This window comes from Pinus tabuliformis, chromosome 8 (genome assembly GCF_031772625.1).
Source record: "Pinus tabuliformis cultivar Carrire ecotype Pingquan chromosome 8, CPIR1, whole genome shotgun sequence".
Lineage (NCBI taxonomy): Eukaryota > Viridiplantae > Streptophyta > Pinopsida > Pinales > Pinaceae > Pinus > Pinus tabuliformis.
Genome location: NC_142294.1, coordinates 677,502,789 through 677,791,146, shown reverse-complemented (window position 1 = coordinate 677,791,146; position 288,358 = coordinate 677,502,789). Strand labels below are relative to the sequence as shown.

Sequence of the window (288,358 nt, the reverse complement as noted above, 5' to 3'; positions counted from 1 at the left end):
ATCCTTCAGTTGTTGGGGTGAAGGTAGTTGTGGGAAGTTTGCAGGAGCAAAGCTGGTGGGGTAATGTGGTCAGAACAGTGCCTAACTAGGAAAAACCAAGGTAGAGGGAGTTGTTGATGAGGTGGATTTCTAGCCAAGGAATCTGGATCAATGTTGTAGTTTCACAGACGATCAGAGAGGGGCAACTTGACAGTTGGAAGAAGGATTTCGAGGAAGAAATCAAGACTCAGAGGGAGTCCAGAAGAGAATTCCACATGTGAAGTAGAGAGACACGGAGGAGTCGAACCAAGAACTTCCAGACGGGAAGTAGAGAGACACGAAGGAGTCAAACCGAGAACTTCCAAATGAGAAGTAGAGAGACTCAGCAGGAGCTGAATCGAGAACTTCCAGGCAGGAAGTAGAGAGACTCAGTAGGAGTGAAACCGAGAACTTCTAGGCGAGAAGTAGAGAGATTAGCAGGAGTCGACAAAGAAGAGCAGAGAGATGGTCATGAATGGGCTGAGAGATCAAGACAAGCTGGACAGAGCATCCAACTTTGTGGTCTGGAAGGCCAGGATCTTGTCCATTCTAAACAAACATCATACCAAGGGCTTCACCTTTAGAGTGATGGCTATCCCAGTTGACCCAGTAGCTAATGAAAGGTACGAGGAGGCAATGGCTAAGGCACAGTGCATCATCCTTGATGGGGTCAAGGATCATGTGATCCAACATATTGCCTAGAAGGAAACGATAAAGAAGATGTGGGACACTTTGAAGACATTGTACCAACATACTTCCGTGCAGAGGAAGATGCTCCTTGAGAATCAGCTAAGGCCATACCATATGCAGAAGGGAGAGTAGATAGATGTCTTTGTTGGTCGGTTGAAGGAGATCCATGACCAACTGACTTCCATAAGGGCCATGCCAGATCAGGAGTTGATGGTAAGGACCACGCTTAACGCAGTCTCTGAGGAGTGGGAGACATTTGTCCAGAGCATACTGGGCAGGGTGAGTCTTCCAAACTGGGAAGAATTGTGGGAGGCTCTTCGTCAAGAAGATATCAGATGACTAAGCAAGACGGGAAGTAGCAGCAAAGAGGTCAGGTCCAAGAAGGAAGAGGAAGAGGATGCAGCTCTGACATCTACGAGAAAGCAAGAGAAGAGGAAGAAGAAGGACCTCTCGAAGGTCAAGTGCTTCCATTGTGGGGAACTGGGTCACTATGCAAACTAGTGTCCAAGGAAGAAGAACAAGGGAGAGGCTTTCGAGTCCAAGACAACGCTAGTGAAGGCAGAGAAAGAAGTCGAGGAGGATGATGATTGTTCCATGAGTGCTCATGTGCCACTTGAGAGGAAGTGGGGAGACATGGAGTTGTAGTCAGGAGGAATATAGGTGATGAGGGGCAGGATACTTGAGGTACCCAACCTCTTGGATTATACCTTGCTACGGGAGCCTGAAGAGGAGTAGCAAGACTGGCGGAAGTAGGTAGAGACGGATGCAGATGAAGCAGCAGAGACCACTATAGTGCAAGAGTCTCAGGGCAACGTGAGGCTAGCAAGATGCAACAGTGTGGGAGGCATGGGAGTGTTGCATTTGTGTAGGATGGCACAAAGAGGTGTGCAATGATGCGGGATGCATGGAATTGTTGCAGCAACGCAGAGGTTAGTAGAGGGATCACTTGTTAGTGGCAAAGAGAGCTTCAACATCAGGAGTGTTTCTAGCCTGACATGGATGTTAAAAGTTGGGTGGATCAGTTACTTACTTCTCAGTAACTGAGTTGTAGTGCAGTGGTAGTGTGTTGTAGCACGATGCAACATGATGAGAGGGGGATGCAATGCATATGCAATGCTGAGAGGATGGACCAGATGCAACATATATGCAGAGGGAGCTGCCATACAGATGTAGCAGTGGCAGTGGTAGAGCCATGGGCAGCAGTATAGGTTGCAGCACTACAGAGGATGTTGGGCACGAAGTCCAAGCATCAACACAAGTATCGATGCCGGATGATCAAGGTGATGCTCAGTGGTGGAGTATTACTAGAGCACATTCCTCGCTAAGAGGGAGTGCTCATTTGGGGTAGCATCGAATATGCTCTAGCCATGAAAATTGGTGGAGAGGCTAAAGCACATGAGATCTCCAAGACAAAAAATGATTTAGGGAAATTCTACCCGGTGAAGGAGATATTAAAATAATTAAGATTTTTAATGGGTTACTAAGTCTAAACTTAGGAAAATAAAAATATTAATGGGTATTAATATAAAATTAGGTTAGAAGGTTCTAAATAACATGGATCAAGCCAAATCTAATCTTAGTCATTGATTAGACATGTAATCTCGACCGTTGAAGACTCAACAGAAAAAGTATAAGAGGAGGCTTGAGGGTCAGTTGGAGAGACACCAAAGTGATTAGTCATTCATTTTTCTAGAGCAGGGCTACTAAGAAAAATTGAATCAGTGATCAGTAGTGATGGGCAGTGAGTACTAGATAGAGAGGCAGAGACAATACTGAGAGACTAGCGTAGAAGCAGAGAGAACAAGAGCAATAACCAGTTCAGGCCACGCAGAGCCCAGCAAAGACAACGCAGAGGCCAAAGGCACTGCGTCATCCATGCAGAAGCTATTGGAGTGATGCAGAGGGTCCCAAAGGCTGCACAGTGCCTCAGAGGGTAACACAGAGGGTCCTGGGTCTGACACAAAGGCTATAAGGGCCAACGGTGAGCTTTAGAGCCACTAGAAAGGGTTTCGTGGGACAGGTTTTTTGAATACCTGTTTCCGAATATAGAGGTATTGCTGTTGTGTATTTTTCTCTGTTGGGTGAGCTGGTTAGGCACCTAGTTGTACCAAGGAAATATTGCATAATAATATACTCTCAAAATTGCTGCACCGGTTTTCTTGCATTGGGTTTTTCCGGGGACATTTGTGGAAAACTAACAGTGTCACTTGTGTGTTTTTTTTCTTTCAGATGATGATCTGTAGATGTTGTGACTATATTGTGTTTATTTTGGTATTTAAATATTTTAAATAACTTGTTCAGAATTTACAAGTAGAAGAAATAAACTATTAGAATACAGATTAATTTTCTAACGGATAGACTTAGAAAATTCAACACTATAGGCATGCCATCAATATTCCATTCTAAGTACCATTCATCAATAAAATTTTGTACTTCTATGGGTTACCTTTTCCATATAGGTCACGAGAAGGTGGTATGGACATGTTCCATGACATTGGTGCTCTAACATGCAAGACATGTCAATGTTGACTATGAGTAACAAGAGAATTTTCTTCTCCAGTTTTATTGGAAGAATATTTAGGTTGTTCTTTAGGAAGATAAGGATGAAATTTCACAATGTTCCTTGTAGGAGTAGGAACACTTATGTGAGACACGACATAAGAAAACAAATGAGAAAGGGAAATTATTTTATCTTTGCCTTTTGGTGGCATTCCTCTATGAATATTTTGAGCTTTTCTCTAGATATTTTTAGAATTTTCTTTAATAGACGTCAGAGATTTACCTACTATTTTAAAGCTTGTCCCCGATCCTTCCATTAGTTCTTCATGATTTCTAGTAGTAGTAGTATTTTTTTTATCTACTAGACCTTTGGTTTCTATCAATTCTTCTTTGAGTTCTAATACTTTCATATTTATAGCATTCATAGTCTATGCATGAAGCTGGGTTACACATTTTGGAAAGCAAGGGCGCATTGTGGGTGAAAAAAACAACTCAATTAAGCCATTTTAAGCGCTTGATTGAGCAATATTTGAGCCCTCGTTCGAGCTGTTTGAGAGATTAAAGATAGGTCGATCAAGCATTAAAACAAACCCTTGATCGAGCTCTTGTGTAACTCGAGGTTATCTAGGAGCTCAATCGAATCATTTTTTTTAAATTTCCCACCAATACAACCTAGGCGCAAAATTAAAAAAAGTGGCTCGATCAAGCCTTAAAGCTAGATCTAGCTATAGGCTAGATCAAGCCTTTGTTTAGCCATGTTAAGGGCTCGATTGAGGGTTTCTTAAACCCTATATCAAGTTATTTGAAATTTTAACTCAAGCACTTGATCGAGCTCTTTGAGCACTCAATCGAGCTTCCGAGGGCCTAAAAAATAGAGTTTTAGCGCCTCTCCTACAGATTTCTCCAACACCATTTTGTACCGTGGTAAACTTAAGGTAGAATTTGTCCTTATGCGGTTGAGTTGATCATGTTGGATTCATGAAGTAATCCTCGATCCAATGGCATATGAGTTTGACATTTTCAAGTTCATATGATATTTTTCATCCAATTTCTTTTAAACATAATGCTTGAAACAAATCCGGACATAATTTCTTTTAAACATAATTATGCAACTTTTCCTTTTAACCAATTGATTTTTCTTCCTAAATAACTTATTGTCAGAGGCTAGATTTTTTCATTTCTATGATTTTTAATAATGGCCTAATATTTTTTTCAGAGAAAGCATCTATACACAATGAATTCTTACCTATGGATTATGCAGGATTATAAGTCTTCACCATAGATTTGAGAAAATAATCTAGCAAAGAAAATTTCATATCACCTTAAGAACATGCCTTAATATGAGAAAGCATTTACGCATCTCCATTTGATCCTGCTTGCGCCCTACAAAACTTTAATTTTTGGACGAGTTCAACATCTTTATAAAATGTTTCTTCTTCATCATCATCACTTTCATTTCTTTCTTCAATGTTTCAATTACAAAGCTTTTGGTTTGTGCATGTGTAGTTATTTATTATAAGCAATGCATCTTGCTCTAATTTTGATAAGTCTTTTGAGTAGAATTCAAATACAAAAGATTCAGTACTAGAATAGAAGCAATCTTCATCCATCATACGAACTTATGCTATTTTTATATCGAAAGGATGATGAGGGAAATGGTTTGTATCATGGATATCAAATCCACACTTGTTACAATGGGAAATAGTGAGTTGTGTTCTTTCTATCCTTTCTTTTAATTATCTTGCTTTGGCTTTCAAATCCTTTCCCCTTGTTTTCTTTGAAGCTTCACCCTGTGGGCATATATTCACAAGATGTCTTTGTGGTCCACACAACCAACAAACAATTTTTGTTTGCCTTATTTTTAAAAAAATTTAAGCTTGATGTCCTCTAGAGAGTAGTAATGTTATTTTAATAATGTTTGTATTTTCCCTTATGTTGTGGTGTTTTCTTTCGAGAATAGGATTTTTGAAAGTGAGGCCTTGATTTATTTCTCTATTTTTCAATTTTCTTCCATATTTTCTTCACTCTTTTTCTTTTCTTAACAAGGTCTTCTAAAATTAACCCATACTTTTCACAGATGGATTTTCTATCTAGAAGCCTTGACATTTTTTGCACAAACTTTATAACTTTCATGTTTGTGCAAAGACTAACTAAATAATTAGTGATAATTGAGTATATTTCATCCCAAGTATGCAACTCATAGGGATGGTTGAAAACATCTTGTTCTTTGAGATATTTAACAAATTTTATTTGGATGATAGTAAGATATACTTGTTTCCAAAGAAGATTTTTGCTATCTTTTACCTCATATATCCTCTCTATCCATTCTCTGTGGAAATCATCATATTGACACATCTTTTTACTTTTCATATTCATTAGGATCAGGGCATGTTTATTTGAAATTTCTTGTTTAGTCACGTACCAATACTAAAGAATTGAAATGGTTAGAGCACCAATCATACTTATTTGTGGTAAGTCATTCTCATGATAAATTGCATCACCAATTTCATCCTTTAAGACTTCCTTTTCCATTTTGTCCAATAATGCAAGAGATCATTCAATATACCACCATTTAGATATGGTGTTAATGAAACATTGTAGAGTAGATTTACATGATTCTATTCCTGGTTTTCCTTTCATAAACATGCTCTTACATGAAACATACATGTTATCTATTACCTTTCAGAATTGTCTTAGAGGCATGCCATCAACATTCCATTCTGAGTACCATTCATCGGTAACATATATTACTTTTGGGAATTAGTTTTTTGATATAGGTCAGGAGCAAGTGGTATGGACATGTTCCATGGCATTGGTTCTCTAACAGGAAAGACATGTGAATGTTGACTAGTAGTAACAAGATAATATTCTTCTTCAATTTTATTGGAAGAAGAATTAGGTTGTTATTTGGGAAAATAAGGAGGAAATTTCTCAATGTTCCCTTGAGTAGTAGGAACACTTATGTGAGACGTGACATGAGAAAACAAATGAGAAATAGAAACATTTTTATCTTTGTATTTTGGTGGAATTTCTTTATGAATCTTTTGAACTTTTCTCTAGATCCTTTCATACTTTTCTTTAATATTCGTCAGAGATTTCCCTACCATTGTAAATCTTGTCCCCAATCCTTCCATTAGTTATTCATGATTTATAGTAGTAGTAGTAGTAATTTTACTATACCTTTGGTTGCTACCAATTCTTATTTGATTTCTAATACTTTCTAATTTAGAGTATTCATAGGGTCTATGCATGAAGTTGGTTTACCCTTTTCGGCAAGTGAGGGCGCATTTTGGGTGAAAAATAACAACTCAATCAAGACATTTTAAGCACTCGATTGAGCAATATTTGATCCCTCATTCAAGTTATTTTAGGGATTAAAGATAGCTCGATCGAGCATTACAAAAAAACCCTTGATCGAGCTCTTGCGTAACCCGAGGTTATATAGGAGCTTGATCGAGTCATGTTTTTGAAATTTCCCACCAATACAACCTAGGTGCAGAATTAAAAAAAAAAGTGGCTCGATTGAGGCTTAAAGCTAGATCGAGCTATAGGCTAGATTAAGCCTTTGTTTAACCATGTTAATGACTCGATCAAGGGTTTCTTAAACCCTCGATCAAGCTATTTGAAATTTTAACTCAAGCACTCGATCAAGCATTTTGAGTGCTCGATCGAGCTTTTGAGTGCCTAAAAATAGTTTTTTAGCTCCCCTTCTGCAGATTTCTTGGCAACACCATTTTGTACCCTAGTGGACTTACGACATTATTTATCCTTAGGTGGAAAATTTTATCATGTTGGATTCATGAAGGAATCCTCTATCCAATGGAATATGAGTTTAAATTTTTTGAATTCATATGATATTTTTCATCTAATTTATTTTAAACATAATGCTTGAAACTTTTTTGGACAGCTTCAAGGGGATGAATAAAAAATGAATGACATAAAATATAAAAGACGCAAAAATTCAAAAAATACCATTATCTTCATTTACGAGTCCTCTTCAAAAGGATTATTTCTCTCTGTAGATTTTATATATATATATATATATATATATATATATATATATTAAAAATTACAGATTTTAGACTAAGTTATGTTACGTGAACACAAACATATTTGTTAAGATGTGCAAAAATTTGCAAGAAAAATTATTTCATTTAATGGAAAATTGATAGCATATACAACTCTACAAAAATTGCAAAAAATATCATTAGGAAAACAACATAATTCTCCACAAATTATCTTTTTTACTCTGGATCAAAATTCACAACACTTACATGAATTTTGAGAGCTTCAATGCGATAAAAGAGTAAAATTTTGAAATTTCATCGCCACATTTTACCCAAAAGCCATATTCATGCATTCACCCCATAGAGGAAACAATTAAATTGAAAAATAATTGTAGATGATCAGTGTGTCTCTTTTTTGCATAGTCTTTAGTAAAAAATGTGTGTGCAACCATTCCTCCAAGGGCTATATTTTTCCAATTTATCTGTACAAAGATAGTTCGAATTTTCTTCTCTGTAACAGTGAAACTAATTTCTTATTTTAATACTAGTGGGATGGAACTGGACTACTTATCTTCTTCTTCTATAACTTTTCCTTTGAAACAGGGGTAAGTATAGGTAGATTCAATCTTTTGACCATCTAAACTTTTCCATTTATGTCTAGGATTTTTTGATTCCGACTCTATTTTTCTTACCCTTCTCTATTTCCATCATTTATACATTTTGCTTTTTTATTTTTTCCTTCCATTAAATAAAAGTTATCCAACAATAGTTTTCCTTCATATATCTTTGCCACTATGAGGCCAAATCATTTTTTATTTCATTTGTGAGTGTGATATTGAATTCAATAGTTTGAGGTTGTGTGAATATATCCCAATTTAACAGATTTTTCATCCATTTAGAGTTGATTTTCCACTTGTAACATCATTTCATTAAAGTCAAAATCTTATGTATTTTAGGGATAAAAGGTCTTTTAATCCCTCTAAGAAGGGGATTATTAAATCGACACTCTAGGATGACTTAGTTTCCTTGTTCAATATATCCAATGCCATATCATGGTGTCCTAGGAGGGTGAAAATAACTAAAGATTCCATTGAGTCTTGGATCTTTAGTCTCAAGTTCAGGGATAGCATGCATCATAAGTATATGGTCATCATGCAAGAATTTAATGTCAACACAACATGCATGAGGGCATGGACCTTTTCAAATTGTGTAGGGGTGTTGATTTGTGCTAGGATAGTGGTTTTGATTTTGGAATTGCAGGGAATTATCACCATGTTGAGCTAAAAAACTCTGAAGAGAGATAAGTTGAAATCATTTATGGAATTCGGTAAAATAGGGGACGTGACCCAAATATTGAGCCAATGTTAATAAAGAGGGATGAGTACAAGGAAATTTAGGGGGAAATGGGAAATAAATAAGAGCAGAAGAACCAAATTCTTGAATATGAGCATATGTGATGGCTTTCTATTTGGTAATTTTTGGAACATCAATGACCCAATGTTCAGGAAAAGAGAGGTTTTCCCATTTGATGGTTTAATGTTACATTTTCCGGTTTGAATGATTTGTTAAAACAAGAGTATTGGACTGTGTATTTTAATTATGTGTATGTAGAATGTCTAGATACATAGTATTATTATGACAAAAGTAACCACAAGATTGAATTGAAATATTAGAGATAGTTTGGATTTTATTCTCTATATTAGCTAAACTAGTTTCTTCTTCTAATATTAATGGGGTGGCTCTAGACTTCTTTTCTTCTTCTTCTAAAATTATGCCTTTAAAAGGAGGGAAAGTAGAGGCAGATTCAATATTTTGACCATCTAAACTTTTCCATTTATCTCTAGGAATTTCTAATTCTAACTCTATTTTCTTACCCTTCTCTATTTCCATCAATGCAAAACTAATATTTCAATTCAAAGAGAAAATTATTTCCAAGCTTAGGACCACTAAAGGTTGGCTAGAAGAAATTAACTATAATATTGAAGTCAAGAAAGGATGTTTGATGTAGTAGCATCAACCATCCTCTGAAAAATCAATAAGAACAGGTTCTAGAAAGCGCAAATTTCAAAAAGGTAGGACACTATCTATTTTGTAAAGGATTAAAAGCTTGGAAAAATCACATATGTGTGGAATATTAGGAATTTGTTGATATTTATGGATAAGATCATGTAGAGAGCTTTGTGGAGATGATCATGTTGAGACATTCTAGTGATAGATTGAGTGATTTTAGAATTTAGGAAAATATGATTTATGGAGTGATTATGGAGTGATTTTATGATTTAGGAAAATATGATTTATGGAATGACTTATGGGTGATTTATGCAGTGCTTTTAGGATTTAGAAAATTTATTGCATTTCTTAATTCTACTTATTGTAAGCTTACAAGCAATGATAGAATGGCCAAATGGGTGTGAAATCAGGCTCATGGAGGGAAACAGTTGTTTTTTAGTATTTGGTATGTACATATTTTTTTTAATGAAATAGAGTTTCATACTTTCTATGTATGAAGTATGTACATGCATGATAGATTGAAGGTTTCTAGTTTATGTGTGAAGTCTGAAATTATTGTGAAATGGAGTCTCTGAATGGGTGTGTTGTTTAAATACAATTGAATAGCATAGTTGGGTACAGTTCCATTTGGAATTCTAGCTAGATCAAGATTGAATTTGGGTAGAATTCATAGAGATTCCAAATTATATAAAAGTATTTATGACATAGAAGTGGAGCTTGTAGGAAAAATCAAACTTTCCTACATCAAGTGGTATCAGAGTGTAAAAGATTCTTATGTGTAGTCTGGAGGAGAAGCAGTAGAAGAAGGTACAAGTTGATTAAAGATCTAGTAAGAGATTTGTTTTCTCTATGTAGGTGACAATAGAGGAAGGTGATAATATTTGCAACAACTTAGAGCAAGGAGTGCTCGAAGGGTTCCAAAGAAGAGAACCAAGAAGATGCCAAAATCCCAAACTCAGGAGAAAGTTTGGAAAGGTATTGTGTAGGAAGGTGGAGACTTATTATCCTAGAGGCATGTTTCAACTGACGAGTGGAAGATATTACAAGAAGATTAGAAACCATATGACCAAAAGGTCATAAATATTTTACCTTAGGAGTCTGATGTAGGTTCATCGACCCATCCTCTAAAAAATTAACAAGAATGAGTTCTATAAGGCGCACATTTCAAAAAGGTGGGATAATTGTCAAAGGATTGCTATTTAAAATTAAGGTGGATGAGGATTTGTTTACTTTTTTTTTTTTTTTAATTCACAACCTAGATTGATTCTCAAGGGAATATGCTCAGCATATGCTTTGTATGAATGCTTATCAATGATTGTAGTGTGTTATAGAGTTTGTTAGGTTGCATTGACTTTTAATAAATTTTAAAAATTAGATTTGTGCCACGTGGCTCCCCACCCACCAATTTCCTAGGGATTTTCAAAGCATACCTAATTTTAGAAAAATTGTCTTATATCTTGGTTGTAAATGATAGAAACTCTTCAACGCTTATGGTTTTTATCATGACCTAGGATTCTTAAGGGTTAAGTAAAATCAAAGTTAATAATAATATTTTTGTTACAATAGTTAATAATAATATTTTTGTTGCAATAGATTTTTTTGTTATATATTTATCAATGGTAGATACAAATGAAGCATTCAGCTATATCAACCACATTAATATTTTTTAATGTGGTTGTACTAGTATCTATTTTGTAAAGGATTAAAAGCTTGAAAAATCACATATGTGAGAAATGTTATGAATTTGTTGAGAGATTTTAGGGATCGATTGAGTGATTTTACAATTTACGAAAAATGATTTATGGAGTGATTTTAGGATTTAGGAAAATTTGATTTATGGAGTGCTCTTAAGATTTAGGAAAATTTGATTTATGGAGTGCTCTTAAGATTTAGAAAAGCTATATAATTTCTTAATTCTACTTATTTTAAGCCTACGGGAAATGAGAGAATGGCCATAATCCATAAAGATTCCAAATTATGTAAAAGTCTATATGACATAGAAGTGGAGCTTGTAGGAAAAGTGGAATTTTCCTCATTGGTGTCACTTGTCCCATACCCTTTTTGGCATACATGTTGATAATTTAGAAGAGTGTTCAATGGAAAAGGTAGGTTGTGTTGGCCCCATGCTCATCAATATAGTCATAAATGTTCTGCTTTATGTTGATGATATTATTATTTTTTCTAGGAGTCCTTATGATCTTGAAAATCAACTAGGAATCCTTCAGTATTTTTATGTCAAAATGTGTATGCTAAGATGGAAAACTTATTATATCCTTAAAAATAATTGTAAGCCATCAAATATTTGTATATGAGATTAAAAAAAAAAAAAAACACACACACTCAACTCATCAATATCTCCAAAGAGTCATGGGGGGAGAAAAAAAAAACACACACACACACACTCAACTCATCAATATCTCCAAAGAGTCATGGGGGAAGCTAGAATATATCCAAAAATAATTTATATCATACAATCTGAAAATTAAAGAAAATGCACCCTATCATATCCTCCTCGTTGAGTCAAGTCTTAGCTATGACAAGCTATGTTATGTATAAGAAGAAGCAAAACAACATGAAAGATAAGACGTTCCCAAAAATTGATTTTAACTCTAGCCAAAACAACCACTTTCAACTCAAGGAGGATAAGGATACCCAACCTTGGATAGACCATTGGGGGACAAAGAGGAGATCATTATGCATATAAAGATACTATTAAAAATATTATTACATCAAAATTTAAGGATAAACTGTGGAGTGAAAAGGAGTTAGATAGAAAAAAGAAGCTAGTAAGGAGGTGATCAACCCAAATCTAGAAAATAAAAAATAATTCTTCATCTTAGGTAGTGTAAAGAAAAAGTAAGAACCACTAAAATAAGAACTAATTATCATAAACTCCATTGTCACGTTAGGTGTTGATTAATTCCAAAATCTCCATGGGTTGAAAGAGTTGTTACCTATGTGACGCAAATGATTTTTTTCTATGTGACAGTTAATTTTCAAAATATCTGGCACATTACTAACCTTCTTTTAATCTTAGTCTGAATGGATAGTGGTTATTATCATCATCATAAATATTTAAACTCTCTTTCAAAACAATTATGCATTTACGTTAATTATAATTACAATTATGAAACTAATTTAATTATAAATAATTATCTCAAACATAATTACGTCATAAGGCTTTTCCCGAACTTCCTTATGTGCCACTGTGTACTGTCTTAGATCGTCAATTTGAGATGTTAGAGGATTAAAAAAAATTCCCCGTTTGATCATCATATGCATCATAGGCCATGGGAATGGTACGTTAGAAGTTGGTTAGAACAAACACTACGTGGGAAGTTAGTTAGCTAGAAATTCGTTAAAGTAACGATCCATGCCTTAGCTTGCTTATTAGTTCAGGAGTCTCCCCATCATAACCTCTCCATAGCTATAGCTTTCCCAGGGAGCTATCTCTTCCTGTTCCAATTTTTCCCGGCCCCTTGTTTTCCAATGGCGGCAGTGTAGGCGCTGCAACTGCACCCATCTCCTGGTTTGTTGCCCATTCTTCCGCGCTCATTCTTTTGCACTATATATAGTCGAGGGGTGGGTAGCTCCATATTTTGTGTAAGATATGGCTGAATTTTAACTGCATTATTGTGCTGAAGTAAGAAGAACAATAGGATTTGGTGCTCAATCTGAGCCGCAAGTTAACTTTGAGGCTTATTATTGGGGATATTATTGTGTTGGAGTAAGAAGAAGAATTGGATTTGGTGCTCAATCTGAGTGGCACTTTAACTTTGAGGCTTGTTATTGGGGTTCGAGCGAAGTTGAGGACCAAACATGGCGGCCATTTCAGCGCCACATCTGGTGAGAAGGGTAAATTTGGGTTTAGGAGTTTGGCAATCATTGCATCATTCGGAAATTGCAAAAATTGTGGATGCTGGATTGTCTCCAACTTCTTCATTTCCATCTTGGGTCTCAGATCCATGCATTGAAATTTTAATAATGGTGTGAGCGACTGTATTTTTTTTTATAATCTATGTTTTATCTTTTTGGAGGATTGAAATTAAAAGATGGCTGTGTTTTATGTTTTAAATATTTACTATAATTTTGGCTTTTTTGGACTATATTTTTATTTAAATATAAATAAAGATTTATTAGAATTGTAAATTTGTATAATATAAATATTTTAAAATTTATCAATATAATGAATTTATTTAATATATTTTAAATAATAAAAACTTGTAATTTTATTAAATATGATATAACTAAAATTTAAATTGAAATATTTTTCTTATTTCTTATTAAATTATATATACTAATATGATAATCTTGGATTATAACTAATTTATAATTTTGGATGATAATGTAGATTTTTTTTATTTATTCATCCTTATTTTTGTGAAGGATAGTCTTCTATTTAATATTTTGTAGATTTGGAATTTTAGTGAATATAGTTGTTGGCCAGAATTTATCATCTTGATCTATAGGTTTAAAATTTCTAAAATTAGTTTGAAAGTCAAAACCAAAATGAGTCTTTCAATAAATTACATTCATATGATATATGCAGTATAATGAACAATCCATTTGTTAACAAGAAGTCAAGGTTCTTATTACTATAAATGTAATATTTGGTATTTAAATATATTGTTACAACATCATTGAGTTAAAATGCTTTAATTAATATTTATAAATAATTTTTTTATTTTTATTTTTATGGAAGTTGATCGTGTCAAAATGTTTATATAACATAATAGTACATCTCTTCCATATTGGGTTGAACAGTGTCTCTTGAACCAAAAATATAATAAACCAAAAAATTATAAAATATTTTGATTATGAAAGGATTTAAAACATAACTACAACAACACTTGTTGCTAACCCAATGCCCAATAGAGCTATTTCTCCATTTTCTTAAGAAAAATATTTATTTATTTGGTTGAAATTGCCAGTAAAACAATAATGAAATGCTTGCTCTTCATTAATATGAAGACTTCATTGCTAACCCAATGCCCAATAGAGCTATTTCTCCATTTTCTTAAGAAAAATATTTATTTATTTTGTTGAACTTGCGAGTAAAACAATAGTGCAATGCTTGCTCTTGAATAATCTGAAGTGGAAGTGCAAGGTGCGGTTGACATGGTGTAATCTTAAACGCAACTTACTTGTGTCAATTAAGTGGAACTGCAAGGTGAGGTTGTAATCTTGAACGCAACTTACTGTCCATTAATTTTGGATCTTGGGTCAATTAATTTGGGATTACTTGTGTCAATTAAGTGGAACTGCAAGGTGAGGTTGACATGGTGTAATCTTAAACACAATTTATTTGTGTTAATTAATTTTTGATAATTTAGGGCATTTCTAGGTAATTTTATTTAGAAGTGAGTATAGTGATTAGAGTTATAAGTTTGAATTAGGGTATTTATATAGTTTTATTTGTTGTATAATTTTTAAGGTATTTAATTTATTTATGTTATTAAAAATATATTTTAAATATTTATTATAATTTTGATTTTTCTGGGATTATATTTTTATGTAAATATAGATAAAGATTTATTAGAATTCTAAATTTGTATAATACAAATATTTTAAAATTTATCTAAATTTATTTAATATATATTAACTAATAAAAACTTATAATTTTATTAAATATTATATAACTAAAATTTAAATCGAGAAACCAAACTATGATATAATGAAATTATATTTTGCTTATTTCTTATTAAATTATATATACTAACAAGATAATCTTGGATTATAACTAATTATAATTTTGGATTATAACGGAGAATTGTTTTTTATTTATTCATCTTTATTTTTGTGAAGGATAGTCTTCTATTTAATATTTTTTAGATTTGGAATTCTAATGAATGTAGTTGTTGGCCATAATTTATCATTTTGCTCTATAGGTTAAAAATTTCTAAAATTGGTTTGAAAGTCAAAACCAAAATGTGTCTATCAATAAATTACATTCATATGATATATGTATGATGAACAATCCATTTGTAGACAAGAAGTCAAGTCGCTTATTACTATAAATGTAATATTTGGTATTTAAATATATTGTTACAACATCACTCAATTAAAATGTTTTAATTAATACTTATAAATAATTATTTTATTTTATTTATTTTTATTTTTATTTAAGTTGATCTAGTCAAAATGTTTTAATTAATACTTATAAATAATTATTTTATTTTATTTATTTTTATTTTTATGTAAGTTGATCGAGTCAAAATGTTTAGATAACATAACAGTACATCTCTTCCATATTGGGTTGAAGAGTGTCTCTTGGACCAAAAATGTAATTAACCAAAAAATTATAAAATATTTTGATTATGAAAGGATAAATGATTTTTGGGCATGTAGTATTGATGAGCCATGGAATTGACCCGTGATATTATAACAAAGCCTATTTACAAGTTAATATTATCTATTGTAAAGTGGGAGTGAATATCCACTGTTAAAATATTGTTATATTGTAAGTATTATTTTTTTATGTGCCTATTAATAAAATTTAAATATGGTTACAAAATTATTATTTTAATTTTTATGGTAAATGGATCTAGATTTATAATTACTATTTATATTTTATATATTTTAATGTGATGGAGGGTTTAAATATATCTCAAAAGTAATTATAATTTGTTTTCTTTTAGATTTAATAGAAAAATTATGAAATTAAATTCAAAAAATATATTTTATAAATAGTTTATTGTGAAATGAGAAATGGTTTTTGGGCATGTGGTATTAATGATGGATGGTATTGGCCCATGATATTGTAAAAAGGTATATTTACAAGCTAATATTATCTATGGTAAAGTGGTGTACATATCTATGGTTAAAAATATTGTTATTATGTGCTTATTAATTAAATTTAAATATGGTTACAAAATCATTATTTTAATTTATAATGTAAAATGGATCTTAACTCATAGCTACTACTTATATGTTATATATTTTTATGTGATATGTATATTATGATTTTCTATTATCTAAAAAGTTTCTCTTAATTTTATTAATGAAAACAAAATTACAATATAACAAATTGAATTTTATTATTTTTACAACATCTCCTTGCTCTATATTATATTTAATTTTTTATTATTATTTAATTGAATGGAGATGTAAATGTTTACAAATCCTTTACATCTTATAAATTAAACATATTAATATAAATTGAACATATTGAGCAAACATGTAAAAATGTTTACATACTATCTTACATTACAACTACGCATCTCCTATATACAATTCCATTTTGATATTTTATATCAAATTTCATTATTTTAAAATTTGATTTTGCTTAAAAAATATTTAAGTAATGAGTTTTTATTTTTAAATATTTATACATTAAATTGATCAAAGTTCATGAAAACAGATTAGCAAAATAGATCACATTCCCAACATAAAATAGATACTCCCTTTATTACTTTGAAGGTTTGCACAAGCAAATTAAAATTCCATATTTAATGTGTACAAAATTATAGGGTCCTTGGCCAATCCAGTAACGAAGTCTAATTCAGCCATATATTTTGTTTATGTGTGTTGCCCATCAGCCATATATTTTGTTTATGTGTGTTGCCCAACATTTGTCTGATCATCCAATTAGTATGATTTTAATACATTACTATTTTTCATTGGAGACCCAGAGAAGCCAAGTTCTCTGTAGCCTGAAGAAAATACTACAAGAAAACCAAGGATGTCAAAATGAATAGAAAGGGTGGCAAGAGCTACAGATTTTGTAGCGCAATCAAAGCTCTTTATGTTGGAGTTTTTGTGAAGAATGGTGGTATTGAAAATGGTGTCAATAGTGGATATTTTAGTGATAAAATATTGGCAATGAAGGTGATGTGAGAAATTCATGTTTTGTATTGATGCACAACATCAATCAATTACAAGAGGAAACAAATTTGCAAAATTCATAGATATAATTGAAAACACAAGACAAAATTTGTTTTTTGATGGTACTTCTACAGAAGAAGATTTAGGAAAATCAAAATTAGAGCTGCAAATTAACAGGGAAAGGAAAAAAAAGGAAACAAAACCTGATTTCTATTAAGGATTTGCTAGAGAACATGATAAAATGTTGGATGGAACGCCAAGAGAATTCACAAAAGAAATTCTTGGAAGAAATAGAGAAAAGAGTTTGGGACAAATGGTTAGATTGAACAATGAAACTAAGCTACGTGCATAGGAGCATGCTCTTCAATCAAGCCGGGAGAAGGCCATTATTGAATTTTTGGAGAAACTCAGAAGCCAAAATTTTAAGTCGGATCTCGGTCTCATAGCAACACCATCACCTCCTAAAGCTCACAAGGATGAGAATAACACTGAAAGAGGAAAACTTGACCTACATTATTGGAGGTGGCATAAGTCTGAAGTTTATGCATTTGTTCAAATTGAGAAGTGATATGGACCAAAGGTTCAGGGAATCAGGACCCAAGATAACATTATGTGAAGAGACCTCATCTGCAATGGTATGCATGGGCCAAGCTATATTGGGAAAATGCTCATTTTTTTCTCTTTCTTTTACACCTGTGAACAATGTTATTGATGATACTAGAAGCCCCAAAGGTATATGTACATGTTGACCCAAATGCAAATGTTATGGCACTAAATGCAAGTTTTTTTGGAGTGGATTTTGTAGAAAGAGGGGCCTGAGGAGTCATTACAACAAATGCATGAACCAAAGAGAACTACAAGGTGTTAAATGTTTGGAATGAGGATGGTAGGACCTAGTGATGAATTGCAAGAGAAACAAGCCAAATATTGTTCATGTGAGCTTGTTTGAATGCATGGAAATGGATAGCACACAAAAGATACAAAGCCATTATAGAAGAAAAATCTTGCAGGTTTTCAAGCCCATGATAGAGTTTTGAAAGTGTGTTATGAAAGGATTAGCAATAAAGGGTTAATGGAGAATGCCATACTTGTTTTGACATTGTGAACTAAAACTTCTAGCTTGAAGCTTTTAATATATGATGAAAATGGTCTATTGAATTGAAGCAATGTGAACAAAATTTTCATGTGGATTTCTCTACCATATCTCTTTTGTTCAAATATTTGTGAAACACTTTAGAGATTTAAACCCCAACGATACATATCTTTAGTTGTATATGTTCCAATTCCAAGGTTTCCAATGTAAAAGGGTCGGTGTGGGTACTTACTCATAAATATCTCGCCATAAATATCATTTAAGGATGTCCAGATTCTTTGTTGAACTTTTTTTCATTAGGGTTTCCATTTCAAGATTCAATCCAATTACAACCCATTGTTTAAGGAGGAGGTCTAAGTTTAGTCTAGGAAATCCTGTTTCAAGTTATTTTTTAACACATATATTTTAGTTGCAAGAACATTAGTCAAAACCCAATAATTAAACAACATGTACACAGACTTGACATTGTACTTGGCTCATGGCAAGCTTGCATTTTTGCAATAGGAAATGCACCCTACAAATATTCAAGCAACCACACAACCAATCTGCGTGGGTAGTATTTATATTGGGGTACCTGACTGAATTAAACTGTAAATTATTTGTAGCCTAATCTAGCCATATATTTTGTTTCTATGTGTTGCCCAACATTTGTCTAATCACCTAATTAGGATGATTTTATTGCATTACTCTTTTTCATTGGAGACCCAGAGAAGCCAAGTGCTTTGAGAAATCAATTTTCAACTCTTTTTTCTTTTCTGTAACACTAATGAAGACTAGTCATACTAGGCATAACATAGAGACAAAATGGCCATCCAAGTTATTTTTAACCTTGAAGTTTACAACTTTAAGTTTGGATCCTTCTGGGAATTCAAGAGTAAGATGAATCGTGTAGGTACTCTTATTCATGACAGTTGACATCGATATTACATCGTTGTGTGCTCAAGAATAATGTCCAACCTTGTCATTTTATAGTCATATATTCATCAAATATGGAGTTCTATATTCATGGAATGTCACTGATAGTGTAGCATGCATTAGAATCACATCCTGACTCTGTTATTTTAATTTATGTGTAGTAATCTTGCAGATATGAGGTTCCACATAAGTGAAAAGAAGTGCAAGGAAAAATTTGAGAATGTGTATACTTACTACAAGAAAACCAAGGATGGAAGAATGAACAGACAAGGTGGCAAGAGCTACAGATTCTACAGTGAGATCAAAGCTCTTTATGTTGGAGTTCCTATGAAGAATAATGGTAATGACCATAGAAAATTTTAGGGGCGAATGTTCGCCCTTTGGCGAAATTAAGGGGTTTAAATTTTTAGTGGGCGAATATTTTGTATCATAGTACATTTTTACAAATCACCTCAAATAGCCCACCTTATTTTAAGGGAGAGGGTAAAAAAGGTAAATTTAGCCCTTGAAATTAGGAGTTACAACCTTCCATTCGCCCATTTTCAAGAATGGGTTTTATTTAAGTGAATCCATTCGCCCATTTTCAAGAATAGGTTTTATTTAAGTGAATCCTATGGGCCAAAGGCCCAAATACCATATTTATAAAAGAGGTATGGTAAATTAATAAAAATATAAATAAATGAGAGGTATGGTAAATAAATAAAACATTTTTTTATATTTACTCCATAAGTCACCTTATATACATGCAAGGGTGTAAACAAATAAAAATATAAATAAAAATATAAGTAAAGTGGAGGTATGGTAAATAAATAAAAATCTTTTTATACTTCCTCAAAAGTACCTTATATAAATAAAAATAAAATAAAAATATAAGTAAAGTGGAGGTATGGTAAACAAATAAAAAGTCTTTTTATACTTCCTCAAAAGGTATGGTAAATAAATAAAAATGAAAATAAACTAGACGCATGGTAAATAAACAAAACCTCTTTTTATATTTAGTCCATAACCCTCCTTCTATTTATGAAGGCTCAAGAAAGAGGTTTTATTTAAGTGAATCCTATGGGCCAAATACCATATTTGTAAAAGAGGTATGGTAAATTAATAAAATATAAAAAACGATTTATATTAAACAAATAAAACATTTTTTTATATTTACTCCATAAGTCAATGAAACCTATGGGAAAAATACTATGGGACAAATACCATGGAATAGATTGTTATTAATAACATGCAAAAAAACATTATTAACCCTAATATTAGTATTAATAAAAATAAAAATAGCACATGAATAAAAATAAAAATAGCACATGATATTGACCCATGGTATTCACCAAAATGGCACATGGTATTGACCCATGGTATTCACCTGGAATGTAGCCTATTTAAATGGGGGAATTAAACTAGCGTAGATCCATCTTTACTCTGGATCTACGAGAGGTATCAAATATCATGATATGCAAACTAGCGATCCAATCAATAGAAAAAATGGATGTTGTAATTTAATGTATGTTAAACATTTTAGCTTAAAATAAAAAATAAAATAAAAATCAACTATTAATTTTATTAAATTTTATAAATTACTAATAGTAATTTTAAGCTCCAGGTTTATGATAACCCATGGTATTGACCCATGGTAATACCATGGTATTCGTGTGAGCATATACTATTTAAAGGGGAAATTCTATCATCTTAGATCCATCTTAATTCTGGGTCTACCAAGTGCTCAGAGGGATAAATAGATTTCATCCCCTAAGAGTGGCAGATGTGGAGTTAAGATGGATATAGGTTGGTTTTTATGATAATGAAGATATTAAATAGACTTAGGAAATTATATTGTAAAAACATCTTAAGGTGAATGGTTAAAGCATAGACATTGGACAAGTATATTTGTATACTTCTGTTTTAAACTGAAAAAAATCCAGGCTAAAAGGAATGGATTGATTGCACTCGTCATCCTTCTATAACTTTCCAACATATGCTGGAGTAAACAGATTGTAATTTGGGTAATTTTTCTAATTTCAAACAAGAACATACTTGTGTATTAGCAGGGTGGTTACAAGGTCCCTAGAAGTGATGAATTTGAATTTTTCTTGGTTTTATATATAGTATTAGGTTTTTTCTCATGCTTTCTGTGAATTGCACGGGTGAATTTTATCCTACACCCACTAGGTTATCGATATGTAATTTCTGGTAATTTTGATTTCAAAAGATATTTTAAAGAAATGCAATGATTTCATTTGTGTATTCAATAAACACAAGATTTTATAATTGAGTAAAATATTCGCCATGCCTGGTGAGAGATTCGCCAAAAAATTATATATACACATCATATTATTGATAAAATCGCCTTCCATTTTTCCTATATACCATGGAGATTCGTCCATTTATTATACATGTAAATTTAGGGGGGGTTCTTAAAATTTTCCCTGGTAATGACAATGGTGCCAACAGTGGAGCTTGTAGTGATACAAATACTGGAAATGAAGGTGATGTGAGAATCTTGGAAGCGGTAGAAAAAGGCTACATTAAACAAGGAAATTAAACTACGTGCACAGGAGCATGCTCTTCAATCCAGTTGGGAGAAGGCCATTATTGAATTTTTGGAGAAAATGAAAATGTTATGGCACTGAATGAATTTTTTTTTGGAGTGGATTTTATAGAGAGAGGGGCTTGAGGAGTCATTGCAACTACTCCTCTTGTGCTTGGAACAATCATTTTAGTTTCCATTGCTAAAGATGGAGGGAAAACACATGAACAAAAGAGAAATACAAGGTGTTAAATGCTTGGAATGAGGATGGTGGGTCACTGAGAGCCTCACAAGAATTTGATTTCATCTAAGAACATACATCCAGAGGAAGAAATATCAGTTTAGGCACTTTGACTACATCGTGGTTGAATTTTATATAGCTTCGTCCATATCCGAACAAGTAAACTACATTTTTGGTGTAGAATCTGTAAGTACGACCAAGGTAACCTATGGCATTATCAGGCCTCATGTTCATGTTGGTCATGGGGACATTGACAGAAAAATACTTTGGGTACCAAGTCATAGGCAGTTGTCCACCTACAACAGAAAGAGATATGAGCCGCAATTTCCATGCATTCATATGGGCATTGAAAAAAGTACTTGATTCGCAATGAAATATAGCAACGATCATCCCAAAAGTTGCAAAAACATTTGATGTGTGTGGATTTCAAAAACTAAGATGAAAATTTTACTTGGAATGAAATATGAAGAAACAAAGTACTTCCCCCATTTCCTGGATGATAAATTGGGTAAACCATTGGCCCTGATTCTAGGGCATGAAAGTTCAGGAAAGGAAACATAGTTCTTTCCCATGAAATAAACATTTGGCCTTGATTTTGGGGCATGAAATCTCAAGAAACATATTACTTCCACACATTTTGAGGATGGTAAGTTAGGATAACCATTGGCCCCAATTCCAGGGCCTTTCCCCAAGGGAATGGAAAAGAGTCAAACCCATGAGTAGCAACAACTAGCAACAATATCAAACAACTTCAAAGAACTTCATATCGGGATCTAGACCACTCAAGCTAACTAATGGGATCAAAAATTAAGATGACCTATCTGATATGGTACCCAAAACTAGTGATTTCATTTTAAACATTATTTGGATTGTATGATCCAAATATCACATCTGTAATGGCTACTCCACCAGCTTCTCCCAGATAGCCCACCCAAAGAATACCTAAATTTCTTTTATCATCCTTTGCAAATTTTATATCAAAAGGACCCCAAACATGATCACAAGAACTACGAGTCTCTCGAATGCAACAATAACTTGGGTTACCAGTTGTTTTTGTTGGCCAAGAAACAACAAACTTGTTTTGTCTAGAGCCTTTGCCTCCAATGTCAAGTCTCCACCTACTATTAACATCGTCGCATTTGTATTGCATGTAGTCTGAACAACCCCAACTATTAAACTATCATTTCCTTTGCATGAAACATCAACTCCTATGGAATTATTCTTACAAAGTTGATCATGTCGGAAACTTAAAGGATGTTTAAAATATTTGAGGCATTTTAAGCCATTCATTTTTTATATATGTTTGTTTTCTTTTTCGATGTGAGACAAGTCTCATTTTTATTTGTTTAGGAGAATTTCTTAAGGTGGTATGAGCTCTCTACGATGAATGTGTATGCTATAATCTTATTGAAGTTGGAAATAACATTAAAAACCTCCTACTTTTAGCTATTGGTTTATGGAAGGAGTTATTCTTGGTTCTTCTTATTTTCTAGATTGTTTCCAAGAGAGACACGACCAATGGAAAGTGCGACAACATAGTCTTATTCCTACCATAGAAAACATTTGAAATCTTCCTTACTATGGACAAAGATATTGAAAAATAAACCCCATACATAGTGTTGGAACTCATAGTTATTTAGTGCACATAGAACACCACCTAAAAATTCTATACTCTTGATCACAAAAACATAATTGTGACAACATGCTAGAATTGACATAAAAATTGACTCAAAATGCACATACATTATCTTGAATCTCTTCTAACAAAAACTATTATCAATTGCATTGTGAATTAAAGTTGATATGATATTATTTGTTCTATGAAATGTTTGATTTAAATCATTTACTTATAACAGTTGGGAATGGTGCAGTTCTTGAATTTTAATGAAGAGCATTTTAATAAATCCTTTACTTGCATAAGCCTTTAGTGCTTATTTCCCAGATATCATAGTCAAAAATATTTTCTAAGTTTGATCTAAAATCTGGATTCTGGCAAGTAGGGATAAAAGAAGAAGACAAGTGGAAAACAACTTTTTCAGTTCCAGAAGGACATTTTGAATGGAATATTATGCCCTTTGGACTAGTAAATGCTCCATCAGCCTTCCAAAGGATTATGGATGAAACTTTTGAAGGTATGGATTGTTTCTTGAAGAAATACATTGATGATGTCTTAATCCATTCATCAGATGTTCCTTCTCATATAAAACATCTCAATATATTTTATAACAGAGTCAGAGAGAAAGGTATAGTTTTATCAGAATCATAAATGAAGTTATTTCAAACTATGATAGATTTCCTTGTATATGTGATTCAATATGGATCATATTATATTATGCAACATAGTCTTGACTTCATAGATAAATTCCCAGACAAAATCACTGATAAAACTCAGTTACAGAGATTCTTGGGTAGCTTAAATTATATATCCAAATTTGTCAAACATTGTGCCCAAGACAAGATTTTATTGAATAAAAGACTACAAAAAGAACCGATTCCCTAGACCGAGGAATTAACAGAGGTAGTTGGAAGAATTAAAGGGAAAATTAGAAATATTTCTCCTTTAATTTTAATCAATGAAGAGTGGCCCAAAACCATAATTACAGATGCCAGTGATATCGAATGGGGTGCAATCCTCTGCCAACATGATCCCAATCAAAAGAATATAGATGTGACTGATACTTTAATCATAGAGAGAAAGCCGAAGCATCTCTACTTCACAATCTAGCATCACGCATCTATTGAAAAGCAATTACTTAAGCACATATGTCAACAAGAGAATTTAGTTCATAATGAATACCAGGTCTTCTTAATCGCTCCAATATTTGACAATTCTTCTGAATATCTATCCTCGTGTCGAAACACGAACTCTGGCCCAACAATCTACTTCTTGCATCCTTCTCCATGGACTATCTTTGATTATTACAAATCCTTGGATTCACTGAACCACGTGCTCATCAGTCAGGAATCCTATACAAAAGAATTTTGGATATCAATTGTATTACCAATCACCAAATGCTTGCAACACTCTGTGCCAATGGAACTTTTCATTGGTTTATCACTCAAAGTCTTTTCTTCCAAAGATTCGAATGAAATATGGGTGGCTCTTCACAAGATTATGAGTCATTTCATGCCATGTCAAATCCAAACCTCAATCCTTTCAGCTTACTACTTTTTCAAGATGAAGTACCAAAATATGTTGATTTATCAATTTGGGAATGTGAGGAAGAAATTTACTGTCAATTTTTTAATAATGACACCTTATCTCGATTCAGAGGGCCTCATTATTCTCAAGCCTGGCTAGAACATTTTGTCATTTTGTAAAAAAAGTCTTTTTGTCCGACATTGGTGGTAGACACGTTTTTTGTAAGGTTCCCTGCAAAAGAATCTCTTCAAGTGCAAGCGATCCCACATGTACAGTTAAATAAAAGGATAAGGATAAGCATAAGACAATAGTTGCTAGGATTTACACCATCTGTCAATTAAGTACTTTGATTGAATCACTGTGCGGATGTCCTTTGGGTTACCCAAAAGCAGGATTCTCTCATATCTTATTTTCATGTAACACCTAAAGCAAGATTCTCTCATATCTTATCTCGATTCTCTCATTTTGATGTAACACCAAAAGTAAGATTCTCTCATATCTTATCTTGATATGAAAGGACAAAGAGAGAAGTGATTGTAAAGGGGCCCCAAACTGCTCAGAAAGGCATTCAGGGTTTTTGGGAGAGAAGGGCTTTCTGTTTTCAATAGCTTTGTAATACTTGAGATTTGAAGCTCATTATGTTTTTACCCATACTCTCTCCTATTATTACCAAATTGCATACCTATATACCAAGCTTTCTCTTGGCATTCATGACTCTCATTATTCTAGAGATGCTTCGGCTTCCTCTTTGTGATTAAAGTATCAGTCACATATTCAGTATATTTTCTTTGTAGTTCCGCAGTCCCACATCATATAAGTTAAACATGCGCCTTCTCCTCTGTGTGCACTTTGTAATTGGTATCAGAGCCAAGTTCTTCTCCTGAACGGCTTACTTTTTATTTATGGATAATTTCACTTCAACCCAAAGTTCTCTTCATGAATTTAGTGATAAATCTTTTGATGAAATTCTCAAAGAAGAAGAAGAAAAAGAATTAAATGAGAAGCTACAATCTAGTTTTCATACCTCTAATACAATCCATGATAAGGCGATTACAATTTTAAATGAACCAACTAAGTCTGGTTCTTGGTCTTTACCAAAAATAGACCCCAAAGATGTCTATGCAAATCTGGGATTGTTAGATGTCATACAATACTGGCGATATAAGGTTAAAGAAGAAGTTCTACAAACTTCAAGTAATAACCGTCTACTTCAAACTATGAATATTTTGAAACAATCTGAATTTGAAGCCGCACTTAAAGCCGGTTTAAACTTTGCTCATTTTGGCCATGTTCAAATTGGTATTCAGCCACTTCACAGAAAGGGTCAAGATGTTGTTGTCTTCTCTTGTGTGTTTGATCGCCAATGGAAAGCCTTTCATAAAGCCTTAATTGGAGGATGTCAAGGTACATTAGCCTATGGTCCAATTTCTTGGTCCTGTGTCCCTAATTTTCTATTGCCTTGGACGATCCTAATGCCATTAATGCCTTAATGCTCGGCATCCAAACACATGGATATGATGATTTTGAAGACAATAGAAAAAATGTTGCTATTCATTGGCACTCTGTTGTCAAGTTTTATAAAAAAACTACTCCTTCTATTGTCAAACAAGTTTCTGAAAAGTCTGAGTTTACCACTCTAATAACTCAGGACTATGGCTTAAACCTTGTTGCTCCTCAAATGATCTCCCACCGAGATCTTAAGCCCCCAACATAATGGGTTACTAATTGGGCTTCTATTCGCAATTCACCTCATCCTCAGCCAATTACCGCTCAAACTTCCATTCACAAAGTTGTTGGCCTCATCCGAACGTGGTTTTCTTCTCTCTTAGAGTCTGCACAGTCTAAGCTTGGTGGACCTCTACCAAATCCTGCAATTTCAGCCAATCCACAACTTCCCTTTGAAGCATCCAGCTCTCATGGATCACCAAATCCTTCATATGATCTTACTTCTGATCCAAACTTCATGCATATGATATCAAATGTGATTGCACAAACTCTTCAGTCACAACAGTCAAATTTTGTTTCTCCCAGAACAATCAATATGCAATCAGCATTTCAAACTCCTCAGTTCCCACAACCATCTGTATGTAACCATCCTCACTGTTCTCCTAGTTTTTGTCAACAAACCACTAGTCTTCCAGAACCTCATGAAAAAGAAGGACATGATAAGGACAGAAGAAGAATAAACATGATCTGTTTTGTTCCAAGTTCTGGAACCCAAACACAGGAATATACAAAGTGTACTCCTTTTTCAGCTCATGAAGAAATTTTGATTCAGTCAGTCGGAAAGTCTGCTACAAAAGGCCTAGGATACCCAAAAGAAATTCCCAGCTATAGATTGGATCCTAGGAATAAGATTCCAAATAAAGTACAACTTCCCTCTGATGAAGAAATAATTCAATTCCTTAAGATATTTAAAGGAATAGGTCCTTATGATCCCACCAATGAATGGTACAAGAAAATGTTTAATTGGGATCTGTATACTCATCAGCATGAGTATAGATACTGTGAAGAGATAAAAACCTATTCAAAGAAAGATAGGTTAACCATCAACAAAGCCAATAATGAAAATTGGAAAACTTGGATGAAACAGAATAATCAATGGATTTCTTTTTATGAATTCTATTATCCAAGTGAAAATGAAGTAGAAATGGCTTTGGTTAAAAAGTTCAAGCATTTATCTTGTGAGGATATAAACACAAAGATTAAAGAAAATCCAGTTGAAATTCCTGGACCTCTTACTATCCCTCACATAGATGATAAATACAAGTATATGTTGCAGAAAACAAATGTTCTGAAACATTTACAGTCTGTAAAGATGAAGGGACAAATTTTGTTAGAACATGTCTGTCAAGCCCTTAGAGTTAATATGATGCAAGGATCAGCCTTACAGATAGAAGTGCCACAGCATAAATGGGAACTAATGGATGGCACTATCCTTAATACTGAGTCAACAGTTCCTCCTTGGAAGAACCTTGTTATCAGACAAGATGATAAGATCTTCAAGTTACTTCCACTTCAATCTGACCAGTCTCAGCTTTCAGATAGGGAATCTGTTGCAGCTACAAACTGGAAAAATCTTGCTCTAGATAGTTTGATTAAACATCTAGAAAGAAATCACCAATATGCAGCCAGGGAAAACAAAAAACTCCAAGAAATAATTGACAAAGTTCTTCAAAAGGTAGAATTTACCAGAGACCAATTATTAGATGGAATAAAGACTCTTGGATCAAATGACTTGCATATTGCTAAAACCATTGATGTTTTAGAAAAAGGGATTGATGATAATTCCAAATGGATTGGAAAAGTACATTCAGTAGCAGATAAGACTTAGGATATGGTGACTAGCTTAAAAACTTCACTTGAAGTAGTAAAGAAACAAGTTTGGGTTGTTTCTACTTCTGTTGAAAGTTTAAAAAAGAAAAACACTCTTGATCCTACCTTTAAAGCTACTACTTATTTCTCAGATCCTAAAGATCAATTGCCACTCCATATTACTCCTACTACTCTCCAATCCAAAATCAAGAGTCCTGGTGATATTGTTTTCCCTAAACCAGAAACTACTTTCACTTATGCTCCTATGGCTAATCCTGGTATGTTTTCCAGTCTAAACTCCTCAAGCTCTGAGCATAAACTGACAATTTTTGAATGGTTGAAATAAGGAGACCATCCTGATAAGCCCTCCAGTTCCGATACAACACTCAATAAGTTTGAAGCAGCTCCTTCTGCTCCTCCTACTCTAGAAGATCTAGAATTTCTTGTAAATAATTTCACTCCTCCTGATAAAGCAAGTTTTCAGATACCGACCGACATTCCTGATCTAATTTCATTTTCTGATCCAGAAGAACCCCAAGGTACAACTGTACATAAAGTTACTGATAGAAGCTCCTGGAATTCTTCTTGGTCACCTGCTCTTGATAAGCGTGATGTTATGAAATCAGAATATCATAAAGATTGGTCTGCTTCTTCCACATATTCATGGAATATTGATAATTGTTCTAAAGCAGAAATTCTATCTACACTGAGTTCCATGTTGGTCTGCTATCGCACTTATTTAGCAGATGATATTTCTCCAATAATTGCAACTAGAAAGATAATCAGTGGATTTGAAGGACTCCTTGATTCCTGGCTCAAGGCAGAAATTCATTATGATCCTGCACTCCTTCCTTCATGGGAAGCTTCTGTGACAATGAACCTAGATAGCACAAACTATATGGATCCACAGAATACTCTACCTGTGAATAACATGATTGGTTGTCTAATGCATGGCATTCTTGTTGAATTTTGTGGTTACCCTCAAATTCATAATGAACTTGCTGCAGTCACTCTCACATCAATGAAGCTTAGTAATATGCAGCATTTTGATGAATACTTTATGGAATATCTCCATTGTCTGCATACTCTTTCCTTAGATATGTTATTGGACCCCAAATGGAAAGAAATCTTCATTGCTTCTTTACCAACTCGGGTAACCATTGCCATCTTGAATAAGATTCCTGGAAAAGTTCGTACCTACAAGTGTCGTGTCATCTAACAAGCTATTAAAGCTGTCATTGTTGAACTCTACTCTCAGATGAAAGTTGCTCGAGCTGCAACCAGTACCACTAAACCACATGGCTATAACAACTATGTAAACATTGGTATTTACATGGACCTAAAAGTTTGGGGGGATATGCTAGTCTTTGCCCTCAAAAGAAAGCTTATTCTAAACAAACTTTTAGATCCTCAGACAACAAAAAATTCATCCATAGAAAGCCACCCCATGAATACAAAAGAACATGCCAGTTCCATCAGAAGCCAACACAGAAGCAAATATATTGCTTCCATTGCAATGAAAAAGGACATATTGCTCCAAATTGTCCTAAATTAAAGAAAGACAAACAACAATCTGGTAAGAAGAAACAGTTCAGGTATAAGAATAAATCTGGCAAGGTAAATACTATTGATCTCCTTTCTAGCTGTGAAGAATTCACAGATCCAGAAAATTATTATGATCTAAATGACCAGATAAATGTTGTTTATGAAGATGAAGAAGATGAAGATTTTGAAGTTGAATATTGCAAGGATCCACACTGCCATAATTTTTTTCAAGAACTCTGTGAATGCAGTGATCCTGATATTTGCAAATGTAATGTAGTCAGAATGTTCAAACCTCCAACAAATGAAAGCTTAGATCAAGATGAGCTCTCTAGAAATTATTTTACACAGATGGTTAATGTTGTTGATCCAAAGCTCAAAGAAATGTATAAAGGATTGTTGATGACTCATCTCCAACAAACTAAGCCACAACAATATCATGGACAGCAAAGACCATAGGTAACTCACCAACATAGCTATATTCCTTATGCAGCTTTATTTTTTGTAGATTGTCTAACAAGACAATTCTAGCAACAAACAATTAAATATTATCTTCCCCAAACACTTCCTGCAATAAGCCAATCCATTAAAGATCTCAAAGAGAAGTCAGAGAAAATAGAAGGCTATGTATCGAAGCACACCAAGTGCATAATATACATCCTTTACATGCACAACCCACATACGGGAATCTTCACAAACCCATCCAACAAATAATTGGATAAGACATGATCCTCCATTATATCAAATATAAAAGAAAGAAGTTGAAAGTCAGCCTCATCCATATCATGATCCAATGAAGGGTCCTTTCAGACCATAAGACTTTGAGCTTCCAGATGAAGACATTGAAGATCCCAGATTGGGATTAGGAATGAATGCAATGAATGTAGATGTGATGTACTGCATAAAAATGAAAATCAGAATTGGTTATCTATAGAATGGTGGAAGGTTCTCATTGATACGGGTTCAAGACTGAATATAGTAAGTGGCACTGTAATTACTTACCCCAAAGACAAAAGACAAAATGTACTGCAGTTGTCATAGCAACCGAAGAAATTAAGACAACAGAAGAAGCTATAATAGATGTCTTTGTTTCTCAATCTGAAGGAATTCAAGTTCATGCTCCACTAGTAATAGTGCTTGACTGTGATATCTCAGAAAGAAGCACTCAAGGCTTAGGCAAGGGATATGCATCATAATCAAGAATATTATTTAGAGGCTTATAATTTACTACCAACCTTGGTTTCCCTCTGATAATTTCTGAGTGTTTATTGACATAAAATACAAAGCAAGCAATAGGGCTATGGGATTTTCTTATCAAACCTTTTTACAGTAAGGATTTTATTTCTTCTTTACAATACTTGAATTGTTTAGAATTCATTGTTATTGGTTTTGATCTTCTAAGTTTTCCATGGAATTCCTTTCTGAGAGGCAATTCTACTTCATGTTTGTGGATGTGCCAAAAGGCATTTGGATCTTCAGAACAACAGAGTTTTAATTTCTGGGCGATCTCGCCAATTTCCTTTTCAATTTTTCCTTTCAGAATATTTTCATCAATCTTTATAATTTCCTTTTTCTTTTCCATTTTTGCCAAGGTATTCTGCAACCTGTCAATTTTTCTCAATCTATTAGGAGAATTAGAATTGATAAAAGGATAAAAATATTATGTACCTTTGAAGAAAAGGTAATATCTCCATTTCTGGGATCTTTCGCCATAAGTGCTCCCATGTCTTTTGAAGTTACTCAGGAAAGGAGTTCCTAAGTACATGGCATAGTCAAGTCCTATTACTAGTCAAGCATGAACTTGAATTCCTTTAGATAGAGATGCTTCAGATTCCTCTTTGTGATTAAAGTATCAGTCACGTATTTTGTATCTTTGCTTTGTAGTTTCACAATCCCACATCATATAAGTTAAACGTGTGCCTTCTCCTCTGTGTGCACTCTATAATTGGTATCAGAGACAGGTTTTTCTCCTGAGCGGATTACTTTTTATTTATGGATAATTTCACTTCAGCCCAAAGTTCTCTCATGAATTTAGTGTTAAATATTTTGATGAAATTCTCAAAGAGGAAGAAGAAAAAGAATTAAATGAGAAGTTACAACCTGGTTTTCATACCTTTAATACTAATTACAGGATTTGGTAGAGGTCCACCATGCTCAGACTGTGCAGGCTCTGAGAGAGGAGAAAACCGCATTTGGACGAGGCCAGCAACTTCTTGAATGGAAGTTTGAGTGATAATTGGCTGAGGACGAGGTGAATTGCGAATAGAAACCCAATTAGTAACCCATTCTGTTGGCGGCTTAAGATCCCAGTGGGAAATAATTTGAGGAGCAACAAGGTTTAAGCCATAGTAGTCAGTTATTAGAGTGGTAAACTCGGACTTTTCAGAAACTTGTTTGACAACAGAAAGAGTAGGTTTTTTATAAAACTTAACAACAGAGCGCCAATGAATAGCAACATTTTTTCTATTTTCTTCAAAATCATCATATCCATGTGTTTGGATGCCGAGCATTAAGGCATTAATGGCATTAGGATTGTCCAAGGCAATAGAAAAATCAGGGACACAGGACCAAGAAATTGGACCATAGGCTAATGTACCTTGACATCCTCCAATTAAAGCTTTATGAAAGGCTTTCCATCGGCGATCAAACACACAAGAGAAGACAACAACATCTTGACCCTTTTTGTGTAGTGGCTGAATACCAATTTGAACATGGCCGAAATGAGCAAAGTTTAAACTGGCTTTAAGTGTGGCTTCAAATTCAGATTGTTTCAAAATATTCATAGTTTGAAGCAAACGGTTATTACTTGAAGTTTGCAGAATTTCTTCTTTAACCTTATATCGCTAGTATTGTATGGCATCTAACAATCCCAGGTTTGCATAGACATCTTTGGGGTCTATTTTTGGTAAAGACCAAGAACCAGTCTTAGTTGGTTCATTTAAAATTGTAATCGCCTTATCATGGATTGTATTAGAGGTATGAAAACCAGATTGTAACTTCTCATTTAATTCTTTTTCTTCTTCCTCTTTGAGAATTTCATCAAAAGATTTATCACTAAATTCATGAAGAGAACTTCGGGCTGAAGAGAAATTATCCATAAATAAAAAGTAAGCTGTTCAGGAAAAGAACTTGGCTCTGATACCAATTACAGAGTGCACACAGAGGAGAAGGCGCACATTTAACTTATATGATGTGGGACTATGGAACTACAAAGCAAAGATATAGAATATGTGATTGATACTTTAATCACAGAGAGGAAGTAGAAGCATCTCTACTGCGCAATCTAGCATCATGCATCTGCGGAACTACAAAGAAAAGATACAAAATATGTGGCTGAAGAGTTTGTGCAATCACATTTGATATCATATGCTTGAAGTTTGGATCAAAATTAAGATCATATGAATAATTTGGTGATCCATGAGAGGACTCCTTGATTCCTAGCTCAAGGCAGAAATTCATTATGATCCTACACTCATTCCTTCATGGGAAGCTTCTGTGATAATGAACCTAGACAACACGACGTATATGGATCCACAGACTACTCTACCTGTGAATAACATGATTGGTTGTCTAATGCATGGCATTCTTGTTAAATTTTGTGGTTACCCTCAAATTAATAATGAACTTGCTGCAGTCACTCTCACATCAATGAAGCTTAGTAATATGCAGCATTTTGATGAATACTTTATGGAATATCTCCATCGTTTGCATACTCTTTCCTCAGATATGATATTGGACCCCAAATGGAAAGAAATCTTCATTGCTTCTTTACCAACCTGGGTAACCACTGCCATCTTGAATAAGCTTCCTGGAAAAATTGGTGCCTACAAGTTTGGTATCATCTGACAAGCTATTAAAGCTATCATTGTTGAACTCTGCTCTCAGATGAAAGTTGCTTGAGCTGCAACCAATACCACTAAACCACATGGCTATCAACAACTATGTAAACAATGGCATTTACATGGACCTAAAAGTTTGGGGGGATATGCTAGTCGCCGCCCTCAAAAGGAAGCTTACTCTAAACAAACTTTTAGATCCTCAAACAACAAAATAGTCATCCATAGAAAGCCACCCCGAGAATACAAAAGAACATGCCAGTTCCATCAGAAGAACTAGGTTCTGATACCAATTACAGAGTGCACACAGAGGAGAAGGTGTGCGTTTAACTTATATGATGCAGGACTGCAAAACTACAAAGCAAAGATACAGAATATGTGACTGATACTTTAATCACAGAGAGGAAGCCAAAGCATCTCTACTGCGCAATATAGCATCATGCATTTGCGGAACTACAAAGCAAAGATACAGACTATGTGACTGATACTTTAATCACATAGAGGAAGCTGAAGCATCTCTACTGCACAATCTAGCATCACGCATCTGTTGAAAAGAAATTACTTAAGCACATATGTCAACAAGAGAATTTAGTTCATAATAAATACCAGGTCTGCTTAATCACTCCAATATCTGACTATTCTTCTGAATATCTATCCTTGTGTTGAAACACGAACTCTGGCCCAATGGTCTACTTCTTGCATCCTTCTCCATGGACTATCTTTTACCTTATCAAGGCTCATACAAGTTCGATAATAGAAAACAAAACAATCTACAAAGGAGACATAGATTTACAGAAATTGAGGAATCTTTATTAATGAACTTCAAATCTCAAGTATTACAAAGCTATTGAAAACAAAAAGCCCTTCTCTCCCAAAAACCCCGAATGCCTTTCTGAGGAGTTTGGGGCCCCTTTATAATCACTTCTCTCTCTTTCCTTTCATATCGAGATAATATATGAGAGAATCTTGCTTTCGGTGTTACATCAAAATGAGAGAATCTTTCTTTCGGTGTTACATGAAAATAAGATACGAGAGAATCCTGCTTTCGGTTAACCCAAAGGACATCTGCACGTTGATTCAATCAAAGTACTTAATTGACAAATGGTGTAAATCCTACCAACTATTTTCTTATGCTTATCCTTATCCCTTTATTTAACTATACATGTGGGATTGCTTACACTGTAAGAGATTCTTTTGCAGGGAACCTTACGGAAAACATGTCCGCCACCAATGTCCGACAAAAAGACTTTTTTTTTAAAATGACAAAATGTTCTAGCTAGGCTTGAGAATAATGAGGCCCTTTGAATCGAGATAAGGTGTCATTATGAAAAAAAATGAGAGTAAATTTCTTCCTCACAATCCCAAATTGATAACTCAGCCTATTCTAGTACTTCATCTTGAAAAAGCCATAAGCCGAAAGGATTGAGGTCTAGATCTGACATGGCATGAAATGACTCATAATCTTGTGAAGAGCCACCCATATTTCCTCCGAATCTTCGGAAGAAAAGACTTCGAGTGATAAACCAATGAAAAGTTCCATTGGTGCAAAGTGCTGCAAGCATTTGGTGATTGGTAATACAACTGATATCCAGAATTCTTTTGTATAGGATTCCTGACTGATGAGCACGTGGTTCAGTGAATCCGAGGATTTGTAATAATTGGAGAGAGTACAGGTAAAAACATAATGGACTGATACCATAAATGTCCCACCATTCTTTAAACCAATCAGGTGTGGGGTCTTGTTCTTCAATTTGTGCTACTTGCATTCCATGAAACCGGAAGGAAAACTGCACATTGTAGAAAAAAGAGTTAGTTTTATTTTCAAATTGCATACTTGTATACCAAGCTTTCTCTTGGCATTCATGACTCTCATTATTCTGGAGATTAGCTGGCAGCAAGAAACGGTCAATGTAGATCTCACAGCAGATGAGATTTTCTTCTGCATCTCTGTGTAAAGTAAAATCAAGACTTCCCATATCTTGAAGGAAACTTAAAGCTTCAAAAGCTTCATCATTTCTTTGCACTTGATCATCCCATGAAAAATAACATTGTCCAGTCCCGTGTTGGTACTTAGTTTCTTTCATAGGAAACCAGACTGTTTGATAATCCATTAGAGATTTTTGAGGATCCAAAGAATAATAACCATCATCACATTCAATGTGGATTTCATTTTCTAATATCCTTATGAAATTACATCTGAGGTTATTTACATCATTTTCCTGTAAAAATTCTCAGCTGAGAAGATCTGCAAAAGAATTTTTAATTCCAGAAATGAATTCTACATCAAAACGGTACTGGGCCAGTGTCATGATCCATCTTACCATAGCTGCATCTTCAAAATCACATTTATGGATGGCGAACTTAAGAGCCTAGCAATCTGTTTTGACTGTAAAATGCTTGTAGATCACAAAATCTTTGAATTTAGCAATCCCAAGACAGACGGCTCGAAGTTCTTTCTTTAGACTAGACCAATTCTTTTGTGTAGTTGACCAGATTCCAGAGGCATATTGGCAGATTTCTTATTCTGTTTTCTTTTGATTGGGATCATGTTGGCAGAGGATTGCACGCCGTCTGATATCACTGGCATCTGTAATTATGGTTTTGGGCCATTCTTCATTGATTGTACTTAAAGGAGAAATATTTCTGATTTTCCCTTTAATTCTTCTAATTGCCTCTGTTAATTCCTCGATCCAGGGAATCGGTTCTTTTTGTAGTCTTGTATTCAATAAAATCTTGTCTTGGGCACAATGTTTGAAAATTTTGGATATATAATTTAAGCTACCCAAGAATCTCTGTAACTGAGTTTTATTAGTGATTTTGTCTGGGAATTTATCTATGAAGTCAAGACTATGCTGCATAATATAATATGATCCATATTGAATCACATATCCAAGGAAATCTATCATAGTTTGAAATGACTTCATCTTTGATTCTAATAAAACTATACCTTTCTCTCTGACTCTGTTATAAAATATATTTAGATATTTTATATGAGAAGGAATATTTGCTGAATGGATTAAGACATCGTCAATGTATTTCTTCAAGAAACTATCCATACCTTCAAAAGTTTCATCCATAATCCTCTGGAAGGTGGATGGAGATTTTACCAGTCCAAAGGGCATAATATTCCATTCAAAATGTCCTTCTGGAACTGAAAAAGTTGTTTTCCACTTGTCTTCTTCTTTTATCCCTACTTGCCAGAATCCAGATTTTAGATCAAACTTAGAAAAGATTTTTGACTGTGATATCTGGGAAAGAAGCACTGAAGGCTTAGGCAAGGGATATGCATCATAATCAAGAATATTATTCAGAGGCTTATAATTTACTACCAACCTTGGCTCCCCTTTGATAATTTCTAAGTGTTTATTGGCATAAAATCCAAAGCAACCAATAGGGCTATGGGATTTTCTAATCAAACCTTTTTGCAGTAAGGATTTTATTTCTTCTTTACAATACTTGAGTTGTTTAGAATTCATTGGTATTGCTTTTGATCTTCTGAGTTTTCCATGAAATTCCTTTTTCAGAGGCAATTCTACTTCATGTTTGTGGATGTGCCAAAAGGTATTTGGATCTTTAGAACAACAGAGTTTTAATTTCTGGGAGATCTCGCCAATTTCCTTTTCGAATTTGCCTTTCAGAGGATTTTCATCAATCTTTAGCATTTCCTTTTTCTTTTCCATTTTTTCCAAGGTATTTTGCAACCTATCAATTCTGCTCAATCTATTAAGGAGAATTAGAATTGATAAAAAAATATTTTGTACCTTTGAAGAAAAGGTAATATCCCCATTTCTGGGATCTTTTGTCATAAGTGCTCCCATGTCTTTTGAATTTACTCAGGAAAGGAGTTCCTAAGTACATGGCATAGTCAAGTCCTGTTATTAGTGGAGCATGAACTTGAATTCCTTCAGATTGAGAAACAAAGATGCCTATTATAGCTTCTTCTATTGTCTTAATTTCTCCACTTGTTGTGACAACTGCAGGACATTTTGTCTTTTGTCTTTGGGGGCAAGGAATTATAGTTCCACTTACTATATTCAGTCTTGGACCCATATCAATGAGAACCTTCCACCATTCTATAGATGAACCAATTCTGATTTTCATTTTTATGCAGTACATCACATCTGCATTCATTGCATTCATTCCTAATCCAGATCTGGGATCTTCAAAGTCTTCATCTGGAAGCTCAAAGTCTTCTGGTCTGAAAGGACCCTTCATTGGATCATGATATGGATCAGGCTAACTTTCAGCTTCTTTCTTTTCTATTTGATATAATGGAGGATCATGTCTTATCCAATTATTTGTTGGATGGGTTTGTGAAGATTCTCCTTATGTGGGTTGTGCATGTAAAGAATGTATATTATGCACCTGGTGTGCTTTGATACATAGCCTTCTATATTCTCTGACTTCTCTTCTGAGATCTTTGATGGCTTAGCTTATTGCAAGAAGTGTTTGGGGAAGATCATCTTTAATTGTTTGTTGCCGGAATTGTCTTGTTAGACCATCTACAAAAAATAACGTTGCAGAAGGAATATAGCTATGTTGGTGAGTTACCTGTGGTCTTTGTTGTCTATGATATTGTTATGGCTTAGTTTGTTGGAGATGAGTCATCAACAATCCTTTATACATTTCTTTGAGCTTTGGATCAACAGCATTAACCATTTGTGTAAAATAATTTCTAGAAAGCTCATCTTGATCTAAGCTTTCATTTGTTGGTGGTTTGAACATTCTGACTGCATTACATTTGCAAATATCAGGATCACTACATTCATAGAGTTCTTGAAAACATTCGTTGCAGTGTGGATCCTTGCAATATTCAACTTCAGAATCTTCATCTTCTTCATCTTCATAAACAACATTTATCTGGTCATTTAGATCATAATAATTTTTTGGATCTGTGAATTCTTCACAGCTAGAAGGGAGATCAATAGTATTTACCTTGCCAGATTTATTCTTATACCTGAACTGTTTCTTCTTACCAAATTTTTGTTTGTCTTTCTTTAATTTAGGACAATTTGGAGCAATATGGTCTTTTTCATTGCAATGGAAGAAATAGATTTACTTCTGTGTTGGTTTTTGATGGAATTGGCGTGTTCTATTCTATTCTAGGGTTGGCTTTCTATGGATGACTTTTTTTTTGTTTGAGGATCTAAAATTTTGTTTAGAGTAAGCTTTCTTTTGAGGGCAGCGACTAGCATACCCCCCCAAACTTTTAGGTCCATGTAAATGCCATTTTTTACATAGTTGTTGATAGCCATGTGGTTTAGTGGTACTGGTTGCAGCTCGAGCAACTTTCATCTGAGAGTAGAGTTCAATAATGACAGCTTTAATAGCTTGTCGGATGACACCAAACTTGTAGGCACCAATTTTTCTAGGAAGCTTATTCAAGATGGTAGTGTTTACCCAGGTTGGTAAAGAAGCAATGAAGATTTCTTTCCATTTGGGGTCCAATATCATATCTGAGGAAAGAGTATGCAGACGATGGAGATATTCCATAAAGTATTCATCAAAATGCTGCATATTACTAAGCTTCATTGATGTGAGAGTGAATGCAGCAAGTTCATTATTAATTTGGGGGTAACCACAAAAATTAACAAGAATGCCATGCATTAGACAACCAATCATGTTATTCACAGGTAGAGTAGTCTGTGGATCCATATAGGTCGTGTTGTCTGGGTTCATTATCACACAAGCCTCCCATGAAGGAATGAGTGCAAGATCATAATGAATTTCTGCCTTGAGCCAGGAATCAAGGAGTCTTCAAATCCACTGATTATCTTTCTGGTTACATTTATTGGAGAAATATCATCTGCTAAATAAGTATGATAACATACCAACATGGAACTTAGTGTAGAAAGAATTTCCACTTCAAAACAATTATCAATATTCCATGAATATGTGGAAGAAACAAACCAATCTTTATGATATTCTAATTTCATAACATCACGCTTATCAAGAGTAGGTGACCAAGAAGAAAACCAAGAGCTTCTGTCAGTAACTTTATGTACAGTTGTACCTTGGGGTTCTTCTAAACCAGAAAATGAGATTAGATCAGGAATGTCAATCAGTATCTGAAAACTTTCTTTATTAGGATGAGTGAAATTATTTACAAGAAATTCTAGATCATCTAGAGTAGGAGGAGCAAAATGAGCTGCTTCAAACTTATTGAGTGTTGTATCAGCGCTGGAGGGCTTATCAGGATGGTTTCCTGATTTCAACCATTCAGAAACTATCAGTTTATGCTTAGAGCTTAAGGAATTTAGACTGGAAAACGTACCAGGATTAGCCATAGGATCATAAGCGAAAGTAGTTTCTGGTTTAGGGAAAATAATATCACCAGGACTCTTGATTTTGGATTGGAGAGTAGTAGGAGTAATATGGAATGGCAATTGATCTTTAGGATCTAAGAAATAAGTAGTAGCTTTAAAGGTAGGATCAGGAGTGTTTTTCTTTTTTAAACTTTCAACAGAAGTAGAAACAACCCAAACTTGTTTCTTTACTACTTCAAGTGAAGTTTTTAAGCTAGTCACCATATCCTGAGTCTTATCTGCTACTGAATGTACTTTGCCAATCCATTTGGAATTATCATCAATCCCTTTTTCTAAAACATCAATGGTTTTAGCAATATGCAAGTCATTTGATCCAAGAGTCTTTATTCCATCTAATAATTGGTCTCTGGTAAATTCTATTTTTTGAAGAACTTTGTCAATTATTTCTTGGAGTTTCTTGTTTTCCCTGGTTGTATATTGGTGATTTCTTTCTAGATGTTTAATCAAACTATCTAGAGCAAGATTTGTCCAGTTTGTAGCTGCAACAGATTCCCTATCTGAAAGTTGAGACTGGTCAGATTGAAGTGGAAGTAACTTGAAGATCTTATCATCTTGTCTGATAACAAGGTTCTTCCAAGGAGGAACTGCTGACTCAGTATTAAGGATAGTGCCATCCATTAATTCCCATTTATGTTGTGTCTGTAAGGCTGATCCTTGCATCATATTAACTCTAAGAGCTTGACAGACATGTTCTAACAAAATTTGTCCCTTCATCTTTATAGACTGTAAATGTTAGGGAACATTTGTTTTCTACAACATATATTTGTATTTATCATCTATGTGAGGGATAGTAAGAGGTCCAGGAATTTCAACTGGATTTTCTTTAATCTTTGTGTTTATATCCTCACAAGATAAATGCTTGAACTTTTTAACCAAAGCCATTTCTACTTCATTTGCACTTGGATAATAGAATTCATAAAAAGAAATCCATTGATTATTCTGTTTCATCCAAGTTTTCCAATTTTTATTATTGGCTTTGTTGATGGTTAACCTATCTTTCTGCGAATAGGTTTTTATCTCTTCACAGTATCTATACTCATGCTGATGAGTATACAGATCCCAATTAAACATTTTCTTGTACCATTCATTGGTGGGATCATAAGGACCTATTCCTTTAAATATCTTAAGGAATTGAATTATTTCTTCATCAGAGGGAAGTTGTACTTTATTTGGAATCTTATTCCTAGGATCCAATCTGTAGCTGGGAATTTCTTCTGGGTATCCTAGGCCTTTTGTAGCAGACTTTCCGACTGACTGAATCAAAATTTCTTCATGAGCTGAAAAAGGAGTACACTTTGTATATTCCTGTGTTTGGGTTCCAAAACTTGGAACAAAACGGATCATGTTTATTCTTCTTCTATCCTTATCCTGTCCTTCTTTTTCATGAGGTTCTGGAAGACTAGTGGTTTGTTGACAAAAGCTAGGAGAATAGTGAGGATGGTTAAATATAGATGGTTGTGGGAACTGAGGAGTTTGAAATTATGATTGCATATTAATTGTTCTAGGAGAAACAAAATTTCACTGTTGTGACTGAAGAGTTTGTGCAATCACATTTGATATCATATGCATGAAGTTTGGATCAGAAGTAAGATCATATGAAGAATTTGGTGATCCATGAGAGTTGGATGCTTTAGAGGGCAGTTGTGGACTGGGTGTAATTACAAGATTTAGTAGAGGTCCACCATGCTCAGATTGTGCAGGCTCTGAGAGAGGAGAAAATCGCGTTCGGACGAGGCCAACAACTTCTTGAATGGAAGCTTGAGCGGTAATTGGCTGACGACGAGGTGAATTGCAAATAGAGGCCCAATTATTAACCCATTCTATTGGGGGCTTAAGATCCTGACAGGAAATCATTTGAGGAGCAACAAGATTTAAGCCATAGTCGTGAGTTATTAGAGTGGTAAACTCAGACTTTTCAGAAACTTGTTTGACAACAGAAGGAGTAGTTTTTTTATAAAACTTGACAACAGAGCACCAATGAATAGAAATATTTTTGCTATTGTCTTAAAAATCATCATATCCATGTCTTTGGATTCCGATCATTAAGGCATTAATGGCATTAGGATCATCCAAGGCCATAGAAAAAGAATTAAATGAGAAGTTACAACCTGGTTTTCATACCTTTAATACTAATTACAGGATTTGGTAGAGGTCCACCATGCTCAGACTGTGCAGGCTCTGAGAGAGGAGAAAACCGCATTTGGACGAGGCCAACAACTTCTTGAATGGAAGTTTGAGTGATAATTGGCTGAGGACGAGGTGAATTGCGAATAGAAACCAATTAGTAACCCATTCTGTTGGGGCTTAAGATCCCGAAATAATTTGAGGAGCAACAAGGTTTAAGCCATAGTAGTCAGTTATTAGAGTGGTAAACTCGGACTTTTCAGAAACTTGTTTGACAATAGAAAGAGTAGGTTTTTTATAAAACTTAACAACAGAGCGCCAATGAATAGCAACATTTTTTCTATTTTCTTCAAAATCATCATATCCATGTGTTTGGATGCCGAGCATTAAGGCATTAATAGCATTAGGATTGTCCAAGGCAATAGAAAAATCAAGGTCACAGGACCAAGAAATTGGACCATAGGCTAATGTACCTTGACATCCTCCAATTAAGGCTTTATGAAAGGCTTTCCATCGGTGATCAAACACACAAGAGAAGGCAGCAACATCTTGACCCTTTCTGTGAAGTGGTTGAATACCAATTTGAACATGGCCAAAATGAGCAAAGTTTAAACAAGCTTTAAGTGCAGCTTCAAATTCAGATTGTCTCAAAATATTCATAGTTTGACGCAGACGGTTATTACTTGAAGTTTGTAGAACTTCTTCTTTAACCTTGTATCGCCAATATTGTATGACATCTAACAATCCCAGGTTTGCATAGACATCTTTGGGGTCTATTTTTGGTAGAGACCAAGAACCAGACTTAGTGGGTTCATTTAAAATTGTAATCGCCTTATCATGGATTGTATTAGAGGTATGAAAACCAAATTGTAGCTTCTAATTTAATTCTTTTTCTTCTTCCTCTTGGAGAATTTCATCAAAATATTTATCACTAAATTCATGAAGAGAACTTCGAGCTGAAGTCAAATTATCCATAAATAAAAAGTAAGCCATTCAGGGGAAGAACTAGGCTCTGATACCAATTATGAGTCATTTCATGCCATGTCAGATCTAGACCTCAATCCTTTCGGCTTGGATCCACACTGCCATGAATGTTTTAAAGAACTCTGTGAATGTAGTGATCCTGATATTTGCAAATGTAATGCAGTCAAAATGTTCAAACCACCAACAAATGAAATCTTAGATCAATTTGAGCTTTCTAGAAATTATTTTACACAGATAGTTAATGTTGTTGATCTCAAGCTCAAAGAAATGTATAAAGGATTGTTGATGACTCATCTCCAACAAACTAAGCCACAACAATATCATGGACAACAAAGACCACAACAAACTCGCCAACATAGCTATATTCTTTCTGCAGCTTTATTTTCTGTAGATTGTCTAACAAGACAATTTCGGCAACAAACAATTGAAGATGATCTTCCCCAAACACTTCCTGCAATAAGCCAAGCCATTAAAGATCTCAGAAGAGAAGTCAGAGAAAATAGAAGCCTATGTATCAAAGCACACCAGGTGCATAATATACATCCTTTACATGCACAACCCACATACGGAGAATCTTCACAAACCCATCCAACAAATAATTGGATAAGACATGATCCTCCATTATATCAAACAGAAAAGAAAGAACCTAAAAGTTAGCTTGATCCATATCATGATCCAATGAGGGGTCCTTTCAGACCAGAAAACTTTGAGCTTCCAAATGAAGACATTGAAGATCCTAGATCGAGATTAGGAATGAATGCAGATGTGATGTACTGCATAAAAATGAAAATCGGAATTGGTTCATCTATAGATTGGTGGAAGTTTCTCATTGATACGGGTTCAAGACTGAATATAGTAAGTGGCACTATAATTCCTTACCCTCAAAGACAAAAGACAAAATGTCCTGCAATTGTCACAGCAAGCGGAGAAATAGAAGAAGCTATAATAGATGTCTTTGTTTCTCAAACTGAAGGAATTCAAGTTCATGCTCCACTAGTAACAGGACTTGATTGTGCCATGTACTTAGGAACTCCTTTCTTGAGTAACTTCGAAAGACATGGGAGCACTTACGACGAAAGATCTCAGAAATGGGGATATTACCTTTTCTTCAAAGGTACAAAATATTTTTATCCTTTTATCAATTCTAATTCTCCTAATAGATTGAGCAAAATTGACAGGTTGTAGAATACCTTGGCAAAAATGGAAAAGAAAAAGGAAATGCTAAAGATTGATGAAAATCTTCTGAAAGGCAAATTCAAAATGGAAATTGGTGAGATCTCCCAGAAATTAAAGGAATTTCATGGAAAACTCAGAAGATCAAAAGCAATGCCGATGAATTTTGAACAACTCAAGTATTGTAAAGAAGAAACAAAATTCTTACTGCAAAAAGGTTTGATCAGAAAATCCCATAGCCCTATTACTTGCTTTGGATTTTATGTCAATAAACACTCAGAAATTATCAGAGGGAAACCAAGGTTGGTAGTAAATTATAAGCCTTTGAATAATATTCTTGATTATGATGCATATCCCTTACCTAAGCCTTCAGTGCTTCTTTCCTAGATATCACAATCAGAAATCTTTTCTAACTTTGATCTAAAATGTGGATTCTGGTAAGTAGGGATAAGAGAAGAGGACAAGTGGAAAACAACGTTCTCAGTTCCAGAAGGACATTTTGAATGGAATATTATGCCCTTTGGACTGGTAAATGCTCTATCCGCCTTCCAGAGGATTATGGATGAATTTTTTGAAGGTATGGATAGTTTCTTGAAGAAATACATTGACGATGTCTTAATCCATTCAGCAAATATTCCTTCTCATATAAAACATCTCAATATATTTTATAACAGAGTCATAGAGAAAGGTGTAGTTTTAACAGAATCAAAGATGAAGTTATTTCAAACTATGATAGATTTCCCTGGATATGTGATTCAATATGGATCATATTATATTATGCAGCATAGTCTTGACTTCATAGATAAATTCCTAGACAAAATCACTGATAAAACTCAGTTACAAAGATTCTTGGGTAGCTTAAATTATATATCCAAATTTGTCAAACATTGTGCCCAAGAGAAGATTTTATTGAATAAAAGACTACAAAAAGAACCGATTTCCTGGACTGAGAAATTAACAGAGGAAATCAGAAGAATTAAAGGGAAAATCAGAAATATTTCTCCTTTAAGTACAATCAATGAAGAATGGCCCAAAACCATAATTACAAATGTCAGTGATATCAGATGGGGTGCAATCCTCTACGAACATGATCCCAATCAAAAGAAAACAGAATATGAAATCTGCCAGTATGCCTCTAGAATCTGGTCAACTACACAAAAGAATTGGTCTAGTCTAAAGAAAAAACTTCAAGCCGATTGTCTTGGGATTGCTAAATTCAAAGATTTCGTGATCTACAAGCATTCTACAGTGAAAACAGATTTCCAGGCTCCTAAGTTCGCCATCCATAAATGTGATTTTGAAGATGCAGCTATGGTAAGATGGATCATGACACTGGCCTAGTACAGTTTTGATGTAGAATTCATTTTTGGAATTAAAAATTCTTTTGCAGAGCTTCTCAGTCGAGAATTTTTATAGGAAAATTATGTAAATAACTTCAGATGTAATGTCATAAGGAGATTAGAAAATGAAATCCACATTGAATGTGCTGATGGTTCTTATTCTCTGGATCCTCAAAAATCTCTAATGGATTATCAAACAGTCTGGTTTCCTATGAAAGAAACTAAGTACCGACACGGGACTGGACAACATTATTTTTCATGGGATGATCAACTGCAAAGAAATGATGAAGCTTTTGAAGCTTTAAGTTTCCTTCAAGATATGGGAAATCTTGATTTTACTTTACACAGAGATGCAGAAGAAAATCTCGTCTGCTGTGAGATCTACATTGACCGTTTCTTGCTGCTAGCTAATCTCCAGAATAATGAGAGTCATGAACGCCAAGAGAAAGCTTGGTATACAGGTATGCAATTTGAAAATAAAACTAACTCTTTTTTCTACAATGTGCAGTTTTCCTTCCGGTTTCATGGAATGCAAGTAGCACAAATTGAAGAACAAGACCCCACATTTGATTGGTTTAAAGAATGGTGGGACATTTATGGTATCAGTCCGTTATGTTTTTACCCGTACTCTCTCCGATTATTACAAATCCTCGGATTCATTGAACCACGTGCTCAGTGAATCCGAGGATTTGTAATAATCAGAGAGAGTACGGGTAAAATCATAATGGCTCTGATACCAATTACATAGTGCACATAGAGGAGAAGGCGCACGTTTAACTTATATGATGCGGGACTACAGAACTACAAAGCAAAGATACAGAATATGTGACTAATACTTTAATCACAAAGAGGAAGCTGACGCATCTCTACTGCGCAATCTAGCATCACGCATCTGCGAAACTACAAAGCAAAGATACAGAATATGTGACTGATACTTTAATCACATAGAGGAATCCGAAGCATCTCTACTGTGCAATCTAGCATCACGCATCTGTTGAAAAGAAATTACTTAAGCACATATGTCAACAAGAGAATTTAGTTCATAAGAAATACTATGCCTGCTTAATTGCTCCAATATTTGACAATTCTTCTGAATATCTATCATCATGTCGAAACACGAACTTTGGCCCAACGGTCTACTTCTTGTGTCCTTCTCCACAGACTATCTTCGACCTTATCAAGGCTCATACAAGTTCGAGAATAAAAAACAAAACAATCTACAAAGGAGACATAGATTTACAAAAATTAAGGAATCTTTATTGATGAACTTCAAATCTCAAGTATTACAAAGTTATTGAAAATAGAAAGCCCTTCTCTCCCAAAAACCCCAAATGCCTTTCTAAGGAGTTTGGGGTCCCTTTATAATCACTTCTCTTTCTGTCCTTTCATATTGAGATAAGATATGAGAGAATCTTGCTTTCAGTGTTACATCAAAATGAGAGAATCGAGATAAGATATGAGAGAATCTTGCTTTTGGTGTTACATGAAAATAAGATATGAGAGAATCCTACTTTCGGGTAACCCAAAGGACATCCGCACAGTGCTTCAATCAAAGTACTTAATTGACAGATGGTGTAAATCCTAGCAACTATTGTCTTATGCTTATCCTTATCCCTTTATTTAACTGTACATGTGGGATTGCTTACACCATAAGAGATTCTTTTGTAGGGAACCTTACGGAAAACCTGTCTACCACCAATGTCGGACAGAAAGACTTTTTTTTGCAAAATGACAAAATGTTCTCATTGGGCTTGAGAATAATGAGGCCCTCTCAATCGAGATAAGGTGTCATTACTAAAAAATTGGGAGTAAATTTCTTCCTCACATTCCCAAATTGATAACTCAACATATTCTAGTACTTCATCTTGAAAAAGCAGCAAGCCTAAAGGATTGAGGTCTAACTCTGACATGGCATGAAATGACTCAAAATCTTGTGAAGAGCCGCCCATATTATTTATTTTCGTATTGAAAAATTCAAAATTAATATGGAAAATAATTTAAAATATCACATAATCTATAATTTAAAATATGCAAGTCATAAGATTCTTTACATTTATAAAAACTTAATCTAATATTTTTTAATATTAAAAAAAAAAGAGAAAACACACTTTAAGAAAAACGAATCACTATTATTTTTATTTTATCATATACAATTAATATATATATATATATATATATATATATATATATATATATTGAAATAAGTTTTAAGGGTTAAAAGTCTTTTGATATTGTTGATCACTACATCTTTCTTCAACTTGTCAATAATTTAACCAATTTAAAAGAAACACTAAAGAAATGTTTGAACATCCCAAAAACTTTGGTCTATTGGACCTAAAGAAACAAATTACTTAGTTTGATTTAAGATTTTATTCTTGTGCTCAAAAAGCTTGGAGAGAAGCCTCCCGAGCTCACTATAATTTTGACATCGTAAAAGGCTAGGAAGGTCAGTTTTGCAACAAAGATTATGAAACTGAGATCAAATGTGGTTGTACGTGGGGCACTCTAAGAGGAAGTGATTTCATCCTCGATGTTCATATTTTCACAGAGATGGCAGATCCTTTCCATCCATGGTGTTTTAGGAACTGCCCAATGACCCGTTTCACTATGGAGCTCATGAGAGTACATTCTAATCTTGACTATATTAATTTTCTTCTTTGAGCTAGTTAAAACATAGAGATACTTTTGATCTTCTAGGGTGGGGTTAATGAACTCCTTATAATATCTTAATTTTCTTTTAGCTACTAAATCTTTCTCACACCACATTTTTTCTTTGAACTCAGAAGTAACAATATTTTTAATGTTATTAATGTTTTGTAATGCAACATTCTCGTGGATCTCCCAATGGTTTAACCAAGCCCTAGTGTCTTTATACCAATCTCGTTTGAGCCTTAGCTGGTTTTGGCTGGAATTTAAAGCTAGCTTAGGAAGTCTATGGTCTCCTATGTTATTGGGTTTATGCTTGTACAACAGAAGCCTAGTCATAGTTAGGCTCTTGATAAGGGAAACAACCACTTCTATAAGGAGAATAGGATAGGGTGTATTGCTTTTAATTTTGAGGTTATACGTTATAAAACGCTTCTGGATTTTCTCAATCTTTCTACAAGATTCTCTAGAGACGCTGCAACCCCAAACCTCAAAGCCATATAAGATAACAGGGGTGACTAAAGTTTCAAAGAGGAACTTCTTTCTATACCACATTACGAGGTTTGTCGTTTTTCAATTATTTTCAATACCAAAATAAGCTTTCCACCCCCCATTAATCCTTTTCTCAATGCTATAGTTCCAGTTGAGCTTGTGATGAATATCAATTCCTAGATACTTGTAAGATGACACTTCCTCCAAGTTACTATTGTCATACATAAAATTAGCGTAAGTGTCCTTGGATTTGATAATCATAACTTTTGTTTTGTGAGTGTTAAAAGTCATACCCATGGTAGAGCATAAATCCTTAAGAAGTCTAAGTTGTTTATCAAGATCAGATGGGCACCTTGCGAGAAGAACAATATTGTTAGCATAGAGAAAAAAGATGATGACTATCCCAACTAAGATCATGCCAGCACAGTCTAAGAACAATATTGTTAGCATAGAGAAAAAAGATGATGACTATCCCAACTAAGATCATGCCAGCACAGTCTGCTTCCTCTAAACGACCTCCTAGCTTGTCCATATATATATATATATATATATATATATAATTCAAAATTAATATGGAAAATAATTTAAAATATCACATAATTTATATTTACTATTTTTATTTGATAATATAGAAACTATATTTATATTTATAAATTAAAAATAAGTGAATAAATAATTTTCTTCAAAATGAAATTTAAAAAAAAAAAAAATATTTGGTTATATAAAAATATAAAATATAAAAAATAAAAACATTATTATTTTATTTGATTAAATGAAAAAGTTTAGATTAAATATATAAAAATTGATGCATGATAAAATACATTTTTCGAGGTTTATTATGAAAATAGAATTGATCATTAAACACCTTCAAAATTATATTTATATTTATATTTATAAAAAAAATGAAATAAGTCTTTTTATTTAAAATGGATTTGAAATTAAAATATTAATTAAAAAAAACAAAAAAATAAGAACCATTATTATTTTATTTAATTAAATAAAAAAATTTAAACTCAATATATAAAAATTGATGTGTGATAAAAAGTATGTTTTCAAGATTAATGTCAAAATAGGTTTTAATACTAGTCATTTAGGAAATAATGGCCTTTTTAGTAATGTTTCCTAATTTAATTAAATAAAAAAATTTAAACTCAATATATAAAAATTGAAAAACTCAATATATAAAAATTGATGTGCGATAAAAAGTATGTTTTCAAGATTAATGTCAAAATAGGTTTTAATACTCGTCATTTAGGAAATAATGGCCTTTTTAGCAATGTTTCCTAATTAAAAAAAATCATTTTAATTTATAGGAAAAAAAATCAATTTAAAATTATAGGAAAGAAAATCAGTGTAAAATTTAAATATATATATATAATTTTAATTTTTATAAAAACACACTTTAGAAATAATAAAATATTACCAATTTTATTTCTTTATTATAATAATAATTTTCAACACAAAAATAATAAAAATAATACTTTTAATTTATTTAATAAATAATAAATTCATATATATATATAATTACTAAAATTTCTAAAACAAATATAATTAAAAAATACTTTCAATTTAATAAATAATAAATAATAAATTCTATCAGATATTTATCCTTATTTCATATAAAGTATTATTAATTTTATTCACTACAAAAATAATTTTTCACACAAAAATAATTAAAAAATAAATTTAAGCTATTTAATAAATAATAAATTTAATATCTTTAAATTACTTAATAAATAATAAATTCAATATCTTCATTTCATTTAACTTTTTCTATTTTATATAAAAAAGAAAAGGAAAAAACGAAACCCAAAACTCTGCAGACGAACATCTCATTGACCCATTCTCATAAACCAAATCAACCCAGCACCAACCAAATCACCCCCAACACCTCTTTTGAAGGTGTCTAAAAATATATAGTCTATAAACCCGGTTTAATATATATGAGCAGTGTGATATAGATGATGATGATCATTAATGATCATATGATAATGAGAGAAATCCCTCTAAATCATTGTCTAAAATTATATACCGTCAATATACCCTGTTTAATAGATATGATCAATGTGACATAGATGATTATCATTAATGATTTATCATCATTGATATAATATAATTTTAAAGAATTATTTAATTTTATTAATATAATTTATAGAATGTATTTTTTGTTTACAGGATTTTTGATAGATGATAATGAATTGCGTTGTTGATTTTTGATAGATAATAATGAATTGCGTTGTTAAACTACCTTCAAATGTTAATGTTAAATTACTTTGGAAAAAAATCTTTATGCGATGGATCCGGAAGAGAATCTAAACAAGAATCTAAACAATGATATAACTGGCAGAAATCTCAAAGACAAGTTAAATTACTAGTTAAATATAATTATTTCATTTCATTAATATAATAAAAATTCATTTCATTAATATAATAAAAATTTTAATTATTTTAAAAAATGTGAAATTCAATCTTTTAAATTTTAAATAGTTCAATTTTGGGTTCCACAAACTCACTTAAAGCTATTTCGGGTCAATGTGATGCTATCTAGAGCCCCAAAAAAGTGAATGGAGCGACTGAAAGTGATCCCTGAAAATAAAAAATAACGAACTCCTGAGCGTTTGTGCTGTTGTGTTTTTAAACTAATTCTTTCACCCTACTCTTTTTATTTATATTTTAAAATAAACGGCCTCTTGCTGATGTTGATGCCAATCTTGTAGAAGAACCTGGAACATTCCGGCTGCTTGGATAGCCAGAAACGATGATTAAAAGTTCCCCAGTATATGCACTTGTACGAAATTTGTGGGATGGAAACAAATTTCTACGCCTCATCTCTTTTCGCCTGAAACCCTCATGATTGCCCTGCTTTTGAGTCTCTGCGTTAATTATATGCAGAAAAAGCGGAAGGATTAAAGAAAAAACAGCGTCATCTGAGACAAAAGATTATCAAACCTGTACATCCATCCACACAAGAAAACACAGAATCGAGAGGCACCGCAGGCCAAGCAGGCCTGCACAGCCCTCTCGCAAAGGAAGAAAAAATTATCATTAATAATTGACCTGCCTGCAAGCGCACCCGCAAAGGCAAGGTCATAGAGAAACTAGAAATCTTACACACATGGCTTCTAATGGCCATAATTATGATCAACAAAAAGCTTATCGAAAATATCTCGGGCGGTCTACAGATCGAATCCCGTGCGAGACCTTTCCTAAACTATATAATACAAAGATCATAACCTAACCTGTAATCAAGATCTGTAAAACCATAGCACAGTCTTCACTCTTCATAAGCGATATGCCGGTTACACCAGAATCCTGCCAGATCCAGAATCCAGCGTCGTATCCTCCGCTTCATGCAAACACATAAAATAGAGTCTTTAAAACCAGCATATCTTTCATTAAAAGCTCAAGAAAATCAAGCATGGCTTCCTCTTAGTATTAATAAAACCTAAAACAGAGTGGCAGAATACATCATTACAGACCAGGGTTCGATCCAAGACTCTAAGGAACGAGATTTCGCCTGACCCTAACCCTCAGCTTCTAACCCTAAGATTTAAAGCCCTCGAGAGTGAAATCGAGGGCAAAATCGACCGCCAGAAACATTATTGGGCGAACATGCCACCATCTAACGGTGGAAATAGGTTGCTTGTCTATTACGACAAGTGGAGATGCATACAGCTAGTGCGTGCGAAATGGTTGGTTGAAGATTAGCACTGCCACGTCATAACAGCGACTTGAACGGTCATCAATTTTTTAAATAATAAAGCGAAAATGACTCACCACTTCCTTTGCTTTCCATCCCTATCTCTTGATCTAATCTTGGAATCATCCAGCACCAATGTTCAAGGTCGGACTCAACTTGAATGCTTATATCATTTGTGTGTGCACATTTGTATTTATCCTATATTTTGTTATATTTTCCAATTACCAAATAAGTAAAAAAAAATCAACAAAAACATAAACTTAATGTTGAAAAGCACATACAAATTACAAATGAACATAAAGAAACCACAACACCATTAGAAAAATGTAAAGAAATTGTCTTCCATATATCTCTCTAAACTCTATCCTTTCCCATGATCTTGGCCAATTTTCAACCATAATCCTTTCCCACAATCTTTGCAAGGTTATCAACCTTATATATACGGAATGTTGCTTGGGAAGGCCATGGTTTAACATTGGAGTTTTTGAAGCGTATGGTCAAAGAAAGTGGTAAATTAAGGATTTCATTAAAATTTTGAAAATCGAAGAGGATGTTATTTTGGTTAATTTAGATATTTACGTTAAAATATAAATATTTAAAGAATTATAAATAGTATATTTAAAAAAATTATAAATGAAGATATAATAAATTTTTGTAGTAAATTAATAGACATGTGAGATCTCCTCATTCTTTCAATATAATAAATCTTCCCCATAACTAATATGGAGCCCGGCCGAAAATGGAAAATACTCCCCAAAAGCCAGATACATCACACTAAATATACATAAAAAACCTGACATCATTCCTCTTTGGTGGAGAAGCTTATGGAAACTCACGGCCCGCCAAGAACCAAGCTATTTTTCTGGTGTATTCTGAGAAACAAGGTACCTACAGGGGAACAGCTCACACACAGAGCCTTTCAAGGGCCCACCTGGTGCATACTGTGTAAATGTGCATCGGAATCCACAGAGCATCTCTTTCTGCGTTGTAGTGTTATTCTAGCTCTGTGGAACTCATTATCCATTTCGATTCCATACAATGGGCATTGGGAGGGAGATGACCTGAACATCGCTTGGGATGAACAGACACATAGACACAAAGGAACAAAGCTCATAAACCTTTCGGTACTCGTCAATTGGCACATCTGGAAAGCTCGCAACCGCCACATCTTCGACAACAGACCTGCACATTGGCCACAGATTGAGGCAGGGATAATATCTGCATTCAGGGAGCTGCCAGATCCCCCGCCTCCTAAAGAGCGACGACCACATCCACCCCCGTGTATTGACACAAACACACCATGGGCATTCTTTGACGGGGCTGCAAACCAACATGGATGCAGTGGAGGGTTCATTTTGTATATCAATACACAGCGTAACTATAAAGTCAAAATGGGCTTGGGTTCCGGAACAAATAGCTATGTTGAACTCATAACATTGCGTCACTTACTGCATTTCACTCTGGGTCACCATTGCACCAACATTAACATTTTCGGGGACTCAAAGATTATTATCAACTGGTTCAATGGCACTTCTGATTGTCACATTCACACACTCAGCAACATTCTAAATGAAGTAAATATATTCAAAGCAGCTTTTAACAATATCTCTTGCTCTCATATCTACAGGGAGCATAACAGCCATGCTGACAAATTATCCAAGGAGGCCGCGTTAATGCCTAGAGGCATTTGGGAGATTACCGAGCAGCAAGGGACAAATGAATACCAGTATTACCACCGGCCATATATAGATCAAATATATCAGAGAGATCCTGGTCACTAAACAGGCTACATTTTTTGTTTTTTATAAAATTATCTAAACAATACAAATGATATTTTTGAAATGTATAGAACAAAGTATGAGGGCCCTGCGCGGCTAAATGTATAGACATAAACTAAGTATAACACAGTTGACAATATATACAGCTAAATATAGCGGATTGCCCTGTGAGGTATATCTGGCTATAGTTACTCATAGTTTCTCTTATGATCATAGTTCTCAGTGGCTAACAGCATATGCGATAAGCATCTACAATATGTAATTTTTCCAATCTAATGAAAAATTACGGATTTTTCCAGAGGAAAAAAAATAAATCTTCCCCATTCTTTTATTATAATAAATCTTTAAATGAACATTTTGAAGAACATTTTATTAATGTTTTTTTATAAAACCAAAATAGTGGAAAGCGTATGTAGTTGATACATAGGTTATCTAATTTATGGTAAAAAAGTTTAAATTAGTGATTTGGGAGGATATTTGTAATTGATAATTCAAGCGAGTTAAGTTCTATAAATGTTTTCCACTCAATGAAGAGCTTGTAAGGAGCTTTTTGACACAGTTTTAATGAGGTTAGGAGGACTTCATATATTAAAGATATGGTTCAACGATGTTTTGGGAAAAATGGCGAAATGATAAAATGGAATTATTAATACTTAGTTTGAGTTTAGGTGCTCATGTGTTATTATATTTGTCATTTTTATTTGTAATAGGAAACTAAAACAAATTTGAGAACTATGTATTGTGAACTATGTATTGTTATTGCAAAAGCTACATAGCATTGTAGTTTCCTAGCACCAAGGTAGGGTTGAGATATTCATGGATTTTGTTTTGTAGTTTCAAGGGAAAGTTGAGATATTCACGGAAAGTGAGATCTTCATGGTGATTAGATTCCCATGAGCATGGTTGAGATATTATCACAAACCAATCCCTTGAATGGTATCAGATCCTAATTTCTGAGGTCTAGCTGGAGTTATTCTCTCCTTGATATGATGAGGTAGTTCTCAAATCAAGAATCATTTAAACCCTCTTTAGAGAAGGACGAGAAAGGTGTGGACTGATTAATTTGTTCGAATGTTTGGATTTATTAGGCCCCACTATCGATAGAGTTTCCATAAGCCATTTTATTGGAAGAATCAAGACCCGTATGGGAGAATGAGTCACTTGATGTGAGAAGCTTAGCACTTTATAAAGAAAAACCAATCCCTTATTGGGAGAATATTTCAGCCCTTTGTAAAGGTGAATTAACCTGTTATTTAGAGAGGAATTTAGCTCTTTTCATAAAAGGAGAAGACCTCTTTCAAGGATAACTAATGAAGTGATTTATGGTTTGAAGCAAATCAAGAGACACAACCCATCTGGACAAACTCCATTATTAACATAGTTTGTATATTGCCATCTTATGTGTGTGCTTACTATTCTTCAATATTTTATTATGTAAATCCAAGAAATTGAAAATAAATAAATCTAAATGCATCTTAATTAATAATTTTTAAATTGAAGCACTAATTTCAACTCAATTAATTCAATAACCATGTGAATAACTAGTCAAATGACATAAAGTTTATATTAAAAATTGAAGAAACCAAATGTTTGCCATATTCTTTCACTACTAATAATAGTGATAGATCCCTAGTATATCAAGTGTATTGAATAAAAACTCACTTATAAATATTTACATGTTGCCTTGCTTGTTCATCTTATATATGTAAGGTTTTTATAAATTTAAGAAAAAATATGTTTATGTTAGTTGTGATAAAATTTATATTGGATAAATTCATAATTTTGCTTAGATAAAATTGAAAGAGAATGATGTAGTAATTCTTCATGAACATATTAAAAATATGCTTGAACCAATCAATATGTAAAATCTAAATAACATATCTTAAAAAAAACATGAAGGCTATTAAAAAATAGATCAAATGAATCAAACACAAATGAGAGAAGTAATTGATATTGGATTTTTTCGTACAACATATCTCGATGGGGGTGCTTTTTTTATTGATAGGATGTCATTAAGAAGGGTGCCAGAGGCACATTGGCTTCTCCTAGGATAGGTGTCGCAGACTGCAGTTAATATCTATGCTTTAGTAAGGGTGTTGCATTCATGGATTTAATTAGCAGGTTGCTAGTGATGAAAGAGCATGGCTACTAGTTGTTTATGAGAGGAGGCAAGGACAGTACATCAGCCTCATGTATTAGTTTCTCACTATAGTAATTTTGTTATTAGAGGTTTTCTTTTGCTCACATTTTTTCTATTTTGTATTGTGATTCTTTGGAGAAGCCTCTCAATGTGGACATTTTATTATAGGATGTGTTGTTGTTGGTTCGTAGTCCTTCGGGTTTTCTTTTGGATTACTTGGAGAAGCTTCAATTTCTGTCTTTTCTACCGATTTTTGTATCACCTGGATCTACCTGCTCTCTATAATTTGATGTATGGGTCTTGGACATTGGATCGTTACGTCGGTTGGTATCTTCGATGTTTCCTTCCTTTTTGGTTTGCATTAAGTGGCACTTAGTGTTGGTAAGTTTTAGTTTCCTTGCCTTGACTATGTGCCTTAATTCACTGAATTTAGGGCAAAATTTGAGTTTGTTAGTCTAATATAGCTTTGTGTTAGGGCTCTTGGGGAAAATTCAGTTTCTTTCTTTTTGTGTTCCATTGGGGTTAAATTCTCCATTGTTTGGGATTATTGAAGGGAGTTGTGTAAAGCACAATTGGATCCTGGAAGTGGTCGTGAAGGTGTTTGGGTCTTGTCATTTTATTTCTCTAGTCCAATTCCAATTGGTCTGGCATGTCCATGAATTATTCTGTTTTGATTTGTAGTCTGGGTCTTGTTATAATTCCTTGTATATTTGGTGTTTTATTAAACCTTCAATACTCTCTACTCACTAAGTAATGAAGTTGAGTTGCCCTGAAATTGATAATGTACTAAGTTATGGTCCATTGGAGTGGTCTTTTGGGGATAATTTAATCATTTTTTGGTGGGTTTTCAAGGCCTTACATATCAATCTTTGTCTTATCAGTCATTGTACTCAATTTTTATTTGTAGCAACTATCATGCCTCTAAGGCAAAGTATGATTAGTCAGAGAGGTGGTGGTGGAAATATTAGGTTTAAAAGGGTTCACACTTTTTCCTATGATATTGTAGCCACTATGTTTGATGCAGTCCCTCTAAAGGCGCAAAAGGATATTCAGGTGCTGGAAAATGTAGAGGCATGGGAGTGTCCATACTACTATGATTCAGAATTGGTAAGGGAAGATGCAAAATGGCTTCCTACTCCTATTAGATTTAGGACAAGGAGACTTCATTTTATGAGTTCTTTGACTTTGAATGCGCAATTGTCAACTTTGTTGTGTCTCATCTTTAAGGATAAACAAGTGCAAAACTACAATGTTTTATCCTCATTAGAAGACACCAAATACATGTTGTGTAACCTGAGATATTGTTTTGATAATGTGTACTCTCAGTTGGAAAAGGTGGAGAGTTTCTTGGTGAGTGATTTTGCTTCGTGGGATCTCACTAACCCTCCAATTGATAGTGTTCAGACCCCTGCTTTGATTTCTTTGGATGATGACTAGTTGGCTACCTTTAGGAACTTTGCCTTACATTTTTGTTCACTTGGGTTGTGCTTCTAGGGATATTTAGCTACTCTCTTCTTTCACAGGCCCAAAAGGTTTTGTCTAGACATGTATGGTCGAAATCCTTTTTGGCAAGCTTGGTGGGCTATGGTATTTGGCCTCTTTCTTCCTTTGGGTATGCATAGTCACACTATATTTTGGCAAGCTTGACGGGCTGTGGAGATAAGTTCTTTTTTTTGCCAACTTTGTGGGTTGTGGGGACACACTCTATTGTTTTGGTTTCACTGTTGGTTGTAAACTACTTGATATATCTTGCCAATAATTGATATAGAAGATCTTTTTGGTATATGGTTGCATGGTTTTACAATACAAGCTGTTGGTTGTCTATATAGTTGCAGATTGTAATTCGTCTGCGTTGTTGTTGGGGTCATCACGCAAAGAAAATTTTGAGTTTTCAACTAGTTCTTCCCCGATTTACGTATGACGGTTATCCTCTCCTGTGTAACTTTGATATGGTTTTTGGTACCTTGATGGACCGTGCCTATGGTCCAGTGGTAGATATTTATGGTTTTATTGTTGTTAGGTAGTTAGCATATGGATTCTGGAATATGTTTGATATGGTTGTTTCTTTATCTATTCAATAGATCAGTGAAATCATGGACATTGTAAATATCAATATGTAAATCTTAGTTTTTTTTGTCATATGAAGTACTTATATTCACATAAAAAATTGTATAAAACACTGAAATATGATCATGAGATTAAAAGTGAGATAAGGTTTGGAAATTGATAATTAAATATATAATTATAAAAATTTAAATAATTTTACTTAATAAAAATAGATTAGATATTTTATATTATTAAACAAATTTTAAATAAATATTTTTAAAAATAATTATATAAATTAATTAATTTTAATAAAAAATATTTTTATTAAATTTTACAGATAATAATAACAATTAATAAAAATTACAATTTATAATGAAAAATAATATAATAAATACACAAGGTTATCACAGAAGTGGAAATTTTTTTATTTACAAGTTGTATATGTCTCTCAGAATTACATATAACCCATCCAAGGTCCACCATTGTAGGAATGCAATGGGCTGATTAACTGAATGAATTTTCTTGCCGACACTAGTACATTCGAGGGATAGGATAAGTAATCACTCCAGTAATAAGTTAAGTGGGCTGGATAAGTAATCACTCCAGTAATAAGTTAAGGCGTCGTCTACCGAGGCGGGGGATTTTCTCGGACGATCAAAAGTTGTCGGAATCTGGGAAAAAAAAAAAATCAAGAAATATTGCAGTAGCAGTGTTTGAATCATGTCTTTGATGGTGGAAATGGATTCAGCACCATTGGAAACCTCTAGCGCACCCAAAATCTTGAAGTTTGATAGTTGTAACCTAGATTTACAAAAATCCCTATCTGATTTTATCAAAATATTGTCGGAATTTCCATGATTTTCAGGTCAAAAAAGCAGTCTAGTTAGGCTACTACATAAGTTAATGGACTATGTTTGATTTTTGGGATTATTAAGGATTGTGCTTGCTTTTTGGGATTATTAATTGAAGGAATTTTCTTCCCGACACTAGTACATTGGAGGGGTAGGATAAGTAACCATTCAGTGAAAAGTTTATAGACTATGATGATTTTTATGGATGGTTTTGGTGAATGGAAACAATAACAAGTAAACTTTGCGCTTCCCGAGAACTGAGAAATTCAACCTGATCATGATAGCATTGATTTTGGTGGTTGTGTCAACATGTGAATTGAAATCAACATAATTGGTATTATCCAAGTATTTTCACTTGTATGGCTTTAAAATAAAAATGAAGTTATTTAATAACAAAATTATATCAGTTTTTATTTTAAATAGCTTGTTTATTATCTCTGCTAGGTTTTTGGTCGAACTATATTAATTTAACTCTGACCAAAAAAATCAATGCAACCTTTCTATAGTTTAACATTGGAACTTATTTATGTTCAATTTGATTGGGTATCAAGTTGAACATGTTATTCCTCAATGCTTTGGAAACTATGTGATGCATTTAAAACATTTATATCGAGTTCTTAGTTTGTATACCCTAGTGGTCTTGGTACTTGAGTTGTATTCATATGCATCCATGGATCGACGACCAAGTTTTATTTATCTATGTACAGACTTTATAGACTTACGAATTTCTAACCATACGAATTTTATCACAAGTGGAACCTACTCTTGGCTTAAACACTTGATCCATCACCTTCTGAAATTTGGAAGGAGAATGATTCAGTCCATATGGCATGAAATTCCACTCATAATCTCTAAAGGGGACATTGAATGTTGTTTTAAACTGATCTTCTTCTTTGATTGAAACTTGCCAGAAATCTCACTTTATGTCAAATTTTGAAAATATCTTGGCTCCAAGAACTCTGGATATCAGATTTCCTTTGTGAGAGATATGATAAGTGTCATCATCGAAAACATTATTTAATGGCCTATAATTTATTACTAGTCTTGGCACTCCTCTTATTTGTTCAGAAAGCTTATTCACATAGAATCCATAATAGTTTCATGGATTGTCAGACTCTCTTATTAGTCTTCTTTTTAAGAGATCTTGAATTTATCTTTGGCAGAGTTTTCTATATTCTTCGTTCATTGGAATAGCTCTGCTTTTACATGGTTTTCCTATGTATTCATCTTTGTAGGGTAGTTCTACACAATACTGCTTCTTGTGCCAGAAAGCATTAGGTTCTTCTGCACAACATTCTGCCTCTAACTTTTTTTTCAATTCTTCTATTTTTCTTATGACTAAAACTTGTTTCAGTCCTTCATCTATCTTCAAGCAAGATTTCAAGTCTTTGAGTTCTTCTAGCCTTTTTATTGATTGTCCTAGCTCTTGCATAGCTTGGACCATTGTAGAAATCCTAAGGGTGGAGATAGTACTACCCGGAATCTTGTACATGGTTCCAATTCAAACTCCCTGCATCAATACCAGTGCTCCCTGAACCATCTTACATGTATATTTCTCAAACACTGTTTTTACACCTGCATCATCCATCTTTCTTACATAAATCAAATTTCTGGCCAATATAGGAATATGTAGAACACCCGAAAGTGTTCTAATCCTTCCACCTTGCAACTTCACCTTGACCTTTCCATGTCCGATTTTTCTAACCTTCCTCTCATCCCCTAAGAAGAAATCACCACCATCATATTCCTCATACTTACAGAACCACTCCCTATGGGGAGTGAAGTGAAATGATGCGCTTAAGTCAGTTAACCATGCCTCATTATCTAAATGTGTACTTGAAGAATAAGCCAAGTACACATCCCCACCTTCATCTGAGGTGGTTTTCGCCTTTGCAGGGAAGCATCATCAAATCCCTTTCCTTTCTAAGGAGCTTTAGATGGATAGTCCTTTTTGAAGTACCCTTCCTTTTTGCATTTCAAGCACACCTTTACAGGTATTCCTAGAGATTTAGATCTCCCTCTAGATTAAGATCTCCCACTCGAAGAATTTATTTTTTTATGTTCTGGGACCATCCTTGTACAGATAAGGTATCTCCATTTCAACCCTCCATATTATTTCGTCTCATCTCCTCCAACAACAAGGACAATACTATTTCATCAAACTTCAAGGTAGTTGTATTGCTACCTATTGCAACAACCAAACTATCCCACGAATATGGTAGAGAACACAATAAACTGATGCACTTATCTTCATCTAAAATTTTAATATCAACATATAACAATTGGCTGACTACTGTATTAAAGATGTTCAGATGCTTTGTCACTGAGTCTCAATGCTTCATCCTAAGGTTATACAGTTTTTTTGTAGGAACATCTTGTTCACCAGAGACTTAGATTGGTACAAATTCCCTAGCTTATCCCACAAAGCCTTCATTGTAGCTTCTTCTGTTACATTCAATAATATTGAATCTGAGATACACAATTGTATTGTGCTCTTTGCCTTTCGATCCAACTTCGCCCAGTCTTCTTCTAACATTTTTGTTGGTTTAGTACCTGGAGCTACCACAATCCACTTATCTTTATCCACTAGCAGATCCTCCATATTGAGCTTTCACAACTCAAAAATATGACCATTTAATTTCTCAATCTCTATATTTCCATTTATTTCCCTACCATTTAATTTCTCAATCTCTATCTTTCCATTTATTTCCCTATTCTTTCACCACAAGAATCGATCTCAGAGATCTCCCACTGAACAAGGTCTACCACAGGCTTGAGAAAAACCCCTTAGCAACAAAGGTGTCCCCTTGACACCAAAAAGACTCTGATACCAAATGTAGGTTTTAACCTTGTACAAAAATTACCTACATATGAATTCTAAAAAAATAAAATAAGCAATGGCGAGAACATAAAACATAAAATAGAGATACACAGAGATTTTCCCCTGGATCCCAAAATCAGGACTACCAAATTAATTTTTGATTATGTTCCTTTCAATGTTACAATGCATATATATACATATCAAAGCATTCATAAACCCCAATCCATTAACCATGGATTAGAACATAATTGTAGTTCCCTTGACTGGATCTACAAAATACCATGGGTAGAAAACCATCATGCCCAAAACCATGTGCAAAACCCATGCACAAAACCATAAGTAGGGTCAGCCACCTAATATAGGGTCCAAAAAAAAATCCTGAGTTGTTTCCCCAGACCTCATGTAGGGGGCTAATACCCCCCTAAAACCTTAAGGAAAACGCAAGAGAAACCCTTACCTCTTTTACCTATTGACACCCTGGTCCTTACCCAAAGTCGCTCCCACACAGAAGAAGAGTTGACCCGGTGTTCTGGTGCTATGTTCGAAATGAAAACCTTAAGGGTGCCAGTGCAGAGTTACGATGACATTATATAATTACATTGTACAGGAAAAATCCCCCTTTCAAGGTGAATATGTGACATTAGCAAAACATGTACTTCGAGGAAGAAACCTTCTTGATTAAATGTTTCCTTAGCAACTAGACCATATCTGAAACCCTCCTGAATACTCATTGTCAAGCTGACTGGACTGGTCAACAAGTAAAGACCTGGAGCACGAAGAATGCGATTTTGTGAGAGGGTTGTAGTTAATAAGAACCTATTTGCACCTAAAACCTCCAAGAAAATAATAAGGGTTGAGCATAGACATGATACTTTTTTTAACCGTTCCAGTCTTCATAGAGCCTATAAAACAAAGAAGAGGAAAGATGAAAATGTTAGCAATCAGGCTAAGAGATAAGTAAAAGGAAAACGTGGTAAAAAGGAATATAATACCTATGGGAAGAGATGAGGCTTATCCCTAGTTAGATTTTGTCTCGTTTTCTCCCCACTGCCACAGAAACAAAGACCCTGAAACAAAAAAGAAGAACAACTGAAGTAATCATGTACCACAGACTTGTCAAACCTCACCTCTTGGTTCAACTGAGTTGAGCGCCACGACAAATGTCATAGGGTAACGTAGTTAAAAATATTAAACAAATCTTAGCAAAGGCGGTGTGCAGACATGTCTGAGAAGGTTGAGTAGGAGAGCTCTCCTAGCATGCTCACCATGCAAATGACTCGCAAACCCCGTGGAAAAACTAATTATTTTCTCATTAACCCTAGAATAGAAAATGAATCATAGGATCAAAACCTTATCTAATCGACGTGATGCCACCTCCACATGTTAAATCAAAGTACATTAAAAAGGGCTGAAAACTTATATTACAATTGTGCTTGGTCTTCCTTGCCCGCAGTTTTCTCCGGCAGATTACCAAATGATACATTAGTCGATTAAGTCTGTTGCATGTGTTGTATAAATTATAGCCATAGATAACGCTTCAGACGAAACATATTCCCATCACATTTAATCCTGAACCTTGATTGAAAAAATCAACAAACCTCCTTCCATTTAAATTTCACATGTATACATCTATCGGCGAAAAAACAACATATTATATGAAATTATAAAAGCAAAATATTATATAAAAGTTAAAAACTCGATGTAAACAAAACTAGATTATATAAAATTTAAAAACTAAATGTAGAAAAAATTTAGGATTATTATTAGTTGAAATTTTAAAGATTAAATATAGAAAAATTGAAGACTAAATAAATAAAGAATATTTGCCTTAAAGAATTTGTTTACTAAAATATAATTTTAATTTATTAAAATAAATACATATTCAAAAAAAAATTTATTTTTATTTCATTTAAGTTTTACTCTTTATCAAAAATAAATAAATAAAAACTAAACCGCAATTACCAATTCATTCATAAACTATCATGGTTCCACAACCCGCCCCCCCAACACACACACACATATATATATAATAGCGGTCTAATAGGTCTGATATAGATAATGATAATATAACTAAATAATAGGAAACCCACAAAATTATTTCATTAATATAAAGAATTGTATTTTTCTTTTTATATAGAATTTTATTTAAAGAATTGTTTTTTTTTAATATAAAATTTTATTTTTATATAGAATTGTATTTTTCTTTTACATATTTATTGAAAATTTTATTAAAAGTAAAATTTAAAAGAACTGTATTTTTCTTTTTATATAGAATTTTATTTAGGGAATGGTTTTTTTTTAAGTATAGAATTGTATTTTTCTTTTTATATATTTGTTATATATTTATTGAAAAAATTATTAAAAGTAAAATTTAAATGATAATTCATGTTGGTAATAAAAAAATGTTTAAAATTACTTTTATAATTTTTTTTGAAAATAAAGCTTTTAATAAGAATAGTTTTCATAGAGTGCTTTTTCCAAAATGGTTAAGAATTGTGGGATGTCTTTCGGGTAGACATGCATTATGATTGTCCAATTTGAGAATTAATGTGACCCACAAAATGAACTCAATCAATTCATGTGGTTATGATTACCTCCCAAGAGAGTGGGCTACTATAACATCTTATTCTATTTAAACGGGCAAAATTACAATAAATAAATAAATGGAATTACTTTATAAATGTTAATCTTACCGTGCAATGGCATGTTCAAACCTTACCATGTGATGTTAGTTTACAATGTTTAAGCATAAACATAAAATGGTGGTTAATTAAATGAGCCTTGGAATAATCGATGGATTTGACATTCCATACACCATCACTGTACATCGATTAACTTAATTGAATTAATGTCAAACATTACTACACTTATGGATTATTATTCACATGGGTAATGTCATTGCATGCAATCGCCAAAAGGCTATGGTGGCTTATAACATCTGGCTTGGTTTGCTCCTTCCGATTTGGGGTTAGCGATTCGACGACTCTGAGAAACTAGGGTTTAACTTCGTAACCTCTCCTCCCACGTTCAGTCATCAGTGGTGTCATTTGTGCAGTGTTGTTCTCTGGTTTTTCTGCTCTGTAATTGAATTAATCCTCTGCTGTGCTGAGAGAATTTGTGCTTGTTTGTTCCAGTCTCGATGGGGTATTATGCCAAGCTCCATCGAACAGGCACTTTACAACACTTGTTTCCTCATTTCTCTTGGATGTTTGCCTCTTGCTATCAATTTCTCTTTGTGGGTACTCAGATGGGGATTCTGTTCATTCATTCCACTGTACAGGGAGTACTCATTTCTGCTAGCTTAAATGTCCAATTGAAGACAAACTTGGAAGCTTTCAGCCTCGAGAAGGTAAGTAGTAGAGGTCAAAACAAGATTGCTTAAGGTTTGCTTTCTCTGTTTTCTAGATTGAGCACTAATGTTTGATTTTCCTGGGTTTTGGCACAAGCGGCCTACAATCCTCCGGAACTAATCTGTCTCGCATATTTTCCTATAAAACTTCTACAAATTTACTACAAGCTTGATGATAAGGGTTTTTTTGTTTCCTTTTTGTTTCTAAACTCATTCTTTGTCCATTCCAAAGTATTATTTTATGCTAGATTCACTCATTTTATGCCCATGATGACTTCCAATGTTTCTTTAGTGCTCATGGACCTATATTGTTGTTTCCAAGTTGGTCAAAATGTTGAACCCTACGACGTTTACTCTGTTCCAATGATTTCATATAGTCGCTTTGCTTGAATTCTCCACTAGCGGTTATTCTAGCTTTACTTGGTGAAAGCACTTGCTTTTGGGCGAACGTTATATGCCAACCATAGTCTATATTTAATGTATTATTTAAAAGGGGTTTGGAGAACTTCGTGAACTGAGTTGGTTCCAGTTCTTCCATGGCATAACCTAAGTGACTTGGTCTTGCCGAGCATTTAAGTTAATTAATTTTTTTTTATTGCTTGTAAAAAGGATTTGTAAACACAGTTTTAAGGTATTTCAAGGCTATGGATACAGTATTAACAATTGTACGGGTTTAGGCTCTTTTTTTGAAAATTTACATGGCTTCTAAAGCCGGACTTACCAGTCTGCCTCAATGGACTTTTTCATATTTCTTTCTAGTTTAATTTTTTCCTTTGAATAGAATATGAAATTAATAGACTGTCATCTCGTTTTTTTTCTAGGATTGAGTAACTATTAATTTGAACCTTGCATTCAATAATGAGAGTTTTCTTACGATTATTTTGTTTAGAAGCACTAACTAAGTTCTTGGAAATTTGGTTGTTTTGTGTATATTATTTCTTTATTCTCTAGTTTATAATTCACCGGAATGAATTTAATTGGCTAACACATAGAATTATCACATGTTATTAATGTACAGTTCTCAAAAAGCTTGCATGATATAAACATTACTCTGTTACAGTAATTAGGCCATTCTGTGTTGGCTATACCAAGCATAAATAATATTAGCATCCCCTGCCTCAATATATACTTTCCATCTCTATGATTATTCGTTACGGTTCTATATTTTAAATATCGTTTAATGAGTAGATATTTCTTACTAGCTTAAATTACAGAAATGGCAATTCAGTTTTAGCTAACAAAGTAGTCAATGTGATATCATTTTATTTTAATGATCATTAAGTAAAATATTAGACTACTTATATGTTCACTACATTAGTAATTATGTAATTATGTTCTTTGCTTGGAAGGTCTCACCACCCAGTCGTGAGTCTAGAAATTACGTCTAGACTCTCCCCCAAACTCTTCCTTCTCCACGCAATAAAATGAGTCTATTGGAGTCAGGTATCTTGGGCTTCAGGACACACGGTCCAGCCTCAAGTCATGTACCTCTAAGACTGTACTCAAGACTTTCCCACTAGTTTATTCCACCCAGCTCAAGGAAATCTGGGCAACATTGTTCTTCCCCCTTTTACCCATCTCATCTCTCCTTTTTCCTATCCCCTAGGCCTTCCTTCCATTCCTCTTTTGAGGAAGCAGATGAGTAACTATTTTTTTTAAATGTCTTAGGAGGTTAACAATTGTTTCTTTAAGTTCTTATCAAAATAATTTAACTCCTAATTATTCATTAATCAAGTAACAAAATATGTCCTCGCCTCTCAGCCTTAATCTTTTAACATTGCATGTCAAATAACGTAAAAAGATTTAAGGTAATAAGTAAAATTGGTAACCAAAGTAAATGTTCATGTAATTTGGAGTGTCACATCTTCCCCCTTGTGAGGAACACGTCATTGGTGTTCTTTTTTATTTAAGAAAATAATGTCGGATAAGCTTTCCACATAAATTCCTCTTCTTCCCAGATAACCTCTTCCAGGCCAAAGTGCTTCCACTGCACTTTAACTTGGGTGATGGCTTTCTTCTGCAAGGTGGTTTCACTCCGATTGAGAATACAAAGAGGTTCTGCAAGCTCCTTCTGGTTCAACCTGCACATTTACAATGTATTGTTAGAAACCTTTCAATACAGCCATTTATATGTTATGTATTCTATTAGCTTATTACATGTGTTTTTTCCTAGTTAATTATACGATGAGGGTTGTACACATATTTTTTTAACAAGGATACATGGAAAACATTGTGGACCCAAATATGTCTTGGTAATGCAAGTTTGTACGTTATAGGTCCAATCCATTCTAAGATTTGAAAAGGTCCACAGTACCGAGGTGCTAACTTAGCACAACCTCACCACTGTAAAGTGATTTTTTGGGGATTTACTCTCAAGTACACATGATCCCCCAATTAGAATTCCTTGTATGTTATTCTTTTATCTACATAAATATTTTGTCTATCCTGGGAAACTTTTAGATTCTGACGAACCTTCTTAACCGTCTCTTCCATTTCGAATAACATATCAGGACCCAAGGTTAGTCTATTGATAGGACTATTCCAATCTATGGGCACCCTACACTTTCTTCCATACAAAACCTCAAAGGGGCTCATGCCCAGTGACTCATGGTGTCGGTTATTATAAGAAAATTCCACTAAGTGGAGGTAATCTTCCCATTTATGTGGTTGTTGCATCACAAACATTCTTAACATATCCTCCAGAACTTGATTCACTCGTTCCATTTGGTCATATGTCTATGGATGGTAGGTGGCTAAAATGAATCTAGGTACCCAACCCAAAAAAGAGTATTTTCTAAAACGTGGATGTAAATTTTACATCCCTATTCGAGCTTACCACCTTGGGTATTCCGTGCAGTCGGAAAATTTCCCTCGTAAATATGTCTGCAATCTCCATAGTTTTATAAGTTGATTTTATAGGTATGAAATGAGTGGTTTTGCTTAGCTTGTCCACCACCACCATAATTGAGTTGTGCTACTTCTTAGTGCGAGATAAACTGGTGATGAAATCTAGATTAATTGTCTCCCATTTCCACTCAAGAATGGACAATGGTTGCAACAACCCAGCGGGGTGCTAATGCTCTACCTTCACCAACTGGCACTACAAACATTTGGATACATACCCGGTGACATATTTCCTTAAACCCGGCAAAAAATAACCTTTTTTGATGGTAGAAAGTAGTTTATGGTACCCTGGGTGGGCAGCATACAGTTTCCTATGAAATTCATCCAATATCAATTGGTTGACAGAATTTTGATTAGGAACATATATTCAGTTTCTGAAGGTTAGCATTTTATCTAGATTTATTTTAGAATGAGATTGTTCCCCCTTCACTTGAGCTTCCATTGCATGCTACCAAAGGAAGGCATACTCTAGGTCCTTAAAGGATGCTTCCTTAATTATTTCAAGGAGGTTTGATTGCACCTGACTGAATTGAACTTCATAGATATAATGTAATTTTCTTCATAATGCGTTAGCCACTCGATTTTCTTTCCCCTTAAGGCGCTTCATTTCAAAATCGGATTTGCTCAAAAATGCTATCCATCTAGCCTATCAAGCATTTAAGCTGGATTGGTTAAAGAAATTTGTAAGGTTGTTGTGAACTTTTAATAACAAAAATTTCTTTCCCAATAGGTAGTGTCGCCACATTTTAAGTGCATGCACTACTGATATTAATTCAAGATCGTAGGTAGAATATCGTTGCTCATATTCTTTTAATTTGTGTGATTCATAGGCTATAACTTCCCCTTCCTGCATCAATAATCCACTAACAGCTTCCTTACTTGTATTTGTGCAAACCACAAAATATTTTTCTAGATCTCCTACCTTTAGTATGGGTGTTGTGGTAAGTAATTGTTTTAATCATTCGAAGCTTTGTTGACATTCAACTGTCCATCAGAAAGTGCGTCCCTTTTTCTGTAATGAGGTCATTGGAAAAGCGATTTTTTAAAATCCTTTAATGAACCAATGGTAATAACCAGCCAAGCTTAAGAATGATCTAATATCAGCAACATTCTTTGGGGTAGTCCATTCCATAAGAGTTTTAATCTTTTCTGGATCCACCGCTATTCCCTCTGTTGATATAACATGACCTAGATACTTTATAAGGCTTTTGAAAAGGTCACACTTGTTATATTTAGCATATAACTTATTGTCTCGCAAAGTCTACAATGCTCTCCTCAAATTCTTTTCATGCTCCTCCTGATTCTTAGAGTAAATTAATATGTCGTCAATAAAAATCTATACAAACTTATCTAAATATGACTAAAAAATATTGTGCATCAGACTCATAAAAGTAGCTAGGTCATTTTTAAGACCAAATGGAAATACCACGAACTCATAATGACCATAATGAGTTCGAAAAGCAATTTTACAAATATCTTCCTCCTTTATCCTTATTTAGTGGTAGTCAGACCTTAGATCAATTTTTTATAACACTCTAGCTCCCTACACTTGATCAAATAAATCATCAATACGTGGTAAAGGGTATTTATTTTTTATGTTCAGTTTATTCAACTGACGATAATCAATACATAACCTCAAGGTTCCATCCTTCTTTCATATGAAAAGTATGGGGGCTCCCTAAGGGGACACAATGGGGCGAATATAACCTTTATCCAGAAGTTCCTAAAGTTGCATTTTGAGTTCCATTAACTCAGGTATTCTCATGCGATAAGGAGCTTTGGAAACAAGATTTGCACTAGGAACTAATTCAATGGTGAAATCAATATCACACTTAGATGGCAAGGCAAGAATGGATTTAGGAAATACATCAACAAATTCCTGAATGACAGGAATATTTTCCAAGGAAGTCAATTTACCCTTGGAATTTTTGTATCCTACCTGGACAACATAAATCTAACAACCCTTCCTAATGCATTTTCCTAACTGTCTAGCAGTAATAGGGTGCAACTTAATATTTTTCTTGATTCCTTGTATCTCCTTTCTCTGCCCCGACTCAGTGAGATAACTTACAATTTTCTCCTTACAATCAACTAGGGACCAAGGTCCTTCCAACCAATCCATCCCTATTAGTATATCGTACAAACCCAAATGGAATATATTAAGGTTAACATAAATCGATTGTCCTGAAATTGTTACAGGACAATGTTTTGCTTTTGCAGTTACCCTTCTCTTTGCCCCTGTGGCTAATTTAACTAGCCAAGGTTTTTGAAATTTACTACTTTGTAGTTGGCATTTCTCTACAACTTTAGGACTCACATGGCTTACGCTAGCACTCAGATCAAACAAAACATAGACATGTTGATTAGAAATCATACCTTCACACTCAATCATGGTGGATTGGTACTCTGCTTGATGATAGTCGAAAGCATCATTAATTTTGGGCATACTTCTTGCCACCTCCCCAACTGTGGAAGCTTCTTGCATATTCGAAAGTTGTTGTGTTCTAACCTTATGCGAGAACTTTTTGTAATAATGGGGTTTTCCACATTCCCAACATTATAGAGGATTTTTTGGCTATTGATCGTTAACAGGTTTATTAACCCCTTCCAACTATCTATTTTTAGGGTAGGATGGAACCTTTGACTGGTTCCTTGCTGGAAATTTACTGCAGGGTCTTTGTTGTATATTTCTTCCATTAGTAGCTTTTGTTTGTCTGCTTGGGGGTAAATTACTCCCCCTCTTGCTCAATCCTCCTTTAGATACCTCACTCTTTTGTTTCATTTGCTGATAATAGATACGGACTTTCTGCATCGCATCATTAATTGTTCTTAGGTAATCAAATTCCAACTTTTTCTTCATAATATTGGGTAGGCTACTAATAAAACGTTGAATCTTGGCCTTTTATTCTTGCATATATGGTACATATCATAATAAGGACGTAAATCGTTTCACGTATTCATCCATGGTCAAGGTTCCCAACCTTAACTCATGGAACTTCTTTGCTTTTTCATCATAATAATGTTGATTTAAATACTTATCCTTGAAATTATTTTGAAATTCTTTCCACATAATTTGTTCTTCGTCAATTTTTCTCACAGTTTTGATTTCCTCCCACCAAAGGGTAGCCTTACCTCTTAATTGATAAACTGCCAATTGTGCCTTAAGTTTATCAGTGTAGCCATAAATCTGAAAGTATTTTCTCATGTCAATTAGCCAGGCTTTTGTTGCTTCTTCGGATTCTCCTTCAAAGAGTGATGGTTTTATCTTTTTGAATCCCCCTTAGTATTCCAATTTCTGTCTTTTTGTCTTACGTTGGTCAAAGACATTATCTGAACGTCCCTCTTCATATTCCCTATGTCTTTTTGTCAAATCTGCATTATCTTCTCCATGATGGATCGTCGGGGTTTTCTCCCTATCCTCAGCATTGGGATCTGGTCCCCGTTGATTATGTCGGTTAGATAGACTTTTAAGAATTCTCTCTTTTTCTTGCCTCAATTGTTCATTATATGTCCTCAAGTTTTTCATCTCAGCATGTAACTGTTGAACAGTTTTGAGTAGGGTAGCATTGGCCTGTCGAGATTCCTCTCCCAATTGTATCCATATGTCTGGGTTGGACTCTACATAAGTTTCCTTTGACTGGTTCGATCGTCTAGGACTCCTCTGCATTCTGCTCTTTTGGTATTGATATCTGTGTTCACATTCACATTTACTTAGTCGTTGTGTGTGAACCTGAGATCTCATACCATTTGTAACATCTTACCCTATTCAAACAGACAAAATTACAATAAAAACAAAAAAAACGGAATTACTTTATAAATTTGAATCTTACCATGCACTAGCATGTCCAAACCTCACCATGTGATGTTGGTTTACAATGTCTAAGCATTAACATAAAATGGTGGTTAATTAAATGAATCTTGGGATAACCGATGGATTTGACATCGATTAACTTAATGGAATTAAAGTCAAACAATACTACACTTATGGATTTTTATTCACATGGTTAATGTCATTACATGCAATCACAAGAAGGCTCTGGTGGCTTGCGACATCTGGCTTGGTTTTCTCCCTCCAATCTGGGGTTGGAGATTCGACAACTCTAAGAAACTAGTGTTTAACTTCGTAACCACTCCTCCCGTGTTTAGCCGTCAGTGGTGTCATTTGTGTCGTGCCATTCTTTGTTTTTTCTACTCTGCAATTGAATCGATCCTCCGTTGTGCTGAGAGGGTTTGTTCTTGTTCGTTCCACTCCCAATGCGATTTTGTGCCAAGCTCCATCCAGTAATCACTCTGCAACACATGTTTCCTCATTGCTCTTGGATGTTTGCCTCTTTCTGTTGATTTCTCTTCGTGGGTACTTAGATGGGGATTCTGTTCATTGAGTCCACTGTACACGGAGTACTCACTTCTGCCATCTTACCCGTCTAGTTAAAGACAAACTGGGGAGCTTTCAGCCTCAAGACGGTAAGTAGAAAAGGTCAAAACAATATTTTTTTAAGGTTTGCTTCCCCCATTTTCTAGATTGAGCACTAATGTTTTATTTTACTGGTTTTTGGCGCAGGTGGCCTACAATCCTCCGGAACTAATCTGTCTCAGGTATTTTCTTGTAAAATCTTCTACAAGTTAACTACAAGCTCGATGATAAGGGTTTTCTGTTTCCTTTCTGTTTCTAAATCTGATCTTTGTGCGTTGATAGGTATTATTCTATGCCAGATTCACTCCTTTTGTCGCCATGGTGACTTCCAATGCTTCTTTAGTTCTCATGGACTTGCATTCTTATTTTCAGGTTGGTCACAATGTTGAGTCCTACGATGTTTACTAGGTTCTAATGATTTTGTATAGTTGCTCTACTTGAATTCTCCACTGGCTGTTATTCTAGCTTTACTTAGTGAAATCACTTGTTTTTGGGTGGAGGTTATGTGCCAACCATAGTCTGTATTTAATGTATTATTTAAAAGGGGTTTGGAGAACTTCGCAAATTGAATTGGTTCCTGTTCTTCCACGACATAACTTGAGTGACTTGGTCTTGCTGAGGGTTTAAGTTAATTTTTTTTTTATTGCTTGTAAAAAGAATTTGTAAACACAATTTTAAGGTATTTCAAGGCTATGGATATAGTATTAACATTTATACGATCTTAGACTATTTTTTGAAAGTTTACATGGCTTCTAAAGCCGGACTTACTAGTCTGCCTCAACGGACTTTTTCATATCTGTCTATGGTTTAATGTTTTCCTTTGAATAGAATATGAAATTAATAGACTGTCATCTCATTTTCTTTTTGGAATTGAGTAACTATTAATTTGAACCTTGCATCCAATAATGAGAGTTTTCTTACAATTATTTTTTTTTAGAAGCTTTAACTAAGTTTTTGGAAATTTGGTTGTTTTCTATGTATTATTTCTTGATTTTCCAGTTTATAATTCACCGAAATGAATTGAACTGTCTAACACATAGAATTATCACATGATATTAAATGTACAGTTCTCATAAAGCTTGCATGATATAAACATTACTCTGTTACAGTAATTAGATCATTCTGTGTTGGCTATACCAAGCATAAATAATATTAGCACCCCCTACCTCAATATCTACGATATCTACTTTCCATCTCTATGATTATTCTTTACGGTTCTTTATTTTAAATATCGTTTAATGCCCTAGTCACACATAAACTATCCTCTGCTCAAATCCTAATTAGTTCTCTATATTTCTTACTAGCTTAAATTAGAAAACCGACAATTCCAGTTTTAGCTAACAAAGTAGTCACTGTGATATCATTTTATTTTAATAATCATTAAAGAAAATAATTAGACTACTTATATGCTCACTACATAAGTAATTATGTAATTATATTCTTTGCTTGGAAGGTCTCACCACCCATCCATGAGTCTAGAAATTATGTCCAGACTCTCCCCCGAGCTATTCCTTCTCCACACTGTAAAATGAGTATGTTGTAGTCAAGTATCTTAGGCTTCAAGACAGATAGTCCAGCCTCAAGTCACATACCTCTCAGACTGTACTCAAGACTTTCCCACTGGTTTATTCCACCCATCTCAAGGAAATCTGGGCAGCATTGTTCTGCCCCCTTTTACCCATCTCATCTCTCTTTTTTCCCAACCCCTAGGCATTCCTTCCATTCCTCTTTTAAGGAAGCATATGAGTAACTGTTTTTTTTAACTTTCTCATGAGGTTAACAATTGTTTCTTTCAATTCTTGTCAAAATACTTTAACTCCTAATTATTCATTAATCAGTTAACAAAATATGTCCTGGCCTCTTAGCCTTAATCTTTTAACATTCCATGTCAAATAAATTAAAAAGAGTAATAAGTAAACTTGGTAACCAAAGTAAATGTTCATGTCATGTGGGGTGTTACATCCACACAATGACCATTATAAGCAAGGATCGTTACCATAGCGCTAAATCCCAAAATAACTTATAAGATGCAGGTATGAAGGAATGTACATAAAGCACCAGCTCCAAAAAGACCACCATTCTTTAGATAATACAAAACAAATATTTTGGGTTAATGCTATGCTATCTAGAGGGATAAAAAAAAAGTGAATGGCAACCATTGAAGCTAGTCGTGGAAATAAAAAAAATGACGAATCTCTCTGTGTTTGTGGTGATGCGTTTTAACACTAATTCTTTCAACCCTCATATTTTAGGATATTAATAAATTTTGTTTTTAAACAAGGGCTACATAGTAGCTAGTACCTGCAGCTTAACTTAAATATAGTTTAATTAAATTAAAAAATAAGAAAGAGAAAGAATTCAACATAAAAATAAATCAAATAAAATGTTATATTGTTGAATGACATCAATAAAAATTAGGAAATGTGATTAACTAATATTGTTTATATTAACGTATATACACTTTAATATATATATATATATATATATATATATATACTAAAATTTGTTTTTAATATAATAATAAGTTATCTTAAATTGAAAATATGGAGAAAAAAATTGAATTCATTAAAATAGAAATAATAGAAAAACGAAAAAAGAATGAAAAGGAAATAAATCTAAAAACAAAAAATTAGTAACTAACATAAATAGAAGTTACTAAAAATCCCATGGTAAGAACTCAACCAATCACTTTACAAATAAATAAATTTAAATAATAATAAAAAATAACAAAAATTGAATTCCTAATGTTAAATTATGGATAAGGGACATAAATTTTTGGTCAAAGACAAATTAATACCCAAGTTAAAACATAACTAAATGCATAATACCATACCTGTTGGTATAATAAATACCCTCTTGATGCCAATCTTAAAAGAACTTGGAACATTCCAGCTACTTGGATAGCGAAACAATAATAAAAAAAAATCCATCAATATATGCAATTGTAGTAGAAAAATTGAAGAACCAAATATCTTGAACCGTATTAATTAGATACTAATAAAGTAATACATATGTCATGTTATTATATTGGAAAAAACCCACACTTATATATACTTACATTTTCAAGATCATATAATGGCTAGTTTATGAAAATTAATATTTTAGTGATGATAATAATGTCTAGTTTAAGAATAATAATATTATAATTTATAATATTATTTTAATAATGATTATTAAGATCAAATAATATTCCTATAACTGCTAATATAACACCTTGTTTAACAATAATACTATTATAATATATAATAATAATTAAGAAAGATCCAAAAATGTAAACAATAATAAGAAACAAACAATCCAAGTCAACCAAATACAGGGAACATAGTCAAAAAATATAAAAATAAATAAAATAAAATAAAATAAATAGTAGTCAAGACCTCATTAATGAGTCAAGATCCTATAACAAAAATAATAATTGAAGGAGTCTAAAATTAAAACAAAGCAATAAAAAAGGAGGGTAAAATTATTATTATTATTATTATTTAATTTTTTTAAGTGCTAGTTTGTGAAAAACACTATTTTAATAATGATTATTAAGATCGAATAATATTCCCATAACAGCTAGTTTAAGAATAATAATATTATAATTTATAATAATTATTAAAAAAATTACTGACATTTTGTTTTACATCACTATTTTATATAGAAAATGTGTCATACACACTATTATGACTAGAACTATTAAAATTTATTATAAAATAAAATAAAATAAAGAAATATAACATATAACCAAATCTAGAAGCATTTTATAACGTATAACCTCAAAATTAAAAGCAACACACACTATCCTATTCTCCTTATCGAGAGCCTAGCTATGACTAAGCTTCTATTGTACAAGCACAAACTCAATAACATAGGAGACCATAGACTTCCTAAGCTAGCTTTAAATTCTAGCTAGAAGGCTCAAGCGAGGCTAGTATAAAGACACCAGGGCTTGGTTAAACCATTGGGAGAACGACCAGAACATTGCATTGCAAAACATTAATAACATTAAAAATATTGTTACTTCTAAGTTCAAAGAAAAAATGTGGTGTGAGAAAGATTTAGCAGCTAAAATAAAATTAAGATATTACAAGGAGGTCATCAACCCCACCCTAAAAGATCAAAAGTATCTCTCTGTTTTAACTAGCTCAAAGAAGAAAATTAATATAGCCAAGATTAGAACGAACTCTCATGAGCTCCATAGTGAAACAGGTCGTTGGACAGTTCCTAAAACACCATGGATGGAAAGGTTCTCCCATCTCGTGATAATACGAACATCGAGGATGAAAATCACTTCCTCTTGGAGTGCCCCGTGTACAACCACATTAGATCTTACTTTCAAAATCTCTGTTGCAATATTGACCTTCCTAGCCTTTTTAGGATATCAAAATTATAGTGAGTTTGGAAGGCTTCTCTCCAAGTTTTTTGAGCATAAGAATAAAATCTTAAATCAAACTAATTAATTCATTTCTTTAAGTCTGATAGACCAAAAATTAGTCTCAGTGGACATTAACCACCATCATCATCATCAACCTCATATTTTATATATATAATCTCAACATTTTAATCAACATTAAATAAATGAAATTTAAAATATCACATTATTTTATATCCAAAAAATAGTGATATATATAAGAAAACAAAAAAGTGTTTAGATTAATGGTAATAAAATTCATACCGGATAGATTTATACTTTTTCTAAAATAAAATTGAGAGAGTATGTGGTTATTTTTCGAACATGAAATATACGGATGAACTAAATATAAGTAACATATCATTTCCAAAACACACTCATCAATTAAATGAAACACAAATTTTCAAACGTTGAAATATGATGATCCATTGAAAAGTGAGATATGATTTAAAATTTCATAATTAATTGTATTAATCAAATTTTAAAATATTTTTATCTAATAAAACAAATTAAATATTTATAAAATATTTTAGATATTTTAAATTGTAAAATAAGTTAAATAAATAAATATGTTTATAAATTAGGATAGCCATATTTAAAATATTATTGTGGTTAATATAATATAAGGTTTCAACTATTAATAAATAAAAAAATATTGCAACAAACATATTATTATTAATTTTGTTTTTATTAAGAATCTTAGGCCATGATAAAAATAGAAGTGTTGAAGAGTTTATATCATTTAGAAATAAGATATAAGATAGTTTTATCATTTAGAACTAAGATATAAGATAGTTTTTCTAAAATTAGGTATTCTTTGAAAATTTCTGAGAAATTGGTGGGCAGGGAGCTATGTGACACGAACGCTTGATAAGCATTGAAACATAGCATATGTTGAGCATATTCCCTTGAGAATCAATATACTCAGTCAATTAAAAATAAAAAGTCAACAGATCCCCATCTATCTTAAGTTGAAATAGGTCTTCTGCTAATTAGTGAGTTTCCATAAAAAAAATTATCAAAATTTTAAAATATTAATAACTAGCCTAGATCCATCTAACTCCGGATCTATCTTGCTTCGAGAGGGATCAAATCCCTCAAGGTGAAAACCTTCTTTTTGGAGTGTGGAATTTGAGGAAACGTTTTCACCTCGAGGGATTTGATCCCTCTCTGTGCATGATAGATCCAGGGTTAGATGGATCTAGGTTGGTTCCAATTGAGGTTAACAATGACACATTTTTAGATTTTAGATTATCATTATTATGTATATGTTTGAGATAAACTTCATACTTTGGAATTTACATTACATTTTCTTTGTTTGACATGACTATATCATTCTCTTATTTAATTTTGTTTTTTTTTCTTACCCTGAATGGTTTGTGTGTCTGCCCTTGGATGCTTTGAGTCCTTTGTATGTTTGGATTTGGATGGTAATGTTTGTGAATGTTACAATTGTCTCTCATTCTTTCTCTATCTATCTCACCCCCAAACATACCCACTCTCTCTCCATCTCTTCCTTTTCACTCCCCCTCTCTTTCCCTCACACCACTTTTCTTTCTATATGTTTTTTTATTCCCTCCATCTCTCCCCTTCCAAATCCATCCCTTTGTCCTCCCTCTCTCCTCCTTTATCTCCCTCCCTCTCTCCTCTTCTCTCTCTCTCTCTCTCTCTCTCTCTCTCTCTTTGCCCTCCAACCCTGTCACTATCTCCCTCCCTCTCTCCTTCTCTCTCTCCCCCCTCCATATTTGTGTCTCCCTATCTCTCTCTTACCCTTCTCTCCCTCTCTCACTACTCTCCTTCTCTCTCTCTTCAGTCCTCCTCTCTCATGTCCTTCAATTTATCTCCTTCAAATCAAGCAATCATATAGGATTAGAAATCACCATCTACACTGAAATCAATGCATCTAGTGCAAGAATTTTTCTTTCCTCTCTCTCCCCTCCATATATATCTATATATCCCTCCATTTCTCCTTCTTTAACTCTCTATCTCACCCCCCTCCCCAAACACACATGGATTCTCCCTCCATAGCTATCTATCTCTCCCTCTCTCTATTTCTCTCTTCTTCCCACTCTTCAGCTTCCATTTATATATCTATCTCACTCTGTATCTCTTTTGTCTCTCTATATCACCCCCAAAACATACACACTCTTTCTCCATAGTTATCTATCTCTCCCTCTCTCTTCCTCTCCCTCTATCACTTTCTTCCCCTTCTCTCCCTCTCTCCCCCCTTCTATCTCTCTTCCCTCTTTCTCTCCTCTCTCCCTCTCTCCATCTCCCTTATCACTCCCCCTCTCTCATGCCATCTTTCTCTCTGTGTGTTTTTCTACTTACCTCCTTATTTCTCTCCCTTCCTCTCTCCTCTCTCTCACATCCAAGCTCTCTTCCTTCCTCTCTCTCCTTTCTCTCCTTCCGCCCTCTGTCTCTCCCCCTTATTTATTTCTCTTTGTCTCGCTCTCTCTCTACCCTCAAACTTTATCATTACCTCTACTCTCTCCCCCTCTTCTCTCTATCTATCCTTATTTATCTTTCTATCTCACCCCCAAATATATACACTCTCTCTCCATCTCTCCCTTGTCACTCCCTCTCTCTCTCTCTCTCCACTTTTCTCTCTCTATGTGATTCTTCTTCCTTCCCTCTCTTTCCTTCCAACTCCATTTCTCTATTCCTCCCTCTCTACTCTTGTCTCTTAAGTTGTTAGGATCGCAAGTCAAGTGGACGTGGGATCGAGTTATAGCAGGCATGCCCATGTGTGACGAGTGCCCGCGTTGACCAAATCGGGTCGAGGATGTGCAACTTGACATGAATTTTGGTTGAGTGTGATGAGTGAATGCACTTATAGCAGGCACGCCCGTATTGGGCAAGCACCCACCCATCGTGACAAGTGACTGGTGGGAGAAGTGCGACGAGATATTGGTGAGCCGTGTCATGCAACTGGCAAGAGGTCTGAAGGGGGAAATGTGCGGCAAGTTGGCATGTTGGGCGAGGGTGCATTGGGCGCTTGGGTGAGTGCACGCCTGAGTTAGTCGACACGGTTGTATGGTGGAGAACGTGTGCAACCAAGGTATGGAGTTTGGTTGACCGGGAGGAGCAGTAAACCTATACGAGGGAGGGAATCAACATGAATGTTATGAGATTTGGGTCGACATACGAAATGTGCAGGTCAATGCATTGGTTGGAGGTTGGTCCGATCCTTGGTTAGACGAAGGGTCACAACCCTTGGAGATATTTCCATGTCATACAACACATATATATTGGGGAGAGTTCGATGGAATTCAAACCATTCGAACTCTGACCTCATATCGAAGAAACACAAGTGTGAAGAGGATCCAAGCGAAAGGAACAACGAGGAAGACCCCGGTGCAACAAGAGACGAAGGGCCGAGTTTGTAGGTGGTCAGATCGGTTCTGCGAAATGAGTTGTGACAGTCGGGTCAGGTCAGGCGAACTGCATTACAGGCGAGTCATGCACCCGCGCCGATGGGTAGGTTGAATAGTGACACAGGTTTCAGTTGAGGAATATGAACGAAAGGCTATGACATGAGTTTGGGCAGTGTTGTAGTAGTGCAGGTCAGGTTTTAACTCACGAAGGAAGTACGATAACACTGCACAGAAACCAGGTGAAGTGTGTCGGTTCGGGTAGACACAAAACAAACATGTTATGATTTGTGATGAAACTTACATTGGGGTTTTCAATGCGGAAAAGGGGCAGCGCAAGTTGCATGGCTTGGGCACAGTTTCCTAGTGGTTTTGGTAAATTGTCTAAGTGCGCAAGCCGAATGTTTGGTTGCACAAGTTAACTGTAAAATTGTATACTTGTAATTTATTTAAGTTTTATTATAAACTGATTAGGCACACTTTATGGGGTTTTCCCCTCCCAAGTATATATCAGTATACTTGTGATGTTGATTTCATTTTCATTGCATATTGATGAAAGATAATTGAAGAAGATAAATTGATGATAAGTTTATTCCCTTGTATTGTTAAGAACACTTATTGAAAAATTGACTAAGTGTTGAAGTAGGCTTAGACCGTGTACTCAAGTATTGGTGAAAATAAAAAGTACAGCGGTGTCGCACCCGCCTATAAGTGGTTGGAAGACTACGATAGGGGTGTGATAGATGGTATCAGAGCTTGGTTCAGGGCGATTTGAGCTGATTGAAGATTGTGAAGCAGAGATATGATGACAGGGCTGCAGTTGGTATTGAAGCTTGAGCACATAGGTGCTACATAGTTGAGCAGGGGTGAATCATTGAGCTTGGGCCAAACTGAATGAGAAAACATGACAAGTTGGGAAGAATTCCATGGGAGGCTCTTGCTAAACTTATACAGGTTGAGGCATATGAAAGAATAAAACCCATGGATTCGAGATTAACTTGAGGTCTTGGAAAGGAATGTGCAATAAGAGATTCTTTGACTTGGTTGGGCAATAGAACAGGATGAAGCTACAAGTTACAATGAGGAAGAGGGTGTTGCATATGTGTCAACAAAACAGGAAGAGCTTGAGGCACCATTGATTTCCCAAGTTGAGCTAGATTCATGCATGATGCGGACATTAATGATGGTAGGCACTCACATGAAGGAGCCTCACAAAGATTTAAGTATTGATATTACTTGTGTTTCATTTGAGATTTTGGAGGATGGGCCATATGCAAGGATGGTTAAATGAAGTTTTCCAATGCAATGGAAATTCTTTCCATGGATGATTATGATGAGACCTTGTGAGTTAATGCAAGGAACATTGGTTGTTGCAGGACTTGTTGGGGAAATTTGTGACCTTATGGCAGAAGGTGAAAATGCCCGTGATAAGGGAGGAACATAATGAGCTTTGTGATGGATGAGTCATGCTTAGACATATGGAATTGGCTAAGTTCTCGGCATGACTCATGGACACATTTGATAGAGGGCACACCAAAGTTATGATGATATGATACTTGGGTGGACTCCACCATGGCTGACAGCAAGAGGCAGTCTTGGTGAACCTTTAGTGAGGGAGGCATAAATGATGGAAGGAACCTGTGATATGATGTGATATGAGGTTGAGTGACCAAGGGAACTAAACCTGATTAAGAACAAGGATGTGATGACTGATGTTGTGATGATTCTACTAGGATGGACGAGATGGGCAGCTAGAGTCATGGACATTGAGTTGGATAGATGTGAGAATGGAAGACTTCGTGCAGGGACATTATGCAGGAGCACTTATAGAGATGTCACTTATGGGCATCCAAGGAGGAGTGCCAAGGCAGGGATGTTGTGCAGATGGACTTGTTGATGTGACATGGAGATATTTTATAGATGAGCCAAAGGGGATGTTGTGCACATTTGTACAACAAGACCATGGTTGTTTTATGGGAAACCTATGAGAGTATTCATATGACCAAGAGGGCAGAGGCATCTTGTGATGGCACTTGAGACTGAGACAAGTATGCTTGTCGAAGTGTTGGATGGAGATGATTCATGGGAGCTCATGATGACTTGAGAGAGTTGTAGTTGATGGAGACTTCATATTATGGTGGTCTTGGAGTATCTGGTTCATTGAGGAGCTGAGGTTAGAGGTGTACTTGACTTTGATGCAGTATGGGATGCATACCTTGGACACATTTATGGGGTGTGTTCGTGAGGAGTGACTTGATGGATATGTTAGAGATGAGAGACTTTGGAGTTGATGGATTTGAAACAATGGTGATGCCTTGGTCGGAGCACTTATGCATGGGTTGAGTTGATGAGACTTGATCACTTTGATAGACATGGTGGTTGATTGGTTTATGACCATGGGAAACACATGGATGACATGATGAGGCGGGTGTAGACTTTCCCCCTTGATGGATTTGATGGATGACATATTGTAGATGAGATGGATGTTTCTTCATGGACCTGGATATGGCACATTGAGAGTTGGGTTGATAGGGGGAAGATCTTGTTCGATTTGAGGAGAAGGGCCTCTCACACATGGATGATGATGCTTAGGTGGATTTTGTTGGTTGATACTTCACCACCGCACATGGACATTAACATTGATGACAACATGTTACAGACAGGATGTAGATTACTTCATAGACTGGGCATGGCTTAAATTACATTGGATAGAGATGGGATGGATTCTTGATTGAGTTGATGTTTTGACATGGTGCTAGAGAAATGACCAGCGGAGGCATGAGGATGTGCATTCTCATGAATTGAGCGTGACAGTTGGATTAGTTACCCAACTAGTTCGATTTGTGGGAGTCGATAGTGTACTAAGTTGTGTTCAATTTGAGTTGGAGTATCATGGTAGTAGTTCTCATGATGATGATACATGATGAGTCGATAGGATATATGTTGTAGTGAGAGAATGTAGCTTGAGTTGGAGGGACCAACCCCCCACGGTAGATCAACATGTAGAGATTGTGAAAGATGTGGTTGATGATCATGGATTGGGGAGACTTTCCTATTTTATGGAGTCATGATCCTTGATGGAGGTTTATGCGATGGAGAGTAGAGTTGGGCAGAATGGAAATTAGTTGTTGGAGCTAACAACACTTTGTGATGTTTTGATGATGATGGTGTTATCGAAGGCAACAACCTTATTTAGAGTGGGAGAGGATGTCAGGATCCCGAGTCGAGTCGACGTGAAACCGAGTTATAGCGGGTGCACCCATGTGCGATGGGCACCCGTGTTGACAGACTTGGGTGGAGGATGTGCAACTTGACATGAATTTTGTTTAAGTGCGATGGGTGAACACACTTATAGTGGGTGCACTCATATTGGGAAATCACTCGCCCATCGTGACGAGCAACTGGTGGGAGAAGTTCGATGAGTGTTCGGTGAGATTTGTCGTACTACTGGAAAGAGGTGTGATGGGGGATATGTGTGAAAATTTGGCGTGTTGGGTGAGGGAAAGTCAGGTAACCCGAGGTGGGCGCCTGAGTGAGCGTGCGCCCGAGTTAGTCGACACGGCCATATGGTGGAGAATGTGTGCGATCGAAGTATGGAGTTTGGCCAATTGATAGGAGCAACAAACTTATATGATGGAGGGAAGCGACATGGATGTTACGAGAGTTTGGCCAACATATGAAATGTTTAGGCCAACGCATTGGTTGGAGGTTAGGCCGACCCTTGGTTGGAGGAAGGGTCGCAACCCTTAAGAGTATTTAGGGAGAGCTTGATGGCATTCAAATCATCTCCATTTGGACCTCATATTGCAAAAACACAAGTGCGAAGAGGGAGTTGAGTGAAAGGAACAACAAGGAAGACCACGAGGAAGCAAGAGTTGAAGGGTCGAGTTTGTAGGTGGTTAGGTTGGGTCTGTGGAGTGAGCTGCGACAATCGGGTTAGGTCGGGCAAACTGCATTACATGCAGGTCATGCGCCCATGATGACGGGCAAGCTGAACAATGACACAAGTTTCGGCTGGGGAGTTTGAACGAAAGGTTGCAAAACGAATTTGTGATAATACAGGTCGGGTGTTAAGTCACAAAGGCAGCATGATAACACTGCATGACAACCTTGTGAAGTGTGCATGGATTGAGTTGATGAGACTTAACCAATTTGATAGACATGGTGGTTGATTGATTTATGACCATGGGCATCACATGGATGAGATGATGAGGCAGGTGTAGAGTTACTCCTTTTACATATTTGATGGATGGCATATTGTAGATGAGATGGAGGTTTATGCATGGACCTAGATCTTACACATTGAGAGTTGGGTTGATAGGGGGGAGATCTTTTTCGATTTAAGGAGAAGGGCCTCTCACACATGGAGGATGATGCTTAGATGGATGTTGTCAATTGGTATTTCACCACCACACATGGACATTAGCATTGATGACAACATATTACAGATAGGATGGATATTACTTCATAGACCTGGGCATGGCTTAATTTAAATTGGATAGAGATGGGATGCATTCTTGATCGAATTGATGTTGTGACAGGATGCTAGAGAAACAACTGACAGAGGCATGAGGATGTGCATTCTCATGAAATGAGTGTGACAATTGGATTAGTTACCCAACTAGTTCAATTTGTGGGAGCTGATAATATACTGAGATGTGTTCGATTTGAGTTGAAGTATCATGGTAGCAGTTCACATGATGACAATACATGATGAGTCGACAAGATATATGTTTCTGTGAGAGCATGTAGCTTGAGTTGGAGGGACCAGCCTCCCATGGTAGAGCAACATGTGGAGATTGTGACAAATGTGGTTGATGATCATGGATTAAGGAGACTTTCCCATTTTATGGAGTCACGAGCCTTGATGGAGGTTTATGCAATGGAGACTAGAGTTGGGAAGCATGGAAATTAGTTGTTGGAGCTAATAACACTTTGTAATGTTTTTATGATGATGGTGTTATCGAGGACGACAACCTTATTTAGAGTGGGGGAGGATGTTAGGATCCCAATTCAAGTGGATGTGTGAAAAAGTTATAGTGGGTGCACCCATGTACAACAGGCACCCGTGTTGATCGAATTGGATGGAGGACGCGCAACTTGACATGAATTTTGGTTAAGTTCCATAGGTGAAAACACTTATAGTGGGCGCATTCATATTGGGAAATCACATGCCCATCGCGACAAGAAACTGATGGGAGAAGTTCGACGAGTATTTGGTGAGACGTATCATACTACCAAAAAGAGGTGCGCTAGGGGAAATGTATGAAAATTTGGCATGTTGGGTGAGGGCGAGTCACGTAACCCGAGTTGGGAATCCGAGTCAATGCACGCCCAAGTTAGTCAACACGAACATATGGTGGAGAATGCGTGCGACTGTAGTATGGATTTTGGATGACTGATAGTAGAAGTAAACTTATACGATGAAGGGAAGTGACATGGATGTTATGAGAGTTGAGCCAACATATGAAATGTGCACACCGACGCATTGGTTGGAGGTTGGGCTGACCCTTGGTTGGACAAGGGGTCCTGATCCTTGGAGGCATTTCCATGCCATATGGCACCTATATATTGGGGAGAGTTTGATGGCATTCAAACCATTCAAACTCAGACCTCATATAGCAGAAACACAAGTGCGAAGAGGGAGATGAGCAAAAGGAATAGCGAGGAAGACCACAGGGTAACTAGAGTTGAAGGGCCGAGTTTGCAGGTGGTCAGGTTGGGTCTAAGGAGCGAGTTGTGACAACTGGGTCGGGCTGGGTGAAGTGCATTACAAGCAGGTCATGCACCCGCGTCGAAGGGCAAGTTGAACAGTGACACAAGTTTCGATTGGGGATTCTAAACAAAAGATTGCAACACGAGTTTGGACAATGTTGCGTTATTGTTGGCCAAGTGTTAAGTCACAAAGGCAACATGATAACACTGCATGATGACCGGGTGAAGTGTGCATGTTTGGGTAGACATGAAACATACATGTTATGATCTGCGACAAGACTTAAGCTGGGGTTTTTGGTGTGAACAAGGGGCAAAACGAGATGCACGGCTTGGGTACGGTTGCCTTGTGCATTTGGTAAATTTTCTAAGTGTGTAGGTCGAATGTTTGGCTGCACGACTTAATTGTAAAATTGTATACATGTAATTTATTGAAGTTTTATTATAAACTGATTGGACAAACTTTACTGGAGTTTCCCCTCCCAAGTATATATGGGTGTAGTTGTGGTGTTGATTTGATTTTCGTTGCATATTGATGAAAGATAAATTGATGATAAGTTTATTCCATTGCATTATCAAGAACACTTATTGAAAAATTGACTAAGCATTGAAGTAGGCGTTGACCGTGTACTCAAGTATTGGTGAAAAGAAAAAGTACAATAGTGCCACACCCGCCTATAATTGGGTTGAAGATTACCACTAGGAAAGGGGCATGACACAAGTCCTTTCTCATCCTTCCTCTCTCTCCCTTTATCTCCCTTCCTCTCACTCCCTCTATCTCTCTACCTCTATCACTCTATCTTTGTTCCTCCCTCTGATATATATCTAGAGTTAATATATATCATGATATATTAATATATATTTTAATATAACAAATTTAATATTATATTAAATTTAATATTGTATTAATCTTAAGTTATTAAATTTATAATATTAATATTATAATATATTAATATTAATATTTGATTTAATGATAATTTTTTACATGGCATGATAACAAAATTTTTAAATATTACAACTTTGACGTGGAAATATAGGAAATAGTTTTACTTTTAAAGATTGATTTTACTAATATTTAATTAAAAGAAATATTAAAAGATTTTGGAGCAAGATTTTAGATTCTTTGTGTTGAAATAACCCTTTTACTTTATTTTACGAAATGGCATTGAATCAAGTAGAGAGTAAAGATGTTTAAAATTTTACTTGATTTAGAATTTCAATGTGGTAAATTTTTTTGTTGAAGGTAAATTTATGATCCATTCAAACTCATCGTATATAATAAAATAATTGTTAAACACATAAGATAATTATATTATTGTATTACAATACAATTATCTTATGCATTTAATAGTTATTTTATCATATCCTTTGAATTTGAATAACTATATAAAATATTTAAATTAATTATTTCTTTTTTTAGATTTTTTTAATTTTTATTTTGGCTGACATAGCAAAATTTCAACTTTGATGACCAATGGCAGGCTTACACATCATATTGGGCTGTAGAATGCACTTCTTGGTGTAATAATTAATTATAAAAATTATAATTTATAAAAGATATGATTACTTAGAGAAGGGCAATATGAGGGGATGTGTGATTCCATTAGTATTCAACTTGGAGGTGGCACAATCGATTATATAGACTATAATAAAAAACTATATCAACTATAATAATAAAAAATGTCGACTATAATAAAATAGAAATAGTTATACATATTTGGTTAGATTTAATTAAAAGCATTATAAAACACCAATGATCTCATTCTCATAGTGTTACCTCAATTTACGTGCATGAAAGAGACACAAATTCCCTTAAAAAAAGTTACTCTTAGTAAATAAAAAAAATACCCAATATAATAAAAATAGAAATGGTTATACATATTTGGTTAGTTTTATTTAAAAGCATTATACAACATCAATAATATCATTTTCGCGGTGCTACCTCAATTTATTAGTATGAAAGAGCTCACAAAAATATTCCACTTTCACTCTTAAAAGTCAATAAAATAATTCCATAGGTATCTTAAATAATATAATTTTATAATATTTCAATATATATATATATATATATATATATATATATATATATATATATATATATCAATGCTAAAAAATATCCAATGTGTAATTCATTCAATTTTTAATATAAAATGTGAATAATAATAAAATATTCAAAACTATTTTCAAGTTTTGCATTTAGAAAAATTGAATATTAAAAAATATACTTCAATGTTTAAATGAAATAAGTAATTAAAATATACTAAAAAATAAAATATGAAAGATGTAATTTTTAAAATTTTAATATAAAATATTAAAAATAATAAAATATTCTAAAAAGATTAAATTTTATATTTAAAAAAACATTTGTTACTCTCTAAACTTAATAAATTAATAATTAAAATAAACCTATACTAATATAATAAATACATCAATAAATAATTAAAATAAATCTATACTGATATAATAAATACATCAAAACTATGCACTTGAGTGCATGGTCACGCGGCCGGGGATGCCGGTTTTCTCGCACCCAGTCCGCGTTCGAACCCCATTTGTAGCGCTGCCGCGGCAGCATATGATGTATTGATTGAGCTTGTATATGAATTTGATTGTGATGTGATGGAGACACTTGTACATAATGTATATTGTATATTGGGCCTAATACAACTTCTTAAGGGGACCTCGCACTCCCCATTTTAAATAAAATACATCAAAACTTCTTACCTAAAATTAAATTATTATAAAAGCTTCACATTTAAGGTCTACCATTGTAGGACTACTATGGCATTATTAACTGAAAATTAGTACATTGGAGGGCTAAGATAAGTAATCACTTTGGTAAAAGGTTAATGAACTCCGCTTGCTTTTTGGGAAGATTAATCGAACGAAATTTCTTGCCGACACTAGTACATTGGAGGGGTAGGATAAGTAATCACTCTAGTAGACACGAGTTAATGGGCTACGCTTGCTTTCTGAAAGATGGTTTTGGTGACTGGTAACTCTAACGGGTAAACTTTGTTCTTCCCTAAAGCTCAACGAAGCTCAACCTGATCATGATAGCAGGGATTCCCGGTGGTTGTATCAGCATAAGAATTGAATACGTCATAATTGGTATTATCCAAGGCTTTCATTTACATTGCTTCAAAATAAAAAAATTCCTAAATAAAATAAAGTATTTAATAAATTATTTATCAATATAATTATATCAAATTTATTAAATTATTTATTTATTATTTTTTTTGTGTCAGAGGAATTGGCAATTGGGATAGCCTCACAACTCGCGTGACACAGGGTCAATTTTGGCCGCCACCACTATAACCCCTGGGCTTCGCGCCTGCCCACTATAACGCGTCACCAAGGTAAGTCCGAGGGATTTGAACTCGTGACCTCAAATACGGAGTCCGCTTTACAAACGAACTACACTGCCATGCGATTACCAACTCGCCTACCCCATGGGGCTTATTAAATTATTTATTAATATAATTATTATAAATAAATAATTCATTAACAATATTATTACTCAATATAATTATTTTATTTTTATTTTAAATAAATAGTTTATTAACAAAATTATTACTCACTGTAAATAATATATGTAATTAAAAATTATTAATAGACATTGTTTTCCACTTCCGTTTTAATCTACAATAACTGTCCAAATAATAACCCATTTCATACACATACTTAAAGATAATACATGAAACCCATCTCTCATATATATATATATATATATATATATATTTGAGTGAATTAAACTGTCTTCGAATTAGGAGCGTATTTTCTATTGCAATGGAGGATTCTTCCGAGATCTATTGTGGTAGCTACAAGTTCCTAAAATTTACTAGTGAGTAACGTTAAAGGGAAAGAACAAAAGGTTTGAAAACTAATGAAGTCTTTGTATGGATTGAAACAAAAGCCATGAGCGTGGTATGAGAAACTAACTAAACATGTTTTTAAGTTAAATTAAAAACCTTTTTACCTAGATGATGCAATTCTTTTCGTTAAGAAAGTTGGAAGATCAGTTGTATATCTAGTTGTATATGTTGATGATTTGATGATCACAGGAAACAATGATGAGAATATATCATCGATTAAGAAGGAATTGAAAAAGGTTTTTGATATGACAAATTTACTTTTACTTCATTATTATCTTGGAATTGAAGTTGATCAAAAACCACAACATATTTTCATCTCTCAGAAGAAGTATGTTGGTAAGTTATTGAATAGATATAGTATGATGGATTGTAATCCTGTTACTACACCAATGGAGCAGAATTTGAAACTCACTTCAGAAGAAGGAAAACCATTTGAAGATTCAACAAAGTACGGGCAACTTGTTGGAAGTTTGATTTATTTATCTATTAATCATCTTGATATAACCTTTGTTATCATATTACTTTACATGTTTATGCATCATCCTTGTGAGGGGCATTGGGTAGTAGAGAAAAGAGTATTGAAATATTTAAAAAGAACCCAAACTTGCGCCATCAAATATACCAAAGTTTTAAACTTGCATCTTATTGGTTATTCAGATTCTAATTTTGATGAAGATAAAGAGAGTGGAGTCTCTACTTCTAGTTATTTTATTAATTTTGGATTAACAACCATTATTTGGAGATCACGCAAGCAATCTATTCTTGGTGATTCTACCACCAAAGCCAAATATGTTGCAGTAACTCAAGCCACTAAGGAAATCATTTGGCTTCGGCAAATACTTGAAGATTTGAAGGAGAAACAAAAAGCTTCAACTCCTTTATTTGTTGACAACTCTTCTACAATTAAATTCACCAATAATCCATAGTTTCATGATTGAACCAAACATATCAACACCAAGTATCATTTGATTCAACATCATGTAGAGGCCAAAACAATTTATCTGACACATTGTCCAACATCAGAACAAATTGCAGATATCTTTACTAAAGCATTGGAGCGTGAAAAGTTCGAAAAATTTAGATCTTTACTGGGTATGTCAGATGTCCCTTCGGATTAAGGGGGGTAATGTTGTAATAATTCAGGATTTTGTGTATAGTTAGGGATTTAGTTATAAATTAGGTCCTTCTAGTTATGTAGACATAATTGTTTTTGTCAAGTACAAATGTATCCTTCATTGAATGAATAATACAATATAGATTACATCATTCGAATAAATGGAATTCTCCGGACTTCTTAACAAGCCTGTGGTTTAACATTGGCATTTTCGAAGCCCATGGTCACGTAAAGTGGTAAATCAAGGATTTCATTAAATTTTTTAAAGTTGAAGAGGCTGCTATTTTTATTAATATTTGTTTTCTACATTAAAATTTTGGAAGTTGAAGAGGTTGCTATTTTTATTATTTTTAGTTGTCTAAATTTAGTATATAAAGTGATATAAAGTATTTTAAAAATATAAATGAAGAGATAGCATATCTTTTTGGTGAATTAGGAAAATAAATAGAATAAATAGATATGATTGTGAGATCTCTCCATTTTTTTTATTGTGACAATTTAAAATAGAATATTTCGAGGAACATTTTATTAACGTCTTCTTTATAAAACTAAAACAATAGAAAGAGTATGTAATTGATACATATCTTATCTAACTCTGTGGTAAAAAAAATCTAAATGAGTGATTCTATAGGATATTCATAATTGATAAATCAAGTTAGTCTCAATTTTTACTGAAGTTATCAATGAAGAAATTGTAAGTAGTTTTTTGACGTCGTTTGAATGAGGTTAGCAGTTTGTATCCAAAAGATATGGCTCAATTAAGTTTTGGGAAAAATGGCCAAATGGTAAAATGGAATGATTAATACTTAATTTTAGCTTAGGTGCTCATGTATTATTATATTTTTCATTCTTATTTGTAATAGGAAACTAATATAAATATGAGAACTCTGTAGCATTGGTGCCAAAGCTACATAGCATTGTAGTTTCCTATTTGGCCAACTTGAGATGTTCATGGATTCTATTTCCTAGTCTCAAGGGAGAGTTGAGATCTTATGGATTTCATATTTTCATGGGCATGGTTGAGAAAAAATCTCAAACCAATCCCTTGAAGGGTGCTAGATCCTAATTTGTGAGGTCTTGAGAGGTATTCTCTATTTGATATGATGAGGTAGTTCTCAAATTGAGAATCATTTAAACCCTCTTTTGAGAGGGATGTGAAAGGCTTGGACTCATTAAGTCCTTAGAATTTTTGGATTGAATAGGCCTCTCTATTGGGAGATTTTTCGTAATCCCTTCTATCAAGAGAATCAAACGCTTATGAAATAATGAGCTACTTAATGTAAGAAGCTTAACTGTTTGTGAAGAAAAACCAACCACTTATTGGGAGAATATTTCAACCCTTTGTAAAGTAGAAATAACCCCTTATTGTGAAAGGAGAAGCCCTCTTTGAAGGAGAATTAATAAAGTGGTTTAAACTGAAAGATGTAACCCGTGTAAGTGAAATCCATTATCCAACTTATATTTGTTTATTATTATTATTCAATATTTTGTTATTGAAATCCAAAAGAACCAAAAACAATTTTTAAATTAAAGCACTAATTTCAACCCAATAAATTCCATAACCATGTGAACTACTAGTTGAATGATGTAAATTTCATATAAAAAATTGAAGAACCCAAATGACTTAACCACTTTAATTAGCTACTAATAAAGTAATACATATGTCATGTATTAAGTATATTGGAAAAAACTCACACTTCTATATATTTACATTTTGTTTTACATCACCAGTTTCATAAAAAAATATGTCATAAACACTATAATGTGTCATAAACACTATTATGACTATAACGATTCATGAAATTAAAAATATCACAATATTTTATATCTAAAAAATTATTAATAAAATTATTAGGATCTTTAAAATTATATATATATATATATGAATGAAAATAAAAGATATTTTGATTAATTATGATAAAATTTATACAAAATAGATTTATAATTTTGTAAGATATTGAAAAATATGTAGTTGTTCTTCAGCGTGCAAAATCTAAGTAACAAATCATCTCTAAAAACACACTAATCACTTGAATGAAACACAAATTTTGAAACGTTGAAATATAACGAAAACATACTAATGACTTGAATGAAACACAAATTTTGAAACGTTGAAATATCACGATGGATTAAAAGCTGAGAGAAGTTTTAAAAATGGATAATTAATTATATAATATTTAAATTTTAAAAATAATTTTATTTAATAAAATAAATTAAATATTTATAAAATATTTTAGATATTTAAATTGTAAAATAAGTTAAATAAATAAATAATTAGGACAATTATATTTAAAATATTAATGTAGTTAATATAATCTAAAGCTTCAATTATTAATAAAATAAAAACAAAACAAAAGTTATTGTAACAAAAATATTATTATTAATTATGGTTTTACTAAGAATCTCATGTCATGATAAAAAATAGAAGTGTTGAAGAGTTTCTATCTTTTACAACCAAGATATAAGATAGTTTTTCTAAAATCAAGTATGATTTGAAAATTTGTAAGAAATTGGTGGGCAAAGGACCACCTCACAGAAATATAATTTTTTAAATTTATTAAAAAATGAGGGGATGTGTGATTTCATTGGTATTCAACTTGGAGGTGACACAAATTCCCTATAAAAAAGTTATTCTAAATTTAAAAAAATAATAATAAAAATAAAAATAAATAAAAAATAAAAAATATCAACTATAATAAAAATAGAAATGACTATACATATTTGGTTAGCTTTAATTAAAAGCATTATAAAACATCAATGATCTTATTTTCTGAGTGCTACCTCAATTTATTAGTATGAAAGAGATTGTAAAAATATTCCACTTTCACTCTTAGAAATAAATAAAACTAATTTCATTATATATGTGAAATAATATAATTTTATAATAATTCAACATAAAAATTAAATAAATTGTTTGAATATATATATTTCCATGTTGAAAATAAATTGTTTGAATATATATATATATATATATTTCCATGTTGAAAAATAGAAAGTTTAACTCATTTAATTTGTAATATAAAATGTTAATAATAATAAAATATTCAAACCTATTTTTCAAGTTAAATATTAAGAATGGGCCTGGAGTATGCCCTAAAACTGCTTCTGGTTGGCTAAGAGCTCGTCTTCCTCAGACGTAAGGAAACAGGTTAACGGCCCAACACCCAGAGGCATCTGGCAGGAGTGAAAGTCTGCTCCCTTACGGACCACCAGCGGGTTATTTCAGGTGGCGTGGTTTTCCTTGATAACAGTGATGTGTCAACTGACTTTCGCGGATAGCAGCCAGAGATGGCTGTCCTCACTGTTGGTTTGACAAACTGAGTTTGATAGGTTTTTCCACCTTTTGAGAAAATAAAAAAATGAAAAAAAAAAAAGTTAAATATTAAGAGAATGGAATATTAAAATATATATTTTAATGTTTAAAATAAAAAAGTAATTAAAAAGTTAATAGACTACGTTCGCTTTTTGAAGGACGGTTTTGGTAAATTTTGCTCTTCCGTGGAACTCAGAAGCTCAACCTGATCATGACAGCAGGGATTTCCCGGTGGTTGTATCAGCCTATGAATTGAAATCGTCATAATTGGTATAGATAGGTTGAGTCTGAGTTTATGAGTTTAAACCCTGCACTCCGGGCTGGAAATTTTAACAATTAACAAAACCTTCATCAAAATTTAAAATATACCGAGCAATGATCCCACTGAAGAGGAAGGATGGCAACCAGAATGAATGAAATGGAAAACAGCTGAAAATAACAAATTAATGACACTGTATATCAGTGATTACATAGAACAGAATATGTACAGTAAAATTACCAGTCAATCTCTCTTACAAATAACTTGTAAATAAAAATCTTGTTACATAAAAGTAAACTCTGCCATATGCTGGCTTCGGCCATATGCTGTAATATCTGCTGGCCTCGGCCATATGTTGATTTTCTCTCTGAAAAAAAACTCTGCCATATAATTACAACGTTGAAGATAAAATTTGCCATATAATTACAATGTTGAAGATAAAATTTGTTCAGCTACTCCCTTCGAAGTTACATTAACTAACTTTTGAACTCTGTCCCCTGTAGACTGTCTGCTCTTTTTTGGCCAGTTTTCACGGCGAGACTAACTTTTCAGCTTTGCAACCTGGAGAAGCTCTTGTCATCTTCGGCAAGTCACCACTTGGATATTTTAAAGGCTAATCAAATTCTACAATGCTTGGTGCATATCCCTCAGCCTGCTTCACATTTTTATTGAAAAACATTTCAATATTTCCATTGCTTCATCCTCCAATGAAAACAAGAAAAATGTTTCAAATTATTAGAATACTCTTCTATGATGACCTTCTTCCGGAAATCCATAGGGCTTTCAAACTCTTCAACCGATTTTTCCATTGTGTGATAAGCATAGGTGTCTCAGATTAGGAATCTTTTCTAACCCTCTAAAATCTGCACCAGCCTTATCGCCTTCTAACACCAGTACAATGAAAGGGACGGCATATACCCATGAATATTGCAGCCCTCCAGAACCATTGATTGTATGTGGTTGCACAGCTTCAAATTCTCCACCCACCTCAGTCAAAGAGCACACCTACTTCCCCGGCTCGTTGAAGGAGGCAGTGGGTCACATATCAAATGCATCGTGCTTCATATTGTGATAAAAACACACGCTCAACATTGCGCTCAACACACTAACTGCCTACTTTAAGCTCAACAATGTGGGAACCAGCAAATAGATTTGTGTCGATTCTAAGCACATTCCCACCATGTTTAAAAGCTTTAATAGTAGTTTCTGAAACTCATGAATCTCTTTCGTCGCTACGCATTTAGTTGCGTAGACTAAGGATTCCAGGATTTTCCATGAATTCCAGGTGTTTCAAAGGATGGAGGAGGCATCCACATTCCAGCTGACAACCACAAATTTCTTCCCTACTCCTCCCATTTCTGCATAAGAGCAACTAATCTGCAGAGTCAAGATGTCTTGCAAGGTCCATGCAAATTTAGTCATAGCATCAACATCATGTTCCATGTCCACAATCTCAGATTCATTCAGCAAGCAGAGCATTGAAACTTGAATTATTTTGCTCTTGAACTCTGAAAATGCATTGAATTGAATGCATGAATACAAGCACTTAACACCGACTACTTCGACCGGTAGTACTCAGTCATCCAAGATCCTGATGCTGCAATTTATCAATGATCATGGACGCAAATTTATAACAAAGACTTCTTCGGTGTTGCCTTTCCTCTCTTTTGCTTCTCCGCATTTGCCTGAGCAGGCACGGTGCATGAGGGCTAAAGACAACCATACCCCACGTTAGCCGAAAGGTGTGGACTCGGGAATAACTTTGCCTCTGTTTGACAGGAATAACTTCAATGCATGTCCATGCGAGTAGATACATCGGGCCTGGAATAACTTTGGCATAGGGTTAGCACAACTCGTCCTCGATTATATATATCGCCAAGAAAAATATTCCTATCCTCTGGTCATTTCCCATCTCTGATCGGGCCCACCTGTGCCTGACAAGCACATCCTTTTTCATTATGATAATGGAATTCCATTCTTTTTATAACTATGGAATTTGATGTAATAAACTTTTAGAGATTCTCTGTCCAAACAATAAAAAAATTATATTAGTATATAAGTTTATATTAGCATATTTTGTGGGACTGCTATAGTAAAAATTTCTTAATAAAAATAGTAGATAGTAATCTTTTAAACGAAATACAAATTTTTAAAGATTCTTGGAATTTGCGGGATGAGAGTAATTTTTTTCCTAATAAAAATAGTAGATAGTAATCTTTTTAACCAAATATAAACTTCTAAAGATTATTTTTTCCACTGACAAAATATATATTAACATATTTCGTGGGGCTAAGACACTGAAATTTTTCTTAATAAAAATAGTGAATAGTAACATTCTACACCAAAAGACAAATATGTGTTATGTGTTATATATAGTTTGAATGTCTATAAGTATCTTTCTTATAGTAAATGTTCAAGAATTCTTAATACAATATTATATGATGATGATGATAGTGGTTAACGTCTACTGAGACCAAATTGGTCTATCGGATCTATAATTTTCTTAGTTTTTAATTCTCTGGCTCCTCGTCTTTCTTGGCGAGATTGATGCTGTAGCTTTCTTTTTTTCTCTACGGTCTTCCAAATTCCTATATCTTGCATCTCCTTCATCTCTTCTGGTTCTTGGGACATTGGTGTCTTAGCTTCGCGATCTTTTGTGTTCGTCCTCTTGAAGATAGACGGAGAAGAAGTTTGGTCTAGGAGATCCGCTTCGCTGTTAAATGAAGATTTATTTTGTGCGGTATTCGAATCCTCATAACTGTTGATGCTTGAGGGGTTGTCGAGTTCACTTTTTTGTTGTTGGGCAGGGCTTTCTCCCTGCTTGTCTTGAGAATTGTTTCTTTCTTGTGATTCAGAGTTTTCTCTAGGGTATTCTTCTTTGATGACAGTGTAGTGTTCTTTTTGTGCTCCTTCCCACCATGTAGATCTGTGGTGGTTTTTTCTAGTAGAATTTTTCTGGGAGGCTTTTGGGCAATTTTTGGCTAGATGGCCCGTCTCAAAGCAGGATCGACATATAGCGGATAGTAAATTTCTAAATCAAATAGAAATGTGTTATATATAGTCGAGATGTTTATAAGAACACTTTTTATAATAAATGTTCAAAAATTTACAATACATTATTGGTATGATCAAAATAATTATATAGTTAAATATTATTTTAGTCATCTATAAGAACCGTGTTATCTATTCAAACTACCAGGTTTAAGTTTAAGTTAAGCAAACATTGGGTTTATCAAGTTGATTGAGAACGTTGAGGCTACTATATCACAAGTCTTTTTCTGCTATGCTACCTGTACAATTTCCACGTGCTACACTAAATCATGTAGTTCATCATTTTGCTTCTGCACTTCTCTAACAAAATCTCCATTTGTCTGTTGAGTTGGGCAGTGAACTAGTCCACCGACATTTTGTGGGTAGTAGTTTAATTTGTATATCAATGTCCCATGCACTAGTCTTGGGATCTAAATTTCGAAGCCACCTTCTCCTAACTTCTATTGCTAAAGAACCTCAATGAAACTGTGAATTTTTCTTTGCTAATTTCCTTTGGCACTCTTGATATCTTGTGATCAGGTGCTCAAAATTCAAAGTTATCATATCGGTGTGGAACATGAACGACTGCGTAGTGTTTATCGTCCTAAAACCGTCGCAACTTGTTTCGCGTGAAACAGACTTCGTATGCTCCCAGAAACATGTTCTGTTCGTTTTCCAAAACAGGGGAATTTGGCAAAATTGTGGTAGCTCAGTCAGCAGTCCGTACTACTGACGTGGCAGGTTGATGTGGTAGCTCACTGTGTTTTTCTGCATCTAATCGGTGTTCGCCTCGTGTCACAGGGTACAGAGCTGAGGCAGCGTGATTTGGTTAGCTAGTTGGTGGCCAACAACAGGCTGCCACGTGGCCCAACCAGAGGTCGTCATGTGGTAGCGCGAGGGCCACAAAAATTTTGTTAAGGACCTAGTGGACCAGGTGGGGGTCGAACACCAGACCTTTGTCCAACTAACATCGCCGAATATCATTGCACCGACGTGGTTCTTAATAAACTTTGGCCCAAAAGTTTTATTTAAAGTGAAGTTGCAGAAGGTTTGGGGAAAAGGGGGGCCACGGTTAGCCCCAATCCCCAGTCTCCACATCCAAGTGGATGAGGGCAGGACCAAGATCCAGGCTAGCCCCGACACCCCCCAATCGTAACCGCAAAGTGTTAACCCGGTGGCCCATGTGAACGAAACCTCGATGACCAATGGTTTGTCCAGCGGTAAAGTTTAATGCGAAGGAGTGGGAGTGGAATTTAAGCTCTCGACTCCTGGTTACATGACATCAATGCGACCAGTGGGTGTGGAGTAGGGACCTGGCTGGCGGGGGGTGGGTCGTTGGCCTTAGCCCTCGAGCACGTGTTGTTTTTTCAAGTTAAGGCCTTAGAGGCCATTTAACGGTGCTAACAAATCCACACGGAAATCGATCAAATCAATGCCTAGTTAGCTGATTCCTAGGCGAAATTGTAGGACCAATGCCGAAATTTGGGGAGTTTGTGGTGTGATTATCATAAAAACTTGGAGAAATCATAACTTGTTGAGTTTTTGGTCTTTTCGGGAGCAGGAAGAGGCTAGACAAGCATTTTTGGGTCTTCTCAAGCCATTAGAATAGGTTTCAGAGCCATTGGAGTAGTCTAAATGTATGTAATCACTATTTTGAGCATAATGATATAGGGCCAAGCCATTGGAAGCTGGACCAAGGAGATGTAGCCCAGTAGGGGTGAACTCCTTCATCAATTGCTGAGTGTATTACTGTTATGGTCATGTTTTGTTTGTTGTTATGTTGTTGTTCAGTGTTTTTAATTCATGTTTTAAGCTCATGAATTACATATAAAGACATAAAAACTTATGATATACTTGCAATTTACCTCATAATCCTCAAGCACTTTGTTTATAATTTGAATTCGAATTTAGTACAACAAACACTAACTTTCCCATTCGGATCACCTTGTGTAAAGTTGTTGCTACAAAGAAATATAACGAACTTCACTTGCATGCTAGATAGACGATGAGATGTTATGATTACCCTTTAATAACTCTAGTGCATAAACTCATTCTCCAATATGTCACAAACCTAGGTTAAAAGTTCATGTAATAAAGTTAATAAATAAAAAATAAGACCAAAGTCATGGGGCATGTATTCAAAACTAAATGTTGGGCAAAACATCCTAGTAGGTGTTCATTTGGTTTATCGTGGCTAAGGAAATTGGAAAAGGCATTGGAAAAGTCTTTGAAAAAGCAAAGGGGCACTAAATGACATTTTATTTATGAAAATAAAGGAAAATAGAAGAAAAGGGAGATAAAAGGTCATAGGTTTGCATGAGACAAAAATTGAAGGAAAATAGAGGAAATTGAAGAAAATAGAGGCTTCAATACTAAAAAGGCTTATGAGGATCAGTTCATAGCTTTTGAGAGTTCCATGGGGGAGCTCTTTCTCTATTCTCTTCATTCTCTCATACTATTGCACACTTAGAGCATTCTTTGAGCACTCTAGCATTGAAGAAAGAAAATAAAGAAGGAAAATAAAGCAAAGGAAAGCAAGGGACAAGCAAGGAAGAGTTGGATGAAGCAACTTCAGCATGAATACTTGTAGATAAGAGGTCACATGTGTGATTTCCTAGCTAGTTGGTGAATGCATGGTACATGCATGTATGTATTTGGTTATTTTGATGTCATTGGCATGGGTTTTCTAGGTGTGACAGTGGTGTCAACCTTTCCTTTCCATTTTCGGATAGCCATGGTGTGATAGGTTTTTTCATTCGATTGAGCTTTAGATTGCTAGATGGTTTTGGAACTGGGTGAGGTGGCCTCAAGAAAATTCCCAAGGAACTAGGAATCCCTTGACAGGTTTTGGCGGGATTGCGGTAAAACCTGAGGGTGGAGGTGGATAAATTCCTCAATATATTGGTGAAGAAATTATGAGGCATGTAAGCTTGTTTAGGGAATAGTCATCCTTTGACCGATTTTGGTGGGATTGTGATAAAGCTTGGTTTTTTATGTGCTTAGTTGGGCCAAGGAATCCCTTAACCAGTTTTGGCAGGATTGCAGTAAACCCTGAGGGTGAAAGTGGTTTAATCTTAAGGAAGCCCGGTGTTAAACAAAACTATGGCGAAGACAAGAGTATGAAGGAAAATCATGAATGCCATTCTATTAACAATACTCACATATAAATACAATTCCTTGTGACCCATGGTCTTCATACACCAAGTGGTCTCTTGGACTCCAGTGACTGTTCACATTCCACACCAACCATTAGCGGATTAGGTGTCCAACATTCACCCCCTTAATCCAAAGGGGTATATACGAGTCCTAGAAGAGAGCTCTAACACAAAAATACAATAATGGATGACAACAATAAGCTGAATGTTCTCTCTGAAATGATGGCATAAGGTGGGAGAAATCGAGGTCTCAACCAGCAGTGTTTAAGGATGACCCCCAACACTGGAATGCTTAGTGCAGTTCCTGAAACTCTTCTAAATCTCACAAGAAGCTGAAATCTTCTACTAGATGAAGTGTCCCTAATGCTCTGGAGCAAGAGAAGCTCAACCTGAAAAGGGAGGTCTCAACCCCACATAGATGGTTTAATGCTGACCACCAACCAAAGGCATGCTCAGGGGCATCTCTATCTCTGGCTACAACTTTGAATTTGGTATGGCAGGCTGTGGCTCAGTCTCGCTTGAATTTTTGTGTCTCTGGCTAAAACTTTGAATTAGGCAATAGGTTCAAGTTGTGGCTCAAGCTCTCTTGATGTGGCTTTGAAGCTTGTATATGACCACCACTTCCCCCCTTGTCGGATACAAGGGGAGAAGATGGAGAAAACTCAACTACAAGACTATTCAATTCTCTAGAACAAGTTCTAACATATGACTGAAATATCTTCTTGGCTGTTGAAGCCCATTGCCAAGAATTGATCCATCCAAGATGAATTTCTGTTCTTGCAGGAGGCTTTTTTCTTTAAGCATTTTTTTGAAGAATGAGTGGTTTGATGAGAATGCTCACATGGATGAATATCAAAACAATGATCTTTCATATGGCCAAATCGGTCACAATGTTGACCTTTAACAATCTGTTATGGTTGTTGTGGAAGAGGAACAGAATTTGGAACAACTGAAGGTGAACTGTTATAAAGAAATCCAACTCTCTGAAACTAGATGGGCTTTGAGTAATTTGGAATATGAAAGGACACATGTTTGTCATATCCAAAACCATTTATGTGCTTGTTATGGAGAAGCTCTTCCCAAGGTATGATGATGGGCTTGGGAAGTGTATGTTTAATTTTTGCTTCTTTCTGCAAATTTGCTCATTCATTGGGTACGAGATCAACATTATTGACTTACTGCTGATGGGAGTCTGTGTCAATGTTCTGAACAAAAAGAGGTTCAAAATGATGACTCCATTGTTGTAATTTTGTTTGTTGAAGCTAAGATTCAAGCTCCAAAAAATCTATTTTTTCCTGTGTATTCTACAGACATGTTTGAATGTCAATGATAGTGGTTTTGTTGATTTCGACTTTGTTGTCAACAGTGGACACGATTAGATTCCCAATAACTCCAATAATCCATGAATTTTTGTCATTATTCAAACAATTCAAGTCAACAAATGACCACAAATGTACTTGTAAAGGCAGATAGCTAGCAATTTTAAATCTGTCCAATGATAAGAGGAAAATCCACTCAAATCCAATCAAAAAAGGATAATCCCATTACTATTTGAAGACTCCTCTCAAATTCAAAGCACCGGAAACAATGTCACCATAAACCTGAAGACCACTCTTAGCTTGGACCACAAAATAACAAAATAATTGGCGTCTAGTCTTTCCATATTGCACCATAATTGAAGGTCATACACGATGTTTCTTAAAGAAACTACTTACTTTGTAAATGCAACCAAACTTTGGTGAACATGAATCAACTCCAATGTACATCATATACTATACAATATTAACAACTGCCCACAGTAGCCTTGGATGGGGCCAAATACATGAACCAACACATTATTCAACCAAACTCACACTCTTCATCGTATACATCTTTTCATAATTCGAAGCCAATTCAACACCTAAGCACACATTCTAAGCTTCAATCAACAGTTTTTAGTGCATTTGACATACCAACACATCCCAAGATAACCATCAAGACTTTTCCAACGCCTTCTTCAATTCCTTCATTTGCAACCACATCTTCACCCTGTTGGAATAAGTGTGTAGGAGACCGACATTAATATTATTACTATTATTCGATGACCTCTCCCTCAGCTGAAGAAGACCAACATCAATGTAGTTCATATAAAGCTTAGCTGCAACAACGCAATTTTGTTCTTGCAGACACCTATTTCCCTTCTTCCTCACTTTCTTGATGTTGACATGCACCAGGCTCAATGTTGAAGGAATTACAGTGGAGTAAGACTCAACGTAGTGAAATGGTGATGATGTCCATTCCATAGAATAGCATACAACTAGAATATAATGATTAGGTGGAAGGGGAAGACAAGAAAGTTGGGAAATTTTGGACCCTTGATGATTTTGAGATTGGAAAACCCTTAGGAAGGGGAAAATTTTGGCAATGTGTATGTTAGGTCCCTATAATACTAGTGATTGCCCCATTATTATTGTCATTGTAGCCCTTATTGTTATTGTTGTGCCCATGTTGTCTCCATATTGTTATTATTGTGCCCCATAGAAGCTCCTATTGTTATTGTTGTGCCCTTACATTATTATTGTTAGATATCATTTTGGGATTCAACTGCGTTAAGTAAGTCATTTATCTATGACCATTTCCATGAGAGGTAGTTGTAACTGACTAATTTCTCATGATTTTTTAATAGTCCACTTAGCACTCATTGAATTGGGGGATGCTCACAAGGGTGAAGAAGAGAGATTGAAACTAGTGAAATGAATCACATAGCATCAATCATCACTTCCGGAGCTTGCACCCGGTAATCAAGATTCCCAGGAGGTCACCCATCCCAGATCGCCTCTAGCTCAAGCGCGCTTAACTATGGAGTTCTCCCCACAATCAAGCTCACTTAGCTTGCTACCCCATTTGCAAAACCTTAGCAAGTATTGTACCTCATGAACCATTCAAGTAGAGTTCACTTCACTCTTTTGAATTAAGCATTGGAGACAAAAGACTATCAAACCTGTACATCCATCAGCAAAAAAAACACAAAATCGAGAAGCAACCCAGGGCTCTCCCGCAAAGAAAGAAAAAATATCATTAATAATTTGACCTGCCTACAAGCGCACCCGCACAGGCAAAGTCATAGAGAAACTAGAAATTTCACACATGGCTTCTCATGGCCATAATTACAATTGACGATCAACGAAAAGCTTAACTAAAACACCTCGGGGTCTACAGATCGAATCCCGTGCCATGCCTCTCTACTAAACCATATACTACATTATACAAAGATCATAAACTACGCTGTAGTCACGATCTGTAAAACCACGGCACATTCTTCACGTTTTCTAAGCAATATGCCGATTACACCAGAATCCCTGCAAGATCGAGAATCCAGAGTTCGTATCCTCCGCTTCATGCAAACACATAAACTATAATCTTTAAAAACATAAACACATAAACTATAATCTTTAAAACCAACATATCTTTCATTAAAAACTCAAAAAGCCAAACATGGCTTCCTCTAGTGTTAATAAGACCTAAAATGGAGAGGCAGAATACATCATTACAGACCGGGGATCGATCCAAGCATCGACGGAACAAAGTTTCGCCTCACGACGGCAAAAATCGAGCCCCAGCAAACATTATTCATCGAACATGCCACCATCTAACGGTGGAAATAGGTTGCTTGGTTATTAAGGCAAGTGGAAATGCTTACTGCTGGTGCGTGGCAAATGGTCACTTGAACATAAGCACTGCCACGTGATAACAGCGACTTGAACGGTCATCACTTTTTGAAATAATATTAATTAAATAAAACGAAATTCACTTGCCACTTCCTTTGCTTTCCATCGCTATCTCTTCATCTCCTAATCTTGGAACCATCTAACGCCAACATTCAAGGTCGGACTCACGTGTATAATGATTATATGAATATGTGTGCGCACACGTGTATAATGATTATATGAATAAATTTACAAACTTGGTTTTTTATTTCTTATTTTTCAGTCACCAAATAAGTAAAACATAATTCAAAAAACACAAAAAATTTAAGGTTGAAGACCGCATATAAATTGCTAATGAGCATAAACGGAACAACCAACACATTAGTCACTTAATGTGGTAAATTAAAGATTTCATTAAAATTTTGAAAGTTGAAGAGCCTCCTATTTTTATTAATTTTTGTTGGCTACATTAAAATTTAGTATATAAAGTGACATAAAGTATTACAAAAATATAAATGAAGACATAACGTATCTTTGTGGTGAATTAGGAAAATAAAGTATTACAAAAATATAAATGAAGACATAACGTATCTTTGTGGTGAATTAGGAAAATAAATAGATATGATTATGAGATATTTCCATTTTTTTTTACACTTGACGGATTTTTAAATGGAAGATTTGGAGGAACATTTTATTAAGGTTTCTTTTATAAAACAAAAACACTAGAAAAGGGTAGGTAGTTAATACATATGTTATCTAATTTTATGGTGTAAAAAAAAATTAAAGGAGTGATTTTAGAGAATATTTATAATTGATAATTTAGGCTAGTCTTAATTTTTATTAAAGTTATCCACTGAAGAACTTGTAAATAGTTTTTAGAGGTCTTTTGAAAGAGGTTAGGAGTTGTATCCAAAAGATATGGCTAAATGAATTTTTAGGCAAAATGGCTAAATGGTAAAATAGAATGATTAATATTTACTTTTAGCTTACGTGCTCATGTATTATTATATTTGTCATTCTTATTTGTAATAGGAAACTAATATAAATATGAGAACTCTGTAGCATTGGTGCAAAATCTACATAGCATTATAGTTTCCTGGTTGGTAGAGTTGAGATGTTCATGGATTCTATTCCCTAGTCTCAAGGGAGAGTTGAGATATTCATAGAGTTCAAATTCTCATGGGCATGGTTGAGATACTTCCACAAACCAATCCCTTGAAGGGTGCTAGATCCTAATTTGTGAGGCCTTGAGAGTTATTCTCTCTTTGATATGATGAGGTAATTCTCAAATGAAGAATCATTTAAACCCTCTTTAGAGAGGGAAGCGAAAGGCTTGGAATCATTAAGCCCTTAGAATTTTTGGACTCGTTAAGCCCTTAGAATTCTTGGATTCAATAAACCTCTCTATTGGGAGATTTTTTGTAATCCCTTCTATTGGTAGAATCAGACCCTTATGAAAGAATGAGCTACTTGATGTAAGAAGCTTAATTGTTTATGAAGAAAAACCAACCTCTTATTGGGAGAATATTTCAACCCTTTGTAAAGTAGAAATAGCCCCTTATTGTAGAAGGATAAGCCCTCTTTGAAGGAGAATTAATGAAGTGGTTTAAACCCATAGACGTGGCCCATGTGGGTTGGCAGGAAAGACAGGAGGAGAAGCAAGGTAGACTGCATGTTCATGCATGTAGAAGCCTACGTGCTCCACCCTTGCTTCTAGAGTGCGAAGTTGGTTGTTGGTGCGCTGATGTTGTTGCCAGATGCTATCTAGTTTGTCCAAGATTTCATTCTAAACATGTTGAACATCATTAATGTAGGCTACCAATTCATTTCGATCCTCATAGTGCAGTTCCTACATGATGTCGATATTCATTTGAATATTGCACAGTTGGGATGCTAGAGAGTCCAAGGTAGTTGGTGCTATTACACGACCTGGGGAGAGGGCGGGGCAGATTGCATCAACCTCCTCCGTTTCTATGTTGCCCACATTCTCTGAGGATGAGTGGCTTCCATTGTTCTGCCTCTGCCGCTCTTCCTGACAAAGAGTTGTTCCCCCCATCAAGGATGACCCCTCTGTCGCGGCATGGAGGCGAATCAAGGAAAACTGAAGGCAGGCGTGGCAGGACCACCATGCCCTCAGGAGCCGAAATGAAACCTTACAGGGGGCCTGCAAAAATACCTCCCCCTCGACAAGAAACATCAATTGATACATAAATGCATAAGAGAAATGAGCTCAGAAAATGAATTACCAAACCCGAAGATGTCGTGACTGGAAACACTCCGCCAATTCTTTCGTTGTTCACCGACACCACCCCAACTCGTGCCCATGTACAATTTTTCCCTCCAAATTAGGAACGAGCTGCCTTTAGGCCAGGATGAGTGTTTGTGAGAACCAACACTATGCAAACCACTCCAACACGGAAAGAGCCTACCAAGAGAAATCTCCACTGAACCTTTAGCCTTGAAAAAAATTGTGTGTGAGGCCGGTAGCAATTGGGATGAAGAAGACTAACAAATATAGAATTATACTAAGAGCCGAGGCAAGACCCCTCCTCTATTGACGACACAAGTTGCTCGATGGATAGAACAAAGTACCCAAGGGTAGGGCTCGAAGCCTTGGCCACCTTGGACGTGTCGGGATCCCACGAACAATCCCTGGCCAAGAATTCCCCTTGTTCCAGATTATCCCATTCCTCGCAGTCCTCGCTTGCCCGTTGCCGTGATATCGGCAAGGCAGTCTAGAGCATAAACCCAATTCCCTCTGCAACCTCCCACTTCATCGCCTGAAACCTCACATTGACCAAATTCTTATTCCTAACATGGAATATATTGTCGCCGCGAGTGAGAGAGTCGCCTACCTGTGGGCACTTAATTCTAGCCTTGCTCATTATGGAGCATTGAAGGGGCACATGGAGGCAAGGCGGGCTCCGTACGCCGCCCTGTTGCCATTTTTTGTGCGAATGATCACCCCATCAGAGAATTATGTGTTTATTTTTATTATTATTCAATATTTTGTTATTTAAATCCAAAAAAAATATATTAAAACACTAATTTCAATTCAATGAGTTCCATAACCATGTGAATTAATAGTTAATTGACATAAATTTCATATGAAAATTTGAAGAAACCAAATGTCTTGAACCATATTAATTAGCTACTAATAAAATAATACATCTCTCACGTATTAAGTATATTGGAAAAAAATTACAGTTATAAATTCTTACATTTTGTTTTATATCACCATTTTACATATAAAAATAAATAAATAAATAAATCGATCATAAACATTATTATGATTAGAATGATTCAAATTTATTATAAAATACAATCAAATAAAAAAATATAGCATATATATATATATATATATATATATATATATATATATATATATATATAAAATTAATCAACATTAAATGATTGAAATTTAAAATATAAAACTGTTTTAAATTTTAAAATAAGTTAAATAAATAAAATATTTTTAGAAAATAATTATATAAACTAACACAATTATATTCAAAATATTAATGTGGTTGATATAACCTAAGGCTTCAATTATTAATTAAAAAACTATTGTAACAAAAATATTATTATTAATTTTGATTTTATTAAGAATCTCATGTCATGATAAAAACAAGAAGCATTGAAGAGTCTCTATCATTTACAATCAAGATATAAGCAACCTTACAATTCCGTAACACACTACAACTCTTGATAAGAAGAAGCATATGTTGAGCATATTCCCTTGAGAATCAATCTAGGTAGGAAAAAAAAAACCAATAGATCCTCATCCATCTTAAATTGAAATAGGAAGTCTTCCGCTAATTAGTGAGTTTCCATCATTTTTTTTAACCAAAATTTTAAAATAATAATAAAAATTATAATTTATAAAAAATATGATGAGATGTGTGATTCAATTTGTATTCTCATTCGGGCAGCGGTACCTCAATTTATTAATATGAAAGAAGTGGTAAAAATATTCTACTTTTAGTATAAAATATAACTAATTTTCAAATTTTACATTTAAAAAAATTGAATATTAAAAAATATACTTCAATGTTTAAAAAAAAATTAAACATAAAACATGAAATGTGTAATTTTTTCAATTTTTAATATAAAATATTTAAAGAAAATCAAATTTTATATTTTAGGAAAAAAAATTGTATATCAAAACATTTGATTTCTCTAAACTTACTACATGAATAATTAAAATAACTTTGTAATAATAAATACAACAAAACCATAATTCAATTCACACATTAAATTATACTGATAAATACATCAACACTATAATTCAATTTGCACATTAAATTAAATTGTTGTACAAACTTCAAATTTAAGGTCTACCATTGTATGACTACTATGGCATTATTAACTGAACATTAGTACATTGGAGGGCTACGATAAGTAATCACTTTGGCAAAACGTTAATGAACGCCGCTTGCCTTTTGGGAAGTTTAACCAAACTAATTTTCTTTCCGACACTAGTACATTGGAGGGGTAGGATAAGTAATCACTCTCGTAGACACTACTTCATTGGAGGGGTAGGATAAGTAATCACTTTGGTAAAAAGTTCATGGTTGAATGATGTTTTTGGTGACTGGTACCCTAACAGGTAAACAGGTAAACTTTGCTCTTCCGTGGAACTGAGAAGCTCAACCTGATCATGATAGCAGGGATTCCCGGTGGTTGTATCAGCATATGAATTAAAATCTCCATAATTGGTACTAGCATTTGCACCAGACGTTGCAAAGAAAACGCCGTAAGGCAATGGATAACATATAACACTATGTAAAGCCATCAATAACATATGACACTAATTAACGCTTCTTTGACCCACCACCTCCGAGCTGGCACCCGCTGCGCTGGCAACCAACACCCGCGCAATTTCAAACGAGCCCTCGCGCCAAACATTCATTTGCACAACCGGAACAGGTCCTCTCGAGCATTCGTTTCTCCCGCTCACGGTGCTTGCTCATTTGCTCCATTCGCACAACCGGAACATGTCCTCTCAAGCATTCGTTTCTCCCGCTCATGGTGCTTGCTCACCTCGCAGGTCCGCTCGCGATGTTGAATCCCGGCAGGCTGTGCCCCAGGCATAAGGTAAATTATACTCTGTGAACAATGACATCCACCATTTTGCAACCAACACCCGCACAATTTCAAATGATCCCTCGCACCAAACATTCATTTGCTCCATTCGCACAACCGGAACAAGTCCTCTCAAGCATTCGTTTCTCCTGCTCACGGTGCTTGCTCACCTCGCAGGTCCGCTCGCGGTGTTGAATCCCGGCAGGCTGTTCCCTAGGCGTAAGGTAAATTATACTCTGTGAACAATGACGTCCACCATTTTGGCAGGTGCCCGGAAGGCCCATGCATACGAATCCCACCCCGTGCTACTATAAATTGTCTGCATTGGCAGCTCCCAGCGTCTTGCGAAACATATACATTCAAGGTCTCCATTTGGGCGCAGGTTCAAGCGACACTGAAGGTGTTTTCCCATTGCATCGTAATCAGTTACCAAATTTATAACGAACCACTTAGCCATCCAGACATCTTAAATAGTTTTTAGGACCTGGTTTAATGGTTAATAGTTAAGTAGGGAGGTCTAATCTCAAACAAAATTATATATATCTGAAAATTGCTCCAAACGCGGTCCAATCTCAAGCAAAATTATATATATCTGAAAACTGCTCCAAACACAATTTTTTAGTTGAAAAAAAAATACAATAAACCATCGCCATTACAATTGCAAACTCAAGCTCCTACATCCAGTGTGCTTGATTGTGTACTACCCACTTAGCCATGGAGGCCATGAAAATCAGATAATCCTAAACCACCACCATTGCAAGCTTCCTGCATCCACTGTGCCTGCCTGTGCACTTTGCCAGGTGCATGGTTTATTTGGGCTTTTCATTGGGGTGAGATTTTGAGTACAAATATATTCAATTCTGTGAGAGGAATTTGGTGCACATTAATTTTCACATGCTTGCTAGGAAGGATGACCACGGAAAAATGCAAGGGCGCCAACCGGTGGAGCATTGATGTAAGAAGTAGGCTCAGACTACCTGAAGTATGTTGCCACATTTGCTTTATCCTCCTTTTCAACTGAAAACATTTTCCAATGCTCCTTTGGTGTGGTGCCATTGCTTTCTGCAATAAATGAATTATACCTTGCTATTTTAGCAACAAAAAATATAATTGCAAGTGAATCTCATTTTCGTGTCAGATCAACAACCTTTTTCTCGAACTTCTTGTTCCTACTTGCTGAAAGAAAACTGTGTTTTTTGTTATCAACCTTGAATATTTCTTTCATGTCTTCTCTTGCATTATTATGGCGATCTGGGTTCTATGTCAAATGAAGTGACCAGACTGTCATAAGATTAGGCTAGTAATGCAAGCAAGGCGATGATTGCATGTACATTTTGAATTGGTGCCTCAATAGGTGCTAGCATCTCTAACAATTTTTTGAAGTGATTGATGTTGTTGGCCACATCTTATGTTGTCATCTTTATTTGTGAAAACTTCCTCAGCTATATCTTAGGATGACAACTTGATATTCATAAATGTTGAACATCTTGAATTTCAATTGATTGTTGTGTTTGGCTACATATTAGGAGCCTCCTCTTTATTTGGTGAAGTTCCCTCAGACAAATCTCACAGTTTTGGTGTTTTGGCACTGCTGATGTGAGTCATTTGATCATTAATTCTCAAAATGCTACAAGTAAGAGTCCTGTGATTATTAGTTTCCCATTTGTTGATTCTAGCGGTTCATATGGTATGTTTGACTTCATCTTCTTCCAGAATGCTAAATGATCTTGTTCAATAATGGAATTCCCATTTGCAGCTTCCAGATGAAATCCCATGCTGTTAAATTTTACAACCAGATCTGTTTTAGACAAAGAAGAAAGTCAAGCTAGCTACAGCCATGGTTCTGGTGTACTTTGAGACTTCTAATTTGCATGGGTGTTTGTTGTATTGCTTGTTCTTTTTCAAATAGGTAACCAACCTGAAATTAAAGTCTGGCCTTCCTTATGAACAGACCATTAGCTTTGGTATCAAATATTGGAAAAAATTCCAGTGATCAAAGAGAGATATTGAGCTTGTGTTCGCAACACTAGAGTGCTCAGCAATTGGAATCAAATTTATTGATTAAGGCATGAATGTATAGCAAATAAAAGACATACCATCCACCGAAATATTTTAATTTTAGCAGAAAAAATGATGTATTCACAGTGGAAAAATATTAGAGAGAAAAATATACAATAGAGAATTGCAGTGCTTTGGAAATAAAATGCATGAGTCAACCTTACATTATCTTGAATTCTCCCACACTTACAGAGTGTGACTACAATTTATCTATTCAAGTTGTTCCTTGATTATCATGTTGTCTTCTCTGTTGCATTCTCCTCTGTCTGTCTTTTTTTGTGACAGTTTTTTTTGCCTCATTATATATTTTTTTATTATTTAATTAAATGTATTCAATACTTCTCTATAGATAAAGGCTAAAATGATTTTTTCTTCCTAAAGGGTTATTCATAAAGCAAGGGTCAGTTAACCTTCCTAAAGTACTATTTAGCTGTCCTTACATAGACAGTAAGACAAAACCTTGCTTTCTAGGAGATGCAGGTCCAGAGGATATGTGAAGATTAACAAAAAATCTAACATTCAGTATATTCATCTTGCATGTTTTAGTTGATGTATTTCCTGCATTTGCTATCCCTGATAAACATGATTATTTGTTTGCCTCTTGTTAGAAATGGGTAATTCGGGGATAATTGCTGCACAAGGCCTTGGGCTAACTTGGAATGTGTGTTACTCAATTTAAAATTCTGCTGTTGTTAACTCAATGTAGCTTAGTGTTACTGCCACCTGATTCAAGAAAAAAACGAAGTTGGATAAATAAGCTTAGAGTGTATTGTCTGAAGATCCAAGGCCCAAATTATTTGTTGAAGCCTGAATTTTATATTACCATGTATTGACTGAAAATCTAGAAATATATGGTAGTATTTTTTTTCTTGAGCTTTACTGTGTTATAAAAAAGCCCTATTTCTTTTCAACTTGTATGGATGTCTGGGGCTTGGCATGGTTTTTTGGCTGGATGTTTACACAGCAGCTGTGGGAAGGCAAAACACTCTTCTGCTTTATATTTGTTGTAACTTGTTTTATGGTGCATCTATAGGCTGCAATAGTCAGTATATGTTGATCCAAACTTGGAACCCCGACGTTACCCCTATTAATACAGAGTTGGAGATCCATGTTAAAATGAATTACTGTATTGTGTTAATGCTAAGTTGGGGGCCATGCTAAAATAGGTTACTGTATTATATTAAGCTGGGTGTTAGGGTTCAAAACTCATTACACATCTAATAAATATTAAAAACTCGTCCAAAAGCCCAAACAAGAAGATTCAATCCGTAACATATGCAATAGAAAATTCATCCAACAATCTACAGAGGAGAATGCCACTATGAAAACATATACCCACCATAGCACACAAACTATCTATAACCTGATACCATCAATCACAAAATCCATGAAGAGATGGCATATCTGCAACTAAAAATTAAAACAGCAGAGAAAAATTCTTGTAGTTCTTTTCATGTCCCTAAATGCCCCTTACATAGGTGAAGGCCTAATCTCTGAAAGCCTAAGGTGAAAGCCTAATCTCTGTAAACAACCTTAATATTAGATTTCAGCCAAAGATACAATTCTGATATATACCATACAATGACAAGAAGCACCTTTCACCAATGCAAATAACCCAGAACTAAATAATATTGCATTTCTAATTTATGAGCTGATATGCCAACCAGTCTTCAACCAACAACTAATATACCATGCAATACTATGAAATAACACCATTCACTTATCACCTATTGACCGATTATCTGATTCAGATGCTTCAGTCACAGGGCCCATTTTCCTCGGATCGTCCATATGTTTAGGGGGAGATAACTATGTCCACACTTTTTCTTTCACCTCATTTTTTCTTATACTTTCTTCTGTAGTACTTATCATTAGTATCGTTTGGTTCGTTTTTCTTGCTTTTATTCCAGAATTTGTCCCATCTTATTTTTATTAGATGTGGCATTTTGTTAAATTCTTCTAATCTTTTGTTCCATTCTGGGAAACTGTTGATATTTTCTGCTTGCTGCTCTTCCATTTTCCTCAAAGACTATGTTGTTCTTCCAGCTTCCTCCAAGATTTTGCATATTTTTGCCAAAAAACTGCTTCCGGTGGTTCCATCTTTAATGATCATCCAAGCTGGCACGAGTTTTGCTTTGTTATCACTAAAATGTTATGGGGAGACACTGTAATGTTATGGGAAGATTTTTAGGGCCCAAGATTTTGCATATTTTTGCCAAAAAATTGCTTCCGGTGGTTCCATATTTAATTACCATCCAAGCTGGCACGATTTCTGCTTTGTTATCACTGAAATGTTATGGGGAGACACTGTAATGTTATGGGAAGATTTTTGCCCTAAATTTTAGTAGATCACTAAGGTTTTTTAATTTTTTACATTTTATATATATATTTTTTAAAACTTCCTTTCTGTTCAAATAATAAGATAGCAATTCTAGCATAAAGGTTGTCTGGTATTTCAATAGCGCAAACAATCTTACAGTGCAGAACTAATCATTCAATAATCAAGCAGTAACAATGTAACCCATATCCACTATTCTGGTGAACCAATCCATTTCATAGCATTTCAAAATAATTCTAAACAAATCGTCAGCATGAAAATGCTAAAAAAATTACAAAGTTAGGGATCTTAGATATCATTACAGTTACAGAGACGCCTGCGACAATAAGGGGGCTTCAACCCAAGCCTGGATAACCTCCAGAGTTCTCTAAAGCATTCTATGTCAAAATTCATTTTCTTCATCAGTCTTCTCTGCGTGGCACCGAAGCGAATGTTGAAGAAGCTCTGGAATGAAGGATTTCTGGATGTGTTCAGGAAAAATATATATCCAACCATGAAGTAAATTGATGTAAGAAAGAAGCAAATGGGCTCCATCACATCCCATGACACTTTCCAAAATGTCAACCTCATTAAACCCGCTGTCTGAAGTCCAAAAAACCCCAACCCCACCCGTAATTCTGTCATGGCATGACTCTGAGCTTTCTGATCAATCTCCTCCTTTTCTTTCTCCAGTCTCTCCAGCTCTTCCTTGTAAGGATGGCTCTTCGTTGCAAGGGGCGTAGGCATGATCTTCTCGAAAGCTCTTTCTATCTGAAACCACACCAAAGAAAAAAGAATATCAGTGAAACCACAACCAAAAATCCCAAATCAGTGAATCCTGAGCCCCAGAAATGCTAAAGAAGCTCTAATTTAGATATACCTTGTAAGGACGAAAATAGACAGTCTTTTTCAATACGAGAACATGGCCCGATTCGTCAAGTAGCTTCGCTATTCCTTTCGCTTCTTCCTCTGAAGTCCCCTCCAGCGACTCCACGCAAACTCGCAGCAGCTCGTCATATGAAATGCGGTCGTCGTGAATCCACTGTATTCTTTTTTTGGCATCCTCCAACCGGACGAATCTCAGCAATCTCCTGCCGTCCTCCGCCGATATCTGCCCGGCAGGAGGGCGGGCGTTCAAATACTGCAACTGTTCCTGCCATTGGAAGAATAGTTGGGAAGGAGGGAAAAGGTGGGACTGAAACTGAGATTGGCTCACCTTCGTCTGTTCCTGCCTGTACAGGAAACGGGAAGGGTGGCCACCAAAGGTGGTCTGCAATTTAAAGGTCGAAACTTTGCGGAAACGAAGGGCATCAAGGGCATTGCAGAGGTATGCGCAGGTTCTGCGATTGGCAATAACCATGAGTTCAAATCACAGTGACCACTCCATTCCGCCCGTGTCTCTTCCCCTTGCCATTGATCTAACGCTTGAAATTTGTGTAATCGTCTAACATCTAATCGTATGGTGCACAAAATGACACGTAATCAAGGAAGGGAGTTGATTCCAAAGGGAACGCCTTACTGCGTAAATATTAGAGTTTCCAAAATTTTGTAATAATATGTGTTGATTCCAGAGGGAACGCCTTACGGTGTAAATATTAGAGTTTCCAAAATTTTGTAACTACCTTAATATGTGACAATTTTATGACGACGTGTGATATCACATAAATCATAATATGAACCTGAAAATAGTGGAGAAAGTACAACACCAAACCACTATCAGTTTGTTTGGATAAGTACACATTGTAGTGGGATGTGTCCCACTACATCTAAATCGGAAGCATGATTTGTATTAGATAATCTTCTTACATTGCTATTGGTTTGGCATCTTTAGTGAAATACAAGTTTCACGATTCAACTTTTTCTCACATCTATCTTTGAATGTAAGCGCAACTCTAAACAATAATAATTTTAACATTCGCTGGTTCCCAAAGATGATACAGTTCATGTAGAAATAGATGAGGTTTTCTCATGTATCACGCATTCGCAGCTGTTAGTGCGGTGTGTACTGTAATTATATTGCCCCCGTTTATTGAAAATGTGGCCCCATTATTTTAATGAAAATTTACAAATTTAATAGCCGCAGAAAATTAGAAAGCTATGTAAATGATTTTATTTATTTATTTTTATTTTTTTATAGAATTTGGAGATAAAATTATTTCAATTTAAGGTGAGGAAGATGTGTTGAATTTTTAAAAGATTTTTAATTGATTTTTAGATTAATTTTTGGGAAATATGTTCATCTTAATGTTTTGTATTGATTTTATGAGATTGTTCCAATTCTAATATGTTTATATTCTATGGAAATTAATATTTTACAATAAGATGTGTAATTCTTTTTATTTTCTCAAGTTAAATTGGATTTGTGCCAAGTGACTTGCAGCTCACCAATTTTCTATGAATTTGAGATTATTCCAATTCTAATAAACTCATATTCTAATTAGAGGGGAAAATTAATATATAAGAAAATTTTATTTAGCAAAATGGTCCATTTTACAATAAGATGTGTAATTCCTTTTTTCCTCAAGTTAAAATTGACTCATAAACTTTTTATACATAATTAGTAAAATAAATATGTACATTAATAAAATTATATTTCTGCAGCCGCTGCCACCAATTTCCTAGAGATTTGAGATTATTCCAATTCTAATATGTTTATATTCTAGGGAAATTAATGTATAAGCAAAATTTATAGAGCAAAATGGTATATTTTACAATAAGATGTGTAATTCTTTTTCTTTTCTCAAGTTAAATTAGATTAGTGTCAAGTGGCTGGCAGCTCACCAATTTTCTAAGGATTTGAAATTATTCAATTCTAATAAATTCATATTCTAAATTAATATAAGCAAATTTTATTTAGCAAAATCATCCATTTTACAGTAAAATATGTAATTTTTTTTCCGTCCAATTAAAATTGACTCATAATCTTTTTATAGATAATTAATAAAATAAATATGTACATTAATAAAACATTCTTAGTATTGCAATAATTATTTTTATCATATTTATGAATCTTTCAATAACCACATTAATATTTTTAATATAATTATATTAATAAATATATAAATAAATTCACCACTTTTAGGGAGAAAAAAACTACTCTATTCGAATAATTACATCACTTAAACTTAGTGTTCCATGAAAATTTCCCTTAATTTCAATCAAAATAGAAAAATAATTGGCCCAGAAGAATAGTGAAAACATCTGCCATCAAACCGTTAGAGAACAGCCACGAAAATGTTTGCCCGTTATTTCGAGAGAATTCAAGCGTAAAGGAGAATCCGAACGACATGATATGACGTATCTGCAATGAATTCAACCGTTGCTTCGATTGACATTTGGTGTTTTCATTTGAAAATAAGATAGTATGTCGGCCGCTCCCTCTCAACTGTGTCGAATGCTCTCCACTTTCTATGAGAATCCTTGGCCATCTGTTTTGATTATAACGTACATAAAAATAATTATTTCAATGCATGATTACCTTTTTTTTAGGTGTCGTGATCATCCCGTGTTTAGCAAATTCACAAGTAAATTTATCAATTACTGGAGCACTATGGTGCACGGATGTGAAACATTCAAACAGGAACAATTACCGGAGCAATAAGCAAGGATCTTGATAAAGAGCACTCAAATCGCTTTCATTCTGGTAACCTTAAACGGAATCCAGTAGTGAACAACTTCCTAAAGTAAATTGATTAGTTGCCCCATTTGTTACTTACTGTGTGTAGAGATCACATTAACCTTCATAGTTGGGGATTGCAAATATGGATGGTTGAAATTACCAAATTTTAAGGAAACATTCGTGCCCTAAAACTAATCAGTTATAGTTCGAGTACCCGTTATCAATGTCAGCAGCCGTGGCTCCGGTGCTCTTAAATTTATGCCCGGATTAGAGAAATTTAACTCACTGTAGCGCAGTAATTTTGTCAAATGTTGACAAGAAATTTGATAGTAAACTGCCAAAATCATGCTAAATGAAATCCACTTCTGGAATTTGGCCTAGGGATCCATTTCCGCAGGACCCACATGCTGCAAAGTGCGCTTTCCGTATTACAAATTATGCAAACAACGTACACAGTGCTATCCCACTATGCCGTAGTGGACATAAATAATCTTTTAAGTGGCCAAATTTCTAGAGCCACTAAATGGACTTTATATAAGAAACTTTGCACTCAAAATACTTTCAAAGCCAATCGTCTCTAGAATATTCAGACAAGCTTCATAGAATTGCTGGTGCAGAATCTTTTCTTGATCAATTCGAATCGCTGTGATGCATTGCACTTGACAACCAATCCTCTTTCAATTCCATTAAATAGTAATTTCGCCGCGGCAGCCCCTCCTTCAACGACAACCAATCCTCTTCAATTAAAAACCATCCGCCTCAGCAGCTCCTCCTCCAGTTAAAGCCAATCCTCTGCAGCTGGCAGAGATGAGCTATATAGATAGTTAGATAGGCAATTTATTTAATGAAATTCTCTGATCATTGCGATTTTATCATATCAAATTGTGAAAACAATGAGCAGGAAAGAAATATAACTCAGATTTTCAATCGGCTGCCGCAGCCCCTCCTTCAATGAGAGTCAATACTCTGCAATTAAAGACAATCCGCCGCAGCAGCCCCTCCTGATCCAATTTAAGCCAATCCAACGGTTACATAGATGTAGGTTCCAGAGCTTACTAGAAACGAACAGGAGGATACAGACAAAGACGTGCGAGGGATTAAGAAATGTAAAGGTTAAGAGGTACACAGATATGCTTTTACCGACACAGAGATATGATATCGCCCTAAACTGTGAGATATGGCGATTCTGTTGCCAACTGTGAGATATGGCGATTTGCATGCTTGTCAGATACCATATGCCATGCGCGGCCAAATGCCAGATGCTATGCGCGGGGAGGGGGAGGGATAATGAATCGAACCCCTCGAATCAAACAGCTAATATCAATTCCATCGTCTAACAACGAAATCAAGGGCGCAGGTTCTTCCCATAGGAACGCCTTACGGCGTAATTATCCCAGGCTTTTCATTTAACTGGCTTCAAAATAAAAATTCATATATAAAATAAAATAAAGTATTAGATAAATTATTTATTAACCTATTTATATTAAATTTTATTTTAAATAAATAATTTATTAGCAAGATTATTACCAAATATAAATACTATGTTGTTCTGGAGGATTTTCGAGAGTTATTGTGGTTGATTCAAGTTCCTAAAATTTGCTAATGAGTACCGTTTCGTTCGTTCTGAACGTTGTAAAAGATTGGAGTCTGCTCATATGGCAACCCTGTAACAGCTCATTTTGCCTAGATTTTAATGTAATTTTAGTTATCAAGGAACCTTGTGCAAATATATGAAAAAAACAGGAAAAGGATTTCAATATTTTTTGGAAAAAAAATAACCAGTGTATTATTTTAAGTCTTACTGCGAATTAAATTGGAAATTTTTCTGCAATGTGCGTTTTTTTTTGCATCTAAAGAAGTTATAGACCTGTTTTATGCCCCATTCTTCTATTAGCCAATTTTAATGTTCCTCTCTAAGAATTTTAGCTATCCCAAGTTGATAAGAATTATACCAATGCCAAGTTGATAAGCATGTTTCATGAACTGGCGCTGAGCATGTTTAATGGATGTTGAAAGTTGTCCCTCCAGTATTATTATATTCCTTTTCATTGAAACATTAAATGTATTCTCTACATCAAGTATTTTAATCATTGCGATAAGCAATCTCAATAAATTTTAAGAATGCTATTATTTTTATATCAAAATTAATTTTCGAGTACATTGAGTTTTGCCATTTCAGTCTAGCCCTTATTGCAAAGAGTGCAGCTGTTTGCAATAGTTGGCTCAGAATGTGGTCACTATGTGATGATTTCTTTGTTTGTCCTTTCAAAGCTTTGCAATCAGAGCAGCTGTTTGCAATACTTGTTTTGAACAGTTGGCTCTTAATGTGCTTATTATGTGATTATTTCTTTGTTAGTGTTTTTAAAGATTATTTCACTTTGAGTAAGCACAAAACTATACTATATAGTATAGGGTATTCTTTGTAACCGAAAAAGATGCTTGTTTGACCAAGTTTTAGGTAGTAAATTTAGTAAAAATGTTCCCCATAATTTTATCGATCAAAGTTTTAGGAGGATAGCTCCTTCGTTACTTGCGGTTTTGAAACTTGTAAAATTACAGATTACCAAATTATGTAAAAAGTGGAGGAAGATAAAAATAAATACATCGAATAGATTAAGTCTAACTTTATGAGTTTGAACAATGCCCTCCGGGCTGGACAATTTTTAACAATTGACAAAACGTTCATCAAAGTTTAAAATATGCCGAGCAATGATCCCCACTGAAAAGGAAGGATGGTAACCAGAATGAATGAAATGAAAAACAGCTGGAAATAACAAATTAATGACACTGTATATCAGTGATTACACACAACAGAATATGTACAGTAAAATTACCTGTCCCAAGAAAATCTCTCAGACAATAATTTGTAAAATAAAATTCTTGTTACATAAAAGTAAACTCTGCCATGTAATTACAATGTTGAACCAAACTAAGTAGAAGATAAAATTTGTTCAGCCTACTGCCTTCGAGGTTACATTAAAGTCGTTGTTAACTTTTCAACTCCGTCCCCTGTAGACTCTTTGCTCTTCTTTGGCCAGTTTTCACCGCGAGACTAACTTTGCAACCTGGAGACGCTCTTGTCATCTTCGGCCAGTCACCACGTCGATATTTGAAAGGCTAATCAAATTCTATAATGCTTAGTGCATATCCCTCAACCTGGTTCACATCTTTGTTGACAAATACTTCAACATTGGCATTGCTTAATCCTCCAATGAAAACAAGAAAAATGTCTCAAATTATTAGAATACTCTTCTATGATGAGCTTCTTCTGGAAATACATAGGGCTTTCGAACTCTTCTGGAAATTTCAGAGTCATAACTAATGCCTTCTTCCCTCTAATTTGTTTTTCCATTTTTCTGCTAGTCTGTATCAACCAGCTCAAGATATGCACGAAATTAACAGAGGTCTTTTCTAAGCACAAAGACTTGAAAACAGACTGTCAGCACTCTGCGTGTTAGCGTAAGTGAATGCCACAGTAAGAAGTTTATAAACTGATTTTTTTTGTAGTATTATAAACCGTTTTCCGATTTTGTTTGTGGCATTATAAACATTAAATCTCTTATTTCTGCTTTTGGTTTTTAGCTTATCAGTAGTTCTGTATTTTTGGTGGTATTATAAAGAGTTTATGTTTTTAGTTTTTGGTTATTTAGTGGTATTACAGAGAATTTGTTCTGGCCGGTTTGGTTTGGTACGGTAATATTATAATGAGTTTGTTCTTGTCGGTTTTTTTTTGTATTTTAAAACATACGTTTATTTCTGTATTTTAATATTTCTTTTTCCTAAGGCTAGTGGCGGTAGTATTATAATCAGTTTGTTCTTGTCGGTTTTTTTTTGTATTTTAAAACATACGTTTATTTCTGTTTTTAAATATTTCTTTTTCCTAAGGCTATTGGCTGCTGTGGTTATTCTCGAGCTATTCCTTACCTTTTTAATGAGGGGCATATTTTTTTTGGGTGATATTACAAAGAGCGTGTTCTTGGTATTTGGGTAGTATTATAAACAATGTGTTCTGATAGGTGTTTATTTGTTTGGGTAGTATCATAAACGGTTTGTTCAGGTAGGTTTTGTTTGGTGTAAACCAAGGGGTTGTGAGGATTGTTTCTCTTACCCTTCCCATTATGGAGCTCCAATAGTGTCCAGATTTAATGACTCATATTTGAATATTCTTATGTTGCTTTCCTTCCATATTTCCCACATTATAAATTGTGGAAAACAATTTCATGTTCTATTCACTATAACACTTGTAAAAGGTCAAAAGTTACATTCTTAAAGTGTTGAATGGATATTGCTTCCATTCCAATTTGATCCTGTAAAAATTATGGCTAAATGATTTCATATTTATGATGCAAATCTATAATTGTTAAGTAGATGCTCAGTTGTTTCTATGCTTTTCCAGCATAAGCTAGAGTCTACCTAGACCTTCAAAACCCCTTTTTTGGAGATTGCCCCAGGTTAATATCTTGTTTTGCATGAGAATCTAAAGAAAATGGATCACCTTGGGCCAGAGTTTGTATTCCGATAGTTTTTTCCATTTACTTTTGTCGGGGTGCCCTTCTATGCCAACTAATAATATGTAAGCCTCCTTTAAGCTAAAAGATCCTTTAGGCCAATGTCCTTAGTAGAGGATATCTTTCCCAGATTGCATTTTAATTCTTCCAATTTCTAGCTCATTTGTGATGGTTCCTTGTGTTTCGAATCTTATCTTCACTGGTCAGTGTGTGCCCTTGTCCCACCGCCTCCATTTTTGTTGAGATTGAGGTTGTACCCAATACCATTGGGCCACTACTCTACCTTGCAATATCAATCTAGTTTTTAGCTCATTCAACTCTCCTTTTTCCAAGCTGGGCCACTGCTTACAAGAATCCTACCAAAAGAGGGCTAAATTTATGTGCTTGATTTCCCAAAACTTCTGAACTTGAATCAAGTGTTTTTTCTTCCAAAATGAATTCCTAAGATGAGATCCATCAATTCCAACCCCCATCCAAATAAACAGACTATCGTTTGTTCATGGCATGCATTTTTCCTTCCATACTTTACTCCATAAAGCTTTTGGGTTTTTAAGACACCACCACCAAGTTTTGGCTCCTAGTGATTGAGTGAGAATTTTAGGGTCTCTTAGTCACAAGCCCCCTAGGTGGTTAGGATAGTATAATTTTCCCAGGTGACAAGGGCCCATTTTTTTCACTCTCTAGCTCCCCCCCCAAAGGAGGGATCTCTGTATGTTTCTTATTTTTTATAGAATGGCTTTAGGGGTTGCCAAGTATGAGAATAGGTACATAAGGATGGCTTGCAAAAGTAATTTAATAAAGTTAAGTCTAATAGAAAGGTTGAGTGTCCTAAAGGTCCAACAATATATTTTTTTTCTCTATACTTTGCACGAGCTTTTCCCAAACTTTTGTTCTCAAAGACTTCTTACAAGTGAGGCTCCAATGTATTTAGACAAAAGGGAGCTTTGTTATATACCCATTCATATTGAGATGTTTGAATGGCCATGGGGGTATTGAAGAAAAATATGTTAGGCTCAAATATTTTAGGAAACCAAAAACCAATATGTAGGAATATTTTAGGGTTCTCTCACCTCTGAGTAGGGTACAAACATCATAAGTAGTCATTTTGTAGTTGAAATGTTGAGGTATAAGCATGGTCAAGTGGGAAATAATGACCCCCCTATGTAAACCTTCTTATGATCAAGCACCATGAACAACACCTAGAAACATTGAGTTAAGCTCTTTATTGGGATTCTTTCACATTTGAGTCGATTAACACATTATACTTGGGCATAATTGATGGGTCTCAAGTCTATCGTTGTAGTTAAGAGAAGGAAATAAGAACATCTAGCCATAAATATTTCTTATCAGCCTCAAGCACCATGGGCAAGTCCTTGAACCACCACATTAGACCTTTGCTAGATACCATTTTCTTCCAAGTGTCTAATGGACACCATGGTTAGGTTAATTGCGCACCAAAAATGGGTCTATAGTCCCAACCAATGTTATGAGTTAACAATAACAACCTTATGCCCAAAATGATGCTTTCTGGTCTCAATCACATGGAAAACACCTTTAATTGATAACCGTGAGTCTAAAATATGAGTGCTTTACCATGGGATATTATGATGCTTTTAGTAACCATGATGGGTCTTTATAACTTATCAATGGTTAGGAAAGAATAAAAAGGGACTTAGGAATTTATCCAAGCTTCCAAGGCTTAAGCATGATGAAAGATAAATTGAAACACCACATACGAACTTTCTATGAGATCTTTAGCCTTTAAGTGGAAAGTGGCTACAATTAATTGGTTTTGGATAGTAGTGACGAGTCTAAGGGCCTAAGCCATGGTTGAAGAGTAAAATAAGAGCCTTACACAAGAAAATGAACATTCTAGGCATTAGGCACTATGATCAAGGTGTCCAACCATGACATAAGCATTCCCTCTGGTGTCCTTGACCCCATATGGTATTTTAGGTACCATTTGGTAAGTTTTGCATGAAGGACATATGCCTAAGGGTCTTCACTATGCATGGTTATTAATTTATGTAATAGGAATATATATTAAAAAATAATTAGTGGATATACATGTTTTCCTCTACATGTTTAATGAGTTGGATTCTTTGGTTTTAGCTTGTGATTGAAAAACCTATTGGATCAACCTACGTAAATAAACACACATCCATTTTTCCAACTCGTTATTCTTAATTTTTATTTTCAATGACATACTAAATATTATCCAAATGTTTGCTAACTAAATCACACAAGGGTTATAAATATTTAAACAAATATAATGGAGATCATCTTTTCCTCCTTGATAATATTTATCCCCACTGTCTCTGTTATTCTTCCTTCCATGTCTTATTCTACCAACTCTTCCTCTAGAAGAATCTTGTGACTGATTCCTCTCTTTTTTTGCAAGGCACACAAATTCTTCATGGGATTGATAAGCTATATTCCTCTTCCCAAAAGCTTTCTCCCTTCTTGCAAACACCTCCACAAGAGTATCAAAAGTATTATCCTTGAGTTGGGAACTAACTTGTAAGGATTGAAGATAGTGAGAATATGTAGGATAAAGGACATTGGCAAAGGCTATGATAGGGATGTCCATTTTAATTCCAATGGCTTCCACATCATGCATCATAGGTCTAATTTATGAACTACTTCCAATTATGAGAATGAGTCAAATAAATATTTTGACTTCTTTAATGCATCATAAGAATTAGTAATTGGAATAACATGATGACTCACCTCTTCCAGTTTGATTGAAACAAAATCAATCGCTATATGTTTGGAAGAGATCAAGAAAAGTAAAACGACAGATCACGCCGCAAAGCCATAAGAAAGCCACCCTAAAAACCTTCTAAATCTAATGAGAGGAAAGTATAATTTCGACACCATAGTTCTAAAATTGAAATCACATAGGCACCTGATGACATAGTTTCTTGAAGCATGATAACATCCAGGATGTGGGCTCGAATGAGCCACCTTAGAGTCAATTTTTTAGGGTTGGCCCTAAACCCCCTAATATTCAGAGACATGATCTTCATTTTCCTTCATGGGACAGGCCTTTTATCTAACAACCTTGGATATTATGGTATTTTTCCACTTAGAATGTCTTCCCTATCCTTAGATTGGGCCTTAGAAAGCAAGGATTTGTTACTGGCATGACTGACAGAAAGAGCATCCACGGCTAGACCACTAGATGCTGAAACATATTCACACGTCGAGGAAGATGAATAGAGACCATTTCACTTAACATGGAGGTCAATAGAAACATAGAGCTCGTTTGAGGAATGAAAGACCTTATAATCTGCAGAAGGAGGTTTCCCACAAGAGTTGGATGAAGAGTTGGAATCATAAGGAAAAATCATATTTGGAAAGACATCATTCTCCATGACATGTGGAAACATTTTATAGAGGGAGATACCTTGAATAGAAGGCACTGGAGATGTTGTTATCAGGGACATAACTTTGGAAACTTTCCCAAGCATATTACCATCATGAAGAATTTTATCATTATTTTTTACAGGAAAAAATGAGGGCGTCTGAAACCACTTACCTAAGGAGGGAGGATGATCGTCGTCAGTGCCTTTGACTTTGAAATCTAGAGGATCCTTCTCCCTTAGTCCTGAGGCCTCAATCTACATGTTCAATATTTTACTAATCCAAACTTTTTCAGATGATTAGAATTTTTCTTTCGTGTGAAATTAGAGACGAGGTGACCCACCTCATGGAAAGGAAAATAAAGGAAGAGCAACTTCCAATAATCAATATTTTGATTCCATGCAACCTCATTGAATACCAATTCAATATCCTCTAGGAAACCTTCGCTAGGGTTGATCTCCACTTACTTCCATGCCACTCATCCATCTTGCTTTGAAAGGAAAACTTCCTCCCAAAAAACAAATTGGCCAATATGATTTCCTATTTTTTCCAAAACTGATTTGTTCTAGAATAGCGTTGACAAAGCTGGGAGGAGGGCCCATTTTTTTTTCATTCACATGGGGCTAAGTGAAGCATCGAAATCCATATTCCACTTTTGAATCATCAACCTAGATTTTCACCAACATTAATCAGAGGATAGGAGAGTCCTCACTTCGTCTAATTTATTGAGGATACCACATAATTAAGCTTTAGGAAATGTGTGGAATTGCATGAAAGACTGATAATAAGAACCCAATTGGAATCGATCCAATGTGGTAGAGAAGAAGGTTTAACCACCTTCCTAGCAAACCGATCAATTAGATCCCTATACATAAGTTATAGAATGTCTTAAAGGGGAATATCATCCCCTATTACCATTTAAATATTTGAATTTCGTTGCTTTATAGGCTGTCACATGATGCTTATTTTGATTAGGGCTTGCTGTATCTAGAGACGGAGCATTCTTAGCAGAAGGAATTAGGCTTGGAACCTCCAAATGTTGTACATTATCTGGATGATTTGATGACAAATTAAATAAGCCTTGAGGAAAGTGAGACACTTCCACTATCATGTGAATGGGAGGTGAAACCAATGGGCGATCCTTTATAAAAATAAAATCTTCATGGGATGGGTATGCATGCTCACTTTAAGGGTTATCCTCGCTATAATAAAGTAGTTCATCATCCATAATAAACTCGAGAAGAAAAATGTCAACGAAGACTTAAACTGAGATGAGTGACATGGAAATTGGAAAGTAAAATATGGGAGAATCCGAAAAATAGAAAAATAGAACCCAAAAAAAGAAAGAAACTCCCTGTCCCCCAAGAAACACATGTCACAAGAAGACCTCTGAGTGTTTTTATCAATATTAACAACTTATTGTTCATGGTATGCCACTTTTTTTGGTTGGTAGTATTACACATCATAGTTAGTCCATATATATCAAATATTTATATAATCAATTTTCTTATTTTTTTAAATTTATTTAATTTTAGTAAATATTTTATAAATTAATAGTTAAATGAATTTAAACTAATTTATTCATTTATATTGTAATGGTTTTTATTTTAATTTTTTAAAATATCAAATATTGAATACAATTTTATTTAAATATTTTTCAACAAAATTTTAATTATATATATATATATATATATATATATATATATATATATATAATTTATTCCTATTCTAACAGTAAATTATTTTTATTTTTATAGTGTAACACATTTTTATTTTAAAATATTAAATATTTAGTATAATTTTATTTTAATATTTTTCAATAAAATTCTAAATTTATATATGTATAAACAAATTATGATTGATATGTATAAATTATAAATTTTATGTTTTTGTTTGTTTGTTTATTAAGTAATGTGAGTTTTGAGATGACTAGCATGTTTAACGTGTGGTTTGAGCTCCCACAATCCAGGGGTGTTTAAGCCAAATTTCGAATGAATGACCTTTTAACCACAAATTGTCTTAATAAAACAACGTGCCACTTCATATTCTACACTCAATAGAAAATTCCACATTTTACATTTATAAAATAGTAAAATATATATATATATATATATATATATATAGTGTTTATTAAAATAAAAAAGAAAAAATATATGATAAAGATTTTAAATTTAATACAAATATAAAAATACTTAATATTATTTTATAATTATTTATTCAAGTAAACTTTATAAATAAATATCTAAAATTGAATTATTTGTTTAGATAATCTTCGGCAAAATCACATAACCAATCTTTTGTGACGCGTTTCGAACCAACCAGTGTGGTTCATCGTCAGGACAAGTTGAAGAACAGATCCAGCTTAGCCTGTTTAAATAGCTAGAGCAGAGACACCAACGGTTACCTGGCCAAAGGTTGACTCAGGGAGCAAGGTCAAAATTAGTTACATAAGATATTTATGTATTTATGTATATATTTAATACATAAATATATACATAAATACATAAATATCTTATGTAACTAATTTTGACCTTGCTCCCTGAGTCAACCTTTGGCCAGGTAACCGTTGGTGTCTCTGCTCTAGCTATTTAAACAGGCTAAGCTGGATCTGTTCTTCAACTTGTCCTGACGATGAACCACACTGGTTGGTTCGAAACGCGTCACAAAAGATTGGTTATGTGATTTTGCCGAAGATTATCTAAACAATGTTATGGATCACAGTAGTCTAAATTCCTTGAATTATTTGTTTTAATTAAAATTAATAAAATGAACATATAAAACTTATAAAATTAATAAATTAGATTTTAAAAAACATATTTTAATTTTAATGTGTAAACATAGTAAAATAAAATAAAGGTATTACCTATTATAATTTTTTAAAAATAAATAGATAAAATTAAGTTAATAAGTTAAAAAAATAAATATCTAAAATTGAATTATTTGTTTTAATAATAGAGTTTAGGCTTCTGTGATCCATATTAAGTTAGAGAAAGATTTCGGCGAAAATCACATGGAATGTCATTTGTCGACGCGTTTCGAACCAACCAGTGTGGTTCATCGTCAGGACAAGTTGAAGAAACAGATCCAGCTTAGCATGTTATATAGACCGAGCAGAGCCTCCAACGGCTAGTTTGACCAACCGTTAATATTGACTAAAGGACCAGGATCAAAATAATAGTTTATTAATAAATATTTAAAAATTAAAGGTCAATTATTTTTAAAAGAAAATTAGTTGCAACGGACCGCTTCTAAGAATAAATTAAGTGTGAATAAGAGTTAAAAGTGAATAAAAATAACTAACTGAATAAAAATAAAATAATAATAACAAATTAAATAAATAAATAGATATAAAAAACACGAAATAAAAATAATAAAAATAAAATAAATAAACAAACAAATAAAATTAAAATAAATAAATAAAATAAAATAATAATAATTAAAATAATAAATAAATAAAAATAAATAACTAAATATGAATAAGAGTTAAATGTGAATAAACATAACTAAATGAATAAAAATAATAATAATAATAATAATAACAATAAAATAAATAAATGAATAAAATAAATAAAAATAATAAAAAGGAATAAAAATAATAAAAATAAAATAAAAATAAAGTAATAATAAATTAATTAATTAATTAATTAATAAAAATTAATAATTAATAATAATAATAATAATGATAATAATAATAATAGTAGTTAAAAGTAAATAAAAATAACTAACTGAATAAAAATAAAATAATAATAAAACACGAAATAAAAATAAAAATAAATAAAAATAAAAATGAAATAAAATAATAATAAAATGGGAATAATTAAATGAGTAAAAATAATAATAAAAATAAATAAATAAATAAATGAATAAAATAAATAAAAATAATAAAAATAAATTAAAAATAAGAATAAAAAATAATAAAAATAAAAATAAAATAAAACTAAGAAAAGAATAAAAATAAAATAAAATAAATAAATTAATTAATTAATAATAATAATAATAATAATAATAATAATAAATAAAATAACTAAATAAAAATAAAAATAAAAGGGAAAAATTAGATGTAAAGAGTAATGTATACAGTTAAAAAATATTATAAAAATTGCGTGTTAAATAATAAAGGTAATAAAGAAAAACAATATAAGCAGAAAGGAAATAAGTTAATCAAAAAAATAGGAAAGGCGATTAGAAAAATATAAATAAATAAAATAATAATGACAATAAAATAAATAAATAAGTGAAAATAACAATAAAAAACCAAAGAGGACGAAAAAACGACTAGGAGGAGAGGGCTGGGACCCAACACCTACTGACTTTCCAACCATCCTCTCTATTGAGATTGCTTGGTCTCTTTTCGATCTCAAGCGCTTCCCTGAATTTTCGATGATGGAAATGCGGAACCTTAGCAATAACACTGGCTTCTTCGATACAAACATGATGATTGGTTTTCTCAGCATGTTCAGCCAAAGCGGAAGACTTAAATCTCCTATGCTTCAGATCCGCTGCGTGCTCACTAATCCTCTGATTAATGGAACGACCAGTCTCCCCAATATAGGGGGTCCCACAAGAACAAGGGATCAAATAAACACCTTTCATATCTTTAGGGTCGATGGGATCCTTCACCGATCTGAGAGACGAACGAATGGTGTTCAGGGGCCTGAAGGACACCGGGATACTATGTCTCCTGAGAATCCTACCAATTCTATCAGTGGTCCCTTGAACATAAGGTAGAAGGACACCAGGAACACGATCTTTTGGCTCTCTTTTCACCAGAGAATTCTTGGAAGCTTTAAGGAAAGCCCTATGACCCATGTATCTACTGTAACCATTCTCCACAAAGACATCCAGCAAATGGGATTTTTCCTTCTCAAAGCTCTTCTTGTCCGAGATCCTCAGGGCCCGAGTAGCAAGGGTACTAAGAACCCCCATCTTTTGAGCTGGGAAATGGTGGGAACTTGCATGAAGACACTGCTCCGTATGAGTTTTCTTTCGAAAAACTTGATGGGCTAGGGAACCATCCTCATTCCTAGAAATAAGAATATCAAGGAAAGGAAGGCATCCATCAACTTCCTGCTCCTTAGTGAAAATGACATTCCATGTGATTTTCGCCGAAATCTTTCTCTAACTTATTTGTTTTAATTAAAATTAATAAAATAAATATATAAAACTTATAAAATAAATAAAATTAATATATAAAATAAATAAAATAAATATATAAAATTTATATAATTAATAAATTAGGTTTTAAAAAACATATTTTAATCTTAATGCATAAACATAGTAAAATAAAATAGAGATATTACCTATTATAATTTTTTTAAAATAAATATATAAAATTAAATAAATAAATAAATATTTAAAATTGAATTATTTGTTTTAATTAAAATTAATAAAATTAATATATAAAACTTATAAAATTAATAAATTAGATTAAAAAAAAACATATTTTAATCTTAATGTGTAAACATAGTAAAATAAAATAGAGGTATTACCTATTATAATTTTTAAAAAATAAATATATACAATTAAATTATTTATTTTAATGAAAATTAATAAAATAAATATATAAAACTTATAAAATTAATAAATTAGATTTTAAAAAACATATTTTAATTTTATTTTTTAAACATAGTAAAATAAAATAGAGGTATTACATATTATAATTTTTAAATTTTTAGGTATTACATATTGTAATTTTTTTACTGTTATTATTAGTAATAGATGTTTTTAAATAGTATTTTGATGTACAATATATTAATAATAAAAAGTTATTAATCTTAATTTTTTAAATATATTGATTAGTAGTTTTATAAAATTATGTTTTTTAGGAAAGCATTGATTGTATAATTTTAAAGTAATGGTCAAGTCAGACACTAAATTGGTGTACCAGATCTTTTTGTTTGTGGTCAAGCCAGACACCAAATTGGTGTATAAGATCCTCTTGTTTATGGGACAAGGAACACACCTGTGTGGAGTGATTTGACTGCTAAGTCTACAAAGGCATACTTACCTATTACCTTTTAGAAAGAAATACATGCTCTTAACCATTAGGCCTACTCAAGTTGTATAGTAATATAATATTATTTTGATTAAAAAATAAATTTTATTAATAAAATTATCCACTCAGTTATTTACATTTTTGATTAAATGGGGAATAGACAAAAAAAAATAAAAATAAATAAATAAATAAATAATAGATTAGGTTATATCTATCAATCTCATCCTAACTTTGAAATAAGCTGAAATAAGCTGGATTGCTTTTCGAAAATATTCAAAATTCAAATTTGAAATGAGCGGGATTGCTTTTCGAAAATTGAAGAGACGGGGCGGGATGCTCCATGGATGACTATATGCGATCGTCATTGTAAGACCATGGAAGTAAGATGCTCTCAAAATATTTATGTTGATGGTCATTCAGCAAAACCGTGGAGGCTGTATGATGTCGATGGTCATTCTGGAAAACCGCGGCGGCTGTATGCTCCATGTATTCCATCATCCACTTTGCAGAGATTTTTTAATAATTAACTGGTAATTCATGCAGATGTCCGTTTATGTAAACGGATACGGAGAGGTGGGCCACAGCAGCCATGTAAGCAGGTTCTGATAATCTGCAATCGGGATAAGGGTTGCCAGCAGGCACGGCTCATGAGGATAAAGACCATCATACCTTAGAAAACCCTATTTCTAACTCTACTGCATACTAAATGAAGTCTGACATAAGACCGATATAACACAATATAACACACCGTTATTTTTTTTTGTTTCTCATCACCATGCGGTGTGTTATATCGTATTATATCGACCCCAAATGTGTTATATCGTATTATATCGACCTCATGTCAAACCGCATTTACCATGCAATAAAGTTGAAAATAAGGCTTTCCACCATACCCCACGTTAGCCGAAAGGTGTGGACTCGGGAATAACTTTGCCTTTGTTTGATGGGAATAAATTCAATGCATGTCCATGCGAGTACATGCACGTCGGGCCTGGAATAACTTGGGCATATGGTTAACACAACTCGTCCCCGATAATATATGTCGGCAAGAAAAATATTCCTATCCTCCGGTCATTTCCCATCTCTGATCGGGCCCACCTGTGCCTTACAATCACACCTTTTTTCGTTATGATCATGCAATTCCATTCTTTTTATAACTATGGAATTTGATGTAATAAATTTTTAGAGATTATTTTATATATATATATTGTGGGGTGAGATAGTGAAATTTTTCTTAATATTGGATAATAATATTCTATACCAAAATACAAATATGTGTTATATATAGTTTGAATGTCTATAAGTACACTTCTTATAGTAAATGTTCAAGAATTTTTAATATATTATTGTATAGTGGATAGTAAATTTCTAAATCAAATACAAATGTGTTATATATAGTTGGGATGTAGTATTTTTATAATAAATGCTCAAGAATTTACAATACTTTATTTGTATGATCAAAAGAATTTACAATACGTTATTTGTATGATCAAAACAATTATATAGTTAAATATTATTTTAGTCATCTAAAAGAATGGTGTTATCTATTCAGACTATCAGGTTCAGGTTCAAGTTCAAGTCAAGTAAATATTGGATTCATTGAGTTGATTGAGAACATTGAGGCAACTATATCACAATTCTTTTCTTGTTACGCTATCTATACAATTTCCACTTACAATGCTAGATCATGTAGTTCATCATTTTGCTTATGCGCTTCTCTAACAAAATCTCCATTTGTTTGTTGAGTTGGGGAGTGAACTAGTCCACCCACATTTTGTGGGTACTAGCTCAATCTGCATATCAATGTCCCATGAACTAGTCTTGGGCTCTATATTCCAAAGCCACCCTCTCCTAAATTTTATCGTTAATTGTTGTGATCGGTTCTAGAGAACCTAAATCAAACTGGGAATTTTTCTTCCTTTGGCACTCTTGATACCTTGTGTAAAGTTGTTGCTACCAAGAAATAGAACGAAGTTCACTTGCATGCTAGATAGAGATTGAGATGCTATGATTACCCTCAAGAATTACACTCCATGAGCTCATGTGCAACTTGTATCAATCTAGAAGGGGAGCGAAATCATGATGCAATAGTTATTGATCCCATGTGCCTGTGTACCATTCCCTATCTCCCAGGCCTAAGCCTCCTCCATGCCCATATGGATTATGCCCTTCCTCTTCCTCATACTACTTGCTTGTTGGTGAGAGTTTTACCCTAGTGCCACCAATTTAATTCCATGGTAATTCCAATCTTTTCCATAGGCTCCACCCATGCTCCAAGAGATGCATGGTGTTAATGACGCCATACTAACCATACCTCATTTACTCATCATTTTAACTATATTGAATATGGTGCATCTAATTGGTTCCATTAACCTTCAATAAATCTCAAGTTATAGAGATAGCTTGGTTGGTCAATGAGTCTACCAATGTGTTTAGTTCACTCAGTATATGGTTAACTTGAATTTCAAGAATATAAGACAAATTGAACATGATTTTTTCAAATGGAATTTAATTTCAAATGTGAGGGGGGATGCCAAGGTTAAGAAGTCTAATTGTATTCTTGAACTTACCTAGATAATAAGTTTATGGGTTGAGTATTTCTTACTTAGCTTGATTCATTTTAAGAGGGCATACATTTCTACTTGGTTATTAGAGAGTATGCCCAAACTCTAAGAATAAGCTCGAGGGACGCCAACCACTCCTAAACTTTTATAAGTAATTAGAATGGATATTTTCTCTAGATTACAAGAAATTTTATATATTATAATATATTTGATATGATCAATGAATTATGATATAAATTTAGATTCTAAATTTTCAATTTAATCTAATTTATCTAATTAATAGTAATAAGGTATTAACTAATAGTTACGTCGATAGACGTGTCTATTTTGGAATAGGGCTTCCATAATTATAATTTAATTATCAATAATTATCTAATGGATAGTAAAGATTTAACCTCCATGAAATTTTCTTAGAAGTATTCACAAAATAAAGGATTGGATTTATCTCACAAGTAGTTATGCGTTTTATGTTGTTTTAATTAGATTGATTAATTAAAAAAAGGTCATATGAAACGAGCTATGGTTTTTTGGGCATGTGGTATTGATAAGTCATGGTATTATAAAAAATCCTATTTATAGGTTATGAATCTCCATGGTTAAGTGGGGGTAAATCTTGGTTAAGAATCTTGTTAAATGTTTTTTTAAATGTATATATGTTTAACTCATATATTGATATTCATTTGGTTTGATTGGAGATATGATGAATCAGCAGGGGAACTAGGTTTTGCTTAGAGTGAACATAGGTGGTTAACATCGGGTGTGTTGGGCCTCTGTGTGTTGATTCAATTTTTTTTCTTTTTCATTTAGAGATGATAGAAGGGATGTGGTTGGGAAAGATGGATGTGGTTGGGCAGGATGGATGAAGAACAATTGCTTCATTATGGGTCGGAAGGGGACACAATAGGTTTGTTTTGGATTAGGCTAACTCGGGTTTTATGTGAATAATTATGATGGGTGCTCAATAATGATTGGAAAGTTAGGGGGTCACTGATAAGGAGGGTAGGGGAGAATGTCCTATGCAAGAGGATCGAATGACGAATATAATTGTAGTCTCCTCAGCTATGACTTTCGTTTCTTGAGGTGTGTGGTTAGAGTGGGACTTGAATTAGGGTCATGAACTTGAGATGATGTTTCTCAGGCTGAGGCATGGGATCGGTTAGCACCTTTATCCTCTTCCCTTACTAGTTGTGGAGTGCCTTTCCACAACTAGTTGTCAGTGGATGGGGTTTTCCATTTAGACCCCTTCTCATTAGGTGGTTTTGACATTCTTAACACCTTTTCCTCCTCTGAAGGGTTTCTTGAGGAACACTTCATACAAATTATTCCTTTTTTGTGGCCAAGAATGTATCTTCATGGGGAGTGGTAGCCCTTTACTGGGTGGAAGTAATTTTTTCAATGTGTTGTTGGAGTCAGACGGTGCAAATACTCTCTAACAAGTTTGGTCAAACCTGTAAATTTCCTTTGCGGTGGTTCAACGAATGGGGGGGGAGTTTCAGTTTCTCCAAGAGACAAAGGGACGAGCAGTAAGAGAAAGAAAAGAAAATGTTTGAGGATGCAAAGTGATCACCCAAAGCTGAATCTGGGGGAGGATGTTCTAACGGAACAGGTTTTGGAGTTGTCCAAAAAGGCAATGGCAGGTCGTGCAAGGGGTCACAAATTCGATTTAAAAACACTATTGGAATGGGTGGAATGTGTTGAAAAATGTAACTAGGTTCAGTCTTCATAAATATCATTGTACTTGTATCATTATGTATTTCATGAAAAAGCAAAAGAATAAAAATAATTTATTATTATTATTATTGTTTCATTAGTCAAGCATGTTCTTCATGATTCTAGGGTTTATTGAGTCAAAAGAATATTTTTCATTAGTCAATCTATTATACTTGAGTCAAGTCCCATTTGGAATTTTGAAAGAAAAAGAAAAAGAATTTTATTTGAGTCAAAAGAGTCATTTTGTCACCCACAAGACCAAGTTGACACTAGAAGGGATTATTCTACCTCTTGAATGTGTATATATAGAGAGTAGTTTGACTTCACTTGGACACTAATTGGCAAATTTGATTTCTATGCAAGAAAGAGTAAGAAGACAAGTGAAAATAAAAGAAGAAAGAGAAAAAGTCAAAGGAGAGAGAGCGAAGATCTATAAGGAAGAAAAATTGACTTGTCTATCTCTATTCACACATGTGAAGTACTAGGGAAAGTCTGCGAATAATAGGGCCAAAAATCCTATTTTTACAAAGGTGTTGGGGCAACTCTAGAAAGCTGCAGATCCGAAATTATGATCTAAAGAGCATTGACATTCGTTGACTTGAATGGACTTGACTTGGTTGACAAAGGCTTGAAGGAGGGTTGTCTTAGGTCTTGTGGAAGGTCTTGGTCTAGGTTTTGGGTCTGAATTTCTCACTTTGATCTAATTCTATAAGAATAGAAGTTGGTTGGGTTTTCCCCCTTGTGGGGTTTTGCCATGGCTTGGAGCTTATATCATGTGTTCATAGTCTTTTGTCATCTTCATGGTTTATGTTTTTAGTAATTGTTTGATGAAGATAACATAATAAAAGTAATAAGAATCCAACGTATATTCCCAAACCATTATCAAGAGAAATCAACCCTAATTTGCTTCCCTATTGATTTCTCAACATGGTATTAGAGCTAAGGTGAGGAAAAGTCAACTTGAACATCACTTTTATTGGCTTATTTGAATACATTTACATCAACTACTTTGGAGGACATCATTTGCAAATGGAATAAGGAATAAAGACTCAAATACTATCATTCACCTTTGAACAAAATAACTATCGCAGCTATCTCTCTCTCCTTTCATTGGAGGCTCTCATTCACTCAACATCATTCAATGAAGAAGTCACCATAGTCGCTTGAAGACCTCTATCTAAGATTACATCTCTCAAGAACATCCTTGAATATCTTAAGAAACATCAAGATACTTGGGACCATTTCTACATTCTTAGAAGTATCATCATTGAAGCATCTTGAAGATACTATTATACCAGCCATCCTTGAAGTCATCATTCAAGGACATCTTTGAAGAATCTTGGAATCATCAAAATTCTTGGAAGCATCAAGATACTTGAGGGCATCAACATCAAGCATTTTGACAAGTAAGTACTTTATTACACTCCATATATCATTCTTCAAATCAAATGGAATCATTTTATATGGAAGGAAACAAGCTCAATGGGTCATCAAACTTCCAAGCTTGGAAGAAGAGAACTAATTTGGTTCTCACTAAAAATGAAGTCATGGATCACATCCTAGGCAAAGTTTTCGAACTAGACAAGGAAAAGACTCAAGAATTGGCCAAGTATAATAAAGGAGAAGTTACGGCTCAAATAATTCTTATTGAGTCCATTAAAGATCATATTATTCCCTTTGTCACAGATTTGGACACATCTAAAGGAATCTATGAAAAATTGGTAAAACTATATTTTTTTAGTACTACTAGTCAAAAAACATCTTTGAGGAATCAACTTTACAAAACAAGGTTATAAAAAAATGAAGAATTTTCCTTATACCTTGTGAAAATATCACAATTGAAAGATCGACTATAAGGGCTTGGAGAACTTATATATGATTCTGAATTAACCACTTGTGTACGCAATGCTTTACCTTCTGATTGGAGTAGTTTTATGACCAAAATATATTCAAGGGAGGACACTCCAAATTTTGATGAGCTATGGGCTTTGTGTATTCTAGAAGAATCAAGATTTAAAGCCAAGGATGGCACCAAACCCAACAATGAAATGTTTCAAGCTTTTGTTACTAGATCAAAGAAGAAGATTGGAAAATTTGGTAGATTTGAACCTCACTGAAAATACAACAACAACAAAAATCAGCCATATGGAGGCCATGACATATCGAAAGTACAATGCTTTAGGTGCAATGAATATGGACACTTTAAAAGGGATTGTCCCAAGGATCCTAGAAACAAAAAGAACAACAAGAGAAAAAAAAAGGAGTGGGACTCATATTGTTGAGGAAGAAGCCTAAGATTGAACACAATAAAGATCTCTACTATTGTTGAAGTCGATAAATACCAGGTTTACAAGTAATTTGTCTTTATTAGAAGATGATAATTAGAGTTGCAGTTACTTTAGAAAGCTGAAAGTTTCTCTGGAAATTCACTAAGGAAGCATACAATTTGAGTCATCAAGTTATCTACACTACAAGTAGTCATCATAATAGTTGTAGTTACACTTACAAAGAGTCTTGGGATTTACAAATTATGGCATCATGGAAAGAAGCATATAACATTGGAAGAGTTAGAGTCTACATTATCAGTTTAATCTTATCAAAAGGTTGGAAGCAATTATCTAAACATCTAGTGAAGCAAGGATAGAAGGATTTAGACCATCTAGCATTTAGAAGATGTCATTTAGCAGAAAAAGGACTACAAGGAATAGAACCATTAGCAGGATCGAGGCCATTATGTAGAATTATAGAAGTCTCTTTAGTGTATTGAAGAATCATAGTAACATAGCAAGAGTATATTCGACTAGAAGATCATGGAAGTGACTTCGAAGCAATCTAGAAGTAGTATGAAAGCATAAATGGAGAATTTCTCATCTTAAGGAAGGAATCATATCATTCATGGGCATCATCCTCAAAGAATGTAAAAAAGGTAGTTCGTTCAAAAGGATGTTGACAAGATGGAAATATGAAAGGAATAGGTACGCATATCTTTAGAAAAGGGCTCTTAATTAGAAAATATATTCATATCTTCATAAAAGTACTAAAAGAAGAGTTGGATGAAGAAATATACTTCAAAGCATGAGAAAGGTATGTCTTGATTAGACTGGAAAGTTAGGATTCTTTTATATGGCTATTTATAGTATTATGAAAAATGGGCACAACACATGTTTATATTCATCAACATTCGATATGGCCTCTTGAAGAATGTAAGGAAGATAGTAATGACAACTTAAGTGGGAGCTATGATCCAAGTGGCTCAAGAGACACACATAGGACAAGGATGACTTAGGGAAGCTCAAAAATCAAAGTGTTTGGATTATGCTCAAACAAGGACCAGAGCGTAGATCTCATCTCCCTGATCGCGGCAATGTGAATGATTCGTCAATCCGAGTCCGAATGCGAAAGTTAGAAGCAGTCAAAGTTGGGTTGACTTTTTGATGATTGGGCAGCTTAAGGAGGCCACAATTTCGACCGAACCTGGCCACCGAATTCTAGGTGAAATTGTGGGGTCGTTAATTTGACTCCCACGGGCTAAAATTCCGAAATTTTCAAACTGTGCATTATTGTTTAATAAAACAAAAAATATATATTAAAAGGGGGTGGGGGCCACCAACCCCACCACCCCTCCAACCAACCTACGTTTTATTAATGGTGAGGCCAACGAGAGTTGAACCCGCCTGGCCATATGGGCCAGCCTACCGGGCGGCCTGATAACTAATTGAAACCTTTAAAAAAAAACGTTAACCAAAAATATCATACGCCCAAACAAAAACGGTAATACATTAACATGTATATGGTAACTGTGGAGGAGGGTACGGGGGTAGGTTGCCCAAGGAGGGCCCAGCCACTCGGGATTTTTGTATTAAACAATTTTGGCGTAAAAAAAGGAGGAGGTAGGGTTTGACCGCCGGACCTCCTCCTTAATAACCAAAGTTTTTAACCAACACACCAAATTGAATTACATTGGTATTTCCACCCGTAATTTTTATATAAACCCAAAATTTCACCATTGCACGTAGTTCGAGATAGTTCAAGGAGGCAGAAGGCAGGCACGGATTTCATGGCGGATTAATAATTTTTTAATGTAGGAACCATGAATTTTGTAGGTGGGCAAAATTTTCATTTTGTTAGAAATTGACAAATTTTATATGGATTTTACACCTCTTGTCGCCACGAGTGCAACGGTGTTGTCCATTTCTCCATCAGAGTTCTGCATTTTTCTGTCATTTTCAGAATGCATGTGGAACCATGATTTCAGCGAAAACAGGGAGCAGAACCATGAGCCATGAAATTTTCCCAAGGAGGTAAAATTTTGACATTTCAAAATATAGTCAAGTTTATACTTGTTTTCATGGTTTTCCGCAGGGATTGCAATGGTGAAATTAGAGTCGCCATCTGAGTTGTAGATTTACAGTCCATCCATGGAATAGAATCTTTGAGGAATCCTGGGGGAATCTAAAAGATTCCTTGAGCCTAAAATTCTCAGCTTCTCAGAATTTATATTTTTGACAGTCGATTCAGCACTACTCGACGCCACAAATCTGATGGTGTCTTCAAATTTCTTATTCTCTCATTTCTTCTTCTAGCCACTTTTCTAAGTGTCAGTGCAGATGTCCACATTCACGTGCGAGCAGCCATTTTCATGAGCTCGGTGCCTTGAGGTTGATGGTTCGAGCAGCTTCAGCGATGTGACATCCACTTCTTCAGATGGCCCTTGGTTGTGAGGTATATAATGTGTTTATGTACTTCTTCTTTACGCATTATGTTGCACAGATCCTTGATTGATGTTGATGCAGGATCTTGTTTATTACATGTTTTCATGATTCCTTACTTGATTGGATGCAGAATCTTCTATGTGATGTACTTAATGTCATAACTCATCATGTTATGCTTTGGGATCCCTTGTTGTATGTTGTTGGGATACTCTTGTTGTCATCATGTATGTTTTGCATTGAGATCCCTTTTGTGCCATGTTGGTGGGATGCTCATCATGCATGCTTTTGTGTCATATTGATAGGAGTCTTTTGATTGAGAATTCCAGTAGTGGAATATCTCTTAGAGCCACTCCTGCGTGAGGGCATTTTTCCTTGTATGATCGAGACATCATCTCTTGTGTACATCACCTTTATTGATAACACGTAATGCAGCGGCCTACACCATCTTAACACCGGGGCCCAGAGACGTAGTCCCTCATGGACAAACTCTGTTATCAACGGCTTATGTTTTCATGTGCTGATGATTGTTATGTTCTTCTTCTTTTCCGCATGCAGATGTATTCATTAATGTTCTTTTAAAATGAAATTTAACACATCACGAAAGTAAAAGGTCTTGGAAGGGTCCTTCGTCACACCCGGACCTGGATCAAGTGGTATCAGAGTGGTCTTTGCGTTGATGTGAGTTGTAGCGTGAACAATGGAACGTGCAATGACAAAGGATGAGAAAACGATGTACGAGACCATGCTCAACATTTCCAAAAGAGTGGAAATCATGTATGCAACTCTACAAAAAGAGACAGAGGAAAAGGAGCGATTGCAGGCTCAGTTGCAAGCCACGGAAGAGGCCCTGGAAGAACTGAAGCAAAACAAACATAATCTTCAAACAGAGAACACTGAACTGAAGATGCGTCTACATGAAGAGAAGGAGGAAAAACAAAGTTTGCTACGACAACTGTAAGCAAAGGATGAGGCCTTGGAAAAGCTGCAGCGAGACCCATGTGAGGTAAAAGGTATTTTTCCATCTTCATGTATGTTTCCTGATGATGATTTCGCTGTTTTTGAAAATCATACCACAAGAATTGGCTTCAAACTGTTGAAGAAAATGGGGTATGAAGGAAAAGGCTTGGGCGTTAATGGCCAGGGCATTGTCAACCCCATCAAAGTAGAGGAATTACCGTGTCAAACAGGACTTGGGTATGTCAGAAAGGAAGTTGGGGAATGCATCACGACAATTAGCGAACCACCAACAACAGATGATGAGAAGCCCTCATCAGTTCTTTCCAAATAAAAAGAGGAGGTAAAAGGTGTTGATTTCCTTTCGATTTCATCTTCTCATAGTATGAGGTCTGTTGGATATTTGGAGATCCCAATTATAGGGACGAACATGAGGCTCCTTACAAGGATGAGGCATGAGGAGGAAGAAGAACTTGCTGCTAATAACCAAGGCATAACTCAACCTTTGGAGGTTGTGCACGAACATCAATTTGCAAGCTCAAGATACACTAAAGGAGAGTGCTCGAAGGTGTCAGAGTCGTTTGAGACATCGTTGAAATCGTCGAGGAAAGAGAATGATGGGAACGCATCCCCATCATCCCACGACAATGCCCATTGCAGGGGAAAAGCTAAGGCAAGCTCTCATCCCATACTTACACCAGAGACAGCAAGGGAAGGTATAACCATTTTTTATCTTCGAATGTTCATTTCGATTATGATCATGTTGTTAATGATGAACAAAGAACATGGCATCGAAAAACATGTACCTTTTGTGGATTATGTAACCATACATTTTCTAAGTGTTGGAAAAGAATGGTGGCACTCAAAAGGATGAGGTGTGAAAGACCGTCTCAACAACATGAAAAGAAACAAGTTAAGTGGATATGGAGGAAGAAAACCTACTGCAGTCGTTGTGACTGAAATGGCCATCAAAGAGCCAATTGTTGGAGGCTTCATCTAGAGCAGCGCCTTAAAGACAAAGCGTCGGTGCGTGAACTAGGTAAAGCAGTTGTTCGACAAGCAAAACCACCTCAAGGAGGTGACCCATTCACCTTGATAAGTGAAAAATGGTTTCTATACATGTTGTCATTTCATGGTCACGCTTTTGTAAATCATTTGTTGAATTTTAAAATGTAAAAGTGATGACGTATTTCCATCACTTGTTCAACAACAGTGATGTCTGGTCTTATTTTAAGTTGCATGATAAACTGTGAAAGTGATGTTGTGTTTCCATCACTTGTCAAAACAATAGTGTTTGGCCTTATGTATGTAAATCATGTGTTGCAATGATGATGTGTTTTCTATCACTTGTTGAAGCAACCATGATAGGTTGGCCTTGTTGTCGTAGCTGGGGTATTGCGTCCATCTTAATGTAAACTTGACCACTGAGTATGTGTTATAAACTCATGGCAAGTGTGGGACGTTTGGGTCATTAGTTGGTCATGTCATTCAAAGCATGTAATTTGAAAAACCATGCACTACAGGTTGTAGAGGTAGCAGGTGTCGGCTTGTCGCTAAGGCTCTGAAGAACAAAGGTGAAGGAGATGGAAGCGAGACCTTTTCAGGACACTTGTGTTGCAGGCAGGGTACAGAGAAAGTTGCAAATTATTTTTCATGCTTTTGGAGGACCAAAAGCTCCTTAGTGGGGAGGATTGATCTAGGTGGCTCAAGAGACACACACAGGACAAGGAGGACTCAGGGAAGTCAAAAATCAAAGTTTTTGGATTATGCTCGAACTAGGACCAGAGCATAGATCTCGTCTTCCTGATTGTGGCGGTGTGGACAGTTCATCAATCCGAGTTCGGATGCGAAAGTTAGAAGCAGTCAAAGTTGGGTTGACTTTTTGATGACTGGGCAGCGTAAGGAGGCCACAATTTCGACTGAACCTGGCCACCAGATTCCAGCCAGCGCCGGCCAAATTCCGGGTGAAATTGTGGGGTCGTTAATTTGACTCCCACGGCCTAAAATTCCGAAATTTTCAAAGTGTTCATTATTGTTTAATAAAACAAAAAGTATATATATTAAAAGGGGGTGGGGGCCACCAACCCCACCCCCCCCCCCCCAACCAACCTACGTTCTATTAATGGTGAGACCGGCAGGAGTTGAACCCACCCAGCAACATGGGTTGGCCCACCGGGCGGCCCGATAACCAATTGAAACCTTAAAAAAAAAAATGTTAACAAAAAATATCATACGCCCAAACAAAAATAGTAATACATTAACATGTATACGGTAACTGCGAAGGAGGGTATGGGACCGGGCTGCCCAAAGTAGGCCCTGCCACCCGGGATTTTTGTATTAAACAATTTTGGTGTAAAAAAAGGAGGAGGCGGGGTTTCACTGCCCCACCTCCTCCCGAATAACCAAAAATTTTAAAAACACACCAAACTAAATTACATTGGTATTTCTGCCAGTAATTTTTGTATAAACCCAAAATTTCACCATTGCACGTAGTCCGAGATAGTTCGAGGAGGCAGAAGGCGGGCACGGATTTTGAGGCAGATTGATTAATTTTTTAATGCAGGGACCATGAATTTTGCAGCAGGGAAAAATTTTCACATTGTCAGAAATTGACAAATTTTATATGGATTTTACACCTCTCGTCGCCACGAGTGCAACGGTGTTGTCTGTTTCTCCATTAGAGTTCTGCATTTTTCGGTCATTTCCAGAATGCACGTGGAACCATGATTTCAGCAAAAACAGGGAGTGGAACCATGAACCATGAAATTTTCCCAAGGAGGTAAAATTTTGACATTTCAGAATATAGTCAAGTTTATACTTGTTTTTCATGGTTTTCCGCAGAGATTGCAATGGCGAAATCAGATTTGCCATTTGAGTTGCAGATTTACAGTCCATCCATGGAACAAAATCTTTGAGGAATCCCGGGGGAATCTAGAATATTCTTTGAGCCCAGAATTCTCAACTTCTAAGAATTTGGATTTTGGACAATCGATTCAGTACTACTCGATGCCATAAATCTGATGGTGTCTTCAGATTTATTATTCTCTCATTTATTCTTCTAGCCACTTTTCTAAGTGCGAGTGCAGATGCCCACATTCATGTGCGAGCAGCCATTTTCATGAGATAGATGCCTTGAGGTCGATGGTCCGAGCAGCTTCAACAGTGTGATATCCACTTCTTCAATGTTCCTTGGTTGTGAGGTATATAATGTGTTCATATACTTCTTTATGCATTATGTTGCATAGATCCTTGATTGATGTTGATGCAGGATCTTGTTTATTACATGTTGTCATGATTCCTTACTTGATTGGATGTGGAATCTTCTATATGATGTACTCACTGTCAATTATAGAACATTGTTTGAATATATATATATATATGCTCAAAATTATTTCAATTTTTAATATAAAATATTAAAAATAATAAAAAATTCAAAAAAATTCTAATTTTGTATTTAAAAACACATTTGTATATAAAAACATGTGTTACTCTCTAAACTTAGTAACTCAATAATTAAAATAAACCTATTCTAATATAATAAATACAACAATAAATAATTGTAATTAAAATAAATCTAGAATGATATAATAAATACATCAAAACTATAATTCATACCTAAAATTAAACTTTTATAAAAACTTCACATTGAAGGTCTACCATTGTAGGACTACTATGGCATTATTAACTAAAAAATTCATACCTAAAATTAAACTTTTATAAAAACTTCACATTTAAGGTCTACCATTGTAGGATTACTATGGCATTATTAACTGAAAATTAGTACATTGGAGGGCTAAGATAAGTAATCACTTTGGGAAAAGGTTAATGAACTCCGCTTGCTTTTTAGGAAGATTAACCGAATGAATTTTCTTGCCAACACCAGTACATTGGAGGGGTAGGATAAGTAATCACTCTGGTAGACACGAGTCCATTGGAGGGATAGGATAAGTAATCACTCTGGTAAAAAGTTAATGGACTACGCTCACTTTTTAAAGGATGGTTTTGGTCACAGGTAACTCTAACGGGTAAACTTTGTTCTTCAGTGAAGCTCAACGAAGCTCATCCTGATCATGATCGCAAGGATTCCTGAACATAATTATTATAAATAAATAATTTATTAACAATCTAATTATTAACATAATTATCTTATTTTTATTTTAAATAAATAATTTATAAACAAAATTATTACTCACTGTAAATAATATATGTGATTAAAAATTATTGATAGACATTGTTTTCCAGTTCCATTTTAATCTCCAAATAATAACCCATTTCATACATATACTTAAAGATAATACATGAAACCCATCTCTCATTCATATATATATATATATATATATATTTATTTTTGAGTGAATTAAATTGTAATTTCTGTACATGAAACCCATCTCTCATTCATATATATATATATATATTTATTTATTTATTTTTGAGTGAATTAAATTGTAATTTCTGTGTTTGTATTGGGAGCATATTTTCTATCGCAATGGAGGAGGATTCTTTCGGGACTTTATTGTGGTAGCTGCAAGTTCCTAAAATTTAGGAGTGAGTAACAACCTTGTCACAACCCATTTCGCCTAGATTTTAATGCAATTTTAGTTATCAGGGAACCTGGTGCAAATATGGAAAAAAGAAGTGGAGGATTTCAATAAATTTTGGAAAAAACTAATCAGTGTATTATTTTAAGAATCTTACTACAACTTAAGGTGAAAATGTTTTTGCAATGTGAATTTTTTTGCGTCCAAAAAATGTATGAACCTGTTTTATGCCCAATTTTTTTATTAGCGAATTTTAATGTTATTCTTTAAGAATGGTAGCAGTGCCATGTTGATAAGCATGTTTTATGAACTTGAACATTTTGAATGATGTTGAGCATTTTTAAGCATGTTGAAAGTTATTCCTCTAGTAAATATTTCTGTATTATTATGTTAATTTTCATTAAAACATTATATATCTATATCTATATCTATATCTATCTATATCTATATCTATATCTATATATATATATATATATATATACACTTTACCTCAAGTATTTTAATAAGTGTGACAAACATTACCTCAAGTATTTTATGAATGCTATTGATTTATATCAAAATTAATTTTTGAAACTATTGAGTTTTGCCATTTCTGTCTAACCCTTATTGTAAACAGTGCAGTTGTTTGCAACAGTTATATAGTTGCCTGCATCTTTAAGGATGTTGAAAGTTACCCCTCCAGTAAATATTTATGTACTATTATGTTCTTTTTCATTGAAACATTATATATATATATATATATATATATATATATATATATACACACACACTTTACACACTTTACGTCAAGTATTTTAATGAATGTGACAAACACTCATTAAGTTTTAATTAATTTTTGAGACTATTGAGTTTTACCATTTCTATCTAACCCTTATTGTAAACAGTGCAATTGTTTGCAACAGTTGTATAGTTGTCTCATAATGTGGTCATTATGTGATGATTTCTTTGTTTGTGTTTTCAAATGTTACTTTGCAATCACTGCAGTTGTTTGGGATACTTGCTTTGAATAGTTGGCTCCTAATGTGTTTATTATGTGATTATTCTTTTGTTTGTGCTTTAACTTTTATTTTGAGTAGGCACAAAGATATAGTATAGGGTATTTTTTTTAACAGAAAAAGTGCATGTTTTACCAAGTTTTAGGTAGTAAATTTAGCAAGAATGTTCCTCATAGTTTTATCGATCAAAGTTTTAGGAGTATAGCTCTATTACTTTAGGTTTTGAAACTTGGAAAATTACAGATTACCAAATTATGCAAAACATCTGACTTTATGAGTTTAAACAAAGCAAAAAATGTATATTTTATGGTATTCTATGACTTCTAAGGAATACCAATTATATGATGAAGAGCACAAGAAGTTTATTTTGTTAAGAGATGTAATTTTTCTTGAATCTGATAAAGATTCCTTCATTGTTGGTAGACAACTTAATCATATAAAAAAGTTTGTGCCTCAAATTTTTTATTATGAATCAGATAATATAATTCCACATCCTCAAGGGGGGGTTTCCTATATTAGATCATCTGTGGAGTTTCCTTCTCTAAATGATGATAATTCCACTGCTAATGAGAATTTGGTTGATGCAAGTGTTTCTACAGACGTGGCAAGGACAAAAATAACAACATAGTTGATACAGATAGGAATGGAAAGAACTGAGACAAATGAAGAAGATGAGAAACTTCCTACACAACATTTGTGTAGATCAAATCGTATTCAAACATTTCCAAAGAAATATGATGAGTTTAAGATTAAAATTTCCTCAGGTAACTATTCTCATTGTGAGTTTAATTTTTTTGTGGATTGTAAACCTACTTGTTTGGAAGAAGCCACTAGTTATAATTAGTGGAAACAAGTGCTAGAGAAGTGACCTCCATGGGGTGGGGGTTATCCTTATCTGAATCTGAGTGATCTGAGGTATGATGTCTTTTGGTACTGTTGGTATCCATTGTATCTAGGATCTTCCCCTGTAAAGTGTCCATCAGATCTTGTAACATTGTTTCCTCTGTTTCTGGTTCCTTGAATGTTGGATTGTTCTCTTTGGGAATGGGGTGTTCCTTTTCCTCTTCTTCCTCCTCATCAGGGGCCTCAGGGTCTGGTGGAGGGAATTGCCATCCCTTGGGCTATTTGCCTACCTTCTTCTTCCTTCGCATATCTTTTTTAGCTTCTGGGCACATATTTTGTAGATGTCCTGTTTGCCGAAAAATTTTGCATTTGAATGCAATATTTTCGTAATCTAGTATCTGAGTCCAACACCCCTGTTTATACTTGAGCTGAATTTGGTCTGGGAATCCTTTACTGAGGTCTACTTCCACACAAATGTGTGCAAATGTGTATATTTTTTCGTCCGTTCTTTCTGTGTCCATTTTAATGAAGCGCCCAATGGTGTTGCCTATGCTAGCCAGAACTCAATGGCTCCAAAAATGTAATGGTAGGTTGTGAAGGCGAACCCAAACCAACATCCGAGATACAATCATTGTATTTGGATCAAAATATGGAAACCATGGAGTAATGAAGAGACCCGTGGATCCCATGAACCATGGTCCTTCCCTCATGATGATGTCCCTTTCCTCTGATGTACGAAATTTAACAATGAAGAAACCTTTGGCACAGAGAAAAATGTCACATGTATTAGTCCAGGTTCTGAAGACCTAATGGAAAATGTCCATAGATTTGGGCCAAAAACAATTGAATCTGCATATTATTGCTTTTTTTTTCCATTATAGAACAATACTCATCTGTTTCTAGAGTATCTATATTTAATTCTGGGGTGTAACTCAGTTGATCCACAATGTATGGAGCAGGTTCTGTGCAGGCTTGCTTTGCTGATGTTGTTGTTGTTTTCTTTCCTTCTAGAATGTTCTTGAAGGATAAATCTTCACTTTTTTTCTGTTGGTACGTTTCTGGGGTTTTTGTTGTGCTGCATCCTATGCCATTGCCCAGAGGATTCGTTTTGCGGTGGTGTTCCACACCTCCCCGCGGTCTCAGAATGAGAGTAATAATAGACTCAGGTAAAATTTTGTATACCATAAGAGGTTTGTGATCTTGTAGTACCCTACCTCCAAGGATCAAAACCTGTGATCCGATAGGGTAACCAGTATGCTGGAATATACTGTACTTTAGGTTCTGTACAGTTTTGGTAACCTGTACCCAAGCCAGATGTGTCCTCCCAGATGGGGTTTTAATGAAAACTTGAAAGGGAAAAGGGTTTACCAGTGATTTAGATTTTGTTTCTGACTGAGTGAAAATTTGCCCGCTCCCCTCAGATTTTCTGCATAGCTTTGTATTCCCAGTGCTTTCCTTTAGGGACTGAAGACTCCAAGAATGGGCGAGATCTGGTTCTGGCTGAGTTGCATCGGTTGCTTTGTTGGGTAGATACTAAAAAGGAGGTCGAGGAGAACCCATGGACATCCCATTCGCCACTTTATCCAGCCATCCCTCTTGTCCTTTGTCCCTGGACCTATTCAGCTCCGCCATGTCCACGTCGATGTTGTCAGCCACCGCACCCTCTCTTGCTATCACTGAATCCAAAGCCCTAAATCCCGCAAATATCCTCTCGTGCCCCGGTTTGATCATTCCATGATTGGCAATGGGAGGTTATGTTGCAGTTATGGAATCCTAGAGTGATCTGGTTAGACCTATTCGCGGGGCCGAGCCAAGCTTGGCATCATGGAAGAAACACAGAGGCACATGACAACTGGCTACAAATGGGATGTCAGATTTGGGAACTTCAATGCGTTCTTTTTTTTGGGCCTGATCTGAGTCGCCGCGCCCTCTTCTGCTTCTAGTGTAGCCGAAACCCTAGAGCCCGCATAGGCCCTCTCGAACCCATATTCATTCAATTCATTTTTTGCATTGGATGGCAGCGTTGCGATCTTATTAACCCGTTGTGGTCTTCCGAGCCGATCTTGGCACCATGGGAGAAAGGCAAAGACACAGGGCAACCGCAAACATCGATGCGATCAACAACATATACAGTGGACGTCATTTCCTATTCTCCTCTCCAGCTAATATCCAATTATAGAAAATAATTGTATAAACTAGGACAATTATATTTAAAATATTAATGTAGTTAATATAATCGAAAGCTTTAATTATTAACAAAACAAAAATAAAACAAAAGTTATTGTAACAAAAATATTATTATTAATTTTGGTTTTACTAAGAATCTCATGTCATGATAAAAAATAGAAGCGTTGAAGAGTTTCTATCCTTTACAACCAAGATATAAGACAGTGTTTCTAAAATCAAGTATGATTTGAAATTTTGTAAGAAATTGGTGGGCAAAGGACCACCTCACAGAAATATAATTTTTTAAATTTATTAAAAAATGAGGTGATGTGTGATTCTATAATTTCATTATGTATGTTAAATAATATAATTTTATAATAGTTCATACAAAACTTAAATAAATTGTTTGAATATATATATATATATTTTCATGTTAAAAAAATAGAAAGTGTAACTCAGTTAATTTTTAATATAAAATATCCATAATAATAAAATATTCAAACCTATTTTTCAAGTTTTATATTTAAAAGAATTGAATATTAAAAAATATATTTTAACGTTTAAAATAAAAAAATAATTAAAAAGTTAATAGACTACGTTCGCTTTTTGAAGAATGGTTTTGGTAAATTTTGCTCTTCCGTGGAACTCAGAAGCTCATGACAGCAGGGTGGTTGTATCAGCCTATGAATTGAAATCGTCATAATTGGTATTATCCAAGGCTATAATACCCAAAGCTTTTCATTTACGTGGCTTCAAATAAAAAATCCTATATAAAATAAAGTATTCAATAAGTTATTTATTAATATAATTATATCCAATTTTATTTCAAATAAGTTATTTCTTAACATAATTATATTAAATTTATATTACTTAATATAAATAATATATGTAATTAAAAACCGTTTTTTTTTCAGAGAGAAAATCAAGATGTATATTATATTCAGGAAATATAATGAGCTGAACTGATACAATTGAGAAGCCAGATTCAAGCCTGCAGTTCCAAAGATAAATGATGGGCTGTACAAAGCCGCAAAAAAAGAAAAGCTGTTCCAGAAAAGTTCCGGAGAACCATACCAAAAATCCAAAGTATGTTCAAGAAAGTTCACCATAGCTGTCCAAAAAAGGAGGAGAGATGAAGAAAGAAATGCTTCCATGAGAGGAAGACCATATAGGTCGAAATACAAAACCAAAGAGAAGAAGAGATTTTAATCCGAAGCCGCCAGAGCAGACCATATAGGTCGAAATACAAAACCAAAGAGAAGAAGAGATTTTAATCCGAAGCAGCCAGAGCAGAAATGTGCATTAACACCAAATCGATGGGGGCCATTGACTCCTGGAAGATGCGGGAATTTCTCCACTTCCAAAGAAACCAGCAAGTGAGGATGAAGAGCGATCTCCACGCTGGACATTGTTCGTTCCACCACCTGTATGCATCCTGTACCGAGGAGAAGACTTGATGAGGAAAGCCATAATTTAAAGAGAGTTCATACCAGATATGAGCCGATGCCGGACAATGAAAGAAGATATGGAAATTTGATTCTGGTACATTGCAGCACATAACACATCGACCAGGACCCGACCACCCTTTGCTTTGCAAGACCTCCCATGTGAGGTTCTTATTGGAGAAGACCAACCAGGAAAAAAGAACAGTCTTGAGCGGGCATGAAGTTTTGCATAGCTTTGTGGGAAAGATGGGCATAAGAGGCGGCGGAGAAGATGACAAAGCGGCAGTGTACAGGTCTCTTACAGAGACAAGCCGAGAGGAGTGCGCCTGCGCCCATACCAATACATCGCTGTTCCCTAACTGTTTTATGCCTTTTGCTTCAAAACTCTTGACCGCGGATTCCCATAGATGACAAAGAGAGGGAGGCAAGGTGAGATCCGTTGCAATTTTTCAGGTGGGCGTCAATGATGTCCATGATTCAATCAATTTGTTCCAAGTGAAAAGGCCTCGAGAGTGAAAGAATGAAACGAGATCCGGTGAGAGAGAATCTTCAACCCATGGACGGTAGGGTCCAGACCGATAAGAATGCTGGAGCCGGAGTTGATACGCCATCTTAGGAACTCGAAATGAAATGGGTTATTATTTGGACCGTCAATGTAAATAAAATTGAAAGTGGAAATTAACGTTTATCAACGGTTTTTAATTAATGTAATTAAAAACCGTTGATAAACGTTAATTTCCACTTTCAATTTTATTTACATTGACGGTCCAAATAATAACCCATTTCATAGGTGTACTTAAAGAAAATACAGGAAACCCATTATTTTATATATATGAGAATTAAATTGTAATTTCTTTGTTCGAATTAGGAGCATATTTTCTATTGCAATGGAGGATTCTTCCCAGGTTTATTGTGGTAGTTGCAAGTTCTTAAAATTTACTAATGAATAATGTTTATTTCTGAACATGGTAAAAGATTGCATCATGCTCATATGGGAACCTTGTAACAACTCATTTTCCCTAGATTTTAATGTAATTTTCTTTATTAAGGAAATTGTGTAAATATATGAAAAAAATAAATAAACAATTTCAATATTTTTTGGAAAAAAATAACAAGGTGGAAATGTTATGTTTCTGCAATGTGCATTTTTGCATAAAAAAATGTATAGACCTGTTTTATACCCGATTCTTCCATTAACCAATTTCAATGTTCCTTTTAAGAATTATAGCAGTGCCAAGTAATAAGCATGTTTCCTGAACTTGAACATCTTGAATGATATTGAACATGCTTAAGGATGTTGAAAGTTATCCCTCCAATAAATATTTCTGGATTATTATGTTCTTTTCATCGAAACATTAAATATATTCTCTACATCAAGTATTTTAAGCAGTGTGACGAGCAATCTCAATAAATTTTAGGAATGCTATTAGTTTTTTATCAAAATTAATTTTTGAGACTATTGAGTTTTGCCATTTCAGTCTAATCCTTATTGCAAACCGTGCAGCTGTTTGCAATAGTTGTAAGGTTGGGTCATAATTGGTCATTATGTGATGATTCTTTTTTGTAAAGTTGGGTCATAATCAGTGCAGCTGTTTGCAATATTTGTTTTAAATAGTTGGCTCCTAATGTGTTTAATATGTGATTATTTCTTTCCTTGTGCTTTCAACGATTACTTCACTTTGAATAAGCACAGAGATCTAGTATATGATATTCTTTGTAACTGAAAAAGTGCATTAATTAGGTGGTAAATTTAGCAAGAATATTCCTCATAATTTTATCGATCAAATTTTTAGGAGTATAGCTCTTTCATTACTTTGGTTTTGAAACTTGGGAACTTACAGCTTACCAAATACATACATTGAATAGATAGGTTGAGTCTGAGTTTAGGTTGAGTCTGAGTTTATGAGTTTAAACCCTGCACTCCGGGCTGGAAATTTTAACAATTAACAAAACGTTCATCAAAATTTAAAATATACCAAGCAATGATCCCCACTGAAGAGGAAGGATGGTAACCAGAATGAATGAAATGGAAAAAAGTTGGAAATAACAAATTAACGACACTGTATATCAGTGATTACATAGAACAGAATATGTACAATAAAATTACCTGTCAATCTCTCTTACAAATAACTTGTAAAATAAAAATCTTGTTACATAAAAGTAAACTCTGCCATATAACTACAATGTTGAAGATAAAATTTGTTCAGCATACTCCCTTCGAAGTTACATTAACTAACTTTTCAACTCTGTCCCCTGTAGACTGTCTGCTCTTCTTTGGCCAGTTTTCACTGCGAGACTAACTTTTCAACTTTGCAACCTGGAGACGCTCTTGTCATCTTCGGCAAGTCACCACTTGGATATTTTAAAGGCTAATCAAATTCTATAATGCTTGGTGCATATCCCTCAGCCTGGTTCACATTTTTATTGAAAAATATTTCAATATTTCCATTGCTTCATCCTCCAATGAAAACAAGAAAAATGTTTCAAATTATTAGAATACTCTTCTATGATGACCTTCTTCTGGAAATCCATAGGGCTTTCAAACTCTTCAACCGATTTTTCCATTGTGTGATAAGCATAGGTGTCTCAGATTAGGAATCTTTTCTAACCCTCTAAAATCTGCACCAGACTTATCGCCATCTAACACCAGTACAATGAAAGGGACGGCATATACCCATGAATATTGCAGCCCTCCAGAACCATTGATTGTATGTGGTTGCACGGCTTCAAATTCTCCACCCACCTCAGTCAAAGATCACACCTACTTCCCCGGCTTGTTGAAGGAGGCAGTGGGTCACATATCAAATGCATCGTGCTTCATATTGTGATAAAAACACACCCTCAACATTGCGCTCAACACACTAACTGCCTACTTTAAGCTCAACAATGTGGGAACCAGCAAATAGATTTGTGTCGGTTCTAAGCACATTCCCACCATGTTTAAAAGCTTTAATAGCAGTTTCTGAAACTCATGAATCTCTTTCGTCGCTACGCATTTAGCTGCGCAGACTAAGGATTCCAGGATTTTCCACGAATTTCAGGTGTTTCAAAGGATGGAGGAGGCTTCCACATTCCAGCTGACAACCACAAATTTCTTCCCTACTCCTCCCATTTCTGCATAAGAGCAACTACTCTGCAGAGTCAAGACGTCTTGCAAGGTCCATGCAAATTTAGTCATAGCATCAACATCATGTTCCATGTCCACAATCTCAGATTCATTCAGCAAGCAGAGCATTCAAACTTGAATTATTTTGCTCTTGAACTCTGAAAATGCATAGAATTGAATGCATGAATACAAGCACTTAACACCGAGTAGTTGGCCTGATACTCAGTCATCCAAGATCCTAATACTGCAATTTATCAGTCATCCAAGATCCTTAACACAAAGTAGTTGGCCTGATACTCAATCATCCAAGATCCTAATACTGCAATTTATCAGTCATCCAAGATCCTAATACTGCAATTTTGCTCTTGAACTCTGAAAATGCATTGAATTGAATGCATGAATACAAGCACTTAACACCGAGTAGTACTCAGTCATCCAAGATCCTGATACTGCAATTTATGAATGATCATGGACGCAAATTTATAACAAAGACTTATTCGGTGTTGCCTTTCCTCTCTTTTGCTTCTCCGCATTTGCCTGAGCAGGCACGGTGCATGAGGGCTAAAGACAACCATACCCCACGTTAGCCGAAAGGTGTGGACTCGGGAATAACTTTGCCTCTGTTTGACAGGAATAACTTCAATGCATGTCCATGCGAGTACATACATCGGGCCTGGAATAACTTTGGCATAGGGTTAGCACAACCAGGGGTTAAATTTGACGCCCGTATGCAAGTTTTTGGGCATATTAAAAACTAACAAGTTCATATATATATAGCTGGGCAGAATATTAGAAATTTAGAGATCCCACCCTCCCAGACTCCAGTTAATCTCAAGGAAAAGTCCGGAACAATAAATATCAAATTAAGTTATAAATTCCATGCCAGTGATGGCGTGGAACTCATTATTGATTGATTTAATTGGGCAGCTGCCACAGCGGGCCGGTGACCTCCAGGCAAGGATAAACTGCTGGCAAGTTTCCGCGGTCATTTGGAAACTGATGGTAAGTTTCTGGTCAATGTCCGTCTCAAAATTCAACTAATGAGAGCAGTCTTTGAAACAATGCTTTAATGTCTCTGTTAGCAGGAACATGCCCCACTATTCTATCTGCCACTTTCTTAGGCAACTGATCCCAATGCTGGCCAAATTAAACCATTTCGAAATTAAATAAATCATCTATACTCTCCTCAAGTAAAGGAAAAGGAAAAGCATAATCAAGATAGAATTCCTGATGGCCATCAAACATAACAAGCAGCAGCGTGTTGAGAGGACGACCAGATATATTCAGTGGCTTTCCTTCTCCATTAGTGAGCATGCTATCAAATTCTGATTGGAACTGCTTTAGAAGATTCTCCTCATTTGATAAACCCTGAAGAGAAAGCTAAAGTGAGTGGAAAGGAAAAATAATGTATGCTTTGCAATTTTTTCCCCTGTGATATGTTTTAGGATCTAAACATAAAAAGAGTTAATTATAATGTGGGAACAGAAAACATGTTTGAAAATGTGGATCACCTCCTTTGTATACACAGCACAAGACCATGATTGATTGCATTGTTGTGCTTGAATTTTCTCCCATCTTTCCTCCAACAACTCGCTTCCTGCTATGCGCAAAATTTGTAGCATCTTCATCTTTAGCATGCTGTCTATCCATTTTCCTTCCAACTTAGAACAATTTCTTACATGCAGAACTTCCAATGAGGTTAGGCATTGGTAATCCTCAGGGAGCTTCTTTAGCTTGTCGCAGTCTTTCAGTGATAGAACTCGCAGTAGTGAGAGACCTTTGAAGTATATACATAGTTCTTCCAGAGTCGAGCACGCTGATAAATCCCAGTGCTCCAAGTACTTGAGTTGGCAGAAACTTTCTTGCAGCTTCTGTAGACTCTGACAACCGGTCATAATTAGCTTTCTTAAACTTGTTACTTCTCCAAATCGCTCCGGAAGCTTCTCTAGATGGTCGCACTAAGTCATGTCAAGATGTGTTAAAGTGGAGAAGTTGCAAAACCCATTGGCCCTGTATAATGTAATCACCAGGTTATATTTTATGCCGAGTAATTACAGAGACAAAAGAAAAGAGAATCAATCTAGGTTTGGTGTGGAATTGCATTTTAAATGTTCAAATCTGTACTTATTTTGAATTTTTCCAGATATTCGCTTGTGGGCATTATGGTTATGAAATGTTTTATATAAAATCGTTTATAGATTATATTTCTTAAAAAGAAATCATATAAATTTAAATTTATAAATTATTTGCGTTAAAATTAGTTTAAAATTAAACTGTAATTAAATTATTGTAGTGTATTTTTAAATAGTAACTAAGTTTTAAATTACAGCCATTTTTCTTAACCTCAAATGCTACAGGAGTGCCAATTTTGGCTCTCATTATGAGTTTTTCCAATTTGTGTTAGTTTAGCTTCGTTCAATTTTAATGCTTGATAATTTGTTTTTTAGTTTACTTTGTTTTAGATTGTATTTTTGTATTTTGCTTTCTTCTCTGCCTAAACTGTAGAAAGTGTAGAATTCATGTAAACAATTTCTTAATTTGATTATATATTCATTATTCAAATTTAACCCGTGGCTACCATTTTCTTTGATTATTCACAACTTCTTCACAACTGGGAGGGATGAATAATTTACTTGCCATGAATACCAGCAGTGAATATCAACATTATTTCACAAAAATTACTATTTGTGGTATCCTACATATTATTTTTTGTTGTTTCTATATATATTTCCCTTCTTTTGATAGCAGGTCTCAAAACAAAGTGTAGCAATGAGACTTGAGCCGAATGGTACAACAAAAAATGGAAAATTTGAACAATTATGAGTACAATTTGAAATTAGATGAAACTTGTATAAATAAATTTTAAAAGTCATATGATGGGCAGTTTAAAAATAAAAACGTCACAAAAAAATTCCTGGATGGATAAGGTCACCCGTCAAATTTAACCCCTGAGCACAACTCGTCCTGGATAATATATATCGCCAATAAAAATATTCCTATCCTATGGTCATTTCCCATCTCTGATCGGGCCCACCTTTGCCTGACAAGCACATCCTTTTTCATTATGATAATGGAATTCCATTCTTTTTATAACTATGGAATTTGATGTAATAAACTTTTAGAGATTATCTGTCCAGATAATAAAAAAATTATATTAGTATATAAATTTATATTAGCATATTTTGTGGGACTGCGATAGTAAAAATTTTCTTTATAAAAATAGTAGATAGTAATCTTTTAAACGAAATACAATTTTTTAAAGATTCTTGGAATTTGCGGGATGAGAGTAAATTTTTTCCTTATAAAAATAGTAGATAGTAATCTTTTTAACCAAATATAAACTTCTAAAGATTATTTTTTCTACTGACAAAATATATTTTAACATATTTCGTGGGGCTAAGACACTGAAGTTTTTCTTAATAAAAATAGTGAATAGTAACATTCTACACCAAAAGACAAATATGTGTTATGTGTTATATATAGTTTGAATTTCTATAAGTATCATTCTTATATTAAATGTTCAAGAATTTTTAATACAATATTATATAATGATGATGATAGTGGTTAACGTTTACTGAGACCAAATTGGTTTATCAGATCTATAATTTTCTTAGTTTTTAGTTCTCTGGCTCATCGTCTTTCTTGGCGAGATTGATGCTGTAGTTTTCTTTTTTTCTCTATGGTCTTCCAAATTCCTATATCTTGCATCTCCTTCATCTCTTCTGGTTCTTGGCACATTGGTGTCTTAGCTTCGCGATCTTTTGTGTTCGTCCTCTTGAAGATAGACAGGGAAGAAGTTTGATCTAAGAGATCTGCTTCGCTGTTAAATAAAGATTTATTTTGTGCGGTATTCGAATCCTCATAACTGTTGATGCTTGAGGGGTTGTCGAGTTCACTTTTTTGTTGTTGGGCAGGGATTTCTCCCTGCTTGTCTTGAGAATTGTTTCTTTCTTGTGATTCAGAGTTTTCTCTAGGGTATTCTTCTTTGATGACAGTGTAGTGTTCTTTTTGTGCTCCTTCCCACCATGTAGATCTGTGCTGGTTTTTTCTAGTAGAATTTTTCTGGGAGGCTTTTGGGCAATTTTTGGTTAGATGGCCCGTCTCAAAGCAGGATCGACATATAGTGGATAGTAAATTTCTAAATCAAATAGAAATGTGTTGTATATAGTCGAGATGTTTATAAGAACATTTTTTATAATAAATGTTCAAAAATTTACAATACATTATTGGTATGATCAAAATAATTATATAGTTAAATATTATTTTAGTCATCTATAAGAATCGTGATATCTATTCAAACTACCAGGTTTAAGTTTAAGTTAAGCAAACATTGGGTTTATCAAGTTGATTGAGAACGTTGAGGCTACTATATCACAAGTCTTTTTCTGCTACCCTACCTATAAAATTTCCACTTGCTACACTAAATCATGTAGTTCATCATTTTTCTTTTGCGCTTCTCTAACAAAATCTCCATTTGTCTGTTGAGTTGGGCAGTGAACTAGTCCACCGACATTTTGTGGGTAATAGTTTAATTTGCATATCAATGTCCCATGCACCAGTCTTGGGCTCTAAATTTCGAAGCCACCTTCTCCTAACTTCTATTGCTAAAGAACCTCAATGAAATTGTGAATTTTTCTTCGCTAAGTTCCATTGGCACTCTTGATATCTTGTGATCAGGTGCTCAAAATTCAAAGTTATCATATCGGTGTGGAACATGAATGACTACGTAGTGTTTATCGTCCTAAAACTGTCGCAACTCATTTCACGTGAAACAGACTCCATATGCTCCCAGAAACATGTTCTGTTTGTTTTCCAAAACAGGGTAATTTGGCAAAATTGTGGCAGCTCAGTCAGCAGTCCGTACTACTGACATGGCAGGTTGATATGGCAGGTGATGTGGTAGCTCACTGTGTTTTTCTGCATCTAATCGGGGTCCGCCTCGTGTCACAGGGTACAGAGCTGAGGCAGCGTGATTTGGTTAGCTGGTTGGTGGCCAACCACAGGCTGCCACGTGGCCCAACCAGAGGTCGTCATGTGGCAGCGCGAGGGCCACAAAATTTTTGTTAAGGACCCAGTGGACCAGGTGGGGGTCGAACACCAGACCTTTGTCCAACTAACATCACCGAATATCATTGCACCGACGTGGTTCTTAATAAACTTTGGCCCAAAAGTTTTATTTAAAGTGAAGTTGCAGAAGGTTTGGGGAAAAGGGGGGCCAGGGTTAGCCCCAATCCCGAATCTCCACATCCAAGTGGATGAGGGCAGGACCAAGATCCAGGCTAGCCTCGACACCCCCCCAATCGTAATCGCCAAGTGTTAACCCGGTGGCCCATGTGAACAAAACCTCGATGACCAGTGGTTCGTCCGACGGTAAAGTTTAATGCGGAGGAGTGGGAGTGAAATTTAAGCTCTCGACTCCTGGTTACATGACATCAATGCGACCAGCAGGTGTGGAGTGGGGGCCTGGCTGGTGGGGGGCGGGTCGTTGGCCTTAGCCCTCAAGCACGTGTTGTTTTTTCAAGTTAAGTTCTTAGAGGCCATTTAAGAGTGCTAACAAATCCACACTGAAATCGATAAAATCGATGCCTAGTTAGCTGATTCCTAGGCGAAATTGTAGGACCGGTGCCGAAATTTGGGGAGTTTGTGGTGCGATTAGCATAAAAACTTGGAGAAATCATACCTTGTTGAGTTTTTGGTCTTTCTAGGAGCAGGAAGAGGCTAGACAAGCATTTTTGGGTCTTCTCAAGCCATTAGAATAGGTTTCAGAGCCATTGGAGCAGTCTAAATGTATGTAATCACTATTTTGAGCATAATGGTATAGGGCCAAGCCATTGGAAGCTAGACCAAGGAGACGTAGCCTAGGAGGGGTGAACTCCTTCATCAATTGCTGAGTGTATTACTGTTATGGTCATGTTTTATTTGTTGTTATGTTGTTATTCAGTGTTTTTAATTCATGTTTTAAGCTCATGAATTACATATAAAGACATAAAAACTTATGATGTACTTGCGATTTACCTCATAATCCTCAAGCACTTTGTTTATAATTTGAATTCAAATTTAGCACAACAAACACTAACTTTCCCATTTGGATCACGTTGTGTAAAGTTGTTGCTACAAAGAAATATAATGAACTTCACTTGCATGCTAGATGGACAATGAGATGTTATGATTACCCTTTAATAACTCTAGTGCATAAAATCATTCTCCAATATGTAACAAACCTAGGTTAAAAGTTCATGTAATAAAGTTAATAAATAAAAAATAAGACCAAAGTCATGGGGCATGTATTCAAAACTAAATGTTGGGCAAAACATCCTAGTAGGTGTTCATTTGGTTTATCGTGGCTAAGGAAATTGGAAAAGGCTTTGGAAAAGTCTTTGAAAAAGCAAAGGGGCACTAACTGACATTTTATTTATGAAAATAAAGGAAAATAGAAGAAAAGGGAGATAAAAGGTCATAGGTTTGCATGAGACAAAAATTGAAGGAAAATAGAGGAAATTGAAGAAAATAGAGGTTTCAATACTAAAAAGGCTTATGAGGATCAGTTCATAGCTTTTGAGAGTTCCATGGGGGAGCTCTTTCTCTATTCTCTTCATTCTCTCATACTATTGCACACTTAGAGCATTCTTTGAGCACTGTAGCATTGAAGAAAGAAAATAAAGAAGGAAAATAAAGTAAAGGAAAGCAAGGGACAAGCAAGGAAGAGTTGGATGAAGCAACTTCAGCATGAATACTTGCAGATAAGAGGTCGCATGTGTGATTTCCTAGCTAGTTGGTGAATGCATGGTACATGCATGTATGTATTTGGTTATTTTGATGTCATTGGCATGGGTTTTCTAGGTGTGACAGTGGTGTCAACCTTTCCTTTCCATTTTCGGATAGCCATGGTGTGATAGGTTTTTTCATTTGAATGAGCTTTAGATTGCTAGATGGTTTTGGAATTGGGTGAGGTGGCTTCAGGAAAATTCCCAAGGGACTAGGAATCCCTTGACAGGTTTTGGCGGGATTGCGGTAAAACCTGAGGGTGGAGGTGGATAAATTCCTCAATATATTGGTGAAGAAATTATGAGGCATGCAAGCTTGTTTAGGGAATAGTGATCCCTTGACCGATTTTGGTGGGATTGTGATAAAGCCTGGTTGTTTATGTTCTTAGTTGGGCCTAGGAATCCCTTAACCGGTTTTTGCAAGATTACAGTAAATCCTGAGGGTGAAAGTGGTTTAATCTTAAGGAAGCCCGATGTTAAACAAAACTATGGCGAAGACAAGAGTATGAAGGAAAATCATGAATGCCATTCTATTAACAATACTCACATATAAATACAATTCCTTGTGACCCATGGTCTTCATACACCAAGTGGTCTCTTGGACTCCAGTGACTGTTCACATTCCACACCAACCATTAGCGAATTAGGTGTCCAACATTCACCCCCTTAATCCAAAGGGGTATATACGAGTCCTAAAAGAGAGCTCTAACACAAAAATACAATAATGGATGACAACAATAAGCTGAATGTTCTCTCTGAAATGATGGCATAAGGTGGGAGAAATCGAGGTCTCAACCAACAATGTTTAAGGATGACCACCAACACTAGAATGCTTAGTGTAGTTCCTGAAACTCTTCTAAATCTCACAAGAAGCTGAAATCTTCTACTAGATGAAGTGTCCCTAATGCTCTGGAGCGAGAGAAGCTCAACCTGAAAAGGGAGGTCTCAACCCCACATAGATGGTTTAATGCTGACCACCAATCAAAGGCATGCTCAGGGGCATCTCTATCTCTGGCTACAACTTTGAATCTGGTATGGCAGGTTGTGGCTCAGTCTCGCTTGAACTTTTGTGTCTCTGGCTACAACTTTGAATTAGGCAGTAGGTTCAGGTTGTGGCTCAAGCTCTCTTGATGTGGCTTTGAAGCTTGTATATGACCACCACTTCCCCCCTTGTCAGATACAAGGGGAGAAGATGGAGAAAACTCAACTGCAAGACTGTTCAATTCTCTAGAACAAGTTCTAACATATGACTGAAATATCTTCTTGGTTGTTGAAGCCCATTGCCAAGAATTGATCCATCCAAGATGAATTTTTGTTCTTGTAGGAGGCTTTTTTCTTTAAACATTTGTTTGAAGAATGAGTGGTTTGATGACAATGCTCACATGGATGAATATCAAAACAATGATCTTTCATATGGCCAAATCGGTCACAATGTTGACCTTTAACAATCTGTTGTGGTTGTTGTGGAAGAGGAGCAGAATTTGGAACAACTGAAGGTGAACTATTATAAAGAAATCCAACTCTCTGAAACTAGATGGGCTTTGAGTAATTTGGAATATGAAAGGACACATGTTTGTCATATCCAAAACCATTTATGTGCTTGTTATGGAGAAGCTCTTCCCAAGGTATGATGATGGGCTTGGGAAGTGTATGTTTAATTTCTGCTTCTTTCTGCAAATTTGCTCATTCATTGGGTACGAGATCAACATTATTGACTTACTGCTGATGGGAGTCTGTGTCAATGTTCTGAACAAAAACAGGTTCAAAATGATGACTCCATTGTTGTAATTTTGTTTGTTGAAGCTAAGATTCAAGCTCCAAAAAATCTATTTTTCCCTGTGTATTCTGCAGACATGTTTGAATGTCAATGATAGTGGTTTTGTTGATTTCGACTTTGTTGTCAACAGTGGACACGATTAGATTCCCAATAACTCCAATAATCCATGAATTTTTGTCATTATTCAAAGAATTCAAGTCAACAAATGACCACAAATGTACTTGTAAAGGCAGTTAGCTAGCAATTTTAAATTTGTCCAATGATAAGAGGAAAATCCACTCAAATCCAATCAAAGAAGGATAATCCCATTACTATTTGAAGACTCCTCTCAAATTCAAAGCACCAGAAACAATGTCACCATAAACCTGAAGACCACTCTTAGCTTGGACCACAAAATAACAAAATAATTGGCGTCTCGTCTTTCCAGATCGCACCATAATATTGAAGGTCATACACGATGTTTCTTAAAGAAACTACTTACTTTGTAAATGCAACCAAACTTTGGTGAACATGAATCAACTCCAACGTACATCATATACTATACAATATTGGCAACCGCCCACAATAGCCTTGGATGGGGCCAAATACATGAACCAACACATTATTCAACCAAACTCACACTCTTCATCATATACATCTTTGCATAATTCGAAGCCAATTCAACACCTAAGCACACATTCTAAGCTTCAATCAACAATTTTTAGTGCATTTGACATACCAACACATCCCACGATAACCATCAAGACTCTTCCAACGCCTTCTTCAATTCCTTCATTTGCAACCACATCTTCACCCTGTTGGAATAAGCGTGCAGGAGACTGACATTAATGTTATTACTGTTATTCGATGACCTCTCCCTCAGCTGAAGAAGACCAACATCAATGTAGTTCATATAATGCTTAGCTGCAACAACACAATTTTGTTCTTGCAGATACCTATTTCCCTTCTTCCTCACTTTCTTGATGTTGACATGCACCAGGCTCAATGTTGAAGGAATTAGAGTGGAGTAAGACTCAACGAAGTGAAATGGTGATGATGTCCATTCCATAGAATAGCATACAACTAGAATATAATGATTAGGTGGCAGGGGAAGACAAGAAAGTTGGGAAATGTTGGACCCTTGATGATTTTGAGATTGCAAAACCCTTAGGAAGGGGAAAATTTTGGCAATGTGTATGTTAGGTCCCTATAATACTAATGATTGCCCCATTATTATTGTCATTGTTGTGCCCATGTTGTCTCCATATTGTTATTATTGTGCCCCATAGAAGCTCAATATTGTTATTGTTGTGCGGCCCCTTACATTATTATTGTTAGATATCATTTTGGGATTCAACTGCGTTAAGTAAGTCATTTATCTATGACCATTTCTATGAGAGGTAGTTGTAACTGACTAATTTCTCATGATTTTTGAATAGTCCACTTAACACTCATTGCATCGGGTGATGCTCACAAGGGTGAAGAAGTGGGATTGAAACTAGTGAAATGAATCACATAGCGTCAATCATCACTTCCGAAGCTTGCACCTGGTAACCAAGATTCCCAGGAAGTCACCCATCCTAAATCGCCTCTAGCTCAAACGCGCTTAACTATGGAGATTTCCCCACAATCAAGCCCACTTAGCTTGCTACCCCATTTGCAAAACCTTAACTAGTATTGTGCCTCATGAACCATTCAAGTAGAGTTCACTTCACTCTTTTAAATTAAGTATTGAAGACAAAAGACTATCTAAACTGTACATCCATCAGCCAAAAAAAACACAAAATCGAGAAGCACTGCGGGCCAAATAGTACTGCACAGCCCTCCCGCAAAGAAAGAAAAAATATCATTAATAATTTGACCGGCCTACAAGCGCACCCGCAAAGGCAAGGTCATAGAGAAACTAAAAATTTCACACATGGCTTCTCATGGCCATAATTACAATTGACGATCAACGAAAAGCTTAACTAAAACATCTCGGGCGGTCTACGGATCGAATCCCGTGCGAGGCCTCTTCTAAACCATATACTACATTATACAAAGATCATAAACTACGCTGTAGTCACGATCTGTAAAACCACGACACATCCTTCACGCTTTATAAGCAATATGCCATGCAAGATCCAGAATCCAGAGTTCGTATCCTCCGCTTCATGCAAACACATAAAATATAATCTTTAAAACCAACATATCTTTCATTAAAAACTCAAAAAGCCAAACATGGCTTCCTCTAGTGTTAATAAAACCAAAAATGGAGAGGCAGAAGACATCATTACAGACCGGGGATCGATCCAAGCATCGACGGAACAAAGTTTCGCCTCACGACGGCAAAAATCGAGCCCCAGCAGACATTATTCATCGAACATGCCACCATCTAACGGTGGAAATAGGTTGCTTGGTTATTAAGGCAAGTGGAAATGCTTACTGCTGGTGCGTGGCAAATGGTTACTTGAACATAAGCACTGCCACGTTGAATACTTGGATGATAGGTGTGCGCACACGTGTATAATGATTATATGAATAAATTTACAAACTTGGTTTTTTATTTCAAATTTTTCAGTCACCAAATAAGTAAAACATAAGTCAACAAACACAAAAAATTTAAGGTTGAAGACCCTATATAAATTGCAAATGAGCATAAAGGGAACAACAAACCCATTAAGAAAAGATAAGGAAATAGTCTCCATATATATACCCTTAAACTCTCCGTCCTCTCTTACAATCTTTGAAAGACTATCAACCTTAATCCTTTCCCATTATCTTTGCAAGATTCTCAACCTTACATGTATGTCATGTTCCTTGGGAAGCCCATGGTCTAACATTGGCGTTTTCAAAGCCCATAGTCACTTAATGTGGTAAATTAAAGATTTCATTAAAATTTTGAAAGTTGAAGAGCCTCCTATTTTTATTAATTTTTGTTGTCTACATTAAAATTTAGTATATAAAGTGACATAAAGTATTACAAAAATATAAATGAAGACATAACGTATCTTTGTGGTGAATTAGGAAAATAAATAGATATGATTATGAGATCTTTCCATTTTTTTTTACTTTGACGGATTTTTAAATGGAAGATTTGGAGGAACATTTTATTAAGGTTTTTTTTATAAAACAAAAACACTAAGAAAAGGGTAGGTAGTTGATACATATGTTTTTATGGTGTAAAAAAAAATTAAAGGAGTGATTTTAGAGAATATTTATAATTGATAATTTAGGCTAGTCTTAATTTTTATTAAAGTTATCCACTGAAAAACTTGTAAATAGTTTTTAGAGGTCTTTTGAAAGAGGGTTAGGAGTTTGTATCCAAAAGATATGGTTCAATGAATTTTTAGGCAAAAATAGAATGATTAATACTTACTTTTAGCTTACATGCTCATGTATTATTATATTTGTCATTCTTATTTGTAATAGGAAACTAATATAAATATGAGAACTCTGTAGTATTGGTGCAAAATCTACATAGCGTTATAGTTTCTTGGTTGGTAGAGTTGAGATGTTCATGGATTCTATTCCCTTCATTCTATTCCCTAGTCTCAAGGGAGAGTTGAGATATTCATAGAGTTCAAATTCTCATGGGCATGGTTGAGATATTTCATCAAACCAATCCCTTGAAGGGTGCTAGATCCTAATTTGTGAGGCCTTGAGAGTTATTCTCTCTTTGATATGATGAGGTAATTCTCAAATGAAGAATCATTTAAACCCTCTTTAGAGAGGGAAGCAAAAGGCTTGGAATCATTAAGCCCTTATAATTTTTGGACTCATTAAGCCCTTAAAATTCTTGGATTCAGTAGCCTCTCTATTGGGAGATTTTTTGTAATCCCTTCTATTGGTAGAATCAGACCCTTATGAAAGAATGAGCTACTTGTTGTAGGAAGCTTAATTGTTTATGAAGAAAAACCAACCTCTTATTGGGAGAATATTTCAACCCTTTGTAAAGAAGAAATAGCCCCTTATTGTAGAAAGATAAGACCTCTTTGAAGGAGAATTAATGAAGTGGTTTAAACCCAGAGACGTGGCCCATGTGAGTGAAATCCATTATCAACCTAGTTTTTTTTTTTTTTTTGGTCAACAAGCTTTCATTATATTGTCAAAGAGAAACTACATACATTTTGAGAATAGGTCCTTTTGTTTTGTTTTTTTGTTTTTGTTTTTTGTTTTTTGTTTTTTGTTTTTTGTTTTTTTTGTTTTGTTTTGTTGTTTATTTTTGTTTATGTTTTTTTTGTTTTGTTTTTTTTTTTTGGTCAACAAGCTTTCATTATATTGTCAAAGAGAAACTCAGTACAAAATTCGTCTCAACAGGTCCTTCTCTCTCATTCCGAACATACATTTTGAGAATAGGGCCTAGAGGTAAACATAGACACTCAGTGGCAGCCTTTATTTCTGATTGGCCTATTAGCCATACCATACATAAACAAAATTGAACATAAACCACAATAGGAGTCAACATATTAAGGAGGCGGGTTGGGAGGAAAGACAAGAAGAGAAGCAAAGTAGACTGCATGTTCATGCATGTGGAAGCCTATGTGCTCCACCCTTGCTTCTAGAGTGCGAAGTTGGTTGTTGGTGCGTTGATGTTGTTGCCAGATGCTATCTAGTTTGTCTAAGATTTCATTCTAAACATGTTGAACATCATTAATGCAGGCTACCAATTCATTTCAATCCTCATAGTGAAATTCCTACATGATGTCAATATTCATTTGAATATTGCGCAGTTGGGCTGCCAGAGAGTCCAAGGTAGTTGGTGCTATTACACGACCCCGGGAGAGGGTGGGGCAGATTGCATCAACCTCCTCCATTTCCATGTTTCCCACATTCTTTGAGGACGAGTGGCTTCCATTGTTCTGCCTCTGCCGCTCTTCCTAACGAAGAGTTGTTCCCCCATCAAGGATGACCCCTCTGTCACGGCATGGAGGCGAATGAAGGAAAACTGAAGGCAGGCGTGGTAGGACCACCGTGCCCTCAGGAGCCAGAATGAAACCTTCAGGGGGGCTTGCAGAAATACCTTCCCCTCGACAAGAAACATCAATTGATACGGAAATGCATAAGAGAAATGAGCTCAGAAAGCGAATTACCAAACCTGAAGATGTCGGGACTAGAAACACTCTGCCAATTCTTTCGTTGTTCACCGACACCACCCCAACTCGTGCCCATGTACAATTTTCCCCTCCAAATTAGGAACGAGCTGCCCCTAGGCCAGGACGAGTGTTGGTGAGAACCAACACTATGTAAACCACTCCAACACGGAAAGAGCCTACCGAGAGAAATCTCCACTGGACCTTTAGCATTGAAAAAAACTGCGTGTGAGGCCGGTAGCAACTGGGATGAAGAAGACTAACAAATATAGAATTATATTGAGAGCTGAGGTAAGACCCCTCCTCTATTGACGACACAAGTTGCTCGATGGACAGAACACAGTACCCAAGGGTAGGGCTCAAAGCCTTCGCCACCTTCCACGTGTCGGGATCCCATGGACAATCCCTGGTGAAGACTTCCCCTTGTTCCAGATTATCCCATTCCCCGCAGTCCTCGCTTGCCCATTGTCGTGATATCGACAGGGTAGTCCAGAGCATAAACCCAATTCCTCTGCAACCTCCCACTTCATCACCTAAAACCTCACATTGACCAAATTTTTATGCCTAACATGGAATATATTGTCGTTGCGAGTGAGAGAGTCGCCTGCCTGTGGGCACTTAATTCTAGCCTTGCTCATTATGGAGCATTGAAGGGGCACGTGGAGGCGAGGCGGGCTCCGTATGCCACCCTGCTACCATTTTTTGTGCTGAGTGACCACCCCATCGGAGAATTATGTGTTTGTTTTTATTATTATTCAATATTTTGTTATTTAAATCCAAAAAATATATAAATTAAAACACTAATTTCAATTCAATGAGTTCCATAACCATGTGAATTACTAGTTAAATGACATAAATTTCATATGAAAATTTGAAGAAACCAAATGTCTTGAACCATATTAATTAGCTACTAATAAAATAATACATTTCTCAGGTATTAAGTATATTGGAAAAAACTTAATTCTTACATTTTGTTTTATATCACCATTTTACATATAAAAAAAATAAAAATAAATAGGTCATAAACATTATTATGACTAGAATGATTCAAATTTATTATAAAATACAATCAAATAAAAAAAATATAACACCATTCTAATGTGGTATATATATATATATATATATATATATATATATAATCAACATTAAATGATTGAAATTTAAAATATAACACTGTTTTAAATTTTAAAATAAGTTAAATAAATAAATATTTTTAGAAAATAATTATATAAACTAACACAATTATCTTCAAAATATTAATGTGGTTGATATAACCTAAGGCTTCAATTATTAATCAAAAAACTATTGTAACAAAAATATTATTATTAATTTTGATTTTATTAAGAATCTCACGTCATGATTAAAAAACAGAAGCATTGAAGAGTCTCTATCATTAAGAATCAAGATATAAGCAACCTAATAATTCTGTAACACAGTACAACTCTTGATAAGAAGAAGCATATGTTGAGCATATTCCCTTGAGAATCAATCTAGGTAGGAAAAAAAAAAAACCCAATAGATCCTCATCCATCTTAAGTTGAAATAGAAAACTTTCGACTAATTAGTGAGTTTCCATATTTTTTTTTACTAAAATTTAAAAATAATAATAAAAATTAATTATAAAAATTATAATTTATAAAAAATATGATGAGATGTGTGATTCAATTTGTATCCTCATTCTGGCAGCGGTACCTCACTTTATTAGTATGAAAGAAGTGGTAAAAATATTCTACTTTTAAGATAAAATATAACTAATTTTCAAATTTTACATTTAAAAAAATTGAATATTAAAAAATATATTTCAATGTTTGAAAAAAAATTAAACATAAAACATGAAATGTGTAATTTTTTCAATTTTTAATATAAAATATTTAAAAAAAAATCAAATTTTGTATGTTAGAAGGAAAATTGTATATCAAAACATTTGATTTCTCTAAACTTACTACATCAATAATTAAAATAACTCTGTAATAATAAATACAACAAAACTATAATTCAATTCAGACATTAAATTATACTGATAGATACATCAACACTATAATTCAATTAACACATTAAATTAAATTGTTGTACAAACTTCAAATTTAAGGTCTACCATTGTATGACTACTATGGCATTATTAACTGAACATTAGTACATTGGAGGGCTACGATAAGTAATCACTTTGGCAAAAAGTTAATGAACTCCGCTTGCTTTTTGGGAAGATTAACCGAACGGATTTTCTTGCCGAACTAGTACATTGCAGAGGTAGGATCAGTAATCACTCTGGTAGACACTAGTTGCAATAGTTGGCTCAGAATGTGGTCACTATGTGATGATTTCTTTGTTTGTGCTTTCAAAGCTTACTTTGCAATCAGAGCAGCTGTTTGCAATACTTGCTTTGAACAGCTGGCTCTTAATGTGCTTATTATGTGATTATTTCTTTGTTAGTGTTTTTAAAGATTATTTCACTTTGAGTAGGCACAAAACTATACTATATAGTATAGGGTATTCTTTGTAACGGAAAAAGATATATGTTTGACCAAGTTTTAGGTAGTAAATTTAGTAAAAATGTTCCCCATAATTTTATCGATCAAAGTTTTAAGAGGATAGCTCCTTCGTTACTTGCGGTTTTGAAACTTGTAAAATTACAGATTACCAAATTATGTAAACAGTGGAGGAAGATAAAAATAAATACATTGAATAGATTAAGTCTAACTTTATGAGTTTAAACAATGCCCTCCGGGCTGGACAATTTTTAACAATTGACAAAACGTTCATCAAAGTTTAAAAGATGCCGAGCAATGATCCCCCACTGAAGAGGAAGGATGGTAACCAGAATGAATGAAATGAAAAACAGCTGGAAATAACAAATTAATGACACTGTATATCAGTGATTACACAGAACAGAATATGTACAGTAAAATTACCTGTCCCAAGAAAATCTCTCAGACAGTAATTTGTAAAATAAAATTCTTGTTACATAAAAGTAAACTCTGCCATGTAATTACAATGTTGAACCAAACTAAGTAGAAGATATAATTTGTTCAGCCTACTGCCTTCGAGGTTACATTAAAGTCGTTGCTAACTTTTCAACTCCGTCCCCTGTAGACTCTTTGCTCTTCTTTGGCCAGTTTTCACCGCGAGACTAACTTTGCAACCTGGAGACGCTCTTGTCATCTTCGGCCAGTCACCCCGTCGATATTTGAAAGGCTAATCCCTCAACCTGGTTCACATTTTTGTTGACAAATACTTCAACATTGGCATTGCTTCATCCTCCAATGAAAACAAGAAAAATGTCTCAAATTATTAGAATACTCTTCTATGATGAGCTTCTTCTGGAAATACATAGGGCTTTCAAACTCTTCAACCGATTTTTCCATTGTGTGACAACCATAGGTGTCTCAGATTAGGAATCTTTTCTAACCCTGTAATCTGCACCAGACTGATCGCCATCTAACACCAGCACAATGTAGGAGACGGCATATACCCATAACCGCCTATATGTTGCAGCCCTCCAGAACCATTGATTGTATGTGATTGCACGGCTTCAAATTCTCCACCCACCTCAGCCAAAGAGCACACCTACTTCCCCTGCTCGTTGAAGGAGGCAGTCGGTCACATATGAAATGCATTGTGATTCATATTGTGATAAAAACACACCCTCAACATTGCGTTCAACTCACTAACTACCTACTTTAAGCTCAACAGTGTGGGAACCAGCAAATCGATTTGTGTCGGTTCTAAGCACATTCCCACCATGTTTAAAAGCTTTATTACTAGTTTCTGAAACTCAAGAATCTCTTTCGTCACTACGCATTTAGGTGCGTAGACTAAGGATTCCAGGATTTTCCATGAATTCCAGGTGTTTCAAAGGATGGAGGAGGCTTCCACATTCCAGCTGACAACCACAAATTTCTTCCCTACTCTTCCCATTTCTGCATAAGGGCAACTACTCTCCAGAGTCAAGATGTGTTGCAATGTCCATGCAAATTTAGTCATCGCATCAACATCATGTTCCATGTCCACAATCTCAGATTCATTCAGTAAGCAGAGCATTGAAACTTGAATTATTTTGCTCTTGTACTCTGAAAATGCATTGAATTGAATGCATGAATACAAGCACATAACACCGAGTACTTGGACTGGTAGTACTCAGTCATCCAGGATCCTAATACTGCAATTTATGAATGATCATGGACGCAAATTTATAATAAAGGCTTCTTCGGTGTTGCCTTTCCTCTCTTTTGCTTCTCCGCATTTCCCTGAGCAAGCACCGCCGAACTTATCTCGATTGCAGGTTACTCCGACTTCAAACTGCCATTGGCCCCGCCGTTTCCGTTAACGTTTTCGTTCACATCCATTGCCGTACATCAGAAAATTTTCTTGGCCCATCAGATGGCATGCATACATGCAACATCCAACACATACTGTCACCGAATGACTATCAACATAGAGCATCCATGAGCCTCTCGTTGCTCTGGTCCGGCCAGATGACCATCACATAGGCATGCATCCGGCTCATTTGAAATTGGAAAGTCCCGCCTATTTGAAATTTCAAAGTCATAACTAATGCCTTCTTCCTTGTAATTTGTTTTCCAATTTTTCTGCTAGTCTGTATCAACCAGCTCAAGATATGCACGAAATTAACAGAGGTCTTTTCTAAGCACAAAGACTTGAAAACAGACTGTCAGCACTCTGCGTGTTAGCGTAAGTGAATGCCACAGTAAGAAGTTTATAAACAGAATTTTTTGTAGTATTATAAACCGTTTTCCGATTTTGTTTGTGGCATTATAAACATTAAATCGCTTATTTCTGCTTTTGGTTTTTAGCTTTTAGTAGTTCTGTATTTTTGGTGGTATCATAAAGAGTTTACGTTTTCAGTTTTTAGTTCTTTGGTGGTATTACAAAGAATTTGTTCTGGCTGGTTTGGTTTGGTACGGTAGTATTATAATCAGTTCGTTCTTGTCGGTTTTTTTTTGTATTTTAAAACATACGTTTATTTCTGTATTTTAATATTTCTTTTTCCTAAGGCTAGTGGCGGTAGTATTATAATCAGTTTGTTCTTGTCGGTTTTTTTTGTATTTTAAAACATACGTTTATTTCTGTTTTTTAATATTTCTTTTTCCTAAGGCTATTGGCTACTGTGGTTATTCTCGAGCTATTCCTTACCTTTTTATGAGGGGCATATTTTTTTTTTTGGGTGATATTACAAAGAGCGTGTTCCTGGTATTTGGGTAGTATTATAAACAATGTGTTCTGGTAGGTGTTTATTTGTTTGGGTAGTATCATAAACGGTTTGTTTCATGTAGGTTTTGTTTGGTATTTTGAACTGTAAATGGCTTTTTTTTTACTACGACTATTGGTTATTTTCTGGTTATTACTTTCTTTTTAACTTGAAGCATATCAATGTGAGAAGACTATAACTGCAGGCTCAATTTTAAATTTGTTATTATTTCCCTAATTTATTTATGTTTTAATGTTTATATGTATGTCAATTCTCTCTCGAGCTTATCAATGTGAGAAGACTATGACTGCAGGCTTAAGTTTAAATTTGTTATTATTTCTCTCCTTTATTCATGTTTATATGCATATCAATTTGCTATAGGGCTTCAGTTGCACTGCTCGCACCTATGAACAGGGGCTTGTTTCTTTCGGTGAATGCCCAAAGGTGATGCACCACTAAGAAGGATAGTGTCATCTGCGAATTGGGAGTGGTTGAATTCTCGAACATTTCTAGTAATGCTTAGGCCTGGAAGAGAACTATCTAACCTTGTTTAGCCTCTCTAACATGTACCCAACACTAATCATGGTTTTAATTTTTTTATAATGAAAGGTCAAATATTATAATTGTATTGGAGCATTACATATTTAGAAATTGCTCTTTAAATAATAATAAAAGTAAATATGAGTTTAACCTTCCATAAAAATATTACTATATAGTATTTCTTATTTTAAGAATTTTTGATATGATCAAGCAAATGAACAATTATATCATATTATTTAATTATATTAAAAAATATATAGTTGAAATTCATTTTGGAACTAAAAAGCCAAGAAAAGGACATCATACTTTTTAAAAGTAAAATGACAAGTTTCCTCCATAATAAAATGGCAAGTTCCCCCACCAACTATAGTAATGTTTAAAGTTGAGAATCTTAATCATAAGCCCAAACACAAAAATTATGGGCAAGAGCTCATCATTGTAGAGCTTGAACCCATGCAAAATTAGATGTATGGGTATTCTTAAGGTTTTTGATTGATTTATTTTTCAAAAATAAAAATAAATATACTATTATATATATATATTTGCAAAAGACTTGTAAGTTCTTTGATGCTAAGAATTACAAAATTTAGATTTGCATTGTTGATATCCTTCATTTTAAAGATATCTCAATTTGTTGTATACTCATTTTTAATAGAACTCTAGAATATTTTTAATATAATATTATTTTTTCCCAAACTTACTAGCTATGTAAATTATTCAAATCTTTAAATTTAATGAATGTTTTTATATTATTTGTTTATTCTAAAAACAATAGATCATTACATATATGAATACAGTTTGAGTGGGCCTAATGGTTAAGAGCATGTGTTTCCTCCTAAGAGGTCACACGTTCAAAACCAGAGGGGGTAGTCTAAATATTTAAAAATGAGCTAATAAAAACTTATACTAAAACAAACTTATATTTCATGGCATTGTTACCACATTTTTAAAAACCTAGAATGCTAAATAACCGATCTTGCTAATTTTCTTTTTTTTAATATTTTCTATATAAAAATAATAAAAACCTCTATAATTACAATGACCATTTTTAATTTAAATACGATATTAACTTTAATAGAAAATTTTATAACTTCTGAATTCACGCTTCTATGTGATTTCTACCCAAAAAAACTCTTAATTTTATAACTTGTTAAACATCTAAAATGATAATATTAATAAAATGAATAAAAATATTAAAACAAAACACATCTAAATAAAATGACAATTTTTTTCATTTCATAAAAATTTAAAAAATACAACTATATACACTTATACACATACGTGAAATTTGTTCACAACTTTAATTATATATTTTTTAAATTTAAATTTTTACATAAATTTCAAAAACATTACCATTTTTAATTTAAAAAAATTAAAAATAACAAAATGTTAAAATACAACCATAAACTTTTCCCACATAAAGTATTGGTTTTTCTTCATTTACCATTTATGACTTCCACCCTATGCGAGGAAATTCCATGTCATACAAATTTTACATCAATATACAAATGGTAAATTACACTCAATGGCATGACCAACTAGCAAATATCAACAAAAACAAGGTCCGAAAGAATTAATCGATTGACTCTAGTTGTTGGTGGGGACGCATGGACACAGAATCCATATGGTAGACATTCAAACTTTGGGCTTTGACAATTGTGGTGGCATTGCTGAACACAAATAGTTTGGCAGCTTCATTTAGTGCATGTGTCGGATATACATCATCTTCCCCCTTGTGCATAGCTCCACAATCGAATAGTCAACCTGAAAAAATTAGAACCAAACCGTGCACATTTCCCTTAATTCTCAAAATCCATTGTTATCTTTGAAAAAAGGGGATTTTTTTTTCTCCAAACAAGGTAAATGACTTACCAGAGTTCCAATCGAGATGCTCTTTTCGTCTGCCAGAATTGAGACGGAACTCTAATGGATCCCCAATTTTGTCAGGAATGAAAAGAGACAATCATGGACAGCATAAATGTTTTCAATTTCAATTCCCTTAACCATTCCAAAAATATAAGAAGAGCATTCGAACCATTACATAATTATTTTCAACAAACATGAATTTCGAACCATTACATAATTATTTTCAACAAACATGAATTAAGAAAAAATGATAAACAACGAGGCCAATTGAGTGGTTTCTTTAGTTTTATTAAAAATTAGATCTGCCATTTTAGTTTTATTAAAAATTAGATCTGCCATTTTTAGATCTGAAGATCTAATCATCACAACGATCCCAAGATTTGATCACCAATTTACAGTTTTAACAATCAATGGATTAGCCATCACACTTAAATTTCGAATTTAATCTCCACTATAAACCTTGTAACTTTCAGCTGCATATAATAGATCCACTATAAACCTTGTAAATTTCAGCTGCATATAATCGATCTCACAAACCTGCAACTCATCGTTATAAAAGAAATGGCGTTCACAGTGGTCATGGAGATATTTACTTAAATGTCTATCTGCAAGATAGCGATCCTATTTTAAAGAAGAAAACCTTGCTTTAAGCCAAGATCATATATGTGTATTAGGGAGGAATTAGATTACGTTGTTTGGGAATCTATATCGCAGTTTTATTGTTTAACTTGAACTTATTATATTGGATCTCTTCAAATAACACTGAATAATATGTGAGTTTTATTGTTTAACTTGAACTTATTATATTTTCCTTTCGTGCCGAAGATCAGTGAGACCAGAAAAGGAAATTGAAGTGGACATTGATCATCACATCAAATGTTTTTTGAATTTCTTTTTTCTGTTAATGTGTTTTTCGTAGTCTCATATGCAAGTAACTCTGATATGTTATGTTTTTAGAATTTGTTTTTAGTAGTCTCATATGCAAGTAACTCTCATATGTTTTGCAATTTTTCTTTTTTTAATATGTTAAAATCAGTTAGAGATTTGTTTTAATTGTGATAAATATTATTTAAATAATTTGATTTTTTTAGTATTGAATTCATATATATAATTTAAAAATTATTTTAAATATTTTTATTTTATATAATAAAATTTATAATAATTTTAAAAATAACTAATTTATGTAATTAACTCTTTTATGATAAGTAAATTTATAATAATTTTAAAAATAACTTTTTATGTAATTAACTCTTTTATGATAAGTAAATAGAATATATTTATACATTGTTTAAATAAACATTAACCACAAGTGTTCATTACTAAAAACAAAAAGTTTGTGGTAATTGTGGTTTTACATTGATTTGGTAAATATCACTATGAATCAAGATGATTTTAATGTCACAGTTTATTATGTAATTCTTTTATGAGGTGTTTCTAATGTAAATGAAATAATATGTCAGTTTAGTTTTATTATTGTTGTAAATTTTTAAAATATAAAAAGGTCCCACCAAACTACACGCTAGCTTCACGCCACTCACAACCTCCCAGCTCACTCCCACTCCCCGGTTTTCCATTGGATTCGAACTGAGAATCTCGACGAGCATCAAGAAGATGGGCATCGCCCTCGTTTCAAATATGCCGTCAGAGAATAGACAGAGTATCAAATAAACCAAGAAATTAAGTGAAATTGGCGTCAAGGAGGATGGCGTTGCCGGTGCAAGCCAAGCTCAACACTCTCTTGAATTTCAAATGAATCACTATCACGATGTGAGTTTAATTAACAGCGAGTCATCTCCAGCTCAACACTCTCTTGAATTTCGAATGAATCACTATCACGGTGTGAGTTTAATTAACAGCGAGTCATCTCCAACTCAACACTCTCGAATGAATCACTATCACGATGTGAGTTTAATTAACAGCGAGTCATCTCCAGCTCAACACTCTCTTGAATTTCGAATGAATCACTATCACGATGTGAATTTAATTAACAGCGAGTCATCTCCATAGCTAATATTCGGACATTTTAGAGTTTTTAAATCAAATATCAATTTCATTCTATTTAGTTTTTTTCGTGATTTTTTTAAATAAAACATAAAAATAATATATTCTTGATTTTTATTATTATTATTTTTTTAAATCCATTATACAATAATTTTGGAAATATAACCCATTGCAATTTGCAATACTAATAGTGTGATTTCATAATTATAATCCCCATTGCAATTAACAATACTAATAGTGTGGTGACATGCATTAATAATAGTGTGGTGACATGCATTAATAATAGTGTGGTGACAAAATTTAGCAATACCCACCACTATAACCCCCATTTAAATGTCACCACACTATTATTAAATTCTATGATTAATGGAAGAAGATATATATTGTTTGGCTATTTCCCTGCTGCAATTTTTTTTATGAATGCATGTTTACTGCTCTTTTACCTTTGTTGTTATGGATGCGTGTTTTATATTGTTAGTTCCTTTTATGCTGTCATGGGGCAATCTGTGAAAGCCTTGCATATGGCAATTAAAACACTGTTATCTTTTGCCTTTTCTATTCATAAGGCATGCTTTCCTGCATAGTATCCTAATCCGTATACTGCAACTCTTATTTGGAGTGGAGTAAGGATTATGCTTGTCCCAAGCAAGTCTAAGCCTTTCAACTTTTTCGGCTTATTTGCTTATATCAAACATTTGTGCAGGGTTTCAACCAATTAACATTTCATTGAGTATGTATGTACAAATCAATGATTTTGGGATCAAATCCCACAAAGAAATTCTATACCTACTCTTCAAATTCCTTCAAGCTTTTGAAAGTAAAACCAATGAATTATCAATATAATTTTACCATAATAAAAAACAATTAGAAAGCCTTTAACGAGCTCAAATTGCTCATCCGTTAGGCTTGAACCAACATCTTTTTTAGAAAAATTCAACAATTCCAATTTAATAATCCTATCGACCTCTCTTTGTACCTTTTGGGACAATTGCTAGTTATATGCATATCAATTTGCTATAGGGCTTCAGTTGCACTGCTCGCACCTATGAACAAGAGCTTGTTTCTTTCGGTGAATGCCCAAAGGTCTTGGCTTTTTCGTGTATGATTATGTTTTGAATTCGGTGGTAACAACCTGGGGAACATCATCTCTTTCTTTAATAGGGTGAAAAATGGGTGAGATTGCATGGTATGCTGGGTGAACTGAGATTGATCACAAATAATAAATTAAATTTGAGAGTTTTTGAGTTGTGAAGCATGTAAACATTTGTGTTTTTAAAAATTTATTTTTTCTTTAAAATGGTGAAAAATGGTTGAGATTGTTTGGGATGCTGGGTGAACTGAGATTGATCACAAATATTAATATGGTGAAAAATGGGTGAGATTGTTTGGGATGTTGGGTGAACTGAGATTGATATATATTTGTGCTTTTAAAAATTTATTCATATAGGAAATTAAAGCACATAACAATGATGATAGGTAGTCGTGTAAGAAAACAAATAAATAGATTTGTGGTTTTAAAAATTTACTTTTAGGTTGGAAATTAAAATGAAATTAAAACCAACAACTATGATGATATGCAGTTGTGCTAGAAAGTATATGTATAAATACAATAACTCTCACTAATTTTTAATTAATTAGCTAATTTTCTTTCCAATTTAAATTAATATTTTTAAGTGCTAAAAATTGGTAGATCAATTTGGTTTTCTTGTATTGAATCTACCATTCAACTAACAATGAAGATATACAATAGACAACAATTTTATTAGTTTTTTAAGCAAAAGCATTGTATTATCTTATGAAGTGTGTAATATTGTAGTAACAAAAAAAATATAATTTTATAAAACTAATTATTTGGTTTAAAATATTAAGGTTTAGAGTTTTTTATTATTACAATTATGAAATATTGTTTATATTTTATGTTTTCAGTTACTTTATTAGTTTTACATATTTTACTTTCAATTCAATCCTTTATTAATTATAATAAAGTAAAAATAAATAAAAACATAAAAATAAAAATTTTAAGTTTTAACATTTAATTTAATTTAATTTATTACTTTTACATACCATATATATTATATTATTAATTTTATTTAAAATAAATAAATAGAAAGTAAAAATATGTATTTTATGTTTAATTAAATTTATTGATCCTTATATATATAATAATTTTATAAATTATAATTTATAATCTATATGAATCATTATTTACATATATTTTTGATAAATTTATATACATATTCAATTATCATATATTATAACTATCCAACATATATGAACTATTTCTAACATGAGGCTATGAGAAAAATAGCATATGGTAATTTAGATACTCATTTTAAAAAACCTATTTCTAACATGAGGCTACGGGAAAAGTAGCATATAGTAATTTAGATACTCATTTTTAAAAAAGTAAAATTTATCTATAAATAGCCATTACTAGATATTGGTATACCACTTGGGAAATTAAACCAATAGCATAAGTTGAAATTTTTACAGTTGTATATTTTATTGTTAGCCAAATTGTTTCTCAAAATTGAAGTAAGACAAGAAAATTAGATAAAGCATGTGTTTATAGAGATGACAATGACTACATTATGACAAATCTTCTTCTTGAAAGATTTGGCTAGCTTGATCATCATTCAATTGGGGAGTCCATCGGAGATTGTGGCTAGAGCTCATTATCATTGTTCGAAGAGGAGAAGTCAAAGTTTTCACATTTCTAGGATAGAATCAATACCTTCTTGCTGAGTCTATCCATCTTGTCCAGTAATTTTGCCATGTTGGCAGCCATTTCCTATTGAGAGTTCGCTCTACTAGTAAGAAATCTTCCCATGAGTGTTCTAGTATATTAGTAAAGATTAATGATTTACATGTAAGAGGAGTCACATGCTCTCGTAGAGTTACCCACTTCAAGTATCCATTCATTGGTTTTAGGGTCCATTTTCCTATCTAGAATAAACCTCGTGGCTCCTTGGGCTTGTTCTTCCGCATCAAAGAATACTCTCAAAATTACATCAGGGATAATTTCTCTATATCAGGTCATAACAGCTCAAGCTATTGATTGAGTTTGGGTTTGGCCAAGAGGGAGAAGCAAAGTTAGGGGCAAGGGAGGGGTCAAGTTATGTTGTTCTACCTCCATGGTGAGAATTGGAGAGACAATGTCTTGCCATCACCCATGGAGGGAATGAAATGAGTCTAGGATCCTAAGGAGGGAAGGAAAAATCAAAGATGGAGTTTAGATAGGGAGCAGAGGAAAAAGAGAGATAGTAGGAAGTCCAGGAGGGAGTGTCGGGAGGGTGACTAGGAGGCTAGAGAGGGATAACCCGACTTAAAAATGAGCATGGCACTCCCAACAAAGAGACACATTAGAGGTAGAGGGTAAAATTGAGAGCAAAAAAGCTCAATTTAAAGTCATAAAAAACATACGTCCTAGAATTAGAAGTCATTCAACTTTCTAGTCATTCAACGAGCACTTTCTAGTCATTCAACTTTGAACCAGTTCTAAGCACTTTAAATTTTGACCATTTTACGACACTTGGTACTGAGCTCCTGATCAACAAGGGGTCCTGATCCTTGGAGGTATTTCCATGCCATATGGCACCTATATATTGGGGAGAGTTTGATGGCATTCAAACCATCTGAACTCAGACCTCATATCGCAGAAACACAAGTGGGAAGAGGGAGATGAGCGAAAGGAATAGCGAGGAAGACCACAGGGTAACTAGAGTTGAAGGGCTGAGTTTACAGGTGGTCAGGTTGGGTCTAAGGAGCGAGTTGTGACAACTGGGTCAGGTCGAGCGAAGTGCATTACAAGCAGGTCATGCGCCCGCATCGAAGGGCAAGTTGAACAGTGACACAAGTTTCGATTGGGGATTCTAAACGAAAGATTGCAACACGAGTTTGGACAATGTTGCAGTAGTGTTGGCCAAGTGTTAAGTCACAAAGGCAACATGATAACACTGCATGATGACCGGGTGAAGTGTGCATGTTTGGGTAGACATGAAACATACGTGTTATGATCTGCGACAAGACTTAAGCTGGGGTTTTTGGTGTGAACAAGGGGCAAAACGAGATGCATGGCTTGGGTACGGTTGCCTGGTGCATTTGGTAAATTTTCTAAGTGTGTAGGTCGAATGTTTGGTTGCACAACTTAATTGTAAAATTGTATACATGTAATTTATTGAAGTTTTATTATAAACTGATTGAACAAACTTTACTGGAGTTTCCCCTCCCAAGTATATATGGGTGTAGTTGTGGTGTTGATTTGATTTTCGTTGCATATTAATGAAAGATAATTGAAGAAGATAAATTGATGATAAGTTTATTCCATTGCATTATCAAGAACACTTATTGAAAAATTAACTAAGCATTGAAGTAGGCGTTGACCGTGTACTCAAGTATTGGTGAAAAGAAAAAGTACAATAGTGCCACACCCGCCTATAATTGGGTTGAAGATTACCACTAGAATAGGGGCGTGACACAAGTCCTTTCTCATCCTTCCCCTCTCTCCCTTTATCTCCCTTCCTCTCACTCCCTCTATCTCTCTACCTCTATCACTCTATCTTTGTTCCTCCCTTTGATATATATCTAGAGTTAATATATATCATGATATATTAATATATCTTTTAATATAACAAATTTAATATTATATTAAATTTAATATTGTATTAATCCTAAGTTATTAAATTTATAATATTAATATTATAACATATTAATATTAATATTTGATTTAATGATATTTTTTACATGGCATGATAACAAAATTTTCAAATATTACAACTTTGACGTGGAAATATAGGAAATAGTTTTACTTTTAAAGCTTGATTTTACTAATCTTTAATTAAAAGAAATATTAAAAGATTTTGGAGCAAGATTTTAGATTCTTTGTGTTGAAATAACCCTTTTACTTTATTTTACGAAATGGCATTGAATCAAGTAGAGAGTAAAGATGTTTAAAATTTTACTTGATTTGGAATTTCAATGTGGTAAATTTTTTTGTTGAAGGTAAATTTATGATCCATTCAAATTCACTGTATATAATAAAATGATTGTTAAACACATAAGATAATTATATTATTGTATTACAATACAATTATCTTATGCATTTAATAGTTATTTTATCATATCCTTTGAATTTGAATAACTATATAAAATATTTAAATTAATTATTTGTTTTTTTAGATTTTTTTTAATTTTTATTTTGGCTGACATAGCAAAATTTCAACTTTGATGACCAATGGCAGGCTTACACATCATATTGGGCTGTAGAATGCACTTCTTGGTGCAATAATTAATTATAAAAATTATAATTTATAAAAGATATGATTACTTAGAGAAGGGAAATATGAGGGGATGTGTGATTCCATTAGTATTCAACATGGAGGTGGCACAATCGATTATATCGACTATAATAAAAACCTATATCAACTATAATAAAAAAAATGTCGACTATAATAAAAATAGAAATAGTTATACATATTTGGTTAGATTTAATTAAAAGCATTATAAAACATCAATAATCTCATTCTCATAGTGCTACCTCAATTTATGTGCATGAAAGTGACACAAATTCCGTTAAAAAAAGTTACTCTAAATAAATAAATAAAATACCCTATATAATAAAAATAGAAATGGTTATACATATTTGGTTAGTTTTATTTAAAAGCATTATACAACATCAATAATATCATTCTCGCAGTGCTACCTCAATTTATTAGTATGAAAGAGCTCACAAAAATATTCCACTTTCACTCTTAAAAATCAATAAAATAATTCCATAGGTATATTAAATAATATAATTTTATAATATTTCAATATAGAACATTGTTTATATATATATATTTCAATGCTAAAAAATATCCAATGTGTAATTCATTCAATTTTTAATATAAAATATTCAAAACTATTTTCAAGTTTTGCATTTAGAAAAATTGAATATTAAAAAATTTACTTCAATGTTTAGATGAAAAAAATAATTAAAACATACAAAAAATAAAATACGAAAGATGTAATTTTTTAAATTTTAATATAAAATATTTTAAAAAATTAAATTTTATATTTAAAAAAACATTTGTTACTCTAAACTTAATAAATCAATAATTAATATAAACTTATTCTAATATAATAAATACATCAATAAATAATTAAAATAAACCTATACTGATATAATAAATACATCAAAACTATAATTCATACCTAAAATTAAATTATTATAAAAACTTCACATTTAAGGTCTACCATTGTAGGACTACTATGGCATTATTAACTGAAAATTAGTACATTGGAGGGATAAGATAAGTAATCACTTTGGTAAAAGGTTAATGAACTCCGCTTGCTTTTTGGGAAGATTAATCGAACGAAATTTCTGGCCGACACTAGTACATTGGAGGGGTAGGATAAGTAATCACTCTGGTAAAAAGTTAATGGGCTACGCTTGCTATCTGAAAGATGGTTTTGGTGACTGGTAACTCTAACGGGTAAACTTTGTTCTTCCCTGAAGCTCAACGAAGCTCAACCTGATCATGATAGCAGGGATTCTCGGTGGTTGTATCAGCATAAGAATTGAATACATTATAATTGGTATTATCGAAGGCTTTCATTTACATTGCTTCAAAATAAAAAAAAATTCCTAAATAAAATAAAGTATCTAATAAATTATTTATCAACATAATTATATCAATTTTATTTATTTATTCATTTATTTATTTTTATTATTATTTTTTTTATGTCAGAGGAATCGGCAATTGGGACAGCCTCGCAACTCGCGTGACACGGGGTCGATTCTGGCCGCCACCACTATAACCTCTGGGCTTCGCGCCTGCCCACTATAACGCGTCACCAAGGTAAGTCCGGGGGATTTGAACTCGTGACCTCAAATACGGAGTCTGCCTTACAAACGAACTACACCGCCATGCAATTACCAACTCGCCTACCCCGTGGGGCTTATTAAATTATTTATTAACATAATTATTATAAATAAATAATTTATTAACAATATTATTACTCAATATAATTATTTTATTTTTATTTTAAATAAATAATTTATTAACAAAATTATTACTCACTGTAAATAATATATGTAATTAAAAATTATTAATAGACATTGTTTTCCACTTCCATTTTAATCTACACTAATTGTCCAAATAATAACCCATTTCATACACATACTTAAAGATAATACATGAAACCCATCTCTCATTCATATGGATATATATATATTTTTGAGTGAATTAAACGGTCTTCGAATTAGGAGCGTATTCTCTATTGCAATGGAGGATTCTTCCGGATCTATTGTGGTAGCTACAAGTTCCTAAAATTTACTAGTGAGTAACGTAAAGGGAAAGAACAAAAGGTTTGAAAACCAATGAAGTTTTTGTATGGCTTGAAACAAAAGGCATGAGCGTCGTATGAGAAACTAACTGAACATGTTCTTAAGTTAAATTATAAATCTTTTTACTTAGATGATGCAACTCTTTTCGTTAAGAAAGTTGGAAGATCAGTTGTATATCTAGTTGTCTATGTTGATGATTTGATGATCACAGGAAACAACGATGAATATATATCATCGATTAAGAAGGAATTGAAAAAGGTTTTTGATATGACAGATTTAGGTTTACTTCATTATTATCTTGGAATTGAAGTTGATCAAAAACCACAACATATTTTCATCTCTCAGAAGAAGTATGTTGGTAAGTTATTGAATAGATATAGTATGATGGATTGTAATCCTGTTGCTACTCCAATGGAGCAGAATTTGAAACTCACTTCAGAAGAAGGAAAACCATTTGAAGATTCAACAAAGTACGGGCAACTTGTTGGAAGTTTGATTTATTTATCTATTAATCGTCTTGATATAACCTTTGTTATCATATTACTTTACATATTTATGCATCATCCTTGTGAGGGGCATTGGGTAGTAGAGAAAAGAGTATTGAAATATTTAAAAAGAACCCAAACTTATGCCATCAAATATACCAAAGTTTTAAACTTGCATCTTACTGGTTATTCAGATTCCGATTTTGATGAAGATAAAGAGAATGGAGTCTCTACTTCTAGTTATTTTATTAATCTTGGATCAACAACCATCAGTTGGAGATCACGCAAGCAATCTATTCCTGCAGATTCTACCACCGAAGCCGAATATGTTGCAGTAACTCAAGCCACTAAGGAAATCATTTGGCTTCGGAAAATACTTGAAGATTTGAAGGAGAAACAAAAAGCTTCAACTCCTTTATTTGTTGACAACTCTTCTACAATTAAATTCGCCAATAATCCATAGTTTCATGATCGAACCAAACATATCAACACCAAGTATCATTTGATTCGACATCATGTAGAGGCCAAAACAATTTATCTGACACATTGTCCAACATTAGAACAAATTGCAGATATCTTCACTAAAGCATTGGAGCGTGAAAAGTTCAAAAAATTTAGTTCTTTACTGGGTATGTCAGATGTCCCTTCGGATTAAGGGGGGTAATGTTGTAATAATTTAGGATTTTGTGTATAGTTAGGGATTTAGTTATAAATTAGGTATTTCTAGTTATGTAGACATAATTGTTTTTGTCAAGTACAAATGTATCCTTCATTGAATGAATAATACAATATAGATTACATCATTCGAATAAATGGAATTCTCCAGACTTCTTAACAAGCCTGTGGTCTAACATTGGCATTTTCGAAGCCCATGGTCACGTAAAGTGGTAAATCAAGGATTTCATTAAAGTTTTGAAAGTTGAAGAGGATGCTATTTTTATTAATTTTTGTTTTCTACATTAAAATTTTGAAAGTTGAAGAGGTTGCTATTTTTATTATTTTTTGTTGTCTAAATTTAGTATATAAAGTGATATAAAGTATTTAAAAAATATAAATGAAGAGATAGCATATCTTTGTGGTGAATTAGGAAAATAAATAGAATAAATAGATATGATTGTGAGATCTCTCCAATTTTTTTTATTGTGACAATTTAAAATAGAATATTTAGAGGAACATTTTATTAACGTCTTCTTTATAAAACTAAAACAATAGAAAGAGTATGTAATTGATACATATCTTATCTAACTCTGTGGTAAAAAAAAATCTAAATGAGTGATTCTAGAGGATATTCATAATTGATAAATCAAGTTAGTCTCAATTTTTACTGAAGTTATCAATGAAGAAATTGTAAGTAGTTTTTTGACGTCGTTTGAATGAGGTTAGCAGTTTGTATCCAAAAGATATGGCTCAATTAAGTTTTGGGCAAAATGGCCAAATGGTAAAATGGAATGATTAATATTACTTTTAGCTTAGGTGCTCATGTATTATTATATTTTTCATTTTTATTTGTAATAGGAAACTAAGATAAATATGAGAACTCTGTAGCATTGGTGCCAAAGCTACATAGCATTGTAGTTTCCTATTTGGCCGACTTGAGATGTTCATGGATTCTATTTCCTAGTCTCAAGGGAGAGTTGAGATCTTATGGATTTCATATTTTCATGGGCATGGTTGAGAAAAAATCTCAAACCAATCCCTTGAAGGGTGCTAGATCCTAATTTGTGAGGTCTTGAGAGGTATTCTCTATTTGATATGATGAGGTAGTTCTCAAATTAAGAATCATTTAAACCCTCTTTTGAGAGGGATGTGAAAGGCTTAGACTCATTAAGCCCTTAGAATTTTTGGATTGAATAGGCCTCTCTATTGGGAGATTTTTCGTAATCCCTTCTATCAAGAGAATCAAACGCTTATGAAAGAATGAGCTACTTAATGTAAGAAGCTTAACTGTTTGCGAAGAAAAACCAACCTCTTATTGGGAGAATATTTCAACCCTTTGTAAAGTAGAAATAACCCCTTATTGTGAAAGAAGAAGCCCTCTTTGAAAGAGAATTAATGAAGTGGTTTAAACTGAAAGATGTAACCCGTGTAGGTGAGATCCATTATCCAACTTGTATTTGTTTATTATTAGTATTCAATATTTTGTTATTAAAATCCAAAAGAACCAAAAACAATTTTTAAATTAAAGAACTAATTTCAACTCAATAAATTCCATAACCATGTGAACTACTAGTTAAATGATATAAATTACATATAGAAAATTGAAGAACCAAATGTCTTAACTACTTTAATTAACTACTAATAAAGTAATAATATATATGTCATGTATTAAGTATATTGGAAAAAACTCACACTTATATATATTTACATTTTGTTTTACATCACCAATTTCATAAAAAAATATGTCATAAACACTATAATGTGTCATAAACACTATTATGACTATAACGATTCATGAAATTAAAAATATCACAATGTTTTATAGGTAAGAAATTATCACAATATTTTATATCTAAGAAATTATTAATAAAATTATTAGGATCTTTAAAATTATATATATATATATATATATATATAAATAAAAGATATTTTGATTAATTGTGATCAAATCTATACAAGATAGATTTATAATTTTGTAAGATAAAATTGAAAAAATATGTAGTTGTTCTTCCAGCCTGCAAAATCTAAGTAACATATCATCTCTAAAAACACACTAATCACTTGAATGAAACACAAATTTTGAAACGTTGAAATATAACGAAAACACACTAATCACTTGAATGAAACACAAATTTTGAAACGTTGAAATATAACGATGGATTAAAAACTGAGAGAAGTTTTAAAAATTGATAATTAATTATATAATATTCAAATTTAAAAAATAATTTTATTTAATAAAATAAATTAAATATTTATAAAATATTTTAGATATTTTAAATTGTAAAATAGGTTAAATAAATAAATAATTAGGACAATTATATTTAAAATATTAATGTAGTTAATATAATCGAAAGCTTCAATTATTAATAAAATAAAAACAAAACAAATGTTATTGTAACAAAAATATTACTATTAATTTTGGTTTTACTAAGAATCTCATGTTATGATAAAAAAAAATAGAAGTGTTGAAGAGTTTCTATCTTTTACAACCAAGATATAAGACAGTTTTTCTAAAATCAAGTATGATTTGAAAATTTGTAAGAAATTGGTGGGCAAAGGACCACCTCACAGAAATATAATTTTTTAAATTTATTAAAAAATGAGGGGATGTGTGATTTCATTGGTATTCAACTTAGAGGTGACACAAATTCCCTTTAAAAAAGTAATTCTAAAAAAATAATAATAATAATAATAAAAATAAAAAAATATCAACTATAATAAAAAGAGAAATGGCTATACATATTTGGTTAGCTTTAATTAAAAGCATTATAAAACATCAATGATCTTATTTTCGGAATGCTACCTCAATTTATTAGTATGAAAGAGATGGTAAAAATATTCCACTTTCACTCTTAGAAATAAATAAAAATAATTTCATTATATATGTTAAATAATATAATTTTATAATAGTTCAACAAAAAATTTAAATAAATTGTTTGAATATATATATATTTCCATGTTGAAAATAAATTGTTTAAATATATATATATTTCCATGTTGAAAAAAATAGAAAGTATAACTCATTTAATTTTTAATATAAAATATCAATAATAATAAAATATTCAAACCTATTTTTCAAGTTTAATATTTAAAAGAATGGAATATTAAAAAATATATTTTAATATTTAAAATAAAAAAAGTAATTAAAAAGTTAATAGACTACGTTCGCTTTTTGAAGGACGGTTTTGGTAAATTTTGCTCTTCCGTGGAACTCAGAAGCTCAACCTGATCATGACAGCAGGGATTTCCCGGTGGTTGTATCAGCCTATGAATTGAAATCGTCATAATTGGTATTATCCAAGGCTATAATACCCAAAGCTTTTCATTTACGTGGCTTCAAATAAAAAATCTTATATAAAATAAAGTATTCAATAAGTTATTTATTAATATAATTATATCCAATTTTATTTCAAATAAGTTATTTCTTAACATAATTATATTAAATTTATATTACTTAATATAAATAATATATGTAATTAAAAACTGTTGATAAACGTTAATTTCCACTTTCATTTTAATTTACATTGACGGTCCAAATAATAACCCATTTCATAGGTGTACTTAAAGATAATACAGGAAACCCATTATTTTATATATATGAGAATTAAATTGTAATTTCTTTGTTCGAATTAGGAGCATATTTTCTATTGCAATGGAGGATTCTTCCCAGATTTATTGTGGTAGTTGCATAGAATAGATAGGTTGAGTCTGAGTTTATGAGTTTAAACCCTGCACTCCGGGCTGGAAATTTTAACAATTAACAAAACCTTCATCAAAATTTAAAATATACCGAGCAATGATCGCCACTGAAGAGGAAGGATGGTAACCAGAATGAATGAAATGGAAAACAGCTGGAAATAACAAATTAATGACACTGTATTACATAGAACAGAATATGTACAATAAAATTACCTGTCAATCTCTCTTACAAATAACTTGTAAAATAAAAATCTTGTTACATAAAAGTAAACTCTGCCATATAATTACAATGTTGAAGATAAAATTTGTTCAGCATACTCCCTTCGAAGTTACATTAACTAACTTTTCAACTCTGTCCCCTGTAGACTGTCTGCTCTTCTTTGGCCAGTTTTCACTGCGAGACAAACTTTTCAGCTTTGCAACCTGGAGACGCTCTTGTCATCTTCGGCAAGTCACCACTTGGATATTTTAAAGGCTAATCAAATTCTATAATGCTTGGTGCATATCCCTCAGCCTGGTTCACATTTTTATTGAAAAATATTTCAATATTTCCATAGCTTCATCCTCCAATGAAAACAAGAAAAATGTTTCAAATTATTAGAATACTCTTCTATGATGACCTTCTTCTGGAAATCGATAGGGCTTTCAAACTCTTCAACCGATTTTTCCATTGTGTGATAAGCATAGGTGTCTCAGATTAGGAATCTTTTCTAACCCTCTAAAATCTGCACCAGACTTATCGCCTTCTAACACCAGTACAATGAAAGGGACGGCATATACCCATGAATATTGCAGCCCTCCAGAACCATTGATTGTATGTGGTTGCACAGCTTCAAATTCTCCACCCACCTCAGTCAAAGAGCACACCTACTTCCCCGGCTTGTTGAAGGAGGCAGTGGGTCACATATCAAATGCATCGTGCTTCATATTGTGATAAAAACACACCCTCAACATTGCGCTCAACACACTAACTGCCTACTCTAAGCTCAACAATGTGGGAACCAGCAAATAGATTTGTGTCGGTTCTAAGCACATTCCCACCATGTTTAAAAGCTTTAATAGTAGTTTCTGAAACTCATGAATCTCTTTCGTCGCTACGCATTTAGCTGCGTAGACTAAGGATTCCAGGATTTTCCATGAATTCCAGGTGTTTCAAAGGATGGAGGGTGCTTCCACATTCCAGCTGACAACCACAAATTTCTTCCCTACTGCTCCCATTTCTGCATAAGAGCAACTACTCTGCAGAGTCAAGATGTCTTGCAAGGTCCATGCAGATTTAGTCATAGCATCAACATCATGATCCATGTCCACAATCTCAGATTCATTCAGCAAGCAGAGCATTCAAACTTGAATTATTTTCCTCTTGAACTCTGAAAATGCTTTGAATTGAATGCATGAATACAAGCACTTAACACCGAGTAGTACTCAGTCATCCAAGATCCTGATACTGCAATTTATGAATGATCATGGACGCAAATTTATAACAAAGACTTCTTCGGTGTTGTCTTTCCTCTCTTTTGCTTCTCCGCATTTGCCTGAGCAGGCACGGTGGATGAGGGCTAAAGACAACCATACCCCACGTTAGCCGAAAGGTGCGGACTCGGGAATAACTTTGCCTTTGTTTGACAGGAATAACTTCAATGCATGTCCATGCGAATACATACATCGGGCCTGGAATAATTTTGGCCTAGGGTTAGCACAACTCGTCCTCGATAATATATATCGCCAAGAAAAATATTCCTATCCTCTGGTCATTTCCCATCTCTGATCGGGCCCACCTGTGCCTGACAAGCACATCCTTTTTCATTATGATAATGGAATTCCATTCTTTTTATAACTATGGAATTTGATGTAATAAACTTTTAGAGATTCTCTGTCCAAACAATAAAAAAATTATATTAGTATATAAATTTATATTAGCATATTTTGTGGGACTGCGATAGTAAAAATTTTCTTTATAAAAATAGTAGATAGTAATCTTTTAAACGAAATACAAATTTTTAAAGATTCTTGGAATTTGCGGGATGAGAGTAAATTTTTTCCTAATAAAAATAGTAGATAGTAATCTTTTTAACCAAATATAAACTTCTAAAGATTATTTTTTCTACTGACAAAATATATATTAACATATTTCGTGGGGCTAAGACACTGAAATTTTTCTTAATAAAAATAGTGAATAGTAACATTCTACACCAAAAGACAAATATGTGTTATGTGTTATATATAGTTTGAATGTCTATAAATATCTTTCAAGAATTCTTAATACAATATTATATGATGATGATGATGATAGTGGTTAACGTCTACTGAGACCAAATTGGTCTATCGGATCTATAATTTTCTTAGTTTTTAATTCTCTGGCTCCTTGTCTTTCTTGGCGAGATTGATGCTGTAGCTTTCTTTTTTTTTCTACGATCTTCCAAATTCTTGTATCTTGCATCTCCTTCATCTCTTCTGGTTCTTGGGACATTGGTGTCTTAGCTTCACGATCTTTTGTGTTCGTCCTCTTGAAGATAGACGGACAAGAAGTTTGGTCTAGGACATCTGCTTCGCTGTTAAATGAAGATTTATTTTGTGCAGTATTCGAATCCTCATAACTATTGAGGCTTGAGGGGTTGTCGAGTTCACTTTTTTGTTGTTGGGTAGGGCTTTCTCCCTACTTGTCTTGAGAATTGTTTCTTTCCTGTGATTCAGAGTTTTCTCTAGGGTATTCTTCTTTGATGACAGTGTAGTGTTCTTTTTGTGCTTCTTCCCACCATGTAGATCTATGGTGGTTTTTTCTAGTAGAATTTTTCTGGGAGGCTTTTGGGCAATTTTTGGCTAGATGGCCCGGCTCAAAGCAGGATCGACATATAGTGGATAGTAAATTTCTAAATCAAATAGAAATGTGTTATATATAGTCGAGATGTTTATAAGTACACTTTTTATAATAAATGTTCAAAAATTTACAATACATTATTGGTATGATCAAAATAATTATATAGTTAAATATTATTTTAGTCATCTATAAGAACCATGTTATCTATTCAAACTACCAGGTTTAAGTTTAAGTTAAGCAAACATTGGGTTTATCAAGTTGATTGAGAACGTTGAGGCTACTATATCACAAGTATTTTTCTGCTATGCTACCTGTACAATTTCCACTTGCTACACTAAATCATGTAGTTCATCATTTTGCTTCTGCTCTTCTCTAACAAAATCTCCATTTGTCTATTGAGTTGGGCAGTGAACTAGTCCACCGACATTTTGTGGGTCGTAGTTTAATTTGCATATCAATGTCCCATGCACTAGTCTTGGGCTCTAAATTTCGAAGCCACCTTCTCCTAACTTCTATTGCTAAAGAACCTCAATGAAACTGTGAATTTTTCTTTGCTAATTTCCGTTGGCACTCTTGATATCTTGTGATCAGGTGCTCAAAATTCAAAGTTATCATATTGGTGTGGAACATGAACGACTGTGTAGTTTTTATCGTCCTAAAACCGTCGCAACTCGTTTCGCGTGAAACAGACTCCGTATGCTCCCAGAAACATGTTCTGTTCGTTTTCCAAAACAGGGGAATTTGGCAAAATTGTGGCAGCTCAGTCAGCAGTCCGTACTACTAACGTGGTAGGTTGATGTGGTAGCTCACTGTGTTTTTCTGCATCCAATCGGGGTCCGCCTCGTGTCACAAGGTACAGAGCTGAGGCAGCATGATTGGTTAGTTGGTTGGTGGCCAACCATAGGCTGCCACGTGGCCCAACCAGAGGTTGTCATGTGCTAGCGCGAGGGCCACAAAATTTTTGTTAAGGACCGAGTAGACCAGGTGGGGGTCGAACACCAGACCTTCGTCCAACTAACATCGCCGAATATCATTGCACTGACGTGGTTCTTAATAAACTTTGGCCCAAAAGTTTTATTTAAAGTGAAGTTGAAGAAGGTTTGGGGAAAAGGGGGGCCAGGGTTAGCCCCAATCCCTAGTCTCCACATCCAAGTGGATAAGGGGCAGGACCAAGATCCAGGCTAGCCCCGACAGCCCCCCAATCGTAACCACCAAGTGTTAACCTGGTGGCCCATGTGAACGAAACTTCGATGACCAGTGGTTCGTCCGGCGGTAAAGTTTAATGCGGAGGAGTGGGAGTGGAATTTAAGCTCTCGACTCCTAGTTACATGACATCAATGCGACCAACGGGTGTGGAGTGGGGGCTTGGCTGGCGGGGGGCGGGTCGTTGGCCTTAGCCCTCGAGCACATGTTGTTTTTTCAAGTTAAGGCCTTAGAGACCATTTAAGGGTGCTAACAAATCCACATGGAAATCGATCAATTCGATGCCTAGTTAGCTGATTCCTAGGCAAAATTGTAGGACTAGTGCCGAAATTTGGGGAGTTTGTGGTGCGATTAGCATAAAAACTTGGAGAAATCATAACTTGTTGAGTTTTTGGTCTTTTCAGGAGCAGGAAGAGGCTAGACAAGCATTTTTGGGTCTTCTCAAGCCATTAGAATAGGTTTCAGAGCCATTGGAGCAGTCTAAATGTATGTAATCACTATTTTGAGCATAATGATATAGGGCCAAGCCATTGGAAGCTGGACCAAGGAGACGTAGCCCAGGAGGGGTGAACTCCTTCATCAATTGCTGAGTGTATTATTGTTATGGTCATGTTTTGTTTGTTGTTATGTTGTTGTTCAGTGTTTTTAATTCATGTTTTAAGCTCATGAATTACGTATAAAGACATAAAAACTTATGATATACTTGCAATTTACCTCATAATCCTCAAGCACTTTGTTTATAATTTGAATTCAAATTTAGCACAACAAACACTAACTTTCCCATTTGGATCACCTTGTGTAAAGTTGTTGCTACAAAGAAATATAACAAACTTCACTTACATGCTAGATAGACGATGAGATGTTATGATTACCCTTTAATAACTCTAGTGCGTAAATTCATTCTCCAATATGTAACAAACCTAGGTTAAAAGTTCATGTAATAAAGTTAATAAATAAAAAATAAGACCAAAGTCATGGGGCATGTATTCAAAACTAAATGTTGGGAAAAACATCCTAGTGGGTGTTCATTTGGTTTATCGTGGCTAAGAAAATTGGAAAAGGCATTGGAAAAGTCTTTGAAAAAGCAAAGGGGCACTAAATGACATTTTGTTCATGAAAATAAAGGAAAATAGAAGAAAAGGGAGATAAAAGGTCATAGGTTTGCATGAGACAAAAATTGAAGGAAAATAGAGGAAATTGAATAAAATAGAGGCTTCAATACTAAAAAGGTTTATGAGGATCAGTTCATAGCTTTTGAGAGTTCCATGGGGGAGCTCTTTCTCTATTCTCTTCATTCTCTCATACTATCGCACACTTAGAGCATTCTTTGAGCACTCTAGCATTGAGGAAAGAAAATAAATAAGGAAAATAAAGCAAAGGAAAGCAAGGGATAAGCAAGGAAGAGCTAGATGAAGCAACTTCAGCATGAATACTTGTAGATAAGAGGTTGCATGTGTGATTTCCTAGCTAGTTGGTGAATGCATGGTACATGCATGTATGTATTGGTTATTTTGATGTCATTGGCATGGGTTTTCTAGGTGTGACAGTGGTGTCAACCTTTCCTTTCCATTTTCGAATAGCCATGGTGTGATAGGTTTTTTCATTCGATTGAGCTTTAGATTGCTAGATGGTTTTGGAACTTGGTGAGGTGGCCTCAGGAAAATTCCCAAGGGACTAGGAATCCCTTGACAAGTTTTGGCGGGATTGCGGTAAAACCTGAGGGTGGAGGTGGATAAATTCCTCAATATATTGGTGAAAAAATTATGAGGCATGCAAGCTTGTTTAGGGAATAGTGATCCCTTGACCGATTTTGGTGGGATTGTGATAAAGCCTAGTTGTTTATGTGCTTAGTTGGGCCTAGGAATCCCTTAACCGGTTTTGGCAGGATTGCAGTAAACCCTGAGGGTGAAAGTGGTTTAATCTTAAGGAAGCCCGATGTTAAACAAAACTATGGCGAAGACAAGAGTATGAAGGAAAATCATGAATGCCATTCTATTAACAATACTCACATATAAATACAATTCCTTGTGACCCATGGTCTTCATACACCAAGTGGTCTCTTGGACTCCAGTGACTGTTCACATTCCACACCAACCATTAGCGAATTAGGTGTCCAACATTCGCCCCCTTAATCCAAAGGGGTATATACGAGTCCTAGAAGAGAGCTCTAACACAAAAATACAATAATGGATGACAAAAATAAGTTGAATGTTCTCTCTGAAATGATGGCATAAGGTGGGAGAATCGAGGTCTCAACCAAAAGTGTTTAAGGATGACAGCCAACACTGGAATGCTTAGTGCAGTTCCTGAAACTCTTCTAAATCTCACAAGAAGCTGAAATCCTCTACTAGATGAAGTATCCCTAATGCTCTGGAGCGAGAGAAGCTCAACCTAAAAAGGGAGGTCTCAACCCCACATAGATGGTTTAATGTTGACCACCAACCAAAGGCATGCTCAGGGGCATCTCTGTCTCTCGCTACAACTTTGAATCTAGTATGGTAGGCTGTGGCTCAGTCTCGCTTGAACTTTTGTGTCTCTAGCTACAACTTTGAATTAGGCAGTAGGTTCAGGTTGTGGCTCAAGCTCTCTTGATGTGGCTTTGAAGCTTGTATATGACCACCACTTCCCCCCTTGTCAGATACAAGGGGAGAAGATGGAGAAAACTCAACTGCAAGACTGTTCAATTCTCTAGAACAAGTTCTAACATATGACTGAAATATCTTCTTGGTAGTTGAAGCCCATTACCAGGAATTAATCCATCCAAGATGATTTTTTGTTCTTGCAGGAGGCTTTTTTCTTTAAACATTTGTTTGAAGAATGAGTGGTTTGATGACAATGACCACATGGATGAATATCAAAACAATGATCTCTCATATGGCCAAATCGGTCACAATGTTGACCTTTAACAATCTGTTGTGGTTGTTGTGGAAGAGGAGCAGAATTTCGAACAACTGAAGGTGAACTGTTATAAAGAAATCCAACTCTCTGAAACTAGATGGGCTTTGAGTAATTTGGAATATGAAAGGACACATGTTTGTCATATCCAAAACCATTTATGTGCTTGTTATGGAGAAGCTCTTCCCAAGGTATGATGATGGGCTTGGGAAGTGTATGTTTAATTTCTGCTTCTTTTTGCAAATTTGCTCATTCATTGGGTATGATATCAACATTATTGAGTTGCTGCTGATGGGAGTCTGTGTCAATGTTCTGAACACAAACAGGTTCAAAATGATGATTCCATTGTTGTAATTTTGTTTGTTGAAGCTAAGATTCAAGCTCCAAAAAATCTATCTTTTCCTGTGTATTCTGCAGACATGTTTGAATGTCAATGATAGTGGTTTTGTTGATTTCGACTTTGTTGTCAACAGTGGACACGATTAGATTCCCAATAACTCCAATAATCCATGAATTTTTGTCATTATTCAAACAATTCAAGTCAACAAATGACCACAAATGTACTTGTAAAGGCAGATAGCTAATAATTTTAAATCTATCCAATGATAAGAGGAAAATCCACTCAAATCCAATCAAAGAAGGATAATCCCATTACTATTTGAAGACTCCTCTCAAATTCAAAGCACCAGAAACAATGTCACCATAAACCTGAAGACCACTCTTAGCTTGGACCACAAAATAACAAAATAATTGGCGTCTAGTCTTTCTAGATCGCACCATAATATTGAAGGTCATACACGATGTTTCTTAAAGAAACTACTTACTTTGTAAATGCAACCAAACTTTGGTGAACCTGAATCAACTCCAATGTACATCATATACTATACAATATTAACAACCGTCCATAGTAGCCTTGGATGGGGCCAAATACATGAACCAACACATTATTCAACCAAACTCACACTCTTCATCATATACATCTTTGCATAATTTGAAGCCAATTCAACACCTAAGCACACATTCTAAGCTTCAATCAACAGTTTTTAGTGTATTTGACATACCAACACATCCCAAGATAACCATCAAGACTTTTCCAACGCCTTCTTCAATTCCTTCATTTGCAACCACATCTTCACCCTGTTGGAATAAGCGTGCAGGAGACCGACATTAATATTATTACTGTTATTCGATGACCTCTCCCTCAGCTGAAGAAGACCAACATCAATGTAGTTCATATAAAGCTTCGCTGCAACAACGCAATTTTGTTCTTGCAGACACCTATTTCCCTTCTTCCTCACTTTCTTGATGTTGACATGCACCAGGCTCAATGTTGAAGGAATTACAGTGGAGTAAGACTCAACGTAGTGAAATGGTGATGATGTCCATTCCATATAATAGCATACAACTAGAATATAATGATTAGGTGGAAGGGGAAGACAAGAAAGTTGGGAAATGTTGGACCCTTGATGATTTTGAGATTGGAAAACCCTTAGGAAGGGGAAAATTTTGGCAATGTGTATGTTAGGTCCCTATAATACTAGTGATTGCCCCATTATTATTGTCATTGTAGCCCTTATTGTTATTGTTGTGCCCATGTTGTCTCCATATTGTTATTATTGTGCCCCATAGAAGCTCCTATTGTTATTGTTGTGCCCTTACATTATTATTGTTAGATATCATTTTGGGATTCAACTGCGTTAAGTAAGTCATTTATCTATGACCATTTCCATGAGAGGTAGTTGTAACTGACTAATTTCTCATGATTTTTGAATAGTCCACTTAGCACTCATTGAATTGGGGGATGCTTACAAGGGTGAAGAAGTGGGATTGAAACTAGTGAAATGAATCACATAGCATCAATCATCACTTCCGGAGCTTGCACCCGGTAACCAAGATTCCCAGGAGGTCATGATTTTTGAATAGTCCACTTAGCACTCATTGAATTGGGGGATGCTCACAAGGGTGAAGAAGTGGGATTGAAACTAGTGAAATGAATCACATAGCATCAATCATCACTTCCAGAGCTTGCACCCGGTAACCAAGATTCCCAGGAGGTCACCCATCCCAGATCGCCTCTAGCTCAAGCGCGCTTAACTATGGAGTTCTCCCCACAATCAAGCTCACTTAGCTTGCTACCCCATTTGCAAAACCTTAGCAAGTATTGTACCTCATGAACCATTCAAGTAGAGTTCACTTCACTCTTTTGAATTAAGCATTGGAGACAAAAGACTATCAAACCTGTACATCCATCGGCAAAAAAAACACAAAATCGAGAAGCAACGCAGGGCTCTCCCGCAAAGAAAGAAAAAATATCATTAATAATTTGACCTGCCTACAAGCGCACCCGCAAAGGCAAAGTCATAGAGAAACTAGAAATTTCACACATGGCTTCTCAGGGCCATAATTACAATTGACGATCAACGAAAAGCTTAACTAAAACATCTCGGGGTCTACAGATCGAATCCCGTGCGAGGCCTCTACTAAACCATATACTACATTATACAAAGATCATAAACTACGCTGTAGTCACGATCTGTAAAACCATGGCACATTCTTCACGTTTTCTAAGCAATATGCCGATTACACCAGAATCCCTGCAAGATCGAGAATCCAGAGTTCGTATCCTCCGCTTCATGCAAACACATAAACTATAATCTTTAAAACCAACATATCTTTCATTAAAAACTCAAAAAGCCAAACATGGCTTCCTCTAGTGTTAATAAGACCTAAAATGGAGAGGCAGAATACATCATTACAGACCGGGGATCGATCCAAGCATCGACGGAACAAAGTTTGGCCTCACGACGGCAAAAATCGAGCCCCAGCAAACATTATTCATCGAACATGCCACCATCTAACGGTGGAAATAGGTTGCTTGGTTATTAAGGCAAGTGGAAATGCTTACTGCTGGTGCGTGGCAAATGGTCACTTGAACATAAGCACTGCCACGTGATAACAGCGACTTGAACGGTCATCACATGAGAAAAGGGTAGTTGATACATATGTTATCTAATTTTATGGTTAAAAAAAAAGTTTAAAGGAGTGATTTTAGAGAATATTTATAATTGATAATTTAGGTTAGCCATAATTTTTATTAAAGTTATCCACTGAAGAACTTGTAAATGGTTTTTAAGGTCGTTTGAAAGAGGGTTAGGAGTTTGTATCCAAAAGATATGGCTAAATGAATTTTTAGGCAAAATGGCTAAATGGTAAAATAGAATGATTAATACTTACTTTTAGCTTACGTGCTTATGTATTATTATATTTGTCATTCTTATTTGTAATAGGAAACTAATATTTATATGAGAACTCTGTAGCATTGGTGCAAAATCTACATAGCGTTATAGTTTCCTGGTTGGTAGAGTTGAGATGTTCATGGATTCTATTCCCTAGTCTCAAGGGAGAGTTGAGATATTCATAGAGTTCAAATTCTCATGGGCATGGTTGAGATATTTCCTCAAACCAATCCCTTGAAGGGTGCTAGATCCTAATTTGTGAGGCCTTGAGAGTTATTCTCTCTTTGATATGATGAGGTAATTCTCAAATGAAGAATCATTTAAACACTCTTTAGAGAGGGAAGCGAAAGGCTTGGAATCATTAAGCCCTTAAAATTCTTGGATTCAATAGCCTCTCTATTGGGAGATTTTTTGTAATCCCTTCTATTGGTAGAATCAGACCCTTATGAAAGAATGAGCTACTTGATGTAAGAAGCTTAATTGTTTATGAAGAAAAACCAACCTCTTATTGGGAGAATATTTCAACCCTTTGTAAAGAAGAAATAGCCCCTTATTGTAGAAGGATAAGCCCTCTTTGAAGGAGAATTAATGAAGTGGTTTAAACCCAGAGACGTGGCCCATGTGGGTGAAATCCATTATCAACCTAGTTTTATTATTGTCTTATTATCTGTTTGTTTGTTTGTTTGTTTTTTTTTTTTTTTTTTTTCGGTCAACAAGCTTTCATTATATTTTCAAAGAGAAACTGAGTACAAAATTCATCTCAACAGGTCCTTCTCTCTCATTCCGAACATACATTTTGAGAATAGGGCCTAGAGGTAAACAGAGACACTAAGTGGCAGCCTTTATTTCTGATTGGCCTATTAGCCATACGATACATAAACAAAATTGAACATAAACCACAACAGGAGTCAACATATTAAGGAGGCGGGTTAGGAGGAAAGACATGAGGAGAAGCAAAGTAGACTGCATGTTCATGCATGTGGAAGCCTATGTGCTCCACCCTTGCTTCTAGAGTGCAAAGTTGGTTGTTGGTGCGCTGATGTTGTTGCCAGATGCTATCTAGTTTGTCCAAGATTTCATTCTGAACATGTTGAACATCATTAATGTAGGCTACCAATTCATTTTGATCCTCATAATGCAATTCCTACATGATGTCGATATTCATTTGAATATTGCGCAGTTGGGCTGCCAGAGAGTCCAAGGTAGTTGGTGCTATTACACGACCCTAGGAGAGGGTGGGGCAGATTGCATCAACCTCCTCCTTTTCCATGTTTCCCACATTCTTTGAGGACAAGTGGCTTCCATTGTTCTGCCTCTGCCACTCTTCCTGACGAAGAGTTGTTCCCCCCATCAAGGATGACCCCTCTGTCACGGCATGGAGGTGAATCAAGGAAAATTGAAGGCAGGCGTGGCAGGACCACCGTGCCCTCAAGAGATGGAATGAAACCTTCAGGGGGGCCTGCAGAAATACCTCCCCCTCGACAAGAAACATCAATTGATATGGAAATGCATAAGAGAAATGACCTCAAAAAGCGAATTACCAAACCCAAAGATGTTGGGACTAGAAAAACTCCGCCAATTCTTTCATTGTTCACCGACACCACCCCAACTTGTGTCCATGTACAATTTTCCCCTCCAAATTAGGAACGCGCTGCCCCTAGGCTAGGACGGGTGTTGGTGAGAACCAACACTATGCAAACCACTCCAACACGGAAAGAGCCTACCGAGAGAAATCTCCATTGGACCTTTAGCACTGAAAAAAACTGCGTGTGAGGCCAGTAGCAACTGGGATGAAGAAGACTAACAAATATAGAATTATACTGAGAGCTGAGGTAAGACCCCTCCTCTATTGACGACACAAGTTGCTCGATGGACAGAACACAGTACCCAAGGGTAGGGCTCGAAGCCTTGGCCACCTTCGACGTGTTGGGATCCCACGGACAATCCCTGGCCAAGACTTCCCCTTGTTCCAAATTATCCCATTCCCCGCAGTCCTTGCTTGCTCGTTGTCGTGATATCGACAGGGTAGTCCAGAGCATAAACCCAATTCCCTCTGCAACCTCCCACTTCATCACCTAAACCCTCACATTTACCAAATTCTTATGCCTAACATGGAATATATTGTCGCTGCGAGTGAGAGAGTCGCCTGCCTGTGGGCACTTAATTCTAGCCTTGCTCATTATGGAGCATTGAAGGGGCACGTGGAGGCAAGGCGGGCTTCGTACGCCACCCTGCTGCCATTTTTTGTGCCGAGTGACTGCCCCATTGGAGAATTATGTGTCTGTTTTTATTATTATTCAATATTTTGTTATTTAAATCCAAAAAAATATATATTAAAACACTAATTTCAATTCAATGAGCTCCATAACCATGTGAATTACTAGTTAAATGACATAAATTTCATATGAAAATTTGAAGAAACCAAATGTATTGAACCATATTAATTAGCTACTAATAAAATAAGACATTTCTCAGGTATTAAGTATATTGGAAAAATCTTAATTCTTAAATTTTGTTTTATATCACCATTTTACATATAAAAAAAATAAAAATAAATAGGTCATAAACATTATTATGACTAGAATGACTCAAATTTATCATAAAATACAATCAAATAAAAAAATATAACATCATTCTAATGTGGTATCCCCATATATATATATATATATATATATATATATCAACATTAAATGATTGAAATTTAAAATATAACACTGTTTTAAATTTTAAAATAAGTTAAATAAAGAAATATTTTTAGAAAATAATTATATAAACTAACACAATTATATTCAAAATATTAATGTGGTTGATATAACCTAAAGCTTCAATTATTAATAAAAAAACTATTGTAACAAAAGTATTATTATTAATTTTGATTTTATTAAGAATCTCACATCATGATAAAAAACAGAAGCATTGAAGAGTCTCTATCATTTACAATCAAGATATAAGCAACCTAACAATTCTATAACACACTACAACTCTTGATAAGAAAAGCATATGTTGAGCATATTCCCTTGAGAATTAATCTAGGTAGGAAAAAAAGAACCACTAGATCTTCATCCATCTTAAGTTGAAATAGGAAGCCTTCCGCTAATTAGTGAGTTTCCGTCATTTTTTAACCAAAATTTTAAAATAAAAATAAAAATTAATTATAAAAATTATAATTTATAAAAAATATGATGAGATGTGTGATTCAATTTGTATTCTGGCAGCGGTACCTCAATTTATTAGTATGAAAGAAGTGATAAAAATATTCTACTTTTAATATAAAATATAACTAATTTTCAAATTTTACATTTAAAAAAATTGAATATTAAAAAATATATTTCAATGTTTGGAAAAAAAATAAACATAAAACATAAAATGTGTAATTTTTTCAATTTTTAATATAAAATATTAAAAAAAATCAAATTTTGTATGTTAGAAAGAAAATTGTATATCAAAACATTTGATTTCTCTAAACTTACTACATCAATAATTAAAATAACTCTGTAATAATAAATACAACAAAACTATAATTCGATTCACACATTAAATTATACTGATAAATACATCAACACTATAATTCAATTAGCACATTAAATTAAATTGTTGTAAAAACTTCAAATTTAAGGTCTACCATTGTATGACTACTATGGCATTATTAACTGAACATTAGTACATTGGAGGGCTACGATAAGTAATCACTTTGGCAAAAAGTTAATGAACTCCGCTTGCTTTTTGGGAAGATTAACCGAACGGATTTTCTTGCCGACACTAGTACATTGCAGAGGTAGGATCAGTAATCACTCTGGTAGACACTAGTTGCAATAGTTGGCTCAGAATGTGGTCACTATGTGATGATTTCTTTGTTTGTGCTTTCAAAGCTTACTTTGCAATACTTGCTTTGAACAGTTGGCTCTTAATGTGCTTATTATGTGATTATTTCTTTGTTAGTGTTTTTAAAGATTATTTCACTTTGAGTAGGCACAAAACTATACTATATAGTATAGGGTATTCTTTGTAACGGAAAAAGATGCATGTTTGACCAAGTTTTAGTAGGATAGCTCCCCATAATTTTATCGATCAAAGTTTTAGGAGGATAGCTCCTTCGTTACTTGCGGTTTTGAAACTTGTAAAATTACAGATTACCAAATTATGTAAACAGTGGAGGAAGATAAAAATAAATACATTGAATAGATTAAGTCTAACTTTATGAGTTTAAACAATGCCCTCCGGGCTGGACAATTTTTAACAATTGACAAAACGTTCATCAAAGTTTAAAAGATGCCGAGCAATGATCCCACTGAAGAGGAAGGATGGTAACCAGAATGAATGAAATGAAAAACAGCTGGAAATAACAAATTAATGACACTGTATATCAGTGATTACACAGAACAGAATATGTACAGCAAAATTACCTGTCCCAAGGAATTCCATTCTTTTTTATAACTATGGAATTCGATGTAATAAATTTTTAGAGATTCTTTTTCCAACGATAAGAAATTTATATTAGCATATTTTGTGGGGGCGACAATGAAAATTTTTCCTACTAAAATCTTCTAAGCCAAATACAAATGTGTTACATATAGTTTGGATGTTTATAAGTATTTTTTTTTATAGTAAATGTTCAAGAATTTATAATACATTATTGTATAGTGGATAATAAATTTTTAAACCAAATACAAATATGTATTATATATAGTTGGGATATTTATAAGTACACTTCCTATAACAAATGTTCAAGAATTTATAATACGTTATTTGTATGATCAAAATAATTATATAGTTAAATATTATTTTAGTAATTTAAAATAATGGTCTTATCCATTCAAACTACCAGGTTCAAGTTCAAGTCAAGTAAATATTGGGTTCATTGAGTTGATTGAGAACATTGAGGCCACTATATCACAAGTCCTTTCCTGCTATGCTACATGTACAATTTCTACTTGCTACACTAGATCATGTAATTCATCATTTTGCTTATGCACTTCTCTATCAAAATCTATATCACAAGTCATTTCTTGCTATGCTACCTATACAATTTCCACTTGCTACACTAGATCATGTAGTTCATTATTTTGCTTATGCACTTCTCTATCAAAATCTCCATTCGTCTGTTGAGTTGGGCAGCGAACTAGTCCACCCACATTCTATTGGTACTAGCTCAATCTACATATCAATGTCCCATGCACTAGTCTTAGGCTCTATATTTTGAAGCCACCCTCTCCTACCTTCTATTGTTAATTGTTGTGATCGGTTCTAAAGAACCTCAATCAAACTGTGAATTTTGCTTTGCTAATTTCCTTTGGCACTCTTGATATCTTGTGTAAAGTTGTTGCTGCCAAGAAATATACCGAACTTCACTTGCATGCTAGATAGAAGCTGAGATGCTATCATTACCCTTTAATAATTCTAGTGCATCAACTCATTCTCCAATATTTAACAGCCCCGGGTTAAAAGTTCATGTAATAAAGTTAATACATGCAAAATAAGACCAAGGTCATGAGACACGTATTCCAAGTTGAATGTTGGGAAAAACATCTTAGTGGGTATTCATTTGGTTTATTATGGCTAAGGAAATTGACAAAGGCTTTCAAAAGGCAAAGAAGCATTAATTGACATTTTATTTATGAAAATAAAGGAAAATAGGAAAAAAGGGAGATAAAAGGGCATAGATTTACATGAGAGGAAAATTGAAGGAAAATAGAGGAAATTGAAGAAAATAGTCCTCAATAATAAAATGGCTTATGAGAATCAGTTCACAACTTTTGACAATTCCATGTGGAGCTCTCTCTCCATTCTCTCCATTCTCTCATACTATTGCAGACTTAGAGCATTCTTGGAGCACTCTAGAACTAAGGAAAGAAAATAAAGGAAGGTAAAGAAACCAAAGGAAATCAAGGGACAAGCAAGGAAGAGTTGGATCAAGAAACTTCAACAGGAATACTTAGAGGTAATAGGTTGCATGTTTGATTTCCTAGCTAGTTGGTGAATGCATGGTACATGCATGTATGTATTTGGTTATTTTGTTGTCATTGGTATGGGTTTTGCCAGGTGTGACAATGGTTTCAACCTTGCCTTTCCGTTTCTGGATATCCATGGTGTGATAGGGTTTTTTCATTAGGTTGAGCTTTGGATTTCCGTATGGTTTTGGAACTGGGTGAGGTGGCCTCAAGAAAATACCCAAGGGCCTAGTAATCCCTTTGATCGATTTGGACGTGATTGTGGTAAATCCTGAGGGTGGCGATGGATAAATTCCTCAATGTATTGGTGAGGAAATTCTAAGGCATGAAATCTTGTTTAGGGCCTAGTGATCGCGTGACCAGTTTTGGCGGGATTGCGATAAATCCTGGTTGTTTATGTGCTTACTTTGGCCTAGGAATCCCTTGACCGATTTTTGCAAGATTGCTGTAAACCCTGAGGGTGAAAGTGGTTTAATCTATGAGAATCCCTAGTTGTTTTTGTCTTGAGTCCCACATTCATGCTTGGAATATGGCACGGGGGTGATTGACTAAAAGAAAGATTTAGTTTAGCCCAATCTATGGTTGGGTGGTACATAAAAGTCCCTGACTTGGTTGGATTATGCATATTTTAATAAGAGCTATTTTATTCTTGTATTTCATAAGTATTTGTACTTTTTATTATGTGCCTTTCATGGTTGTACTATTATGGTTATTATTCTAGTTATAAGCATGGTTCCATAACAGGTTCCAGTTGTGGTTCTTGGCATGTTTGATTAGTTGATGAATGGTTAATGAATGCACGATCTAATAAGTGTTATTTCAGTTATGATGAGAGGACATTAGACGTTTTTTATGATTTTTAGATAAGTATCAGACCACTATGTTCACATAATGACTTGTAGATTACATGTTTTAAATATGTTTAATGAATTACTGTCATGATTAGGCTTGGTTAGGTCAAGTCTCTAAGTCAAGTTTAGATGTCTCACTTTGTTGCCATGTCTTTTATGCATCTGAGAAGTTACAGGAAGTTCTGGACATTGGTCTGGAGGTTGACTTGGAATTTAGGCTAGAATCTGGGACTGCATCACTGGGGCTTCAATCAATGAACCTCTAACATAGCACATGCATTCATGGAATGCTAAACAATACCTTTAATTTGACTGCATATTGGAAAATACCTATAAAAATCACTTTATTTAACTCCCTGTCAATATGAACCCAATACACCTTCTCAATTTAAAAAACCCTTATTTTCACTAGATATTATAGGTATCCAATTTTTCATTAACACTTTTTATACCCCTTTATTTTCATTAACAATAGTAAGCAGATTTGCACCTAGAAAGAATAACTTAAATACTAGGTAGCTGAAAACTTGAAAGTTTCAATAAAAAAGAGGCAGACATAAGTTGGTTGATTTACAAATACATGTTGTAGAAAATTTGAATGGAAAATGCATAGATTTTAATTCTCAATTGCGTTTATCTTCTATTGAATACTGAAAAAGATACACCACAATAGTTCAAAACAAAACCTCGATAACCAACACAATGGCGCACCTTTCATCTCGCTTATAGAATAGGAAGAGGAGAGAAAGTACAATGAATATGGACACATGAAAAGTCCTATCTAGTTGGACTTTGTCAAATCATAGCCCTAATCTGATCACCTAGTGCACCATAGTTGCATGGTAAGAGTGCCAAGTAAGTGTGTCTCCATCAAAAGATGAACTGGAGCATGCAAGCATCCATCCCTTCCTTGAGATTTGTGTTCTTTGCCTAAGATGGGAATTTCTCATGCATAAGTATTCTAATTGACTAAGGATCTACACCCTCTTAGTAAGAATAGATCATGCATGCTAAAAATAACAAAAGGAAAGATCTAATAATAGAAAAACTCTATCAAAAACTGAAATTTCTAATTTGAAACAAAATCTAAATTGAAATTACCTGAAGGTGTGACATTTGTGCCCTTAGCATGCATGCACCCTCTTCCAAAAAATAGTTTATTTCACTATCTCCTCTGGCATGCATGTGCCCTATACCAAGCAATAGTCGGTATCACTGTCTCCTTAACTTTCATTCAATTTGTTCATCTCCAATGTAAGGAAAGGGTGAAGGTTCCATATTTGTTGTCTTCTCTACTGCCTCATCATTGGGAGGATCACTAAGCAATAGGTAAAAAAAAAATAACACGCACATTAGACAAAGATCATAGAGGTGTTAGTAATGTGATGCAAGTATATTCTGGAGCAAGGCTGTTTGGGAGTGGAAGCATGAAGTAGGAGTAGAAGCGGGAAGTGGGAGTGGAAGCAAGAGTGAGGAGTGATAGTTTCACAAGCTCCTAGGTTGGGAGTGATTTTGGGAGTGAATTTTATATAATATATAATTTTATATATGTTAACACATATATGTCAACAAAAGCATGTAGAATGATGAATTTGTGATTAAAAACATAAAAACATGGATTAAAACATATAACATCATTCATCTAGTAGTATAATCTTCATCAACCACAGGTGCACAAATTACAAGTTCTCATTTATATAGCATGTAAGGGTACACATAACCAAAATAACGTCGAGTGCAATCCATCTATGAACAAAAATAGATCAAGAAATAGGCTTTGGATGGCCTCTATCATCAAGAAAGATCTTGCTACAACAAATACCTACATATCATCAAAATCATTGCATATCTTGGGATCTTTGTCATTAATATCATACTAAGCATTAACATAAGATAGAAAAAACGTAGCATGTAAATTCAAGATTTTGTTTGAGTGACGGGTACATTTTTAGTAGGGTCATGATAGAGGAGTTAGACAACTAATTTCATTAACATCAAGGTACAAAGAGAGCATGGTTCTCTTTATTAAATACGAGTTCCATACCCTAGTACATGACAAAATCCAATGGAAACATTACAATCCCCCCAATAATGAAATCCTGAAAAACTAATAAGTCTGTTGGATTATGAGTGAGATCTAAAATTCCATTTTCTCCATATGAAATCTAATGAGGTCAGAACCACTCTCAAACATCTTGAGTCATTTTCATCCTTTTACTTTAATAATTTAACATTACCATGAATTGAATGTCAACACTAGGGCCATAGGTTTGAATATTAGGCTACTATGGACCTAATATTACCATAGTTTTTTCTTTTTCCTTCCCACTCTTGATACTCTCACAATACTCCTGAACCTCTATTTCTCCATCCCACTTGTTTTTTTCCTCCACGTGGAAAATGTATTGTATAAGCAATACCTTATAATACACATATTGCTATACAACATATAAAAACCCTTTACCCCCCCATTATATGCTTAATATATTATTTAACTTTTCCCTCATTTTTTATACCCCAATATGAACGCACGTGATATGGTATTGCTTTGTTAGTGAAACCCCTATGGATCAGATGCTCCTAACTAGAAAGTTTTTGTTGCAACCACATGGATGCAGGCTTGTGCATGTAGTTGGAGGCTTCCAACCACAAGGAGGCCTTGTTATGAATGCATTATAGTGGCTATGATTAACATGTATCTAGTTAGTGTTACAATTTGTGACATCATGCATTGTAACTTGATGATGATTGAGACGATGTCAATATATTGATATTATTATGTATATACATTTACCCTACGAATCTAGATTGATTTTGCAGATGAGATAACCTCCCCCGAACTTCAATCTGGTATGTTGATTATGTTTGTATTTGGTTTATCTGACATGGTATGTTTGTAGGAAGAAGAGGATTAAATATGATTAGCAAAATGGTGGATTATAGTTCATGAGACTCCTCTTCCATATTAGACGAGAAGCCAAGAGATGAGTACTCTCTGGACATAGCAGACACATTGAGAAGTTTCAAGGCAAATATTAGAAGTTGCAAAGTAGATAATGACATGATCATTTAGTCATAGGAAAGACTTGCTAGGTCATAAGAGAAAAAAGGAAAGGTCAATGGGGTTATCCTTCAGAATTTGTTAGATTTACAAAGACATGGATAGCGACTGATTAGTTATGGAAAGGAGGACAGGACTAATGGGGCATATGGTAGTAGGTGTCATGGTGGGCACAAGTTGGATAGAGATGACATAATCAAAGATGGTAGTTTATTGGATACACTTGATAGGAGAGGCAGTGGACACGGGTTCTACTCTAGTTATGGTTCAAAATGGGTATCATGGTCATCATCGTTATCATCCTTACAAGAGGAGTGATAGGGGATATTTTCTAGATGAGCTCAAGAAAGCCAAGACACCCACATTCGATGGAGAGTTGAATAACCCTGAAGATGCAGAGGCATGGTTGCTTGGGATGAAGAAGTTATTTGAGTTTCATGACTACATGAAGAACATGAAGGTTGAGATAGCCATTTTCAGTCTTAAAGGGAAAGAAGACATATGGTGGGAAGATGTGATGCATGTCAAAGACATCAGGATAAAGGAGTTGAGCTAGAATGAATTCAAGAGACTCTTCAGAAAGAAGTACTTGTGAGGGAGGTACTATGAAAAAAAGACCAAGGAGTTCTATGAGTTAAAGATGGGATCAAAGATATATGAGAAGTATACAACTAAGTTCTTAGATTTGGTGAGGTATGTGTTGTATCTTAAGGATGAAGTAACCAAGGTTCAAAGATTTATCAGTGGATTACCATTAGCATTAAGGATCAGATTGAGTATGATGAGCCTTGATCCCTGGAAGAAGTCATTGGAAAGTTGAAATACTGTTATGAGAAATCGAAGTGTAAGACTAAATTTAAGCAGGTTGGAAAGGGAATGAAAAAGATAAAGGTAAATGGCCACCGAAGCGAACAAGACCTCATAATGCAAATGAGAAAGAGAATGTTGTTCCTTACAAGAAGTTTAATGCAATAGAGAAGTGACATGGATCACAACCTAGAGAGCAGCAAAATAGAGGTGATGGTAGGAGACAGTTGCAGTGTTGGATATGTGGTAAGGAGCATCTCAAGACAGATTTTCTGTCATATCAGGGTGGTAGGCCTCAAATCTACAATGCTAAGGAGGCACAGGAAATAGGGGATGTTGGACAGAGCATTCCTTTGATATATGCAACATTGGATAACAGACATGCGTATCACCAAACATATATTATTGATATGGAAGGTAAGCTCTATGATCAAGTTGTTTCTATTTTGATTGACCCTATATATAATTATATTTATGTTAACCGTGACTTGATGGGTAAGTGTGTTTTTAGAAAAGAAGTGCATGCAAAGTCTTGGTTGGTGCAGTTGGCTACAAGTACTAAGAAAAAAGTTCACCATTGGGTAAGAGCTTGTGAATTTGAGTTGAATGGCATGCCTACATCAACACATCTGAATGTACTTCCATTGGGTTCATACAATATGCTTCTGGGTATGGATTGGCTGTACCTTCAAAGGACTAAGGTCAGTTGTTATGAAAAGGCTATTAAGTGCTTGGATGACAATGGAGAACAAATAATCTTGCAAGGTAAGAAGAAGGCAACATCAGTTAGAATGGTTACAGCTATGCACGGAAATCACAGTTGCAGGAAAGGGTGTGTATTGTTTGCAGTGCATGTTTCTAGTGATAAAGGTAAGGATTTTGAGGATGTAGAAGCCTTGAAGAGGTATCCGATCTTACAATAGTTTCAGGATTTATTTCCAGCAGAGATTTCAGCGTTTCCGCCTCACAGGGAAGTGGACTTTTCTATTGAGTTGATACCAAGAGAAACACCAACATTAGAAGCACTTTACAAGATGAGCACTCCCGAGTTGGCGGAATTGAAGTTCCAATTGAGGGAAATGCTTGACAAAACATACATTAGGCCTAGTGTGTCGCCTTGGGGTGCACCAATGTTGTTTATGAAGAAGAAGGATGGTACTCTTAGGTTACGCATTGATTATAGGAAGTTGAACAAGGTCATGATTAAGAATAGGTACCTATTGTCGTAGATCGATGACTTGTTTAACCACTTGAAGGGAGAAACAATGTTCTTGAAGAATGATCTGAGATCAAAATATCATCATGTACGCATCGAAGAAGGGGACATCTACAAGAATTCTTTCTGGACTAGGTATGAGAATTATCAGTTTGTTGTAGTTCCTTTTGGTTAGACTAATGCTCTAGCTACTTTCATGTGCTTGATGAATATTGCATTGTGTCCTTATCTAGAGAAGTTTGTGATCGTATTCATTGATGATATATTGATATATTCTAAGAATGAGGAAGAGCATGTTGAGCACTTAGTAGTAGTGTTGAGATTACTAAGAGAGCATCAGTTGTATGCCAAGCTCAGTAAATGCATTTTCTTTCAGAGAAAGGTACATTACTTGGGACATGTTGTTTCCAAGGAAGGCATAGTAGTGGAACCGAAAAATATCAGAGCTATCATGGAATGGGCATCTCCTAGGAATGTGGATGAGGATAGATCATTAATGGGGTTAACATGTTATTACAGGAGGTTCATCAGAAAAGTTTCACAGATTTCCTATTCTATTACAACATTGCAGTGAAAAGGAATGAAATTTAAATGGATAGAGGAATGTGCAACTAGTTTTGAGTAGTTGAACTAGTTGCTTACAAATGCTCCAGTTCTAAAGATTGTAGATCCAGGTAAAGAGTTAGTGGTATGTATAGATGCTTTCAAGAGAGGAATTGGTGGAGTCTTGATTCAAGAGGGATAAGTGGTATGATACAAGTCAAGGAAACTAATTGAGCATGAGTAGAGCTATGTGACTAATGATATTTAGTTGGAAAGGAGCATTCATGCATTGCATATGTGGAGGCACTATCTTCTTGGCAGAAGGTTTTTATTGATGAGTGATCATTGCAGGTTGAGATGCTTATTTGACCAACCTAATCTGAATACCATGAAAGCTAGATGGTTGGACACGCTCAGTGAGTTCGACTTCGAGATCAGGTACATTAAGGAAAAGGAGAACATGATTGTAGATGCTCTTATAAAAAGAGTGCAGGTAAATCACATAGCAACTATCAGTTCATATGGGATAGATTTATAGGATTGGAGCTTACAGGCAAGATAGTAGGATGATAGGTACAAGGAGCTTAATCACAAGTTACAACAACAAGGTACAATGGAAGAGGATGTGAATTATCACCTCACAATAAATGGTTTGGCCATATTTAGGAGCATGATCTATGTACTGGACAACAGTGAGATCAAGAAGCTTATATTGAGGGAATTTCATGTTAAGTCGTATTTAGGGAATCTCGGATATCACAAGATTCTAACATCGGTGAAGAAGTTATACTATTAGACAAATATGAAGAGAAAGGTAGTTGAGTTCATCACAAGGTTTTTTTATTGTCAACAGGTAAAAGCAGAATGTAAACATCCAAGTGGTTTACTACAGCCAATTCTGATTCCAGAATTGAAATGGGAGGTCATTTCTATGGATTTCATTACAGGTTTGTTGAGGACATCTAGACAACATGATTCCATCGTGGTTGTGGTTGTTAAGTTAACTAAGGTGGCTCACTTCATAGTGGTTAGGTCTACTTATTCAGCTAGTGAGGTAGCACATGTCTTCAATAGAGAGATATTGAGGTTACATGGTGTTCCTAAGAAGATTTTGTTAGAGAGAGTTGCCAAATTCACTTCTAGGTTTTGGAAGAACTTATTTGTAGGTGTGGGTACAGAGTTGGCCTTCAGTACAACTTATCATATCCAAACAGATAAACATAAAGAGAGGGTCAACAGGATTCTTGAGGACATGTTGATAATGTATGCTAGCCACTCAGGATGAGTCCATTTGAGGAATTTAATGGGCAGAGTTGTAATACTCCCATTAGCAAGAGTGATACAGTGAATAAGGTACTAATATGACCAGACATGTTGGTAGAGATGGAACATGAAATACAAGTTATCAAGAAGAATAATGAAAAATATATGTAATATCATGACCTTCCTAGAAATATTTTCTGAGGGATCGTTCATAAACCATATCAGGAACAACCACGATGGATGTTGGCCATGTTTAGATTTATGGTAATAATATGATAAGTGAAAAGGAAGATTGGATATTAATGTCAAGAACTTGTGTACTAAGCAACTAGCAAGAGGGTCTCCTAACTTGAAAAAACAACTTCACTAGCTTTCCTAACTTCCTTGTGAAGAATTTTATTCATGGCTGTTGCATTTTTCCTTAACATAAAATTTTTGTTAATTAAAAATAATTGAATTTTGTTTATGGAATTTAGAACAACTTTTATTTATTTATCTATATCATCGTAATTCATATCTACTTCTAACTAGGTACCAAAATCCAATTGGATTATTCCTTTGTTTGATTATTTCCCTTCTTTCCTTATTTGTTTCAAAAGTTCTCCCCATCCAATATTACTAGCATTTGTTTCAACATTTTTTGTCAAATCATCATCAAAAACATATAGGATAGGAAAAGGTCTTACCTTTGATTTGATTTTCTTAACATCTTTTCTATATTTTGAGGATGAGGGGGTGGATCTTTCTTTAGCCTCTCATTCAAAGTCTTCTAGTCTTTAGCACAATATTTGTAGAAGTGACTGGCATAATTGAGGCTTACCAAAAACCTTTGGAGTTGAGTCCCATTAGTGATATTATCAAGGAATTTGTTAGCAAACTCGATAACATAATTTTGTAAATTCATTTGGTCATTTGAAATGGTATGGCCAATGAAATTTATACTAGTCTTGAACAATTCCATTTTCCTTTTAGAAACAAGTAATCCTGCATCCTTAACTACTTGTAGATATTTTCTTAGGTGCTTAAAATATTGATTTACGGTGTCAGAAAAAACCAGTGTGTCATCAGTATAAACAATTACCCAATCAAATTATGGTTTGAAAATATTATCCATTACCCTTTGGAATTTTTCTTGAAAATTATTAACTCCAAAATGCATGAAATTCACTCACAATGTCCAAGGAAAAATTAAGGGGCTAATATTCACAGGTGGGCTAATTTTCCATACTTTTTTCCAAAAAGAAAATTCGCCAGTTTCCATTTTTTCTAAAACTGATTTTCCCAAGTTTTATAGTATGAAATTATTTTACCCTAAAAGTCGCCAAGATCTTATATAGACTAATATAATATAATCATAATTTAAGATATTTTTACAAAAATATCATCAAACATTTTACATTTTTTCTATTGTGGATTACTAAGATTCGCCAAGGTTTCTAAACTTTCAGATAGATATCCATCCTTATAATTTTACCTGACAATGACCTTTGGTTACATTGAAGGTTGTCTTGAATTTGTCTTCTTCTTTTACTATGACTTGTCAAAATCTCGACTTGTGATCAAATTTAGAGAATATATTTCCCTTTGTTATTCAGTTTACCAAACGAGATTTATAAGGAATAGGATATGTATCATCAACAATTACTTAACTTAGAGGCCTGTAATTAATGACTAGTCTTGGAACTCCACTAATCTGTTCAAAATGTTTATGGGTATAAAACCCATAACAATTCTAGGGACTCTTAGATTCTCTGATCAATCCTTTTCTAGTAGTCCTTTGATCTCTTCTTCACATAGTTTCTCATGTTTTTCATTCATCAGTATATATTTCTTTTTGTAGGGTTTTCCTTCATATGAGGATTTGTAGGGAAGTTCTACAAACTACTTCTTTTCCCAAAAGGCAGTAGGATTTTCATAGCACATTTCCTTTTCAAACAAAAATTGAAGTTTTGATATTTAATCCTATATAATTTATTTTTGATTTGATCTTCAATTATTTTTTCTATTCTCATTTGTTTCAGTTCTTCAATTTTCTGCTCCTTTTGTCTGATTATATGCGCAATTTACACCATGGTGGAAAGCTGAGTATTAGAGATAAAAGGCAGAATTATCTTTGTAGTAACCTTGGCTTTGTTTGAATTTTTAATACTTGGTATAGTGATGAAATACCTTGACTTACCTTATGGTGTTCATTTTCAACCATGTGGCTCAATTGCTGCGAGGAAAAGAGTACCAAGAATAAAAGCAATAGGATCTTCTACAAGTAAAAATTTGATATCCAAGCAAAAATAGCCAAAACATAGAGTAGCTTTATGGACCTCAAAATGCATTTGCATTAAATGATTCCCTAATCCAACAACTAAATGGCTTCTTTTGTGCCAATATATTGATGGAATTATATCTTTGTGTAAAATATTCAATTCAGAACCATAATCAATAAGAGATTTTAGCTAAAATTCTAACCTTGAATTTTGAGTCTAATAAGCACATGCTATTTTTCGTTTTTGTATTTCCATTATTCTCATGGCATTCATTCCTTCAATGTTTTGTGTGAGGAACAAATTGATGTTTGGATTTTCCTCTTCCAAATGCATATTTTCCAGTGGTGGAGTTCTTGATTCAAGTAATTTGATCAGGCCTTTTAACTCCTTGATTTCTTGTCATGCCCATAAATCTATCATATACCCTTCTTCTTCTTCTACTTTTTCTTCAAACTTTTGCACTTTCCATTTTAATTCTGCAACTTCTCCTTTTAACCAATTGATTTCTCTTCCTAGATCACTTATTGTTAGAGACTAGATTTTTTCATTTCTATTATGTTTAATAATGGCCTAGTACTTTTTTCAAAGAAAGAATCTATAAACAATGACTTATTACCTATGGATTATGTAGGATTATAAGTCTTTACCATAGATTTGAGAAAACAATCTAGGAGAGCAACTTTCATATCACCTTCAGGAAGTGCCTTAATATGAGAAATAATTTGTGCATCTCCATATGATCCTCCTTGTTCCATACATAACTTTAATTTTTGGGTGGGTTTAACATATTTATAAAATGTTTCTTCTTCATCAACATCACTTTCATTTCTTTCTTCACTGCTGCAATTACAAACTTCTTAGTTTGTGCATGTGCTTATTATAAGCAATGCATTTTTCTCTAATTCTAATAATTCTTTTGATTAGAATTCAAATACAGAAGATTAAGTACCAGAAGAGAAGAAACCTTCATCCATTATATGAAGTTATTCTCTTTTTATACTGAAAGGATGACGAAGGAAATGGTTTGTATCATGACTATCAAATCCATACTTGTTACAATGGGCAATAGTGAGTTGTGTTCTCTCTATCATTTCTTTTAATTATCTTTCTTTGGCTTTCAAATCCTTTCCCCTTGTTTTATTTGAGGCTTCACCCTATGGGCATCTATTCATAGGATATGTTGTTTGTCCACACAACCAACAAGCAATTATTTGTTTGGCTTGTTTTTCAAAATATTTAAGCTTGATGTCCTCTGGAGAATAGTAATGATTTTTTTATAATTTTTGTATATTCCCTTATGGTGTGGAGTTTTCTTTTGATGGCAGGATTTTTTAAATTTAGGCCTTGATTTATTTATCCCCTTTTTAATTTTCTTCCATATTTTCTTGGCCCTTTTTCTTTTCTTAACAGGGTCTTCTAAAGTTTACCCATACTTTTCATAGATGGATTTACTATCTAGAAGCCTGGATATTTTTTGTATGGATTTGCTAACTTTCACGTTTTGTGCAGAGGCTAACTAAATCACTAGTGATAATTGATTATATTTCACCCCAAGTATGAAAATCATAGGGATGGTTGAAAACATCTTGTGCTTTGAGATATTCAACAAATTTTCTTTGGATGAAAACAAGATATACTTGCTTCTAAAGAAGATTCTTTCTACATTTTACCTCATATATCCTCTTTGTCCATTCTCTATGGAAATCATCATATTGTCACATCATTTTTCTTTCCATATTCATCAGGATCAGGGTATGTTTATTTGTAATTTCTTGTTTAGTCTCACACCAATGCTCAAGAATTAAAGTGGTTAAAGCACCAATTATATGTCTATGTGGTAAGTAATTTTCATGATAAATTACATCACCAATTTCATCCTTTAGGACTTCCTTTTCCATTTTGTACAATAATGTATGAGATGATTCAATTTACCACCATTTAGATAGGCTGCTAATGGACCATTGTATAACAGATTTACATGCTTCTATTTCTGGTTTGCCTTTCATAAACATGCTCTTATATGAAACATACATGCTATCTATTACTTGTCATATTTTTCATGTAAGAATGCCATCAATATTCCATTCTAAGTACCATTCATTAGTAAAATATTGTACTTCTAGGGGTTACCTTCTCCATATAGGTTAGAAGTAGGTGGTATGGACATGTTCCATGGCATTGGTTCTCTAACAAGAAAGACATATGAATGTTGACTATGAGTAACAAGATAATGTTCTTGTTCAGTTTTATTAGAAGAAGATTTAGGTTGTTCTTTAGGAAAATAAGGAGGAAATTTCTCAATGTTCCTTATAGGAGTAGGAACACATATGTGAGACAGGACATGAGAAACAAATGAGAAAGAGAAATTCTTTTATCTTTGTCTTTTGGTGTCATTCCTCTATGAATATTTTGAGATTTTCTCTAGATCTTTTCAGACTTTTCTTTAATATTCATTAGAGATTTACTTACTATTGTAAAGATTTTCCCCAATCCTTCCATTAGCTCTTCATGATTTGTAGTAGTAGTAGTAGTTTTTTTCTACTATACCTTTAGCTTCTATTAATTCTTCTTTGATTTCTAATACTTTCTGATTTAGAGTATTCATAAGGACTATTCATGAAGCTAGGTTACACTTTTGGCAAGTGAGGGCGCATTTTAGCTAAAAAACCACAACTTAATCAAGTCATTTTAAGCGCTCGATTGAGCAATATTTGAGCCCTAATTTGAGTTATTTAAGAGCTTAAAGATAGCTCGACCGAGCATTAAAAAGAACCCTTGATCGAGCTCTTGTATAACCCTAGGTTATCTAGGAGCTTTATCGAGCCATGTTTTTGAAATTTCCCACCAATACAACCTAGGCACAGAATTAAAAAAAAAAGTGCCTCGATCGAGCCTTAAAGCTAGATCGAGCTATAGGCTAGATCAAGCATTTGTTTAACCATGTTAAAGGCTCGATCAAGGGTTTTTTAAGCCCTCAATCAAGCTATTTAAAATTTTGACTCAAACAATTGATCGAGCATTTTGTGTGCTTAATCGAGCTGCTGAGGGCTTAAAAAATAGAGTTTTAACTCCCCTTCTGCAGATTTCTCCAAAACACCTTTTTGTAGTGTGGTGAACTTAAGGAATAATTTTTCCTTAGGTGGATGAGTTGATCATGTTGGATTCGTGAAGGAATCCTCTATCCAATGGCAAATGAGTTTGAAATTTTCGAATTCATATGATATTTTTCATCTAATTTATTTTAAACATAATGCTTGAAACTTTTTTGGACATAATTTCGTTTAAACATAATTTTGCAACTTCTCGTTTTAAGCAATTGATTTATCTTTCTAGACCACTTATTGTCATAGGCTAGTTTTTTTCATTTCTATTATGTTCAATAATGACCTAGTATTATTTTCAAAGAAAGCATCTATAAATAATTACTACTTACCTGTGGATTATGTAAGCTTATAAGTCTTCACCATAGATTTGAGAAAAGAATCAAGAAGAGGAACTTTCATATCACCTTTAGGAAGTGCCTTAATATGATCAAGGATTTGTGCATCTCCATTAGATCCTCCTTGTTCCATATAGATCTTTAATTTTTGGATTGGTTCAACATCTTTATCAAATGTTTCTTCTTCATCATCATCACTTTCATTTCTTTCTTCAGTGTTGCAATTAAAAAGTTCTGGTTTGTGCATGTGTAGTTATTTATTATAAGAAATGCATATTGATCTAATTTTGATAAGTCTTGTGAGTATAATTCAAATACAAAAGATTCAGTACTAGAAGAGCAACAACCTTCTTTTTTTATTGACAGGGGAATTGGCAACTGGGACAGCCTCGCAACTCGCGTAACACGGGGTCGATTCTGGCCGCCACCACTATAACCCCTAAAAACTGCTCCTTCCCGCTATAACACAGCTCCAGGTAAGTCCGGGTATTTGAACTCGTGACCTCAAATACGGAGTCCGCTTTACAAACAAACTACACCGTAGCGCGATTACCAACTCGCCTACCCCGTGGGGCTAGAAGAGCAACAACCTTCATCCATTATATGAACTTATTCTATTTTTATATCGAAGGGATGATGAGGGAAATGGTTTATATCATGGCTATCAGATCCAAACTTGTTACAATGGGCAATAGTGAGTTGTGTTCTTTCTATCATTTCTTTAAATTATCTTGTTTTGGCTTTCAAATCCTTTCCCCTTGTTTTCATTGAAGCTTCACCCTGTGGGCATCTATTCACAAGATGTCCTGATTGTCCACACAACCAACAAGCAATTGTTTGTTTGGCTGATTTTTTTAAAGTTTTAAGCTTGATGTCCTATGGAGAGTAGTAATGGTTTTTTAATAATGTTTGTATTTTCCCTTATGTTGTGGTATTTTACTTTGAGAATAGGATTCTTGAAAGTAAGGCCTTGATTTATTTCTCCCTTTTTTAATTTTCTTCCACATTTTCTTTTCCTTTTTTCTTTTCTTAACAAGTTCTTATAAAGTTAACCCATACTTTTCAAAGATGGATTTTTTATCTAGAATCTTGGACATTTTTTGTATGGACTTGATAACTTTCATGTTTTTGCAGAGACTAACTAAAGCACTAGTGATAATTGAGTATATTTCACCCCAAGTATGGAATTCATAGGGATGGTTGAAAACATCTTGTGCTTTGAGATATTCAAAAAAAATTCTTTGGATGATAGCAGGATATACTTGTTTCTAAAGAAGATTCTTTCTATATTTGACCTCATATGTCCTCTCTATCCATTCTCTGTGGAAATCATCATATTGACACATATTTTTACTTGTCATATTCATGAGGATCAGGGCTTGTTTATTTGCAATTTCTTGTTTAGTCTCGCACTAATGCTCAAGAATTAAATTGGTTAGAGCACTAATCATATTTCTTTGTGGTAACTCATTCTTATGATAAATTACATCACCAATTTCATTCTTTAAGAATTCCTTTCCATTTTTTCCAATAATGCAAGAGATGATTTAATTTACCACCATTTAGATATGGTGCTAATGAAACACTGTATATTAGATTTACAGGATTATATTTCTTGTTTTCCTTTCATGAAAATGCTCTTATATGAAACATACATGTTATCTATTACTTTTCATATTTTTCCTACATACATGCCATCAATATTCCATTATGAGTACAATTCATCAGTAAAATATTGTACTTACGAAAGTTACCTTTTTGATATAGGTCAGGAGAAGGTGGTATGGACATGTTCCATGGCATTGGTTCTCTAACAGGAAAGACATGTGAATGTTGACTATTAGTAATAAGAGAATGTTCTTCTTCAGTTTTACTAGAATAAGATTTATGTTGTTCTTTGGGAAAATAAGGAGGAAATTTCTCAATGTTCCTTTGAACAGTAGGAACACTTATGTGAGACACGACATGAGAAAACAAATGAGAAAGAGAAATTCTTTTCTCTTTGTCTTTTGGTGGAGCTCCGTTATGAATATTTTGAACTTTTCTATAGATATTTTCAAACTTTTCTTGAACAGTCAACAGAGATTTCCCTACTTTTGTAAAGCTTATCCCCAATCCTTCCATTAGTTCTTCATGATTTCTAGCAGTAGTAGTATTTTTTTTTTTTCTAGAACTTTGGTTGCTACCAATTATTCTTTGAGTTCTAATACTTTCTGATTTAGAGTATTCATAGGGTATATGCATGAAGCTGGGTTACCCTTTTTAGAAAGTGAGGGTGCATTCAATCCATTTTAAGCGCTCAATTGAGCAATATTTGAACCCTCATTTGAGCTATTTGAGGGCTTAAAGATAGCTCAATTGAGCATTAAAAAACACCCTTGATCGAGCTCTTGTGTAACCCGAGGTTATATGGGAGCTCGATCAAGTAATGTTTTTGAAATTTCCCACCAATACAACCTAGGTGCAGAATTTAAAAAAGTGGCTCGATCGAACCTTAAAGCTACATCGAGCTATAGGCTAGATCGATCCTTTGTTTAACCATGTGTTGTGGCCAACAACAACCCCCCCTTCTTATTTAGTGTTATTACTAATACTAAATAAGTGGGGACCCTTAGTCAAAATTAAAAAAAATCAATTAGTGCTTGTATTTCATTTTTCAATAAAACTTACCGTCAAAAACTTAGGAGAATATCCTTGAAAAATCTAAAAAATCTAAGTTTTATGATAAAGTAAAAGTATTCCTTAGGAAATATCGCATTGCAAAAGGATCATGGATACCTCCTTGCAAGCCGAATTCCAACATTGCGACATCACGATGCGAGACTACAAACATATATCGCATCGCATGCATCAAACACCGCTTACGTTGAAAACTTTAAACTACCGATATGCGATGGCGCATATCGCAAATCGCATTTCGCAGAAAACAGATTAACGAAAATTGGCATATGCCACGCTCCTGCTATATTGCGATATTGCAATATTCTGATTTTGCGATTGAGCGGCAATGTGATAATGCGATAATGCAATATTGTGAATTTGCGATATAGCGAGCAAGCGATGTCGTGATTTTGCGATGTTGCGATCTGCGATATTGCGAAGAAAATCGCAAAATCGCTTCATCGCAGATCTTTCGAGCTCGTTGTTCAAAAAAGTATTTTCCATAAACTGAGACCTGGTTATGCACTTTAATGCTAATTAATGAATTAGTTGCCGATCATTAATGAAATAGGGTTTTGTGCTTATCAAGAAGCCATTTCACGTAAGGTGGTATATTTTATACATCTTCGGCATTTAATACTTTCCCGTCTCCTTTCCTTATCATTCTTCTCACTTCACTTGTAAATTGCAGGAACGGAGAGCAAAGAACGATACAAAGTAGTACGCAGGATACTATGGGAAAGAAAGGCAAAGCCCTGAGCTCTGAAGAGAAAGAAATGGCACCCTTGTATACAGACACCGCCTGTAACAGAGATGCTGGTATTTCTACTTGGGAAGGCATGTATAGTCTACTTAAGGAAGAAAATCCCGAAGTGATGGAAGTTACGGCTACTGCAGGCTCACATGGTTCTTCCGAGACATCCATTACAGAGCTAGCTTGTTCATTCTTACACAGGATAGTGGCGAGGCCCAAAATTCTCCCATACACAGACATGGTTAAATGGATACTGGACAGCGCTGATATCAGAAATAGACAGTTTAAGACTCAGGGTCAAGGACTCATTGGCTCATTCACTTCACAAGATCTGAGGCTCATGTATCATTTACCAGAACCACAGGCGACTTATAACAAGTAGTTCATAGAGAATTTTTCAAAAGAAAATCGAGACCTGGTAGAATGCACCAAAGACTGGTCAAGAAGGGACGAACCGCTAAAAAAGGATAAACATGGTATGTATAGTACTGGTTCTCTCACCTCCCCATATTGCTTTGCTGCTGCCATGCTCTGTAGACTTTTTGGAATGCCAGACATTAACAAATTTTCATCTGAATGGCTACCATTATTGGATGCCGCCACAAATGCTACTATCGTGGATTGGGCTAAAATATTGTCTGATAACTTAGTCACGGCCATTGTAAATTACCGGTCTAAAAGAACCGTTTCTCAAAGAATTTATCCCCCTTTCTACTTATCTGCGTATGTGATGGATGCCATCTGTTATGTTTCCAAGTTTCCTTTGATGGGTTGGAAATGGACGACTCAAGACCCCTTACCCATTCATATTTATCATAAGGAATTGTGGGATTCTAAGTTCACTCCGTATTTCTACGAGATTTGTCATGGTATCATGCTGCCCCTGTACAAAATTTTGTATGATAAAGATGCTCCAAGATGTTCTCCTGAAGCAGATGTAGACATACTCCCTGTCGCGAGATGGTTCGGAGAAGAACTATTTACATATGACAGGGTATTCGGAAGTGCTGCTTCCCCTCACATCTTACCTTTGTATGTCCCTGATAAACTCATGGCACGAGAAATTGCTTATCAAACCTGCGGGGAAGAAGGTTTGACTAAAGATTTGAAGGACAAAAAGAAGGTTATTTTGCCACAATTTCTTGTAGCCTATGGGGCCTTTTCACTATTTGATGTAGGCCATGCATTCACAGAAGTAAACAACATAACATGTCTACAATTGTTCAAATTTTTGGGAAGACCATTCGACCCTCATGATATTGCTAAGAATTTCACTACTGCACTCAAAATAAAGGTGTTTTCTAGAGAAGATGATCTTTTTGATGACATATTCCAACAAAAAAACACACTTGAATAAATTCTGCATTCGGCTCAAATGCGATTCTCTCCAGCAGAATTTCAGCAGTTCAAGATATACAGGGAAAGGAGGTTAGCTAGTATTCCTTCGAAAAGATTACGCTTAGAACCCATAAGGGAACCAACTCCAAGTATTAGTCTTAGTGGAAGTTCAGGCACAGATAGATCTAAATCTAAGTCTAGGAAAGAAACATCTGAACATTCCAAGAGATCAGAGAGTGACCATGGGAAAAGCGAGGGGTCAGTAAAGGATGTTGTCCAATCAAAAGGGCTCCCACAGCAACAGGCTTTTACCTCCCCACAAATAGATCCACCCCCTCTCATCGTTTAGCCACCAGTCATAACCGAGCTAGATAAAGAATGGGAGACCTTCAATGATTTGATCAATCTTGAAGGAAAAAGCACAAAGAAACCTGTGAGCAATGTACTGACAAAAAAAAATATAGTCACAAGAACAATTAGCAATGTCTCAGATATGGAACATATTCCTGTTACCCCATCCTCTGAACTTATGCTCAAAATAGAGGAGATTCCTCCTCTTGATATATTTTATAGTCCACAACACAAGGCAGTAGTGAGAAGAAAAAGGAAGAAAAGGAAATTGGAAAACGTGCTCTCTCATGATGCAGAGCAATTAGCCGTCCTATGGCAAGATCCTACTACTGATCCCACTAAGAATCTCACCAAATTATCTCAAATCGCAGGAGCATATGCCTCGGCGACTATTGATAAAGAATCTGAGGTACAACAACTGCTAAAAGAAAAGGAAGACCAGATACAAGTTTTGCAACAACAGCTGCAACAAGCCAACACCAACAACGAAGCACAGAAACAGCTTGAAAGGCTACAGCAGGACTTCCAACGAATGCAGATAGGCTACCAGAACAGTTTGGCTGAGAGAGAAAAACAATTACAGGATATGCAGGAGATGCACAAGGATGACCCTAAACTTACATAATTCATCACAGAATCCATTCCCTTGAACGAACAACTACTACAGCAACAGGAAGCATTAAGCCAAAGAATATAACAGTGGAACTCGTATTGCGAAATAAGTGATAAAATCACTAATCAAGTCGTGGATATATGACATGATTATGATTTAATTGATAAACGAGTTACTGCATATTTGGCTTGGCAAGAAACAGAGGAGGGAAAAAGAACAGGCACACCAATAATCAAAGATAATCACAAAGAAATGCTCTTTAACAAATGGGATGCGCAAATTAGAAAAGCAGAACAAGCAGTAGAAGAAGTAGCCACAATAGTAAGCAGTGTTATTGACTGCATAAATGAAAATTTGCACAGGGAAAATCTGATATCAGAAACCACTCCAGGGTATCTACCGAAAGCTCAGCAACTACAAACAGACTGGAGACAGAAGGCTCAAGAAAAGGCAGAATCAATCCAAAGGTTAACCAAGTTGAATTGGGATTATTACTGGGCATACTTGGTAAAACCACACAGCCAGTGCATGACTCTCAAGTGTATCATCAATTCTGCCGAGAAAATGGCGCCAGCTCTTGCCGATTCTGTTTTCTCAGCACAGCTAAAATCGGAAGTCGGCCAGCCGACTCTTCTCAAACAGATGCTGAACGCATGCGATTTCAAGGAGCAGATGCAGAAATAGTTAGTTAGTAATTTTAATTTTAGATTCAGTTTTAGTTTTAATTTTGTTTTATTTTTTGCCTGAAATGAGGACGGTCATTTAAACCGCATCCTACATTTTTGTAATAAGTTATTTTTAGGTTTAGTTAGTAGTATTTAAACGCTTCTCATGCATTTAGAGAAGGGTCCTGAAATTGATCAAAAACTTATCCCCAGAACATGCATTTTTGTACCCTTTGAGGAGGTTTTTATGAATGAATGGAACAGGATTTATTGATATCTGTATTTAATATCTGCTACTGATGTTGCACTTTTGTACTCTTAGTGGATGTTGGATTAAGAAGAGATAAACCATTATCGCTTGAAGCTCATGAGTAGAATTAGTTATAAATGGTACTTCTATCTCTTAACTATCTCTACCTTTGTGTTAAAAGTGATATTCATGTTCAGCTGTTTATATATTGATGTGTGAATGTCTGAGTTATCATTTGGAACTTTTGTACGGTGATAGCTATTTATTTATGCTTAGTGTATGAGTAGCTTATTATGCGATATGCCTTTCACAACTGTTTCGTCTAACTTTTTATACAAAGTGGTTTATCTATATTGAATTCTTTTCTCATAACAATTGAATGATATTTATTACCAATTGTTATCTGAAATCATTTTAGATCGCATAACAGAAGGATTACACCTTGGGTTAGTGTAGATTTAGATATTTCTGCTTATTAGAATACAATTTGCATATTGTTAGATTAGAGTTAGAATTAGAGAATCTCACTTAGGAACTTTTAGAAATGGAGATATCAATTCTTCCCACTGTTACAGGGAAAAGTGTCTATGCAGAACTGCTAATCCCACTAAGGTGTGGTAGCTACCTTAGAAACAAACAAAGTAAATCTATTTTCGTTTTCCTTTATGAAATATAGATGAGAGAAGAATAAAGGTGACCAACCTCTATCTTGCGCTTGGTTCCTAGTTCGATTTCTCTCTCTTCTGATAGTCCTTTGCTACTTGCTTCCTTGTACACCTAGCTTAACAGAGTACCTGTAGAATCAAAGTAGCATAACACTATACGAGAACATGGATCTATTATCATAAACAATCTAGGATCAGATGTAAATTGACCATACAAATGCATGAAACATAAATGACACAAGAGTATGGAGGAAAACTTGAATAACTTTATTGATAATCAAGAAAGAGCCAAGAGAGTTACAACCAGTTGTTCTGACCCAGCATCATCCTCTCAGCAAGTAAGCCCTTCTTCACCTCATGCAAAGCTTAGATCACCCAACACTATGATGTTGCCTCAAGAAACCAACAACAATTCCTTACGAGATGCAAAATTCCAGCCTCTGAATCTCTAGGATGAGGGATCCATATATAGATATCTGTAAGGGAGATGAGTCAGCTTGTGATTTGATTAGTGTCTTCCTTCTGATAGTTCTTGCTTCCACTTGGAGATTGATGATATCTTACTCATCCTTGGTCGAATTCAGAGAGGCAAGTGTCACAGGAGAAGTTTCTGGAAGATTCCATGCCTCTCCACCTGTTAGGGTCCCACCCTAACCCCCTTATTTATGTAATGGGATCACGTCATAGTCAAGAGTCAATAAAGCCCATATTAATAATTGTAAGTGGTTAATCCACAATTAATGACGGAACCACAGTTAGTTGCAAATGGGTCATAGTATTAGATAGATGGTATTAATAAAACCCACGGTATTGGTCCGTGGTATTGCATGTATGAGTCATATATAAAGGATAGAGACTCCCTGCGAGGAGCATCGTGTCTTATTTTGTAATCGAGCTCTGCTCTATTGGAGGTTGCCCCCTTGAAGAGGCAAGTGAACATTACTCTCTGAATAATAAAATCATTGCTATTCTGTGTTCTAGGTATCTTTTCTTCGCATATTCTGTATTTGGGTATCATTTTGCAGGTTAAGAGCATAACAAGTGGTATCAGAACACTTTCCAGGGCCGATGGTATCTCCATTTCTTAGCAAATTTTTTTTTGGCTAGAGACATGTTCCGACATCTTTAAACCACGGGATCTATCATTGAGCGCATAAACCTGCGGATTTGGGGAGGCATGCACGCAGGAAATACAAGAGGTGGTCACGTCTGTTGGACTCCCTTGTAACCCCTGTGGGTACCCCTTCGAGTAGTAGCGCGTTAGACAGAACCACGCACGGACTGTCTTCCACGTACCCTCTGGGTATATTGGAAGCCCCCTAGGCTCCCTTGAAACCTCGCCATAGATAAACCATCGGTCGTCTTGCGGCTACAGTACACCGACAACAGAACTCGGAGAGATTACTCGCCCGTACGATAGGGTAGTTGGGTTGTACAGCTAAGGGTACGTTCGATCCTCCTTAGTTAGAGCCCTGAAACATTGGGCCGAGTACTACTGCCAGACCCTTATGTATATTGCGATCTGTAGCACCTGACACTCCTCAAGACCATAGTTCCCTTTTCTATCGGGGGATCACACATCATCTCTTCCAGATCCGCTTGTGCAAAGGGGTGCAGCAGCAGCAGACATCAGTCCCGCAGTCTCGAGTTCGCAGATCAACCATTCTGATCTATTAGATCCATCAGATCCGCAGAAGCAGTCTATTCCGCCGCCCAGAGCTATCAAATCCGCCATTCAAAATCTCTCAGATCCACCAGATCAGAGTCGTTGTGAAGGGTTCCTATACCGGGGTATAACTTTCGCAGGACTTTTGGCCGCATTGACATTTTGAGGATTTGGCACGACGAGCTGAGCACGGTGGTACCATTCACTTCTTAGTGGAATTTTTTTTTAAGCGGTCCCAATTTTAAAAAAATCAGGTTGGTGTATGGTAGAAACTAGAGCTCAAGCGATGGCCAATGAAAGGATGGAAAAACTTGAAGAATCAGTGCAAACCCTCCACATTCAGCTTAGTGGACTATGTAGCATGGTCGAGAAAATAATCCCGAAGGGAAAGGAGCAAGCCCACGAGGAGGAGTATAATGGCAATGGACACAATGAGGGTGAGTCTAGCCACTCTCCTCACGTCTGACACACCCACCAACAACCCAGTCAGCGATCTCCCAAGTTGGATGTGCATAAATTTGACGGTTCTCACCCGTCGGCATGGATAGCACAAATGGAGCAGTATTTCAAACTGAATCACATCTTAGATGATGAGACTCAACTTATGTTGGGGAGCATGTACTTGGACAATGAAAGGTGGCAATGGTGGGAATGGCATCAACGTTGCACTGGACCTTTTAGGACTTGGACCAAATTCACCAAAGCTCTTCAAGACCGCTTTGACCAGGGATCATCTTTTTTGGGTTGTCTTACTAAGCTCCGACAGACTGGTACAGTGGATGAATATATTACAGCTTTTGAAGTCTTAGCCTTCCGCACTTGGGGTCTCTCAGATGTGTTCTACACGGAATGTTTTATCAGCGGTCTTAAAGAAGCCATCAAAGCTCAAGTCCTACTACACCACCCTCCCACATGGACGAAGGCTTGCAAGGTAGCTCGTAACGTGGAACGTGCATTAGCAGCCCAATACAATCGCCCAAATTTCTCCGCTAAAGGTCGCCCCCCACAGGCTCATAACACGACTCAAACACTTAAGGTCCAAAAGGTGTCCCCTACGGAAATGGCCGACAGAAGAAAGCAAGGACTATGTTACTACTGTGATGAAAAATACTCCCCAGGTCATAAATGCAAGGAGCCCAAATTTTTTCAAATTGATGCCACTGACTACAGCTCAACAAAGGAAGATCCACCACTTGAGGAACATGAGCCGCTAGAAGAAGACAACCAAAAGGACAATGTCTCTGACGAACCAGTTATTTCGTTGCATGCTTTGGCAGGGATTCTTCCCCTCAAACTCTCAAAATCAGAGGTTTTATTAAACATCGCCCAGTAGTAGTCTTGAATGATAGTGGAAGTACACATAATTTCATCCATCAAAAAGTCGCAGAAGCAGTGCATTGTTTTGTACGAGCAGTTTCTAACTTCCAAGTTCAAATTGCGGATGGAGGCACAATGAAATGTGAAGGCCACTATGAAAATGTCAAACTTCAAATGGGGGATTATCAGTTGAAAACCCACATGTTTGCCATACACATGGGGTGTTGCGACAATTTCCTCGGCGTTGAATGGCTCCTCACTCTTGGGCCAATCACAATGGATTTCCAGGAGTTATATATGAGTTTTAAGCAGAACAACTACACACATACCCTCCGTGGACTCCAGGCGGGAGCCCCCTATATCATCAGCTTGGATAGGATGGAAAAATTGTTAAAAAAGGGCAATCATGGAGTTGTAGCTCAATTTAATGCCATCCAGGCAGTCGAAACCAAGCCTCTTCCAATTCATCCTGAGATGCAACAGATTTTAAATAACCATCTGCCGGTCTTTGACAAGCCTCATGAGCTTCCACTCTCGCGAGGGGAACATGATCATAGCATCACCTTGGTTCCAGGGGCCCAACCCCCAAATGTGCGCCCATACAGATATCCGTTCACCCAAAAGAATGAAATAGAAAAAATCATCAAGGAACTTTTGGAAGCAGGTGTCATTCGTCCCAGCATTAGTCCTTATTCATCCCCAGTGGTCATGGTGCTCAAGAAAGATGGGGAGTGGAGGGTGTGTCCCGACTTTAGGGCCCTCAATAAGTTGACAGTCAAAGATAAATTTCCCATCCCGGTGGTTGATAATTTGCTGGATGAAATCAATGGGGCTCAATTCTTCACCAAGCTGGATCTTCGCTCAGGCTACCACCAAATTTGCATGAAGGAAGTCGACATTCCCAAGACTGCTTTCAGAACTCATGAAGGCCATTATGAATTCATGGTCATGCCATTTGGTCTTTGTAATGCCCCCTCTACTTTTCAGAGCCTTATGAACCACATTCTCAAACCATATCTCAGGAAATTTGTCCTTGTCTTCCTCGATGACATCCTCATCTATAGTTGCACTTGGGCCGCACATCTTCAGCATGTAGATCTACTCTTGCAACTGCTCCGCAAGCATAAATTATTTGTCAAGATGTCCAAGTGTTCGTTTGGCATGGCAGAAGTAGAGCCTTACTTATTGGGGCGACGTTTCCAAATCCGCACAGATCATCACAGTCTTAAATATTTTTTGGAGCAACGCCTATCCTCCCCACAACAAAATAAATGGCTCGCCAAAATGCTGGGATATGATTATGAGATCATTTACAAGAAAGGGAAAGACAATAGTGTAGCAGATGCATTATCTCGCCAATTTGAGGAGGAAAGTACTATGCTAGCAATTTCCCTCCCCATTCCAGAATGGATTGAAGAGGCTCGCAGGGAATGGTTTTCACACCCCGGGCTCTCCCAACTCATTTCTCAATTGCAGGTAGATCCAAATTCCACCAAGGGCTACTGGTGGCAGGATGATATTCTTCGCTACAAGGACCGAGCTGTAATATCACCAACATCCACCCTCAAAAGTCGCATTTTGGCAAAATTGCACTCATCTCCCATTGCAGGACATTCGGGCTTTCAGAAGACGTATGCTCGCACCAGAAGATCATTTTTTTGGAAAGGCATGAAAAAGGACATCCTTACTTTCGTAGCATAATGCGATGTCTGTCAACGCCACAAAGGGGAAACCGTCAACACACTAGGCACATTACAACCATTGCCCATTCCGACATCAATTTGGACGGAGGTTTCTATGGATTTCATTACAGGTCTTCCAAAGTCAGGGAACAAGTCAGTCATCATGGTGGTTGTGGACCGACTGTCGAAGTATGCTCATTTCTACGCCCTACCCCACCCGTTTACACCAACTTTGGTCGCTCAATCTTTCATGGATCAGATCTTCAAATTGCATGGCATGCCCACTTCTATTGTGTCCGACCGCGACCCGATCTTCACCAGTAATTTTTGGCAGGAACTCTTCAGGATACAAGGCACTCAACTAAAACTCAGTACTTCCTATCATCCGCAAACAGATGGTCAAACCGAAGCCGTCAACAAATGTCTAGAAACCTACCTTAGGTGTTTCACTTCAGAAAAGCAACACCTTTGGGTACAGTGGTTACCTCTGGCTGAATGGTGGTATAACACCAACTATCATGCCACCACCAAAATGACTCCCTATGAAGCAGTATATGGTCAACTCCCGCCTTCGCCTACTTCGTATCTCAAGGGGTGCTCAAAAGTACAAGCAGTGGATCAACTCCTACAACACCGCGCAACCATGCTCACCCATCTTCGAGAGAATCTTCATCAAGCTCAGAACCGCATGAAGCAACAAGTAGACCAGCATCGCTCCGAGCGCCAATTTCAAGAAGGGGATCAGGTCTTTTTATGGCTACAACCATATAAGCAAACATCACTCAAAGACAAGGGGTGTCAGAAACTATCTCCAAAATTCTACGGACCATATCAAGTACTTCAGCGCATTGGAGAAGTGGCTTACAAGTTGGCCTTGCCACCTACTGCAAAAATCCATCCAGTTTTCCATGTCTCATGCCTCAAGAAAGTGATTGGGAACAATTGCAGAATTCAGACCAGTCTACCTGAATTGGACGAAGAAGGGTCCATATGGCTTCAACCTGAACAGGTCCTAGACACACGAGACAAGCAACTGTGCGGTCGCATGATTAAGGAAGTCCTCGTCAAATGGAAAGACACCTCTCCGGAAGATGCAACTTGGGAACCAGCCACTATTCTTCAGCAGTTTATGCAGCTTCAGCCTTGAGGACAAGGCTAGTCTTAAGGGGGAAGGCATGTTAGGGTCCCACCCTAACCCCCTTATTTATGTAATGGGATCACGTCATAGTCAAGAGTCAATAAAGCCCATATTAATAATTGTAAGTGGTTAATCCGCAATTAATGACGGAACCACAGTTGGTTGCAAATGGGTCGTAGTATTAGATAGATGGTATTAATAAAACCCACGGTATTGGTCCGTGGTATTGCATGTATGAGTCATATATAAAGGATAGAGACTCAAAAACAGTTCTAAATTTCTTGAAGGGAACCCAAGAATTTGGACTCAAGTATACACAAGTGGGCGACTTCAGCTTGATTGGATACTATCATTCAGACTTTGATGCTGACAAATAAACTAGGGTATCTACTTCAAGTTATGATATGAGTCTTGGATTAGGAGTTGTCTCCTAGAGATCAAGCAAACAATCAGTTCCAACAAATTCCACAATAGAGCAAGAATATGTGGCAGAAGCTAAGGCAATAAAAAAAATTGTGTGGCTCAAGAAAATTCTGGAATATTTGCAGGTAAAACAAGTACATTCAACTCCACTCATGATTGACAACACCTCTGCAATAAAGTTATCCAAGAACCCAAAGTTCCATGATCAAATGAAGCACATCAATACAAAATACCATCTAATTTGACATCATGTTGAGGCCAAGACAATCCATCTACTCCATTGTTCCACTAATGAGCAGATTGCAGACATCTTCACCAAAGCGCTTGGAAGAGAAAAGCATGAAAGATTCAGAACAATGCTTGGACTCACCAAAATCCCTTCAGATTAAGGGGGGGAATGTTGACACCTAATCATTGGGATTGGGTGAAGACTCATAAATAATGTAAATAGTAAATAATGGAAAATAAAGAGCCATCGGGAGATGAATCTCAAGAGTCACTCCCTCATGTATATAACCATGAGTATTCTTATTGAATAAACACAATTAATTTGAGGAGTTACCTCCTAGCCTGACATGTTTTAGTTTTATAAAAAAATGTTAATAAAATGTTCCTCGAAATATTCCATCTAAAAATTTGTCACAGTAAAAAAAAATGGAGAGATCTCACAGTCATATCTATTTATTTTCCTAATTCACCACAAAGATATGTTATCTCTTCATTTATATTTTTTTAATACTTTATATCACTTTATATACTAAATTTAGACAACAAAAAATAATAAAAATAGCAGCCTCTTCAACTTTCATTTTTTTTTTTTTGTAAGCTTGGTAGGACTTTCTCATTTTCGTGTTTACATGTCCATTATTCACCCCGCTACTAGGGGAGGGTAGCACAAGATTCGAACCTAAGATCTCCAGTTCGGTGAGACTTCATTTCCACTGCCATCGCCACTTGAGCTACCCTAGGTAGACTTCAACTTTCAAAATTTTAATGTAGAAAACAAAAATTAATAAAAATAGGAGCCTCTTCAACCTTGAAAATTTTAATGAAATCCTTGATTTACCACTCTACGTGACCATGGGATTCTAAAATTCCAATGTTAGACCACAGGCTTGTTAAGAAGTCTGGAGAATTCCATTTATTCGAATGATGTGATCTATATTCTATTATTCATTCAATGAAGGATAAATTTATCCTTGACAAAAACAATTATGTCTACATAACTAGAAGTACTTAAATTTGTAACTAAATCCCTAACTATACACAAAATCACGAAGGATTACAACATTTCCCTCCTTAATCCAAAGGAACATCTAAAATACCAAGTAAAGATCAGGGCATCACGACATGTTTATTTGCAATTACTTGTTTAGTCCTGCACCAATGCTCAAGAATAATAGTGGTTAGAGCACCAATTGTATTTCTCTGTGGTAATTCATTCTCATGATAAATTAAATCACCAATTTCATCCTTTAAGACTTCCTTTTCCATTTTTTTCAGTAATGCAGTAGATGATTCGCTTTACCGCCATTTAGATAGGGTGCTAATGAAAAATTGTATAATAGATTTACATGCTTCTATTCCTGGTTTTCCTTTCATAAACATGCCCTTATATGAAACGTAATTGCTATGTATTACTTGTCAGATTTGTCCTATATGTTGATTTGGGGTAGCATCGGATGTGCTCTAGCCATGAAAATTAATGGAGAGGCTAAAGCACATGAGATCTCCAAGACACAGAAATGGTTTGGGAAATTCTACCCGGTGAAGGAGATATTAAAATATTTAATATTTTTAATGGGTTCCTAAGTCTAAACTTAGGAAAATAAAAATATTAATGGGTATTAATATAAAACTGGGTTAGAAGGTTCTAAATGACATGGATCAAGCTAAATATAATCTTAGTCGTTGATTAGACATGTAATCTCAACCCTTGAAGACTCAACAAAAAAAGTATAAGTGGCTTGAGATTCAGTTGGAGAGACACCAGAGTGATCAGTGATTCATTTTGCTAGAGCTGGGTTGCTAGGCAAAAGTGAATCAGCGATAAACAATGAGGGGTAGTGAGTACTAGACAGAGAAGAAGAGACAATACTGAGAGACTAGCGCAAAAGTAGAGAGAGCGAGAGCAGCAGCCAGTTCAGGCCACGCAGAGCCCAACAGAGACAACACAGAAGCCAGAGGGAATGTGTCATCCACGCAGAGGCTGTTGGAGTGACGTAGATGGTCCCAGAGGCTACATAGTGCCTCAGAGGGCTGACGCGGAGGGTCCTGGGGCTGATGCAGGTTAGCAGGAGGCTAACGCAGAGACCAGAAGGGCTAATGCTGAGCTTCAGCGCTGCTGGAGAGGGTTTTGCGGGACACATTTTTTGAATACCTATTTCTGAATATAGAGGTATTGTTGTCGTGTATTTTTCTCTGTCGGGTGAGCCTATTAGGCACCCAGTTGTACTAAAGGAAATACTACATAATAATATACCCTCAAAATAGCTGCACCTATTTTTCTGCATTGGGTTTCTCCGGGGACATTTGTCCAAAAATAATGGTGTCACTTGTGTGTTTGTTTTCTTTCAGCTGATGATCTGTAGATGTTGTGATCGTATTGTGTTTATTTTGGTATTTAAATATTTTAAATAACTTGCTCAGAATTTACAAGTAGAAGAAATAAACCACCATAATACAAATTAATTTTCTAACGGATAGACTTAGAAAATTCAACATGGTATCAAAGCGTGGTTGCATATCACAGGAAAGCTGAAGGCATCAACTAAGTAGAGCATTTGCAGTAGAATTAGTTGTCCCGAATGACAGAGCTGATCCTTGCAGAAAGTCACAGAGGAAGGGTTGACGCAGAGGGACTACATCATTTGTCTAGGCCAGAGAGAGGCAGCGCAGAGGCTAAGGAGGGTAGAAACAGGCTCATGTAGAGCCACGCAGAGGCTAGGACTACTGATGCAGTTGGCTGAGGGAGCTGTTTTTCCACTGCTAGGATTGCGCAAAGCCAAGAGGCTCAATCCTTCAGTTGCTGGGGTGAAGGTAGTTGTGGGAAGTTTGCGGGAGCAAAGCCGGTGGGGTAATGTGGTCAGAACAGTGCCTAACTAGGAAAAACCAAGGTAGAGGGAGTTGCTGATGAGGTGGATTTCTAGCCAAGGAATCTGGATCAATGTTGTAGTTTCACAGACGATCAGAGAGGGGCAACTTGACAGTTGGAAGAAGGATTTCAAGGAAGAAATCAAGACTCAGAGGGAGTCCAGAAGAGAATTCCACACGGGAAGTAGAGAGACACGGAGGAGTCGAACCAAGAACTTCCAGACGGGAAGTAGAGAGACACGGAGGAGTCGAACCGAGAACTTCCAAATGAGAAGTAGAGAGACTCAGCAGGAGCTGGACCGAGAACTTCCAGGCAAGAAGTAGAGAGACTCAGTAGGAGTGAAACCGAGAACTTCTAGGCGAGAAGTAGAGAGATTAGCAGGAGTCGACAAAGAAGAGCAGAGAGATGGTCATGAATGGGTTGAGAGATCAAGACAAGCTGGACAGAGTGTCCAACTTTGTGGTCTGGAAGGCCAGGATCTTGTCCATTCTAAACAAACATCATACCAAGGGCTTCACCTTTAGAGTGATGGCTATCCCAGTTGACCCAGTAGCTAATGAAAGGTACGAGGAGGCAATGGCTAAGGCAAAGTGCATCATCCTTGATGGGGTCAAGGATCATGTGATCCAACATATTGCCTAGAAGGAAACGACAAAGAAGATGTGGGACACTTTGAAGACATTGTACCAACATACTTCCGTGCAGAGGAAGATTCTCCTTGAGAATCAGCTAAGGCCATACCATATGCAGAAGGGAGAGTAGATAGATGTCTTTGTTGGTCGGTTGAAGGAGATCCATGACCAACTGACTTCCATAGGGGCCATGCCAGATCAGGAGTTTCTGGTAAGGACCACGCTTAATGCAGTCTCTGAGGAGTGGGAGACATTTGTCCAGAGCATACTGGGCAGGGTGAGTCTTCCAAACTGGGAAGAATTGTGGGAGGCTCTTCGTCAAGAAGATATCAGATGACTAAGCAAGACGGGAAGTAGCAGCAAAGAGGTCAGGTCCAAGAAGGAAGAGGAAGAGGATGCAGCTCTGACATCTACGAGAAAGTAAGAGAAGAGGAAGAAGAAGGACCTCTCCAAGGTCAAGTGCTTCCATTGTGGGGAACTGGGTCACTATGCAAACTAGTGTCCAAGGAAGAAGAACAAGGGAAAGGCTTCCGAGTCCAAGACAATGCCAGTGAAGGCAGAGAAAGAAGTCGAGGAGGATGATGATTGTTCCATGAGTGCTCATGTGCCACTTGAGAGGAAGTGGGGAGACATCGAGTTGTAGTCAGGAGGAATATAGGTGATGAGGGGCAGGATCCTTGAGGTACCCAACCTCTTGGATTATACCTTGCTACGGGAACCTGAAGAGGAGTAGCAAGACTGGCGGAAGTAGGTAGAGACGGATGCGGATGAAGCAGCAGAGACCACTATAGTGCAAGAGTCTCAGGGCAACGTGAGGCTAGCAAGATGCAATAGTGTGGGAGGCATGGGAGTGTTGCATTTGTGTAGGATGGCACAAATAGGTGTGCAATGATGCGGGATGCATGGAATTGTTGCAGCAACGCAGAGGTCAGTAGAGGGATCACTTGTTAGCGGCAAAGAGAGCTTCAACATCAAGAGTGTTTCTAGCCTGACATGGATGTCAGAAGTTGGGTGGATCAGTTACTTACTTCTCAGTAACTGAGTTGTAGTGCAGTGGTAGTGTGTTCTAGCATGATGCAACATGATGAGAGGGGGATGCAATGCAGATGCAATGCTAAGAGGATGGACCAGATGCAACATAGATGCAGAGGGAGCTGCCATACAGATGTAGCAGTGGCAGTGGTAGAGCCATGGGCAGCAGTACAGGTTGCAGCACTGCAGAGGATGTTGGGCACGAAGTCCAAGCATCAACACAAGTATCGGTGCCGGATGATCAGGGTGATGCTCAGTGGTGGAGTATTACTAGAGCACATTCCTCGCTGAGAGGGAGTGCTCGTTTGGGGTAGCATCGAATATGCTCTAGCCATGAAAATTGGTGGAGAGGCTAAAGCACATGAGATATCCAAGACAAAAAATGATTTGGGGAAATTCTACCCGGTGAAGGAGATATTAAAATAATTAAGATTTTTAATGGGTTACTAATTCTAAACTTAGGAAAATAAAAATATTAATGGGTATTAATATAAAATTGGGTTAGAAGGTTCTAAATAACATGGATCAAGCCAAATCTAATCTTAGTCATTGATTAGAAATGTAATCTCGACCGTTGAAGACTCAACAGAAAAAGTATAAGAGGAGGCTTGAGGGTCAGTTGGAGAGACACCAAAGTGATTAGTCATTCATTTTTCTAGAGCAGGGCTACTAAGAAAAATTGAATCAGTGATCAGCAGTGATGGGCAGTGAGTACTGGATAGAGAGGCAGAGACAATACTGAGAGACTAGCGTAGAAGCAGAGAGAACGAGAGCAACAACCAGTTCAGGCCACGCAGAGCCCAGCAAAGACAACGCAGAGGCCAAAGGGACTGCGTCATCCATGCAGAGGCTATTGGAGTGATGTAGAGGGTCCCAAAGGCTGCACAGTGCCTCAGAGGGTAACACAGAGGGTCCTGGGTCTGACACAAAGGCTATAAGGGCCAACGGTGAGCTTCAGAGCCACTAGAAAGGGTTTCGTGGGACAGGTTTTTTGAATACCTGTTTCCGAATATAGAGGTATTGCTGTCATCTATTTTTCTCTGTTGGGTGAGCCGGTTAGGCACCTAGTTGTACTCAAGGAAATATTGCATAATAATATACCCTCAAAATTGTTGCACCGGTTTTCCTGCATTGGGTTTTTCCGGGGACATTTGTGGAAAACTAACAGTGTCACTTGTGTGTTTTTTTTCTTTCAGATGATGATCTGTAGATGTTGTGACTGTATTGTGTTTATTTTGGTATTTAAATATTTTAAATAACTTGTTCAGAATTTACAAGTAGAAGAAATAAACTAGTAGAATACAGATTAATTTTCTAACGGATAGACTTAGAAAATTCAACACTATAGGCATGCCATCAATATTCCATTCTAAGTACCATTCATCAATAAAATGTTGTACTTCTATGGGTTACCTTTTCCATATAGGTCAGGAGAAGGTGGTATGGACATGTTCCATGACATTGGTGCTCTAACATGCAAGACATGTCAATGTTGACTATGAGTAACAAGAGAATTTTCTTCTCCAGTTTTATTGGAAGAATATTTAGGTTGTTCTTTAGGAAGATAAGGATGAAATTTCTCAATGTTCCTTGTAGGAGTAGGAACACTTATGTGAGACACGACGTAAGAAAACAAATGAGAAAGGGAAATTATTTTATCTTTGCCTTTTGGTGGCATTCCTCTATGAATATTTTGAGCTTTTCTCTAGATATTTTTAGAATTTTCTTTAATAGATGCCAGAGATTTACCTACTATTTTAAAGCTTGTCCCTGATCCTTCCATTAGTTCTTCATGATTTCTAGTAGTAGTAGTATTTTTTTAATCTACTAGACCTTTGGTTTCTATCAATTGTTCTTTGAGTTCTAATACTTTCATATTTATAGCATTCATAGTCTATGCATGAAGCTGGGTTACACATTTTGGAAAGCAAGGGCGCATTGTGGGTGAAAAAAAACAACTCAATTAAGCCATTTTAAGCGCTTGATTGAGCAATATTTGAGCCCTCGTTCGAGCTGTTTGAGAGATTAAAGATAGGTCGATCAAGCATTAAAACAAACCCTTGATCGAGCTCTTGTGTAACTCGAGGTTATCTAGGAGCTCAATCGAATCATTTTTTAAAAATTTCCCACCAATACAACCTAGGCACAAAATTGAAAAAAGTGGCTCGATCAAGCCTTAAAGCTAGATCTAGCTATAGGCTAGATCAAGCCTTTGTTTAGCCATGTTAAGGGCTCGATTGAGGGTTTCTTAAACCCTATATCAAGTTATTTGAAATTTTAACTCAAGCACTTGATCAAGCTCTTTGAGCACTCAATCGAGCTTCCGAGGGCCTAAAAAATAGAGTTTTAGCGCCTCTCCTACAGATTTCTCCAACACCATTTTGTACCGTGGTAAACTTAAGGTAGAATTTGTCCTTATGCGGTTGAGTTGATCATGTTGGATTCATGAAGTAATCCTCGATCCAATGGCATATGAGTTTGACATTTTCAAATTCATATGATATTTTTCATCCAATTTCTTTTAAACATAATGCTTGAAAAAAATTCGGACATAATTTCTTTTAAACATAATTATGCAACTTTTCCTTTTAACCAATTGATTTTTCTTCCTAAATAACTTATTGTCAGAGGCTAGATTTTTTCATTTCTATGATTTTTAATAATGGCCTAATATTTTTTTCAGAGAAAGCATCTATACACAATGAATTCTTACCTATGGATTATGCAGGATTATAAGTCTTCACCATAGATTTGAGAAAATAATCTAGCAGAGAAAATTTCATATCACCTTAAGAACATGCCTTAATATGAGAAAGCATTTACGCATCTCCATTTGATCCTCCTTGCGCCCTACAAAACTTTAATTTTTGGACGAGTTCAACATCTTTATAAAATATTTCTTCTTCATCATCATCACTTTCATTTCTTTCTTCAATGTTTCAATTACAAAGCTTTTGGTTTGTGCATGTGTAGTTATTTATTATAAGCAATGCATCTTGCTCTAATTTTGATAAGTCTTTTGAGTAGAATTCAAATACAAAAGATTCAGTACTAGAATAGAAGCAATCTTCATCCATCATATGAACTTATGCTATTTTTATATCGAAAGGATGATGAGGGAAATGGTTTGTATCATGGATATCAAATCCACACTTGTTACAATGGGAAATAGTGAGTTGTGTTCTTTCTATCCTTTCTTTTAATTATCTTGCTTTGGCTTTCAAATCCTTTCCCCTTGTTTTCTTTGAAGCTTCACCCTGTGGGCATATATTCACAAGATGTCTTTGTTGTCCACACAACCAACAAGAAATTTTTGTTTGCCTTATTTTTTAAAATTTTTAAGCTTGATGTCCTCTAGAGAGTAGTAATGTTATTTTAATAATGTTTGTATTTTCCCTTATGTTGTGGTGTTTTCTTTTGAGAATAGGATTTTTGAAAGTGAGGCCTTGATTTATTTCTCTATTTTTCAATTTTCTTCCATATTTTCTTCGCTCTTTTTCTTTTCTTAACAAGGTCTTCTAAAATTAACCCATACTTTTCACAGATGGATTTTCTATCTAGAAGCCTCGACATTTTTTTCACAAACTTTATAACTTTCATGTTTGTGCAAAGACTAACTAAAGAATTAGTGATAATTGAGTATATTTCATCCCAAGTATGCAACTCATAGGGATGGTTGAAAACATCTTGTTCTTTGAGATATTTAACAAATTTTCTTTGGATGATAGCAAGATATACTTGTTTCCAAAGAAGATTCTTGCTATCTTTTACCTCATATATCCTCTCTATCCATTCTCTGTGGAAATCATCATATTGACACATCTTTTTACTTTTCATATTCATTAGGATCAGGGCATGTTTATTTGAAATTTCTTGTTTAGTCACGTACCAATCCTAAAGAATTGAAATGGTTAGAGCACCAATCATACTTATTTGTGGTAAGTCATTCTCATGATAAATTGCATCACCAATTTCATCCTTTAAGACTTCCTTTTCCATTTTGTCCAATAATGCAAGAGATCATTCAATTTACCACCATTTAGATATGGTGTTAATGAAACATTGTAGAGTAGATTTACATGATTCTATTCCTGGTTTTCCTTTCATAAACATGCTCTTACATGAAACATACATGTTATCTATTACCTTTCAGAATTGTCTTAGAGGCATGCCATCAACATTCCATTCTGAGTACCATTCATCGGTAACATATATTACTTTTGGGAATTAGTTTTTTGATATAGGTCAGGAGCAGGTGGTATGGACATGTTCCATGGCATTGGTTCTCTAACAGGAAAGACATGTGAATGTTGACTAGTAGTAACAAGATAATATTCTTCTTCAATTTTATTGGTAGAAGAATTAGGTTGTCATTTGGGAAAATAAGGAGGAAATTTCTCAATGTTCCCTTGAGTAGTAGGAACACTTATGTGAGACGTGACATGAGAAAACAAATGAGAAATAGAAACATTTTTATCTTTGTATTTTGGTGGAATTCCTTTATGAATCTTTTGAACTTTTCTCTAGATCCTTTCATACTTTTCTTTAATATTCGTCAGAGATTTCCCTACCATTGTAAATCTTGTCCCCAATCCTTCCATTAGTTATTCATGATTTATAGTAGTAGTAGTAGTAATTTTACTATACCTTTGGTTGCTACCAATTCTTATTTGAGTTCTAATACTTTCTAATTTAGAGTATTCATAGGGTCTATGCATGAAGTTGGTTTACCCTTTTCGGCAAGTGAGGGCGCATTTTGGGTGAAAAATAACAACTCAATCAAGACATTTTAAGCACTCGATTGAGCAATATTTGATCCCTCATTCAAGTTATTTTAGGGATTAAATATAGCTCGATCGAGCATTACAAAAAAACCCTTGATCGAGCTCTTGCGTAACCCGAGGTTATATAGGAGCTTGATCGAGTCATGTTTTTGAAATTTCCCACCAATACAACCTAGGTGCAGAATTAAAAAAAAAAGTGGCTCGATTGAGGCTTAAAGCTAGATCGAGCTATAGGCTAGATTAAGCCTTTGTTTAACCATGTTAATGACTCGATCAAGGGTTTCTTAAACCCTCGATCAAGCTATTTGCAATTTTAACTCAAGCACTCGATCAAGCATTTTGAGTGCTCGATCGAGATTTTGAGTGCCTAAAAACAGTTTTTTAGCTCCCCTTCTGCAGATTTCTTGGCAACACCATTTTGTACCCTACTGGACTTACGACATTATTTATCCTTAGGTGGAAAATTTTATCATGTTGGATTCATGAAGGAATCCTCTATCCAATGGAATATGAGTTTAAAATTTTTTAATTCATATGATATTTTTCATCTAATTTATTTTAAACATAATGCTTGAAACTTTTTTGGACAGCTTCAAGGGGATGAATAAAAAATGAATGACATAAAATATAAAAGACGCAAAAATTCAAAAAATACCATTATCTTCATTTACGAGTCCTCTTCAAAAGGATTATTTCTCTCTATAGATTATATATATATATATATATATATATATATATATATATATATATATATATATATATATATATATATATATATATATATAAAAAATTACAGATTTTAGACTAAGTTATGTTACGTGAACACATACATATTTGTTAAGATGTGCAAAAATTTGCAAGAAAAATTATTTCATTTAATGGAAAATTGATAGCATATACAACTCTAAAAAAAATTGCAAAAAATATCATTAGGAAAACAACATAATTCTCCACAAATTATCTTTTTTACTCTGGATCAAAATTCACAACACTTACATGAATTTTGAGAGCTTCAATTCGATAAAAGAGTAAAATTTTGAAATTTCATCGCCACATTTGACCCAAAAGTGTAACCCATATTCATGCATTCACCCCATAGAGGAAACAATTAAATTGAAAAATAATTGTAGATGATCAGTGTGTCTCTTTTTTGCATAGTCTTTAGTAAAAAATGTGTGTGCAACCATTCCTCCAAGGGCTATATTTTTCCAATTTATTTGTACAAAGATAGTTCGAATTTTCTTCTCTGTAACAGTGAAACTAGTTTCTTATTTTAATACTAGTGGGATGGAACTGGACTACTTATCTTCTTCTTCTATAACTTTTCCTTTGAAACAGGGGTAAGTATAGGTAGATTCAATCTTTTGACCATCTAAACTTTTCCATTTATGTCTAGGATTTTTTGATTTCGACTCTATTTTTCTTACCCTTCTCTATTTCTATCATTTATACATTTTGCTTTTTTATTTTTTCCTTCCATTAAATAAAAGATATCCAACAATAGTTTTCCTTCATATATCTTTGCCACTATGAGGCCAAATCATTTTTTATTTCATTTGTGAGTGTGATATTGAATTCAATAGTTTGAGGTTGTGTGAATATATCCCAATTTAACAGATTTTTCATCCATTTAGAGTTGATTTTCCACTTGTAACATCATTTCATTAAAGTCAAAATCTTATGTATTTTAGGGATAAAAGGTCTTTTAATCCCTCTAAGAAGGGGATTATTAAATCGACACTCTAGGATGACTTAGTTTCCTTGTTCAATATATCCAACGCCATATCATGGTGTCCTAGGAGGGTGAAAATAACTAAAGATTCCATTGAGTCTTGGATCTTTAGTCTCAAGTTCAGGGATAGCATGCCTCATAAGTATATGGTCATCATGCAAGAATTTAATGTCAACACAATATGCATGAGGGCATGGACCTTTTCAAATTGTGTAGGGGTGTTGATTTGTGCTAGGATAGTGGTTTTGATTTTGGAATTGCAGGGAATTATCACCATGTTGAGCTAACAAACTCTGAAGAGAGATAAGTTGAAATCATTTATGGAATTCGGTGAAATAGGGGACGTGACCCAAAGATTGAGCCAATGTTAATAAAGAGGGATGAGTACAAGGAAATTTAGGGGGAAATGGGAAATAAATAAGAGCAGAAGAACCAAATTCTTGAATATGAGCATATGTGATGGCTTTCTATTTGGTAATTTTTGGAACATCAATGACCCAATGTTCAGGAAAAGAGAGGTTTTCCCATTTGATGGTTTAATGTTACATTTTCCGGTTTGAATGATTTGTTAAAACAAGAGTATTGGACTGTGTATTTTAATTATGTGTATATAGAATGTCTAGATACATAGTATTATTATGACAAAAGTAACCACAAGATTGAATTGAAATATTAGAGATAGTTTGGATTTTATTCTCTATATTAGCTAAACTAGTTTCTTCTTCTAATATTAATGGGGTGGCTCTAGAATTCTTTTCTTCTTCTTCTAAAATTATGCCTTTAAAAGGAGGGAAAGTAGAGGCAGATTCAATATTTTGACCATCTAAACTTTTCCATTTATCTCTAGGAATTTCTAATTCTAACTCTATTTTCTTACCCTTCTCTATTTCCATCAATGCAAAACTAATATTTCAATTCAAAGAGAAAATTATTTCCAAGCTTAGGACAACTAAAGGTTGGCTAGAAGAAATTAACTATAATATCGAAGTCAAGAAAGGGTGTTTGATGTAGTAGCATCAACCATCCTCTGAAAAATCAATAAGAACAGGTTCTAGAAAGCGTAAATTTCAAAAAGGTAGGACACTATCTATTTTGTAAAGGATTAAAAGCTTGGAAAAATCACATATGTGTGGAATATTAGGAACTTGTTGATATTTATGGATAAGATCATGTAGAGAGCTTTGTGGAGATGATCATGTTGAGACATTCTAGTGATAGATTGAGTGATTTTAGAATTTAGGAAAATGTGATTTATGGAGTGATTATGGAGTGATTTTATGATTTAGGAAAATATGATTTATGGAATGACTTATGGGTGATTTATGCAATGCTTTTAGGATTTAGAAAATTTATTGCATTTCTTAATCCTACTTATTGTAAGCTTACAAGCAATGATAGAATGGCCAAATGGGTGTGAAATTAGGCTCATAGAGGGAAACAGTTGTTTTTTAGTATTTGGTATGTACATATTTTTTTTAATGAAATAGAGTTTCATACTTTCTATGTATGAAGTATGTACATGCATGATAGCTTGAAGGTTTCTAGTTTATGTGTGAAGTCTGAAATTATTGTGAAATGGAGTCTCTGAATGGGTGTGTTGTTTAAATACAATTGAATAGCATAGTTGGGTACAGTTCCATTTGGAATTCTAGCTAGATCAAGATTGAATTTGGGTAGAATTCATAGAGATTCCAAATTATATAAAAGTATTTATGACATAGAAGTGGAGCTTGTAGGAAAAATCAAATTTTCCTACATCAAGTGGTATCAGAGTGTAGAATATTCTTGTGTGTAGTGTGGAGGAGAAGCAGTAGATGAAGGTACAAGTTTATTTAAGAATTGGTAAGAGATTTATTTTCTCTCTGTAGGTGACAACAAAGGAAGGTGATAATATTTGCAACAACTTAGAGCAAGGAGTGCTCGAAGGGTTCCAAAGAAGAGAAGCAAGAAGATGACAAAATCCCAAACTCAAGAGAAAGTTTGGAGAGGTATTGTGTAGGAAGGTGGAGACTTATTATCCTAGAGGCATGTTTCAACTGACGAGTGGAAGATATTACAAGAAGATTAGAAACCATATGACCAGAAGGTCATAAATATTTTTACCTTAGGAGTCTGATGTAGGTTCATCGACCCATCCTCTAAAAAATTAACAAGAATGAGTTCTATAAGGCGCACATTTCAAAAACGTGGGATATTTGTCAAAGGATTGCTATTTAAAATTAAGGTGGATGAGGATATGTTAACTTTTTTTGTTTTTTTAATTTACAACCTAGATTGATTCTCAAGGGAATATGCTCAGCATATGCTTTGTTTGAATGCTTATCGATGATCGTAGTGTGTTATAGAGTTTGTTAGGTTACAATGACTTTTAATAAATTTTAAAAATTAGATTTGTGCCACGTGGCTCCCCACCCACCAATTTCCTAGGGATTTTCAGAGCATACCTAATTTTAGAAAAATTGTCTTACATCTCGGTTGTAAATGATAGAAACTCTTCAACGCTTATGCTTTTTATCATGACCTAGGATTCTTAAGGGTTAAGTAAAATCCAAGTTAATAATAATGTTTTTGTTACAATAGTTAATAATAATTTTTGTGTTGCAATAGATTTTTTTGTTATATATTTATCAATGGTAGATACAAATAAAGCCTTCAGCTATATCAACCACATTAATATTTTTTAATGTTGTTGTACTAGTATCTATTTTGTAAAGGATTAAAAGCTTGAAAAATCACATATGTGAGAAATGTTATGAATTTGTTGAGAGATTTTAGGGATCGATTGAGTGATTTTACAATTTACGAAAATATGATTTATGGATGATTTATGGAGTGATTTTAGGATTTAGGAAAATTTGATTTATGGAGTGCTCTTAAGATTTAGGAAAATTTGATTTATGGAGTGCTCTTAAGATTTAGAAAAGCTATATAATTTCTTAATTCTACTTATTTTAAGCCTACGGGAAATGAGAGAATGGCCATAATCCATAAAGATTCCAAATTATGTAAAAGTCTATATGACATAGAAGTGGAGCTTGTAGGAAAAGTGGAATTTTCCTCATCGGTGTCACTTGTCCCATACCCTTTTTGGCATACATGTTGATAATTTAGAAGAGTGTTCAATGGAAAAGGTAGGTTGTGTTGGCCCCATGCTCATCAATATAGTCATACATGTTCTGCTTTATGTTGATGATATTATTATTTTTTCTAGGAGTCCTTATGATCTTGAAAATCAACTAGGAATCCTTCAGTATTTTTATGTCAAAATGTGTATGCTAAGATGGAAAACTTATTATATCCTTAAAAATAATTGTAAGCCATCAAATATTTGTATATGAGAAAAAAAAAAAAACACACACACTCAACTCATCAATATCTCCAAAGAGTCATGGGGGGAGAAAAAAAACACACACTCAACTCATCAATATCTCCAAAGAGTCATGGGGGAAGCTAGAATATATCCAAAAATAATTTATATCATACAATCTGAAAATTAAAGAAAATACACCCTATCATATCCTCCTCGTTGAGTCAAGTCTTAGCTATGACAAGCTATGTTATGTATAAGAAGAGGCAAAACAACATGAAAGATAAGACGTTCCCAAAAATTGATTTTAACTCTAGCCAAAACAACCACTTTCAACTCAAGGAGGATAAGGATACCCAACCTTGGATAGACCATTGGGGGACAAAGAGGAGATCATTATGCATATAAAGATACTATTAAAAATATTATTACATCAAAATTTAAGGATAAACTGTGGAGTGAAAAGGAGTTAGATAGAAAAAAGAAGCTAGCATATTATAAGGAGGTGATCAACCCAAATCTAGAAAATAAAAAATAATTCTTCATCTTAGGTAGTGTAAAGAAAAAGTAAGAACCACTAAAATAAGAACTAATTATCATAAACTCCATTGTCACATTAAGTGTTGATTAATTCCAAAATCTCCATGGGTTGAAAGAGTTGTTACCTATGTGACGCAAATGATTTTTTTTCTATATGACACTTAATTTTCAAAATATCTGGCACATTACTAACCTTCTTTTAATCTTAGTCTGAATGGATAGTGGTTATTATCATCATCATAAATATTTAAACTCTCTTTCAAAACAATTATGCATTTACGTTAATTATAATTACAATTATGAAACTAATTTAATTATAAATAATTATCTCAAACATAATTAACATAATTACGTCGTAAGGCTTTTCTCCTATGAAAAGAACTTCCTTATGTGCCACTGTGTACTGTCTTAGATCGTCGATTTGAGATGTTAGAGGATTAAAAAAAATTCCCCCGTTTGATCATCATATGCATCATAGGCCATGGGAATGGTACGTTGGAAGTTGGTTAGAACAAACACTACGTGGGAAGTTAGTTAGCTAGAAATTCGTTAAAGTAACGATCCATGCCTTAGCTTGCTTATTAGTTCAGGAGTCTCCCCATCATAACCTCTCCATAGCTATAGCTTTCCCAGGGAGCTATCTCTTCCTGTTCCAATTTTTCCCGGCCCCAATGGCGGCAGTGTAGGCGCTGCAACTGCACCCATCTCCTGGTTTGTTGCCCATTCTTCACTGCACCCATCTCCTGGTTTGTTGCCCATTCTTCCGCGCTCATTCTTTTGCACTATATATAGTCGAGGGGTGGGTAGCTCCATATTTTGTGTAAGATATGGCTGAATTTTAACTGCATTATTGTGCTGAAGTAAGAAGAACAATAGGATTTGGTGCTCAATCTGAGCCGCAAGTTAACTTTGAGGCTTATTATTGGGGATATTATTGTGTTGGAGTAAGAAGAAGAATTGGATTTGGTGCTCAATCTGAGTGGCAATTTAACTTTGAGGCTTGTTATTGGGGTTCGAGCGAAGTTGATGACCAAACATGGCGGCCATTTCAGCGCCACATCTGGTGAGAAGGGTAAATTTGGGTTTAAGAGTTTGGCAATCATTAGCATCATTCGGAAATTGCAAAAATTGTGGATGCTGGATTGTCTCCAACTTCTTCATTTCCATCTTGGTGAAATTCTAATAATGGTGTGAGCGACTGTATTTTTTTTTATAATCTGTGTTTTATCTTTTTGGAGGATTGAAATTAAGTGTTTTATGTTTTAAATATTTACTATAATTTTGGTTTTTTTGCACTATATTTTTATTTAAATATAAATAAAGATTTATTAGAATTGTAAATTTGTATAATACAAATATTTTAAAATTTATCAATATAATGAATTTATTTAATATATTTTAAATAATAAAAACTTATAATTTTATTAAATATGATATAACTAAAATTTAAATTGAAAAACCAAACCATGATCTAATGAAATTATATTTTTTTTATTTCTTATTAAATTATATATACTAATATGATAATCTTGGATTATAACTAATTTATAATTTTGAATGATAATGTAGATTTTTTTTATTTATTCATCCTTATTTTTGTGAAGGATAGTCTTCTATTTAATATTTTGTAGATTTGGAATTTTAGTGAATGTAGTTGTTGGCCAGAATTTATCATCTTGATCTATAGGTTTAAAATTTCTAAAATTAGTTTGAAAGTCAAAACCAAAATGAGTATCAATAAATTACATTCATATGATATATGCAGTATAATGAACAATCCATTTGTTAACAAGAAGTCAAGGTTCTTATTACTATAAATGTAATATTTGGTATTTAAATATATTGTTACAACATCACTGAGTTAAAATGCTTTAATTAATATTTATAAATAATTTTTTTATTTTTATTTTTATGTAAGTTGATCGAGTCAAAATGTTTATATAACATAATAGTACATCTCTTCCATATTGGGTTGAACAGTGTCTCTTGAACCAAAAATGTAATGAACCAAAAAATTATAAAATATTTTGATTATGAAAGGATTTAAAACATGGCTACAACAACACTTGTTGCTAACCCAATGCCCAATAGAGCTATTTCTCCATTTTCTTAAGAAAAATATTTATTTATTTTGTTGAAATTGCCAGTAAAACGATAATGAAATGCTTGACAATAATGAAATGCTTGCTCTTGATTAATAGGAAGACTTCATTGCTAACCCAATGCCCAATAGAGCTATTTCTCCATTTTCTTAAGAAAAATATTTATTTATAAGTGAGTATAGTGATTAGAGTTATAAGTTTGAATTAGGGTATTTATATAGTTTTATTTGTTGTATAATTTTTAAGGTATTTAATTTATCTATGTTATTAAAAATATATTTTAAATATTTATTATAATTTTGGTTTTTCTGGGATTATATTTTTATGTAAATATAGATAAAGATTTATTAGAATTCTAAATTTGTATAATACAAATATTTTAAAATTTATCTAAATTTATTTAATATATCTTAAATAATAAAAACTTATAATTTTATTAAATATTATATAACTAAAATTTAAATCGAAAAACCAAACTATGATATAATGAAATTATATTTTGCTTATTTCTTATTAAATTATATATACTAACAAGATAATCTTGGATTATAACTAATTTATAATTTTGGATTATAACGGAGAATTGTTTTTTATTTATTCATCTTTATTTTTGTGAAGGATAGTCTTCTATTTAATATTTTTTAGATTTGGAATTCTAATGAATGTAGTTGTTGGCCATAATTTATCATTTTGCTCTATAGGTTAAAAATTTCTAAAATTGGTTTGAAAGTCAAAACCAAAATGTGTCTATCAATAAATTACATTCATATGATATATGTATGATGAACAATCCATTTGTAGACAAGAAGTCAAGTCGCTTATTACTATAAATGTAATATTTGGTATTTAAATATATTTTTACAACATCACTTAGTTAAAATGTTTTAATTAATACTTATAAATAATTATTTTATTTTATTTATTTTTATTTTTATTTAAGTTGATCTAGTCAAAATGTTTTAATTAATACTTATAAATAATTATTTTATTTTATTTATTTTTATTTTTATTTAAGTTGATCTAGTCAAAATGTTTAGATAAGATAACAGTACATCTCTTCCATATTGGGTTGAATAAATGATTTTTGGGCATGCAGTATTGATGAGCCAATTGACCCGTGATATTATAACAAAGCCTATTTACAAGTTAATATTATCTATTGTAAAGTGGGAGTGAATATCCACCATTGTTATATTGTAAGTATTATTTTTTTATGTGCCTATTAATAAAATTTAAATATGGTTACAAAATTATTATTTTACTTTTTATGGTTAATGGATCTAGATTTATAATTACTATTTATATTTTATATATTTTAATGTAATGGAGGGTTTAAATATATCTCAAAAGTAATTATAATTTGTTTTCTTTTAGATTTAATAGAAAAATTATAAAATTAAATTCAAAAAATATATTTTATAAATAGTTTATTGTGAAATGAGAAATGGTTTTTGGGCATGTGGTATTAATGATGGATGGTATTGGCCCATGATATTGTAAAAAGGTATATTTACAAGCTAATATTATCTATTGTAAAGTAGTGTACATATCTATGGTTAAAAATATTGTTATTATGTGCTTATTAATTAAATTTAAATATGGTTACAAAATCATTATTTTAATTTATAATGTGAAATGGATCTTGACTCATAGCTACTACTTGTATGTTATATATTTTATGTGATATGTATATTATGATTTTCTATTATCTAAAAAGTTTCTCTTAATTTTATTAATGAAAACAAAATTACAATATAACAAATTGAATTTTATTATTTTTACGACATCTCCTTGCTATATTATATTTAATTTTTTATTATTATTTAATTGAATGGAGATGTAAATGTTTACAAATCCTTTACATCTTATAAATTGAACATATTGAGCAAACATGTAAAAAGGTTTACATACATCTTACATTACAACTACGCATCTCCTATATACAATTCCATTTTGATATTTTATATCAAATTTCATTATTTTAAAATTTAATTTTGCTTAAAAAATATTTAAGTAATGAGTTTTTATTTTTAAATATTTATACATTAAATTGATCAAAGTTCATGAAAAACAATTAGCCAAATATATCACATTCCCAACATAAAATAGATACTCCCTTTATTACTATGAAGGATTGCACAAGCAAATTAAAATTCCATATTTAATGTGTACAAAATTATAGGGTCCTTGGCCAATCCAGTAACGAAGTCTAATTCAGCCATATATTTTGTTTATGTGTGTTGCCCAACATTTGTCTGATCACCCAATTAGGATGATTTTAATACATTACTATTTTTCATTGGAGACCCAGAGAAGCCAAGTTCTTTGTAGCCTAAAGAAAATACTATAAGAAAACCAGGGATGTCAGAATGAATAGAAAGGGTGGCAAGAGCTACAGATTTTGTAGCACAATCAGATATCTTTATGTTGGAGTTTTTGTGAAGAATGGTGGTATTGAAAATGGTGTCAATAGTGGATATTTTAGTGATATAAATATTGGCAATGAAGGTGATGTGAGAAATTCATGTTTTGTATTGATGCACAACATCAATCAATTACAAGAGGAAACAAATTTGCAAAATTCATAGATATAATGAAAACACAGGACAATTTGTTTTTTAATGGTACTTCTACAGAAGAAGATTTAGGAAAATCAAAATTAGAGCTGCAAATTAACAGGGAAAGGAGAAAAATTGAAACAAAACTTGATTTCTATTAAGGCTTTGCTAGAGAACATGATAAAATGTTTGATGGAACGTCGAGAGAATTCACAAAAGAAATTCTTGGAAGAAATAGAGAAAAGAGTTTGGGACAAATGGTTAGATTGAACAACGAAACTAAGCTGCGTGCATAGGAGCATGCTCTTCAATCAAGTCGGGAGAAGGCCATTATTGAATTTTTGGAGAAACTTAGAAGCCAAAATTTTAAGTCGAATCTCGGTCTCATAACAACACCATCACCTCCTAAAGCTCACAAGGATGAGAATAACACTAAAAGAGGAAAACTTGACCTACATTATTGGAGATGGCATAAGTCTGAAGTTTATGCATTTGTTCAAATTGAGAAGTGATATGGACCAAAGGTTCAGGGAATCAAGACCTAAGATAACATTATGTGAAGAGACCTCATCTGCAATGGTATGCATGGGCCAAGCTATATTTGGAAAATGCTCATTTTTATTTTCTTTCTTTTACACCTGTAACCATTGTTATTGATGATACTAGAAGCCCCAAAGGTATATGTACATGTTGACCCAAATGAAAATGTTATGGCACTAAATGCAAGGCTTTTTGGAGTGGATTTTGTAGAAAGGGGGTCCTGAGGAGTCATTACAACAAATGCATGAACCAAAGAGAACTGCAAGGTGTTAAGTGTTTGGAATGAGGATGGTAGTCCTACCTAGTGATGAATTGCAAGAGAAAAAAGCCAAATATTGTTCATGTGAGCTTGTTTGAATGCATGGAAATGGATAGCACATAAAATATACAACACCATTATAGAAGAAAAATCCTACAGGTTTTCAAGCCCATGATAGAGTTTTGAAAGTGTGTTATGAAAGGATTAGCAATAAAGGGTTAATGGAGAATGCCATACCTGTTTTGACATTGTGAACTAAAACTTCTAGCTTGAAGCTTTTAATATATGATGAAAATGGTCTATTGAATTGAAGCAATGTGAACAAAATTTTCATGTGGATTTCTCTACCATATCTCTTTTGTTCAAATATTCGTGAAACACTTTACAGATTTAAACCCCAACGATACATATCTTTAGTTGTATATGTTCCAATTCCAAGGTTTCCAATGTAAAAGGGTCGGTGTGGGAAACAATGTCACGTAAAATTATGTTTTCTTATGTAGTAATTATGCTTTTTGAGATACATCCATGTCCTCATTTACTCTAAAATATCTCACCATAAATATCATTTAAGGATGTCCAGATTCTTTGTTGAACTTTTTTTCATTAGGGTTTCCATTTCATGATTCAATCCAATTACAACCCATTGTTTAAGGAGGAGGTCTAAATTTAGTCTATGAAATCCTGTTTCAAGTTATTTTTTAACACATATTTTAGTTTCAAGAACATTAGTCAAAACCCAATAATTAAACAACATGTACACAGACTTGACATTGTACTTGGCTCGTGGCAAGCTTGCACTTTTTCAATAGGAAATGCACCCTACAAATATTCAAGCAACCACACAACCAATCTTCGTGGGTAGTATTTATATTGGGTACCTGACTGAATTAAACTGTAAATTATTTGTAGCCTAATCTAGCCATATATTTTGTTTTTGTTTGTTACCCAACATTTGTATAATCACCTAATTAGGATGATTTTATTGCATTACTCTTTTTTATTGGAGACCCAGAGAAGCCAAGTGATTTGAGAAATCAATTTTCAACTCTTTTTTCTTTTCTGTAACACTAATGAAGACTAATCATACTAGGAATAACATAGAGACAAAATGGCCATCTAAGTTATTTTTAACCTTGAAGTTTACAACTTTAGGTTTGAATCCTTCTGGGAATTCAAGAGTAAGATGAATCGTGTAGGTACTCTTATTCATGATAGTTGACATTGATATTACATCGTTGTGTGCTCAAGAATAATGTCCAACCTTGTCATTTTATAGTCATATGCTCATCAAATATGGTGTTTTATATTCATGGAATGTCACCAATAGTGTAGCATGCATTAGAATCACATCCGACTCTGTTATTTTAATTTATGTGTAGTAATCTTGCAGATATGAGGTTCCACATAAGTGAAAAGAAGTGCAAGGAAAAATTTGAGAATGTGTATACTTACTACAAGAAGACCAAGGATGGAAGAATGAACAGACAAGGTGGCAAGAGCTACAGATTCTACAGTGAGATCAAAGCTCTTTATGTTGGAGTTCCTATGAAGAATAATGGTAATGACCATAGAAAATTTTAGGGGCGAATGTTCGCCCTTTGGCGAAATTAAGGGGTTTAAATTTTTAGTGGGCAAATATTTTGTATCATAGAGGGTAAAAAAGGTAAATTTAACCCTTGAAATTAGGAGTTACAACCTTCCATTCGCCCATTTTCAAGAATGGGTTTTATTTAAGTGAATCCATTCGCCCATTTTCAAGAATAGGCAAGAATAGGTTTTATTTAAGTGAATCCTATGGGCCAAAGGCCCAAATACCATATAGTCCATAACCCTCCTTCTAAATGAAGGCTCAAGAAAGAGGTTTTATTTAAGTGAATCCTATGGGCCAAAGGCCCAAATACCATATTTATAAAAGAGGTATGGTAAATTAATAAAAATATAAATAAATGAGAGGTATGGTAAATAAATAAAACATTTTTTATATTTACTCCATAAGTCACCTTACATGCAAGGGTGTAAACAAATAAAAATATAAGTAAAGTGGAGGTATGGTAAACAAATAAAAAGTCTTTTTATACTTCCTCAAAAGGTATGGTAAATAAATAAAAATAAAAATAAACTAGACGCATGGTAAATAAACAAAACCTCTTTTTATATTTAGTCCATAACCCTCCTTCTATTTATGAAGGCTCAAGAAAGAGGTTTTATGTAAGTGAATCCTATGGGCCAAATACCATATTTGTAAAAGAGGTATGGTAAATTAATAAAATAAACAAAACCTATTTTTATATTTAGTCCATAACCCTCCTTCTAAAAGAGGTTTTATTTAAGTGAATCCTATGGGCCAAATACCATATTTAGGTGAAACCTATGGGAAAAATACTATGGGATTAATAACATGCAAAAAAACATTATTAACCCTAATATTAGTATTAATAAAAATAAAAATAGCACATGGTATTGACCCATGGTATTCACCAACATGGCACATGGTATTGACCCATGGTATTCACCTGGAATGTAGCCTATTTAAATGGGGGAATTAAACCAGCGTAGATCCATCTTATGATCAAGAGTAAAAATGGATGTTGTAATTTAATGTATGTTAAACATTTTAGCTTAAAAAATAAAATAAAAATCAACTATTAATTTTATTAAATTTTATAAATTACTAATAGTAATTTGTAAGCTCCAGGTTTATGATAACCCATGGTATTGACCCATGGTAATACCATGGTATTCGTGTGAGCATATACTATTTAAAGGGGAAATTCTATCATCTTAGATCCATCTTAATTCTGGGTCTACCAAGTGCTCAGAGGGATAAATAGATTTCATCCCCCTAAGAGTGGTAGATGTGGAGTTAATATGGATATAGGTTGGTTTTTATAGATTTCATCCCCCTAAGAGTGGTAGATGTGGAGTTAATATGGATATAGGTTGGTTTTTATGATAATGAAGATATTAAATAAACTTAGGAAATTATATTGTAAAAACATCTTAAAATGGTTAAAGCATAGACATTGGACAAGTATATTTGTATACTTCTGTTTTAAACTGAAAAAAATCCAGGGCTAAAAGGAATGGATTGATTGCACTCGTCATCCTTCTATAACTTTCCAACATATGCTGGAGTAAACAGATTGTAATTTGGGTAATTTTTCTAATTTCAAACAAGAACATACTTGTGTATTAGCAGGGTGGTTACAAGGTCCCTAAAGTGATGAATTTGAATTTTTCTTGGTTTTATATATAGTATTAGGTTTTTTCTCATGCTTTCTATGAATTGCACGGGTGAATTTTATCCTACACCCACTAGGTTATCGATATGTAATTTCTGGTAATTTTGATTTCAAAAGATATTTTAAAGAAATGCAATGATTTCATTTGTGTATTCAATAAACACAAGATTTTATAATTGAGTAAAATATCCGCCATGCCTGGTGAGAGATTCGCCAAAAAATTATATATACACATCATATTATTGAAAAAATTGCCTTCCATTTTTCCTATATACCATGGAGATTCGTCCATTTATTATACATGTAAATTTAGGGGGGGTTCTTAAAATTTTCCCTGGTAATGACAATGGTGCCAACAGTGGAGCTTGTAGTGATACAAATACTGGAAATGAAGGTGATGTGAGAATCTTGGAAGCGGTAGAAAAAGGCTACATTAAACAAGGAAATTAAACTACGTGCACAGGAGCATGCTCTTCAATCCAGTTGGGAGAAGGCCATCAGTGAATTTTTGGAGAAAATGAAAATGTTATGGCACTGAATGAATTGTTTTTTGGAGTGCATTTTATAGAGAGAGGGGCTTGAGGAGTCATTGAAACTACTCCTCTTGTGCTTGGAACAATCATTTTAGTTTCCATTGCTAAAGATGGAGGGAAAACACATGAACAAAAGAGAAATACAAGGTGTTAAATGCTTGGAATGAGGATGGCGGGTCACTGAGAGCCTCACAAGAATTTTATTTCATCTAGGAACATACATCCAGAGGAAGAAAGATTAGTTTAGGCACTTTGACTACATCGTGGTTGAATTTTATATAGCTTCGTCCATATCCGAATAAGTAAACTACATTTTTGGTGTAGAATCTGTAAGTACGACCAAGGTAACCTATGGCATTATCAGGCCTCATGTTCATGTTGGTCATGGGGATATTGACAGAAAATAACTTTGGGTAACAAGTCATAGGCAGTTGTCCACCTACAACAGAAAGAGATATGAGCCGCAATTTCCATGCATTCATATGGGCATTGAAAAACGTACTTGATTCGCAATGAAATATAGCAACGATCATCCCAAAAGTTGCAAAAACATTTGATGTGTGTGGATTTCAAAAACTAAGATGAAAATTTTACTTGGAATGAAATATGAAGAAACAAAGTACTTCCCCCATTTCCTGGATGATAAATTGGGTAAACCATTGGCCCTGATTCTAGGGCATGAAAGTTCAGGAAAGGAAACATAGTACTTTCCCATGAAATAAACATTTGGCCTTGATTTTGGGGCATGAAATTTCAAGAAACATATTACTTCCACACATTTTGAGGATGGTAAGTTAGGAGAACCATTGGCCCCAATTCCAGGGCCTTTCCCCAAGGGAATGGAAAAGAGTCAAACCCATGAGTAGCAACAGCTAGCAACAATATCAAACAACTTCAAAGAACTTCATATCGGGATCTAGACCACTCAACCTAACTAATGGGATCAAAAATTAATATGACCTATCTAATATGGTACCCAAAACTAGTGATTTCATTTTAAACATTATTTGGATTGTATGATCCAAATATCACATCTGTAATGGCTACTCCACCAGCTTCTCCCAGATAGCCCACCCAAAGAATACCTAAATTTCTTTTATCATCTTTTGCAAATTTTATATCAAAAGGACCCCAGACATTATCACAAGAACTACGAGTCTCTCGAATGCAACAATAACTTGGGTTACCAGTTGTTTTTTGTTGGCCAAGAAACAACAAACTTGTTTTGTCTAGAGCCTTTGCTTCCAATGTTAAGTCTCCACCTACTATTAACATCGTCGCATTTGTATTGCATGTAGTCTGAAGAACCCCATCTATTAAACTATCATTTCCTTTGCATGAAACATCAACTCCTATGGCATTATTCTTACAAAGTTGATCATGTCGGAAACTTAAAGGATGTTTAAAATATTTGAGACATTTTAAGTCGTTCATTTTTTATATATTTTTGTTTTCTTTTCCGATGTGAGACAAGTCTCATTTTTATTTGTTTAGGAGAATTTCTTAAGGTGGTATGAGCTCTCTATGATGAATGTCTATGCTATAATCTTATTGAAGTTGGAAATAACATTAAAAACCTCCTACTTTTAGCATTTGGTTTATGGAAGGAGTTATTCTTGGTTCTTCTTATTTTCTAGATTGTTTCCAAGAGAGACACGACTAATGGAAAGTGCGACAACATAGTCTTATTCCTACCGTAGAAAACATTTGAAATCTTCCTTACTTTGGATAAAGATATTGAAAAATAAACCATGTACATAGTGTTGGAACTCATAGTTATTTAGTGCACATAGAACACCACCTAAAAATTCTATACTCTTGATCACAAAAACATAATTGTGACAACATGCTAGAATTGACATAAAAATTGACTCAAATACACATACATTATTTTGAATCTCTTCTAACAAAAACTATTATCAATTGCATTCTGAATTAAAGCTGATATGATATTATTTGTTCTATGAAATGTTTGGTTTAAACCATTTAATTATAACAGTTGGGAATCGTGCAGTTCATGAATTTTAATGAAGAGCATTTTAATAAATCCTTTACTTGCATAAGCCTTTAGTGCTTATTTCCCAGATATCATAGTCAAAAATATTTTCTAAGTTTGATCTAAAATCTGGATTCTGGCAAGTAGGGATAAAAGAAGAAGACAAGTGGAAAACAGCCTTTTTAGTTCCAGAAGGACATTTTGAATGGAATATTATGCCCTTTGGACTGGTAAATGCTCCATCCGCCTTCCAGAGGATTATGGATGAAACTTTTGAAGGTATGGATTGTTTCTTGAAGAAATACATTGACGATGTCTTAATACATTCATCAGATGTTCCTTCTCATATAAAACATCTCAATATATTTTATAACAGAGTCAGAGAGAAAGGTATAGTTTTATCAGAATCATAAATGAAGTTATTTCAAACTATGATAGATTTCCTTGGATATGTGATTCAATATGGATCATATTATATTATGCAACATAGTCTTGACTTCATAGATAAATTCCCAGACAAAATCACTGATAAAACTCAGTTACAGAGATTCTTGGGTAGCCTAAATTATATATCCAAATTTGTCAAACATTGTGCCCAAGACAAGATTTTATTGAATAAAAGACTACAAAAAGAACCGATTCCCTAGACCGAGGAATTAACAGAGGTAGTTGGAAGAATTAAAGGGAAAATTAGAAATATTTCTCCTTTAATTTTAATCAATGAAGAGTGGCCCAAAACCATAATTACAGATGCCAGTGATATCGAATGGGGTGCAATCCTCTGCCAACATGATCCCAATCAAAAGAATATAGATGTGACTGATACTTTAATCATAGAGAGAAAGCCGAAGCATCTCTACTTCACAATCTAGCATCACGCATCTATTGAAAAGCAATTACTTAAGCACATATGTCAACAAGAGAATTTAGTTCATAATGAATACCAGGTCTTCTTAATCGCTCCAATATTTGACAATTCTTCTGAATATCTATCCTCGTGTCGAAACACGAACTCTGGCCCAACAATCTACTTCTTGCATCCTTCTCCATGGACTATCTTCGATTATTACAAATCCTTGGATTCACTGAACCACGTGCTCATCAGTCAAGAATCCTATACAAAAGAATTTTGGATATCAATTGTATTACCAATCACCAAATGCTTGCAACACTCTGTGCCAATGGAACTTTTCATTGGTTTATCACTCAAAGTCTTTTCTTCCAAAGATTCGAATGAAATATGGGTGGCTCTTCACAAGATTATGAGTCATTTCATGCCATGTCAAATCCAAACCTCAATCCTTTCAGCTTACTACTTTTTCAAGATGAAGTACCAAAATATGTTGATTTATCAATTTGGGAATGTGAGGAAGAAATTTACTCTCAATTTTTTAATAATGACACCTTATCTCGATTCATAGGGCCTCATTATTCTCAATCCTAGCTAGAACATTTTTTCATTTTGTTAAAAAAGTCTTTATCTTCGACATTGGTGGCAGACAGGTTTTCTGTAAGGTTCCCTGCAAAAGAATCTCTTACAGTGTAAGGGATCCCACATGTAAAATTAAATAAAGGGATAAGGATAAGCATAAGACAATAGTTTCTAGGATTTACATCATCTGTCAATTAAGTACTTTGATTGAATCACTGTGCGGATGTCCTTTGGGTTACCCAAAAGCAGGATTCTCTCATATCTTATTTTCATGTAACACCGAAAGCAAGATTCTCTCATATCTTATCTCGATTCTCTCATTTTGATGCAACACTGAAAGCAAGATTCTCTCATATCTTATCTCGATATGAAAGGACAGAGAGAGAAGTGATTATAAAGGGACCCCAAACTCCTCAGAAAGGCATTCGAGGTTTTTGGGAGAGAAAGGCTTTCTGTTTTCAATAGCTTTGTAATACTTGAGATTTGAAGCTCATTATGTTTTTACCCATACTCTCTCCTATTATTACCAAATTGCATACCTATATACCAAGCTTTCTCTTGGCATTCATGACTCTCATTATTCTAGAGATGCTTCGGCTTCCTCTTTGTGATTAAAGTATCAGTCACATATTCAGTATATTTTCTTTGTAGTTCCGCAGTCCCACATCATATAAGTTAAACATGCGCCTTCTCCTCTGTGTGCACTTTGTAATTGGTATCAGAGCCAAGTTCTTCTCCTGAACGGCTTACTTTTTATTTATGGATAATTTCACTTCAACCCAAAGTTCTCTTCATGAATTTAGTGATAAATCTTTTGATGAAATTCTTAAAGAGGAAGAAGAAAAATAATTAAATGAGAAGCTACAATCTAGTTTTCATACCTCTAATACAATCCATGATAAGGCGATTACAATTTTAAATGAACCAACTAAGTCTGGTTCTTGGTCTTTACCAAAAATAGACCCAAAAGATGTCTATGCAAATCTGCGATTGTTAGATGTCATACAATATTGGCGATATAAGGTTAAAGAAGAAGTTCTACAAACTTGAAGTAATAATCGTCTACTTCAAACTATGAATATTTTGAAACAATCTGAATTTGAAGCCGCACTTAAAGCCGGTTTAAACTTTGCTTATTTTGGCCATGTTAAAATTGGTATTCAGCCACTTCACAGAAAGGGTCAAGATGTTGTTGTCTTCTCTTGTGTGTTTGATCGCCAATGGAAAGCCTTTCATAAAGCCTTAATTGGAGGATGTCAATGTACATTAGCCTATGGTCCAATTTCTTGGTTCTGTGTCCCTAATTTTCTATTGCCTTGGACGATCCTAATGCCATTAATGCCTTAATGCTCGGCATCCAAACACATGGATATGATGATTTTGAAGACAATAGAAAAAATGTTTCTATTCATTGGCACTCCGTTGTCAAGTTTTATAAAAAAAATACTCCTTCTATTGTCAAACAAGTTTCTGAAAAGTCTGAGTTTACCACTCTAATAACTCACGACTATGGCTTAAACCTTGTTGCTCCTCAAATGCTTTCCCACCAAGATCTTAAGCCCCCAAAAGAATGGGTTACTAATTGGGCTTCTATTCGTAATTCAACTCGTCCTCAACCAATTACTGCTCAAAATTCCATTCAAGAAGTTGTTGGCCTCATCCGAACATGTTTTTCTCCTCTCTCAGAGCCTGCACAGTCTGAGCATGGTGGACCTCTACCAAATCTTGTAATTACAGCTAGTCCACAACTGCCCTCTGAAGCATCCAGCTCTCATCGATCACCAAATTCTTCATATGATCTTACTTCTAATCCAAACTTCATGCATATGATATCAAATGTGATTGCACAAACTCTTCAGGCACAACAGTCAAATTTTGTTTCTCCCAGAACAATTAATATGCAATCAGCATTTCAAACTCCTCAGTTCCCACAACCATATGTATGTAACCATCCTCACTGTTCTCCTAGTTTTTGTCAACAAACCACTAGTCTTCGAGAACCTCATGAAAAAGAAGGACATGATAAGGACAGAAGAAGAATAAGCATGATCTGTTTTGTTCCATGTTCTGGAACCCAAACACAGGAATATACAAAGTGTACTCCTTTTTCAGCTCATGAAGAAATTTTGATTCAGTCAGTCGGAAAGTCAGCTACAAAAGACCTAGGATACCCAAAAGAAATTCCCAACGAGAGATTGGATCCTAGGAATAAGATTCCAAATAAAGTACAACTTCCCTCTGATGAAGAAATAATTCAATTCCTTAAGATATTTAAAGGAATAGGTCCTTATTATCCCACCAATGAATGGTACAAGAAAATTTTTAATTGGGATCTGTATACTCATTAGCATGAGTATAGATACTATGAATATATAAAAACCTATTCGCAGAAAGATAGGTTGACCATCAACAAAGCCAATAATAATAATTGGAAAACTTGGATGAAACAGAATAATCAATGGATTTCTTTTTATGAATTCTATTATCCAAGTGAAAATGAAGTAGAAATGGCTTTGGTTAAAAAGTTCAAGCATTTATCTTGTGAGGATATAAACACGAAGATTAAAGAAATTCCAGTTGAAATTCCTGGACCTCTTACTATCCCTCACATAGATGATAAATACAAATATATGTTGCAGAAAACAAATGTTCTGAAACATTTACAGTCTGTAAAGATGAAGGGACAAATTTTGTTAGAACATGTCTATCAAGCTCTTAGAGTTAATATGATGTAAGGATCAGCCTTACAAATAGAAGTGCCACAGCATAAATGGGAATTAATGGATGGCACTATCCTTAATACTGAGTCAACATTTCCTCCTTGGAAGAACCTTGTTATCAGACAAGATGATAAGATCTTCAAGTTACTTCCACTTCAATCTGACCAGTCTCAGCTTTCAGATAGGGAATCTGTTGCAGCTACAAACTGGAAAAATCTTGCTCTAGATAGTTTGATTAAACATCTAGAAAGAAATCACCAATATACAGCCAGGGAAAACAAGAAACTCCAAGAAATAATTGACAAAGTTCTTCAAAAAGTAGAATTTACGAGAGACCAATTATTAGATGGAATAAAGACTCTTGGATCAAATGACTTTCATATTGCTAAAACCATTCATGTTTTAGAAAAAGGGATTGATGATAATTCCAAATGGATTGGAAAAGTACATTCAGTAGAAGATAAGACTTAGGATATGGTGACTAGCTTAAAAACTTCACTTGAAGTAGTAAAGAAACAAGTTTGGGTTGTTTCTACTTTTGTTGGGAGTTTAAAAAAGAAAAACACTCTTGATCCTACCTTTAAAGCTACTACTTATTTCTTAGATCCTAAAGATCAATTGCCACTACATATTACTCCTACTACTCTCCAATCCAAAATTAAGAGTCCTGGTGATATTGTTTTCCCTAAACCAGAAACTACTTTCACTTATGCTCCTATGGCTGATCCTGGTATGTTTTCCAGTCTAAACTCCTCAAGCTCTGAGCATAAACTGACAATTTCTGAATGGTTGAAATCAGGAGACCATCCTGATAAGCCCTCCAGCTCCGATACAACACTCAATAAGTTTGAAGCATCCCCTTCTACTCCTCCTACTCTAGAAGATCTAGAACTTCTCTTAAATAATTTCACTCCTCCTGATAAAGCAAGTTTTCAGATACCGACCGACATTCCTGATCTATTATCATTTTCTGATTCAGAAGAACCCCAAGGTACAACTGTACATAAAGTTACTGATAGAAGCTCTTGGAATTCTTCTTAGTCACCTGCTATTGATAAGCATGATGTTATGAAATCAGAATATCATAAATATTGGTCTACTTCTTCCACATATTCATGGAATATTGATAATTGTTCTAAAGCAAAAATTCTATCTACACTGAGTTCCATGTTGGTCTACTATCGCACTTATTTAGCAGATGATATTTCTCCAATAATTGCAACTAGAAAGATAATCAGTGGATTTGAAGGACTCCTTGATTCCTGGCTCAAGGCAGAAATTCATTATGATCCTGCACTCCTTCCTTCATGGGAAGCTTCTGTGACAATGAACCTAGATAGCACGAACTATATGGATCCACAGAATACTCTACCTGTGAATAACATGATTGGTTGTCTAATGCATGGCATTCTTGTTAAATTTTGTGGTTACCCTCAAATTCATAATGAACTTGCTGCAGTCACTCTCACATCAATGAAGCTTAGTAATATGCAGCATTTTGATGAATACTTTATGGAATATCTCCATTGTCTGCATACTCCTTCCTTAGATATGTTATTGGACCCCAAATGGAAAGAAATCTTCATTGCTTCTTTACCAACTCGGGTAACCATTGCCATCTTGAATAAGATTCCTGGAAAAGTTGGTACCTACAAGTTTGGTGTCATCTAACAAGCTATTAAAGCTGTCATTGTTGAACTCTGCTCTCAGATGAAAGTTGCTCGAGCTGCAACCAGTACCACTAAACCACATGGCTATAACCAACTATGTAAACATTGGTATTTACATGGACCTAAAAGTTTGGGGGGATATGCTAGTCTTTGCCCTCAAAAGAAAGCTTATTCTAAACAAACTTTTAGATCCTCAGACAACAAAAAATTCATCCATAGAAAGCCACCCCATGAATACAAAAGAACACGCCAGTTCCATAAGAAGCCAACACAGAAGCAAATATATTGCTTCCATTGCAATGAAAAAGGGCATATTGCTCTAAATTGTCCTAAATTAAAGAAAGAAAAACAACAATCTGGTAAGAAGAAACAGTTCAGATATAAGAATAAATCTGGCAAGGTAAATACTATTGATCTCCCTTCTAGCTATGAAGAATTCACAGATCGAGAAAATTATCATGATCTAAATGACCAGATATATGATGTTTATGAAGATGAAGAAGAAGAAGATTTTGAAGTTGAATATTGCAAGGATACACACTGCCATAATTTTTTTCAAGAACTCTGTGAATGCAGTGATCCTGATATTTGCAAATGTAATGCAGTCAGAATGTTCAAACCGCCAACAAATGAAAGCTTAGATCAAGATGAGCTTTCTAGAAATTATTTTACACAGATGGTTAATGTTGTTGATCCAAAGATCAAAGAAATGTATAAAGGATTGTTGATGACTCATCTCCAACAAACTAAGCCACAACAATACCATGGACAGCAAAGACCATAGGTAACTCACCAACATAGCTATATTCCTTATGCAGCTTTATTTTCTGTAGATTGTCTAACAAGACAATTCTAGCAACAAACAATTAAATATTATCTTCCCCAAACACTTCCTGCAATAAGCCAATCCATTAAAAATCTCAAAAGAGAAGTCAGAGAAAATAGAAGGCTATGTATCGAAGCACACCAGGTGCATAATATACATCCTTTACATGCACAACCCACATACGGGAATCTTCACAAACCCATCCAACAAATAATTGGATAAGACATGATCCTCCATTATATCAAATAGAAAAGAAAGAAGTTGAAAGTCAGCCTCATCCATATCATGATCCAATGAAGGGTCCTTTCAGACCATAAGACTTTGAGCTTCCAGATGAAGACATTGAAGATCCCAGATTGGGATTAGGAATGAATGCAATGAATGTAGATGTGATGTACTGCATAAAAATGAAAATCAGAATTGGTTCATCTATAGAATGGTGGAAGGTTCTCATTGATACGGGTTCAAGACTGAATATAGTAAGTGGCACTGTAATTCCTTACCCCTAAAGACAAAAGAAAAAATGTACTGCAGTTGTCACAGCAACCGAAGAAATTAAGACAACAGAAGAAGCTATAATAGATGTCTTTGTTTCTCAATCTGAAGGAATTCAAGTTCATGCTCCACTAGTAACAGTGCTTGACTGTGATATCTCGGAAAGAAGCACTGAAGGCTTAGGCAAGGGATATGCATCATAATCAAGAATATTATTTAGAGGCTTATAATTTACTACCAACCTTGGTTTCCCTCTGATAATTTTTGAGTGTTTATTGACATAAAATACAAAGCAAGCAATAGGGCTATGGGATTTTCTTATCAAACATTTTTACAGTAAGGATTTTATTTCTTCTTTACAATACTTGATTTGTTTAGAATTCATTGTTGTTGTAGCTCTGATACCACTTGTTGTAGCTCTGATACCACTTGTTGTAGATCTAACCCAAGAATATTATAGATCTGATATAAAAATATGAGATAATGCAAATAACCCAGAAATAAGATGAAATGATTCTTTGTTGATATCAAGACCCTTGAGGTAGGGCAACACCATACATTCACTCCTTAAGGAAGGAGAACACTCCACAAGCCATATGCCTGTTCATACAAGAATACTTCTCTTTCTCTTCATATGTGGAGTCTCTAGCCTTTATATAGGCCTCATACATACAATACCATGCATCATTACCATGGTTTCCTCACACCATCAACTAATACCATGGGCCCATTACATTATTATTAACTACTTGTGGTCCCTTACATGACATGGGTTAACCACCTTATTTATTACTATGGCCCATCCCATTATTACATTATTACCTTGGGTACCTCCCTTGGTACCCCATATTATCCCCCCTAGGTATATAACAATTGTTATTGGTTTTGATCTTCTAAGTTTTCCATGGAATTCCTTTTTGAGAGGCAATTCTACTTCATGTTTGTGGATGTGCCAAAAGGCATTTGGATCTTCAGAACAACAGAGTTTTAATTTTTGGGCGATCTCGCCAATTTCTTTTTCAATTTTTCCTTTCAGAATATTTTCATCAATCTTTATAATTTCCTTTTTCTTTTCCATTTTTGCCAAGGTATTCTGCAACCTGTCAATTTTGCTCAATCTATTAGGAGAATTAGAATTGATAAAAGGATAAAAAAATTATGTACCTTTGAAGAAAAGGTAATATCCCCATTTCTGGGATCTTTCGCCATAAGTGCTCCCATGTCTTTTGAAGTTACTCAGGAAAGGAGTTCCTAAGTACATGGCATAGTCAAGTCCTATTACTAGTCAAGCATGAACTTGAATTCCTTTAGATAGAGATGCTTCAGATTCCTCTTTGTGATTAAAGTATCAGTCACGTATTTTGTATCTTTGCTTTGTAGTTTCGCAATCCCACATCATATAAGTTAAACGTGTGCCTTCTCCTCTGTGTGCACTCTATAATTGGTATCAGAGGCAGGTTTTTCTCCTGAGCAGATTACTTTTTATTTATGGATAATTTCACTTCAGCCCAAAGTTCTCTCATGAATTTAGTGTTAAATATTTTGATGAAATTCTCAAAGAGGAAGAAGAAAAAGAATTAAATGAGAAGTTACAACCTGGTTTTCATACCTTTAATACTAATTACAGGATTTGGTAGAGGTCCACCATGCTCAGACTGTGCAGGCTCTGAGAGAGGAGAAAACCACATTTGGACGAGGCCGGCAACTTCTTGAATGGAAGTTTGAGTGATAATTGGCTGAGGGCGAGGTGAATTGCGAATAGAAACCCAATTAGTAACCCATTCTGTTGGGGGCTTAAGATCCTAGTGGGAAATAATTTGAGGAGCAACAAGGTTTAAGCCATAGTAGTCAGTTATTAGAGTGGTAAACTCGGACTTTTCATAAACTTGTTTGACAACAGAAAGAGTAGGTTTTTTATAAAACTTAACAACAGAGCGCCAATGAATAGCAACATTTTTTCTATTTTCTTCAAAATCATCATATCCATGTGTTTGGATGCCGAGCATTAAGGCATTAATAGCATTAGGATTGTCCAAGGCAATAGAAAAATCAAGGTCACAGGACCAAGAAATTGGACCATAGGCTAATGTACCTTGACATCCTCCAATTAAGGCTTTATGAAAGGCTTTACATCGGCGATCAAACACACAAGAGAAGACAACAACATCTTGAACCTTTCTGTGAAGTGGTTGAATACCAATTTGAACATGGCCAAAATGAGCAAAGTTTAAACTGGCTTTAAGTGCAGCTTCAAATTTAGATTGTTTCAATATATTCATAGTTTGAAGCAAACGGTTATTACTTGAAGTTTGTAGAACTTCTTCTTTAACCTTATATCGCCAATATTGTATGACATCTAACAATCCCAGGTTTGCATAGACATCTTTGGGGTGTATTTTTGGTAAAGACCAAGAACTAGACTTAGTTGGTTCATTTAAAATTGTAATCGCCTTATCATGGATTGTCTTAGAGGTATGAAAACCAAATTGTAGCTTCTCATTTAATTCTTTTTCTTCTTCCTCTTTGAGAATTTCATCAAAAGATTTATCACTAAATTCATGAAGAGAACTTCGGGCTGAAGTGAAATTATCCATAAATAAAAAGTAAGCTGTTCAGGAGAAGAACTTGGCTCTGATACCAATTACAGAGTGCACACAGAGGAGAAGGCGCACATTTAACTTATATGATGTGGGACTATGGAACTACAAAGCAAAGATATAGAATATGTGATTGATACTTTAATCACAGAGAGGAAGTAGAAGCATCTCTACTGCGCAATCTAGCATCATGCATCTGCGGAACTACAAAGAAAAGATACAAAATATGTGGCTGAAGAGTTTGTGCAATCACATTTGATATCATATGCTTGAAGTTTGGATCAAAATTAATATCATATGAATAATTTGGTGATCCATGAGAGGACTCCTTGATTCCTAGCTCAAGGAAGAAATTCATTATGATCCTGCACTCATTCCTTCATGGGAAGCTTCTATGATAATGAACCTAGACAACACGATGTATATGGATCCACAGACTACTCTACCTTTGAATAACATGATTGGTTGTCTAATGCATGGAATTCTTGTTAATTTTTGTGGTTACCCTCAAATTAATAATGAACTTGCTGCAGTCACTCTCACATCAATGAAGCTTAGTAATATGCAGCATTTTGATGAATACTTTATGGAATATCTCCATCGTCTGCATACTCTTTCCTCAGATATGATATTGGACCCCAAATGGAAAGAAATCTTCATTGCTTCTTTACCAACCTGGGTAACCATTGCCATCTTGAATAAGCTTCCTCGAAAAATTGGTGCCTACAAGTTTGGTATCATCTGACAAGCTATTAAAGCTATAATTTGTTGAACTCTGCTCTCAGATGAAAGTTGCTTGAGCTGCAACCAATACCACTAAACCACATGGCTATCAACAACTATGTAAACAATGGCATTTACATGGACCTAAAAGTTTGGGGGGATATGCTAGTCGCCGCCCTCAAAAGGAAGCTTACTCTAAACAAACTTTTAGATCCTCAAACAACAAAATAGTCATCCATAGAAAGCCACCCCGTGAATACAAAAGAACATGCCAGTTCCATCAGAAGAACTAGGTTCTGATACCAATTACAAAGTGCACACAGAGGAGAAGGCGTGCGTTTAACTTATATGATGCAGGACTGCGAAACTACAAAGCAAAGATACAGAATATGTGACTGATACTTTAATCACAGAGAGGAAGCCTAAGCATCTCTACTGCGCAATATAGCATCATGCATCTGCGGAACTACAAAGAAAAGATACAGAATATGTGACTGATACTTTAATCACATAGAGGAAGCTGAAGCATCTCTACTGCGCAATCTAGCATCACGCATCTGTTGAAAAAAAATTACTTAAGCACATATGTCAACAAGAGAATTTAGTTCATAATAAATACCAGGTCTGCTTAATCACTCCAATATCTGACTATTCTTCTGAATATCTATCCTTGTGTTGAAACACGAACTCTGGCCCAATGGTCTACTTCTTGCATCCTTCTCCATGGACTATCTTTTACCTTATCAAGGCTCATACAAGTTCGATAATAGAAAAAAAAAACAATCTACAAAGGAGACATAGATTTACAGAAATTGAGGAATCTTTATTAATGAACTTCAAATCTCAAGTATTACAAAGCTATTGAAAACAAAAAGCCCTTCTCTCCCAAAAACCCCGAATGCCTTTCTGAGGAGTTTGGGGCCCCTTTATAATCACTTCTCTCTCTTTCCTTTCATATCGAGATAATATATGAGAGAATCTTGCTTTCGGTGTTACATCAAAATGAGAGAATCTTTCTTTCGGTGTTACATGAAAATAAGATACGAGAGAATCCTGCTTTCGGTTAACCCAAAGGACATCCGCACATTGATTCAATCAAAGTACTTAATTGACAGATGGTGTAAATCCTACCAACTATTTTCTTATGCTTATCCTTATCCCTTTATTTAACTATACATGTGGGATTGCTTACACTGTAAGAGATTCTTTTGTAGGGAGCCTTACGGAAAACATGTCCGCCACCAATGTCCGACAAAAAGACTTTTTTTTCAAAATGACTAAATGTTCTAGCTAGGCTTGAGAATAATGAGGCCCTTTGAATTGAGATAAGGTGTCATTATGAAAAAAATGAGAGTAAATTTCTTCCTCACAATCCCAAATTGATAACTCAACCTATTCTAGTACTTCATCTTGAAAAAGCCATAAGCTGAAAGGATTGAGGTCTAGATTTGACATGGCATGAAATGACTCATAATCTTGTGAAGATCCACCCATATTTCCTCCGAATCTTCGGAAGCAAAGACTTCGAGTGATAAACCAATGAAAATTTCCATTAGTGTGAAGTGCTGCAAGCATTTGGTGATTGGTAATACAACTGATATCCAGAATTCTTTTGTATAGGATTCCTGACTAATGAACACGTGGTTCAGTGAAGCCGAGGATTTGTAATAATTGGAGAGAGTACAGGTAAAAACATAATGGACTGATACCATAAATGTCCCACCATTCTTTAAACCAATCAGGTGTGGGGTCTTGTTCTTAAATTTGTCCTACTTGCATTCCATGAAACCGGAAGGAAAACTGCACATTGTAGAAAAAGAGTTATTTTTATTTTCAAATTGCATATTTGTATACCAAGCTTTCTCTTGGCATTCATGACTCTCATTATTCTGGAGATTAGCTGGCAGAAAGAAACGGTCAATGTAGATCTCACAGCAGATGAGATTTTCGTCTGCATCTCTGTGTAAAGTAAAATCAAGACTTCCCATATCTTGAAGGAAACTTAAAGCTTCAAAAGCTTCATCATTTCTTTGCACTTGATCATCCCATGAAAAATAACATTGTCCAGTCCCGTGTTGGTACTTAGTTTCTTTCATAGGAAACCAGACTGTTTGATAATCCATTAGAGATTTTTGAGGATCCAAAGAATAAGAACCATCATCACATTCAATGTGGATTTCATTTTCTAATATCCTTATGACATTACATCTGAGGTTATTTACATCATTTTCCTGTAAAAATTCTCAGCTGAGAAGATCTGCAAAAGAATTTTTAATTCCAGAAATGAATTCTACATCAAAACGGTACTGGACCAGTGTCATGATCCATCTTACCATAGCTGCATCTTCAAAATCACATTTATGGATGGCGAATTTAAGAGCCTAGCAATCTGTTTTGACTGTAAAATGCTTGTAGATCACGAAATCTTTGAATTTAGCAATCCCAAGACAGACGGCTCGAAGTTCTTTCTTTTGACTAGACCAATTCTTCTGTGTAGTTAACCAGATTCCAAAGGCATATTGGCAGATTTCTTATTCTGTTTTCTTTTGATAGGGATCATGTTGGCAGAGGATTGCACGCCGTCTAATATTACTGGCATCTGTAATTATGGTTTTGGGCCATTCTTCATTGATTGTACTTAAAGGAGAAATATTTCTGATTTTCCCTTTAATTCTTCTAATTGCCTCTGTTAATTCCTCGATCCAGGGAATCGGTTCTTTTTGTAGTCTTGTATTCAATAAAATCCTGTCTTGGGCACAATGTTTGAAAATTTTGGATATATAATTTAAGCTACCCAAGAATCTCTGTAACTGAGTTTTATTAGTGATTTTGTCTGGGAATTTATCTATGAAGTCAAGACTATGCTGCATAATATAATATGATCCATATTGAATCACATATCCAAGGAAATCTATCATAGTTTGAAATGACTTCATCTTTGATTCTGATAAAACTATACCTTTCTCTCTGACTCTGTTATAAAATATATTTAGATGTTTTATATGAGAAGGAATATTTGATGAATGGATTAAGACATCGTCAATGTATTTCTTCAAGAAACTATCCATACCTTCAAAAGTTTCATCCATAATCCTCTGGAAGGTGGATGGAGACTTTACCAGTCCAAAGGGCATAATATTCCATTCAAAATGTCCTTCTGGAACTGAAAAAGTTGTTTTCCACTTGTCTTCTTCTTTTATCCCTACTTGCCAGAATCCAGATTTTAGATCAAACTTAGAAAAGATTTTTGACTGTGATATCTGGGAAAGAAGCACTGAAGGCTTAGGAAAGGGATATGCATCATAATCAAGAATATTATTCAGAGGCTTATAATTTACTACCAACCTTGGCTCCCCTTTGATAATTTCTAAGTGTTTATTGGCATAAAATCCAAAGCAAGCAATAGGGCTATGGGATTTTCTAATCAAACCTTTTTGCAGTAAGGATTTTATTTCTTCTTTACAATACTTGAGTTGTTTGGATTCATTGGTATTGCTTTTGATCTTCTGAGTTTTCCATGAAATTCCTTTTTCAGAGGCAATTATACTTCATGTTTGTGGATGTGCCAAAAGGTATTTGGATCTTTAGAACAACAGAGTTTTAATTTCTGGGAGATCTCGCCAATTTCCTTTTCGAATTTGGATTTCAGAGGATTTTCATCAATCTTTAGCATTTCCTTTTTCTTTTCCATTTTTTCCAAGGTATTCTGCAACCTATCAATTCTGCTCAATCTATTAAGGAGAATTGGAATTGATAAAAAAATATTTTGTACCTTTGAAGAAAAGGTAATATCCCCATTTCTGGGATCTTTTGTCATAAGTGCTCCCATGTCTTTTGAATTTACTCAGGAAAGGAGTTCCTAAGTACATGGCATAGTCAAGTCCTGTTATTAGTGGAGCATGAACTTGAATTCCTTCAGATTGAGAAACAAAGATGCCTATTATAGCTTCTTCTATTGTCTTAATTTCTCCACTTGTTGTGACAACTGCAGGACATTTTTTCTTTTGTCTTTGGGGGCAAGGAATTATAGTTCCACTTACTATATTCAGTCTTGGACCCATATCAATGAGAACCTTCCACCATTCTATAGATGAACCAATTCTGATTTTCATTTTTATGCAGTACATCACATCTGCATTCATTGCATTCATTCCTAATCCCGATCTGGGATCTTCAATGTCTTCATCTGGAAGCTCAAAGTCTTCTGGTCTAAAAGGACCCTTCATTGGATCATGATATGGATTAGGCTGACTTTCAGCTTCTTTCTTTTCTATTTGATATAATGGATGATCATGTCTTATCCAATTATTTGTTGGATGGGTTTGTGAAGATTCTCCGTATGTGGGTTGTGCATGTAAAGGATGTATATTATGCACCTGATGTGCTTCGATACATAGCCTTCTATTTTCTCTGACTTCTCTTCTGAGATCTTTGATGGCTTGGCTTATTGCAAGAAGTGTTTGGGGAAGATCATCTTCAATTGTTTGTTGCCGGAATTGTCTTGTTAGACCATCTACAAAAAATAAAGTTGCAGAAGGAATATAGCTATGTTGGTGAGTTACCTGTGGTCTTTGTTGTCCATGATATTGTTATGGCTTAGTTTGTTGGAGATGAGTCATCAACAATCCTTTATACATTTCTTTGAGCTTTGGATCAACAACATTAACCATCTGTGTAAAATAATTTCTAGAAAGCTCATCTTGATCTAAGCTTTCATTTGTTGGTGGTTTGAACATTCTGATTGCATTACATTTGCAAATATCAGGATCACTACATTCATAGAGTTCTTGAAAACATTTGTGGCAGTGTGGATCCTTGCAATATTCAACTTCAGAATCTTCTTCTTCTTCATCTTCATAAACAGCTTATATCTGGTCATTTAGATCATAATAATTTTATGGATCTATGAATTCTTCATAGCTAGAAGGGAGATCAATAGTATTTACCTTGCCAGATTTATTCTTATATCTAAACTGTTTCTTCTTACCAAATTTTTGTTTGTCTTTCTTTAATTTAGGACAATTTGGAGCAATATGGTCTTTTTCATTGCAATGGAAGAAATAGATTTACTTCTGTGTTGGTTTCTGATGGAATTGGTGTGTTCTATTCTATTCTAGGGGTGGCCTTCTATGGATGACTTTTTTTTTGTTTGAGGATCTAAAATTTTGTTTAGAGTAAGCTTTCTTTTGAGGGCGGCGACTAGCATACCCCCCCAAACTTTTAGGTCCATGTAAATGCCATTTTTTACATAGTTGTTGATAGCCATGTGGTTTAGTGGTACTGGTTGCAGTTCGAGCAACTTTCATCTGAGAGTAGAGTTCAATAATGACAGCTTTAATAGCTTGTCGGATGACACCAAACTTGTAGGCACCAATTTTTCTAGGAAGCTTATTCAAGATGGTAGTGTTTACCCAGGTTGGTAAAGAAGCAATGAAGATTTCTTTCCATTTGGGGTCCAATATCATATCTGAGAAAAGAGTATGCAGACGATGGAGATATTCCATAAAGTATTCATCAAAATGCTGCATATTACTAAGCTTCATTGATGTGAGAGTGATTGCAGCAAGTTCATTATTAATTTGAGGGTAACCACAAAAATTAACAAGAATGCCATGCATTAGACAACCAATCATGTTATTCACAGGTAGAGTAGTTTGTGGATCCATATAGGTTGTTTTGTCTGGGTTCATTATCACACAAGCCTCCCATGAAGGAATGAGTGCAGGATCATAATGAATTTCTGCCTTGAGCCATGAATCAAGGAGTCCTTCAAATCCACTGATTATCTTTCTAGTTGCATTTATTGGAGAAATATCATCTGCTAAATAAGTGCGATAATAGACCAACATGGAACTCAATGTAGATAGAATTTCTGCTTCAGAACAATTATCAATATTCCATGAGTATGTGGAAGAAGCAAACCAATCTTTATGATATTCTAATTTCATAACATCACGCTTATCAGGAGTATGTGACCAAGAAGAATTCCAAGAGCTTCTGTTAGTAACTTTATGTACAGTTGTACCTTGGGGTTCTTCTAAATCAGAAAATGAGATTAGATTAGGAATGTCAGTCAGTATCTGAAAACTTTCTTTATTAGGATGAGTGAAATTATTTACAAGAAATTCTAGATCGTCTAGAGTAGGAGGATCAGAATGAGCTGCTTCAAACTTATTGAGTGTTGTATCAGCGTTGGAGGGCTTATCAGGATGGTTTCCTGATTTCAACCATTCAGAAACTATCAGTTTATGCTTAGATCTTAAGGAATTTAGACTGGAAAATGTACCAGGATTAGCCATAGGATCATAAGCGAAAGTAGTTTCTGGTTTAGGGAAAATAATATCACCGGGACTCTTGATTTTGGATTGGAGAGTAGTAGGAGTAATATGGAATGGCAGTTGATCTTTAGGATCTAAGAAATAAGTAGTAGCTTTAAAGGTAGGATCAGGAGTGTTTTTATTTTTTAAACTCTCAACAGAAGTATAAACAACCCAAACTTGTTTCTTTACTACTTCAGTGAAGCTTTTAAGCTAGTCACCATATCCTAAGTCTTATCTGCTACTGAATGTACTTTGCCAATCCATTTGGAATTATCATCAATACCTTTTTCTAAAACATGAAAGGTTTTAGCAACATGCAAGTCATTTGATCCAAGAGTCTTTATTCCATCTAATAATTGGTCTCTGGTAAATTCTATTTTTTGAAGAACTTTGTCAATTATTTCTTGGAGTTTCTTGTTTTCCCTGGCTGTATATTGGTGATTTCTTTCTAGATGTTTAATCAAACTATCTGGAGAAAGATTTGTCCAGTTTGTAGCTACAACAGATTCCCTATCTGAAAGTTGAGACTGGTTAGATTGAAGTGGAAGTAACTTGAAGATCTTATCATCTTGTCTGATAACAAGGTTCTTCCAAGGAGGAACTGCTGACTCAGTATTAAGGATAGTGCCATCCATTAATTCCCATTTATGTTGTGTCTGTAAGGCTGATCCTTGCATCATATTAACTCTAAGAGCTTGACAGACATGTTCTAACAAAATTTGTCCCTTCATCTTTATAGACTGTAAATGTTAGGGAACATTTGTTTTCTACAACATATATTTGTATTTATCATCTATGTGAGGGATAGTAAGAGGTCCAAGAATTTCAACTGGGTTTTATTTAATCTTCGTGTTTATATCCTCACAAGATAAATGCTTGAAGTTTTTAACCAAAGCCATTTCTACTTCATTTGCACTTGGATAATAGAATTCATAAAAAGAAATCCATTGATTATTCTGTTTCATCCAAGTTTTCCAATTAATATTATTGGCTTTGTTAATGGTCAACCTATCTTTCTGCGAATAGGTTTTTATCTCTTCACAGTACCTATACACATGCTGATGAGTATACGTATCCCAATTAAACATTTTCTTGTACCATTCATTGGTGGGATCATAAGGACCTCTTCCTTTAAATATCTTAAGGAATTGAATTATTTCTTCATCAGAGGGAAGCTGTACTTTATTTGGAATCTTATTCCTAGGATCCAATCTCTAGCTGGGAATTTCTTCTAAGTATCCTAGGCCTTTTGTAGCAGACTTTCTGACTGACTGAATCAAAATTTCTTCATGAGCTAAAAAAGGAGTACACTTTGTATATTCCTATGTTTGGGTTCCAAAACTTGGAACAAAACAGATCATGTTTATTCTTCTTCTATCCTTATCCTGTCCTTCTTTTTCATGAGGTCCTGGAAGACTAGTGGTTTGTTGACAAAAGCTAGGAGAATAGTGAGGATGGTTAAATATATATGGTTGTGGGAACTGAGGAGTTTGAAATTATGATTGCATATTAATTGTTCTGGGAGAAACAAAATTTCACTGTTGTGACTGAAGAGTTTGTGCAATCACATTTGATATCATATGCATGAAGTTTGGATCAGAAGTAAGATCATATGAAGAATTTGGTGATCCATGAGAGTTGGATGCTTTAGAGGGCAGTTGTGGACTGGGTGTAATTACAAGATTTAGTAGAGGTCCACCATGCTCAGATTGTGCAGGCTCTGAGAGAGGAGAAAACCGCGTTCGGACGAGGCCAACAACTTCTTGAATGGAAGCTTGAGCGGTAATTGGCTGACGACGAGGTGAATTGCAAATAGAGGCCCAATTAGTAACCCTTTCTATTGGGGGCTTAAGATCCCGACAGGAAATCATTTGAGGAGCAACAAGATTCAAGCCATAGTCGTGAGTTATTAGAGTGGTAAGCTCAGAATTTTCAGAAACTTGTTTGACAACAGAAAGAGTAGTTTTTTTATAAAACTTGACAACAGAGCACCAATGAATAGAAACATTTTTGCTATTGTCTTAAAAATCATCATATCCATGTCTTTGGATTCCGATCATTAAGGCATTAATGGCATTAGGATCATCCAAGGCAATAGAAAAATCAGGGACATAGGACCAAGAAATTGGACCATAGGCTAATGTATCTTGACATCCTCCAATTAAGGCTTTATGAAAGGCTTTCCATCGGCGATCAAACACACAAGAGAAGGCAGCGACATCTTGACCCTTTCTGTGAAGTGGTTGAATACCAATTTGAACATGGCCAAAATGAGCAAAGTTTAAACAAGCTTTAAGTGCAGCTTCAAATTCAGATTGTTTCAAAATATTCATAGTTTGATGCAGACGGTTATTACTTGAAGTTTGTAGAACTTCTTCTTTAACCTTATATCGCCAATATTGTATGACATCTAACAATCCCAAGTTTGCATAGACATCTTTGGGGTCTATTTTTGGTAGAGACCAAGAACCAGACTTAGTTGGTTCATTTAAAATTGTAATCGCCTTATCATGGATTGTATTAGAGGTATGAAAACCAAATTGTAGCTTCTAATTTAATTCTTTTTCTTCTTCCTCTTTGAGAATTTCATCAAAAGATTTATCACTAAATTCATGAAGAGAACTTCGAGCTGAAGTCAAATTATCCATAAATAAAAAGTAAGCCATTCAGGGGAAGAACTAGGCTCTGATACCAATTATGCGTCATTTCATGCCATGTCAGATCTATACCTCAATCCTTTCAGCTTGGATCCACACTGCCATGAATGTTTTAAAGAACTCTGTGAATGTAGTGATCCTGATATTTGCAAATGTAATGCAGTCAAAATGTTCAAACCACCAACAAATGAAATCTTAGATCAATTTGAGCTTTCTAGAAATTATTTTACACAGATAGTTAATGTTGTTGATCTCAAGCTCAAAGAAATGTATAAAGGATTGTTTATGACTCATCTCCAACAAACTAAGCCACAACAATATCATGGACAACAAAGACCACAACAAACTCGCCAACATAGCTATATTCTTTCTGCAGCTTTATTTTCTGTAGATTGTCTAACAAGACAATTTCGGCAACAAACAATTGAAGATGGTCTTCCCCAAACACTTCCTGCAATAAGCCAAGCCATTAAATATCTCAGAAGAGAAGTCAGAGAAAATAGAAGCCTATGTATCGAAGCACACCAGGTGCATAATATACATCCTTTACATGCACAACCCACATACGGAGAATCTTCACAAACCCATCCAACAAATAATTGGATAAGACATGATCCTCCATTATATCAAACAGAAAAGAAAGAACCTAAAAGTTAGCTTGATCCATATCATGATCCAATGAGGGGTCCTTTCAGACCAGAAAACTTTGAGCTTCCAAATGAAGACATTGAAGATCCTAGATCGAGATTAGGAATGAATGCAGATGTGATGTACTGCATAAAAATGAAAATCGGAATTGGTTCATCTATAGATTGGTGGAAGGTTCTCATTGATACAGGTTCAAGACTGAATATAGTAAGTGGCACTATAATTCCTTACCCTCAAAGACAAAAGACAAAATGTCCTGCAGTTGTCACAGCAAGCGGAGAAATTAAGACAACAGAAGAAGCTATAATAGACGTCTTTGTTTCTCAAACTGAAGGAATTCAAGTTCATGCTCCACTAGTAACATGACTTGATTGTGCCATGTACTTAGGAACTCCTTTCTTGAGTAACTTCAAAACACATGGGAGCACCTTTCTTGAGTAACTTCAAAAGACATGGGAGCACTTATGACGAAAGATCTCAGAAATGGGGATATTACCTTTTCTTCAAAGGTACAAAATATTTTTATCCTTTTATCAATTCTAATTCTCCTAATAGATTGAGCAAAATTGAGAGGTTGTAGAATACCTTGGCAAAAATGGAAAAGAAAAAGGAAATGCTAAAGATTGATGAAAATCTTCTGAAAGGCAAATTCAAAATGGAAATTGTTGAGATCTCCCAGAAATTAAAGGAATTTCATGGAAAACTCAGAAGATCAAAAGCAATGCCGATGAATTTTGAACAACTCAAGTATTGTAAAGAAGAAACAAAATTCTTACTGCAAAAAGGTTTGATCAGAAAATCCCATAGCCCTATTACTTGCTTTGGATTTTATGTTAATAAACACTCAGAAATTATGAGAGGGAAACCAAGGTTGGTAGTAAATTATAAGCCTTTGAATAATATTCTTGATTATGATGCATATCCCTTGCCTAAGCCTTCAGTGCTTCTTTCCTAGATATCACAATCAAAAATCTTTTCTAACTTTGATCTAAAATGTGGATTCTGGAAAGTAGGGATAAGAGAAGAGGACAAGTGGAAAACAACGTTCTCAGTTCCAGAAGGACATTTTGAATGGAATATTATGCCCTTTGGACTGGTAAATTCTCTATCCGCCTTCCAGAGGATTATGGATGAATTTTTTGAAGGTATGGATAGTTTCTTGAAGAAATACATTGACGATGTCTTAATCCATTCAGCAGATATTCCTTCTCATATAAAACATCTCAATATATTTTATAACGGAGTCATAGAGAAAGGTGTAGTTTTATCAGAATCAAAGATGAAGTTATTTCAAACTATGATAGATTTCCCTGGATATGTGATTCAATATGGATCATATTATATTATGCAGCATAGTCTTGACTTCATAGATAAATTCCCAGACAAAATCACTGATAAAACTCAGTTACAAAGATTCTTGGGTAGCTTAAATTATATATCCAAATTTGTCAAACATTGTGCCCAAGAGAAGATTTTATTGAATAAAAGACTACAAAAAGAACCGATTTCCTGGACTGAGAAATTAACAGAGGAAATCAGAAGAATTAAAGGGAAAATCAGAAATATTTCTCCTTTAAGTACAATCAATGAATAATGGCCCAAAACCATAATTACAAATGTCAGTGATATCAGATGAGGTGCAATCCTCTATGAACATGATCCCAATCAAAAGAAAACAGAATATGAAATCTGCCAGTATGCCTCTAGAATCTGGTCAACTACACAAAAGAATTGGTCTAGTCTAAAGAAAGAACTTCAAGCCGATTGTCTTGGGATTGCTAAATTCAAAGATTTCGTGATCTACAAGCATTTTACAGTGAAAACAGATTTCCAGGCTCCTAAGTTCGCCATCCATAAATGTGATTTTGAAGATGCAGCTATGGTAAGATGGATCATGACACTGGCCTAGTACAGTTTTGATGTAGAATTCATTTTTGGAATTAAAAATTCTTTTGCAGAGCTTCTTAGTCGAGAATTTTTATAGGCAAATTATGTAAATAACTTCAGATGTAATGTCATAAGGAGATTAGAAAATGAAATCCACATTGAATGTGCTGATGGTTATTATTCTCTGGATCCTCAAAAATCTCTAATGGATTATCAAACAATCTGGTTTCCTATGAAAGAAACTAAGTACCGACACGGGACTGGACAACATTATTTTTCATGGGATGATCAACTGTAAAGAAATGATGAAGCTTTTGAAGCTTTAAGTTTCCTTCAAGATATGGGAAATCTTGATTTTACTTTACACAGAGATGCAGAAGAAAATCTCATCTGCTGTGAGATCTACATTGATCGTTTCTTGCTGCTAGCTAACCTCCAGAATAATGAGAGTCATGAACGCCAAGAGAAAGCTTGGTATATAGGTATGAAATTTGAAAATAAAACTAACTCTTTTTTCTACAATGTGCAGTTTTCCTTCCGGTTTCATGGAATGGAAGTAGCACAAATTGAAGAACAAGACCCCACATCTGATTGGTTTAAAGAATGGTGGGACATTTATGGTATCAGTCCGTTATGTTTTTACCCGTACTCTCTCCGATTATTACAAATCCTCGGATTCATTGAACCACGTGCTCAGTGAATCCGAGGATTTGTAATAATCAGAGAGAGTACGGGTAAAATCATAATCGCTCTGATACCAATTACATAGTGCACATAGAGGAGAAGGCGCACGTTTAACTTATATGATGCGGGACTACAGAACTACAAAGCAAAGATATAGAATATGTGACTAATACTTTAATCACAAAGAGGAAGCTGACGCATCTCTACTGCGCAATCTAGCATCACGCATCTGCGAAACTACAAAGCAAAGATACAGAATATGTGACTGATATTTTAATCACATAGAGGAATCCGAAGCATCTCTACTGCGCAATCTAGCATCACACATCTGTTGAAAAGAAATTACTTAAGCACATATGTCAACAAGAGAATTTAGTTCATAAGAAATACTATGTCTGCTTAATTGCTCCAATATTTGACAATTCTTCTGAATATCTATCCTCATGTCGAAACACGAACTCTGGCCCAACGGTCTACTTCTTGCGTCCTTCTCCACGGACTATCTTCGACCTTATCAAGGCTCATACAAGTTCAAGAATAGAAAACAAAACAATCTACAAAGGAGACATAGATTTACAGAAATTGAGGAATCTTTATTGATGAACTTCAAATCTCAAGTATTACAAAGTTATTGAAAATAGAAAGCCCTTCTCTCCCAAAAACCCCAAATGCCTTTCTAAGGAGTTTGGGGTCCCTTTATAATCACTTCTCTTTCTGTCCTTTCATATTGAGATAAGATATGAGAGAATCTTGCTTTCAGTGTTACATCAAAATGAGAGAATCGAGATAAGATATGAGAGAATATTGCTTTTGGTGTTACATGAAAATAAGATATGAGAGAATCCTACTTTCGGTTAACCCAAAGGACATCCGCACAGTGCTTCAATCAAAGTACTTAATTGACAGATGGTGTACGTGTAAATCCTAGCAACTATTGTCTTATGCTTATCCTTATCCCTTTATTTAACTGTACATGTGGGATTGCTTACACTATAAGAGATTCTTTTGTAGGGAACCTTACGGAAAACCTGTCTACCACCAATGTCGGACAAAAAGACTTTTTTTTGCAAAATGACAAAATGTTCTCACTGGGCTTGAGAATAATGAGGCCATCTCAATCGAGATAAGGTGTCATTACTAAAAAATTGGGAGTAAATATCAATTATTTTCAATACCAAAATAAGCTTTCCACCCCCCATTAATCCTTTTCTCAATGCTATAGTTCCAGTTGAGCTTGTGATGAATATCAATTCCTAGATACTTGTAAGATGGCACTTCCTCCAAGTTACTATTGTCATACATAAAATTAGCATAAGTGTCCTTCTTGGATTTGATAATCATAACTTTTGTTTTGTCAGTGTTAAAAGTCATACCCATGGTAGAGCATAAATCCTTAAGAAGTCTAAGTTGTTTATCAAGATCAGATGGGCACCTTGCGAGAAGAACAATATTGTTAGCATAGAGAAAAAAGATGATGACTATCCCAACTAAGTCTGCTTCCTCTAAACAACCTCCTAGCTTGTCCATACATATATATATATATATATATATATATATATATTCAAAATTAATATGGAAAATAATTTAAAATATCACATAACTTATATTTACTATTTTTATAGAAACTATATTTATATTTATAAATTAAAAATAAGTGAATAAATAATTTTCTTCAAAATGAAATTTAAAAAAAAAAATATTTGGTTATATAAAAATATAAAATATAAAAAATAAAAAACATTATTATTTTATTTGATTAAATGAAAAAGTTTAGACTAAAGATATAAAAATTGATGCATGATAAAATACATTTTTTGAGGTTTATTATGAAAATAGAATTGATCATTAAACACCTTCAAAATTATATTTATATTTATAAAAAAAATGAAATAAGTCTTTTTATTTAAAATGAATTTGAAATTAAAATATTAATAAAAGAAAAAACAAAAAAATAAGAACCATTATTATTTTATTTAATTAAATAAAAAAATTTAAACTCAATATATAAAAATTGATGTGTGATAAAAAGTATGTTTTCAAGATTAATGTCAAAATAGGTTTTAATACTAGTCATTTAGGAAATAATGGCCTTTTTAGCAATGTTTCCTAATTAAAAAAAATCATTTTAATTTATAGGAAAAAAAATCAATTTAAAATTATAGGAAAGAAAATCAGTATAAAATTTATATATATATATATATATATATATATATATATATATATATATTTTAATTTTAATTTTTATAAAAGCACACTTTAAAAATGATTAAATATTACCAATTTTATTTCTTTATTATAATAATAAATTTTAACGCAAAAATAATAAAAATAATACTTTTAATTTATTTAATAAATAATAAATTCATATATATAAAGTTACTAAAATTTCTAAAACAAATATAATTAAAAAATACTTTCAATTTATTTCACAAATAATAAATTCTATCAGATATTTATCTTTATTTCATTTAAAGTATTATTAATTTAACTTTTCACACAAAAATAATTAAAAAAAAATTAAGCTATTTAATAAATAATAAATTTAATATCTTTAAATTACTTAATAAATAATAAATTCAATATCTTCATTTCATTTAACTTTTTCTATTTTATATAAAAAAGAAAAGGAAAAAATGAAACCTAAAACTCTGCATACGAACATCTCATTGACCCATTCTCATAAACCAAATCAACCCAGCACCCAACCAAATCACCCCCAACACCTCTTTTGAAGGTGTCTAAAAATATATAGTCTATAAACCCGGTTTAATATATATGAGTTTTTTATAGTCTATAAACCCGGTTTAATATATATGAGCAGTGTGATATAGATGATGATGATCATTAATGATCATATGATAAATGAGAGAAATCCCTCAAAATCATTGTCTAAAATTATATACCGTCAATATAAGCTGTTTAATAGATATGATCAATGTGATATAGATGATTATCATTCATGATTTATCATCATTGATATAACATAATCTTAAAGCATTATTTAATTCTATTAATATAATTTATAGAATGTATTTTTGGTTTACAGGATTTTTGATAGATGATAATGAATTGCGTTGTTAAAGTACCTTCAAATGTTAAATTACTAGTTAAATATAATTATTTCATTTCATTAATATAATAAAATTTTAATTATTTTAAAAAATGTTTATATGCACTCTTTTAAATGTTAAGTTATTAGTTCAATTTTCTTTACTAGTTAAATATAATTATTTCATTTCATTAATATAAATAAAAATTTTAATTATTTTAAAAAATGTTTAAATGCACTCTTTTAAATGTTAAGTTATTAGTTCAATTTTCTTCTGAAAAAAGTTATTAATTCAATTCTGGGTTCCGCAAAATCCCTTAAAGCTATTTCGGGTCAATGTGATGCTATCTAGAACCCCAAAAAAGTGAATGGAGCGATTGAAAGTGATCCCTGAAAAAAAAAGGCAAGCCATATTTCCCATGCTATCGGCCTTAACAAAATCGAACAGTGGGCCTTAACAAAATCGAACAGTGGGCATATACACCCGCCGTTCATTTATGGCCCGATAGCATGAAATTTATTGATCCCCGAAAAAAAAGTGAATGGAGCGACTGAAAGTGATCCCTGAAAATAAAAAATAACGAACTCCTGAGCGTTTGTGCTGTTGTGTTTTTAAACTAATTCTTTGACCCTACTCTTTTTATTTATATTTTAAAATAAACGGCCTCTTGATGTTGATGTTGATGCCAATCTTGTAGAAGAACCTGGAACATTCCGGCTGCTTGGATAGCCAGAAACGATGATTAAAAGTTCCCCAGTATATGCACTTGTACGAAATTTGTGGGATGGAAACAAATTTCTACGCCTCATCTCTTTTCGCCTGAAACCCTCATGATTGCCTGCTTTTGAGTCTCTGCGTTAATTATATGCAGAAAAAGCGGAAGGATTAAAGAAAAAACAGCGTCATCTGAGACAAAAGATTATCAAACCTGTACATCCATCCACACAAGAAAACACAGAATCGAGAGGCACCGCAGGCCAAACAGCCCTGCACAGCCCTCTCGCAAAGGAAGAAAAAATTATCATTAATAATTGACCTGCCTGCAAGCGCACCCGCAAAGGCAAGGTCATAGAGAAACTAGAAATCTTACACACATGGCTTCTAATGGCCATAATTATGATCAACAAAAAGCTTATCGAAAATATCTCGGGCGGTCTACAGATCGAATCCCGTGCGAGACCTTTCCTAAACTATATACATACATTATACAAAGATCATAACCTAACCTGTAATCAAGATCTGTAAAACCATAGCACAGTCTTCACTCTTCATAAGCGATATGCCGGTTACACCAGAATCCTGCAAGATCCAGAATCCAGCGTTCGTATCCTCCGCTTCATGCAAACACATAAAATAGAGTCTTTAAAACCAGCATATCTTTCATTAAAAGCTCAAGAAAATCAAGCATGGCTTCCTCTTAGTATTAATAAAACCTAAAACAGAGTGGCAGAATACATCATTACAGACCAGGGTTCGATCCAAGCATCTAAGGAACGAGATTTCGCCTGACCCTAACCCTAAGATTCTAACCCTAAGATTTAAAGCCCTCGAGAGTGAAATCGAGGGCAAAATCGACCGCCAGAAACATTATTGGGCGAACATGCCACCATCTAACGGTGGAAATAGGTTGCTTCTCTATTACGACAAGTGGAGATGCATACAGCTAGTGCGTGCGAAATGGTTGGTTGAAGATTAGCACTGCCACGTGATAACAGCGACTTGAACGGTCATCAATTTTTTAAATAATAAAACGAAAATGACTCACCACTTCCTTTGCTTTCCATCCCTATCTCTTGATCTAATCTTGGAATCATCCAGCACCAATGTTCAAGGTCGGACTCAACTTGAATGCTTATATCATTTGTGTGTGCACATTTGTATTTATCCTATATTTTGTTATATTTTCCAATTACCAAATAAGTAAAAAAAATCAACAAAAACATAAACTTAATGTTGAAAAGCACATACGAATTACAAATGAACATAAAGAAACCACAACACCATTAGAAAAATGTAAAGAAATTGTCTTCCATATATCTCTCTAAACTCTATCCTTTCCCATGATCTTGGCCAATTTTCAACCTTAATCCTTTCCCACAATCTTTGCAAGGTTATCAACCTTATATATATGGAATGTTGCTTGGGAAGGCCATGGTTTAACATTGGAGTTTTTGAAGCGTATGTTCAGAGAAAGTGGTAAATTAAGGATTTCATTAAAATTTTGAAAATCGAAGAGGATGTTATTTTGGTTAATTTAGATATCTACGTTAAGATATAAATATTTAAAGAATTATAAATAGTATATTTAAAAAAATTATAAATGAAGATATAACAAATTTTTGTAGTAAATTAATAGACATGTGAGATCTCCTCATTCTTTCAATATAATAAATCTTCCCCATAACTAATATGGAGCCAGGCCGAAAATGGAAAATACTCCCCAAAAGTCGGATACATCACTCTAAATATACATAAAAAACCTGACATCATTCCTTTTTGGTGGAGAAGCTTATGGAAACTCACGGCCCCGCCAAGAACCAAGCTATTTTTCTGGTGTATTCTGAGAAACAAGGTACCTACAGGGGAACAGCTCACACACAGAGCTTTTCAAGGGCCCACCTGGTGCATACTGTGTAAATGTGCATCAGAATCCACAGAGCATCTCTTTTTGCGTTGCAGTGTTATTCTAGCCCTGTGGAACTCATTATCCATTTCGATTCCATACAACGGGCATTGGGAGGGAGATGACCTGAACATCGCTTGGGATGAATGGACTCATAGACACAAAGGAACAAAGCTCATAAACCTTCCGGTACTCGTCAATTGGCACATCTGGAAAGCTCGCAACCGCCATATCTTCGACAACAGACCTGCACATTGGCCACAGATTGAGGCAGGGATAATATCTGCATTCAGGGAGCTGCCAGATCCCCCGCCTCCTAAAGAGCGTCGACCACATCCACCTCCGTGTATTGACACAAACACACCATGGGCATTTTTTGACGGGGCTGCAAACCAACATGGATGCGGTGGAGGGTTCATTTTATATATCAATGCACAGCATTACTATAAAGTCAAAATGGGCTTGGGTGCCGGAACAAATAACTATGTTGAACTCATAACATTGCGTCACTTACTGCATTTCACTCTGGGTCACCATTGCACCAACATAAACATTTTCGGGGACTCAAAGATTATTATCAATTGGTTCAATGG

General features: G+C 34.6%; 1 long non-coding RNA gene across 1 annotated transcript; it reads right to left on the bottom strand.

Annotated features, from left to right (window-relative positions):
* Window positions 1–51,490: 51,490 nt before the first annotated feature.
* Window positions 51,491–52,255, bottom strand: LOC149237394 (uncharacterized). The gene is made up of 2 exons (XR_016245260.1): window positions 51,984–52,255; window positions 51,491–51,617 (listed from the first exon to the last, which is right to left on the bottom strand). It is a non-coding gene; the product is annotated as an uncharacterized LOC149237394 (long non-coding RNA).
* Between the last annotated feature and the right edge of the window lie 236,103 nt (window positions 52,256–288,358).